Here is a 288,358-nt window from a genome sequence, read left to right as displayed (position 1 = left end):
AACAGTGCCCAACTCACAGTAATGGACATTGAAATGATGAATATCATTCCCACACCTAAGATCACATTATTATTAAGTGCAATAACTGAAAATATGCAATTATTTTCCTTTGTATTAATGTTGTGAACTAATAGTCAACTCTCCTGCTCCTCAGATGCTGCCTGAACGGCTGTGCTTTTTCAGAACCACATTTCTTTTACTCTGATCTTCAGCATCTGCAGTTCTCACTTTCTCCCTGGTAATATTCACTCATAATCATTTTTGTGGTAACAATTTCACTGTGTGTTTAAACATGTTAGTCAGATATGAATACATTTTGAATTGCTTATGTCTATCGCAGAGCTCAGTGATGTTGGTTGTGAATGTCAATGTCTGTGTGATGCTCGGTATGTAGGCCATGCCTCTGAGAAACTGACAGATTAACCCTTCAGCTGTTCACAACAAGCAAATTATGGACTGAACCCAAGCAGCCTGAGCTCACAAAACCTAAAGCATAATGTCCAGCATTGGGCATTTTTGGACAATATTTTTCATTTTAATTTATTTATGGAATATGATTGGGCCAGTATTTATTGTCCGTCTCTTGTTGCCCTTGAGAAGGTGGTGGTGAACTGCCGCACTGAACCACTGGAGGTGGACTGTGTTGTAGTTAGACTTCCATTACCATTCGGGAGGGACCTTGAAACAGTAACACTGAAGGAACAGCAATATACTTCCCAATCATAATGGTGGATGACTTGGAACAGAATGCGAACATGGTGGGGGTCCCATGTATCGGCTACCATTGTCCTTCTTGATGGTCGGGCTTCAGAAATACGTTGTAAGGAGCCTTGGTAAATTTCTGCAGAGCACCGTGTAGATGGCAGATGTTGCAACTACTGAATATCAGTGGATGAAGGGTGAAGCTGCACTCATTCAAGGAAATGGGGGGGGGGGGTGGTATTTAATCACACCCATATTCAACATGTGTCTTATCGATGGGGGACAGGCTTTCGGAGGTCATGAAGTGAGTTATTTCTGCAGGATTCCTAGCCCTTGGCATATTCTTGTGGCCAATTAATTTACATACGTCAAAGTGTGGCGCTGGTAAAGCATGATAGGTCAGGCCACATCTGAGGTACAGGAGAGTCGATGTTTTAGCATAAGCCCTTCACAGGAATGGGTAATGGAATCATATGGTCAGTCCAGTTCTGGTTAACAGTAATCCCCAGGATATTGCTAGTTGAGTGTTCAGTGATGATGGTAGCATTGAACGTTCGAGCATACGGTTCAATTTTCTATCGTTAGAGGTAATCGTTGTCTGGCACATGTGTAATGGGAATGGTTTTGTCACTGTTAAGTACACACCTGCATATTTCCAGGTCCTTGTTGCATTTAGACAAGGTCTGCTTCAGTATCTGAGTAAATCACGAATGGCATTGAACATTGGCAAACATCAATGGCAAACATCCCCACTTGTGAATTTACACTGTCGGGATGGTCATTTATGATTGTGCCTAGGGCAGAGATCACTCTTATATCTCACTAATACTGTCCCTCTCTCTGATTTAGGAAGTTTGCGTCTTGTTCCACCTGCTCCAGAGGTGTTTAGCAACATATCTGAATGGAATAATATTACAATATCTACCACAAGGAGCTAAGTGAGCACTCGGTTAGCTCAATCAGTTGGACGGCTAGCTATTAATGCTAACAATGTGGGTTCAATTCCTGCACTGACTGGGTGACTAAAGGACTGTCCTACTCAACCTTTCCCTTACTTGAGGCATGATAACTGTCCAGTTAAACTACCACCAGTCGTCTCTGTCTAACGAGAGAGCAGCCCGATCATCCTGTACGAGTATGGTGTCTTACCTTTCCATTTCTGATTTACAGGCTTACCCAGAAAACCCGCCCCTCGGGAACTACTGCTGAGATGGCTGCTCTCCACCAACCCCAATCACCGTCATTTGTGCCAGGTATAACTTCAGCCGGTGCAGACGAGACTTATTTGCTCTAGTTTTGCCCTTAATCCTGGATACGACACTTGGTCAAATGCAGTTATGATGTTAAAAATGCAGTCACTGTCGCCTCACCTGTAGAATTCAGCTGTGGGTTTTCTTGTTGTGCATCGTTAAACCAAGGTTTCAATGTGCCCGAGGGATGAGTGGCCCTGGCAGACCCTAAACTGAGTTTCAGTGAGCAGGTTGGTGCTGAGGAAGTGCTACTTGCTCGCACTGTAGATTGCAATAACATTGCAACACTTTATTAGTGATATGGATTAGAGCAATGGGGCAGTCATTGATTGTCTGATGTTTGTCTGTGTGTGTACAGGACCTGCCTGGATAGTGTCCCACATTGTCAGGTAGGTCCCAGTGCAATAACCCTGCAGGAACAGCTTGAATGGAATGTTCTCAGGGCCCACAGCTTTTGCATTATCCCATCCCTCCAGCCACTTGGAGATACCAAACAAAAATGAATTGAATTAGCTGACGACTGCCATCTGGAGGAGACTAAAATAGATCATCCCATCGATACTTCTGTCTGAACATTGTTGTGAATCTTTCAGCCTTATCTTTTCTATTGTTGTGCTGGCCTCTTCCATCACTGAGGAAGGTGATATTTGTAGATCCTCCTCTTCCAGTGAGTTGTTTGATTGACCACACAATTCACCCTGATTGCATGTGACAGGATTGCAGAGACTAGATATGATTTGTTGGTTAGATCTGTCTGTCACTGGCTGTTTATGCTATTTGGTTAGTAAGTCGTCTTGATTGGTAATGTTACCTCATTGTGAGGTGTAGCTGGTTCTCATGTATTCTCCATTGAACAAGGGTTAATCCCCTGGCCTGATGGGCAGGGTAAAGTGGAGCATATGCCAGGTAGTGACAGTGGAAATTGTTCTGTAATACAATTCTGCTGCTGTTGGTAATGACTCGAATCACCTCACAAAGGCCAGTGCTGCGTTCTTGACCTATTCGAAATCTGTCCCGTTTAGCATGGTGATAGTATCTCTCACATGTGCGTGCATTTATGTGTGACTTTGTCTCCCAGAATACTGTGTGTGGTAGTCACTGTTCCCAATATGGTCATCATCAATGTGTCTGCAGCAGTAGGTTGGTGAAGATGAGGTCAAGAGTGTTTCTCCATCTCCGTCGTTCCCCCCCGCCCCCCCCCCCCCCGCCCCCCCTGCCCGGGTGCAGCCTCAGTCTCGAAGCTATCTCCTTTTGGACAAGACCATCTCGATCAGCAGTGCAGCTGCTGAATCCCTCTTGGTGGGGTTTGAAATGGCCCACCCAGTATACATTCTCCAGCTCTGTCACCCTCTCAGTGCGTCCTCCCCGTGTTGTTCAATGTGGAGGGACACTGATCCATCAGCTGAGGGAGGGGAGTCAGCAGGAGGTTTCCGTGTCAGTGTTTGATCTGACACAATGAGGTGTTGTTATATCACATTGTTGTTTGAGCAGTCTACAGGACACCTGTCCCAAATCTAGCCCTTGCCCCCAGACGTTCGGAAGGAGGGGTTTCCAGGGTCTGCAGGCTTTTTTATTTGTGTCGCTGTCAACCGAAGGGCCTGTCCTGTGCTGTATGACACTGACTAATTTCTCTCGTGATTGGACAATCCAAGTCTCACTCCTTCAGTTCCTCCCAGTGCCTTGTCTATTCCAAAGATTTCCATAATATTTTCTCTATTAAGACATCGCTCAATTCGATTTCTAAACTATCTGCGTGTATGTCTGTATTTTCCCCTGTCATCTCCTCCAGCCGATGCATCCATCTGTATTTCAGTAACCCTCCATATCTCCACAATCTTTATCTCAAACTCCAGACCCATCTATCGCTGGAAATTGTGCCAGCCCCTACATCTCTCCCTATCTGTATAAGTTCCAGCTGCTACACCTCTCCCTATATCCTGTGATTGAATTTAAAAATACCTCACTAACCTGTTCTATCATGTGCAGGCCACGCTATCTCTCGGCCATCTCCAGCCATGTTTTCCTATCACTGTAATATCTACAACATCACCAGCCTTGCTTTCTTATCTCTGTAACATCTCTAGCCTTGCTTTCCTCTCTCTGTAACATCTGCAAACTTGCTTTCCTATCTCTGTAACATCACCAGCCTTGCTTTCCTATCTCTGTAACATCACCAGCTTTGCTTTCCTATCTCTGTAACATCTCCGGCCTTGCTTTCCTACACACCTCAGGTTATATATCTTCTCCTGTATTTTCATCTTTCTGGGGCTCTATAAAATATCCCCACCAGTGTGTTCTGTCATCGTTTTGCTCCTAACCCCGGCCCATAAACGCTCATTTCAAGACACTTCCATGATATTACTCCTCCTTAATGCAGTGACTGACTCCTTAATTAATAATCCAACACCACCTTCTATTCAACCCCCTCTCATGTCCTGCCCATATTTTACAGTATAACAGAATATTGAGTTGTTGCCCTGACCTCCCTAAAACATGTCTCTGTGATGGCCAAAATGTCCCACCTCCACAGATCAATTCATTCCTTTACCACATCAGTCTGTCTGATAATATTCCCAGCATTAACTAAACTGGAATATAACACCTGGAATATTCTGTATCTCGGAGTTCTTCAGTCATTCCCGATTTCTTATCAGGCTGCTCAAACCAGAAACCAAAATTATAACTCTGGCACTGAATGAACATTTGTTGAACTGTAATTTATTTTTTAAAAATATATTCATCAAGTGCAACTTTCCAGAACTGAGCAATTCGCTCCACATACAGTGAGTTTATGATGGATAATTCCCCGCTCAGTGTGCAGAGGGGAAAGCCTTCAGTAATGGAGAAAGTGAGCATTGCAGTTGATAGAGATCAGAGTCGAAAAGTGTGGTGCTGGAAAAGCACAGCAGATCAGGCAGCATCCGAGGAGCAGGAGAGTTGATGATTCGGGCATAAGCCCTTCATCAGGAAGGCGTTGGTGGATTCCTTTTTTTTCATTCTGTGATTCAGAGTACATTGGGAATCGTACTTACTCAGGCAGGCAGCTCTCTATATAGCATTGAAATGGAAACAGTGAATCAGTTGGTTGGACAAGGTGTAGAATAGTTGATAAGAAGTACAGACTGTTTGAAGTACAAACATAAGGATAGATAAATGACCTGGATCAGATGGGGTATATCCGAGGTTACTCCAGGAAGTGATGGGAGAGCATTGTGAGCCTTTGGCGATAACCTTTGCATCGTCATTGTCCACTGGATTAGTGCCAGATGATTGGAGGATGGCAAATGTTATTCCCTTGTTCAGGAAAGGGAATAGGGATAACCCTATTGTGTGTTGGCTTTCATTAACAGGGGGATTCAAATGAAGAGTGGTGAGGTTAATGCTTAGCTGGAAATGACAGAACTGTCAGTCTTACATCAGTGGTGGGCAAAGTATTGGAGATGCTTCTGAGAGGCAGGATTTACAATTACTTAGAAAACCATAGTTTGATCAGAGATAGTCAGCATGGCTTTGTGAGGAGCAGGTCATCCCTCAGAAACCTTACTGAATTCTTTGAAGATGTGAAAAAACACACTGATGAAGGTAGACTAATAGATGTGGTGAACAACAATTTTAGCAAGGCGTTTGATAAGGTTCTCCATTGTAGGCGCATTCAGAAGGTAAGGAGGCATGTGCCAAATTGAAATTTGGATGTCTGGATATGGATTTGGCTGGCCCATAGCAGACAGAGGGTAGTAGCAGATGGAAAGTATTCAGCCTGGACATCATGTACCACAGGGACCTGTGCTCTTTGTGATTTTTATAGATGACTTTGAAGAGTAAGTGGAATGGTGAGTTAATAAGTTTGCCGATTATATGAAGGTTGGTGGAGTTGTGGATAGCGTGGAGGGTTGGTATAGGTTACAAGAGGACATTGAAAGGATGCAGAGCTGGGCTGATAAGTGGCAGATACAGTGGAACATTAAAAATTGGGAAGCGATTTATTTTGGAAGGTTGTTTTTGCATGCACCACACAGAGATAAAGGCAAAATTCTTGGCAGCGTGGAGTGACAGAGGGATCTTTGGCTCCATGTCCATAGATCCCACAAAGTTGCTGCCCAAGTTGGCAGGGTTGTTCCGAAGGTGTATGGTGTGTTGGCTTTCATTAACAGTGGGATTGAGATGAAGAGCGGCGAGGTTATTGCTTAGCTCTATAAAGCTGTGGTTCAACCATACTTGGAATATTGGGTTCAGTTCTGGTTGCCTCATTATAGGAAACATGTGGAAGCCTCAGAGAGTGTGCAGAGCAGATCTACCAGGATGCTGCCTGGATGGAGGACATGTCTTAGGATGAAAGGTTGAGAGAGCTAGGGATTTTCTCACTGGAGCGAAGAAGGATGACAGGTGACATAATAGAGGTGTACAAGATGTTGAGAGAATAGACAGAGTGGATAGCCAGAGCCTTTTCCCAGGGCAGAATTGGCTATCATCAAAGGGCATAACTTTGAGGTGATTGGAGGAAGGTTTAGAGGAGATGTCAGAGGTAGGTTCTTTATTCAGTGAGTGGTGGGTGGGTGGAATGCACCGCAAGCGGTGGTAGTAGAGTCAGATACATTCGGGATAGTTAAGAAGACTCTTGGATAGGCACATGGGAGTTAGTACGTTGAGGGTCATGTAGGTTAGCCTGATCTAAGAGTAGAATAAAAGGCCACCAAAACATTGAGGGCTGAAGGGCTCTTACTGTGCTGTACTGTTATGGGTTCCAAGTTTCACTCAGTTTGTGGATTCCCATGATTTGGTAAATGTTTGAGGGAGTGAGGTGTGCGAGGGAGTGAGGTGTGCGAGGTAGAGAGGTGTGCAAGGGGGTGCGGTGTGTGAGGTCAGGGAGCTGGGGTGGGATATTAGACTAAGACTTCCAGTTTTGATGTGCATTGTTACATTCACTTAAATGCCAGCACAATATGCGTGGTTACCTAGACCAGACAGAATCCACCAGGTTCAGTTATTAAAACGATTCTTGGCTTAATGTTTCTTAAGATACATTCTGTTGGATGACCTATGAATTAGTATCTGACCATCCACATACATGTACAATTTTATTTTGATACTGTTTAATATGAAGGTGCATTTATTGGATACAGTTTCAGAGAGTTCACTGTGAGACACAAAATGCAGCAATAGACTGCCAATTGTGAACATTTTCACCCAGTGTCTGGTCCACGGGACAAATGTATGGAGTCTGGGGGACGTGCCAGATGTCATCACCAGAAGTCAGTTGTGTGGTGTGATTCTGAGACTCCATGTCCATACGTCTGCTCCAATGGCCAGGCTCTGACTGAGGATAAATTTGTAAGACCTGGTTCCTGGTCAGTCGCTGGTATCTAATTTAGACAGCATTTGTACCTACACTGAGAGCAGTGACAGCCTGTTGGCTAGTTTTCTGCTGCTGAAGGTGGATTCGAAATGATTCTCTGTGAGGGAATATTTGAAAGACTGCCCTGACTCAGGATGGAAACTCTCTGGTCAGATTCAGGAGCAGGCCAGTGTCTCATCCAGTGCCACAGGCAGCTGTAAGGTCCAGTAGCACTGTACCCGAATTCAGGCCTTTTGGAATCCACTTTTCATGTCGGTCATGATGAAACCTGAACAATGATCAGGAGTTTGCCATGTTTGTGAATTGGGAAACAATAAGGTATGAGCTGCAATTATTCATCTGCACAATAACTGCACCATCTCTGAAAACAATTAAGTTGATTCTACATTGAGGGAATTAAATTTTAAACACCAAACAACCTTTTATGATACAAAGGTAAAGAATGCACATTTTGTTTTGTATCGAAAAAGAACATGTTTTCTGACTATTTTGCTGATCACAATTACACGTTGAATCTCAGTATTGAAATGCATACATTGTTGCTCTATCATTTGCAAAGTGGTTGACCTCTGACTGATTGCATATTCAGAGTGAGCAAATGATTGAACAATCAAATCGACTTATCATTCTTATATATTTAAATATAATTAATCGATTTAATTTCTTACTGAAATGTGTGACCTCCAGCTATTTGCCAACAATTCTATTAGTTATAAAATAACAATGGAAAAGGACAGACAAGCACTTAAAGTTGAAGTTCTAACTTGGAAAAAGGACAATTTCGACGTTATTTGGCAAAAAAATTTAAAAGCTGATGGTGGCAGATGTTCGCGGGCAAAAGGGATGGCTAGAAAATGGAAAGCATACAGAAATGAAAAGAGTCCAGAGAGAGTATATTGTTAGGGTGAAAGGAAAGGCTGGTAGGTATAGAGAATGCTGAATGACTAAAGAAATTGAGGGTCTAGTTAAGAAAAGGAAGGAAGCATATATCAGGCACAGGCAGGATAGATCGAGTGAATCCACAGAAGAGTATAAAGGCAGTAGGAGCATACTAAAGAGGGAAATCAGGAAGGCAAAAAGGCAACATGAGATATCTTTGGCAAATTGAATGAAGAAGAATCCAAAAGGATTTTACAAATACATTGAGGACAAAAGGGTAAATAGGGAGAGAATAGAACCCTCAAAGATCAGCAAGGTGCCTTTGTGTGGAGCCGCAGGAGATGGAGGAGATACTAAACGAGTATTTTGAATTAGTGTTTACTCAGGAGAAGACATGGGAGATGTAGATATACAGAGAAATAGATGATAACATCTTGAAAAATGTCCTTATTACAGAGGTGGAAAAGATGATGTCTTGAAACGCATAAAAGTGGATAAATCCCCAGGATCTGATCGATCAAGCTTACTCCACAACTTTGTGCGTAGGTAGGGAAGGAATTGCTAGGCCTCTTACTGATATACTTGTACCATTGATAGTCACAGGTGAGGTGTCCGAAGACTGGAGGTTGGCGAACGTGGTGTCACTGTTTAAGAAAGGTGGTAAGGACAAGACAGGGAACTATAGACCATTGACCCTGACGTCAGTGGAGGGCACATTGTTGGAGGGAATCCTGAGCGACAGGTTGTACATTTACTTGGGAAAGCAAGGACTGATCAGGGAGAGTCAATATGGCTTTATGCGTGGGAAATCATGTCTCACAAACCTGATTGAGTTTTTTTACAGAAGTAGAAAAAAAGGACTGATGAGGGCAGAGCAGTGGACGTGAACAATAAGGACTTCTCTAAGGCGTTCGAGGTTTGCAAGGGTATATCTCGTTGGATACAGGGGGAACGAGCCATTTTGATACTGAACTGACTTAAGGTAGAACGCAGACGGTGGCGGTGGTGCAGAGTTGATTTTCAGATTGTTGGCATGTGACCAGTGGAGTGTCACAAGGATCGGTGCTGGGTCCACTGCTTTTAGTCATTCATATAAATGATTTAATTGTGAGTATGAGAGGTAAAGTTAGTAAATTTGCTGATGACACCCAAATTGGAGGTGTAGTGGACAGCGAAGAAGGTTAACTCACATTAAGATGGGATTTTGATCAGATGGGCCAATGGGCTGAGGAGCGATAGATGGAGTTTAATTTAGGTAAATGCGAGATGCTGCATTTTGGGAAAGCAAATTTTAGCAAGAGTTATACTCTTAATGGTGAGGTCCAAGGGAGTGTTGCTGAACAAAGAGAACTTGGAGTGCAGGTTCATTGTTCCTTAAAGTAGAGTCACACAAAGATAAGACAGTGAAGACGATATTTGGTATGCTTTTCTTAATTGGCCAGAGCATTGAGTACAGTGGTTGGAAGGTCGTGTTGCGGCTGTACAGGAGGTTAGTTAGGCCACTTTTGGAATATTATGTGCAATTCTGGTCTCCATCCTATCGGTAGGATGTTGTGAAACTTGAAAGGGTTCTGAAAAGATTTATAAGCATGTTGCCAAGGTTGGAGGGTTTGAACTATAGGTGGAGGTTGAATAGGCTAGGGATATTTTCCCTGGAATGTTGGAGGCTGAGGGGTGACCATATAGTGGTCTATAAAACCATAGGTTTTTAAAACCTATAAAACCAGGCAAGCTATTTTCCCTGGTGTGGGGGAGTCCAGAACTATAGGGCATAGGTTTAGGTTGGGATGGAAAAATGTAAAAATGACGTAAGGGGCAACATTTTCACACACAGGGTGGTACGTGTATGGAATGAACTGCCAGAGGAAGTGATGAAGGCTGGGACAATTGCAACATTGAGATGGCATCTGGATTGGTATACGAATAGAAAGTGTTTAGAGGGATATGGGCTGAGTGCTGGCAGGTGGGACTAGATTGGTTTGGGATATCTGGTCAGCATGGATGGGTTGAACGGAAGGGTCTGTTTCCATGCTGTACATCTCTATGACTCTGTGTCTGAAATTTAGCAATGACAATAATTTGACATGCACTGCCAAAAAAATAAATAGTTTATATTATTAAATTGTAGAATACAATAAGTTAAAAACTTGCAATTTTGAGAATGAATGATAAAGAACAAAGAGCATTCCAACACAGGAACAGACCCTTTGGCCCTCCAAGCCTGCGCTGATCTAGATCCTCCTATTTTCTAAACCTGACACCTATTTTCTAAGGGCCTGTATCCCTCTGCTCCCCGCCCATTCATGTATCTGGCAGATACATCTTAGATGACACTATCGTTCTTGCCCCTACCACCTCCGAGCTTCCCACATATATTCCTCAGGCTCTAAACCTTTCCCTCTCACTTTGGAACTCAATTACTAGGGGTAATGAGTTTACAATTTGTGGTAGAGCTTCTTGGTATTAACCCTGTCTATCTCTCTATGGATTTTGTAGACGTCAATCAGGTCCCCACTCAACCTTTGTCCATATAATTAAAATAATACTAATCTACCCAACCTCTTTCCATAACCAGCACCCTCCATCCCAGGCAACACACTGGTGAACCTACTCTGCACTCTATTCAATCATCCACATCCTTTTGGTAATGAAGTGACCAGAACTATATGCAGTATTCCAAATGCGGCCAAATCAAAGTCCGAAGCAACCGTAAGATGACCTGCCAGCGCCCGTACTCAACAACTGATCCAATCAAGGAAAGCATGCCAAATGCCTTATTGACCACTTTACTGACCTGCATTGCCAGATTCAGGAAACAATGAACCTGAATACCCAGATCTCTCTGTATGTCAATTTTCCCCAGGACTTTTCCATTTAATGCACAGTTCGCTCCAGAATTGAATCCTCAAAAATGCATCACCTCGCATTTGCACAGATTGAACTCCATCTGCCATATCTGTGCCCAATTTCTCCAATCTGTCTGTAATCTGCTGCATTCTCTGGCAGTCCTCTTTATTTTCTGCTACTCCATAAAACTTGGTATCATCTGCAAACTGGGAGAAAGTGAGGACTCAGATGCTGGGGATCAGAGCTTAAAAATGTTTTGCTGGAAAAGCGCAGAAGGTCAGGCAGCATCTAAAGAGCAGGGGAATCGACGCTTATGCCCGAAACATCGATTCTCCTGCTCCTTTGATGCTGCCTGACCTGCTTCGCTTTTCCAACAACACATTTTTTATCATCTGCAAACTTGCTAATCAGGCAAACGATACCTTCTTCCAAATCATTAATATATATCACAAACAACAGTGGTCCCAGCATGAATCGCTGTTGCACACCATTTGTCATAGGTCACCATTTTGAGAAATCCTCTTCTATTACTACTCTCTGTCTCATTTATTCCAGCCAGTTCTCTTTCCATCCAGATAGAACACCCTGAGGCCCATGCGACTTAGAACATAGAACATAGAACATAGAACATAGAACATAGAACATATAGAACATAGAACATAGAACATAGAAGAATACAGCGCAGTACAGGCCCTTCGGCCCTCGATGTTGCGCCGATCAAAGCCCACCTAACCTACACTAACCCACTATCCTCCATATACCTATCCAATGCCCGCTTAAATACCCATAAAGAGGGAGAGTCCACTACTGCTACTGGCAGGGCATTCCATGAACTTACGACTCGCTGAGTGAAGAACCTACCCCTAACATCAGTCCTATATCTACCCCCCCTTAATTTAAAGCTATGCCCCCTTGTCATAGCTGACTCCATACGTGGAAAAAGGTTCTCACTGTTAACCATATCTAACCTCCTAATCATCTTGTACACCTCTATCAAATCACCCCTAAACCTTCTTTTCTCCAATGAAAACAACCCCAAGTGCCTCAGCCTTTCCTCATAGGATCTTCCTACCATACCAGGCAACATCCTGGTAAACTTCCTCTGCACCCGTTCCAGTGCCTCCACATCCTTCCTATAGTATGGCGACCAAAACTGCACACAATACTCCAGATGCGGCCGCACCAGAGTCTTATACAACTGCAGCATGACCTCAGGACTCCGGAACTCAATTCCTCTACCAATAAAAGCCATTACGCCATATGCCTTCTTCACTGCACTATTTACCTGGGTGGCAACTTTCAGAGATCTGTGTACATGGACACCAAGATCCCTTTGCTCTTCCACACTACCAAGTAGTCTACCATTAGCCCAGTAATCCATCTTTTTATTACTCTTACCAAAGTGAATCACTTCACACTTAGCTACATTGAACTCCATTTGCCACCTATCTGCCCAGCTCTGCAGCTTCTCTATATCCCACTGTAACCTGCCATATCCTTCCTCACTGTCTACAACTCCTCCGACTTTCGTATCATCCGCAAACTTGCTCACCCAACCTTCTAACCCTTCCTCCAGGTCATTTATAAAAATGACGAACAGCAATGGTCCCAAAACAGATCCTCGCGGAACACCGCTAGTGACGGCACTCCAAGATGAACCTTTGCCATCAACTACTACCCTCTGTCTTCTTCCAGAGAGCCAATTCCTAATCCAAACCTCCAACTCACCCTCAATGCCATATCTCTGTATTTTCTGCAGTAGCCTACCATGGGGGACCTTATCAAATGCCTTACTAAAATCCATATATACCACATCTACCGCTTTCCCCTCATCTACCTCCTTAGTCACCTTCTCAAAGAATTCAATAAGGTTTGTGAGGCATGACCTGCCCTTCACAAAACCATACTGACTATCCTTGATCACATTATTCCTATCCAAATGTTCATAAATCCTGTCCCTTACAATTCTCTCTAAGACTTTGCCCACAACAGAAGTGAGACTCATTGGCCTATAGTTACTAGGATTATCCCTACTCCCCTTCTTGAACAAGGGAACCACGTTTGCTAGCCTCCAGTCCTCTGGCACTACTCTTGTAGACAAAGAGGACACAAACATCAAGGCCAATGGCTCTGCAATCTCCTCCCTTGCTTCCCAGAGAATCCTAGGATAAATGCCATCAGGCCCAGGGGACTTATCTATTTTCACCCTTGCCAGAATTTCCAACACCTCTTCTCTACATATCTCAAAGCCATCCATTCTACTTATTCGTGCCTCAGTATTCATATCGACAACAATGTCCTGTTCCTGAGTGAATACTGACGAAAAGTATTCATTCAGCGCCTCCCCAATCTCTTCAGCCTCCACACGCAACTTCCCATTACTATCCTTGATTGGACCTATTCCTTCCCTAGTCATTCTTTTATTCCTAACATACCTATAGAAAGCCTTAGGGTTTTCCCTAATCCTACCCACTAAGGACCTTTCATATCCCCTCCTTGCTGCTCTTAGCTCTCTCTTCAGGTCCTTCCGGGCTACCTTATAACTCTCAATCGCCCCTATTGAACCTTCACGCCTCATCTTGACAAAGGCCGCCCTCTTCCATTTAACAAGGGATTCCAACTCCTTATTAAACCACGGCTCCATCACACGACCCTTTCCTCCCTGCCTGATAGGTACGTACTTATCAAGGACACTCAATAGTTGCTCCTTGAACAAGTTCCACATATCAATTACGCTCTTGCCTTGGAATCTACTTTTCCAATCCACACATCCTAAATCATGCCTCAACGCATCATAATTTCCCTGCCCCCAGCTATAACTCTTGCCCTGTAGTACACACTTATCCCTCTCCATCACTAGAGTAAAAATCACCGAATTGTGGTCACTGTCCCCAAAGTGCTCACCTACCTCTAGTTCTAATAAAAGGCCTGGTTCGTTACCCAGAACCAAATACAGTAGGAGGACTTCACCTACTCCATCAGACTACTATGGGGAACCGAATAAAACACCTTACTTAAGTCCCTCAGTAGCTTCTCCAGCAGCTTCCCTACCATTGATGTTAGCTCGCTGGTATATAATTACGTGGATTATCCCCGCTACCCTTCTTAAACAAAGGGGCATCATTAACAGTTCTTCAGTCCTCCAGGACCTCACCAATGTTCAAGGAGCCTGCAAAGATATAATTTAAAGCCCCACTTATTTCTTCTCTCAATTCCCTTAGTAAAGTGTGGTAAATCCCATCCAGATCTGGGGGCTTGTCTACATTACGAGCTTTTAGAATATCCAAAACTTCCTCCCTCTTCATGTCGACTTGACCCAGAGTACTCAGAGATCTACCCCTAACCTCAACATCCGTCATGTCCCTCTCCTTGGTGAATACAGATGCAAAGTACTCCCTAAGAATCTCACCCATTTTCTCTGACACAACACATAACTTTCTTCCTTTGTCCTTGTGTTGGCCAAACATTTCTCTAGTTACACGTTTGCTCCTTATATATGAAAACAAAGGCTTTGGGATTTTCCTCAACCCTGTTTGCTAAAGATATCTCATGACCACTTTTAGCTGTTAATTCCTCAATATTTATTGTGAAATGTGGTTAGTGTAAAAAAATATAAACATTTGTTTGTGCAAGTGGGAACTCAGACCTTTTCAAAGTGTTTTGTGTCAAAACATGTTTAAAATCCATCTCAGTGCAAATAAAAAGCAAGATAAGAAACCGCTGGGGAAGGGTAATTTTCAGCCACTTCTGAGGTTGAAAAGAGTGAGGGCTTGTACCAAGGGCAAAACAGTAACTATGGGTGGTTTGAACATGCAAATTGACTCAATTAATCAACTGTGATAGCCTCAAATAAAGATTCATAGAGTGTATGAGAGATTATTTCTGTGAGCAGGACGTCATGGAACCAACCAGATAATGGGCTAGTTTAGATTTGATATTATGTTACAAGGAAGGATTGGTGGATGAGCTTTGCCTTGGAAAGAGGAACCACAACTTGCTGGAGTTTCGCATTCAAATTGAAAGAGTGAAGACTGAGTCATACATGAGAGGTTTAGTGTTAGGCAATGATAATTATACTAGGCTAAAGAAGGATTTGGCCTGGGTGGACTGGGGGAGAAAAGAACAGTGAAAGGCAGGACAGATGAAGAAATTAGGAAAATAACTAGGGAGATACTAAAGACCGACAAGGAATTGCATAACGGGGAAAAATCATCCACATCTTGATAAGGAAGTCAAAGTTAACATGAAGTCAAAGTTAACATTTCTCCTTATCTCCGTTCGAAAAGATCTTCTCTTGACTCTCAGGCTATGTCCTTGAGTCCCTTCTCTCCTAACAGTGGAAGCATCTTCCAAACATCTACTCTGAACAGGCAACCAGTATTCTGTATGTTTCAATTAGAGCCACTTTCATCCTTCAAAACTCCAGCGAGTATAGACACAGAGACCTCATATGTTAAGCTTTTCATTCCTAAGACCATTCTTATGAAGCTCCTCTGAACACTTTCCGGGGCAGTACATCTTTCCTGAGCTATGGGGCCCAAAGCGGTAGACAATAATCCATGCTACTTTAATATTGAAGCCCTCTGAAAATAAATGCCATCAGTGTATTTGCCTTTCTGACCAGATGGGCCACCTGAAATAATAATCTTACGATGGACATAATGAATTTACCATGAAGTTACAAAAATGAACAATGATTAAAGCATGCTGGGAGGTAGAACCCAGCCTTGACGAAAGTCTCTGTCGTAATGCACATATTACAGAATCCAGACAGGCTGCATCTCCCTACAAATGCCAACAAACTCGACAGCTACAAACCCTGTAATACCTACATGAACTTGGACCTGAATGGGACAATGGACTGCCGTCCTTGGGTCATCAATGTGACAACCCCAGTTGGATCTGATTGATCAGCGTAAATGAACCTGATCATTCCATTGGCAGATCGTCCACACCCTCCCAAAAGGCGTGAAGACTTGGAAGGATAAGAATTACTGCAAAACCCCTCGAGAATAACCGCTTGAAGAGAAGACACCTCCAAGAGACTATCAGAAGAACAAAAAGACTTCACCACATGCAATCCGGTCACCTTCTCGTGGGGTGGTATGTGATCATCCAAAGTTAAGTTCGTTTGTAGTGTTTTTCGTTACATTATAATGCATTTTATTGTTCTAATATTAAATGTGTTCAATAAGCAAATATTATTGTTTGTAAGAGTTGACTCAGTTGTTTTTCTGAATGTAAGATTTCCAGCACACTGTGTGCCAGATATAACACCTTCCTAAATACTGACTCAACTTGCACATTTATGGTCTTATGGTCTTATGGTCTTATTTACCTTGAGACAATCGCGGACTGGATCTTGAAAATCTATTTGTACTTCAGACTTCTGAATTTTCTGCCCAGTTATAAAATAGTCCATGCCTCTCTTCTACCCTCTAAAGTGCATCACCACTCACTTTCTCAGGTTGAACTCCATCTACCACTTCGTTGCCTATTCTCCTACCCTATCTAAATCCTTCTGCCTCCTCAATGGTACCTGTCCCTCTACCTACCTTTGCGTCATCTAAAAGCCGCGCCGGAATGCCCTCAGTTCCTTCATCTAGATCCTTAATGTTCAAAGTAAAAAGTTGTGGTTTCCTTGCGGAACACCAGTTGCCATCGTCTGCTATCCAGAGAAGGACCCTTATATTCCCACTCTCTACTTTCTGCCAGACAGCTGAGCTTCTGTACACACTAGTACCTTGTCTCTGACACCATGGGCCTCCTGACACTCAGCAGCCTCCTGTGAAGCACATTGTCAACGTCCTTCTTGAAGTCCAAATAGATAGTATCCATTAGCTCTCCTTGGTCTAACCTGCTTGTTACATCCTCCAAGAATTCTAACAGCTTCATTAGCATGACCTCTCCTTGACAAAACCATACTGACTTCGCCCTTTTTTAGAACGCACTGGCAAGTATTCAGAAATCTCATCCTTCACAATGGATTCCAGGAACGTACCCATGACCGGGGTTAGGCTTTTGCCATATTCCTTTTTTTTAAACAGAGTGCTATGGAGATGCAAAAGGGTGGTGACCCAGTAGGTATGTGTCTGCATATCTCTGCCCAAGACTCGGGCAAAGTGCGGTACCCCCACCCTTACCTCGCCTGTTAAATTGTTTAAACCAGTTTTTTTTTCCCAGCAGCCTTGGTCATTCTACATCAATCTTTAGAATTTGATGCTTTTCAAAATGACCAAAGGCAAAGGTTCTCGCAGTTCACAACGGAAAGGGACCCCTCCCCCCACCCCGCATGCACAGACGTCTGCGGCCGCCCCGGGGGACTCACCTGCAGGGGCGAGCCTGATCTCGGAGCTTGTTAAACTCCGAGAGAAGATTGATGCGTCCATTGAAGAGGCCCAGTTCAGATGGGAGTCAGTCTCGGTCATGCTTCAGAAATATGACTGAGAGATCGAGAAACTCGGGCAGCGTGTCGGGGAGAGCTGAATAACAGGCCGTGACCTCCAAGACTACTGCGGAGTCATCCATGGGTCAGGTCTGGGCTCTGAATAATCCAGTCCCGAACTTAGAGGAACATATTGATGACATCGGAAATCCAGATCGTCGGAAACATATTCGGTTGCTTGGCCTTCCTCAAAGGAAGAGGAAGGCCCGCGTTTTGATTTCCTGGAGCAATGGCACCCACAGCTGCTGCAACTAGAGTCAGAGCTGGGCCAGGTGTAGGCTGAATGGGCCCACCGGGTTGCCGTGCGCCAGAACGGGTCGGACCAGCGACCTCGCCCAGTCCTAGTTCAACGACAGCATTACAGGGAAAAACAGATGCTGCTAGAGGCCTCCATAGTCTCGGGGAAGGATTCTCATGCCATGATATACAAGAGCTCCAGGATAATGCAGTTCCAGGACTTTTCTCCGTCTGTGGACCGCAAGAGGAAGGCATTTGATGAGGCGAAGTAGCGTCTGAGGGATTTAAATATTCAATATTCGTGCAATATCCGGCAACACTGTGCTGCAGTCATGGAGGATCTGTGCATAACTTCGGATCACCAGAAGAAGCAAAATAATTTCTGGATGCTGTCAAGTAGACTGCGGGACCTGAACTGTATGGATAATGGCGTTATTTTGCCCTCCTTTTGTTTTGTTTCCTCCTCCTTTCTTCCTCTTTCTCTTATCCAACTTTCCTTGATGGGTGGGGGTAGGGGTAGGGTGTGGATCAATCATTATCCTTTCTATGGACTTTTATCTATAGGTCGCGCGGGTTAGGAACGTTTCTGGGTGTTTTTTTTTATTTGTTTGCTTATTATTTGCTGGGGTTGTAATTTTGTAATTTTATGTATTTTCATGTTATGTTGTTTTGCAAAGTGTATCTAGGTGATGGTGTGTGTGGGGGGGGGGGGGAGTGGGCGGGTCACCCATCTTTAACTTCTGTCTTATAAGACATTGGAATTTATTTGCTCTAATTTGTAATGCCTGGGCCAAGGGAATGTCTCTGGCTGGTTAATGTTATGGCGGGATTATTGGAAGGTAGTAGTGCCTCCTGTGAACAAGGGGGAAATTCTCCTTTTAAGTAAGTTTTATGTTATTTGTTTTTAGGAGTAGTTCTTAGTTGTTTTGATTTCACTGTTTTAAAGAGTGTTTTTTGTGTGAATCATTTTTGGTTTTATTCAATGTCTTTGGGTGGGGATCTCCCTCCTGGGGGGTCTCGGGCTTGCTCGGACGATCATGGCTAGTCATTCGTTTCGGTGATGCACCTGGACTGTCAAGGGTAGCCACTCACCAATCAAAAGGAAAAAGATATTATCAAGTCTTAAAAAGGAAAGGGCGGATGTAGCCCTTCTACAGGAGACACGTCTACTTGCTAAGGAGCATTCGAAGCTGCAATAGGGTGGTTTTGGCCGGTGTTCTTTTCATCTTTCAGCTGAAAAAAGTAGGAGAGTAGCCATTCTTATTCGGAAGAATCTTCCCTTCCAAATGGTAAGCCAGATAAAAGATGAGTCTAGATGGTATATATTAATTAATGCACTAATATATGGGCAGGAATATGGAATTTTGAACCTTTATTGCCCCCCGGTGCACACTTTTAAATTTGTGATGGAAGCAGTCTCCAAGTTGATGGCTCTCGGGATGCACCACACAATTATATAGGGGGATTATAATTGTATGATCGACCTCGGAGTGGGCAGAATACCTAAGAGCTCTGCGGGCATATCTTTGAGATTTAGGCAGTTGGCGGATCTGAGTAGGGAGTTGGGGCTGGTGGAAGTGTGGAGGTATCTTCACCCAGAGGCTAGAGACTTTGCTTTGTATTCTAACCCACACAAGTGCCGTACGAGAATCAATATGTTTCTGTCACCTCGATCCTTTTGAACTCAATATTGCTTTGTGAAGTAGGTATTTCCGACCATGCCACAGTATAAATGGAGGTTAAGACTAGTGACGATGAGATAGCTTCCCGACATTGGGGTATGGACCTATTCCTATAAAAGGATAGTAAGTATATAAAATATTTCTTGAAGAATTTAAAACCTTCTGGGATATCAACACAGGCACGGCCAGTAACCCATCAGTGATGTGGGAGACTGCTAAGGCACACGCATAGGGCTTGGTTATCTCATATTCTGTGACCCAGAAAAGACAAATGGGAGAACAACAGTGTCTGCTCGAGGCTCACCTGAAGGTGGCTAAGACAGCGTATGTGGATAGACCCTCCATTACTAAACTACAGCGGGTCACAGCACTTGGATAACCTTGAATACCACACTTAATCAAACAGCAAAGAGGGAGATAATAGTGACGAAGCAGAGACTATTTGAATACGGTGACAAGCCTGGCAGGTATCCAGCATACCTTGCCAGAAAGAAAAAGGCCGCCCAAGCCATTACGTCTTTAGAAAGAGTGCTGGCAACTTGACCTGTGATCGTAAGAAAAAATCAATGCAGTCTTTAGAAGGTTCTATTTCGAATTTTATAGGCCACAGGTCTGTGAGGATAGAACAACGAAGATAAAGTCTTTATTTAATAAAAAGCCTTGCCCTCCCGGGCCTAACCTGGAAGCAGGTGCTGTTCTTCAATGCCCCCCTAGCAACCAAGGAAATACAGGGCGCAGTGAGGCAGCTCCAGAGTGGCAAAACGCCCGAACCAGATGGATTCCAGGCTGAGTTCCATAACGAATTGATTGGTGAATTGGTCGGGCCACTGATAAATATGTATAATTACTCACATAGTCAGGGCTGCTTCTCGCCTTCTCTGAGAGAAGCAAATATGTGTCTCATTCTCAACAAGGAAAAGGCTCCAAATGACTGCTCTTCATATCGACCTATGTCCTTGTTGAATGTGGATTTTAAAATTCTCTCAAAAGTGTTGTCATGAAGACTGGAGAGGGTTTTATGATTCATTGTTAAAGAAGGCCAGATGGGGTTTATAAAGGGTCACAGATCAACTAATAACATTAGAAGAGTCTTAAATATGGTACAAGCCTGCCAGCAGGGAGCGATGCCAGGATTAGTTGTCTCCCTAGAGGCAGAGAAGACATTCGATCGGGTAGAATGGCCAAATCTCGTTTATATGCTGGAACGGTTTGGTGTTGGTGAGGTCTTTACGAAATGGGTTACAGTATTATATAATGATCCCAAAGCAGCGGTGATCACCAACAGTTTAAGTTCAGATGGCGTTCGCGTTGGCAGAGATTGTCATCAGGAATGCCCTCTCTCACCATTATTATTTACGCTCGTGATTGAGCCGTTGGCGGAATCTGTACGAGCTGACCTTCATATAATGGCTCCGGAGGTAGGCTCGGGTAAGCACAAAATTATTCTCTATGCAGCGGGCGGCACGGTGGCACAGTGGTTAGCACTGCTGCCTCACAGTGCCAGGGACCCGGGTTCAATTCCCGGGCGACTCTCTGTGTGGAGTTTGCACATTCTCCCCGTGTCTGCATGGGTTTCCTCCGGGTGCTCCGGTTTCCTCCCACAGTCCAAAGATGTGCCGGTCAGGTGAATTGGCCATGCTAAATTGCCCGTAGTATTAGGTTAGGGGTGTGGGTGGGTTGCGCTTCGGCGGGGCGGTGTGGACTTGTTGGGCCAAAGGGCCTGTTCCCACACTGTAAAAAATAATCTGATGTTCTCCTTTTCTTAAATGATCAATTGACATCTGTGCCCTGCTTAATTCAAATGGTTAAATTATTTGGCATGTTCTCAGGTTATAAAATCAATTTGTGAAATCAGAGGCCATGTCGCTGGGAGGTCTTGCCAGTGTATCGAATTTGCCGGATGAATCCCGTTTTGCCTTTGGGTGGTCACTGGGAGGTTTTCTTTACTTAGGTATTTTTAATACTCCGGCATTTGGTCACCTATATAAAGTCAATTATACACATTTACTGGAGAAATTATGGTAGGACCTTCAACACCGGGAAGATCTCCCGATATCCTGGCTCGATAGAATAGCTTTGGTCAACATGAACATCCTACCTCGCCTGTTATACGCTGAGAGAATGCTCCCCTTGATGCTGCCGAGACAGGTGCTATGTAAGCTTTATGGTTGGCTCGGCTCCTTTATTTGGAGTCATAGACGGCCCCTTATTAAATTCGAAAAGCTACAGCTTCCACAAGTAAGGGGTGGGCTGGATTTTCCAGGTTTCAGGAGGGGCCAATTGAGCTCTCTATTAGCCTACGTAGCTGATGGGTTTCTTGTGATCCACAATCAATCTGGTTCGATATTGAGTCATCCCAAGCAAAATATCCCCTCATCAATCTACTATTTATGGACAAGGTGAGAGTTATTATGTATCATTGTGAAAATCCTATTGCATTAAATGCAATCAAAGCCTGGACGATAACACGACAGGATGAGGGTAACCTACAAAAATCCTCCCCGTTTACCCCTATAGTGGGAATATTGGGATTCCAGCCAGGGCTGCCTGATGCTGTATTCAGAACCTGGGAGTCTAGAGGTATCTCCTGTTTGGGAGACCTGTTCGATGGGGAGGTCATGATGTCCTTCAAACAGCTGCGTCAGAAGTGTGGGCTGCATAGCAAAGATCTTTTTTCGATATTTTCAAATAGGAGACTTTATGCAAAAGAAGACCATATTGATAATTGATTCTTATAAATCGGATAGGGAAAGGAGAGTGCTTCGGCCGATGGGTCCGCCCGTGGTCAGTACTCTCTACCATAAACTATTTAATAAAGTATCAAAGGATATGGAACGGTTATATAAAATCTACAGTCAAGAATTAGGGATGGAAATCTCCTTAGAGATGTAGGAGGACGTCTGGGAAAACGTCAGGAAGATGTCTATCTGTAACAGAACTCAGGCTATCCAATTCGAGATACCTCATTGGGCTCAGATGGCACCTAAGTGACTTGCAAAGTTCCAGGCAGGAGAATCTTTAATGTGTCCCATATGCAAAACAGAAGTTAGCACTCCCACGCATTGTCTGAGGACATGCCGTAAGATCTGCATGTGTTTGAACAGAGTATCGAATGCCGTGTTAAAGATTTTGGGCACTGAGATTGGGTGGGACCCAGTGCCTCTACTTTTGGGCTCCCCAAACTTCCCTTCTTTGGATGTATACGGGAGGAAATTATTCATTATCCGTTCATTTTGTCCGGGGAAAAACATTTTAGTGAATTGGATATCCGAAGGTTTCCCAAGACTTTCAAATTGGGACAGGATAGTCATGGAATATATCCCCCTTGATTTCCTTACGAATATGGTGAACCAAAAGACGGAATTATTTTATAGAACATGGCAAACATTTATAAACTACATTGACACAGATATATCAGCCACATTATTCAGGGCCTTTGCTTAACCGTGGGGATAGTTCTGGCTGGTTCGGGGGCTCCTGGGAGTAGGAATCCTGTATCAATACGGGTTCTGTTATGACTTAATATATATTTTAAAATATATGTATCGAGTTATTTATTTACTTATTTATTTTCTTTCCTCCTTTTGTTGAGTTTTAGTAATGTAGCATAACCTATTTTATAATTTGCTAGTTTGGAGAATAGATTAGCAGTTTGTTTTAAAAATCGATATTCGGGTTGTTATTATATTGTAAAGCAGAATACACTAGTTTGTACTATTTTTGTAATTTTGTAAAAAATTCGAAAATTTTCTTTTTATTAAAAACAAACAGGGTGTCACGTTCGTAATTTTCTCGTCTTCTGGAACCCTCCCTGATCCCAATGATTTCTGGAATATCACCATTGATGTCTCCATCCAGCTTATTTATCCATTTAGTTTGTCGAGCAACTTTTCCTAATCAGCTCTGCTTCCTCAGTCTCTTGAATTTTTTGGATATTATTCATGTCTTCCGCCGTGAAATCTGACGTGAAATAATTATTCAGTTTCTCATCTATTATTTGTTCTATGCTACTATCACTCCAGTGTCATTTTCCAGTGGCCCAATATCCACTTCTGCTTCCCGTTTTTGCCCTTAATATATCTAAAAAGACTCTTACAGTCATCCTTTCTATCACTGGATAGCTTAACTTCATCTTTAATCTCCGCCCCTATTTCTTATTTTTTTCGTCTTTCTAAGCTTCCCAATCCTCTTTTTCCCACTGCCATTTGCCATGTTATCTGCTTTCTCTTTTTCTTTTACCCTCGACATGCATTGCCCAGTCATCCATGGATGCCTCATCCTCCCTGTACAATGCATCTTTTACCTCGGGATAAATCTCTGCGGTGACTTCTAAATTGCTCTGAGAAACTCCCGCCATTACTCTTCCACTGTCTTTCCTGCTCGGCTTGTCTCCCAATCAATTCTCCCCACCTCCTCCCCCATATCTTTGTAGGTGCATTTATTCAGCTGTAATATTAACGCCAATTCTACTTTCTTCCTCTCAAATTGAAGTTTAGATTGGATCATATTACGATCACTACCTCCGAAGGGTTCCTTCACCTTAAGCTTCCTTCTCACGTCTGACTCACTGCACAGCTCTAAATCCAATATTGCCGTTCCCTTGTTGCCTGCATCATAAGCTGCTCCAAAAAGCCATGTTGTAGACATTCCACAAATTCCTTTTCCTTGCAAACCACTACCAGTCTGATTTTCCCAATCCACCTGCATATTGAAATCCCCCCACTCATTGTAACTTTGCCTTTTCTACATATATTTTCTATCTCCTGGTCTATCATGCGCATCAGCTCCTGACTATGATTCAAAGTAATTGGAGTAATGGAGTAATGATAATTGGAGTAATGATACATTACTCCAAATATGGTTTTACACATTTGTGGTTCCTCAATTCTACCCACACAACACCATTCCACACCATCTCACCCTACATTGAGTAATGGGAACTGAGTGATAGGACTGCAGCACACTTTAGCTTTGTTCTAAATTTATAGTTTAGAAATGGAGTTAAAATATTTCGTTTAAATTACTTTGAAATGTCGCCACAGTGTTTTTCTTTGGCCAAATATTCTGTCTGTATTAGGAAAGCATACAAATTGTTGAAACTGTTGGAAAAGGAAGATGTGAATAGGACATGAGTCCATGAAGAGATATAGGTTGGGCCAAGTGAACAGGCAAATATTGGTGTATGGAACATAGTAGGAAAAATGTGTCTGTGCTCAAAGACATTGGCGGGTTGAGTGGAAACGTAATGTATTATTTCAGTGGAGAGATTGGCTTTAGGCACAGAGGAACCAGGCACCTGGGTTACAAAATAAAAACTTTACGTGTACATCAAACTTTTAGGGAGCTAAGATAAAAGTTGAAACTTTCTAAAACAGAATACATTTAAAAGTAGGGGCGATTTTCTACAGATCGACAAGGTAATGGTGTAAGCACATCGAGAGAGCGATGTCCACAATGATATGAAATGCAATCCATAGAAGATTCACTCAGCTGACTCCTGGGAGGAGCGTTTATTTCTGGAGGATATCTTGAATTGACTGGCTCTGGATCTGCTGGGGTTTAGGCGAACAACATGTGATCTTGTTTAATCCCAGAATATTCCAAGTAGTCTTTCAAGTTGAATTCTGAAACAATGTTTCAGCTTGTGTGAGAGATTACCATGAGTGGATGAATTATAAAACTGAAGAATGTCTCTGTGAAGAAGTTGGTGATTCGGTGTAATCATCTCATTGTGTTGTGTCTTTGTGGAATTCTCTTCCCAGAGAGCGATGGAGAATAAAACATTGGATATTCCTCAGGCAGAGGCCGGCAGATTCTTGACTAAGAATGACGCACTAACATTGTAAGGGCAAAGGAGGAATGTGTGATTGAGGTCACAATCAGATCATCCACGATCTTATCGCATAACGGAGCAGTTTTGATTCCTTACTTCGGATGCTAGTTTCTAAATTTCTGTTGTCTTTCGATACTGAAAAAAATTATGACACGTTTCTCATGAGCATGAAGACTTTTCCTTTCAGTTTATGGGGCACGGCTTTCCATACGGGACTTTTAAATGGCACTCCAAACCGCTCAGGAAAGATTCATGATGTTGTCGAGAGGTCAGGAGCATAGGAAAATGGGAAAGCCTTGCTTGAAACTGCTTTAGAAATCAGATTGGGTCGAATAGATAACTTTAACAATGCAGATTCCTTTCAGTTGTTCTTGTGAGGTGCGTTTCATTAGCAAGGCCAGCATTCTGTTGCCTGTGTTTAATTTCAATTCAGAATATGGTGATAAACCCAGGCATTCTTGTGGTGCAGAACCACTAACATGTATGTTACAAAGAGAGAAACGGGGTTCTTAACAATTTGATAGTGAAGGGAGAATGATATAGTTTAAAATCCTGTGGGCCCTTGGAGATTGCATTCCTCACTATTTGATGCTCACAAGCTGTGGAAATAAGCTCTGTTTCCAACAATTAAAGTGACAGAGTCATACAGCATTCAAACCGACCCTCTAGCCCAATACAACTACATCAGCCAGAAAAAAAACATATTACATTATTTCCAGCAACCTGAAGATCTACAGCCTACTATTCCCTGGCATTTTGCGTTTAAATGCCGACTTACCATGCATCTGTGACCTGAGCTTTTATTCTTTCAATTTATGCACGAAATGGTTTCACAGAAATAGATCACACAACTTCAACGACAGCGACAAACTCATTGAATCAATAAGATGTCCTCATTGTTTAATAATTATTAGAAAATCGAATTGTCTTTTTAGTTCATTTGGGATTTTAATGGAGCTAGACCAGCATTAATTGCCGTTGAGACGTTCCAGTCCAGTTGGTTTTGGTCCATTCAAGTGGCTGTTGAGAGGGAGTTCCAGCTGTGCATCTCATATGTCGGTTTAACTGGGAGTAAATATTACTGCTGATGGATGGTGTGTGACACAAGCCACTCGCTGGAAAACTAACTCTTTGTCAATGCGAATATATGAGAAGGAATTCATTATTCTTCAGAGAAATAACAACCTTATACAAGGAGTCTATATAATAATGAAGCGAAGTCTGTTTCTATGTTATTGGTGTCCTTAAATATAATGGTGTCAAACAGCTGGAATAATGCTGATGCTGTCGTTGGACGATTCTTGCACTGAGCATGTGAATTAAAATGGATGTTTTAAGGGATCTCTGGGCTGTCCTAGGTTGAGTAAGTACTGATACTCCATGGGATGATGCTGGCTTGTAATCTCGCCACTTACTGAGCACAGTTCAATGGAACAAACCAACAAGTCTCATTGGTTTCTGCTTCAGGATATATCAGAGCTTTCATGTATGCCACCACGTGAAATCTAGTATTAAAGACAAGGCCCATTGAGTCTGGACCATCCAATGCCCAAACAAGTGTTTTATAATGTTTGTGAGATTTCCTTTCTTATCTGCCCTCTGAGGCAATGCATTCTAGACAAAAACCATTGTCTGGGTTCAAAACAGATTCCATAAATCCTCTCTTAATGTCTTGTCTTTCATTTTAAATGTGATATTCCTTGTTTTTGCCCCTTTGACGAAAGGGAACAGCTGCTGCCTGTTCACTCCGCTCATACCCGTCATGCTCTTATACACGTCTGTCAGGTTCAGTTTCCTCCCACAGTGCACACAGGTTGAGCAGATAGACCATGCTAAATTACCCATCATGTGCAGCTAGTCGTGATATCCATGGGAGACGCAGGGACAGGGTAGGAGTCGGGTTAGCCATGGGAAATGCAAGAATGGGATATGAGGTGGGTCTGGGGGCAATGCTTTGCAGAGGGTCAGTGTGGACTCGATGGGCCAATGTCCCGTACAATAACAAAAATAAAGGTAAAATCAAACAAAGAAAGATACTGAGGTTTTGAACCAAAAGCAAACAGAGTGCTGGGGAAACGGAGTAGGTTTGGCAGTCACAGTCGAGAGAAAAACAGAGTTAGCATTTTGAGTCCACTCGCCATGCATCAGTCTTGAAGCAGCTGGGAAATAGTGTAATATGTGTTGGTGGATTGAGTTGAATATATGGAGAAATAGAGACATTGAAAAATATAAACAAAGGGACTGTGGATAATCAGCTGGTATGGAAATAAGTTGGGAGATCATTTTTATTTATGTTTCACCTTTCTCATAGGGAGTTCTGTCCCCTCCCTGGTTGTGGTCATCTTCTTTTCTTAATTGATGGGGCATGGGTGTTGTTGGCTGGGCCAGCATTTATTTCTCTTTCCGAGTTGATTTGAGAAAGTGCTGGGGAACTGCATCTCTGAACCACTGGACTTCGAAGTGCTGTAGACTGGCAGTGCTCAGATCTGTCTGGTTTCACTTCTTTGAGACCTTGTAGTGTATAACTGAATATCAGACTTGGCCATTGCAACGAGCATTTGAAAGTCTACCACTGCTGATGGTTTGGAATCACATGTAGGCCAGACCAGTGAAGATAACAAATTTCCTTCCCTGAAGGACACTAGTGAGCCAGATGTTTTTAGTTTTTACAACCATCAATATTTCATTAGATTTCTAATTCTAAATACTTTATTGAATTCAAATTCCAGCGTCTGATGTGGCGGGATTGATGTCCGGGTTTGGGCCATTACCTGGGAAAGGTATACCACTGGGAAATATTTGTGGAAATCTCAGAATTTATAGACTAGAGAAAATACCACTAGACCATCACCTCCCCTAGCATCTCCACCATCAATAGCAGTGTTGCTGTTATCGTGACTGAGGTGCAGAAAATTGTGCAGTTACATTGTCAACTTTTTCCATGGAGAGCACAACTATTCATATTTCAGGGACGGCACAGAAATGTAACAGTTAATCAGCCAGGAATAGAAACAGAGGAGAGGTAGTCATTTTATACATTGAGTGGGTGTATCATATATGTCAGTATTGACTTGCACCTGATATCAGAAAGTCAGTGTAGGTTCTCTGGATGGTTTTCTTGGATTTGTGTTGTCAGCTGCTGCAAACGTTCAGGGAGACCTGAGAACCTGATGTTTCTACTCTGTGCAAAGTATGGGGATAGATATTACAGTGTATCTGGATCTGCAGAGACTGCATAGGGAGGAGCAGAGCACTGCACTCTCCTTACTGAGATTTCCACAAATATTTGCCAATGGTATACATTTCCCAGGTGCAAAGAGTGAAGCCAGTTTATTTCAACAATGGGGAGATCACAGAGCTGTGCAGTCTCACACTAGGGAGAGGACTGTACTCAAAATGTCCATCAACCATTTTGATTCTGGATCTTGCCAGACAGGAATGGGGGACATATCCATTATGCCAGAGTCTCACGTATTCACGAAATGACAGAGGCCATCTCTGTCCAGTCAGGTGAACATATTGGTTCTGGCCATACAAAAGATGGAACAGAAAATCTTTTTGGAAGTATTAGAGAACAGGGTGACTGCGAAAGCAAGGAACTTCAGGAAATTTAGAATTTGTAAAGTTGAAGTACTCAAAAAAACTTATTGAGTTGAAGGTTAGTAAGCTGCTGGATCAGATCAGTGACGAATTTAGAGGGCTACAGAGATAGGGTTGGAGAATTGAGCTTGCTGGATAGCTCTTTTCGGAGCTGGTGCAGACACGATGGAGCAATGACTTCCTTCTTTCCTACCTTTTCGTTAATTATATGAAGGAGGTCAAAGCTCTATAGATTCTGTAAAGGATCATGCATACTAGTAAGCAGCTATTACGACCACACATATTTACAACAGGGTGGAGGGTGAAGACAGAAAACCAATTGGGGATAGGTTTATGTCGCTAGTGAGGAAACTATGAGCATTTTTTGTAATTAATGTTAAATAGATCATTGGAGAACAATGTAATGATTGAGCAGCAACAACCTAGATTCAGGACAGGAAATTTATCTTTGAAAAACGTATTGGAGTTTATGGAGGATTTTGGTTGTGACATCGACGAGTGAGAACTAGTGGGAACGGTCTATTTAAATTTTCAGGAGAAAGTTGACACAGTTGCACACAGGTGATTGAAAAAAGTTACAGTCCTTGGGTAAGGGGGAGATATCCTTCATCGATTGAGAATTGGATGATGGACAGAACAGAGACGAGGGCCATCCTTTGGACAGAAGGTCACGACTGATTGGGATCACATGCATAAGTGCTTGGAAAACCGCTATTTGTAACACAAAGAAGTGATTTGAATGTGAACAACATATACAGTCCTTTTCATGTAATTATTAGAAGATGAGAGGTTGGGAAGTGCTTTTGGCAATAAAGGACCTGGATGTTCTTGGTCATAAGTCACGAACAGGATTCATACAGGGCATCAATTAATCTGGACAAAAAATGAAATGGCAGCCTTCATTACAAAATGAGTCATATGCAGGAGTTGTGGAGTGTTGTTGAGGCAGTATTTGGGCTATTGTGGACAGAATTTCTCTCCTTTATAAATCAATGATCTCCTTGTCACAGAGGCAGTGCAAAGCTATTTTATCACAATAATCTCTGGGATGATGGTAACATGAAGAGACCGTGAAGGAAATGGATGTTTAATTTGTAGCACGGTGAGAGAATGAGAGTTTACTACATTGAAATTTTAAGAACATGGAAGAACATTATTTTCATTTAAAGACATTGCTGGCATGAGAAATTGCATTTTCCCCATGATACGTGTTTCTGTGAACTTTATGTAGCTCTGTGGAGCTCCCATGTTGGTTGAGAGACTGCTTCAGGCCCTGACTGAACTCTTACCACCTCAATGTGCAAATGGCATGTGACCCTGCACTGAGCTTCACAATGTTCACAACTCTGTCAGCAGAGACAATGCCTTACTTCTGAAAGAGTTAGCCATTCCCAATAGCTTCTGCCCTCCATAGAGAACACCAGTCTACTTTCTCAGTAATGAAAGATGTTTCATCGAGACTTCACATGAAACATTTGTCTTCTCTCTTCACCGTCAGCAAACCAAGTTGATGTATCGATTGTGTACCATCATCAATGGAGCCAGGAGGAACAACATGGAGCAGTGTATCCATGCAGTCTCTCCTCTTCATTGGTTTATCATGGTGGAGTGTCTATAACATCCTTCTATTTCTGTACAAGGGGCTTGAAGGGCTGAATGGCCGCCTCCTGGTGTCAGTGGAGAAGCTCAAGGGTACTGATTGCACAATCCCTGGTTCCTGTTTAACAGCTCAATGTGTTTGACTCGGCTCCTTCTCTTCCTGTGTAATAGGCAGACGGGATTGAATAGGCTATCCATACTCTTATTGAATAGTGTTGATTGACTGAATGAGCTCCACACATTCCTGTGAAGCGAGCTTGAGGTGCTGAATGAGCTCTTCCCTTTACTGTAGTAATGCACAGTGTCCAGCAGTACTGTTACATGAATGTTACCGACTTTTTAACAGCACAAGCCTGAATGATGCCCGGATCTTGCTGCACGTGGACACAGGTGCTGAGGGAGGACACAGAATTCTGAACATTCTGTGATCTCCATTGACCTTCCCCACTTCTGAGCTTATGATGGGGGGAAAGATGTTGAGGAGAAACTGAGGAAGATTGTGCTGTGGATCTCCCACAGAGACGTCCCGGGACTGAGGTAGTGGATGTCCAAGAACCACAGCCATCTTCTATGTGCTGAATCCCTCCAACTGGTGGGGAGATTCCTCCTAAATTCCATTAAGTTCCATTTTTTTCACGTTCTTTGGTACAATCATGAGTCAAATACTGCCTTGTTATCAGGGCCAGTCACTCTTTCCTGGTATTCATATATATCGTTGACGTCAAAAGGTCACGCTGTATGTGTGCGGTGTGTTTCCTTCTCAATGAGGGGAGTGACCGTCGGCACGTCTCTAATTCAGAGAGGTAGGGGAGATAGATTACTGAGATACTTGAAAGACAGGGATGGATGGATGTTGACACGTCAGACACTGCGGGAGTTGGGGCCGAGAGCAGATCAGCCATGACCCTATTAAAGGGAAAGGCAGGCAGTAGGAGCTGAATGTCCTATCCTGCTTCTTTTGTTCTTGCATTCTGTTATTGGAAGTTTCATCGTTGTTATTTTTCTGGAAGTCCTGTGAAGGAATCTTGTAGTCAGAGAGACCAGAAGATTATGTGATCACCATCTGGGTACAGTATGGGGGCATTATTCACTTTGAATCTAGGTCTACAACACGACCAATAAATGGAACCAGGAGAACTTCTGTAAAGAGAGAGGAGGGGACTGTTTCATCGTAACACCCATTCTTTTCGCAAGAGCGTTTTCCAATCCACACCAAATCATGTCTGACTGTATTCAGGGGCTGAATGGTCACCTCGGTTTCTGTGCACCAGGTAGTAGGAGCAAGTGGTCTCCAACTGCTATTGAGTAGCAGATCGAGGGGCTGAATGGAATGGGGCAAAGTCGAACTGAGAAACAGGTGTGGGTCCCTGCCCCAACAGAAACTAAGATTGTGACTGATCAGATTGTGGTTCCAGTCCCACGTTCCCAACTGCAGCTCATTATCTTTGAGTCACTTTCCCGTCAAATATTTAACTGACACATCTTTGAGTAAATGCAACCACACAGGTACCACAAACCTTGGGCCAGAGAATTCCCTCTCAAATGGCCTTTTGAGAATTCCTCCTTATCCCTGTTCCTACCAAGGTTAGAGATTCATTGTTTCCGTTTCTAGTCCCAATCCTCCAGAGGTCACAACAAATTAAACAATAAAACTAAGGATTCAGTTTTAGAAAACAATATACTCATTTTTATACAGGTACTATGAAAACATAAACTATGTGTAACTAAGTGTGTGATATTGCAAATAATATCCGTCTCAGACTGGATCAGGTTCAGAGTTAGGAACAAGCCAGATAGGTTTCCTCAATTTTTACAAATATCTAATCTAAAACCAAAGCAACGTTACTCGAATTACGATGGATACATAAATGACATACAATTTGATATACAATTGACAATATGTACATCAACATTTATTTTGTCTAAATCTGAGACAGAGAAACATGCTCACAAAGACACTCACAAAGACACACACACACACACACACACACACACACACACACACACACACACACACACACACACACACACACACACACACACACACACACACACACGTCTGAAGGCACAGCAGAAAACAATGTAACCCTGCAGAATATTAGTTCGGAAGAGCTTTGTCCAAAAAGCAGTTAATTTCATGACAAAAGCAAAATTGAAAATGTTTCAATTGTGATTCTGCCTCTGACGTTATTCTGCCTCACAGAAGCTGCTCGCGCTGGGATTTCTCCTGGAACAATTGGTTTTTGGCTGAATTCACTTTGCTGCAGTCAGTGGAGAGATCCCAATGAATCCTCAGCAGTAACCCTCAAAAAGTGTTAAAGATGGCTGATTGGTTTTCAGCTCTCATATGTTGCTGTAGAGAAGTACAAGTAGTGATGGAGCAATGGCTGTTTGTTTCTACGACAGGTTACATTTTCCCCCGATCTGATCTGAAACATACAATAATGTGACCCGAACACTAACCTGGTCGATATCAGGTCTGGTTGAACATTTCCCTGATTGCATGACTCCATCCCTGTTATCTGCTCCATTTTGAAATGATTTGTAATTTATCATTTGAAGGCATGTGTATATGTGTCTGCATAATTTTTGAACAATAAATTTATGTTTTCATAGTACCTGTATTAAAATGAGTATATTGTTTTCTAAAACTGAATCCTTAGTTTTATTCGCTCATCCATTAGCTACCCCCCAATAAACTCTCTTCATGGTGTTATATGGTTCAATATGAACATCTCTCAGTCTCAGGCATGACCTTGTAGAGGCCATGGGGGGGCATGGAGTCGGGGAACAGCCGAGGTTATTTCCCAAGGCCGGAGGAGTCCAAACCAGAGGGTACAGATTTAAGGTGGGAAGGGCAAAATTGTAAAGATACCTGAAGGGTAACATTTTTGTGCAGAGTGTAGTGTGTGTATGGAATGAGCTGGCAGCGAAAATGGTGGAGGCTGGTACAATAACAACATTTAAGAGAGAATGAATGGTGTATGAATAAGAAGGGTTTATAGCACTATGGGTCTAATGTTGGCAAATGGTACTACATCAGATTGGAATATCTCGTCGGTACAGATGAGCTGGACTGAAGGGTCTATTTCCGTTCTGTATGAAACTATAATTCCATTTTGTCTTCATGCTAGCAAAGAGAAAATTGAAACATCTGTAAAAAGCTTCTAAAACAATTGCCTATTATTCTTTCAGTTCAGGGTTTCATTACTACACACAATATATCTGATGTTGTCTCAGCATTGTCTTGTCCACATGCAGTAAAGCAACCTGATGATTATACCCAATAGCCATTGCATGAAACAGCATCATTCGCTGCACTTTCCTAATCACTTGCTGAATCTGCTGACTTATGTGGCTCATGTACCAAGACGTCCAAATCCCTCTGTACTAATGAGTTCATAGATGTTTCTCCTTTTAAGAAGGTTACTGTTATTTTTTTAGAGTAGATTAGATTACTTACAGTGTGGAAACAGGCCCTTCGGCCCAACAAGCCCACACTGCCCCGCCAAAGCACAACCCACCCATACCCCTACATTTACCCCTTACCTAACACTACGGGGCAATTTAGCATGGCCAATTCACCTGACCTGCACATCTTTGGACTGTGGGAGGAAACCGGAGCACCCGGAGGAAACCCACGCAGACACGGGGAGAACGTGCAAACTCCACACAGTCAGTCACCTGAGACGGGAATTGAACCCAGATCTCTGGCGTTGTGAGGCAGCAGTGCTAACCACTGTGCCACCGTACTGCCCCATATTTTGTCTTTTCAACGCAACACTAACTTCCCTTAACCCACATTATACTGTTTTCTGCCAAAGATTTGCTCACGAACGTCCCCTTTCTGTATCCCATTGCAGAGTCTCCATGTCCAGTTAAATGACTATCTTGGTGAATGAGCTAATTGAGCTCCAAGCCAATCTGTCCTCTCATCCAAGTCATTGGTATAGATTGTAAATAGCTGATAATCTCACTCTGATCCCTGAGACACTCCAACAAGTTACAAATTTATAACATGAAGATAATCATCTATCCCGAATATTTATTCCCAGATAGTTAATTGGGTTACCCTTGTTGCAGGCAGAAGGCTGGAAAAGTTAGATGGCCTCATTTTACATTGTGTAATGTACTTAGCGGGCTGAATGACTTCAATCTATTCCTGCATAAATCTTTAGAGGGCAGAATGGTCTCCTCCTGTCTCATTATAATTATGCTGACTGGCTGAATGAGATCTTTCTTTACCCCTGTCAGAGTACGGAGCGCTTGAGAGAACAACAGATGGGTAAGAAGCAACAGCTGGTCATTCAGCCCCTCACACCTACTGCACCATTCAGAATGTGCATTGATGATGTGGTTGTAAGTAAACATCCCATTCTTGTCTGTTCCTAATAAACATAGATTATTTTGTTCATCAAAGATCTATGGAACTCAGCCTTGAGTGTTTTCAGTAACCCAGTCTTCACTGCTCCCTGGGCACGAGAACACCACAGATCACACAACCCGAAAGAGAAACAAATATCCCTGCCTCAGTCAGAAATGGGAATGCCCTTATTCTAAAAATGTGTTCTCCTCAAATAAATCACCACTCTTTTGATATATAAGGAGTCGACAATTATAAACAGATTATCAACCACTGAGCTCCTCAAACCTGTCCACATTGCCATTCACTCTCCTAAGTCAAATACTTAGCCAATTCAGCCTCCACTGGCCTCGTGGAAAGACAATCCCAGGCACCACAAGATCAAATGAGCAATGAACCCTGCAGCAGAATTAGACCATTCAGCCCATCTTGTCTGCCATGGCATTTGATCGTGGCTAAAATGTTTCTGAATCCCATTCTCCTGCCTTCTTCGACTGACCATTGATAACTTATTAATAAAAAAATTATACAGCTCTGTATTAAGGGCAGTGTGTGCCTGTATGTGGGGTTATGTTCATGTGTTTGTAAGTAAATGTCCATATCTACGTGCGTATCTCTGTGGGCATGTGTTATATGTATTAGTGTCAGTATCTCAGTTTGTGTGTAGGTCTGTCTGTATGGCCGTGCAATGCTGTTTTTGAAGTAAATAGATCGAAATTGGAATCAAAGTCTCCCTCATCCACTCTCTGTCTGTCCCTGTTGTTCATAGAGCTGACAGAATCGCTACAGTGTGGAAACAGGCCCTTTGGCCCAGCGCATCCACACTGACCCTTCGAAGAGTAACCCACCCAGACCCATTTCCCTACTCTCCTACGTTTACTCCTGAATAACGCCCCTAACCGACACATCCCTGAGCACTATGGACAATTTAGCATGGCCAATTCACCTAATATCCACATAGTTGGACTGTGGGTGGAAACCAGAGCACCCGGTGGAAATCCAGGCAAACACGGCGAGAATGTGGAACTCCACACTGACAGTCGCCCAAGGGTGGAATCGAGCCTGGGTGCCTGACACCGTGAGGCACCAGTGCAAACCATTGAGTTTTCTGATCAGATTCTTTCAATACCTCCCTCTGCTAGCCTCCCCGCAGCACTGCATCACTGGCACAGTTTTTTACTCTCTGAGAAGATAACAAATCCTTTGCTGTGAATCTCTCAAATTGCACGGCCGTTTGATTTTTCAAATAATATCTTTGGAAGTACAGAAAGTTTTGTCTGATACTAAGCAATGTTGTTCCTGCGTCATTACCATCACCAATGGGCATTTATCGGGACTTTTGAATACTTTCTCGCGTAATTTTTCGGCATTGAAAGTCACAGAATGAGAAATAAATTCACCTCATCTCCTGACAAAATGGTTCACTCAGGGGTGAGCATTTCTATTCTGACAGGCCCAAGTATATTTGCAACCCTCCAGCTACCAGCATTGTGTGTCTGTGTTGGGGTGGGGGTGGGTGGTTTGGGGGGAGGTGTATGTGTTGATGGTGCTTGTCAGTTTGGATGGTGATATGAGCTGCTGCCCTATCTCCCTCCCAGACTGAATCTTCGAAGGTTATCACCCTCTGCTGCTGTCACTGCAGTAGGGTGGGGAGGCCAGTTGAGGGAGAGATTGTGTCATTTTAAACACCGCAGACACTGTCAGACCTGCACCCATGTATAGAGGCTCACAAGTCAAATACAGACACACAGGTAAATTGGGCGCATGTGTTTGCGGAGATGGATAGCGGGCACTCCACCACCTGGCTTCACTCTTTCAATCCTATTCCGAGCTGTTTCTCCTTTAATAGGAGATGGTGTAGGTGGGGAGAGGGGGTGGGAGATGGTGATGTGTCCAGAGGGAGTCAGTTAACAGTGTTGTATGCATGTGGCTCTAATAGTGAAGGAGCTATAGTAGAGGGGAAAGAGAGTGAGAGAGAGAGTAAGGGGAAGAATTGCATGCTGGGTGGTGAGCCCAGACCATGATCGCTGGGTCTGGTGGCGTGGCCTCCTCTGGGAAGAGAATGGTCCCCCTCTGTACTAGACCATTCACCAGGACCTCCGTGCCCCTGTCGACAAACCGTGGTGTAATTGCCCCTTATCTTCCTTGCTCAGGGTAAACTGTTCAGGGCAGCTATAACCTGAGAAAGCTCAACCATGTGCCTCTTGGTCTTTTAACGATGGCACCAGTGCCAAGGATCATGGAATACCAAGGGGAATGCGGGTGATGTTGAGTACCTTCAACCTTGATGGGTGGGAGAATCGGGCTGGTATTGAACGAGAGGGACACCGTGGGGTGGGGTGGGTAGTGAATGAGGTAAGTCCGATAAGATCGCACCAGGAAACTGGCTCAGCCTCGTCCAGACAACCCTTCCGTCACACTCAATGAAAATGGCACTGACATAAATTATTTTTACACTCAAACCAATGAGTGTAAGACTCTGCTGACCCCAATCCTAGTGACAACGCTGTAGTTTCTTGACCAATGCACTCCATCACAGAGAAGGAGCTAATCGGCACCTTACACTTGGGAAATAAGGCAGTGGGGAGGGGGTGGTTTTGGTATCAGTGGGGGAGCACTTTATGGCAAGTCATCATAATTCTATCAGTTTTAAAATAGAGATGCAAAGGGATGAAGCAGGTCTAAAATTTAAATTTCTAATTTGTTGAAAACCAATTTTGATGATATTAACTAAGAATGTTCAAAGTCGATTGGGACAGATATTCGCAGAGAAGGGGAGTCAGTTGAGAAGTGAGCAGCCTTCAAAAATGAGATGTCAGGAGTACAGAGACATTATGTCTCTGTTAGGGTGAAGGCTAAGGCTGGTACGTGTAAGGAATGCTGGAGGGTTGGGGAAGTTGAGGTTCTGGCCACGGATAAAAGGGAAGCTTATGTCAGGTATAGACAACAGGAATTGTGGGTTTCTTCTTAATTCATTCACACGATGAGGGTGACCCTGGATAGGCAAGCATCTATTACCCATCCCTAATTTCCCAGAGAGCAGTTAGCAGTCAACCATATTGCTCTGGGTCTGTAGTCACTTGTAGGCCAGATCAGGTAAGAATGGCAGTTTGTTTCATTAAAGGGTGTCAGTGAACTAGGTGGATTTTTCCGACAATCGGAATGATCATCATTAGCCTCTTAATTCCTGATTTAAAGTGAATCACTAGAAGATTCTGAAGGCAACAAGAGTATACTTAAGAGGGAAATTGCGAGCATAAAAATGGGACATGTGATAACTTTGGCAAATAGTGTTAAGGAGAATCCAAAGGAATTCTACAAATGCGTCAAGGACAAAAGAGTAACTGTGGAGAGAATAGGACATCCTTAAAGATCAGCAAGACTGCCCATGTGCAGAACCACAGTGAATGGGGGAGGTACTGAACGAATATATTGTATCAGTATTTACTATGCAGGAGGATATGGAAGCTAGAGAACTTGGGAAAATAGTAGTGACATCTACGAAAGTGACTGCATTATAGAGGAGCTGCTGGAGGTCTTAAAACATACAAAGGGAGGAAAATGTCCTGGCTTTTATAGGATGTACGCTAAAACTCTGTGGGAATCTATGGAAGTGATTGCTGGGCCCCTTGCTATCATCAATAGCCACAGGTAAAATGCTGGAAGACTGGAGGTTGACTAATGTGGTGCCACTATTTAAAGGATTTAGAAGGATAATAAGGAAAAGCTAGTGACCCTGACGTCAGTGGTGGGTAAATTGTTGGAATGGATTATGAGTTATCAAATTTTCATGCATTTTGAAAGGTACCGACTGATTAGGGATAGCCAACATAACTTTGTGCAAGTAATATTGCGTCTCAATGACTTGACTGAGATTTTTTTGAAGAAGCGATTAAAAAGATTAATTTAGAATGAGTGGTGTACATTGTCGATGTGGACTTCAGTAAGGCGTTGAATAACATTGTGCATGGTCATCTGTTTAACAAGGTTGGTTCATATCAAAGTCATTTGGCTGCAAAACTGGCTCAAAGGTAGGAGGCAGAGGGTGGTGTTAGAGAGTAGCAATATCCTGGAAAAGGTTTGCAATGCTCTCCATATTGTGAAGATAGTCCAGTTTATGGAGTAATCCTCTAGCATGGCTTGCACAGCTCTCCATTTTAGACGTTACGTTACCCCAGTTTATGGTCCCTGGGTTGGTTCTCAGAATTTGAGGCAATGGACCATTCCAGCAGATCTGGCAATGTCTTTGATTCTTTGTTTGCATTCTTGTGAATTGGCCCACTGTTGTCTCATTTATCCAGTTATTCTAATCCCCTCATCTCCTTATCCATATTTTCAGCCAGTTATCAGTTAATAAATTATTTGTTTCTTTTCTGTATCTTTCCATGGCCTTAGTTTTTGACTCCCTCCTGTATCGATTGCTGCCATTGTGAAACTCAGAAACAGTGAAATGGTATGTGTTAGGCTGTTGTTCACTTCCCGATGTGTCCCATGTGGTTCTCCATGGACAGGGGTGTTTCAGCAGCTTTGACTCACGTGTTTGAAATTTGGTATGGGCCTGCTCACGGAACGCCTCTGTTTGTCTCTCTCACTTGATCGTGCGGTCAGTAACACGAGGAAAATCCTGGAGTATAATTGGAAAGGAACAGGCATCTAACTTGGAGCTCAGGGGCTTCTGACTGACTCCTGTTCTTGAAACGCTAGTGGGGTGGCTGGGGATGGATTGCTGGAGGTTGTTCTGTGAGCTGCCGCAGACATTCAGGGAGACCTGACCCAACTCTGGATGGAGCATCGGGACTGTAGTTACTGCATCTGGGTCTGTAACATGAACAACAAATGGAGCAGAGGCTGCAGAGAAGTGAAGCTCTGACACCACGCAGTGAGTGTGTGTGGGGAAAAGGATTTGCTGTATCTGTCTGTGTTTTCGCCTGGACAAGCACATACTCTCATTCTCCCCGTGTCATACACTGATGCACACTCTCCCTATTTGCTCCACACACACTCTCCTTCTCTCACATGCACACACGCGCACTCCATTCTGTCACACGCACGCATGCACTCTCTCCCTCCCGCACTCACACACACACACACTCCTCCTCACTCTCTCTCAAGTCCATAGAGTGTCTCCCTCTCCCCCCCTTCACACAGACACGCCCCTCTCTCCTACATACGCACACACCCACACATGTATGCACATATAAATCTGCAGGGTTAATTTACATTTGCCCATTTGTATTTGCAGGTGCATTTTATTTTGTTCCAAAAACATACAATTTGTAGACAGTCAGTCAGTGTGAATTTTACAAACTCCTACTTTGTAAATAAAACCAGTCTGACTCCAGATAAAGACACAGACAGCGTCCAAACAAGGTCTTTCACTTAGAAAACATTGTCTGACCGCAAGTGTTACGTCATTTTCTTGTAGTTATTTCCAGGAGTGGCTTCAAATAAATTCTGCGATTTGCATATTAATCAATCAAATTTGCATCTCCATTCTAACTGATTAAGTATTTAAGAGCCATCCTAGGTGTGGACAATTCATGTGCATAAGCTGTACAACCATTTGATCTTTTCTTAGACCTTCTGTGTTTAATGTCTTCCTCCCTCTTACATCTGATGAAGGAGCAGCGCAATGAAACCTTGTGTTGACAAATAAACCCATTGGACACTAACCTGGTGTCATTGGATTTTTGACCTTGTCCAAACCTGTCCAAAACCAGCGACTCCATATCATGGTTTTTAATGGTAAGATAATCCTCTCCCCTGGCAAGTAAGTTGTTCCGAACCCCATGTGTCCTTGTCTTCCATATTAATATTTTGTGAGGCACGTTATGCACTGATGTCTGGAAGTCCAGATATAATACATCTGTATGATCCCAATTATCAACCTTGCTTGTAACGGCTTTTTAAAAGAAAGTTAGTCAAATCATTCAAACATGATATATCCTTCATAAAACTATGCTGACTGTGCTGGATTGTGGCTTGACTTTGGAAATCTCCTGTTATTAATTCCTTCATAATAGATTCTAAAAAATTGTTTTCAATCCCAATAGTTTTCTCACGACTTTTCATTCCCGAGTGAAGCTGGTTATTCGAAGTCCTTCCTTTTCTATAACCTCTATGTTCCCTTTCACAATTCCTGTGTAACAGGCACAAGGCTTTAAAAGATCTGCTCGAATTGCTGTATAAGAGGCATGAGTGGCTGATTGGACTCATTCTGTTTCTGCTTTTCACACCCGCTTTGCTGAATGTCCTCCTGCCGTTCCGACATTATCGTCTCAATGGACTTGCATGTGCTGCTCCTATTTCTGACCAAGCTGCTCAAGATCTCAATGTTCACCTCCTGTTGCTCAATGATAGGTTTGGGGACTTATGAAATCTCCCTGGTCAAATGTCACTTTTCAGGGGCTGAAATATTTAGGAAAGTTGTGTTGACCACACTGGGTAGCTCAGTGGTTAGCACTGCTGTCTCACTGTACCAGAGATCTCAGTTCAAGTTCAGTTTCCAGTTTCCTCCCACAGTCACAAGATGCGCATGTTAGGTGGGTTGGCCAAGCTAAATTACCCATAATGTCCAGGGATGTGGAGGCTAGGGGCATCAGTCTTGGAAAATGCCAGGTTATAAAGATTGGGTGGAGTGGGTGGTGGGGATTGGATGGGATGGTCTTCGGAGGATTAGTATGGAGTTGATGGGCCAAATGGCCTGCTTCCACACTGCAGGGATTTTATGATTAACACCTTTGTTGCAGAAATCAGTTGTGTGAACAATCTTTGATTTCATTCCAATATCCTTTCCTCAGTGAGGAGATTAAATCTGTGTGCACTACTCCAGAAGTGATCTCACTAAGACACTGTACAGCAGCAGCAACACTTTACCAGCCTGCTGTAAGGTTCACACGAAGGTTAGAGCAGTCTCAGCTCTCTGGCAAGTACACAGTATTGTTGAAAAATCATTCTCCTTCTCTACTCCACCAGCATAAGGGGAGATCTGGTGATAACGTCACAATGACACTTGAGAAGTACAGGTAATGTGTGGCGATATGATTTCAATGTTGAGATATGCCTCACCAACCATCTCGCCTGAATCTACCAAGAACCTCGCCGTGGCCCATTTCACGCAGATTCCACAGAATCTGGTAAGAGGAGCTCAGAAACAGCAAGGAGAAGCAAACATTCAGAGTTATATATCAAAGTCAAAATTGTGATACAAATGTTGGGTATGGAACAAAACAGGAAATTAGACATACAACTTTGTGGGAATTGCAGTAATAATGGGCAGCTTCAAGTTACATCTAAAGAGTGTTAACCCAAGTGAATGTTAATGTTGGAAAAATGGATTTCACGCGAGTCTAAAAGGTGGGCTGCTGTAACGATATGTTGAACACCGAGCTAGAGATCAGGTTGTTCTGGAATTGATGATGTGTGATCAGAACAGCTAATTAAAGACTTTGTTGTAAAGGAGCTTTTGGGAACAGTGACCTTAATATTTTGAATTTAAGTGACATCTGAATACAAAGTAGTTTTTTTCCTCTTATATTAATGGTACATGCCTGAGTCATGCAAGCCATTAAGATGCGAGGATAAAGTTGGCTTCAGTGAATTTGAGAAGTACATTAAAATGATTTAATGAAAGACAGGCAATGTCTTTTATTCATACAAACACTGTAAGGTCTGTAAGGACATTCTCGAGATTAATGCCTCAGATGGCAAGATTGTCTGATCAGAGAGCACTGCCTGTGTTCCAGAGAAGTTCAGAGAATGAGAGGTGATCGAAATGAAACTTTAAAAAAACCACAGAGTGGAGTGACGAACATGGGCATTGACCAGTGAGAGCAATATTAGCGAGAGTCCCAAGGTATTCCACAAGGACATCAAGCAGAGTAGAATACCCAGGGAATAATTAGGGCCCATTATACACCGAGGGAGCAATCTGTGTGTGAAGCTGGAGAAGATGGCTAGGTTGTGACATGAGAGCTTCGCATCTGTTTTACTTGGGAGAAGAAGGAGGCAGGTACATATTTCAAGAAGACTGCACTGGGAAGCTCTTGAACAGATTGATATATGATACGAGCAGGAAAGGATGGTTTTGGCTGGTATAAAATTGGACAAGTCCCCAGGTCTGGAAGAGTTGTATCACAGCTGCAGTGGGAGACAAGATAGGAAATGCCCTGACTCAAATGTTTTAGTAGAATCTCGTAACAGGGGAGTTGCCAGAGTAATAGAGAGCACCCTTTAGAGGAGGTGTTGGTGCAGGTAGACCAGGGAACTATAGATCAGTGAGTATCAGATCAGTGTCAGGGAAACTATTGGGGAAAACAGAGAAGGAGACAATTGATCTTCATTGAGAGAGGCAATGTTTGATCAGGGGTCGACAGCATGACGTTATGAGAGGGTGGTCAGGCCGAACGAAATTTATTGAGTTTTTTTCGAGGAGATCGTTTATATGTTTTCTTTTTGAGCAACACCTTTGACAAAGCCTCACATGCAAAACTGATAAAGAAAGTACAATATCATGGTATCATGGGTAACTAGGTAAATGACGTTCAAATTGTCTTAGAGGCAGGAGAAAGAGGGTGGTGGAAGAAGGGTGTTCGTGTGACTGGAGACCAGTGACCCCTGATGTACCCCAGGGATCAGTGCTGTATCCCTTATTATTTGTGTTATTCATAAATGATGTCGATGTGAATGTGGAGGGAGTGGAGTGTGTGTGATAGATCAGTGTATCTTTCACATAAAGATTGTCCGGGTAGATGGCAGTGAGGTGGAAGGCCTTATGTTACAGGGAGATACAGGTGGAATGGTCAGATGGGCAGATCAATGGCAGATGGAATGTAACCCAAATAAAAATTTGGGAGAAGGAAGCTGACAGGGGAGGACTCAATGAATGGCAGCACACTAGGAACCTCAGAGGGTGCTTCTCCACACATCCCTGAATGTGACTGGCCAGGGTAATAGTTGAGTTAAGAAGGCATTGAGAATCGTAAATAGCCTTTACTCATCGGAACATAGATCATTAGAGCTATACAGGACTTTAGTTCGGCCAAGGTAGAATACTGCATTGAGTTTTGGGAGCCAAATTACAGGAAGGATGTGGTTCTACTGGAGGGGGTGCAGAGGAGATTCACCAGGATGTTCCTTGGGTTGGAGCATGTAACCTGTGGAGAGACGCTGGAAAAGCTTGGTTTGTTTACTTTGAAGCAGAGAAGACTGAGGGGTGTGTGATTCAGATAGATAAGATTACGAGGGGAATGGACAGAGTGGATAGACAGCAACTGTTCCTTTTAGGCAAAGGGGCAAAATCAGGGAAACACATTTTTCAAGTGAAGGGTTTGAGGATTTGAGGAGTGTTTTTCATCCAGAGGGTGTTGGGTTCTGGAATATACTTCCTGAGAGGGGAGTTGTCATGGTAACCACATAACAGCTAAAAAGGACTTGGACAAGCTCTTGAAGTTTCATAAAATTCGCGGCTACAGGCCTCATGTAGGAAAGTGGGACGAGTGTAGACCGTGCTGTATGTCTGACGGTACAAAGACTATGCTCCTAAGATTGTATGGTGTGGACATGAATTGATGGGCTCCTGAAGAGAATATTAACAAGATTTATAAGGGTGATCTGTCAATGGAAAATGTTAGAGAAAACAAGTGCAGCTTCGTTACAGTCTGAACCCAGAGGAAGGAGAATAGAGAGCAGGGCAATAGCAGAACTATGAAGCAATTGCTTCAGTTCTGTCTTCACAGAAGGAAACAAATCAAATAAATCAAATCTTCCCAGCAAGACTGCAAAGCGTAAGTCTGGAGAAAAAAAGAATGAAATTAGTAAATGAATGCTTTGGGCGAAATTATTGGGACTGAAAGTATGGTTGAATTTAGAATACAGATGGAAGGTGAAAAGATAAAGTCCAATACAGTGGCTGGCTTTCAAAGCAGTTTTATTTTTTGCAAATGGGCAGCAACAGCATATAACAGTGAAATGGAAGGACTGTAGGAAAAGGGTGATCTGCCATGGATGTTTCATGAAATGAGGGAGGCTATCAAAATCAAATAAATGCCATAAATAATGGCAAAGATCAGTGGGAAACTAGACGATTGGTAAAGCTATAAAGGTTAAAAGAAAACAACAAAAAAACCTGTGAAGAAACATAAAATAGATAGATTATGAGAGCAAACTACCTCAGATTATGAGAGCAAACTACCTACTAAAGACAGATATCAAAAAATTCTAAAAATATATAAAATGAAAAGAATGGCTCAGGAAGCATTGGTCCTTCAGAGGGTGAGAAGGGTTATTTTGTGAGGAAATGGCCGAGGAATTGAATAGATATTTAGTCGGTCTTCACAGTGAAGGACACTAATAACTGTCCAGAATTGTCAAAGAGAGGAAGGTAGGTGAGGACCTAGAAACAGCCATTCCCATGAGAGAGATAGTGTTGGGCAAGTTCATGGATCTAAAGTTAGATAAGTCTCCTGGGCCTGATGGAATGCATCCCAGGGTACTAACAGAGGTGGTGGAAGAAATAGCAAATGATTTGTTTTCTAAATTCACTGGACTCTGGTCCAGTTCCAGCAGAGTACAAAACAGGAAATCAGATGCCACTGTTTATAAAGGGTAGAAAAAAATTGGGAATTATAGACCAGTTAGCCTAACATGTGTAGTGGGGAAAATACTTCAAGCTCTAATCAAGGAAAAAATAGCAATGCATCTAGATAGAAATTATCCCATTGGACAGACACAGCATTAGTTCATGAAAGGCAGGTCATGATTAACTAATTTACTGGAAAGCTATGAAGACATTATGACTCGGGGACCCAGTGGATGTGGTGTACCGAGATTTACAAAAGGCATTCGACACAGATCCGCCAAAAAAGCTGCTGCATAAGGTAAAGATGTGTGGCGTTACAGGTAATGTATTCACATGGGTAGAGGATTGGTTAACTAACAGGAAGCAGAGAGTGGGAATAAATGAGTGATTTTCTGGCTGCTGATCAGTGACTAGTGGTGTGCCTTTGGGATCAGTGCTGGAACCGCAATTATTCACAGCTTAGATGGACGATTTGGAGTTGGTGACCACGTGTAATATCACAAATAATGTAGATGATACGGAAATGAGTGGCAGAGCAAATGTGCAGATGACTGATAAACTTTTCAAAGCGACAAAAATAGTTTAAGTGAGTGGACAAAGGACTGGCAGAAGGAGTACTATATAATAAATGTGATTTCATCCACTTTGGTAGGAATAACAGTTAAATAAAAGGCTATTATTTGCATTTTAAAAATGCAACATGCGTCTGTGCAGAGGGTGCTGGGTGTCCTTGTGTATGAATCACAGAAGTTGCTCTGCAGGTGCAGCAGGTAATTAACAAGGCAAATAGAATGTTGTCCTTCATTGCGAAAAGGATTGAGTTTAAACACAGGGAGGTTATGTTGCTGCTGTACAATGTGCTGGGGAGGTCACACCTGCAATACTGCGTGCAGTTTTGGTCTCCCTACTTGAGAAAGTATGTACTAGCACTACAGTGTATGCAGAGGAGGTTCGCTAGGTTGGTCTGGAGTTGAGGCGGTTGGCTTATGAGGAGAGACTGAGTAGACTAGAATTATATGGTGATTGGAATTTGAAAGAATGAGGGAGAATCTGGAAGAAACAGGTATAATTAAGAAGGGAATCGATAAGATAAAAATAGACAGGATGTTTCCAGTAGCAGGTGAGAATAGGACAAGAGGACAAAATCTCAAAATTAGGAGGAGCATATTTAGGATTGATTTGAGAAGGAACTTCTTGACCAAGAAGGTTGTGAATCTGTGGAATTTCCTGTCCAGTGAAATAGTTGAAGCTTTATCATTGAATGCCTTTAAATGTCAGATAGATTTTTTGGGGGAGAGTAAAGGAACAAAGGGTTATGGTGAACGGGCGGGTAAGTGGAGCTGAGGCAATGAAATGATCAGCCATGATCTTACTGATGCTCCTAGTTCTTATGCAATGGGTCAACATGAAATGGGAATCACATTTGAGAAACTGACTGGTTGATACATACAGAGAAGCAATGAATTCAATGCATTTGGATTTTCAGAAAGATCTTGGTAAAGACCCTGGCCTAATTTGCAAAGTCAAATGTTACAGGATTGGGTTTAAAATATCATTATGGTTTTAGAATAGTAGAGATGACAGGAAACAGTGAACAGGAATAAAACGTTCTGTTTTGAAGTACAATGATCATTGGGTGTTGCAGGGATTGGTGCTTGGGCCCCGGCGATTCCCAATGCATGTCAAACGCTTAGTTAAGGGAATCAAATGCAATATTTCCCAACCTGCTGACAGCACTAAACGAGGTTGGATTGTGAGTGGGTGAGGAGGATGTAAAAAAGCTCCAAGGTGGTTGAGACATTTGGAGTGAATGGGCAAATACGTGGCAGATGGATAACAACTGGGTGGCTGTGATGGTATGTACTTTGGTGGGAACAGTAGAACAGCAACCAATCATTTGAAAAGAGATTAGTTGAAACATGTTGATCTTTAAAGAGATTTATGTTCTTACTTTGCTTCTTCTCTGCAGACCTCCAATATTCATGCAGGGCTGTGAGTTCTGAATCTAGAAGACAATACTGGGAATGGCATTGGCACGCTGCACACTGTACGCAGACCCACCAAGTGGGGAGCTGTAACATTGAAAACGATTTGGATCTCCCCTTGTACACCAGTCACTGAATGCAATATTGCAGGAGCCGTAAGCAGTTAGGAAGATAAATGATGTATTGACTTTTATATCAGGGAATTTTGAGTACAGGAATAAGGGAATCTTACTGCAGCTGTACAGGGGGTTAGTGAGATCCCATCTTGAACATTGTGCAGTATTGTGTGCAGTTTTGGTTTCCTTACTTAATAAAAGACAAACCTGACATTGAGGAAGTGCAGTAAAGGATGACCAGACTGATCTCTGGGATGACAAGCTTGTTGTGGGAGCAGACTTTTGGGTGATTGGATCTGTTTTCCATGGGCTTTAGGAAAATGAGTGAAGATCTCAGTGACATATATAACCCACTGACAGGGCGAGACAGATTAGAAGCAGGGATGATAATTCCCCTGGCTGGGACGTCTAAAACAATGGGCAACTGTATTAAGTATGGACAGGTCACTCTGCATTGAGATGAGAATAAATGTCTCTACTCCGAGACTGGTAAACCTGGGGAGTTCTCTCCCACATAAGGGAGAACGTCCTGAGGATGTCAGGACACTAAATATAAAAAGGATTACCGGACTCGAAAGGGAACAGCAGACAGCTGGAGTACAGCTGTCACATGCTCTCAGATGTTAGGAAGGAGATCTCTGCAGTGTCAATAGGGCTGTGTTTCCCGTTCCCTTTTCCAGTATCGAGTTTTCGAGTTTTCTGTCGGTTTTATCCTTCCAAACCTCGGAGCAGTTTGATATATTTTAGTGCCTTGCTTGACCGTTTCCGAGACCATTGAAGAGTTTATCACATGTCTGTGTATCTAGAGTCACTTTTAGGGCAGACCAGGAAAACACGGGAGATTCACTTCCTGAAAGTACATTGGGGAAGGAAATTGGTGTTTATAATCAACATTGGCTTAAATCTGAGTATTACTCGCACCAGATTTGACAGCCCGATATTTTTAAAATTGTTTTTAACATCCCCCAGCTGTCAGTGCATTAACCTTGTCTGGATTAGTAATCCAGTGCCATTTCCACAACAGCACCATTTCCACATGGGGACCTATCGGAAGCCACACTGAGCAGTTTATTTCTGTGCTGCTTGACAGCTCTGTCAGAAAAAAAGACCACTAATTTGCCCTTTGTGATGGCACTGTGGGAGTGGTAACTGGTCAGATTGCAACTATTCCTCTCTTTGGGAACTGGAGACAGCTGAGTAATTTTCCGCATTGCCAGGGAGATGTCAGAGTTGTCAGCTTGGTGGTAGTGCTAGACTGAGGGATTATCCCATTCAAAAAAGTTACAGATTGTGCTTGAATATAATGCTGCTTCTGCTGATGTTGCTGCTGTGGTCTACAGCACCACATCAATGTCAGGAATTCTGTATTTAAGAAAGTTCAGAGATTTATATCACTGAAAGTATTTACAGAGGACTTTTGACTTGGAAATGAATTGAGGGCAATGAAGAATGAATAGCCCCTTGCCCTTACAATATGAAAACAGAACCTTTGACCCAACTCATCCATGCTCACTAGGTTTCCGAAACTGAACGAGTTCTATTTTTCTGTTTTTGGTACATACCCCTCCAAAACGTTCCTGTTCATGTACACATCAAATTGCCTTTCAATTGTTGTAATTGCACGCACCAATACCACTTCCTCTGACAGCTCGCTACATGTCCACACCACTCTCTGTGAGAAACAGCTGCCATTAGATCTCATTAAAATCTCGTCCCTCTCACCTTAAACCCATCCTGTCTGGCTTTGGGAACCTCCACCCTGGGGAAAAGACTTTGGCTATTCATCCTATCAATGCCCCTCATGATTTTATAAATCCCAATAAGTTCAACCCTCAGCCTCCTACGCAAAACGAACAAAATCACAGCCTATCCTTATACCTGAAAACCTCCAATCTCCCTCACACTATTCAAAATATTTTGTCTCCTTTCTGGTTTATGACATCCTTCCTTTAGCACGGCGACAAGAATTGTACTCAGTACTCCAAATATGGCCTTACCATTCTCTTGTACAGCCACAACATAATATCCCAATTCCTATAATCAATGCTCTAACTGATGAAGGTAAGCGTGCCTAACGTCTTCTTCATCACCATGTTTACCTGTGACTCCACTTTCAAGGAACTATGTACCTGCACCCTGGATCTCTCTGCATGACAACACTCTCCAATGCCCTACCGTTAACTATATAATTCATGTCCTGGCTTGTCTTACAAAATGCAACACTTCACATTTATCTGCATGAAGCTCTATCTGCTAATCATCAGCCCACTTTCCCAGTTGATTAAGATCTTATTGTTCTCCAAGGTAACCTTCTTCACTGTTCAATATTAACACCAATTTTGGGGTTTCATCTACGAACTTACTATCCATGGTTCCTATATTATGATCCGAATCATTTACAAAAACAATGAACAGCATCAGACTGGTCATTGTGGCAACCACTGGTCACAGGCCTCCAATTGGAACAACAAATCTCTCCCAGCATCATCTACCTCCTACTGTCAAACCAATTTTGTATCTAATTGGATAGCTCTCCCTGATCCCCTGTGATGTAACCTTGTTAAATAGGCTACCACGTGGAAACCGTTGGTCCTCACTATATTCACGTAGACAAAGTCTGCTACTTTGCCTTCATCTATTTTCTTCGTCAACTCTTCAAAACTGCAATCTAGTTTGTGAGACGTTGCGTCCCAGGCACAAAGTCATGCTGAATATCCGTAATCAGTCCTTGCCTTTCCAAATGCATGTAAATCCTGCCTCTCAGAATCTCCTACAAAGACTTACCCACGCTTGACATCAAACTCACTGGTCTGCAGTTGCCTGGCTTTTCCTTGCAGCCTTGTTACAAATAATATAACAACATTAGCTGTCTTCCTGTCCTCCAGGACCTCAACCGTGGCTGTCAATGATACAAAGAAAGTCAAGAGAACTGCAGATTTCGTAAACAATGACAGAACGCGCTGGAAACCTCAACAGGTCTGGCAGCATCTGTGCAGAGAATTCAGACTTAATGTGTTACAACACGGGGTAAATCCTGCCCCCCCCCCCCCGCTAATTTAAACCTGCAACACAGAAAAGGTTGAACCTGTGCTGTAATCTGTTAAAATTCAGGAGGCCAAGAACCATCCTAAAATAAAAATTGACAACTTGTTTTTTAAAAGTCTAACAGAGAATAATTAACTAACAACTATTTGCAACTCCTTTCTCTGACCTGTATTTTAGTTTCCCTTCTACAATACTGATCCGATGAAAACATCTTCTCCCAAACTTTGAAAAAAAAACCCAATTAAGATTTACTAAAACATTCACATTTTAGAACCAGACCGCTGTCAAATCTTCTCTTTGTATTTTCCTCTCTCATATTGTCTTCTCCTTCGGGTTTCTGTTTCACAGGTCATTGACAAATAAAGGTACATTTAGGAGAGCTATTCTCTGGGCAGTCTGCAGATGTTGGTGGCTTGGTAGTTCTCCGCCAACTGTTCTTTTTTTTCGGTTTTATACCCCAAAGCATCGGGTTATTTTATTTTTTTAAACATTGTCAAAATGCAAAATTCAAACTTGATTGGTATTTAGAATCTTGGGGCATAATGTAAACTGATTGATCGAATTTCATTTTATTTTTGTCTCATAGCTACCCAGGTACTGCCAGCTTCTGGACCAAATGTTACATTATAACTTTTCCAGACCTCGCTGTGCTTGTAAATCCTTCAACTCTCTTAATGGTACAATACCCTTTATACCTTGATAAAACCTTCCCTCTCAAAAAAGAACCATCATAATGAAAACATGGTCATATTTCTTTTTGTATGCTTTAAACAGATTACTATAACATACTGATAACTTAAATCCAAGTTCACCTTAACTTCTTCTCATATACCTATATTTAACATTGGATAAATACAAATGTCACCTAAACTTTATCAGTTAAATCCGTGAGAAAGCCTTTGCAATTACATTTTTATGACACGTTGCATGTACAATTTTAAAATTAAAAGTCTGTAACATAGTCTCCAATGAAATATTCGTTAAAGCGTTCTAATAATGTAAGTAGATTGGGATCCGTGTACACAATTGTCTCCAATGCATTATTCGTGACTTACATATTAAAATGCCATAAGTCTAGTTCCAAACTCAATAGTTCTGTCTCAATCATGGAATGTCTCCTCTCATGGCTGTTGAGTTTCTTTGAAAAGTACAACTCCATCTCATCGTCCTGTAGCAATTCAGCTCCAACTCCTATGTCACTAGCATCGACTGCAGCTTTGAAAGGTTTCGTAAAATTTGGTGTATCCAAAACTGGGTTGGTGGTCAATATTTCTTTTTAATGGTCGAGGGCCTCCTGGCATTGTTCTGTACACCAAAACTTTGTGTTCTTTTTCAGCAAATCGGTTAACGGTGCCACGACACTGCTGAAGTTTGGAATAAACCTCTGAATGAATCGGCTGAGTCCGAAGAAATGAAGCACTATTTTCCTTTGAGGTTGGTCGTGGAAATTCCTCGGTAGCTTTTGTCTTTGTATTCCATGGAGTCAAGAACATGTCCCAGGAACATCACGTCTGCTTTCACAAATTCAGTTGGATTTAATTTTACCACCAGTTTTGTTTCTTGTATTCGTTCAAAGAGCTCTGTCAACTGTACCAAGTGATCTTTCTAGGACTTACTAAAGATCACTACGTCGCTCAAATGGACTGCACAGTTTGTTAACCCAGCCACACATCTGTTCTTGAGTGTTTGGAATGTGTTGGGTGCGTACTTCATTCCAAAGGGCATTAGTTTTAATTGATACAGCTGAGTTGGTGTTAAAATTCAGAAATTTATTTCACCTTCTCTGATAAAGATACCTGCCAGTAACCACACCACACATTAAATCCAACTTGGTGATGTAACTGACTTGTCCAACTTTCTCGATACAGATCTCCAATGTTGGTATTGGATATTTCTGAATTTGTAACAGTGTTGACCTTCCAAGAAAAATTATTGATTCCTGTCCGGTTTGGGACAATTGGCGAGCTCCACTTGCTCTGGCTTGGTTTGATGATGTCGTCATTGAGCATGGCCTCCATCTCCTTCTGGACCTGTCTGGCTTTGAGAGGATTAAGCCAATGTGGATGCTGTTTTATCGGAACGGTATTCCCTACGTCTATCTCATGTACAATAGCATTAGTTCTCCCCATATGATTCTTACATATGTCCTAATACTGCAAAACAAACCTTTCAACTTTGTTCTATGTTCCTGAGACAGACAGTTTACGAACCTTTCCGACTGCTCAAGGACTTTTGCATTTTTAACATACTTCGAGGCACATTAAAATCCACAAGATTTGGATTTGATTCCTCACTCTGCGCGGCAGTAACTGACCCCTGTTTCTCCAGATTTTCTTCTCTACTTTTCCGGAGGGAACCTATACAATCATTTATAACCCACATGAAGGGGTCTTCGAATGTGGGAATTGGCAACAGAGTTCATAGTTTCATTACTGCCTTTGGCCTACCTACCATTTGGCATATATGACATGTATGTCAAAAGTTAACCAAAAGTTAGTCAATAAATATGATTTTTTTCCTTAGCCTGAACCTTTTGTACCCCTAGGTGACCTCCTGTAGGTAGTTCATGAGCTACCCATAACACTTCCTGCCTGTATGCTATCGGCAAAACAATCTGGTGCACTTCGGCACATTTCTCCTCTGCACTAACTTTACGTGGTCTCCATTTCCATCTTAAAATTCGATCTTTCAGATAATAACCCTCTGGAATGTCCTTTGCCTCCTTTTCAGAATACACATCCACATATAAATGTTTTATCATCTTGTCTGTCTGTTGCAAGTCCCTTAGTCTTTCAGAACTAAACACCTCAGTCTGACCCACTGCCTGTTCAGGTTTTCCTTGCATCATTACGGCAAGCAGGGTGTCCGGTAACTGAATCTCAACTCCTTCATCTTTGTCTTTAGTGGTGCTTTGTGCTGTGACTTATGACAATGGGATCCGGTTACTGTACAGCCTGGGAAAATACCAGGATATTTCTGATTTAAGTCCTCAGTTTCTTGGTCTTTCTTGCGCTTCTCCACAGCCAGGGGTGTCACTCTCAACTTGCACCATGCTAAGTCATTCTCAAGAACAAACTGGATTGCTGGAACTGACTCTCTGTCAATCATACTCACTGTAACTTCCCCAGTCATCAGTAGGCACTCCAATCTGATCTTACATAGGGGAATGCTAAATTTCTGTACATCTATTCCACAAATCACCACACTCTCGGTTAACAGATCAGAAAGATTGCAAATTTGCTCATCCCTTCCTATTAGAGACTGGCTAAATCCTGTAGCTCTCAAAATTATAACTTCTTGCCCTTCTTCCCCTGTTATTTCTGAGTATACGTTACTCACAGAGGTGAATCCTTTATAGATATCAGGTACGAACTCCACACCCAGCCCCTGACTAGGCTGTGCACTTTCCTGCAGCTCCTCAGCTCGTGTTAGGGGTCTCCTTTAAAACTTTCACTAATGCTACTGGCTTAGCTTGTTTTACCACATCTTTTTCCACAGTGCCTTTCTTAACGATCAGCACTGTGACCATACGTATCCCTCCTTATCGCAGTGAAAACATCATTTTCCTAGTGCGCTTCTGAAACCACCGATACTGTAATTTTCTTTGTCCCACTCCATTATACTGAAAACACCTGAGGCCTTTCACATCCTTTCCACTCTCTTGGGCATCTTCTTTAACCTGTGGTAATCTCTTATCCTCTACTCTTTCTTTTATATTGTAGCATCTCCCCTTCTCCGAAATTCTATCCCTCACAGGACGAAATTCTGGCTGGAAGCTTGTCTTATGCAGCAACATGTATTCATCTGCTCATTCTCCTGCTCTTCTCAATTCCTGAACTTTTTGTTCATCCGTGTGAATTCTTATCATTTCTGGAAGTGAGTTTTTAAACTCCTCCAGCAGAATAATCTCCCTTAGAGCCCCATAGGTCTAAGCTATCAATAAAGCCTGCACCCATCTATCAAAATGCCTATGTTTAATTCTTTCGAACACAAAGTAAGGCTGACCTGGTTCCTCCCTTACTTTTCTGAAGTGCTATCTATATGCATCCAGTACCAATCCGTTAGTACTTAAAATAGCTTGTTTGACGTCTTCATAATTTCCTGAACCCTCATCTGAGAGCGCAGCAAATACCTCACTAGCCCTGCCGACCAGCTTTGTCCGAACTAGCATTACCCATCGATCCTTGGACCACTCCACCTGCCTCGCCAACTTTTCAAATGAAATAAAGAAGGCTTCAGCACCTTTCTCATCAACACGTGGCAGCGTTTTGATACAGTTGTATATATCACTAACGCCCCTTTTAATCTCCATCCTGTTAACTTGGCTTTGCTGACAAAATCGCAATTTCTCAAGTTCGAATTCTCTCTCTCTTTCCTCAACTAATAAATTTCCTTCGCTTTTTCTCCCTCTGTCTTCTCTGATTGATCAGCTAAGAACCTTCTCCTCTTTTTCTTCTCTCTCTTATTTTCTCCCTTTGGTTAACTTTAAACTGCATTTTCTTCAATTGTAATTCAGTTTTTTTTCTAAATCTCCTGCACTTGTCTGTTTCTCTGACGCACCTTAGAATCTCAGTAATTTCCTGACAATTTCTGCTTTACTCTTGTTCTTGGTTAGACCCAAATCTAAGTTCTTTGCTAATTCTAAAAGTTTGGCCTTTATCTCTCCTTCTAAACACCTTCGGCAAATGTGGCAATCATCTGCAAACCCCAGAACCTCTTTAACATGTTTAAGAGCCATTTCTCTCACTTTTAATTTAACCAATCACAGGTCACCGAAATTTAACAAACTGTCTCACCGACGTTTTATTTAAAGCTCTTGGACAATAATGTGCAAATAATTAAACCTACTGTGTGTTTTTCACATCCCAAACCTATTTAAATCTGCCCATATCTCCGACTGGATCTGTCTAAACCTGTTCAAATCGAAAACAAAAGCCCGCAAACTGTTACAACACAGGATAGACCCCTCTCCTAATTAAAACCAGACACAGAGAAAAGGTTCACCTCATACTGGAATCTGTTAAATTTCAAGAGCAAAGTTCGATTTACAGAGCTCACTATTTAAAGTAAAACTAACAATTTTGTTAGTTAAGTCCAACAGAGAATACTCAAATGAACAACAATTTAGAACTCATTTCGGTAAACCTATCTTATACCTACCACAATACAATACTGGTCTGATAAAACAAAACACCATGATTAATATTTACAGAAAAATATATCGCGTTTCAAAAGCAGTCAGCTTTTTCAATACTCCTTTGTAGATTTTGCTCTGCAGATTTTTTCGGCTGTACAAACCACTTCTAGACAGGTACCTTTTAGAAAGCTCTTCAGCTAGCAGTCTATATTTGTGGCTGTCCTTGGCAGTTCTCCCCCTAAATGTTCAAAATGAACGGTTTTATACCTCAAAGAAATGGATCATTTCATTGATTTTGAAGCCATAAAATACATCATATTTCAAACTCGATTGGATTTCAGTGTATTTGGGCATAATTTAAACAGACTGGCCCAATTTGAATTTGTTTTTGTTCCATGGCAACTCCACTTCACAGTCAATTTTTATACTTTAACTCCTTTCAGAACAATGTACAGCTCTACACCTTCATAACAATATCTTTTGTTTTCTGTAAATTTGATTATCTTAGTAAGTTCACATAATAGCATATTCTGTTCCATAAAAAGACTCGTTTACTGTCATCCTTCCTTTATCTAAATCCTTCTTTCCAGTTATGATTCCAGTTACTAACAATGTTACTGGTATTCTTCAACAAAGTAATATATTGTATGTGTGTCTGTTTACGTGTCTGTGTGTGTTTTGTGATTAAACCGCTATAATGAAACTGACATGAAAGAATGAGATGCAATCACATTCCCATAAGAAGAAATAAGTGTGCAACGTTTCCGAGCTTTCTGATATTAAGAAAGGTGCAAAACTCTCCTTTATTCAGGATTGAAAAGTGAGCACATGACGTTCATGTACAGGACAGAAGTAATTTAATGAACGTTTACTGGGATTAATGAAAAACCAAATATTTAGTTTTCTCCTGAAAGTTTAAATTCAGCATTTTTCAAGTCTGAGTTGCACATGTTCTTATCAATATGCAATCGTCATCAGTGACAAAAGCAGAAATTGCTGGAAATGCCATGTAGTTCTGGCAGTGTCTGTTGTGAGAAAGCAGATTCAACATAGAGTAGTGGAATAGGCCTGGGATGTTTACTTTTCGCCAATAGTGTTCAGCAATGTACTGGTTAAATGCATTAGTCAGGGGTAAATGCAGAGTAACAGAGTAGGGGGATGGGTTTGGGTACGTTACTCTTTGGAGGGTCAGCCTGGTTATGCTGTGTGAAACGGCCTGCTTCCCCAACGTAGGGATTCTGTGATTCTATGAATTCTTCATACAAACGGTGGTTAGTGCCAGGATCAAGAATGTCTCAGAGCATGTTCAGGGCATAGTGAACAGCCAGTGGTCGTGATACACGTTGGTGCCAATGACATAGGTATGAAGAGTGAAAGGTCCTGCAAAAAAAGCTCAGGGAGCTCGAAGTGAGTTTAAAAGCAGGATCTCCAGGATTGTAATCTTGGGATTGCTCCCTATGCCACCTGGAAGTGAGGCAAGGAAGAGGATGATAGTTGAGTTGAATATTTGGTAAACCTTTTCACTAAATGTGTGCAGTACTTGGAGTAAAATGAATGAACTGACAGCTCAAACAAAGGTAAGTAAGTATGGCCTTGTGGAGATTACTGAAACGTGCTTATAGGAAGGTCAGGACTGGGGTGTTAAATGTCCAAGAATATGAAAGACCTGTTCAGAAAGGAATGGTCTAATCAAAACTGGAAAGCAACCAATATCTTCGCAGAGAGATTTGCTCATTCTATGTAGGGAGACTTTAAATGGATAGAGACAGCAAGGGGGATATTCCAGGTAGCATAACACATTGTAGGATGGATGGAGAAGTTTATGAATGTGAGGAGAGCATGTCAATTAGAAAAAAAAAGACGAGAGAGTCAAGAGTATACAATAATTCTGAAGCAATCAATTGCATTTATTTAAATGTAAGGGGTCTTACAGGGAAGGCTGATGTTTAAGAACATGGGACTAGGACATCATATTTATTAAAGAAAGTTGGTTGAGAGATGTTCAATTCGAGAGTGTAGTGCTGGGAAAGCATAGCAGGACAGGCAGCATGTGAGAAGCAGGAAAGTCAACGTTTTGGCAAAAGCCCCTCATCAGGAATGAGCTCCTCAGATGCTGCTGGACCTGCTTAATTTTCCAACCCCACATTGTCGACTCCAATCTCCAGCATTTGCAGTCCTCACTTTCACCCGAGAGATGTTCAAGACTGACAATTCAATGTTCCAGGTGTTAACTGTCACAGAAAGGTTAGAAAAATCATGCATTTGGCTTTGAGGGGAGGTCTACTCATTTTGATTAAGGAATCAATTAATGCTGCAACTGAGAAACATATTTGTGAAAAATCATCCAGTTAAAATATACAGGTAGCATTAAAAATAAGAAAGCAGAGATCTGTTTGAAGAGATTCCACTAAATGCTCATTTGTGACAAATCGTCCAGTGAAAATATATTGGTAGAACTTAAAAATTCGGTTTTGTACCGAATACTCTCCAACAGTAAGAAAGAAATTGAAAAACAAACATGTAGCCAGATCTCGGATATATGTAAGCTTAATAAAGTTGTAATACAGGGGGATTTTAATTTTCTAAAAATTGATTGGGACTACCACAGTATTAAAGGGTTGGATGGTGAAAAATTTGTCAAACGTGTTCACGAAAATTTTCTTCATCAATATGTAAATGATCCCCAGGAGATGGGGAATAAAATTCCATTCCTGGTTCACTAGACAGCAACAAACAAATAAAATTGAGTGCACCTCATATTCATCCAGCTTGAACTATATTTGTCCACTGTGCCACCAGTTTTGTTGTCATCTGCAAACTTACTAACCTTGCCTTCGATATTCTCACACAAATTATGTACATAAATGACAAACAATGAACACCCAGAACCTACCTCTGTGGAACACTGCTGGGCACAAGCGTTCAGTCCGAAAGGTAACCGCTCACCATTACTCTCTGTCGTCTGCCATTGCACCAATTGAAATTGCTGAAGCGAAACCCTGCAGTTCTGGCAGTATCAGGGCAGAGAAAAACGGAATTAACTTATTTTGAGTCCATTATGACTTGTTCAGAACATGTTCATTTAAGACTTGATATGTTAACTCTGTGTCTCTGCCCAGATCCTGCGTCATCTGTTGCATTTCTCCATCATTTTTCATTTGTATTTTAGATTTCCACTATCTCTAAAATTTTTCTTTTTTTTATTGGGCTAGATGCTGAACCCGGTTATATTTGGACAATATGCTCCATTCCTGTTCCATTACTTGTGCCAGTGACGCATGCATTACACGAGATTCTGTTTCTTATTAATGTTCCGCAAATAAATGCGTGGATCTCATGAAAGTGATTTCGATTTAAAAGGCCTTTTTGAGACAGCTACACTCGAAGAAAAAACAGGTATAGTTAATTAATTATGACATTGTGCGTTTTATGACTCATATTGTCTCCTCAGTCGCTGAATATTTTCAATATATTTCTCTGAATAATTGGACATTGGTGAGGGCACTGTTGGAGTATTGAATGCAATTCCGGGCTCCTTCCTATCATAAAGATGTTGTGAAACTTGAAATGTTCAGAAAAGATTTCCAAGGATGTTGCCAGGGTTGGAGGATCTGAGCTACAGGGAGAGGCTGAACAGCCTAGGGCTGTTTTTCCTGGAGCGTCATAGGCTGAGGGGTGACCTTATAGAGGTTTACAAAATTATGAGGGGCATAGATAAGATATATAGTCAAAGTGTTTTCCCTGGTGTCGGGGAGTCCAGAACTAAAGGGCATAGGCTTAGGATGAGAGGGGAAAGATATAAAAGAGACCTAAGGGGCAACTTTTTCGTGCAAAGGGTGGTACGTGTATGGAATGAGCTGCCAGAGGATGTGGTGGAGGCTGGTACAATTGCAAATTTAAGAGGCATTTGGATGTGTTCATGAATATGAAGGGTTTGGAGAGATATGGGCCGGGTGTTGGCAGGTGGGACTAGATTGGGTTGGGATATCTGGACGGCATGGACGGGTTGGACCGAAGGGTTGGTTTCCATGCTGTACATCTCTATGACTCTATGGTTGTCATGCAGCCCATCATCTCTCTACCAGCTCAGTATGAGCTAAATCCTCACTCTAACTCTGCTGCAACTCACTGTAACTCAATACATTTTGCTATCTGTGTCTGGTTTTTTTTCTGAATATCTGGTCCAGATAAAAACAATCTTACCAACCTGTATAACCTGTGATTAAACAGTATCTATATAAAATATAATTCTGTACATCACATTTAAAGATGACCTGTTCTGTTCACATTGTTGTTCAGCATTCCATGTACCAAAGGTCATCTGTTCTCTTGCTCTGCATTTCATTTCATTCCATTTGTCAGATATAGTGATGGTTGAAGACACGTGACTGGGAGTTACTGTACTCCCTTCAGGGCTCTTCATCCTCTGGCCCCAGTCCTTTCTGTCTCATAGACAATATAATATCTATTCCTTCCCATACACATTAATTCATGGCATTTAATGAACAAAGCTTTGGTACCTTGTTATGGAGCAGGCCCGACGCCTCAAAACATTTTTAAGCAAATAGCCCAGACCGCAATATTGTTATTTGTTGAAAGTATGTGTATGGTGGATATTCCCAGACTGAATTAGCTGGTCCGACTGCCGACGTTTAAACAAACAGAATTTAATTACAAAAGTATGGAATGGAACACAACGAACTGAAAATCCAGTACCTGAATAATTCATCCTATCCGAACTTGACAGGCTGACACAACTTAATGATGTTGTTCCAGATTACTTGCAATAATCACAGTAAACAAACCCCTGAGCACAAAAAGTAAAAATTACACAGAAAAAGCTTTCAAAGGTTATAAAGTCAGGGGGCAGAAGGAGGACGAGAGCGTCTAGATTCAACCATGATCCTGACTCAACTAACCCTCGAACTGTACTGACCTGTGCAGCTGGAGAGCTGGCCACATCCCCTTGATTACAACAGTTTTTTTGTTGGAGAGTTGAAAGCCTTCTGCCCGAGACATTATTTGTTTGTTAAAAACTGAAGCACCCTAATGAAGCATTCAAAATTGAGACATCTTGGAACGTTGGGATGGTTAGAAAATCTCTGAAAACAGTTCAAGAACAACATAACTTTGTAAAGTGAATACCTTTGTGACGACTCCCCTGATATATAACTGAATCATCAATATCCAAAGATGTCTTCAGGTTTCAACACACCACCACCCCCCTCCCCGCCCCCCAAAAAGAAATTGTGGTTAAAATACGGATGTACGTACATTTACTATAAACATGCAAAAACGCACAACTCCATCCGGATTCAGTGTGTGGTATTCCCATCACTGAGAGCCTCAATCTGTCATTCAAGTATTGACAATGCATCAACAATCATGTTTTCAAGACCTCCCACATGCACAATTTTCGAATTGAATGGCTGCACCAACAGGCTCCAGCAAACCAGTCTCACATTTTTGTACTTACATTTCTCCAAAAACGTCAATGGTTTATGATCAATGTAAATGGTTGTCTCAGATGTGTTGCTGCTAATATAAATACTGAAACGTTGTAGTGCCAACAGAAAGCTCACAGTCATTTCACAACTGTTGAATATTTCTACCATTGAGCATTCAACTTCTCGGAGAAATACTTAATAGGTCTTTCTGTCTTCTCGTCGTTTTCCTGCAGGAGCCCAGCACCGACACCCACATCACTCACATTTAAAGCCACCTTGAATGGTTGTGCATAATAAGGTGTGGCTGATAGTGGGGCAGTGGTTAATACATATTTCATGCCGTCAAATGCCTTTTGATAGTCCTCTGTCCCCTGAAACCTCTCGTCTTTCTTCAACAATTCAGTGAGTGGAGCAGTCACATTGCGAAAATGAGGCACAATTCTTCGATAAAATCTACAAAATTCCAGGAACCATAGTACTGCTCCTTTTGTTAACGGTATGGGAAATTCCCTAATTACCTTCACTTTTGCATCCCATGACACCGTTTATCTATGTCCAATAGCATGGCCCAGGAAGGTGATTTGTGCTTTGGCAAATTCAATTTTTGCCAGGTTTACCACCAAGCCTGCCTTCTGAAGCCAAATAATCAAATCCAATAAATGCTGTAAATGTTCCTTTCATGACTGATTAAAATTCACCAGGTTATCAATGCACATCACACATTGGATAATCTGGTAATTTATTGGTTAGCCCTGAAATGTGGCCGGCATGTTTTTCATACCAAATGTAAGTTGCTTGTCCCACAGTTTCAAAACAGTCTTCCAATTGCAGAACTGGGCATATATCAATCCGTTTAATTGCATTGACTTTACAATAGTCCACACATAACCGCTGGGTACATTTTGGCTTTGGCACCATGACTATGGGTGAGTTCCAGTCACTGTAACGCACGTTGATTATGTCATCTTAGAGCATGCATTCAATCTCCTTCTGAACCTGTGCCAACTTTAGAGGATTATGCCCGTAAGGATGTTGCTTACTCATAACAGCATCTCCTATAGTTACATTATGCACAATTGGGTTAGTACTTCCAAGTTAATTTCTGCTTATCTTCCCGTGTAATAGTAATAACTCTTTCTCGTCATTACAATTTTTCTCAGAAAGGTAATACAATAATTTATCCAAATTTTAGACAACTACCTCATTGTCCACTTTATTTAAGGAATGCCATAATCATTAACCCCTTCTCCACTTGCTTTCCTTTCTACCCTGTCAAAATACCTTTTCAGCATATTCACATGACATACGCTGCGAGATGACTTATTGTCTGGAGTCCTTATCAAATAATTACCCCACTCAATATCCTTTTTATTTTACAAGATCCACTAAACCTTGCTTTTCAAGGTTCACCTATCACTGTAAGCAACAGTAAGAACTTATCCCCGATAGCAAAATTGCAAATTTTAAATTTCCTGTCCGCTTCTTGTTTTAATGCATGCTGCAGTACTTTTAAATCCTGTCCAACCAATTCCCCAGCGCTATTAATCGTTCCCAAAAAATAGAGACATAGTCCCAAAGTGTGACCATTCAATTCTGATTTACTACTTTCTCCATAATCAATTTAAATGGCTCAAACACTAATTCAAATGGATTGAATTTGCTCTATTAATTTGGTGCATCCCTGATCACAAAAAGCGCAAATGGAACTTCCTTAACTGAATCATCTGGATAATCCTGATGATAAGCCCTCAACATGATCTATAATGTTTAATGTTACCTTTGTCGTGCTCTCTGTAATTTTGGATGGTACGCAGTAGATTTGTATTGCTTTATCCCGAAGACATTATCGTGAATAATTTATATATGTTCTTTGAACCCTAAATCTCACTGTAGCTCTATTGGTGGTCCTTATCTAATTTAAAAAGGAATAATTCCTCTGCAATTCTTTTAGCTGTGATATTGCATCTTTGGGTTGCCTCTGGAAATCGTGTCTATGCATCCGTTATTGTTTCCAAACATTAATGCCCATTTTTTTGTGTGTTGGGGGCCCAACCCAACAATTAAGACTCTTGTAAAAGGTGCCTCAAATGCCAGAATAGTTACGAAAGGTGCAGGTTTTATTATCGCCTGTGTTTTTCCAATTACCTGACTTGTATTACACGTAAAATTCAACTACATCCTGTTGCAGTCCAGGCCAGTAAAATGTCTCTGTATTTCACCCTGTGTTTTTGTCACTCCTAAATGTCTTCTAGTTGGTAGCTCATGCACTTTTCGCATCACCTCCTTTCTATACACGATTGGCAAAATGATTTGATGAATCTCTTCCCATTTCTCATCTCTTTGACTATGTGATTGTCTCCATTTCCTTATCTGGACATCATTTTAGGTGATGACACTCAGGGATGCATTCAAAATTCCTAATGTATATGCGTTTTGATGCAACTGGTTTAATCTTTTATCTTTCTGCTGTGTCTCAATTAGTTTAGCTGAACTCAAAATACATGCATGATACTCTACTTGCTCCTGTTTTGTATCAGCTATCTGATGGAACAAATTCTCCGTTAATGCCACTTAAGCTTCTTTATCTTTACATTTTTGATGTTTCCTGTTTCAAGTGGTGACACTGGGAACTTGTTACCCCACAATCTGGAAAGTTTCCAGGATAAGACTCCTGCAATGCTTCAGTTGCCTGCGTCTCCACTGGCTTTTCAACCAGAGTAGGCAGAACTCCTACCAGTGAATCAGCTATATTTTCTGCAAGGATAAATTACATTCCTGAAGCTGAGAGATTGTCCAATATCAGTCCAACAATTGCTCCACATTTTTCTGAATATGTTATCCTCGCTTTACAAAATGTTGCACTTTTTGTCTCAAGATGAATTCCCTTTAGCAGTACATTTTCTGGAAACAGTTTTTCAGGAGTACATATCTCCTCATCTTTCAGAAGCATAGACTGAGAGGATACGGTGTCCCTTAATATTGCATCCTCTTTACCTGCCCTATGTGAATAGACTTTCCCTTTGCAGGTATATTTTTCTGAGCAGATCTGTCACTTCCTCCTTAACAAACCTCTGATCAGTTTGTACACTCTGATGCAGGTTTCTAGCTTCCACTGTGTTTTCTGTTACCACTCCTACAAAACTCACAGGCTTATCCCGTTTTCCTGCGTCTGTTTTTTTTTCTCTCCTGAACCCACCAACACAGTGATTTCATATGTCCTAATTTGTTGCAATGAAAATACCAGAGCTCATTAACTTCTTTGTCTCTTTAAAGTATTTCCTTTTTACCCTGTGGAAAGTTATCATTTCGATCTTCACCGAGATCTACCTTTCCCTATCTATGTGAGGATTTCTCTTTGCCCCAGTTTCTATCCATCATGGACTGAAATTGATTCTGGAAGCCAAAACAAGTTTTATAATCATTAATCACTCGTCATAATCATTAGCCACTTCAGCAGCCAGTCTTCCAAATGAATTTGCATTATGTCACATAGTGAATTTTTGAACTCCTCCAATTTAATTGTTTCTCAAAGATCATCGTAGGTTTGCTCTCTTTTTAAACCTCTTATCCATCTATCAAAATTACTTTGTTTGATCCTTTCAAACTCAACATGAATTTGACCAGGATCCCTCCTTAGATTCTGAAAAATTGTCTGTAGGCTTCTGGCACAAGCTCATATGCACATGCCCGTCCTCATTCACCCCAGATCCCTTTTCTGATAGTGTTGTGAATACTTCACTAGCTCTACCTACAAGTTTTGTTTGGGTCAACAAAGCCCACTTGGTCACTGGCCACTGAAAATGAATTTCCATTTTGTCTAAGTGTCCATCTCTGAAGCTCAAATGCTCTCCCTTTTCCTTTCTCTCCTGCGAAAGCTATTTGTTATTTTTTTCTCTTCCCTCCGCTAAACCTATTTGTTCTCTTTCTTCCTCTTCTAATGTTAGTCGTAGCACAAACTGATTCATTTCTGTTTCTAACTCAAGCTGCTTCAATTGCAATTAAAGTTTAGTCATCTCTACAGATACTGATGGAGTTTCCAGCAAATTGGAATGCTAAGCTACTGCTCCAATCATCTCATCTTTCCTCACATTATGAGGTAGCTTCAATTCCCTTCGTCTATTAATTCTCGCTGCTTGGACTAATGTGCATTTTGTAAAACCCCCAGGCTCACCTTTTGCACCTCCAAAACAAGCTTGGTTCCTGCAAGAACCATCGCCATCTGAAGCTCCGTTTACTCGCCAATCAACGCACGAAATAAGAGTCACTAACACCTACCACTCGCTATCTAAATACTGCAAAGGGCGCCCAGTCTGTTATGGGCCAAAACCAATCCCTCAAAACATTTTAAGCAGGTAGCCCAGGCCATAACTTTGCTGCTTGTTGAAGGTTAGTGTGTAGCTGATATTCCCAGAATTAGCTGGTGAGACCGCCGAGTTTTAAATACATAACATTTATTTACCAATTTACCAAATGAAACATAAGGAACCGAAAATAGAATTCCTGAATAACGCATCATATCTGAAACCAGCAGGCTATTCTGACTTAATGATGCTTTTCCAGAATACTTGCAACAATCCCAATAAACAAACCCCTTAGCACCAAGTGTAAAACTGACACAACTGCTGACAGGTTACAAGGTCAGAAGCGCAGAAGGAGGAAGAGAGCGTACAGTGACCCTGACTCAACTAATCCCAGAACTGATTCAACCTGTCCAGCTAGGGAGCCGGCCACGTCCTCTTGATTATACAGGTTTCTTTTTAAAGACATGAAAGGCTTCTGGATGAGGCATTTTCTGTTAGGTATAAACAAAAGGGTACCAACGAACCTTTCAAAATTCTGACATATTAGAATCTTGGGTCATTTAGAGCCTATTTAAAGAAATCAAGGACAATCAAGGATTGGTTTTGGGACAAACATTCCACATTTGGCTTTGGACTGCATTCCAAAAACGTAAATCTTACTGCTTTGAAGTCAATAAAGTGTATTAAGGTGTTCGTGAGTTTACAGAAAACAGTGCTTAATCGTATTGTGTGTTGAAGATTCAACATTGTCTTATTAGAGCAATGAGAGGAATGTCCAGGCAGATCCGCATTTCCTGTGCATGTTCAGTGCAAATATGCCCACTGAAAACCTGTTGCTAGGCACCCGTTCTAGTCGAGACGAAATCAGCATATTGACAATATCTAGATTGCCTTTATTTTGGGTTGTCATGGTGGAGCGTTCAGGCAGTTAAAGTATTGCAAATGGACAACACAGCAGAAGCATCGAGCCTGCGACAAGAAAGCATCCATCATTTTCCCTCACAACTAACTTCACGACAGTAATTGCGGATGGGATTATCCATCATTATCCAGCGATGTCAACATTCTATTCAATCCATTTGTTATTGTGAGGTGAAGGTAGCATACTGAAAGGAGTTAACTGGGACTGTTTGTTCTGTGACTGTGATTGATGTCAGTCTCCATGGATCCTAATTATGTCACTGGATGGCTTTCCTCTTCTATATGTAAAAGGCTTCTTGCAATGCTTTATCCCATTATAGCTGCGGATGCATCACCTCCAACACTAACAGGGATCAGCTGTAGCAGAGACAGGGGGAGGAGAGATCAGAATCCGAGAAACATAGACTGGAATGTTCCAACAATGGATCATCATCTGAGAACAACAGAGTGGAATGTTTCAACAATGGGTCAGAATCTGAGAACAGTAGACTGGAATGTCGCACCAGCGGTTCAGAATCTAAGAAAAATAAAATGGAATGGTGGAACAATGGACAGGAATTTATCCTGGGGTCTTTTCCTTTTTTCCCGGTATTGGCACATATTATCATATCGGATTAACGGTGTACTGATGATTATTCAGGCTGGTTACTATCCCATGCTCGCTATTGTTGGCGTTCCTGGTAAGTCTCCTCATCTCTATCGATTTATTAATCCCACGAGCCATGGCGAACTTCAGTGATATTTCTGTTATCAATATTTAGTAAAGATTGCACCTTTTGTCTTCAGTTTCAAATGCAAATCCATTCGTTCTCCACAAATTTCAGAACCCCCCACACCCCCGCCCTCACAAACATCTGAGATCAAGACTGTTCACAACCCCGAAGTACCTATTTGCCATGAATTGATTTATGTCTTGGTATTCTCTCCATCACCAAAGCTACCCACGACCAGCTCCATGATATCCCCAGACCCATCTTGACGTCAGTGCGGGTGCTAAATAAACAATTATCTATACCTTGGTAAAATTCAGAGTTTATGGTTCCAGTTCTCTTCTAATCACTCTTTCCGTTCCAAAATGTTTCCATCACAATCTTGTTCTTGTCTGTAAAGAAAATTCATGACAGGGACACTGTGTCAGAGTAGTAATGTCGCTGTTCACGTAATTCAGTGGCCCAGGGTACTACACTCAAGACCCTGTTTCAAATACTGTTTCAGAGAAGTGTAGAACTTCAATTCAAATGACAGGAACAGGAAATAAAAACGAATTTTACTAATGTAATCCCACCAGTACTTTGTCAATAAGTTTATCTATTTTACTATTGTCCTTTGTTAAAGATATCCAGAATTTTTATCTGGTCTGGATTAAGACTGACGTCAGACCAACTGCCTTTAGGAATGGCCTCACAGTAAAAGGCATTTAGTGAGGTCAACAAGTGCTGCCCTTGCCAGTGATGCAGACATCCCATGTAATAAGGACATGAAAGGTTGAAAAACAAAACAAACAATGATGCTAGAGATCAGAAACAAAAAGAACGAGACAGTGCCAGAGAAACTGAAGAGATTTGACAGCCTCAGGTCGAGAAAAAAATAGAATTGACATTTCGAGTCCAACGACCATACATCAAAACTGAACGCAACTAGGAAATAGTGTGACTGATGTTGATAACAGGGATGTCTGCTGTGATGGGGAGAAGGAGGGAGTTGAATAGATAGAGAAAGAGAGAGATAGAGAGGAAGAAACAAAAAAAGGGATTGTTGATGATCAATTGGAATGGAAATAAAAATCCAGATTAATCTTATTTATTTTTCTCCTGTTCCCATATTATTGAAATTCATGCCCGTGTAAGGTGTACATCAAAGTCCCGGTTTGAAGTGAGTTATGTCCCTTTGTCTCCCTTCCATGAGTGTGATTATCTTCCTTTATTCATTAATACGATGCTGGGCCAATAATTAATGTACTTTTCTCATTGTCCTGAGAAGGTATTGGGGAGCTGCCTTCCTGATGCACTGCAGTCCATGGGCTGTAAGTAGTCAGTGCTGAGATCTGCTCGGTTTTATTTCTTTGTAGACTTTGATCTAACAGAGTGGCTGGCTTGGCCATTTCAAATTGCAATTGTGTGTTAAACACAGTGCTGTGGATCTGGAGTCACATGTAAGACCAAACTGGTGAAGGTGGTAGATTTTCGTCCCTGAAGGGCATGAGTGTGCAGATGGACAAACAGAGTGGTTTCATTGTTTCATTTGATTCTCAATTCCTGATATTTTATAGAATTCAAATTCCAACATTTGCCGTGGAGAGATTCAAATCCGAGGTCTGGGTCATCACCTGTGTCCCTGGGTTAATATTCCAGAGATAACACAGCTAGGCCATCACCTCCTCAGCATCTTCAATCCATGGCAATAGTGTTGTGCTTAAAGCATAGCGCTTTGCAAGGCAATGAAACATACCATCCTTCTTATTTTGTATTTATGAGAAGGCGAGATATTGGGAAGTGCTCTAAGTGAAAAGGAGCTGGATATCCTTGATTATGAGCCACTGACAGAATTCATACGGAGCAGTACAGAATCAGCACAGTACATGTGTGCTTTCCTCTTTGAAAAAATGATGGAAGTATTAGAGTGAAGACACTTTATTGAAGTTGTAGAGTGATATTGAGACAGTATTTGGGGCATTGTGAACAGATTTTCTCTCCTTTTTAAGGAATGATATCCTTGCCACAATGAGACAGTGTAAAGGAGCTACACGAGACTAATCCATGCCGTGATGGTACCATAGAGAGATTGTGAAGGAAATGAGTGTTTAACTTGTAATGCGACAAAAGAATAAAATGTGATTGCAATAAAACTTGAGCGGTATTAACCAACATTCATTATTTCCAAAACAAAACATTGATATTGTGAAATATAACGTGTTTCCAGCAATACATATTTTCACATTTGGACAAATTTATGATCGGAAACGTTTAGAACGATATGGGCCAAATGCAGGGAATGGAGTTAGCATGGATGAACATTTTAGTCAGAATGGGCCAGTTTGAGCTAAAGGACCTGTTGCACTCTATTACTCTATGATAGTTTACATATCTGTGTGGAGCCCCCATGTTGGTTGAGTGAGAGCTCCATGCTCTGAACAAACTCTCACCGTCTGAATGTACAGTTGGAGTGAGACCCTGCACTGAGCATCATGTTGTTCACAAACCTGTCAGCAGCCACACACTGATAGGGTTGGCCATTCTCAAAAACTTGTGACATCCGTGCAGAAGATTAGTCTGTCTTCTCAGAGATGGAAGTTGCCTCCTTGAGACATCGCACAAACCATCCGGTGTGTCTCCTTACCATCAGGAAACCACGTTAATGTAAGGCATGTGAACCATTATCAAGGGAGCTAGGAGGAACAACATGGAGAAGTCTGTCTTTGCAGTCTCTACTTCGTTGGTTTGTCATTTTGTAGCATCAATGACATCCTCCTATTTCACACTCCGTCCACCTGGACACTGCGTGCTGGCCTATTACCGGCCCTCGATGACTTCATATTCAACTGCCGCCAAGACATTAACCATCTCAACCTGTCTACCCCTGCCCACACTCTAACCTCTCATCCTCACAACGCACAGCCCCCCACTCCCCCTGCTCCAATCCAAAACTCACCATCAAGCCAGCAGATAAAGGGGGTGCAGTGGTAGTTTGGCGCACTGATATTTACACTGCTGAAGCCAGACGCTAACTTGAAGACACCTCCTCCTACCTCCCCCCGACCATGTCCGCACCCCCAAAATACAAACCATCATCTCCCACACCATGCAGAACCTCATCACCTCAGGAGGAGATCTACCACCCACAGCTTCCAAACTCATAGTCCGGGAACCCGCACTGCCCGATTCTACCTCCTTCCCAAGATTCACAAGCCTGATCACCCTGGCCAACCCATTGTCTCAACATGCTCCTGCCCCACTGAACTCATCTCGACCTACTTCAACACTGTCCTATCCACCCTAGTCCAGAAACTCCCCACATACGTTCGAGACACCACCCACGCCCTTCACCTCCTCCCAGACTTCCATTTCCCCGGCCCCCAACGCCTCATCTTCACCATGGATATCCAATCCCTCTAGACCTCCATCCGCCATGACCAAGGCCTCCAAGCCCTCCGTTCTTTCCTCTCCCGACGTCCCCAACATCACCTTTCCACCGACACACTCATTCGTTTGGCTGAACTGGTCCTCACCCTTAACAATTTCTCCTTCGAATCCTCCCACTTCCTGCAGACCAAAGGGGTAACCATTGGCACCCCTATGGGCCCCAGTTATGTCTGTCTCTTTGTTGGCTACGTAGTACAGTCCATCGTCCGTAATTACACCGGCACCACTCCCCACCTCTTCCTCCACTACATTGATGACTGCATTGGTGCCACCTCGTGCTCTCACGAGGAGGTTGAGCAATTCATCAACTTAACCAACGCATTCCACACCGACCTTTAATTTACCGGGACCATCTCTGACACCGCTCTCCCCTTCCTGGACCTCTCCATCTCCATTAATGATGACTGACTTGACAATGACATTTTTAACGAATCTCATAGCTACCTAAACATTTCCACAGGACATTTCCCAAACCAACCGAGTCCCATAGCCCCACCTGCTTCAAAAATTCCATCCCGCATTCCCAATTCCTCTGCCTCCGCTGGATCTGTTACCAGGAGGACCAGTTCCACCACAGAACACACCAGATGGCCTCCTTCATTAGACACCGCAATTTTCCCTCCCACGTTGTTAAAGATGCCCTCATACGCATCTCATCCACATCCCGCACCTCCACCCTCAAACTCCATCCCTCTAACCAAGGACAGAACTCCCCTGGTGCTCATCCCCCACCCTACCAACCTTCAATTACACCAAATCATCCGACGACATTTCCGCCACCTCCAAACGGACCCCACCATATATATCTCTCCTCAGCCATTTCCGCTTTCCGCAAAGACCGTTCCCTCCGTGACTACCTGATCAGGTCGACATCTCCCAACAACCCACTCTCCCTTCCTGGCACCCTGCCCAGCCACCTGCGCCCACACCTCCTCTCTTATCTCCATCCAAGGCTCGAAAGGAACCTTGCATATCCATCAAAATTTTTATCTGCACACCCACATATATCATTTATTGCAGCTGTTGCTCCCAAAAGCGGTCCCCTCTACATTGGGGAGACTGGATGCCTCCTGGCAGAACGCTTTAGGGAACATCTCCGGGGCACCTGCACCAATCAACCACACCGCCCTATGGCCCAACATTTCACCTCCCCCTCCTAATCTTCCAGGGCATGCAGGTTCTGGGCGTCCTCCACTGCCGCTCCCTCACCAGCAGATGCCTGAAGGAAGAACGCCTCATCTTCTGCCTCAGAACACTTCAACCCCAGGGCTTCAATTTGGACTTCACTAGTTTCCTCATTTCCCCTTTCCCCTACCTCACACCAGTGACAACCTTCCAGATCATTACCGTCCCCATGACCTTTCCTACCTGCCTATCCTCTTTTCCACCTACTCACTCCACCCTCTCCTCTGACCTAGCACCTTCATCCCCACCCTCATTCATCCATTGGACTCTTTGCTACCTTCTCCCACTCTCCTCCCTGACCTATCGCTTCCAACCCCACCCCCATTCACCTACTGTACTCTATGCTACTTTCTCCCCACCTCCACCCCCCTCTCCTTTATCTCTGCATCTGCAGGGACCCTGCCTCTGTTCCTGATGAAGGGCTTTTGCCCGAAACGTCGATTTTCCTGCTCCTTGGATGCTGCCTGACCTTCCGTGCTTTTCCAGCGCCACTCTAATCTTGACTCTGGTTTCCAGCATCTGCAGTCTTTGTTTTTACCCCATGACTGAACAAGGTGTCAAGGAGAATGAATAAATTGAACCTAGTGGGAATCAGTTGTAAACTCCCACTGGTTGGCCATTCAGAACACAATGTGGCTGATGGAGATCAATCCTCTCAGTCCCAGGATATCTCTTTGGGTGATCTTCCAGGTAGCTTCCTCGGCACAAACACCTTCAGCTGCTTCAGCAACGTCTGACCCTCCATAGTTCGATCAGAAGTAAGGATGCTCAGAAAAGATCGCATAAAACATCAAAACCTAGACAACATTCAAGCTCGTGCTGTTCACATGTAAAACTACTACTGGAATCTGAACATTTCCACAGGACGAAAAATGAGGAGCTCATTCGGCATCTAAAGCTGGTTTCACGGAAACATGAGAACGCCATTCAGCCCATCGCAGCTATTGGATAAGAAGAGGCACAGCTCGTTCACTCTCCTTGACCTATTATTCCAGAAGATATTTTGGTTTAAAAATGCAGATGTTGGAATGCAGGAGGCTAAAAGAACACCACAAACTAGGCAGCATCAGGAGAAGAAGTCCATACCTTTCTTTAGGACTAGGGGTGCTTGTACTGATAAAGAGGCGAGGTGGGGGAGTAGGAGGAGGCGGCATGGTGAGGTGGAGAACACAGGTAAAGGATACCACCCAGTTGCTCAATAATAGGAATGAATCCAGTTGACAGCTGGACGCTATGTCCATAACTTTTGCTCATGTCAATAGGCCAAGGTATATGTGTGGGGACTGTCTCCTTCTTTCAGAGGGTAACGACTGTTGGGGCTTCTCTATCCCAGACAGCTAAACCTCTGAAATGATTTGGGGCACAGGGAGATGTTAATGGATTTTGACCCATCAGGGGGTTGAAGGCTACAAAGAATTGGACAGGAAAGAGAAATTGCGGTTGAGAGAGATCAGCCCTGACCTTACTGGAGGGAAGGGCAGGCTTGAGGGGCGATATAGCCTGGTGTTATTCCAGTATACCCCATAGTCCTGTCACTTTGTTGCCTGTTCCAACTCCTGTGTTACTGACTTCAAGTAGCTGAATAGTCAGATACTGTTGCAGCATGATCTAAACTGTTCTATCGACTCAAGGGGCTGATTGATCTCCTCCTGTAACTCTATAACATGCTCCAGGGGCTGAAAAGCTTCATCCTGTTCTGGTATAACTGGAATACATTTTCTTCAACGACTGCAGATGCTGGAGATCAGAGTCGAAAAGTGTGGCACTGGAAAAGCCCAGCAGGTCAGGCAGGAGTATCGATGTTTTGTACATTCCTTATGATGGAATTATGCCGGAAATGTCGATTCTCCTGCCCTTCGAATACTGCCTTACCTGCTGTGCTTTTCGAGCACCACACGTTTGGACATTTACCGGCCTGCCCTACTCGACCTTTCTGGTCACGTCAACAAAGAGTTTTAGGAAATTCGTCAGTCATGAACTTCCACTCAAAACGCTTTCCCTACTATTCCTAATCAAACCCTGTTTTCCGAATACATGCACCTCTTATCCCTCAGAATCTTCTCCAGTTATTTACCTACCACAGATGTTAAGCTTACTGGTGTGTATTTCCCAGGCTTTATTTTTCAGTCTTTCTTGAATAAGGACACAACATTTGCTATCCTTCAGTCTACTGGGATCTCATCTGTGGTAACTGATGATCAAAATTATCAGCCAAGGTCCCCGCAAATTCTTCTCTAGCCCATTGCAGTGTTCTTGGATATATCTGGTAACGCCCATGAGATTTCTCCAACTTCAAACATTCTAGTACATCCAGTACCTCCTCTACTGTGATATGGACTGTCCCCAAGACATCACCACTAATTTCCCCAACTTCCCAAGTATCCCCACTGTAAATATAGAGGAGAAATATTTGATGAGGACATTGCCTATCTGTTATGGTGCTACACATACATGTCCACTTTGTTCTTTGAGGGGTCCTATTCTCTCTCTAGTTAATGTTTTTCCTTTAATATACTTAAACAGCCTCTTTGGATTCACCCTGATCTTCTCAGGCAAGGTTACCTCATACCCACTATTCGCCCTCCTGATTTCCTTCTTCAGTAAACTCCTGTATCCCCTGCACAACTCCAGGGATTTTCTTGATTCCAGCAGTCTCTACCTGACCCTCGCCTCCACATTTTGTTTTGTCAAAACCTAAACATCTCTTGTAATTCAGGGTTCCTCATTCCTGTCAACTTTCCTTTTACCCCCACAGGAACATATAGATCTTAAACTCCCACTTGTTGGAGCTCTCTTTGCTTGCAAACAGGCTACTCTAATCAACCCCTGCAAACTCCTGTCTAAGTCCATCAAAATTAACCTTGTCCCAATTTAGAACTTGAATCTTTGGACCAATTATTTTCCCTACTCCATAACGATTTAAAAATTAATAGAACTATGGTCACTTGTCCCAAAGTGCACACCTACTGTCACCTCACTCACCTGTCCTGACATATTTTTAGGTCAAATTTTGCCCCTTCCCGATTAGGACCCTCTATATACTGCTTGAGGAAAGATTCCTGACGCACTTACTTGATTCTATCCCATCGAATGGCTTGATGCTCTGGCAGTTCTAGTCTGTGTTATAAAAACTAAAACCCCTATTATGACAACCCGAATGTTTCCGCACGTCCTCCCAATGTCTGTGTATATTTTTGATCCTGTAATTCCTGTTGACTCTTTGGGGGCCTATAGTACAACCCCATTAATATCACCATCCCCTTCTTTTTTCTTAGTTCCACCCACAAAGCCTCACTGGATGATTCACCAGTTATTTTATCTCTGATCACTGCTGTGGTACTCCTCTAAATCAGAAATGCAAGCCCGTCCCCTCTTTCCACCACCTCTGTACCTCCTAATACACTTTACCCTGATACATTAAGCCATCAGTCCTATTCATCCCTCAGCCATGTTTCTGTAATAGCTACTCTATCCAGCGCCGATTACCGATCCACACCCTAAATTCATCGGCCTTAACTTTTAGTCCTTTTGCATTGAAATAAGTACAATTTAATCCATAGGCATTCCTTGCTCCCTATGGTATTCCTGCCTGATGTATCTCTTCAACGTACTATTCTGAATACTGGATCGCCTTCCAACCTCACATTTGCTGCCCAGCTCTTGAGGATACCACCTGCTGCCAATCTCATTTAAACACTCCCTTGCAACACGAGCAAAACTGGCTGAGAAGATATTGGTTCCCCCCACTCCCTCCAGTGCATGTGCCACCAGTCCCCCTCAAAACTGTCACAGAAAAGCTCCCAATGATCTAAAAATATGAATCCCTCCCTCTGCACCAATTCTTTAGTCACATATTTATCTGCCATATCCTCCTATTCTTACATTCACTACCTCATGGCACTGGAAGTAATCAGGAGATTATCACTGTCAAGGCTCTTATTTTTAACTTTTCTCCTAGCTCTCACTAATCACTCTGTAGGACCACATTCCTATGTCTACCTGTGTCATTTGTATCAACGTGCATAATTACTTCAAGCAGCTCAAACACCCCCGCTCCCCGAAAGCGTTCAGCAGCCACTCAGAGACATGCTGAACCCTGACACCTGAGAGGCCACACCCCATCCTGGGTTCCCGTTTGTGTCTCCCTAACAATCGAATCTCCTATCTCTAAGACGCTGTTTATCTTTATCCTATCCTGCTGCTCCCCAGAGCCAGTCACAGTGCAAGCAATCTGGCTACTGCTGCTTTCCCCTGAACGGTCATTGCCTGACACTCATCCCCCATCTCCCAACACACACAATCAGTAACCAAAATGGTATACTTGTTTTCGAGAGGAATGACCACAGGGGATTCCTGCACTCTCTGCCTATTCCCTTTGCCATTCCTGGTAGTTGCTCAGCTACTCTCTGCCTGGAACATGGCTGTAAGCAAGGAACGCCTGTTGGATTAAATTTCATTTATTTAAATGCAACAGGGCTGACAGGTAATGCATATGAACTCAGGGTGTGGATGATGGGACTGGGATATTATAGTCTTTACGTGGCTGGGGGGGGGGGGGGGGGGGGCATGGGCATTACCACCTCACTAAAGCTCTTACCTATGAAGTTCTCAGTATCTTGGATGATCCGGAGACCAGCCAGGTGCAGCTCCTGACCACGGTCTCCCAGGAGCTGCAGCTGGTTGCACTGCCCACATGTATAGTCATCAGGGACGGTGGAAATCTCCCTGAGCTCCCACATACTGCAGGAGGAACATGCAACTGCCCTAACTGACATCTCAACTGCTGGCAGACTAGCATTAAAAAGACTTTACTTGAGCTTACCTCCAACTTTTGCTGAGCTGCTTCTCACTGAAGCCTCTGGAACCAAAGTATTACTACCCACTCTGCAACTAACAGCAAATCAATAGACCATTCCACATTTAGTTTTAGATGGAGACAATACAAACAGGAAGACAGCTAACTATCCGCATCCATGAACGCCAACTAGCCACTAAACGACACGACCAGCTATCCTTAGTAGCCACACACACAGATAACAAGCAACATGAATTAAACTGGGACAACACTACTATTATAGGACAAGCCAAACAGAGAACAGCCAGGGAATTCCTAGAGGCATGGCACTCATCCACAGATTCAATCAACAAGCACATCGACCTAGACCCAGTATACCGATCATTGCAATGGACAGCTGGAACTGACAACCGGAAGCGGCAGAGATAAACCACTATAAATGCCGGAGGAAGCATTACAGAAGCGCTTCACAGGAGGCTCCCAAGCACTGAGGATGTCACCTAGACAGGGGACAAAACGTCTGCAACACAAACTCCCAGCTCGGTGAAGAGAACGACAACAAGGAGCAGCCGAGCTGCAAATCATCTCACAAACTTTTAACATTTAAAATATTCATGTTCTGACCAATAATTAGACTATATAATGATGCTGGCCTTGCAATACTTGTATTTTAAATGCTTATGCTGCACTAAATAATCAGATATTCGCGAGCATTTACAATGGGAAATAATCGGATACTGACTTTTATTCACATCAGACAACATGATAGAGTGCAAAACTTTTAAGTATAGGAGGAGGCCATTGGTCACTGTGTGTGCATTAGCTCCAGGAGTGTCTCCCAAGCCCCTCTCATTTGCCAGCCTTATTTCTGCAGCCTGTTAAGTTCACATTTCCAAATATATACCCAGTTAGAGTCATAGAGATGTACAGCATGGAAACAGACCCTTTGGTCCAACCTGTCCATGCCGACAAGTTATCCCAACCCAATCTAGTCCCACCTGCCAGCAACCGGTCCATATCTATCCACACCCGTTCAATTCATATACCCATCCAAATGCCTCTTAAAGATTGCAATTGTACCAGCCTCCACCACATCTTCTGACAGCTCATTCCATTCACGTACCACCATCCGTGTGAAAAAGTTGTCCCTTAGCTCTCTTTTTTATATCTTTCCCCATTCACCCTAAACCTATGTCCCCTAGTTCTGGGCTCCTTGACCCCAGGGAAAACACTTTGTCTATTTATCCTATCCATGCCCCTCATAATTTTGTAAATCTCGATAAGGTCACCCCTCAGCCTCCGACGGTCCAGAGAAAACAACCCCAGCGTCTTCAGCCTCTCCCTGTAGCTCAGATGCTCCAACCCTGGCAATATCCTTGTAAATCTTTTCTGAACCATTTCAAGTTTCACAACATCTTTCTGATAGGAAGGAGACCAGAATTGCATGCAATATTCTAAGAGTGACCTCACCAATATTCTGTATAGCTGCAACATGACCTCCCAACCCCTGTACTCTATATTCTGACCAATAAAGGAAAGCATACCAAACGCCTACTTCAGTATCCTATCTACCTGCGACTCCACTTTCAAGGAGCTATGAACCTCCACTCCAAGGTCTCTTTGTTCAGCAACACTCCCTAGGGCCTTACCATTGAGTGTATAATTCCTGCGAAGATTTGCTTTCCCAAAATGCAACACCTCGCATTTATCTGAATTAAACTCCTTCTGCCACCTCACAGCCCATTGACCCATTTGGCCCAGATCCTGTTGTAATCTGAGGTAACCCTCTTCGCTGTCCACTCCAATTTTGGTCTCATCTGCAAACTATCTGTACCTCGTATGCTCGCATCCAAATCACTTACATAAATGTCAAAAAGTAGATGGCCCTGCATCGATCCTTGTGGCTCTCCACTGGTCAGAGTTCTCCATTCTGAAAAACAACCCTCGACCACCACCCCCTGTCTTCTACCTTTGAGCCAGTTCTGTATCCAAATGACTACTTCTCCCTGTATTCCATGAAATACAACCTTGCTAATCAGTCTACCACGGGGATCCTTGTCGAACGTCTTACTGAAGTCTACATAGATCACATCCACTGCTCTGCCCTCATCAATCTTCTTTGTTACTTCTGCAAAAAACTCAATCAAGTCCGTGAGACATGATTTCCCACGCACAAAGCCAAGTTGACTATCCCGCATCAGTCCTTGTCTTTCCAAATACATGTACATCCTGTCCCTCAGGATTCCCTCCAACAACTTGCCCACCACAGAGGTCTGGCTCATCCACAACTCTCCCAGGCAGTCCATTCCAAATCCTAACAATTCTCTCAATAAAGAAGATTTTCCTTATCTCACTCCTGGCTCTTATGCTGATAATCTTGAAATTAGAACTCCTTGATGCTGTAATGCTAACTAATGGAAACTGAGTACTCCTGTTTTACATCGTTTCATACTTTTGAGTACCGCAATAAGTTCACATCTTTGTCTGTTCTGCTCCAGGAAGAATAAGCCTTGCAAGAACTGTAACAAACACTACATCGGACAAACAGGCAGAAAACTAGCCACCTGGATACATGAACAACGAGCCAGAAAAAAAAAGACATAACCCACTATCACTAGTATCCTTACATACAGATAAGAAAGTATACCATTTCGACTGCGTCTGCACATCCATCTAGGACAAGCCAAGCAGAGACACGCACGATAATTCCGAGAAGCATAGCATTCTATCAACTCGATCAACAAACACATCGATTTTGATTCAATCTAACACTCTGAGAAAAAGAATGGGACATAAAATCACCAATACTGGAAATTATATCACTACTCAAGGAAACTTAAACACATAAATAGCAAGTGGGGCATAATACCAGAACTTCACCAGAGGCTCACTGATAATGTTCCCTTGTACAGTGATGAACCATCTGAAAATGAACTCTCCAGCTCAGCGAGCAAACTGACATCCAGAAGAAGCGCAATTTCTCTCATCCTCCCTTAAACTAAACCCTTCATTCCCGTTATCATTCCGATTATTTTAGGGTTGGGTTATTTGTATTCTTCTGCAAAGTAATGTGGTGTCTGTCTGTCTGTCTTTATCCTGAATGTGTGTGTGGGTGTGTGTGTGGGGGGGGGGGGGGAGGTGGCTGCGACAGAGAGAGATGGAGAGAGAGAGGGGGAGAGAGAAAGAGAGAGACTAATCCTCTATAATGTCTGGATTACTCCCCGTGCCATGTGGAAAAGAGGGAAGGATGAGGAAGACAGTATAGCTGAACATGTTGTTAACATGCTACTTCAGTGGTGAGTATTTCAGATTGTTGGATCATTGGGATCTCTTCCAAAACAGGTGGGGACCTGTACAAAAATGGTAGGTTGTATCTTAAGTGGACGAACACCAACATCCTTGTGGGGAGGTTTGCTAGTGCGAGTCATATGGATTTGAATAAACCAGGAGAGTGAGAACCAAAGCAGCAGATCAGGAACTGAGTAGAAGGTCGAGGTGAATAGGACATCAGACACAGCCAGTTTAATGACCATGCCGAGAGAAGGAATCAAATCAGTCCAAGATGTGAGTTGGGAGTTGGAATAAATTATCGAGATGAGGCGCAGGTTTTTCAGAGATTCATCAATAAGGATGGAGAGTGTGGGGGATGTGAGGGAGTCAGGCGTGTGAGATCAGGGAGACAGTGCACAAGAAAATGTTAAAGTGGGAAAAGTTTGGGGTGGTGAATTCTGAGACAAACAACTGGCAAAGAAAACACAGGAAAACTTGCTGTTTGTCAAAGTGAATACCTGGGAATTAATTTATTATGCTTCAGAGAAATAACATCCTTATTGCTAAAGATCTGTATTATAATGGAGGAAAAGTTGTGTTCAAGTTATGGCTGTGACTATAATAATGGTGGCAAACAATTAGAATATTATCAGTGCTGTTGTTGGACAATGCTTACACAGAGCATGTGAATTACACTGGATGTTCCAAGAGATGGCTGGGCTGAGTTTGGTTGAGTAAGTGCTGAAGCTCCATGAGATGATGCTGGTTTGTAATAAAGCTTTTTATTGAGTACAGTTAAAGGAACAAAGCAGCAACTGCCATTGCTTATTGTTTCAGAATATATCAGAGTGTTCTTGGCTGCCACTGCAAAGAATCATGCAATGAAAAGCAGTCTGATCAGGTCTTTGCCAGCAAGTGCACATCCAAAGGCTTATTGAAGGTTTTTGTGGTTTCCTGCCTCAACCACCCTCCTAGACAACGCATTCCAGATTCATACCACCCTCTCAGTTCATATTCCATATTCCATTCAATAAATCCTCTCTCAATCTCCTGCCTTTCACTTTAAAAGTGTGTCCCATTGCTTTTGTTTCTTTGACTAAGGAAAACAGCTGTTGTCTGTTCATCCTCTCCATACCCCTTATGCTCTTGTACACCTGTGCCAGGTTCCCTCCTCAACCTTCCCTGCTGCAAAGAAAAACGAGCAAATGTAGCCCTCCTCTTTCATACTCACTTTTGAGTACTCACTTGTCTTGTTACTTCTGACTTGAATCTTCCTAATTTATCGGTGTTAAATTTAATCAGGTCATTGATCTAGCTATCTGAATAATCTGCTTCTATCCTCCTGTAGCCTAACACTTCCCTCCTGACTGTGATCCACCCAGCTCATCTTTGTGTCATCCATAACATTGGTCATCATTTCACTGCTCCCCACCTTCCATATTCTCACAATCATCATTTCTGAATATCGCAAATAAACCGTGATTTCCTTCCTGTTCTCCATTTTGAGAAACTCCCTCCCCCTACTATTCTCTGCCTCCTGTTGCCCAGTCAGTTCTTTCTCCACGTAGCTAGTGCACCATGTGACTTTCACTTTCTCCATAACCCGACCGAGGGGAAACATACCAAACGCCTTCCTGAAGTCCATGTACATGACATCTACAGTCTCTCCCTCATCAATCAGCTTTGTCACTTCCTCAAAGAATTCTATTGAGTTGTTAAGACATGACCTTCTCTGCACAAAACCATGTTGTCCTTCACTGATAAGACTATTTTCATCCAAATGAGAGTAGATCCTATCCCTCAGTATTTTCTCTGGCAGATTCCCTACCCCTGACATCAGTCTCACCGGTCTATAATTGACGGGATTATCCCTACTACCTTTCTGAAACAAGGGGTTTAACAATTTTCCAGTCTTCCACGACCTCGGCCGTGTTCAAGGATGCTACAAAGATATCTGTTAATGCCCCAGATATTTCCTGTCTCCCTTCCCTCAGTAATCTGGGGTAGATGTTGGCAGCCTTTCTGCGGCAACGAGCCATGTAAATGGAATCAATGGTTGGGATGTTAGAGTCCGTGTTGGTCAGAGCTGAGCACCCAACCTTCTGTAGTTTCTAACAATCCTGAGTAGAGCAGTTGCCACACCAGGCTGTTATCCACCGGGACAATACGCTCTCAATGGTCCATCTGTAGAAGTAGTGCATGTTGATTTTCCTGTATCACCTCAGGAAGGAGAGGCATTGTTTAACCTTTCCGACCTTCGGTCCTATGTGAGAAGTTCAGGACAGGTTGTGAGTTATCATCACTCCGAGGGACTTGATGATCTGCCCTCCCTCAAACGGTTGAGGTAGATGGGGTGTGTTCCTCTCCTTTCTTCATAAAGTCAGTGATCAGTTCTTGACATTTGCCGGATTAGAGAGAGAGGTAATTATCAATACACCATGCCACCAAACTCTCTATCGCCTTCCTAGATTCTGACGCGTTATTGTTAAATATCCGTACAGCTCTCGTGATGTCATCATCGAACCTGTTGCTGTCATTGTTTGGAATTTGGAAACTCAGCCGTGGCTGTACAGAGATTACGTAGGGGGCTGAGGGCACAGCCGTGGTGTACAAAGAGGACATTAGGGGGCTGCAGAAACAACCGTGGGTTTACAAAGAGTACAATAGTTGGTTTAGGGCACAGCCGTGGGTGTACAGGGAACACACTAAGGGGCTGAGGTCACATCCGTGGGTGTACAGGGTGGATAGTGGGGGGCTGAGGACACAGCCGTGGGTGTACCTGGAGTACCATAAGGGGCTGAGGGCACAGATGTGGGAGTACATGGAATACAGTAAGGGGCTGAGGGCACAGACTTGGGTGTGCATGGAGGACAGTGGAGGGCTGAGGACACAACCGTTGGTGTACAGGGAATACAATAGTGGGTTGAGGGCACATCTGTGGGTGTACAGGCGTACAGTAAGGTGCTGAGGGCACAGTCATGGGTGTATAGGGAGGACAGTAGTGGGCTGAGGGTACCGCCGTGGGTGTTCAGGGAGTATTGTCTGGTCTTGAGAACACATCCTTCAGCAGCTTTAGTGTTCATTGTTATTGTGGAGGAGGTGGTTTTAACATATCTTCACGATTGTGGGTCTGAAATCTGAGGAGCCAGTTGCAGAGGATGGAACCGAGACCAAGGTCATGGAATTTTGGGATTAGTCTGTAGGGGATATTGATTTTGAATGTGGAGCTTTAGTCAATGAGCAGGAGTCTGGTGTAAGTGTCCTTATGGTCTAGATCTTCCAGTGATGCATGCAGGCTAGGATATGGCATCTGTTGTGCACCCGTTACATCAGTCGGCAAATTATAGTGCAGCAGGTCAGGCTGGGAGACTGGAGTTGGTGTAGGCCATAACCATTCTCTCAGAGCACTTCATGATTATTGAGGTCAGAGCCACTGGATGGTCATCTATAAGGGCATGTTCCATGTGATTTCTCATGGATGATGATAGCCTTCTTGAATTAGATTGGGACTTCGGCTTCTGGAGGGAGAGGCTGAAGTTGTATGTGAATACCTCTGCTAGTTGGTACAAACAGGATCTGAATGCTCAGCCAGGAACACTGTCCAGGCCCATCACTTTCTTTGATTTGACTCATTGAAAAGCTGACCTTGCCTGCAGCGGCGACAACAGACATAGCTGCATCTGCGGCTTTGGCGGCCTGTGTCAGCCCTCAGTGACAGTCACACAGTCATTTATGATCGACATCACCTCCCCCCACCTCCCTCTGTCGCCTTCAACACAAAATGATATTCGTGGTGTGAGCACCACACAGTCAGCATTCAGACAGATTGCCATTAATAGACTGGGATCGTGCGGCATCATGTTCTGTGTCACCATAATGCGGTAAATTCATAATAAAATAGTGAGCAGGGTGTCAGTGCCAGTGGTGCAAGGAGTGAAGGCATTGCAGGTGTAATTCCAGTCATGCTGCTTTAACCTAAATGGAGTCAAACATCTTGAGTGTTGTGCCTTTCCAATGGTGGATAGTCCTTAGGTAGTCAAGAAGTACCATTTACGTGAACCATCTGACCTGCAGTTTTACTAGGTTTGCAGATGATACAATGATGATTGGATGGGCAGCTGATATTGAGGAAGTGGGGAGGCTGCAGAAAGACTTGGACAGTTTAGGATACTGGGAAAACACATGGCTGATGGAACACCATATGGGAACATGTGAGATTATGCACTTCAGTGGACGGAATACAGGCAGACACTATGTTCTAAAAGGCTTCATGAAATCTGAAGCACAAAAGGAGTTTGGAGTCATCGTCCTCTCTTACGGTTAATGCGCAGGTGACGTTGGCAGTTAGGAAAGCAAATGCAATGTTAGCATTTATTTCAAGAGAGTGAGAATACAAGGGCGGAGACATACTGCTGAGAATGTAATGGGCTATGGACAGACTGGATTTGGAGTATTGTGAGCTGTTCTGGGGAAGGATCTACGGGTGTTGGACATGATCTATCCTGGGAATGATGGCTTGTCATATGAGCAGCAGTTGAGGGCTCTATGTCTGTACTCAATGGAATTTAGAAGAATGAGGGGGCGCAATTGATTGAAACTGAGCGATTACTGCAAAGATTGATACAGTTTGAGTATAGAAGATATTGCCACAAGTCTTAGAGACTATGACAAAATTAGACAGTTTCAGAGTGAAGAGATCGGCTGAATGGCCTAAATCTATTGCTATATAACATGCCTGTATTGTCGTACAGTCTATTATTCAGTGCAGAATTGTAAATCTCTGACCTGCTCTTGTAACCGTTGAATCTGTATTTTGATTTGAATTCACCTTCTGGTCAATGGTAATCCCTGTAATATGGACGGTGGGAGGAGTCAGTGTTAAGCAGTAGCGCAGTAAGATGTTGAATATAAGCTGCTATCTGTGAGTCTCATCTGGCGGGAGGACATTGTCTCGACGATGATTGTCATTTTCAGTCTGGTATTTTTGAAAGATCGATCCAGTTCCACTAATTTTGCATTTAATAAAACAGGTGCAATTTATCACAGCACTCAGCAACAATATGTCATGGAACACTGAACACCTTTCTAATAACAGAAAGGTCGAAAATGTTCAGTATCAGAAACACTGCTTTCCTGTTCATGTTCAAATCAGAAAACCTGTTATATTGAGGTGTTCAACTTGGAACTTTTAAAACTATTTTTTTTGGTTATGGGAATCGCTGGATGGACCCACCATTTCTTTTCGCTCCCTAGTTACCATCTTGAGAAGGTGGTGCTGAGTTGCTTTCTTATACTGCTGCAGTCCACCTGCTGTGAGTTGATCCACAATGCTACGAGGGAGGGAATTCCAGGGATTTGACCCAGCAACAGTGACAGAATGGTGATATATTTCCAACTCAGGATGTTGACTGGTTTGGAAGGGAGTTTGAAGGTGGTGGTGTTCGCCAAAGCCTGCTGCCGTTGTCATTCAAATGGAAGTGATTGTAGGATTGAAAGGTGCTGTCTTGTAGATAGTACATACTGCTGCTACTGAGCATAGGTGGTGAATGGAGTGAATGCTTGTGGATGTGGTGCCAATCAATAGGGCTGTTTTGTCCTGGATGGTGTCAAGCTTCTTCAGTGTCGTTGTGGCTGCACTCATTCAGGCAATTGGGGAGTATTTCATCTCACACCTGACTTGTGTCTTGTAGATGGTGAGCATGCTTTGGGAAGACAGGAGTTGAGTTAAACGCACAATATTCCTGGCCTTTGATCTGCTCTTATATTTATGTGGCGAGTCCAGTTGAGTTTCTGGTCATTGATAACCCGAAGTGTATTGATAGTGTGGTGGGGAGGGGAATTTAGTGACAAATATGCTGCTTAATACCAAGTGGTTATATTGTTTCTTATTGGTGATAGTCATTGTCTGGCATTTGTGTGGTGCGAGTGTTACTTGTTACTTATTAGCCCAAGCCTGGATACTGTCCAGATCCTGTTGCCTTTAGGCATGGACTGCTTCCATAACTGAGCATTTGCAAATGGTGCTAAACTTTGTGAATTCATCGTCGAATATCGCCACTTCTGACCTTATGATGGAGAGAAGGCCATTGATGAAGCAACAGAAGGTGTTTAGACCTAGGTTTCTTCCGGAGGGCAACTGAAGGTATTGCCTAGTATGGTGACGAAACATCTGAAAATGACAATTCCAACTCATGGAGCAAACCTACGTCCGCATTATCCTGAGGGACTACTGCAGAAATATTCTGGAAGTGTGATTACTGACCTCCAACAACAATAACCGTTTTCCTATCAGTCAGGTATAACTCCAATAATGAAATACTTGCTCGAAATATCCTTTTTGCTTGGGTTCCTTGATGCCACATTTGAAAGAATGCAGCCTTGATTTTCAAGTGCTGGAATTCAGTTCCTTTTTCTATGTTTGAACAAAGACTGTGGTGAGGTCAGGAGCTGAGTGTCCCCGGTAGAACCCAAACTGGGCGTCACTGAGCAGGTTATTGCTGAGCCGGTGCTGCTTGATAGCACTGTTGATGAGTCCTTCCATCACTTTATTGATGCTGGTGGGTAGACTGATGAGGCGGTATTTGGTTTGAATTTATCCTAAGTTTTATGTACAGAACGTACTTGAGCAGTTTTTTTCTCATTGTTTCACTCTCTATTGCACTAGGGTTAATCCTCTGGTTTGATGGTAATGATTGAGTGGTTTATATGCTGCGCCATGAGATTACAGATTGTGCTGGGATATTATTCTTCTGCTATTGTTGGACCACAGCACATTATGGATACTCAGTTTTGAGTTGCTAGATCTGTTTGAAGTCTGCGCCATTTAGCATGGTGATAGCGCCACACAACACTATAGTGTTTATTCTCAATGTGACCGTGAGACTTTGTCTCCTCAACGATAGTGCGGTGGTCAGTTTTACCGATGCTGTCATGGATAGATGCATCTGCAGTTTTTAGATTGGTAAGGATGAGGTCAGGTATGTTTTTTCCCCTCTCGTTCATTCCCTCACTACCTTCTGCAGACCCAATCAAGTAGATATATCCTTTAGGATCCGACCAGTGTGATTGGTAGTCCTGGTGCCAAACCAATCTTAGTGGTTGACTTTGAAATTCCTCAGCGAGAATAAACTTTGTGCCCTTTTCACAATCAGTGTTTTCTCCAAGTGTTGTTCAACATGGAGGAGTACTGATCCAGCTGAGGAATGACGTTACATGTTAATCAGTAAGGCTGCTTTGCCCATGTTTAATCTAAAGCCATGGGACTTCATTGAGGTTGGTGTTAATTTTGGGGACTCGCAGAGCAACTACCTCCAGAATGTATCGCACTGAGCTGCACCCTCTGCTGGATTGGTCCTGACCTTGGGCCAGGACATATCCAGTCATGGTGATGGTGGTTTCTGGGGTATTTCTGTCAGTTATAAGTTCATGAGCATGACTATATCAGGCTGTTGCTTGACTAGTCTGTAAGGCAGTTGTTCCAATATCGGCACTAGTCCTCAGGTGTTACGAAGGAGAACTTTGCAGGTCGGACAGTGATGTTTCCAACTGACGTTTTCGGTGGTCAGATCGATAACTGTTGGTCCATCTGGTTTCATTTCTTTGAGATTTTGTAGCGATTGGTATAACACTCTAGTCCATTTCACAGCGCGACTGAGCGTCATCACATTGCTTTGGGTCTGGAGTGAGGATGCAAGATTACTTCATTGGAGGATATTAGTAAGCCAAATGGTTTTTCTTTTCTGACGATCGGCAAAGATTTCATTCTCATCAGTAGATTCTTAATTCCAGCTTTTAAAAACATATTGAGTTGAACTTCCACCTTCTGCAGTGGTGGGTTTCGAACCTGGGTCCACAGAACAAGAGCTGATTTTCGGTATTGATAATCTAGCGATAATACCATGAGGCCTACTTGGTGCCACATGTTGTATTCATATGCTATTTCTTGTGTTGCCCTGTTTTTCTTTCATTGCTTAGGTTTTTCTAGAATCTCATCCTTCATTAAATCCTAATTGAAATACACCGTCATGAACGTCTTCTGGACTGCTCGAATTTCATTCAGTCTATTTTGTTTGCACAGACATTTCAAGGCAGCTGTACGTCAGAGAAGAACAGGAAGAGATAATGGGTGATTGTGCACTGTACCTGTCACCGCACCAGCTTATCTGAACAGGCAACTAAAGTATTTCTTGTGATTCAGAGAACTGCCGAATTATTATAACACCGATGGAGGTCAGTCAACCCATTGTGGGGTCATAAGCTCTTCAATTGCACAACTGGAGATTGAGAGAGTGTGTGGATATAGATGGCGTGAGTGAGATATAAACCGGGGAACAGAAAGTGAATGGAGATAAACTGAGAGAGGATAGAAAATGGAGCGACTGACTGAGTGGCAGAGGAAGAGGTGTTAGATGAGAGTGAAGTCAGATAGATCAGAAGGCAGCATGAGGGTAGATAAATACGGACAGACAGAAGTTGGAATTTTTATTTAGACATTCCTCTGAATTGCAAGCCCTTTGTCTGTGTGCCATTCCCTGTGACCACTCTGCTGATACTGGCTGTCGTCCTAGATCATTGTTTTCCAATAATATCACAGAGCTATGTTACTGACAGCTAAACAGAACCCAAAAGACCGTCGATTAGTTATATAGCGAAGGTGGATTTTTTAAAAAATAAACTGTGCCATGAGCAGCAGGAAATGATAACCCCACCCAACACTCCCACCCCACCACCAGATACTGTGTGACAGACTGGTCCAGAGAATCTCAGTGAGGGGGATCACTGACAGAAAGGAAATCATCATCTCCGCTGTGGATCAAATAATGATTGATAGTTTGCACATCACCTTTCCAGTTTTCACATCCACATTTCAATTTATATAACTCAATATCAGGAGTGCATTTTAACAAACGTATCTGTTTATACTTTGCATATTTTGGTCTGTATAGAAAATCATTTTGTCCCTGCATTTTGCATTTTTCAATACATTTCATTAATATTGTCTCTGCTAATTTCTCATTATACATTTATCCTTGAACCTGTTCATCATATGAGTTATAAAGTGTAACGTTCCAATTCTGATAACTAGGGAACAGCAATGTTCCTCTTCCCAGTTTGAACACCCATGTCCCCCAGTCCTCTCCATCTTCTGTATTTTCCCCAATGTCATAATCACAATGTAATTGAAGTCAGTAAATTATACTTCATCACAGTTCCTTAACATGGATAACATCAACACCCACGATTGCCCTCTCTGATTCTGGAATAACAATCTGAATTGTAGTTGTCACGTACAATTCTCTGTTAACATATGCATGCTGTTTGATTGTTATAAACTAACATTGTCTTCGGCACATGTTGCCATCAGATCACAGATGGAAGACGTACTCTCAACGATTTAGTGATTTTGCAATGACTGATGAGTAATTATCAGATTTATTTCTCCATTTATGAGCAGAGAAGCATGTTTATGTTCAGTAAATCCTCTGGCATTACCTGTATATCCAAGGCAGACTGAATGATTACACACAAATAGTATGTCATCTCCAACATTCCTCCTTCAGTCACACTCAGATCTCACATCCAGAATGCATGTGTTCAAAGTTATTTTGAATTTATTAAAACAGTATCACATTGAGAGAGGTTAGCTGGAGCTGTTTGTTCAGCGATTGTGATTATACGAGTCTCCATGGATCCTATGGGTCCCCAGAGAGTTTCAGTCTTCTATCAATAATGGAATGTGTTCAATGTTTAATCCATAGTATGAGCAGGAGCACACCAGTAACAGGGATCAGCAGCTTCAAGGAGAGAGGGAGGAGAGATCAGAATCTGGGAAGAGTACACTGGAGTGTTCCAACAATGGATCAAGATCTGAGAACATTCAAATGGAAATTTCCAGCAATGGATAGGAGAGTATCCTCGGGTCTTTTCTGGCTTTCCCAGCCTGGGATATCATGAGCATCGCGGATTGAAGATGTACTGATGGTTATTCAAGCTGGTTACTATGCTATCCTTGAGATATTTAGTGTTCCTGGTAAATCACTCTATATGTCTAGTGAAGCGGTCTGAACTGAATTGATGGTCATGATATGTAAATTTTGGAAAGTTGCAAGTCAATGTTTTCAGTTCCAATCAAAGATTCCATTGCTTACATATTATAACTAGCAAATAATTATTTAAAAATTACACACCAATATGTGAGGATGAAACAAACTATTTTCCTTGATTCATTATCTCCTGCACAAGTTTATATTTCCATATCCTCCCCACTGACCATTTCTGTCCAGGACCACCAACATGACATCCCAGTCTCCTCCTCAGCCTCAGTACAATTCCTGAAAAAACTATCATTTGTGCCTTTGTTAATCTCCGCATACAGCTTCTTCAAACCCATTCTTACCATGTGTCTATTGCAAAATTATTGCACTTGAGATGTTTACATTGTTCTTTGCACTGAATTAGAAAGATGGGAAGACAGTGTATGGTGGTTACGTCACTGGCTCATAATCTACAGCCACAAAATTATAATCTGTTGATATCGGCTTGCTTCTTGCCCATTAGTGAAGGCAATGGGTCATTCTTCTCTGGTCAGGTCTCTGTGTGACTGCAAACCCACAGCACTGTGTTTTGATCTTTACTGTCCTGTGGAACAGCTAACCAGCCACTCAGTTCAAGGTCAACATAACATGCTGGCCTGACCAGGGCTGAATACATCCCGTGAGGGCAGATGAAAAGGAAAAATAACCCCCTTCCTCTGCCTGTATCCCATATTCCTGCAGCTGAATTACATTCAGGTAGGTGGTCACTCACACTTTTAGACGTATTCTTTGTGATTGAGTCTGTCTCCGAGAGTGTTTTCCATCTCGATAGGAACTTCTGGTGCTAGCTTTATTGATGCTGACCTACAGATGGAAGGATGGTTTAAATTCACGTCAGTGGCTGTGCATTGTAAATGAATGGTATCCTGTGTCAAATGAAGGAAATGGAGCCAGCTAAGTGAGGGAAAGGAGTTATTGTGATCAACTGTGAGAGCGTTGTTGAGGCAGGGTTTGGGGTATTGTGGACAGATTTTATCTCCTTTATATGGAGTAATCTCCTTACCACAGAGAGAATGAACAAGAGTCCCACCGGATTAATCCCTGGGATGATGGCACCATGAGGAGTGAGTAAAGGTTGATCTTTAGCGCTGTGAGATAATAAGAGGTGATTGCACTGAACCTTGAGGGGGATGGACAATCACTCCTTATATTCGAAACAGACAATGAGAAGGCGATAAATTCCGTGACTGTTGATTCATTCAGGATGCATGCTTCTGGATAGTTTGAAGGCCTCTGAGGACGTTACGCCTACCCATCCCAACCCCCACTCCCCACGCGATTGACAGAGACAGAGAGGTCCAGGTTTTAAATAAACACTCCCCACATTAATACAGTGCAGTTAGTGTGTGATTCTGCACTGAATGTCACATTATCCACCATCCTGACAGCAGCCAAAATATCTTCATTCAAAAACAGTCAACTATTTTTGGCCCTGGTGAGACCACACCTGGAGTACTGTGTGCAGTTCTGGTCTCCAAATTTGAGGAAAGACATTCTAGATATTGAGGGAGTGCAGCGTAGGTTGATGAGGTCAATTCTGGAATGGCGGGATTACCTTACACTGAAAGCCTGGAGGGAGTGGGCTTGTATACCCTTGAGTTTAGAAGACTGAGAGGGGATCTGATTGAGACATATATGATTATTAAAGGATTGGATACTCTGGCGGCAGGAAACATGTTTCCACTGATGGGTGAGTGCCGAACCAGAGGAGACAGCTTAAAAATACGGGGTAAGCCATTTAGGACAGAGATGAGGAGAAACTTCTTCAACCAAAGAGTAGTGGCTGTGTGGAATGCTCTGCCCCAAAGGGCAGCGGAGGCCCAGTATCTGGATTCATTTAAGAAAGAATTGGATAGAGCTCTCAAGGATTGTGGAATCAAGGATTATGGAGATAAGGCAGGAACAGGATACTGATTAAGGATGATCAGCCATGATCATATTGAATGGTGGTGCAGGCTCGAAGTGCAGAATGACCTACTCCTGCACCTACTGTCTATTGTCTATTGTCTATTTCCACCAGCTTCTGACCTTCATGAAGAACACGAATCCATATTCTCAGAGATGCAAAAGACTCCTTAAAGTTTAAACCATAATACTATAAGACATAGGGGCCGAAACTAGGCCAGTTAGCCAATCGAGTCTGCTCCGCCATTTGGTCATCGCTGATAAGTTTCTCAAACCCATTTTCCAACCTTCTCCCCGTAACCCTTGATCCCCTGAATAATCTGAAAAGCTATCCCCGTCTCACATGTACTCAATAACCTGGCCCCACAGCCTTCTCTGCAAATAAATTTCAAAGATTCACCATTCCCTGGTTAAAGAAGTTTCTCCTGAGCAATGTTCGAAAAGATGTTCCCTTTAAGCTTAGGCTGTGTCCTTGGGTCCTCATCTCTCCTACCAATGGAAACATCTTATGCACATCCACTCTGTTCAGGTCATTCAGTATTCTGTATGTTTCAATTACATTTCCTCTCTTCCTTCTAATCTTTATCAAGTATAGACCCAAAGACTCAAACATTCGCCATACAACAAACCTTTCACTCCTATGACTATTCCCGTGAAAATCTTCTGAACACACTCCAGTGTCAGTATACCTTTCCTGAGATATGGGACACAACAGTGCACTCAACACTCCAAATGTAGTCTGACCAAAACTGTATACAGCCTGTTCTTATATTCAATTCCTCCCGTAATAAATGCCATCAATAATAAATGCAATTGCCCTCTTAACTACTGCTTCAACCTACAAGCTTACCTTAAGCGAACCCTGCACTAGAACTTCCAAGTTCCTTTGCACTTCACAGTTCTGAATTTCCTCCCCATTTAGAAAATAGACCATGCCTCGATTCTTCGTGACAAAGTGCATGACCTCACACTTTGTGACGTTGGAATCCATCTGCCAACACTTTTACCGAGTCAATTCCTTCTTCAACTTCTCTATGCGACCAGTCCATCTGCCTATCTTTGTATCGTCTGCAAACTTAGCCAGAGTGCCCTCAGTTCGATCATCTATATTGTTAACGTAACAGGTAAAAAGTTACGATTCCAACACTGAGCCTTGTGGATCACCTCTTGCCACCGGCTGCCATTCTGAGAAGGACCATTTTATCCCCACTCTCTGCTTTCTGTCAGACAGGCAAGTTCCTATTCATGCCTCTACCTTGCTTCTAACACCCTAATCATACTCAATCATCTCCTGTGTGACACCTTGTCAAAGACCTTCTTGGCGTCCAGCTGGATAACATCCATTGGCTGTACTTGATTGAGCCTGTTCATTTCTTCTTCAAAGATTTCCAACAAATTTGTCAGGTATGACCTTCCCTTGATGGAACCATGCTGACTTTGCCCTATTTTACCAAACACTTCCAAGTATTCAGAAATCTCATCCTTCCCAATGGATTCCAGGATCTTACCCAGGACAGAGGTTAAGCTATTCATTGCGGTTTTAAAAATAATTTTTCCTTACTCCCTGCTATAGCTGACTTCCCTCATCAGTCATGGTTACCTCATTCTCCATGTACTCTGCCTCATTTTACTCGGGGTAAATCTCTGCTGCATCACGAATTACTCGAAAAGTCTCTTGCCATTGCTACTCCACTGTCTCTCCTGCTGGGCCCTTCTACCAGTCAATTCTACCAAGCTCCTCTCTCATGTCTCTGTAGTTGACTTTATTCAGCTTTAATACCGTTACTTCTGAATATAACTTCTCCATCTGAAATTGCAGAGTAAACTCAATCATATTACGGTAATGCCTCCTATGATTTTCTTCACCTTAAGCTCCCTCATCTAATCTGCCTGCACAAGCTGCTCCAAAAAGCTATCTCATAGACATTCCACAAATTCCTTTCCTTGCAAACCACCATCAATCTGAATTCACAGCCCACCTCCGTAATGAAAGCCCACATGATCACGTAACTTTGTATTTCCTACACATCTTTCTAGCTCCTGGTGTATCTTGCACCCCAGCTCCTGAGTACTGTTTGAAGGCCTGAACAGAACTCCAACTACTTGTTTTTAACCTTTTTGATTCCTCAATTCTACCGACACAGATTCTACACCATTTTACTTTACATCATTTCTTACTATTGATTTAATTGCATTTCTTACTAATAAGACAGCCCCATCCCCTCTGCCCAACTGCCTTTCTTTTTGATAGGATGCATATCCTTGAATATTCAGCTCCCAATCCTGATCCTCTTGCAGCAACGTCTCCATGATGGCGATCTGCCAATTTGTGTTTGAGCCACAAGCTTATTTACCTTATTCCTTATACTGCTTGCATTCCGATAAAACAGTTCAGCCCTGTAGTAACCAACCCTCTTCTCATCGGTATTTCTTTGTCCTGAGTGTTTGAAGTTTGATTGCTAACACTTTCCATACTCTGCGTCTGTGCTGAAGCTTTGAATAACTTAGAGTTTTAGAGTCATCGAGATGTACAGAATGGAAACAGACCATTCGGTCCAACCTGTCCATGCCGATCAGATATCACCAATCCAGTCCCACCTGCCAGTACCCGGTCCATATACCTCCAAAACCTTCCTCTTCATATACCCATCTAAATGCCTCTTAAACGTTGCAATTGTACTACCCTCCACCACAACCTCTGACAGCTCGTGCCATACACGTACCACCCTCTGCGTGAAAACGTTGACCCTTAGTTCTCTTTTATATCTTTCCCCTCTCGCCCTAAACCTGTGTCTTCTCGTTATGGACTCCCTGTCCCCAGGGAAAAGACTTTGTCTGTTTATCATATCCATGCCACTCATCATTTTGTAAATCTGTAAAAGCTCACTCCTCAGCCTCCGACGCTCCAGGGAAAGCAGCCTCAGCCTGTTCAGCCTCTCCCTTTAGCTCAAATTCTCCAAACATGGCAACATTAGATTAGATTAGATTACTTACAGTGTGGAAACAGGCCCTCCGGCCCAACAAGTCCGCACCGCCCCGCCGAAGCGTAACCCACCCATACCCCTACATCTACATCTACCCCTTACCTAACACTACGGGCAATTGAGCATGGCCAATTCACCTGACCTGCACATCTTTGGACTGTGGGAGGAAACCGGAGCACCCGGAGAAAACCCACGCAGACACGGGGAGAACGTGCAAACTCCACACAGTCAGTCGCCTGAGGCGGGAATTGAACCCGGGTCTCCGGCGCTGCGAGGCAGCAGTGCTAACCACTGTGCCACCGTGCCGCCCACGGTGTAATTTTTTTCTGAACCCTTTCAAGTTTCACAACATCTTTCTGATACGAAGGAGATCAGAATTGCATGCAATATTCCAACAGTGGCCGAACCAATGTCCTGTACAGCCGCAACATGACCTCCCAACTCCTGCACTCAATACTGTGACCAACAAAGGAAAGCATACCAAACGCCTTCTTCTTGAGATCTACAAACTTACCCGCTCCTTTAATTCGGGTTTTATAATTTTCCCTATAACTGACACCACCCCACATCCATTTAGCTTCATGCCTAGTCTACAGCCGTCGTTATGCGATTTGCTTGGACTCTGGGCCCAACACGGTTCAGATGAAGACCATCCGATCAGAACAGTGCGCTCCTTCCCCAGTGTCTGGTGTCAATGTCCCATGATACAAACCCATTTCTCCCACACCAGACTTTGAACCACACATTTTCCTGCTGACCCTGTGCTAATTAACTCAGGGCTCAGGCCGTAATTCAGAGATTATTTCCTTTTTGATTCTGTTTTCTAATTTAGCTCCGAGATCTTTGTATCCCTTAGCAGAACCTCTGTCCTAGTTTTATCTCTGTCGTTGGTACCTACACAGACCATGACCAATGGAACTTTACCCTCACACTCGAAGTTCCCCTGCAGCCCAGAAGAGATATCCCTTACCCAAACACCAGTCGGTAATGCCACATTCAGGACTCTCAATCCAGGTCACAGAGAACAGTGTCTATGCCACTAACTATACTATACCCAGTTACATGAACATTTCTCTTCTCTTGCCCCACTTGAAAGCTGTCCTCAACTCGGTGCTGTGGCCAATCAGCTCATCCTCCCTGCAGTCCCCATCCCATCCACACAGGGAACAAAACTCTTGAACCTGATAGACACGGACAGGGGCTGAGGCTCCAGCAATTCTACGTCCTGGATCCCTTTATCTGCCTCACTCACAGATAATCTCTCTGCTTTCTAACTACTGGCTGAATTTGAGTCAGTTGATCTAAGGAGTGTAACTGTCTCTTGAATCACAGCATCCAGGGAACTCTCCCCCTCCCTGATGCCTCGCAATGTTTGAAGCTGAAACTCCAGCTCACCGACTCAGAACCAGAGTTGTTCTTGCATGCGACATTTACTCCAGACATGGTCACCCACAGTGGGGTCGACCACTCCCACATCATGTAGAAACAACACATCACCCGACCTCCATCCTTATATTATTTATCTACTATTGAATTGCTCCTCTGCAATTTTATTTGTTTATGTACATCTGCTTATGCAAGTTGTAACCAATAAATTAACATGTTTGAATTTAACACAGATTCAAAGTTAACACACTGCCTATTAGCAAATGAGATCACATCCTCCCTTTGTCAAACCTGCTCATTACCTTCTGATAGAATTCTGACAGACCTGTCAGCGGGACCACTCCTTGATGAAGCCATGCTGACTCAGTCCTATTTTACCATGCACCTCCAAGTACTCTGCAATCTCATGCTAGCAATGCATTCTAAATCCCTAATAACGGCCGATGCCAGGCTATATTGCCCTACGATTTCCTGTATTTTGCCTTTCTTCCTTCTTACACAGAGATTTTAAATTGTCCATTTTCCAGTTCTCTGGGACTCTGTCTGATGATAGTTATTCCTGAAAAGTCACGACCAATGGTTTCACAATCTCCTCCGCTAATTCCTTCAGAACATTGGTTGTTATCCTTCCTGTCTGTGTGATTTATCCATTTTCAAACATTGCAGCTTCCCCAGTACCTTCTCCTCAGCGCTGATCACTACATCCTTTCTTCACCCTTGACTCGCTTTAAGTTCTGGAATGTTCACAGTATCTGCCATTGTGAGGATTGACGGAAAGTACCTATTCAATTCATCCTCCAATACTTTGTTTTCCATTTCTCTGCAGCCATCCTCAATTTCTGGTTGTCCAATACTCACTCTCCCCTTTTATATATCTTCACAAAACTCGTGCAATCTCCTTTTCTAAAGCAAGCTAGTTTACATGTTTCGTGTTTATCACTTTATTGGTTCTTGAATTGTCCTCTGCTGCTGTATAAAGGCTTGCCAATCTTAGGTAGGCTGCGTGAGAGCATTCCTGTTAACTAACTGTCGAAAATATACTAATGTAACTGTCCTAATCCTGTTGTCCATCATTGGATCGCGTGATGACACAACACTACTGCCTCACACTGGCAGGGACTCGGGTTCAATTCCAATCTCTGGACCCTGTCTTTCTGGAGATTTTGCAATCTCTGCATTGGGAGAATTGCCTCTTTTCTCTCTACACAGTATGTTTCTGTGTTTGTTTCAGGTTTCTGCCATCTACAGTATATTTGCTTGTATTTGATGGAGAATTGCTGCAAATATGACGGGTTTATTGTAAAAGTGGCTCTGGTCCTCAGGCTTCCTGAGTGCTTGGGAATCTTGCCCAGCTACTTATGTGAGTGCATGTCCCTGATTACCTACTCTGTCTCTCTCAGTCCCTGAGTCCATCCATCACTGCATGCAGCCTTTCATTGAGCCATCCCGGGATTCCCCACACCCCATCGCCTGGCACTGGATGCTCCTTACGCAGTGAGCGCACAAAGACACTGGGCACTTTCTGACGCGCTAGGGATCCGGGTTAAAGACCCAGCCATTAAAAGGAGCAGAATAGCTAAAATCCAATTGAACAGCAAAGCAGAGTAAACAGGCTGACTGGCACCCATCTGTTATGACATTTTCAGTTCTTTTGGACTAATTTCTGCTTATCCTCGTCCATGTACAAATAGATGCTCCATAAGTATGTCTTGTCACACAGATTTGGTGGAGGAGACAGATTTCAGATCCTATGATCATTATGACTGATTCGTTGGGCTCCACGTTCCTGGTTAATGAGATCACCCTTAAGTTTTTAATGTCAAATCTATCCATTTTAAAGTAAAGGTCTTGCTGGAGTTGTGCTGAAAGCATATTTGAATATTGGGGAGACTAGATTATGCCACGTGCCAGTGAAGTTAGGAATAGGAAGGTAGTAAAGTTAAAAACATGGCCAAAGAGCTGGTAGGGTTGGCAGCACTTCCAGTATGTGGATCATTGGGATGCCCAGGTCGGTAGGATAGACACAAGAAGGACGGGATGCAGCTGAACTGACAGCAATCTCAGATATGTGGGCCATTGGGAAGCTTGGGTCAGTATGAAATACACAAGAAGGACGAGATGGATGTGAACTGGCAGCAATCTCCTGGCAGGCAGGTTTGCTGTTGTCACTCAGGAGGTTTTAAACTAATGTGGCACTGGGGGGAAGTGGGGGTAGGGGTGGGGGTGAGAGCCAGAGCAGTATGTCAACAAGCACAGTGACTGAAGAGTAGTTGGAGACTAATCCCAGTACAGCTAAGACCAACAACAAACTGGCAGAGGGGAGTGAACACAATGGGACTGGAAGTCTGAAGTGTGCTGATTTTAATGTGAGCAGTGTGACAGGTAAGACAGATGAATATATATAACCATGAGACAAATATTACAGAGATTTGGTTGAGAGAGGGATCAGAAAACTATCAATCCAATGGGACCAGAGTGAGTTGAAGAATGTGTCGTAAGAGGCTGGAGACGGTTTTTTGAAGCATAATATATATTCATCAGTTTATTGGAATTGGACAGTGTGCGGTGAAATGTAAAGATTGAAGGGACAAGGGAGGAAACTGAAATTGTCTGTTTACAATATTTTCTGCTTTACTGACAGTCCTTTGTAATCTCCTGCTACCAGAGAATAGACGAGGAGGAATTTACATCAGGGAAACTCAAACCAAATATCAAGTCAGGATCTGATGGAGTTTATTTATTTCAATGCAAGAATTGTTATGGGGAAGGACGATGAACTGGGAGCCTGAATCCATACATGGGACTATGATGTTGCGGGTTTACAGAGACTTGGTTGAGAGAGGCAAAGGACTGGCCGTACAAAGTATCCAGGGTTTCATTGGTTTAGGCGAGATAGAGAAGAAGCTAAAAGAGGTGGACGAGTTATTTTACTGATCAGGGAAAATGCTACATCTGCACGTGAACAGGACATACAGGAGGGAACATCCACTGCAGCAATATGGGTCAAGCTCAAAAATAAGATGGATACAAGCACTGCGTTACTATAATCTCTCCAACAGCCACGGAGGGATTGAGGAACAGATATGTATGTCGATTAAGGAAAGGTGTATTAAAAAAAGAGTGGTCATCGTGAGTGACTTTAATACCCCCAATAATGACTGGAAGTCCATTAGAGCAAGGGGCTTAGACGGGGCAGAATTTGTTAACTGCAGCAGTATGTGAATAGTCCAACGAGAGGAAGAACCATACTGGACCTCGTATTGCCTAATGAGCCTGGCCAGGTGACTGACCTTTCAGTGGGACATAATGTTAGAAACAGTGGTCACAGTTCCTTCAGATTTAAGATAGCTATGAACACGGATATGTCAGGACCTTGTGGGAATCTACTGAATTGGCGGAAGGCAAATTACGTCAGCATTAGACAGAGCTCGGACGTGTCAATTGGGAGGAGCTGCTATCAGGAAAATCCAATTTTGTATGGGAACTGCCTGTTAAATCCTGACAGCAAAGTCATCTCGTGAACGTTCTCCCAACTGCTCGAATTTCTATCTTTTCTTTTGAACTGATATTTCAAGGCCCTGCCTATCAGACAACAGGTAGAGACAAAGGATGATTCTGCACTGTGTCCTTCTCAGTATCAGCTTGTCTCTCCAGGCACCTGAAGTCTTTATTGTGGGTCAGAGAACTTCAGAATTGATAGCGCACTAAAGGAGGCCATTTAGCCCATTGTACACCGACGAGCTCTCCAACAGCACAATTTGTCAACAGAGAGAACAGAATGTGTGTGTGTCTGTGTGTGTGTGCGTGAGACAGAGAAAGATTAAAAGAGAAAAAAGGAAGTGAAGAGGGATAAAAGGAATGGAGAGAAAATGGAGCGACAGAGTGAGTGAGAACAAGGGGTGTCAGACGAGTCTGAAGTTATATCAGAAGACAGCATGAGGAGAAATACACAGAAATTTCATTTAGAAACTCCCACAGACTGCAAGCCCTTTGTCTGGTCCGTACCCTGTGAGCACTATGCTGTCATCCCAGATCATTTATCGCTAATAATATCACAGAACCGGGTTGCTGACGCTGAACATGATCCAAAAGAACAATAGATTAGTTCCAGGGAGAAGGTGAATTAATTTAAATATTCTGGGCCAACAGGAACTTGTAATCCCTCTAAACACGGTGTGAGAGACAGGGCGAGAGATTCTCAATGAGGGGGATCACTGACAGGGGGGAGATCAGCATCTCAGCTGTGGGTCAAATAATGACTGATAAAGGTTGAAAACCTCGTCCGTGGTTTTTAAATTCACATTTCAATTCATAAAACTCCACATCGTAAGTGTATTTTAACAATCTTGCATCTTTGTAGTTTTCATGTTTTGGAATGTACAGAAAAGCTTGTTTTTTGTCCCTTTATTTTGTGTTGGGACCAGAGTCCGATTGAATCCTAACTAAGGCTGCAGACAGAGCTCTAAACTGATTTGGAGAGTATTTGTGTTGGCAGGGTGGGGGGTCCGTTATAGGGTTTAATTAGAAAAGAGGAGGTAAATGCACAGAGCTCAGGAGAGGTTATTAAAATCTCCAGCACAGACGCAAATAAGCCAGAGTGTATGGAAAGCGTAAGCAATCAGACTTCAATCACACTGGACAAACAAATAACAATGAGAAGAGGGACCGTTAATACAAGATTGAAGGGGTTATATCTGAATGGACGCAGTATAAGGAATAGAGAAGGTGAGCTTGTGGCACAGATTGAAATTGGTAGGTATGACGTGATGGGCATCACAGAGAAGTGGCTGCAAGGGGATCAGGATATTCAAGGACATGTATCCTACCGAAAAGATAGGTAGCAGTGGGAGTGGGTTTACATTATTACTAAGAAATGAAATTAAATCAATATTAAGAAAGGAAGTAAAGTCAGATGGTGTAGAATCTGCGTGGGTAGAATTGAGGAATCACAAAGATAAGACAACCACAGTTGGAGCCTTGCACAGGCCTCCAAAGAGTAGTCAGGAACTGGGGTACAAGATACACCAGGATATAGAAAAGATCTGTCGGAAAGGCAAAGTTACAGTGATCATAGGGGATGTTCAATATGCAAGTGGAATGGGAAACCAGGTTGGGAGTGGATCGCAAGAAAAGTAATTTGAGGAATGTCTATGGGATGGCTTTTTGGAGCATCATGTGGTGGAGCCCACTCTGGAACAGACGACACGAGGTTTAATGACGCAGGCTAGATAAGGGAGCTTAAGGTGAAAGAAAACTTCAGAAGCGGTGATTAGAACATGGTTGAATTTATTCTGCAATTTGAGAGAGAGAAAGTAGAATCAGAGTTAACAATATTTCAGCTGAATAAAGGTAACTGGAGAGGCACAAGGGAGTAACTGGGTAGAATTGACCGGGACAGGGGTATAGCAGGAAAGACAGCGGAACAGTAACGGCAGAAAATTCCAAGATTAATTCAGGAGACACTGCAGAGGTACATGCTGAGCAATAAAGGCATGGTACAGGTAGGATGATACTGGATTAGTGGTGCTGGAAGAGCACAGCAGTTCAGGCCGCATCCAACGAGAAGCGAAATCGACGTTTAGGGCAAAAGCCCTTCTAACCATTAACACAAAGGAAACGTTAAGAGATTCTTTAGATATATAAAGTGCAAAAGAGAGGTAAATGTGAACATGGACCACTGGAAAATTATGCTGGAGAGACGGTAGTGGGAAATAAAGAAATGGCTGAGGAACTTTGTATCAGTCTTCACGGTGGAAGACACGAGTAATTTCTCAAGAATTGACGAGAGTGAGAGGGCAGTCCTGAATATGGTGGTCATCACCAAGAAGAGCATGTTAGAAACCGGAATGGCCTGAATGTGGATAGCTCACCTGGACCAGATGGACTACACCCCAGCCTTGTAAGGGAGAGAGCTGAAGACTTAGTGCAAGCGTAAGTGGTAATCTTTCAGGAATGACTAAAATCAGGAAACGGCAAAGTGGCTGTATAATTGCTAACATGACAGCCCGTTTATTAAGGGAGTTAGATAGAAGATGGAAAACTGCAGACTGATTTGCCTTACCTTGGTTGTGGGTAACATCCTGGAATCCATTGTGAAGGATGGGATTTCTGATACTTGGAGGTGTTTGGTAAAATAGGACAGAGTCAGCATGGTTTCATCAAGGGGAGATCAGTCCTGCCAAACCGGCTAGAAAACATTGAGGGAGTAATGAGCAGTTTAGATCAAGGAGAACCAATAAATGTTATCCATCTGCACTCAAGAATCCTTTGACAAAGTGCCATGCATGAGGCTATTGAGAAAGGTATGAGCCCATGGTATTAGAGGCAAGGTGATAGCATGGATAGAAGTTTGGCTGCCTGAGAGAACGCATAGAGTGGGTATAAAAGTGCTCTTCTCTGGATGGCAAAAAGTGACAAGTGGTGTTCCACAAAACTCAGTGTTGGGACCACAACTTTTTACTTTTTGCATTCATTATCTATATGAAGGAACAGAGGGCATTCTGGCTAAGCTTTCAAACAGTGCAAAGATAGAGAGAGGGGCAGGTAGCATTGAAGAGTTGGTTCGGCTGCAGGAGGGTGCTCTCGTGCATCTCCTCAACTTCCCACACCTCCGCCCTTGCACTCCACCCTTCCAACGACAACAGGTTAGAACCTCTCTGGTGCTCTCCTTCCATCCCACTAACCTCAGGATACAACGCATCATCCTCCGCCATTTCTGCCACCAACGGTCAGACCCCACCACCAGAGATATACTTCCCTCCCAACCCCATGCTGGGAACATTCCCTCACAACTCTCTCGTTAGGTCTACACGCCCCCACCAAGCCACCTTCCATTCCCAAAGCCATCCCTTGACACTGCAAGAGGTATGAGACCTGTGCCAATACCTCCCTCCTCACCTCCACCCAAGGCCCCAAAGGATCCTACCACATCAGTCAGAGAACATCCTGTGCATCCAAACACCTAATCTAGTCAGTCCATTGCTCCTGTCTCCTATACATTGGCGAGGCAGGAAGTCAACTTACAGAATGGTTCAGGGAACACACAGAAACCCAACAACCCCACTTCCCTGTGGCCGAATACTTTAACTCCCCCTCCCACTCCGCCAAAGCCCAGCAAGCTTTTGGCCTCCTCCACTGCCAAATTCTAGCCAGCTGACTTCTGGAGGAAGAACGCATCATCTTCTGCCTTGGGACCCTCCAAACACACGGGTATCAAGGACAATTTCACCAGTTTCCTTATCTCCCCTCCCTCCACCTTATCCCAAATCTAACCCTCCAACTCAGGACCGCCCTCTTGAACTGTCCTACCTGTCCATCTACCTTCCCAAGTATCAAATCCACCTTCCACTCTGACCTATCAGTATCATCACCCACCTTCATCTAGCTGTCGCCTTCCAAGCTACCTTTCTCCCAGCTCCAGCTCCCCCCCCCCCCCCCGCCCCATTTATCTCTCTACCTCCTTCCACCCACCCCACATTCCTGATGAAGGTTTTATGTCTGCAACGTCGAATCTCCTGCTCCTCGGATGCTGCCTGACAGACTGTGCTTTTCTATGACTACACTTTTTGACTCTGATCTCCAGCATCTGCGGTCCTCACTTTCACCTGCTGAAGGACTTTAACAGGTTTGGAGAGTGAGCAAAGAAGTGGTAGAATAAGTACAATGTGGGAAAGTGTGGGAAAGCATTTTTCAGGATGAATAGAGGCATGGACTATTTTCGAAATAGCGAGCAAATTCAGAAGTCTGAAGGGCAAAAAGACTAGGGGATTTAGTCCAGGAGTCTTGAAAGGTAAACTTGCCAAATGTCAGTAGTTAGAAAGGCAAATATAATGATGATATTTATTTCAAGAAGGCTTAAATATAAAAGCAGGGATGTACTTCTAAGGCTCTCCAAGGCTTTGGTCATGCCACATATGGATTATTGTGCGAAGGTTTGAGTCCCATATCTCAGGAAGGATGCACTGGTCCTGGTGCGTTTTTCAAAGAGATTCACGAGAATGGTGCCAGGAAATAAAAGCTTATCATATTAAAAATATTTGAGGGCTCTGGGTCTGTATTTGGTAGAATTCAGAAGGATGTTAGGAGGTCTAATTGAAACTTACAGAATACTAAATGACCTGGGAGAGAGGGGATTTTGGGAAGATGCATCCAATGTAGGAGAGACTAGTACCCGAGCGGACAGTGGAAAGAGAAGATCTTTTCGAACAAAGATAAGGAGAAACCCCTTCAGCCAGACAGCGGTGAATCTATGGAATTCACTGCTGCAGAGGGCTGTCGAATCCAGGTCAGTGAGTATATTTAGGTGTGAGACAGATAGGTTCTTGACTGTAACGGGGATCAAGGGTTACAGGTAGAAAGTGTGAGAATGGGGTTGAGAAGCTTAACAGCCATCATTGAATGGCGGAGCAGTCTCAATGGGTCTAATGGCCAAATCTCTGTCCCAATGTCTTCTGGTTGTGTGGTTAATATTGGCTCTCCTCATTCCTCATTGGCAATGTACCCTTGAGGTTGATCTTCATATGATTTATGAAGAATAAAATTCCAATACTGATGGCTGGGAAATATCATGTTCCCTCCCTCCACTCTCAGCAGCCATGCCCCGATATCGTAATCACACTGCAATTGAAATCCAGTGACATTTACTTCAATACAGTTGATTGACATCGATAACATTAACAGCAGGACCCTTACCTGCCCTCTCTGATCCTTGAATAACCATCTGAATTGTGTGTCACATTATATTCTCTGTTAACATATCCATGCCATTTGTCTGTTATCACTCATGCTGTCATAAGTAATTTTCTGTCAGATTATGGACTAGAAAAGTTATCTACATATTTTACTGACATTATAATCACTGATCAGTAGTTACAGACCGTATATTTCGATTTATAAGCCAAGAAACTTGTTTAAGTTCTGACAATCCTTTGTCATTACTGCCATATCTAAGGCAGATTGAATGATTACATTCAACCAATCTACCATCTCAAATATTTCTTCCTGTTCACCCCCCACACATATCCCATGCCAAATGTGTAAACTTTAAAAGTTCTTTTGAATTTTAATAAAATCATTATTGAATTCAAAGGGGTAAACTGGAGCTATTTGTTCAGTGACTGAGATTAATATCAATCTCAGTGGATCCTAATTATGGCAGTGGAGAGTTTCCATGATTGAAATATAAATGGGCTCTGTTCAATGTGATATCACATAGTGTGAGCAGGAGCATCACTGACAACACTAACAGGGATCAGCAGCTTGAGAGAGAGAGCGGGAGGAGAGATCTGAATCTGAGAACATTAGACATGAACGTTAAAATAATGATTCATAATCTGAGGATCATGGATTGGAATGTTCCAACAATGGATCAGAATCTGAGAACATTAGACTGGAATGGTACAACAATGTGTCAGAATCTGAGAACATTAGACTGGAATATTCCAACAATGGATCAGAATCTGAGAATATTACACTGGAATGTTCCAACAATGGACAGAAGTTTATCCTCGGGTCTTTACTACCTTTCTCGGCCTTGGATACCATTAACATCACGGATCCTGGATATCCTTTGGATTATTCAAGGTGGTTACTATCCCATCCTTGCGATAGTTGGTGTTCCTGGTAAGTCATTATATTTGTCTACTAAACTGGGTTGAACTCAATTTCTGCTCATGTTATACAAATTTTGGAAAGTGCAAGTCAATGTCTTCAGTTCCAAACAAAAAATCCTTTCCTTATAAATTATAACTATCAAACTACTATTTATAAATTACTCACTGATAAGCGAGAAGGACACAGAATGTTCTCAAACTCCATAATCCATTTTGTCCTTCACGGATTTACATCTCCATGTCCTCCCCACTCACCAATCCTGTCCAAAACCACCATCATGATATCTCAGTCTCGTCTGCAGACTCAGTGCAACTTCTGAATAAGCCATGATTTTTGCCTTTGTTCAATCTAGATGCAACAGTTTCAAGTGCCTTCTCATCACATGTCCATCACTAAATAATTGCTCTTGAGGATGTTTGACGTGTTCCCTGCACGTACAGGAAGACAGTTTATGGTAGTCAAGTCATTGACTCATAATCTAGAGCCACAGAATAATAGTCTGTTGATATCTTATGAAGGAAAGTGGTGGAATTTAAAAGCAACCATTATCATTTGTTATAAAAGCCCATCTGCTTGCCTGAAGTCCTTTAGGTAAGTCAATGTGTCAACCTTCCCTAATCAGGTTTCCGTGTGATTTCAGTGATGAACATGTGGGTGTACTGTACCTTTAAACTACCTGACAGCACCAAGTCTTCTGAAAAGTAGATATAATTTAACATTTGGTCGAACAACTCGATTAGCTCATTGTCTTGAGACAAAAACAAATGCAGCCAAACAGTTCAAATTATACCCTAAATGACCCACTTCCAATCAAGTTTGAATGTAATAGATTGATAATCTTAAAAGCCAGTGACACAATCCAATAGTTCGGAGGTGTAAAACCGAGGAAAATTGAACAGTTGAGCGCAGAGCTGCCAAGCTACAAGCACGCAAAGACTGCCTGAAAAATAGTTCCCTTAAAAGTATATTCATTGATTCGTAACTAGTGAAGCAGAATCCCCCAGAAGAAAAGAAGACAGGACTATGGAGAAGAACCAAAAGCTTCCTGCCTTTGAGATAAGGTTATTTTGTAAACCTTAATTAGGAGTCTTATCTGACTCGTATTGTGGAAGGGGAAGGTCAAAGACAGGTTAGAGGAAGAAGTTGTAAATATTCGTTCGATTATTTTCTCCGTAAAACTTTAAGAAATAAAGTTGTTATTTTTTACTTTAAATAGCTCTTAGACTATAGAACTATCACAGATTACTGCATTCGATAAATCTTTTCTGTGTTGCTGGTTTTAATTGAGCAGGAGAATTTATCCTGAATTGTAACACTACAAACCCCCAGTAAAATGTGTTTTACTCTTTACTGTCCTGTGGAACAACTGAACCAGCCACTCAGTTTAAGATTGGTGTAACATGCTGCCCTGACCAGGGCTGCATACATCTTGTGAGAGAATAACAAAAGTAAAGATAGCTCCCATCCTCTACCTGTTTCCCGTATTTGTACAGCTCGTTTTTATTCAGGTAGGTGATCATTACATCTTTTAGGTGTATTCGATCTCATTGAAATGCTCCCCGAGTGTGATGCACATCCCCATAGGCAACTCTGGTGCTGGCTGTACTGATGCTGACGTACAGATATAAGGAACTTACAAATTCCATGTCAGTCGTAGTTCATAGATAAATAATGGCGTTTCATAACACAGGAAGGAAACGGCGATGTCTAAGTGAGAGTAAAGGATTATTGTGATCATCCCTGAGTGTGTTGAGGCAGTATTTGGGGTACTGTGGATAGACTTTCTCTCAAGTCTCACCAGACTAATCTCTGGGATGATGGCAACATGAACAGTGAGTAAAGCTCAGTGAGAGAATAAGGTGATTGCATTCAACATTAAGGGGGATGCATAATCACTTATGATGTTCTAAACAGACACTGTTACGGTGATAAATTCATTGGATTTTTTTTTCACTCGGGTTACATGATTCTCGATAGTTTAAGAGCCTCTGAGAACGTTCCACCCATACATCCCCACTCCCTATTTCGATTCAGAAACAGAGAGAGAGGTTCAGGCTTTTGAAAAAAAAACTCTCCCAACGTTAATACAGTTCAAATGGTGCGTGATCCTGCAATGAACGTCATGCCATCCATAATCCCGACAGCAGCAACAGTACCTTCATTATAAAAGAGTTAACTCTTCCCAGCAGTTTCTGACCTACGTAGGGCACATGGGAGTGTCTTCTCGGAGATAGAAGTTGCCTCCTTGAGACTTTACACAAAATATTTGGTTTCCCTTATCACTGCCAGCAAACCATGTTAAGGTAGCACACGTTCTACAAACAATAGAACCATGATTAACACCAAGGAACTCCCTATCAATGCAGTCTCGGTTTCATTGGTTTGTCATGTTAGAGTATCAATGACGCCCTCCTGTTTCTGTATAACTATTTCGTGGGGCTGAATAGCCTCCTCCTGGTCTCATGGAACAGGTTTAAGGGTCTGATTGGGATCTGCCTGTTCCTGTTTAACAGCTCCATGTACTGACCCTTTTCTTGATGTGGAATAAGCAGGTGGATTGAATGGGCTGTCCCTCTTCTTGTTCAGTAGTTTCCACGGGCTCAATGGCTTCCACATATCAGTGTGCAACCAGCCTGGGATGCTGATTGAGCTCCTCTATTAACTGTGGAAATGTGCAGTGTCTGGCAGCGCTGTTACATGAATGTTACGGACACTTTAACAGCACAAACGGAATGCTGTCCAGGTCTTGCTGCACATGGACACAGGATGGTTCAGGAGCTGAGGGGGCACAATATCTCTGAATATTGTGTGATCTTCAGTCATCATCCTTACTTCAGATCTTATGATGTGGAAAGATATTGATATAGCAGTTGAAGATGTTTGTGCTGAGGAGGCTAACCTGAGGATCTCCTGCAGAGATGTCCAGGAACTGTTAGGACTGTTGGCCACACACCACAAGCATCTTTCTTTGTGCTCTGAAAGACCCAGACAAGTGGGAGGTTACAGCTGATTTCCATTCAGCTCAAATAAGTGGGTGGTCCTGATGCCATCCTCAGTCAAATACTCACTTGATATCAGAGCCATTCACTGTTTGCTGAGCCCCTGTGTTCACCTCTCGTTCATATCAATTCGGTGACGATGTATGTGTAGGGAATGTTTTCCTCTCACAGCGGGTAATCAATGTCAGGAATTATCTGGGCTAGCGAGTTATGGGATCTACATCACTGAAAGTATTTAAGGAGGAGGTAGATGGAGTTTTGACCTGTCAGACAGCTAAGGAATGTGAAGAATTGAGCATTATAAAGGCGTTAATGCCAATAGCAGATAAGCCTTGATGGTAGACAATGGCTTGATTGTCCGAATTAGCTGCTCCGGTTCCTTATGTCCTTATATTCTGTAATTACAAAGTTAATGTTTGTAATTTTCCTAAACGTTATGTTATTGAACGTTGCAATCAGACAGAGCAAAGTATTTTGTGAGTCATCTCTGGGTGAGATATGAGGGTTGTATTCACAGTGAATCTGGGCCTGTATTATGACCAACAAATAAAGCACAAATTGCAGTGAGGAGACATTCTGCAAAGAGACCAGAAGCGTGTTTCGAACTTGGCCTGGATTTCCAAGTAGCCTTTTCCAACCCACACTAAACCGTGTGTGTGTGACAGTTTTGAGGGACTGAATGAGATGCTGTGTTACTGTGGATCAGGTATTTGGAGCAAGTGGCCTCCAAATGCTCCTTGCAGGAGCTGTGAGTGGTTGGATGGAACATAGGAACATAGGACTGAGCAGCAGGAGTGTGCCATTAGACACTTTGTCACCGCTCCACCATGCACAAAAATTATGGGTCATGTGATTGTGATTTCCCCAGCACTTTTCTGTCTGTCTACCATTTTCTACATTCACTTTTCTGTCAAATGTCAACAAATACAACTTTGAATAAATGTAAACATCCAGGCACCACAAACTTCTGGGGAGGGAATATCCACTTGGACAGCCCTTTGAAAATTTCTCATTTGTGTTCCAGCCAATGTTGGAGGGTCACTGTTTCCTTTTCCGTCTCACTCCTCCACTGGTTACACCAATCTTAAATGTAACCAGTTTAATGATGTGGCCAATGATATCGGTCTCAGAGTAGGTCATTTTCTAGAAAAAAATGTAAGACACAGAACGTTGAACTCATATCAAATAGGAAAATGACAGACTGCTCCAAATGTTATTCTGCCTTTGAAGTTATTCTGTTCAAATAAGCTACTGGTTGTGGGATTTCTTTCTGGAACAGTTGGATTTGGCTGAATTCCCTTTGTTTCGGGCATATGAGAGTTTCCAATGAATCCTCACCAGGAATCCATCACAAGGGGCAAAGATAACTCAGGGATTTTATAGACTGACACTTTGCTATCTGGTGGAACAAAGTAAGAGAAAGGGATCAATCGGTTGTTGTTTCTCAGGCAGAGAATAATTTTCTCCCTCTCTGTGTTGAAACTTACAATAATGTCAACTGAACACCAAACTGGACCATGTGTGCTCTCCTGGAGCATTCTCTGGAAAACCTGATTATGGATTATATGCAGGGGCATCATTGCTCTTGTTGTACACAATTCCATTCAATCTTAAAAAAGTCCCCATTTTATAATATGATGTCATGCGTACACGTGTCTGTGTAATTTGTAAATATTGGTAGATATCTTCACAGTATGTGTGTTAATATCAATGCATCTTTTTCTTCAAATATATTCTCTAGCTTTAGTCTCCCTGACAAGAGATAATCAGCATCCAGCTGATGCACTTTTCTGAAAGTCTTGGTGGTTCAATACTATTTCTAGGCTAAGATCGGAACTGATTATCCCCCATAACCAAAGGCTGGCATCTCAGGAATGAGAAAAGGGAAACCTTTTTGAACATTTCAAAAATAATTATATACTTTTATTCTAGTGTTAGGGATCAAAACTGCACACAGTGCATCAGCTGTGGTCTCAGCAATGACCTGCACAGATGCAATAAAACATTCCTGCAATTAAACCTTAACCTTTTGTCAAAAAGAGCATCATTCCACTTACCTTCCAAATCACTTGCTGCATTTTCAGACTGACTTCACATGATTCATGTCCCAGGAACATGGAAACCGCCTGTTTCACAGAGTTCTGCAATCTCTCTGCATTTAAATTGATTACCATTATTGTATCCTTCATGCCAAAACAGACAATTTACCTTATGTTATTTCGACTAAAGGTTTGCACACTAACCTTCCCTGTCTATAATGATATTGCAGACTCAGTATCTCAATTTGACGACACAATGAATTACCATCTTGGTGTACGTGCTAATTGAGCTCCCAGCCATTCCCTCCCCTTCCTCCAGATCATTGATACAGATTATTGGTCATTGATGACCCCACAGTGATCTCTGAGGCACTCCATCAGTTAGAGCTTTGCAGCCTGAAAGTAAACATTTCTCTCTACTCTCTATTTCCTGCTAGCGACATATTCTCTGTTCCTGTGGAGCCGCTCAGGCGGGTTGAATGGCCTCGTCCTGGTCTGTGTAATGTACTCAACAATCTGAATTACTTAATTCTATATTCCTGTGTAATTTCTTAGAGGGGCAGAATGTTCTCCTCCTGTCTCATTGTAACGATCCTGTCTGACGGATTGGGGTGGTCCCCTACCCTGTAACAGCATCGAGGGGTGGATTGAGGGAACAACACATTGGGTAGGGACAGCAGTATATCTCTGTAACAGTTTCCAGTGGTGGATTGAGGGAACAACACATGGGTAGGGGTAGCAATATTTTTCTATAACAGCATCGAGGGTGGTTTGGGCGAACAACACATTCAGTATGCTCATGGCTGGTCCAATTGTCTCTGATCATCCGTCTCCTGTCTGTTTCCAATAAACATTGACTCTCCTGTCCAGCAAAGATCAGTCGAGCTCAGTCTAGAATATCCTCAATATTCCCTATTCCCTGAGGATGAGGATACCACAGACCACACAGCACTAAATGGAAAGGGTCATCTTTATTTCATTGTCGGACCAATAACATTAAAACTGTGCTAACCTCACATCAAATCACCACCTCTTTTCATACTTAAGGATATAATAATTATGAATAACCATCAACCACTCTGCCCTCCAAACCTGTCCCACATTCCCACTGACTCTTTCCAGTCAAATATGTATCAAATCCATCCTCCGCTGCAATCTCAGAAAGTGAATGCTTGACAGCATAACACCACATGAGCATGAAAAAAGGAGCAGAATAAGGCCATTCGGCACATCAAGTCTGATATACCATTCAATAGTTCCTTGTATGTACCCCAAACTCAATCTCCTGCCTCGTCCCTAGATTCCTTGATCCCTTTATAAACCAAAAAAAGGGTCGATTTGTGTCTTAATGACACTAGTGCTTGTGTCTCTATGTGTATGTGTGTGTGTCCATGTGCTTGTTTTCTGTGTATTTGTGTGTCTACATGAGTGTGCCTATGTATCAGCCTCTGTGTTTCTATCTGTGTTTGTATCTATTTGTGTGTAATTGTATATGTCTCTGTGTGCTGTAATCTGTGTGTATGCCCATCCCCTTATATGTGTTGTGCATGTTAGTATGTTGGGGTGTTTACCAATACGTCTGTGCATTTCAGTGTCTGCATCTCTGTTCAGTGAGGTGTCTGTTTTTGTTTGGAAGTGAATGGACTGACGGTGGAACTGACAGTGGGTTTAAAGTGAGAACTGAATGCTGCTCTGTACTCAGTTGATGGGAAGTGGATGTTTCAGAAGCTCCCCATGAGCCATCTTGTTTCTGTCCGGCTCATGCCAGGTTCCTCCCCACATGGCGGGAGAAGGGGGTGTGAGGGAACAGACATCAGGCACAGCACCACCTGTCTTGGCCCTTTCTGTCCCATTCCAGGCCGTTTCTCCTGGAACAGGATAAAGGGAGAGAGGGAGGGAGAGTGGAAATGGATGACCCTGCTGTTAGTGCTGGTGGATGTGGGGCTAGGAGGAATATTGAGGTGTCCGGAATGAGTCAGTCGACAGTTGTAAATCAATTTAGCATTATTAGTGTGGGGGGTATTGTGTAGGTGACAGAGAAAGTGAGGAAGAAAGTTGCTGAATTCAATAGTGTGTTTGGAAATGCCTGAGCCTTATTTGGAAATAGAGTGTGAGCCTTGTTCGGGGGTCAGTGCTATAACAGGCATACAGGGAGTGTGAAGGAGCAGATAGAATATGGTGACCCTTATCCTGACAGAGCAGAGAAGGTTATTGACGCTTGGTCTGTATCACAGCGTCAAGGTGACCCTTCCGGAATGTCTTGTCCAAGTCTATCACCAATAACGCCACAGACCATGTCCCTCAGATTCAGTTTAAGGGGAGCTTACAAATAACAAGGAGAAGCAAACATTGGTGTATTATATATCGAAACTAAAACTGTTGCAGAAATTCTGAGCGTCATATGCTCTGAAAATTAGACATGCAAATATCATGGATACTGCATTCTTATTGTATGGTCTCAAGTTGCATCTCAACTGCGTTAACTATGTAACTGTGAAAAATAAATTCCCTAAATGTATATCAGGTGTGTTGAAGAGTATGTATTGAACCAAAAGAGAGATCAAGTTTTTTTCGGATTTGGTGTTGTGTGGTCAGGAGGACTAATCAATGTCCTTGCTCCGAAGCAGCTTTGGAGGAGTAGTGATATTAATATGTTGTATTTTAGACGGCGTCTGCATACAATATAGAATGTTTGTACATTTTGGTCAATGATGGAAGCATGGAGCCGAGAGGGTCAAGTTTGTTCCAGTGAATTAGGAAAATTAGGTAGCTCATTCCATATGTGTATTACCCTGTGTGTAAAAAAGTTGCTTCTCAGGTTCCCTTTTATTCTTACTCCTCTGTCCTTAAACTGATGCCCTCCAGTCCGTGATTGTCCAATCCCGGAAGTAAAGGCTGAGTGCATTCACTCTATCCATGCCTGTTATGATCTTATACCCTTCAATAAGATGCTCTCCCCAGTCACATACACGCAATAATAAAAAGTCCTAGCTTTTCCAACGTCTCCATATAACTCAGAGCCTTGAGTCCTTGGCAACATCCTTGTAAATTTCTTCTACACTCATTCCAGTTTAATAACATCATTCCGATAGAAAAGTTAACAAAACTGAACATAACGCTATAAGTATGGCCTCATCAGTGCCCCGTATTCTGCAGCATAGCTCCCCAAATTCGCTACTTAGTGCCTTGACTGATGAATGCCAGTGTGCCAAACGTTTTCTTCATTGCCCTGTCTAGCTCTGAATCAACTTTCAGAGAACTATGTCCCTGAATTCCAAGGTCCCTCTGTTCCACTACATTCCTTATGACCCAGCCATTCACCATAAATCTCCGATATTGATTTGAGTTTCTAAAATGCAAGAACTTACACTGATCTGCATTAAAATCCATTTACCATTTCTCGGCCCACTTCCCCAGCTGATCAAGGTACTGCTGTAAGTTCTGAAATTTCTGATAACGTTTGTCATTCTCCATGTAACCGCCTATTTTATTGTCACCTTCAAACTTACAAATCATGCACGTACATTCTCATCTAAATTATAGATATATGTAATATATAGTGGTGCCAGCATCGCCCCGATGCATTCTATTAGTCCCAGGCCTCCATTCTGACAAGCATCCCTCCACTGTTACTCTTTGCTTCCTACCATCAGGCCAATTTTGTATCCAATTTGGCAGGTCCTCCTCCATTTTCATGCAATCTAACCTTCCAGAGCAGCGCACCATGTGGAAGCTTGTTGAAGGCCTTACTTGAATCTATATAGACTACGCATACCACCCTTACCTCCTCAACGTTGCTGGTCACTTCGTCATAGAATTCGAACAGATTTGTGAGTTGTGGTGTCCGATGCACAAATCCGTGCTGAATTTGATGATAGACTTTTGCCTGAAACGTTGATTTTCCTGTTCCTCGGATGCTGCTTGCTCTGCTGTGCTTTTCTAGCAACACTCCAATCTTGCTTAGAATCACACACTGTCTTTCCTAATGCACATATATCTTATATCTCAGGACCTTTTCAAGTAAGTTACCTGCTACAGATTTTAGGTTTAGTGGTCCACAGTTCCCAAGTTTTTCTTTTTAGCCCTTCTTGAGTAAGAGCACAGCATTCGCTACCCTCCAGTCCTCCGGGACCTCGCCTATTGGCCAGCGATGATGCACAAATATCAGCCAGGGCCCACGCAATTCCTTCTCTGTCCTCCTGCAGTGTTCCTGAATATGTCTGAGTCAGGAGCAGGAGATGTATAGAAATAATGCAAAGTCTGAATAATACGTCTATTTATTTCAGATATAAAAAAAAGGAAAGGGAAAATGGCACAATGATGTTTAACATAACAAATTAAAAAAAACGCATTAATCATAGGAAGCGACTTTGGAAGAATTTCAGTCATTGTGGAAACTTGAGAATTCTCACAAATTCACGATCGAGAAACAAGGGCCATGAAATTGATAAGGAAATCAAAAACAGAACATGAATGCTAACAAACAAGAACAAAAACACTGCATAAATCTACAATCTGTATTTCAAAGGAAACAAAGTAAAAGCAAGGTCAAATATGGAAATTGGTAATCGGGAGAGGAGAGTTTACTGTGAAAAACAGGGAAATGGCCAAGAAAGTAACCAGTTAATTTGCATCTATCTTCATGGAGGAAGATCCACAAAATCACCCAGTAATACCCAGTGATCATGTTGGGCTTGTGCAACGGAAGACATAAAGTCAACTTATATCAGTAACAAGGTGGTATTTGAGAATGTAACTGGATTGAGCATCGCTAAGTCTGACAAACCTAATGTACTTCATATTAAAATGTCAGACATAAATCGGCAATAGAAATATTAATTGCACAGTCAATGATCGTGTTTCATTTTCCTGTGCATTCTGAAGAGGCTGGAAGCCATTGAGGATAAATGGAAGTTAGCAAACGTGGTCCAAGCACTATAGATGGATGGAAGGAATCCAAGCATCTATAAAGGGAAGAAGACATAGTTTGGAGAACTGCCGAACAATTAACTTGACATCTGCAAGTTGGAAACTGTTGGAATCTATTATACAGCGTGTGATATTGGATATTTAGGAATTAACAGCAACAATGGAGAAAATCCATCTGTATTCATGACAGATGTCTAACTTGATGTGCTATTAGTTTTTTGACCCCATCAACCACCCTCTGAGAAAAGAAACAGGAAATGACTTCGCCACAGGAAATAGCATCACCAACACAAAGAAATTCAAACATATAAATGGAAACAGGAATTTTTAGCATTGTTTCGCGTGAGGTCCACTGAAGATGTTACCTAGTAAGATAACGAAACGTCTGGAAATGTAACGAGCAAACCTACATCCATTGTGTAAAGTGGTGGTGACCCAATCTGAGAAAGAATATACTGACCACAAAAAAGTGCAATGGACATTGTCCAGATTATTCACTCAGATAGCGAGATTGCCTGATGAGGAAACTCGGCCTGTGTTCTTTAGAGTTTGAAAGAATGAGAGGAGGGTCACAATGAAACTTGGAAACTTCACAAAACATATGCTGAGTTGGAAATAAACAGGACATTTCCCTGGCTGTGAGTTCCACATTCAAGGCAAATAATTGCAGTTTAAGGGACAGACCATTTAAGACCGCAATATTGAGGAAATTCTTCACTTATTGAGAACTGCCTAAAACAGGGGCATAGAAACCTGCTGGTCGGGCAAGGTTAGGGAGAATTCCCAGATATTCTGCAAGTGTGTCAAGTGGAAAACAATAATAAAGGAACAGGTCACAAGTATTCGTGACTTGCCAAGTTGCATCCAAATCACCTTACTGTTAGGAGAGAGAGGGTAGTGGTTGAAGGCTGTTAATGTGACTGAGACCGGTGTCCAATGATGTATCACAGGGATCTGTACTGTGTCCCTTATTATTTGTGATACGGAGGTGTTGGTGTTGTACTGGGGTGGACAAACTTAAAAATCACATCACACCAGTTGATAGTCCAGCAGGTTTACTCAGAGGCACGAGATTTCAAAGCGCACAACCACTTGATGAAGAAGCAGCTCTTCAAAGCTAGTGCCTCTGAATAAACTTGTTGGATTGTAACCTGGTGTTGTGTCATCTTTAACCTGATTATTTGTGGTATTCATAAATGAATCAGCTGTGAATATAGACGGGGGTAGCGGGAGTGTGACAACTAAGTTTGCGTTTGATACAAAGATTGTCCGGGTAGTTGGCAGTGAGGAGGAAGGTCTTATGTTACAGGAAGATACAGATGGAATTGTCAGATGGGTGGATCAATGGCAGATGGAATGTAACCCTGATGAATATGAAATGATGCACTTTGGAAGAAGGAACTGGACAGGGGAAAACTCAATGAATGGCAGCACACGAGGAAGCTCAGAGTGTGCTTCTCCACAAATTCCTGAATGTGACTAAACTGGTTAATGCACAATTTGAGAAAGCTTACGGGACCGTAGACATAACCTTTATTCATCAAGGCATAGATTATAAGAGATATGCGGAAGTTTGCTTTGCCAAGATGGAATACTGATTGTAGTGCTGGGAACCACATTACAGGAAGAATGTGATTGTACTAGAGAGGGCTCAGAGGAGATTCACAACGATGTTCGCTGCGATGGAGCATATTAGCTATGGAGATAGGCTGTATAAGCTCGGGCTGTTTAGTCTGGAGGAAAGAAGGCTGAGTGGGCCAAGATTCAGAAGGATAGGATTACGAGGAACCTGGACAGGATGGATAGATAGCAGCTGTTCCTTTTAGTCAAATGGCCAAGAACAATGGAGCACATTTTAAATTGAAGGATTTGAGATGTGGAGAGGAATTGAGGATTGTTTTTCACTCAAAGGGTGCTGGGGTCAGGAATGCACTTCCTGAGAGAAGAATTGTCATGGTAACTTCACAACCATTAGAAAATACACGGTTGTGAACTTGAAATGCCATAAGATTCACGGCTACGGTTTTGTGTCGGAAAGTGGGGCTAATGTCGACCGTGCTGTATTGTTGATGGGACAAAGTCTGTGCTTCTGTGTTTGTATGGCTGTGGAAGGTCAATCATTGAGTAGCTTAAGGTAGGAATTGATGGGTTTCTGAAGAGTATATTAACAAGGGTTTTAAGATTGAACTTGTTATATCTTCTGAAAATATGTCAATGGCAAAATTACGGGAAAAAAGGTGCAACTTTCTTACAGTCTGATACCAGAGAATTGAAGACAGGGAAAAGGCAGAACTGTGGACCAAATGATTCAGTTATGTCTTCACATAAGAAAACGAAACAAAAAAGAAAACTTCCCAAAAAAACTAGCGAACATTAGTCTGTTTAGAAAAATGGAATAGAATGAAATTAGCACCTGAACAGTTTTAGACGAAGTATTGGAACTGAAAGTAATGAGCACAGACAAAGTCAACAGAGATTGATCAAATAGGAATCATATTTGAGAAAGAGCCTTTAGCATAATTATGGAGAAGCAATTAATGAAATATGTGCATTTTCAGAAAGATTTTTGATAAAGTCTATTATGCAAATACAAATCCTATGGGACTGGGACTAACATGGTTTTACAATGGGAGAGCTGTCAGGAAGCAGTGAGTAGAAATAAAACAATGTATTTTTTGAATGGAAGGCTTGGAGGACATAGCAAGGGTTGGGGTTTGGGCCCCAGCTATTCCCAATACACATCATGATAATGATTGAGAGGATCAAGTACAATATTTTCAAATTTGCAGATGGCACTAAACAATATCAGATTGTGAGTGGGTGAGCAGGATGTCAAAAAGCTCCAAGGTGATTGAGACAAGTGTAGTGTCTGGGCAAATGCGTGGCACATGAGGAGCAATGGGGAGGGGAGGCGGGGGATATGTGATCTTGTGACTTTGATGGGAAAAACAGAACTAGAGCCTATCATTTGAAAAGGGATTGGTTGAAAAATGTTTATGTATAAAGGAACTTAAGCTGCATTTTTGTTTCTTCTGTGCAGCCCTCCGAGGTCAGTGTCGGGCAATGAGATCTGAATCATGAAGTCAATACTGGTAATGGCATTGTCACGCTGACCAGTGTACACAGACGCAACAAGTGGGGAGCTGTAACATTGAAAAGGATCTGGATCTCCCTGTACACCAGTCACTGAAAGCAATATTGCAGGAGCAGGAAGCAGATAGGCAGATAAATCGTGTATTTACCTTCATTTCAGGGGGATTTGAATACAAGAGTATGGTGACATTGAGGGAGAGTAGCGAAGATGACCAGACTGATCGCTGTTGTGGGAGCAGAATCTGGGGTGGCTGGGCCTGAATTCCATGGGCTTTAGGAAAATAAGTGGAGATATCAGTGAAATATATAAAACTCTGTCAGGACAAGACGGATTGGAAGCAGTGGTGACAATTCTCCTGGCTGGGACATCAAAACAAGGGGCCACAGTATTAGGTACAGACAGACCACTCTGCACTGAGATGATAATAAATGTCTGCACTCATAGACTGGTGAACCTGGGGAATTATCTCCCAGATCAGACTGTGGAAACCAAGGCACTGAATATAAAAATGGATTTCTGGAAACTAAAGGGATAGGGAGAGAGCAGGGTATGGTATGAAGATGGAGGATCAGATATCATTACAGGTTGCTCTTCAATAACGTGGTAGCTGTGTTCCTGTGCATCACTGTGTTGCAGAAAATCATGCAATATTAATAATGTGGTCTATGGGGAAACGAGAATAATGGGCGAACCGCAAAATATCAGTATAAAACCAAAATTAAAGTTCGTCTAACACACACACACTAGCACAGTCTAATTAAACCTTAAAATCATATATGGTAATGAAATAGTGCTGTAAACGCAACACTTTCACATTACAGCCATTGGCTACATCCCTGTACCTTTCACCAAATTCTTCACCTGAAAGCGCGAAGGGCTGACTGACCACGTGATGCCAACATGGAATTCCATTTCTCCTCAAGATTCTCCCCCTGGTTTGAAATAAAGTTCCTTCTAATTGGAGAGAACACTTCCCCGTTTCAGGCTCAGGTTCAAGGCTTTGCAGAGCGGATTGCATTCCTGTTTTAGCTGAACACTCACAGGGTGTATTTTGCAGACAGAGGATCCTGAAGCTGGGTTTTTGTTGTTCAGACGGTGTCTGGCAAGGAATCGCTTTATAGAAAAAAGATCACAATTCACGAATCGCACTGCAGTCAAATTACGTTTAATAAACCCGTGTTATCAGAGAACTGCCTGTATATTGAATCGAGGAGCAAGATTGATGGACTGAAGGGACTACAACAGTTCTTATTTTATATTTCACAATGTTTAAACATATTAATGGATATGAACACTGTGTCGGGGAAATTGCATTGAGGAAATTTTCTCAATGAACTAGAATAGGGAAGGCTCAATGTGTTGAATGGCCTACTCCTTTCCCGATGTTTCCGTACAGCCTGTGGGAAAGCTCTGTAAATGTTGTCACAAGCTCTCAGATGTGAGAAAGGAGGACTCTGCAGGGTCAACAGGACTGTGATTCCCGTGCCCTTTTCTGATATCGAGGCTGGTGCCGGGTATTCTGTCTGGTTTTATCCTTTAAGACCTTGGACCAGTGTGATACAATTGAGTGTCTTGCTTGGCCGTTTCAGGGACCATTGAAGACTTTATCACATGTCTGTGTGTCTGGAGTTATTTTTAGGCCAGACCAGGAAAGTATGGGAGATTCACTTCCTGAAAGTACTTTGTGGAAGGAGATCGATGTTTACAATCAACATTGGATGCAAGGTCACTGTTGCCATCACCAGATTCTAGATCATGATATTTTATTATTTTTTTTTAACTTCCACCAGCTTCCCAGAGCATTATCCTGTATTGGATTAGTAATCCAGTGACATTTCCATAACAGCACCATGTCCACAAATGAACCTATCGGAAATCACACTGAGCGGGTTATTTCTGTACTGCTTGACAGTCTGTCAAAATTAACTCCCACCAATGTGATTATCGTGAAGGCACTGAGGGAGTGTTTTATGGTCAGAATGTAATTATTAATCTATTAGGGGACGGAACATAGTGTGAGTAATTTTCCACATTGCCAGGGAGTTGTCTGCGTTGGAGCTGGAATGGAAAAGCTTCCCCAGGGACACGGCTTGTTGTTCAGCACAAGTCTTCAGTACCATTGTGGGACTGGTGTCAGGGCTCATTGCCTTCGTTGTATCGACGTGTCCAACTGTTTCTTCATGTCAAGTGCAGCGAATCGAATTCGTTGAAGACTGGCATCTGTGATTCTGTGGCATCATGACGACGGTGACATGAATCATCGATTCAACACCTCTGGCTGAGGATGGTGCAGATACTACACCCTTGTCATTTTCACTGATGTACAGGGCTGTTCCATTATTTAGCATGGGGATATTTCTGGTGTCCTCTCTTCCAGTAAGTTGTTTAATAGTACACCGACATTTATGTCTGGATGTGGCAGGACTGCAGAGCTTAGATCTGATCTGTTGGTCTTAGGATCATTTCGTCCTCTCTATCAGATGTTCGTTCTGCTGTTTGGAATGAAACCATTCAAGTGCGGTAGCTTTAATGGTTTGTCATCAGCTTAAGGTCCACATGGTCCTGACCTTGACATGTTCACCCACACACATCACTGAACCATCATTTGTCTTGGTGGTAATTGTAGACTGATGTAATATACTGGGGAAAATGTTCCAGATTATGTTTGAATACAATCCTGCTTTTATTGCTGCTGTTGTCAACAGCATCACGTGATAGCCCAGTTTGAGCTGCAATATCTGCAATTCAATTCTACTGACTGTTCCCCAGTTCACATCGAGTTCCATTCACCCATCAGCCGTGAACTCAGTGACATCACCTGGTTTCTGATGCGATAATAATTCAATTTTCCTACTCTAATTCTGCTGAGTGTCTCTCCTTGGTGTCATGCTTCCAATTTGTTACATTACTCAAATCCTTTGACATATTCATCTGAATCTTCTCCTTAATCTTAATGTCATCTTCTGCGTTTGAATTGAATGTGTTTCTCTCTGGTTTTCTCCCTGACCATGATGAAGAGTTCTGTGGTGTCAGTGACGCCAGCCATATGCATTTTCAGAGACAATGAATGTGTGCACTTTGCATTATCGTTCAGTTCCCAGGGTACGGCGCTCCGTGTTGGACAGGGCGTTTGAGAAGCTTTCACAAATTGGAACTTCTTCAAAAAATGCTGAAGAAACAAAGCACGTCTGCGGGCGTCTTTTGTAGTGAATGTAGAGTCAATCTTTTGGGTCCAGTGACCCTTTTACGAAGGTCTCAGTTTCTCCAGCCATTTTTGTGTTTTTACTTCCAGTAAGCTTCGCTATTTCTTTAATTGAAAATTTGTGCTGTTCCTATTCATTTCTGGAGAAACCCAGCAGGTCTGGCAGCATCTGCAGAGACAGAGAAACAGAGTTAGCCTTCCAAGTCCGTGTGACTTGTTCAGAACTGAAAAGGGTTGGAAACTGGTCTTTTTAATGCCTTGCCGGAGTTGGGGGATGCATGACTTGGATAAGAGGGCATGGCAAAACATAAACGGGCTATTAGCAGTGGTGACCGAGAAGATGATGCAAAATGAGTTTAAATTAACATGTGAATGGGGGAAAGGGGTTCTCTCTAACTGAGTGTAAGATAAAGAAAACACATCCACACAAGGTCATAGAGAGAACAGGAGAGAGAATGTTGACCATGTGGTATTATATAGATCTAGCAAGAGATAGGTTTTCACTCTATAGATCATCATCTCCTTCACACTAAGGAATTCAGGAGCTTGACCTCTTATTGGCACGAGTAAGAGTTTCATGCTTCCTTAGTTTTGTAACATAGAGCAAAACTGAAAGTATGAAGTTTGGGCTGTTTTCTTTACCTTTCATCTTTATAATTCTTTCAAATTTGAAGTGCCTATTGTGAAACATTTTATCTCGAAGTTATTATCAGATGGATTGTAGGAGGTTGAGGGGTGACATTCTCGAAGTTTATAATGTCATGGGAGGCATGGATAGGGTGAATAGCCAAGGTCTTTTCTGCAGGATCGGGGAGTTCAAACATAGATGCATAGATTTAAAGTAAAAGAGGGAAAACTTGAAAGGGACAAAGGGGCAACTTTATTTGCACAGAGGGTGATGTAAGTATGGAATGGGCTGCCAGCGGAACAGTCGTAGATGCAAGTGCAGCAACAATGTTTCAAAGACATTTGGACAATCATAGGAATGGAAACGTTTAGAGGCATATGGGCCAGTGCAAGCAAATGAGACTAGTTTAGTTTAGAAAACCTGGCCAGCATGGACAAATTGGACCAAATGGTGTGTTTGTACACAATATGTTTGTATGAATCTAGAAACGAGGAAGATGTATGAAAAGATATGATGTAATAAATTTGCAAGAAATATAAAAACAAGTATCACGAGCTTTTTCCATCTGTATTAAAAAAAAAGCTTAAAAATGTGTTTGTGAGCTGAGGCAGAAGTGCAGTCAGGAAAGTACATTGAGGCCATATGGAGGGTGTAACGAGGGAACTGGCCACAGGGAACAGGCAAATAACTTACACCAGTATTTTAAATGGTTCCTCATGGGGAAAGTACTCTAAGCATTTAAATGGTATAAACAAAATGGTAGTAGGAGGGAATTTCTTGAACTGTCTGCAACAAAAGTAACAAGGTTTTCAAATAACAGGCAAGAATAAGGGGAGCAGGTCAGCAGTAATTCATAGTTAATTTTAAAAGAAGTGGTCACAGAGTGACCAGCAGCACTGTGTGAACTACTCCATAACACTCTGGATTACAGAAATGTTCCAGCGAAACTGGAGACCCTCCAATGTTGCGCCTGTCTTCAAGAAACGAATGAGACAGAAAGCAGGAAACATTTTGCCTAACCATTATTGCTGGGAATCTTCTAGAGCCTGTTGATAAGGAAGGAATTTCAGGGCAGTTAGAAAAGCTAAACCCAGAGTGGCATGGTTTTGTGAAAGGGAAACTACTTTTGTTCTGTAAAATCATACATTTTTTCTGGCGATCCTGAGAATGTCAAGATTAGAGTCATGCTGGAAAAGCACAACAGGTCAGGCAGCATCCAAGGAGCAGGAAAGTCAATGTTTCGAGCAAGAGCCCTTCATCAGGAACTCCTGAGAATGTGGCAAACAGCCTTAATAAAGGGAGCTGGTCAACATGAGGCTTTCCAGAGATTTTCAACAAGATATCACAAAATAAACGTTCTGACACAAGACAGATCTTTTAGTTTGACGGATAATATATTAGCATGGAATGACGGTGGGTTAACACATAGCAATCGGAGAGTCAGGGTTACTGGATCTTCATGATAAAGGTGTAACTGGATTACCACAAATATCAGGCCGATTGCATCAGTTTTTTACAATCTACACTGATAGCCTGACGGTGGGAGCTGAGTGCAATATACATCCGAGTTTGTAGATGACACAGAGAACCAAAATTCAGGCTGTTATTTAATGGAGAGGACTCCCAAAAAAAGGAGCAATACAAAGTGATTGGACTGTTCCTGTGCATGAAACGTAATGTCAGCATGCTGATGTTGCAAGTAACTAGGTTGGTTCATGAGGCGGGTTCCTGGTAGGAAAGGGTTGATTTATTGAGTGCATCGAAAATGCTGGGGCGATTATTCATTGCAGTTGAAATGCATAAGGGTGATACGACTGAAATGTACAAGATACAGAGGGGGCTTGACAAGGTAAATGCTGGGAAGGTGTTTCCCCTGAGCCTCGAACTCAAGGAGATAGATACCGAATAAGGAACACCAAATTCAATCTTTTCTCAGAAGGTAGTGAATGTCTGAAATTCCCTATTCCAAAAGAGTTGTGGAGGGATACAACGAATTGCGTGGGAAAGCGGAGATCAGACATGTTCTTATTAAATGAGCATTCAGGCTTGAGGGGCCGAATGGCCGACTCCTGTTCCTTTTTCTTGCATTCTTATGTTATGCTTTTGGAAAGTAACGGGTTATTTTCCTGGAAATCGTATTGTACAATGTTGCATTCAGGGAGACCAGAAGATTTATTTGAGTTAGCCCTTGGTGGCGTATGGTGGTTGTGAATCTGGGTCTGGAAGATGACTCAGATATGGAGCAGAAGTTACAGAGAGGGGAAGCCTGGAAAGAAGGATTGAGGTTGGTGGCCACGTTCTGACCCAGCCTGGATGTTCTAAGTACATTTCTGAAACTGCACCTAACCATCGGAGTGACCTCGATCTGTCCCTGTGTAGCAGGTCCGAAGGGCTGAATAGAACATCAGAACACAGGGCTGAGGGACACGAGGGGGCCATTCGGCCCTTTGACACTACTCCACACGTAAATAAGGTCGTGACTCATCTCATTGTGGTCCCAGCTGCACTTTTCTCTCCATGCACCATTATCCCTGATTCACCTGTCTATAAACAATCAGACGAGGCCAGCCTTGCTTTCCTATAAAGATTCAAACATTCCAAACTTCTGAGAAAGAGAATTCCCACTTTAATGAAATCCAACTTTGAGAATTTCTCCTCAATCCGGTTCTGACTGAAGTTGGAGGGTGTCAACAGTTTCCTTTTCTATTCCCACTTCTCCACTGCTCATAGCACATTTTATATGTAACCAGGTTGGTGATATGACCGATTATAAAGGTTTCAGACTGGGCCAGATTCAGTGACAGGAACAAGTCAGGCAGATTTCTTTCATCAACCGCAGGCAACTATTAGGGCTAATGGAGCAGTATGGTGGATTTGTGGTTAGCACTGCTACCTCATATCAGCAATGAGCTGAGGTCAATTCCAACCTCATCCAACCCTCTATGTGGAGTTTGAACATTCTTCCCGTGTCTGTGTGGGTTTCTTCCCCGTTCACTAGTTTCCTCTCATATTCCAAAGATGTGCAGCTTAGAGTGATTGACCATGCTAAATTAGTAAGAGTGACGAGGAATGTGTAGGTTAAGTACGTTAGTCATGGGAAATGCAGAGTTACATGGATAGGGTAGGGTATCCTGGGTAGGATACTGTTCGGTGGATTTGTGTGGACTCGATGGGCAGAATGTCCTGCTTCCACACTGTACGGATTCTATGACAATGACTTCAAGTTTGGACTATGCAAACAACCATTGGGTATCTCGTTGATCCATTCACCTCAAGGCATTGTATATTTCAATAAGACCAGCTCTCATTCCAAGAGTAACCTGTTAAGGTCTCCATATTGTCAGCCCTTCATCCATGGAATAAGTGAAGGCAAGCACCTCTGAATTGCTTCCAATATTACTATATCCTTTCTAAGATCTGGATACAAAAATAAAACTAATCTCACACATCGATCAGTCGGTTTATGTTTATTTTCTCAGGGTGCTGTGAGTCTTTGAAACACTTTCCTGCAGTCTATTCGAGGCAGAGATATTGAATATTTTTGAGGCAGGTTCACGAATCACAAAGGAGTCAAGGATTATCGAGGAATGGGCAGCAATATGCCTTGTCGGGAAAATGTAGTCAGTGGTACTGAATGGCACGGCTCCAGAATATCCAGGAATTAAACGAAATTATAACATCGATAAAGTTTTAACGGGGAAACAAGACGGCAGCGATCTGAAAGGTCTGCTTTGCTGGGCTCTGAATCACAGTGGTAATTGAACACTAAATGAGCTATAGAATCCTTACTAATTCCGTTTTGTCAAGTGGAAATGACAAAACACGGGAAAGGATCGAGTAAGTCCCAACATGCAGGGCAACGTCAGAAGCTGTCAGCAAGCCTGAGGCAGTAGCTGTAACCCCCTCTGCTCGTTCGATGGACCCAGTTACCCACCAGGCCTTTGTCACCGAGTTAATCAAGTTACGTGAAATGATTGAAACCATGATTGAAGAAATATTCAGTAGGAAACTAGAACCACTCTCAGCCGTGCTCCAAAAACATGAGCAGCAACTTGAAAGCCTTGGAAACAGAACGGATGTGGTCGAGCGTCAAACTGCAGGGGCAGAGAATGTCATCGATTCCTCTAAGGAGCGGATCCTCGCCCTTGGAAAACAGGTCCGTACCTAACTGAACAAGGTGACGACCTCGAAAACAGGGGCAAAATGAAGAATGTTCATATCATCGGTCTCCTGGAGACATAAGGTGTTCAGCCAGTGAGTTTTTTTCGAGAACTGGCTGCAGTGTTCCTTCACTTCAAAGCTGAAGAGGGACGAGTGAAGAGTGAGACAGTTCATCGGGTTATGGAGCGCAGGTCAGACTCAGACCAAAGCCCTCACCCAGTCCTTGTGCGATTACATAGTTGCAGAGACAATCAAAGACTTATGGCAGCTTCCAGAACACAGGGAAAAGATCCGACGAGGGCTCCAGGATTATGCTCTTCCAGGTCTTTTCAGCGGCAGTAATTGAGAAAAGAAAATCTTTTGATGATATCATGAGAAGAGTAAGGGAACTTGAGATTCAGTATTCCTTCATGAACGCAGCGGTGCTCCATATGCTTTCAATAGTTCTACGCACTGGTGGATCTTTCAATAGATCCATTCATGATCCAGAGGACGCGAAAATTTTGTGGACACTCTAAAGCAGGCTGGATGCTTTAATGGATATCGACAATCATGTTTCTCTCGTTTTAAAGAACGTTTGTTGAATCTTTCTGGTATTAATTAATATTAAATTATAGTCAGGGATGGATCGAGTACTCACTGTTAACTTGATTATTATTGCTACTCGTTTTTCTCTTGCTTAGTTTGTGTGTCGGGTTCGGCTCAAGCTGAAGGGAGTTATCAAGCTGATCATGAAGACTGAATGCCTACCTAAGGGCAGTTCAATCCAGATTTTTGTGTTTAATTGCCAGGTATGTAGTATTGATAATGGGGCAGCAGATAAAGATTTGTGACGTGCAAATGCCCCCGGGGGGGGGGGGTGGGGGTGGGTGGGTGGGAGGATGTTAAATGCCTCTCCTGATTGCCATTGGCACTTTGTAGCCTGTTTTCTGTTTGTCTTTATATGTATTTAGTTGTAGAACGTTTTGAAAGCTTGTTAGTTGTAGTAGTTTTAGTTAGTATGTTTTTTTGAGGCTCGATGAGTCTTTTTTCATTGATGCTCAGCGATGTGTAATTTGAGTTCTTCCTCTCTGGAGTTCAAATGTTGTTCCAGTGTGTTATGGCTAATGTCATGCTTCAATGGTGTATCTGGAGCATTAAGGGGAGGCAGTTAAGAGGAAAAAGGTACTTTCTAGCCTTAACAAGGAGAGGGTGGATCTTGTCCTATTGCAGGAGATGCACATTGATGACAAGGAACATTTGACATTGCAGCAGGGTGGGTTTGATCGGGTTTATTTCTAGTCTTTTAATACTAGGAGTATGGGAGAAGCCATACTGGTGAGGAAGAATCTTCCATTTAAATTACGAGATTGTATTAGGCATCCACGGGAGGATCATAATCCTCAAACATATATGGGGAAGAAATGGTATTTTGAATGATTATTGTCCCCTGGTGCACAGCCTTAAATTCCTGATAGATGCATTTTCCAAATTAAGTAATCTTTCTTCGCAGCACATTATTGTAGGAGGAGACTTCAATTGTCTTTTGCACCCACGGTGGACAGAATGCCCAAAATCCCCAGGACCATCTTTACGATCTGAGCAGTTAGTGGATTTTTGTGTGGAACTGGGGCTGGTGGATGTTTGGAGGCCGATCCACCTCATAAATAGGGATTTTACTATTTTCTTTAACCCGCAGAAATGCCACACGAGGGTTGACCTCTTCCACATCTTGCAGCAATCTTCAATTCGGTGGTGTTCTGTACAATTAGGAATATTACAATTTCTGACCATGCAACAGTCTACTTATTGGTTAAGATTAAGGGCAATATAACAGATTCGAGACAGTGGCGAATGGATCCCTTTATTCTTAAGGATAGAAAGTACATTGAGTATTTATGTAATGAATTCAGATCTTTCTGAGCCATTAATTCAGATTCAACCAGTAACCCATCCATTCTATGGAAAATTGCTAAGGCTTATACCAAAGGAATAATTATTCCTTAGGATATGGCAGAAGTGGGCGGCACGGTGGGACAGTGGTTAGCACTGCTGCCTCACAGCGCAAGAGACCCGGGTTCAATTCCCGCCTCAGGCGACTGACTGTGTGGAGTTTGCACGTTCTCCGTGTCTGCGTGGGTTTCCTCCAGGTGCTCCGGTTTCCTCCCACACTCCAAAGATGTGCTGGTCATGTGAATTAGCCATGCTAAATTGCCCGTAGTGTTAGGTAAGGGGTAAATGTAGGGGTATGGGTGGGTTGCGCTTCGTCGGGTCGGTGTGGACCTGTTGGGCCGAAGGGCCTGTTTCCACACTGTAATCTAATCTAATCTAATCTAATCTAATCTAATCTAATCTAAAATTGGAGCAGGAACGCTTGCTCCAGGCACGTTTGAAGGCAGCTGAGAGGGCATACTGTGATAGACCCTCGGTGGCTAGGCTGCAGAGGATCACAACACTTCGGTCTACAATGAATTCCACGCTCACACAGACAGCCAAGAAGGAACTTACTTTTGCAAAACAAAGTCTGTTTGAGCATGGTGATAAGCTGGACTGGTATTTAGCCTATCTTGCGAGGTAAAAGATAGCCCCAAAGCCACGACCTCAATTAAGGAAGGTACTGGAACCCTTACCTGAAATCCCAGAAAGGTTAAAGCAGCATTTCGGAGATTTTACTCCGACTTATATCAGACTGAGCATTATGAGGATAGGTGGACTACGATGGAGTCCTTCTTCAAGAACTTGGATCTTCCAGGGGTAACCTCCAAATAAGTGTCTTGCCTTAATGCACCATTGTCAGTGCTGGAGGGTGTAGAGCAGCTTCAGGGCGGAAAGGCGCCCGGTCCCGACGGATTTCCAAGTGAATTTTATGTTGAAATTGTAAACCTATTGTCAGGGCCGATGCTGACCATGTTAGTCACTCACACAGTCACGACTGCCGCCCACCATCCTTAAGAGAGGTTCATGTCTCTCTTATTCTTAACAGAACGAAGACACCGGAAGATTTTGCTTCTTATAGGCCCATCCCACTTTCAAATGTTGATTTCAAAATCCTGTCTGAGACCCTTACATTACGGCTGGAAAATCTGTATCCTTCCATTGTCAAACTGGACCACACCAGCTTATAAAGGGCTGCAGATACACTAACAATATTAGGAGATTACTCAATATGGTCCCAGCGTGTCCAGAACAAATTATACAGGTATTAGTGATCCCTTTATACGCAGGGAAAGCATTTCATTGGGTTGAGTGGCTGTATCTCTTCTATATGTTACAATGGTTTGGTCGAGGCAAAGTCTTTACCAAGTGGGTGAGGGCCCTTGAAAGCGATCCTCTGGCCACGTTTCTCACCAATGTTGTGCGATCCTATAACAGTAATAGTCCTAGAGGCAGTCCAAGGTAGACCCCTTCTGCCACTGTTGTTTACATTGGTGATTGAGCCACTGTTGAAAGCCATCTGCAGGGACCCCAACATAGCTGCCCCAGAAGCGGGAGTGAAGTCACGTAAGATTACATTGTCTGCAGATGATGGTTTAATATTTTGTTAAATCCCACAGTTTTTGGTACCTCACCTCATGTAATGCATCAGTACGAATGGTGCCGTTTCTGGCTGTACCATTAATTTTACAAAGTCGCAGGCCATGTCTATGGGCGATCTTGGGGAAATACCTGATGTTGATGGAGAATCTTGGTTACCTTTTCAATGGTCCTGGGGGTATGGGGATATTCCCTATTTAGTTAATTTCATTAATCCTATCTTTGAACTTACAATTAACGTGGAATTCAGACATGTGTTTGACAAAATTAAACAAAACCTTCGAAGATGGGAGGCTCTTCCTGTGTCCTGGCTAGGTCAGATAGCTCTTATTAAAATGAATTCCCTCCCATGTTCGCTATACCCCGTGTGAATGCGTTCTTCAATGTTTCCCAGGCAGACATTTAGGATACTTAATGGATGATTTAGCTTTTGGATTTGTCACCATAAGCTACCCAATATCATGTTAACCAAGTTACAATGACCCCACAGTTTGTGGTGAGTAGTTCTCCCGGATATTAACATCTATCAATTAAGCTCTTCTTTACCCGATGTTAGTGAGGCCTCGGCATCAATATGGTAACATATTGAAGCTTCTCAGGCAACGTGCTCCCTTATTAGTCTGATATTCATAGACAAAATGAGGACAGGCACAAAGAATTGCCATTTTCCAATGAATATCAATGATTTTAAAGTTGGGAGGGCAATGTGTCCGATCGAGGGCAATATTGCCACACCTCATTTCTTATCCAAAAATGTGGTGTACCGTGTTTCCGACCGGGGATATTGGATTCCATGTTTAAACTATGGGAAACTCGTGGGTATATCTTGCTATGATGATTTATCTGAGGGAGAAACAAGGAAGTCCTTTGATCAAATAAGTTGTAACTATAGACTACCGAGTAGAGATCTCTTCTGTTTTCTTTTCATCAGATCAGACATATTATTCAGAAAAGAACCACGCTTTTAACAGACCCGTAGAGATCAGCTACAGAGAAGAGGGTGCTTAGTGCTAAGAACACACTCTCTGTCAGTACCCTTTATCATTTGATGGAGAGTGGGTCCTCAGACGTGACTTTGTGCCTTTCTGAGGTCTGCAAAGAGATTTGGGCGTTCAGATCTCTTTGGACACAGGGGAGGATATTTGTGAAAATGCAAGAAGGATTTCGATCTGTGAGAAGACTCTTGCCGTGTAGTTAAAGATTCTTCATATATTTGGCCCCAGATCCTCTCTCAGAATTCAAGATGGGAGTATGTCTTAAATACAGAATGACTATGGACACTCTTACTCATTGCTTGTTGACCTTCCACCAGCGCTATAGGAGCGGTGTGTTCGATGGGATTGAGAGAATCTTGGAGACCAAATTGGAGATGGATCAGGTTTCCCTTTTCCTGGGCCTGCCCAGTCTACCTTACTCAGATGTGCATATGAAAAAAAATACTTCGATAGCCCCATTCTCTTTTTTCAGAAAAAAAGTTCTGTTGTATTGGGTGTCTGAAAACCGCCTGGGTTTATTGGGTAGTCGTCACCTCTTCATCGAGCATAGCTCTTTGGACTTTTGTAAAGGTATGTTGCACCAGAAAATAAAGGAAATAAGGCATGGCAGCCCTTTTTGAATTACCAAGGTACAGGCTGACTTGTTACTCTAATAAGGACTTTTATATAGCTATGACGAACTTGACTAATGAATCTAATGTCCACAGAGGAAGAATTACGAACAAATGAACGTGTATTAGTTAAGGCTCTTGAAGGTTGAGATCTATAGTTTTGTTACACTGAGTTCTACTATTTGATTTTTAATTTTTTAAATTTTTCTTCGGTCCGTTGATTTGCCTTGTTTTTTTATGTACATGCACATGTGTGTAATTGTGTTCAATTTGCATTGTTTTTTTGAGTTCACTGAAGCACTAAAAAGATTTTCTCTGAATAAAAATATTTTTGAAAAAATTAAAATGTAAACATGGATAGAATAGAGTACCAAAGGACCACTTTCTCATTAGTGAGACCACAAATTATGGTTTATCTTAAGGATCATCACACCATGGGTGACAGGATGAAGTTGAGAGGGCGTCCCCTTCGTGGCAACCTCTGTCTGTGTGGGGAATTGAATTTGCGCTGTTGGCCTTCCTCTGCATCATAAGCCATCCATCCAGCCAACAGATTGCGAGACTGTGTAACTGCTATAGATAGAAAATGCCAAAGTCAAAGTAAAATATAAATTTTGATAAGAAGGTAAAAAGGTACAATTCAGATAACGGTCAAGATAATGGCTGAGGAAAAAAACTGCTTCGCTGGAAATTGTATTTTATAGCGAAACAGTTGATTGGATGCTATATTTGGTTGAATATAATAAGGTGACCCAAGCGAAATAACCAGAATTACTAATTGTGATTAGAGATCGATATCTATCAAATATAAGTAAATTTTGTCTGGTCTGTGTGAAGCATGCTAACCATTGTCTGAAAGTAAAAAGCTGATGGAATATATGTTTTGAGGGTTGGCCCCCATGGGAAATGCATACAGAACACATGCTTGAAAAAACCCAAGGTAGGAAGTGCGTGAGTGTTGTCTGGTCAGTGACAGGAAACCAGAGGGCTGTAAATGACTGAAAGTTCCTACAACGTGAAACTCAGGAGACAGTCAGATCACCCTCAATCTTATTAAATGGTACAGCACATTTGAAGGGCTGAATGGACTCATTATGGATATTAGCTCCATGCGACTTAAAAAGAAACACTCTGTTCCTTCACCTAATGTTTTACACACTGGGGCACTACCATTTTCCTGAAACTGGGAATTATTTGGAATATTATTTGGAATATTCCATAATCAGCATTCTCCAGAGCATTCTACCAACTGTGGGGATATTACAAAGGCAAGAGACACAGAGACAGAGGGGTGGCTGCTGCATGCAGGAGTGAGAGTGGTGGAGCATGAGCCTTGTTCGGGTGTCGGTGCTGGAACAGACATACATTTAGCATGAGGGACCAGAGAGCATACAATGACCTTATCTTCGCAGCGTGGGGAATGTTATTCATCTTTGTCCTGTATTGCTGGACATTGCTACAGATCACAGGTACTGCACTTAGCTGTGTGGTGAGCTCAGATCATGCTCGGTGGGACTGGTGGTGTAGCCCACTCTGTGAAGAGATGTACTAACCCATCCACCAGGATATCTGTGAACCTGTTGACAAACCGTGGTGTAATTGACCCTTATCTGCGATGCTCTGGGTAAACTGTACATGACAGCTCCAAACTGAGGAAAGCTCAATCGAGAGCCAATGTCCTTTTAAAGATTACAACAGTACAAGGTATAATGGTATATCCAGGGGCATCCGGGCGATGGTGGGAACCTCCAGCCAAGATGGGTGGGAGAATGGGGCTAGCATTGAATGAGAGGGACACCATGGGGTAGGATGGGTAGTTAATGAGGTGAGTTCGATATGACAGCACCAGGAAACTAGCTCGGCCTCGTGCAGACAATCCCCCTGTCACACCCAATGAAAATCACTCCAAGATAAATTATTGTTAGATTCAGCCCAACGAGTCGAAGATTCTGCTGACCCCATTCACAGTTACAGAGCTGCAGCACAAGTCCTCATCCACAACTCTCCATCATCTGAACTCATTGCTATGTTCCATTCACCATCACTCCTAGTAATACTGGCTTATTTTGCCGGATGTTATTGAAATGTCTATCTCTCAGCATTCTGAAACCTGTGAGCACATCCTTCCATGATATTATTGCTCAATCTCATCCTCTGTGTCTATACCCAAAACCACTTTCATTTACAGTCATGCACAGAGACAGGCCATTCAGCCAAAATTGGTCCATACCAACCAAAATGTCCATCCACATTAACCCCATTTCCCTGCACTTGGCCCATATCTTTCTCTGCCTTTTCAATTCATATATTGTTCGAACAAAGTGCAGCGAGGTTTTGTGATGTCAAGAAAGGCCTCAGGAAAGATCTCATTGAATCTACAATTCATCTCACCCCAGCAATAAGATTACACAGAAACAATTTGACTGGAGGTTATAAACAAGAAGTATTAGCAAACACTGGTGGGAGATGTGTATGAAAGTCAATACTGCAGGGAAAAAATGTGTATGTTCTAAACAGGAAATTAGATATACAAGCGTTTTCAGGCAAAACTCAACGGGTCTGGTACTATTTGAAGGAAGAAAGTCGAAAGTTTGGCCCTCAAAGAGTTTAGCGGGTCATGGTGCATCCATGGAGCAGGAAAGTCTATGTTTCAGTCATAAGCCCTTCATCAGGAATTCACTTCAGAATTCACTTTTTCCTAATCCTTTGAAGGAAGGCAGTGAGTCAATTTTTTTAATTTGGGAATTCTTCATCAGAACAGCTTTTGTTTTCGATCTGCAGTATATGCAGCTCTTTGTTTTATTTTAGATCAGCAATTATCTTGCATGCTGCAGTATTAATGGACAACTTGGAAGAAGGGGAAGGCGTGAGGACAGAAGAGCAGGCAATGTGTCCGTCACAGCTTAAGGCCCTGTCCACCAGAATGTGAATCCTGAGGTGAAGGTAAAGGAGGGCTTATCAAAAGCACCACACTGGAACTGGACATCATTTGAACAGATGCGACAGATCCAGAGAAAGTTGGAGAATGCAGTTTCTCTCGCAGCTGGTCATTGAGTGGCATTTTGGCTAGCAATACTGGCTTACAGCACCAATGGCCTGGGTTTGATTCCACCCTTTGGTGATACTCTGTGCGGTGTTTGCACCTTCTCCCTGTGTGTGCGTGAGTTTCCTCTGGGTGCTTGGTTTTCCACTCAGCCAAAAATGTCCAGATTAGATTCAGTGACCTCACTAAAGTACTCCGCAGTATCCAGGAATGTGTAGGTTCGCTGGATTGTCGATGGGAAATGTAGAGTTACCGGGGTAACCTTTGGGTTTATTGGTCGGGATGTTATCTGGAGGGTCAGTGTGGACTCGGTGGGCCAAATGGTCTGGTTCCACACTGCAGGGCTTCTATAATTTCTATGTAGCTGTCTGTTTGAAAACACTTCTCAGGAGCCTAACTATAAGCGCTAATGCAATTTGCCTCAACAAAATGTTACATCTTCCGTTTGTCTGACATGAACACCATCCGCCACTCCTCGGCCCTTTAGCCTATCTGATCAGCGTCCCGTTTTACTCTGATTTAACCATCTGCACTGTCCACTACCTCACCAATTTTGGTTTTATCTGCAAACTCACAATTCCTACTGTATTCACATCCAAATTATTTATATGAAATGACAAAATCCATTCGATCCTTGTGGTCCACGGTTGGTCACAGAACTCTAGTCCAAAACTGTATAACACTTCACAAACATTTCCTTCGTCTACTATCCTTCGAGTCAATTACCTCTAACTCTCCCTGTATTCCATGTGATCTCACTATGCTAACCAGTTTACCACGCGGAACCCTTTTGAATGCCTTACAATATCCTATATTCTATTCTACAGTTCTATTTCTGTGCCTTTGTCAATCTTATTCGTCACTTCTTCAAAACGATAAATCAAATTAGTGGGACACGATTATTGATTATTGCTAATTGGAATTTGCATTTCTAAACACAAGTAAATGCTGTCCCTCAGAATCCCCTCCAACAACTTACCCACCAATGACATCAGTCCCACTTGTCAACAGTTTCCTGGCTTTTCCTTACCAACTGTTCTTAAACAATGACACAACCTTACCTGTGACTGTCCATGATACAAATATCTCATCCAGAGACCGAACAATTACTTCCCTAGCTTCCCAACAAATTTGGGGTACATCTGATTAGTTCATGGATCATAGATCAGTGCTGCACAGCACAAGCCCTTGAGCTGCTGATGTTGTGCCGGCAGTTTATCCTTCTCTAAGGTCAGACTAACCTTCATGCCCTTCATTGTACTAAAATCCACGTGCCTAACCAAGAGTCACTTAAAAGGTCAGAGGGGATTATCCACCTTAATACATTTTAAAATACCCAGCTCCTCATCTTCTGTAATATAGACAATTTTCAAGATATCACTATTCATTTCCCCAAGTTCTCTACCTTCCATATCCTACTCCACAGTAAATACTGATGCAAAATATTTATTTAGTATCTTACCGATCTCCTGTAGTTCCACACATAGATCAACATTGCTGATCTTTAAGGGGTCCTGTTCTCTCCCTAGTTATTCTTTTGACCTTAATGTAGTTGTAGAATCTCTTTGGAATGTCCCTTACACTATTTTCGAAAGATATCTTATGTCCCCATTTTGCCCTCCTCATTTCCCTCTTGAGCATTAGCCCACATCCCTGGTACTCCACGATGGAGTCACTCGATCCCTACTATCTGTAACAATCACATACTTCCGCCTTTTCTTGAACAGAGCCTCAATTCTGCTCGCCATTCAGCATTCCCTACACCTACCTGCCTTACCCTGCTCATTGGCAGGAACATTGTGTCGCTAGACTCTGTAACTCATTTGTGAAGGCCTCCCACTTTCCGGCCAATAGCTTCTCCAAAGCAGCTTTTCAAAGTGTCAAAATAAAACGTTAAAAGTTGGCCTGAGTCAACTTACAACTTTAAAATTTAAATTAGGAGTATTTTTGTCCGTAAGTATTTTACAACTGATAGTTACTGCATAACAGGCTCAAGAAGCAGAATGGCCTCCTCCTGTCCCTCTGTAAAAGACTTGAGAGGCTAAATGGCCTCCCCCGTCCCTTTGTAACAGGGGTGTGGGAACAGAATTACTTCCTCCTGTCCCTGCGCAGCAGTCCCGATGCTCTGAATGATATCCTAAGGTTATGGAAGAATTTGACAACAGTGCACATAAAACCAAGAGAAACATTACACATAGTAAATGGACAATAAATATATACACTGGTTTATTGGCTCTGGAAATTGCCCCACCAGTCACCTTATGCAGCGGGTCTGTTACTTTTTCACTGTCGCCCTTTATGAACAGTATGTAATATACACAGTCCTGCAGTGTTCTGGCACTACTCCCACATGCACGGAAGAAACAATAAGAATATTGAAAGATTTATGGTCCATCCCTAAGTAACGCCCATCCATTCCACCCGCACCCAATAAATGTTCACTTTTATTGGGATATGAAAAGTGATGTCAGGAAGGGGTTAACTGGACCTGTTTGTTCAGAGACTGTGATTAATGTTAGTCTCCATGGGTTGCAATTATCCCAGTGGACGGTTTCCATCTTTTAATGAAAATTGGGCTCCGTTCAATGTGTTATCGCACAGTATGGTCGGAGCATCACCAACAGTGTTAACAGGAATCAGCAGCTCCAGAGACCACGGGGGGAGAGATCAGAGTCTGAGCACATGAGTCTGGAATGTTTCAACAATGATTAAGAATCTGAGAACAATAGACTGGAATGTTACAGCAAAGGATCACAATCTGTGAACATTAGACTGGAATATTACAAGAATGGACAGGAGTTTATATTTGGATGTTTGGCTTCTTTCTACATATTATGATCAATGGTCATTATCGTGGCGATCAAATATGCACTTTACATTATACAATATTTTTATTATCCAATCCTGGCTTTCGTTGGTGTACCTGGTAGATCTCACTGTTCAGTCATTAATTCTATATATCATGTTTGACAGTAATACTGTTCCATCATTGACTCTACCCTCCTTGCCACTGTTATTGTTCCTTCTAAGACTCTAAATCCACATATTCACTTGACAAACCACTACTAAATTGTTAATTCACTTTCTCCATCCTTGCTTCTGGCAGTGTTACTCATGGGTTGTTATGTTGACTTGCTCAGTTTCAGCTGTGAACCATGATTCGTTGTATCACTGCACTTGCTATCGAAATATTGAAAGCATTGCGGTCACTATCTTCTGTTCTGGTTGCAAACTGCATTTCCTTCCTCTGACTCCATCTCATCCCCGACCAATATCTGAAGCTCAAATAGACAAATAACAACAGTGGTGATCCCTTTGGACATGAACCAATTCCTGACACTACATCCTGACCATTCCTAATTATAACTCCTGATAAATCCAGCATATACTTCACTGGCTTATCCCATCTGCTATTTGAACCATGAGCTGTGAAATACAGTCTTAAAGATGGCATTCGCCTGTTGCTGACACTCACAGCTGCAAACCTGCAGAAACAACTCCGAGTCAATACTCCACAGCTCATATCTGATATCACACAGAACTCCCCATCCATCCATCATTCCTGTGCATACTGATCTATAATGCTATTGGGTCTGGCAATGCCTTTATTTAATATTCTCAAGAACGTCATTAACAGCTGCCCATGAACTATCTCTCTCTGTCCATTATACCAAGCCCTTACAGTTGTTCACATTTAAACTGATTTCCTCCAGGTGTGCTCTCTCTTAGACAATAATTTTCACATCTAACACTGCCCCAGAACCACACACAAAAGCACACATAAAACCCCTTGTCTTGAACTGATGCATGATGATACAGAGACATTAATTTGTGGGAGCCCATTTACTGTTACTCGCAGTATGGGCGGCAAATTGCCCAATGTTAGTCAGTTACGCAGTGCAAATGTAACAGCAATATACCGGCAAAGTATTGCAATACTGCCATGCTGGGCAGATAGTCCACCTTACTGAGCAATACACGAACATCGTCTGCACAGCTCCCCATGCTGGCCAGATAGTCCATCTTACCGAGCAATACACTAGCATAATCTGCACAAAGCCCCATGCTGGGCAGATAGTCCACCTTACTGAGCAATACACTAGCAGAGTCTGTACAGTTCCCCATGTGGCCAGATATTCCACCTTACTGAGCAATACACTAGCACACAGCCCCCCATGCTGGGCAGATAGACCAGTTTACTGAGCAATACACTGGCACAGTCTGCATAGCTCTCTACGCTGGGTTGTCTACGTGTCCCAGTCTATAGTTTCTGCGTTTGTTCTGTGAGGCAAATTCAGAATTTAGTGAATAAATTTGTTCAGCTGCTCTGGCAATGCCTTTATTCAATGTTCTCATTTTTGTGGCCTGACCCACCAAGGTCACACTGCTCCAGATAGACCCACTCCCTTGTTTTTTCACATATTTCAACAACATGCTCTGGTTTTGTCTTAATTGTCCGTTTCTATCTTTTACGTGAATGTCTCTGTCCTTCTGGATCTTCCTCTGGCCTTGGTTTTTGGGTGTGTATTGTATCGACTACTGGCATTATGAAGTTCAGAAATAATGTAATGGTGTGTATCAGGCTGTTGTTCACTTCCCGCTGTGTCCCATCTGGTCCTCCATGGACAGGGGAGGGAGTGCTGGGCTGTTGTTCACTCTCTGGTGTGTCCCTTAAGGTGCTTCATGAAGAGGTGCGTGTGTGTGCAGGGCAGCCGTTCACTTCCCGGTGTGTCCCACGTTGTCCTCCATGTTGGACAGCGGTGTGTGTCCTGGGCTTTTGTTCACTTGCTGGTGTGTCCCATGTGGTGCTCCATGGATAGGGGGTTGTGTTTCGGGTTATTGCTCACTTCCCAGTGTGCCCCAAGTTGTGCTTCATGTTGGACAGGGAGTTTCAGCATCTTTGACCCATGTCTTTAAAACTTGGTCTGTGCCTGTCTACTGAACGCCTGTGTTTGTCCCTCTCAACTGATCACGTGGTCAGAAACACGAGGAGGATCCTGAAGTATAATTATAAAGGAGTAGATATCTCACTTTTAGTGGATGGAAGTCTGATTGTCTCCTGTTATTGAAAAGTTAGTGGAGGGGCTGGGGATCATTTGCTGGAGGTTGTGCTGTGAGCTACCTCAGACATTCAGGGAGACCAGAGGATTTGGTGACCCAACTCTGGATGAAGCACGGGGACTGTAGTTACAGCATCAGTGTCTGTAACATGAACAACAAATGGAGCAGAGGCTGCAGAGCATGGACGCTCTGAAACCACGGACAGGGTGTGTGTCGGGAAAGGGATCTGCCAAATCTGTCTGAGTCTTAACGTGAGCACAGACTCTCACTCTCGTCCTTAAACATACACCCACGCACGTGCACACACACACCCTCTTTCGCTCACACACATGGAAACAAACAGACACATCCTCTCTTTCTCACTCGCATGCCACCCTCCCCCCAAACACACACACACACCGCATCTCTCGCACAGACACACCTATAAATCTGGGGGGTTAATTTGCGTTTGCAGATTTGTATTTGTGGATAGATTGTATTTTGTTCAAAACAACATTCAATTTGTACGCAGCCAATCATTGTGGCATTTTATAAAGTCCTGCTTTGGGAAATAAAACCAGGATGACTCCAGGGTAAAACAAGTCGGACTCCACGCAAGACCTTCCATGTTTGTGCAGGGAAGGTCACATCTTAGCAAACATAATAGAATTCTTAAGAAATGACAAAGTTGATAGTGCGGAAAGGGATATAGATGTCATTTACATGGACTTCAGTAAGGCGTTTGATGAGATAGACTGATGGAGAAGGTGAAGTCGCAGGGGTCCATGGTGTACTAGTTAGATGGATTAGATAACTGGCTGGGCAACAGTAGACAGAGAGTAGTAATGGAAGGGAGTTTCTCAAAATGGACAATTGTTCTGTGTGGTGTTTCACAGGGATCCGTGCTGGGACCACTGTTTGTTGTGATATACTTACATGATCTGAAGGAAGATATAGGTGGTCTGATTAGCAAGTTTGCAGATGAAACTAAGATTGGTAGAGTAGCAGAAAGTTGAGGGGACTGTCAGAGAACACAGCTGAATGAACATGGATTGGAGAGTTGGGTGGAGAAAGGGCAGTTGTGAGGTGATACATTTTGGAAGATCCAATTCGAGAACGAATTATACATTAACTGGAAAAAACCCTGGGGAAAACTGATGTACAGAGAGATCTGGGTGTTCAGGTCCATTGGTCGCTGAAAGTGGCAGGTGGATAGAATGATGAAGAAGGCATACAGCATAGTTCCTTCATGCATTCTAACAATTTAAGAAGTGGAGAACCACAGACCAGTTAACTCGTCACCAACAGGAGGGGATCTGTCGGAATCTATTGCGTAGAAGAGTAGGCAGGCCATATTATAGTTGTATAGAACTTTGGTTCAGTCACATTCGGAATACTGCGGACAGTTCTGGTTGCCACATTACAGAAAGGATCTGGATGTTTTGGAAAGAGGGTAGAGGATTTTCACCAGAATGTTGCCTAGTATGGAGAGAACGACATATAAAGAGAGGTTTGGTAAATTAGGATGAATTTCATTAGAAAGACGGAGGTTGAGGGAGGACTTGATTGTTGTCTACAAATCTTGAGAGATGTAAACACGGTGGATAGCAAGAAGCTTATTCCAGAGTGGGGGACTCAGTTACTGGGGGTCAAGAATTCAAGATGAAAGGGGAAAAGTTTATTGGAGATATGCTCGAAATGTTCTTTGCGCAGAGGGTAGTGGGTGGCTGGAATGCGTTGCCAGCTGAGGTAGCAGAGGTGGTGACGATAGCGTCATTAAATATGAGGAAGCAGAGGCATACAGATCCTTAGAAAATAGACGACAGGTTTAGATAGAGGATCTGGATAGACACAGGCTTGGAGGGCTGAAGGACCTGTTCCTGTGCTGTGATTTTCTTTGTTAATTGTAAATACTGGCGAAAAGCGTCTGTTGATACTTGAAAGGAAAATTAAATCAAGATCAAATTTGGCAAAGCGAATGTGTGGTTACGAGAATTTATTGTAGAGAACAGAAAAATGACAAGGAAACGAAACAGTTACATTGCATCATTCTTCAAAGAGGAAGATCCAGAAAATCTCCCAGAAATACCAAGTCACCACAGGACCTTTGTAACTAAAGACTAAAATAATTCATATACAGTTACGAGGTAGTATTTGGAAACAGAACTGGGATGAGGATTGATCAGTCTGACAGACCGGATATAATTCAAACTGAAATTTCAGAGCAAACACCAATACACATGTTGATTGCAAAAGGGGCCACTGTATTTCTCTGTATTCACTTCGGAAGGTTATGAATGCATTCAAATGATTTATGAAGGGAAGTTATAGGAGAGTCGGGGACGACAGGCCAGTTAGTTGTTATCCACAGTAGGGAATCTGTTGCAACCTATTGTAACGAAGATCTTATTGGACACTGAGAAAGTAATAGCAAATTTCAAGTGAATTGTTCTGCATTTATGAAAGGGAAGTTATAATTTATAATTTTTTTCTTGAAGATATCTCTTGTATTTGTAAATAATGGCGAATCAGTGAATACGGTACAGTCAGATATTCAAGAGGAGTTTTAATCAGCAAACACAATAAGTTAGCCGAAAACATTACAGCAAAGTGTATTGGGAGGAACATATGCAAACGGTGGAAGGTAAGCCATGGAGAAACTATTGGAGAACATAGGTGGTTGTAGAAGGCTGTTTGTGTGACTGCAGCCCGGTGTATGCTGATGTGCCACACGTTCCAGTGCTGTGTCCCTTTAAATGCCTTCATTTAAACGGAATCCGAATACAGACGATGAAGTATCAATTAGACTCAAAGTGTTAGCTTGCTCTCTCTTGACAGATGCTGTCTGACTCACTGTGATCTCTAGCATGTGTTGGTTTCAGTGCAGATTCTGCTTCTGCAGTGATTTGCTCCTATTAGATGTAAAGAAATTCTGCACAAGTAACACAGAGAGTTGGGGAGACTGTACCTATACAATTTTGATGTCGTGATCTAAGTAAAATATACTTATCACATATACTGAATTGGCTTTCTCCAGATTAATTCCTCAGATGGCACAATGGTCTGCTGAGGAGAATTGGTCTAGGATCAAGGCTGAAATTTGTGCGTGAAACTGAAGATGCTGATTTATTGTTATATGAGAACTTCACGTCTGTTTTACTTTGGAAAAGGAGGAGGCGGGTATAGAATTCAAGAAGATGGACTGGGAAGCTCTTTTACAGATTGATATAAGATGTGAGCATGGATTGATGTATTGGCTGGTATAAAATTGGACCAATGCCCATGCCCAGATCAGTTACATCTCAGGCTGCAGTTGGAGACAAGGGATGAAAGGCGCTGATGCAAATGTTTAAATAGAATCTGGTCACAGGTGAGGTGTCCGAGGACGGGAGAACACCCTTTAGAGGAAGGGTTGTAGTGATAGAGCAGGGAACGATACACCAGCGTGTTTCAGATCAGTGTTAAAGAAAATTTTGCACAAAATACGTGGTGGTAGAAGGTTGTTTGTGTGACTGGAGAACATTGTCCCCTGGTATACCACAGTGATCAGTGCTGTGTCCCTTATTAAATGTGGTATTCATAAATGGTGCAGGTGTGAATGTAGAGGGGGATTAGGAGTGTGATAGTAAGTCTGTGTTTAGGAAGGTCTTATGTTACAGTAAGATACAGATGGAGTGGTCAGATTAAGACCATAAGACCATAAGACATAGGAGTGGAAGTAAGGCCATTCAGCCCATCGAGTCCACCCCGCTATTCAATCATGGCGGATGCGCATTTCAGCTCCACTTACCAGCATTCTCCACGTAGCCCTTAATTCCTCGAGACAACAAGAACCTATCAATCTCGGCCTTGAAAACATTTAGCGTCCCGGCTTCCACTGCACTCCGTGGCAATGAATTCCACAGGCCCACCACTCTCTGGCTGAAGAAATGTCTCCGCATTTCTGTTCTGAAATGACCGCCTCTAATTCTAAGGCTGTGTCCACGGGTCCTTGTCTCCTCGCCTAACAGAAACAATTTCCTAGCATCCACCTTTTCAAAGCCATGTATTATTTTGTACATCTCTATTAGATCTCCCCTTAATCTTCTAAACTCCAAGGAATACAATCCCAGTATCCTCAGCCGTTCCTCATATGCTAGACCTGTCATTCCAGGGAGCATCCGTGTGAATCTCCGCTGGACACGTTCCAGTGCCAGTATGTCCTTCCTGAGGTGTGGGGACCAAAACTGGACACAGTACTCCAAATGGGGCCTAACCAGAGCTTTATAAATTCTTAGTCGTCCATCTCTGCTTTTATATTCCAACCCTCTTGAGATAAGAGACAACATTGCATTCGCTTTCTTAATCACAGACTCAACCTACATGTTTACCTTTAGAGAATCCTCGACTCGCACTCCCAGATCCCTTGGTGCATTGGCTTTATTAATTTTCTCACCATTTAGAAAGTAGTCCATGCTTTTATTCTTTTTGCCAAAGTGCAAGACCTCGCACTTGCTCACGTTAAATTCCATCAGCCATTTCCTGGACCACTCTCCCAACCTGTCTAGATCCTTCTGTAGCCTCCCCACTTCCTCAGAACTACCTGCCTCTCCACCTAACTTCTTATCATCGGCAAACTTCGCTAGAATGCCCCCGGTTCCCTCATCCAAATCATTAATATATAATGCGAACAGCTGTGGCCCCAGCACCGAACCCTGCGGGACACCGCTCGTCACCGGCTGCCATTCTGAAAAAGAACCTCTTATCCCAACTCTCTGCCTTCTGTTAGACAGCCAATCCTCAATCCATCCCAGCAGCTCACCTCGAACACCATGGGCCCTCACCTTGCTCAGCAGCCTCCCGTGTGGCACCTTATCAAAGGCCTTTTGAAAGTCTAGATAGACCACATCCACTGGGTTTCCCTGGTCTAACCTACTTGTTACCTCTTCAAAAAATTCCAACAGGTTTGTCAGGCATGACCTCCCTTTACTAAATCCATGTTGACTTGTTCTAATCAGACTCTGCTCTTCCAAGAATTTAGAAACCTCATCCTTAATGATGGATTCTAGAATTTTACCAACAACCGAGGTTAAGCTGATTGGCGTATAATTTCCCATCTTTTGCCTTGATCCTTTCTTGAACAAAGGGGTTACTACAGCCATCTTCCAATCATCCGGGACCTTTCCTGACTCCAGTGACTCTTGAAAGATCTCAACCAATGCCTCTGCTATTTCCTCAGCAACCTCTCTCAGAACTCCAGCGTGTATCCCATCGGGGCCAGGAGATTTATCAATTTTAAGACTTTTTAACTTTTCTAGCACTATCTCTTTCGTAATGGCAACCATACTCAACTCAGCCCCGTGACACGCTTTAATTTTTGGGATATTACTCATGTCTTCCACTGTGAAAACTGACGCAAAGTACTTGTTAAGTTCTCCTACTATTTCCTTATCTCCCATCACTAGGCTCCCTGCATCAGTTTGAAGTGGCCCAATGTCTACTTTTGCCTGTCGTTTGTTTATGTACTGAAAGAAACTTTTACTATTATTTCTAATATTACTGGCTAGCCTACCTTCATATTTGATCCTCTCATTTCTTATTACTCTCTTTGTTATTTGTTATCCTCTGTTTGCTTTTGTATCCTTCCCATTCTTCTGATTTCCCACTGTTCTTAGCCACTTTATAGGATCTCTCTTTTTCTTTAATACATTTCCTGACTTTCTTTGTCAGCCAAGGTTGTCTAATCCCTCCCTGGTTAATCTTTCTTTTCTTGGGAATGAACCTCTGTACGGTGTCCTCAATTAAACCTACAAACTCCTGCCATTTTTGCTCTAGTGTCTTCCCGGTTAGCCTCTGCTTCCAGTCTATTTTAGTCAGTTCCTCTCTCATGCCTTCATAATTACCATTATTCAACTGTAACACCATTACATCAGATTTTGCCTTCTCCCTTTCAAACTCCAGACTGAACTCTACCATATTATGGTAGATACTTCCTAAGGGTTCCCTTACTTTAAGATCTTTTATAGAGTCTGGTTCATTGCAAAGCACTAGGTCCAGAATAGCCTGCTCTCTTGTGGGCGCCATGACAAGCTGTTCCAAAAAGCCATCCTGTAAGCATTCCATGAATTCCCTTTCTTTAGATCCACTAGCAACATTATTTACCCAGTCCACCTGCATATTGAAGTCACCCATGATCAATGTAACCTTGCCTTTCTGACATGCCTTCTCTATTTCCCGGGACATGTTGCATCCCTGGTCCTGACCACTGTTAGGAGGTCTGTACACAACTCCAATTATGTTTTTTTTGCCTTTGTGGTTCCTCAATTCCACCCACACAGACTCCACATCATCCGACGCTATGTCATTCAATACCATAGATTTAATTTTGTTCTTAACTAACAAGGCAACCCCACCCCCTCTGCCCACCTCTCTGTCTTTTCGATAAGTTGAAAAACCATGGAGGTTTAACTGCCAGTCCTGACCCCCCTGTAACCAAGTCTCTGTGATGCCTACTACATCATAATCATTCAATATTATCTGTGCCATTAGTTAATCGACTTTGTTATGAATGCTACGTGCATTCAGGTAAAGTGCCTTAATGCTAACTTCCTTATCATTAGAGATGTTGGAAGTCATATGTCCTAAGTTATCCTTGCTTTTTTCTGCATTCTCAGTCTGCCTCAATTTTAAATCCGCCTGGAAACATGCCTGGAGAATGGAGAACAGGATAATGGCAGACTATGAAGCATCTACTTCAGTTCTGCCTTTATGATAGGATTTTAATAACTTGGTTCCAATCAATTCTAGGTCTACTGAGAAAGAAAAGAAATAGAAGCAAATCACTAAATAAGCAGTTTTGGAGAAATTATTTGCACTGAAGTCTGATAAATCCCCATGGAATGATAATCTATATCTCTGATTCCTAAAGGAGGTGGCCATGGGAATAATGGATACTTTGCTTGCCATCTTCCAAATTCCAGATGATTGAATTGACAGATTTGAGAGCAGCAAATGTAACCCCAATATTTCTAAAGGAGGCAGGGAGACACCGAGAATTACAGTCTGCTTAGCACCAGAGAAGCAGTCAGGACAATACAAGAGTTTATTAGAAAGAATGCTTTGCCAGTGAACTTTGAGAATTATGTTAATTTGAAAGTAATGAACATGGATCAAGTTAATATCAAATTATTAATGGCGAATCATATTTATGAATCCGACTGTGAAATAAATTATGGCGAATCAATATATGCACTGAATTTGAATTTTCAGAAACATATTTGATGACGTCCCAAGTGTCGTGTTGTGACAATGCTACTCCTTTAACAAGGTTATGCTGTCCTTGTTTTTCTTTCATAGCAGTCTGAAAAGCAGCGAATCCAAAGAGTCTGTGTTTGAATACTTGGGAGTGCTTTCAAGTCTAAAACTAAAATACGTACAATGAGGAGTGAGCTATGCTAGATCTGGTCCTGTGTAATGAGACAGGAATAAGTAATGACCTCATAGTTAGGAATCAACTTGCCAGGAATGATCACAGTATGGTTGAATTTAAAACACAGATGGAGAGTCAAGATAAAATTCAATACCAGGGTCCTGTGCTTAAACGAAGGAGACTACAACAGAATGGGGGAAGGACTTGGCAAAAGTCGACTGGAAACAAATGCTTTATGGTGAGAGTTGACGAGCAGTGGAGGATTTTCAAAGTAGTTTTTCAAAGTCCTAAGCAAACGTATATTCAGTGAAAAGGAAAGACTGCAAGAAAAGGGGAAGTCTGCCGTGGGTGTCTAAGCAAATACGCAAGGCTATCAAATTGAAAGAGATGGAATGGAAAGTGGCCAAGAACAGCAGGAACCTAGAATATTGGGAAAAGATTAAAGGTCAACAGAAAGCCACGAAAAGAGCTATAAAGAAAAGTAGGATAGAACACGACAAAAAAAAAAATCTCTCGCACAGTATATGAAGACAGATAGCAGATGATTCCCTAAATATATAAAATGAAAATGAGTGGCTAATTTAAATGTTGGTCCTTGAGAGGATAAGAAGGAGCATTTATTTACAGGATATGATGAAATGGCTGAGGCATTGAACAGGTATTTGTATCAGTCTTCATAATGAATGACACTAATAACATGCCAGTGATCGACGAAGAGATGAAGATTCTAGATTAGAGTGGTGTTGCTAAAACACAGCAGTTCAGGCAGCATCTGAGGAGCAGAATGATCGACGTTTCAAGCAAAAGCCTTTCATCAGGAATGCTCTGAACTGTTGTGCTTTACCAGCTCCACTCTAGAATCTAGTTTCCAGCATCTGCAGTCCTTGCTATTACCAAAGAGATGAAGGTAGGTGAGGACTTGTGAACAATCATTGTTGCAGAGGAGGTAGCGTTGGGCAAGCTAATGGAGTAATGGAGCTAAGGTTAGACGAATCCCCTGGCCCTGATGTAATGTATCCCAGGGTACTAAAAAGATAGCAGGAGAAATAACAAGTGCACTTGTGGTAATTTTCTAAAATTTGCTGAACTTTGGAGCAGTCCCAGCAGATTGAAAAGCAGCAAATGGGAAGCCATTGTTTAAAAAGGCAGGTGGATAAAAGTTGGGGAATTATAAACCAGTTAACTTAATCTGTGTAGTGGGGAAGATGCTTTGACTGTATGATCAAGGAAGAAATAGCAAGGCATTTTGATAGAAAACAGCCCATTGCACAGATGCAGCGAGGATGCATGAAGGGCAGATCATGCTTAACAAGTCTTTTGGAAATCTACCAAGACCTTACGAGCAAGATAGACAATGAGGCCGCAGTGGATGTGGTGTATCTAGGTTTCAAAAAGGCTTTGACAGGGTGCCACATAGTAGGCTGCTGCATAAGATAAAGATGGATGGCGTTACGGCTGAAGTATTAGCATGGATAAAAGATTGGTTGACTAACGGGAACCAAAGAGTGGGTATAAATGAATGCTATCCTGGCTGGCAATCAGTGCTGAGTGGTGTGCCTCAGGGATCAGTGTTGGGGTTGCAATTATTCACAATTTATATAGATGATGTGGAGTTGGGAGCATGCGTAGTTGGTCAAAATTTGCAGATGGCACGAAGATGAGCGGTAGACCAAAGTGTGCAGAGTACTGTGAAACTTTGCAGAGGAAAATAGTTACATTGCATGAATAGGTAAAGATCTGGCAGATGGAATACAATATTAATAAATATGAGTAATCTTTTTTGTTAGGAGTACCAGTAAAAAGGATGATTACTTGAATTGTAAAAAGATGCAGCATGCTGCTGTGCAGAGGGACCTGGGTGTCCTTGTACATGAATCACAGAAGGTTGATCTGCAGGTACATCAAGTAATTAGGAAGGTAAATGGTATTTTGCTCTTCATTGCAAAAGGGGTTGAATTTAAAAGCAGGAAGGTTATGTTACACTTGTACAGGGTGCTGGTGAGGTCATACCTGGAGTATTGTGAGCAGTTTTGTCCTCCTTCATAGCAAAGCGATGTACTGGCAGTGGAGGTGGCGCAGGGGAGATTCACTCTGGTGAATCTGGAGTTGAGGGGGTTGTCTTATGAGCACAGATAGAGTAGATCAGCATTATATTCATTGGAATTTATAAGAATGAGTGGAGGATCTTATAGAAACATAAAAATATTATGAAGGGAAGAGGTAAGAAAAAAGTAGAGAGGATGGTTCCACTGGCAGGTGAAGCAAGGACAAGATGAAATAACCTCAATATTAGAGGGAGCAGATTTAGGATTGAATTGAGAAAGAACCTCTTCACCAGAGGCTTATAATTCTATGGAACTCCCTGCCCAGTGAAGTAGTTGACGCTACTTCAGTAAATGTTTTTCGAGCTGAGATAGATATGTTTTGAACAATCCGTAAATTACGGATACAGTAGAGTGCGGGTAAGTGGATCTGTGTCCACGAGTGGATCAGCTTTGATGTTACAGAATGGCTGAGCAGGTTACAAGGACCAGATGGCCTACTCCTGCTCCTAGTCCTTCTGTTCTTATGAAAGGTGAGTGGCCAGTTCTCCCAGCCCTGGGGTGTTTATGGGGATTGTTTCAAGTACTTCGAACAACACCTTAGATTATTCAGATACAGATTACTTACAGTGTGGAAATATGCCCATTGGTTCAACAAGTCCACACGAACCCCCCCAAAGAGCAACCGATCCAGATCCATTTGCCTACATTTACCCCTTCACCGAACACTACGCACAATTTAGCATGGCCAATTCAACTAACCGGCGCATTTTTGGACTGTGCAAGGAAACCGGAGCACCCGGAGGAAACCCACACAGACACGGGGAGAATGTGCAAACTCCACACAGACAGTTGCCTGAGGTGGGAATTGAACCCGGGTCCCTGGCGCTGTGAGGCAGCAGTGCTAACCACTGTGCCACAGTACCACCCAATGGCTTTCAACCATTTTCAGATTCTCACTTGAGAAGTGGAGTGCTACTGAAGACCAGAAAGCTTCACCGGGAAGATTAGTTGAGTAACAAACTTTTAATATTTTTTAATATTTATTTACAAAACTTTAAAATGACAAAAGCTGGGAAAAGTCACTTTAGTTCTAATTACTGTGGAACTAGTAGCATGTATATGGCTTCTAATTGGCTGCCTCTTGGTATTGTCATCCCTAATCATGTTACACAGTAATGACCTACATTTTTGTCGGCTGGATTGAAAGTCAGTTCTTGGTCTTCCCATGTACCCACTTCTTATGAATTTAATTTGCTAACATCATTAAGTTAGGATAATCTGTTGGGTTTTCGGATAGATTGTTATTCTGCATGCTATTCTCTTCTCTTTGTGTTTCATTCCGTAACCTTGAAAATAAATTCTGTTTTATTTAAAACTAAGTGGCTTGACCAGCTGCGTCACTCCTGGAATATATGCCTTACACCTGCTTAAGGCAACAAGCAAAGTTTGAGTCTGTACTACTTCCTTGAAATGGCTCGAGGTGTTCTGTCCTAGCCCATAACAGTGTGCCACAGTGAGATCTAATATACTGGCATGGGTTGAGAATGGTAGAGAGCTGAAAGAAAAAGTGAGTCAGAATAAACAGCTCCTTTTTTGGGATGGAAAGCAATTACGAACAGGATAATCCCGGAATTGATGTTTGGCACCCATCTATTCAGGAAGCAGATTAAACATCTGCGCGAGGGTACTAAATGTAATCTTTCAAAATCTACTGATGGCACCAAACTGAGAATTGATTGGGTGAGGCGGATGTAAAGAAGTTCAACGTAATTGAGACACGTGGAGGGAATGGGCAAATACGTGGCAGATGAACAGCAATGTGGATGGACGTAACGCTGAATATTTTGGTTGGAAAAATATAATATCTGGCCAGTATTTCAAAAGGAATTGAAGTGAAAATGTTGATCTGTGAAGATACTAACGTGCATACTTTTGTTGACTTCTTCACCGAAGTCTGAGTCCATTCACAGCAGTGAACTCTGAAGACAGACGTCAATACTGGGATTGGAATTGGCACGCTGCCCAGTGTACATAGACCCACCAAGTGAGTATATGTAACATACAGATCAGAGCGGAAAGGCAAAATTTAGACTGAGGCATACTGGCTGCAACACAAAGGGCATGCAATAGCCAAGATCAACGTGAGCAAGATCAGCATTATTTGAAGTTAGAGAATCCATTCCTCAGTTTAATAATGGCTGGGAAGATGTTGTTCATGAGCCACTGGTTTGTGTGTTCAAGCTTCTGTATTGTCTGCCTGATGGAAGAGATGTTAGGAGATCCAGGGTGCAATGGATCGTTGATAATGTTGTCAGCCCTTCTGCAGCAGCAAGTCATGTAAATGTAGTCAATGGACGTGCGGTTTGCTTTCATAATAGCATGGGCCATGCACAAAACCTTCTGTCATTTCTCTTCCTGTGCTGGGTAGGGCTATTGCCACGCCAGGCCATTATGCACCCGGATGGTTTGCTCTCAGTGGTGCATTTGTAGACATTGGTGAGGGTCATTGTGGACATGTCAAATGTCCTGAGCTGCCAAAGAAAGAAGAGGCGTTGTTGTGCCATCTCGACTGTCACATCTACATGCGAAGTCGGTTATCGTCACTCCAAGCAACTTAATGCTTTCCACTCTTTCAACTTCAGTTCCATTGATGCAGATGGGGGCATGTGTTCCTCCTTTCTTTCTTAACTCATTGATCATTTGGTTAGCTCTGCCGACGTTGGAAGAGAGGTTAGTCTCAGTTCAGCACATCACCAAGCCGTGTATTTCCGTTCTGTATGTTGACTTGCCATCATTGCAAATCTGTTCTACTATGATGGTGTCATCAGTGAACATGCAGATGGCATTCGTTCTGAATTTATCAATACAGTCGTGGGTGTACAGGGAGTATAGTAGGGGGCTGAGGACACATCCATTGGGGTTTCCGTGTTGAAAGTTATTGTGGAAGAGGCACAGTTACCTATCTTCTCTGATTGTGGACTGTGGGTCAGAAAGCTGAGGATCTGTTGCGGAGGGTGGAGCCGTGTCTGAGGTCACGGTGTTTTGTGATTGGTCTGAGGGGAATAATGGTTTTGAAGGTGGAGCTATAATCAATGAGCAGGAATCTGATGTAGGTGTCCTTGTTGTCCAGATGTTCTAGGGATATGATACCCACTATAGACCCACTCCACTGGTAGGAACATTGGAGGGGATCGAGGCAGGCTGGGAGACTTGAACTGATGTAGGCAATGACTAGCCTCTCGAAGCACTTCATGCCCCCCTCAGTCTCCTGTGCTGTAAAGAGAAATGTCCCAGCTTATCCAACCTCTGCCTATGACTCAGACTCTGAAGTCCTGGCAAAAACCTTGTAAAGTTTCAGTTTAATAACATCCTTCCTAATAGCAAAGTGACCAAAACAGAAGACAATGTTGAACTTGGAACTATTTGGAACTGTAAGTTTTACTCTGCTGACAATTATTTTGCTGTTGTGATATTGTTTTATTATTTATGTTATTCTGAAATCTTATTATTCATTAAATCCTCCGATGGAAATCCCCTTGGGTGAACGTCCTCCTGACTGTGTGAATTTGAATCAATTTATTTTGTTTGGACTGATATTTTGAGGCCGCTGCTTATCAGAAAACAGGAAGAGATGATGGATGATTGTGCAGTGTGTGTCCTTTACTGGACCAGCTTGTCTCTCAAGGCACATAAAGCTTTTATTGTGGGCCAGAGTACCTCAGAATTGTTACATCACAGAATGAAGCTATTCAGGCCATTGTAGGTCCATGAACACAGAACATTACAGCACAGTACAGGCCCTTCGGGTCTCAATGTTGCACCGACCTGTGAAACCAATCTGAAGCCCACCTAACCTACACTGTTACATTTTCATCCTTATGTTTATTCGATACTCTTTTAAATGGCCTTAAATTTGGTGAGTCTGCTATTGTTGGGCGGGCAGCATATTCCTTGCCATTATTACTCTCTGAGTGAAAAAATTATTTCTGACATCTGTCTGAAATCTATCACCCCTCAATTTAAAACTACATCCCCTCATGCTAGCAATCATCATCCGAGGAAAAAGGTTTTCACTTTCCAAAGTATCTAATCCTCTGATCATCTTGCATGTCTCTCAAGCTTTTTGTCTTTCATGAAAACTGCCTCAAGTCCCTCAACCATTACTGTCAGGCCTTCCCTGCATTCCAGTCTACATTCTAGCAAATCTCCTCTTCAACATTTCCAAGGCATCCACATCCTTCCTATAATGCGGTGACCAGAACTGTATACAATGCTCAAAACATGGCTGAACCAGGTTTTTTTGCGGGGGGAGGCATAACCTCATGGAGAAGGAAGCCTCCTTCTTCCTCTTGACAAGAGAGTCACCTTCTTCAGTAAACCACAGCACCCTCACTCCACCACTTCCTCCTTTCTGTATGGAATATAGATTAGATTACTTACAGTGTGGAAACAGGCCCTTCGGCCCAACAAGTCCACACTGCCCCGCCGAAGCGCAACCCACCCATACCCCTACATCTACCCATTACCTAACACTACGGGCAATTTAGCACGGCCAATTCACCTGACCTGCACATCTGTGGACTGTGGGAGGAAACCGGAGCACCCGGAGGAAACCCACGCAGACACGGGGAGATTGTGCAAACTCCACACAGTCAGTCGCCTGAGGCGGGAATTGAACCCGGGTCTCTGGCGCTGTGAGGCAGTAGTGCTAACCACTGTGCCACCGTGCCACCGTGTCGCCCACTTTCCTGACAGATATAAACTTATTAAGGACACACAGTAGCTGTTCCTTGAAAAAAACTCCACATTTGAATTGTGCCCATCCCCTGCAGTTTCCTTCCCCATCCTATGCATCCTAAAACCTTTCCTAATAGCATCATGATTGCCTTTGCCCCAGCTATAACACTTGCCCTGCGGTATACACCTGTCCCTTTCCATCGCGAAGGTAAACATAACTGAATTGTGGTCACTATCACCGAGGTGACCTACCTCCAAATCTAATACCTGCTCTGGTTCATTACCCGGTACCAAATCCAATTTGGCCTCAACCCTTGTTGGCCTATCGACATAATGTGTCAGGAAACCATTCTGCACACATTGGACAAAAACTGACCCATATAAAGTAATTGAGCTCTAGCGTTTCCAGTCAATATTTAGAAAGTTAAAATCTTCTGTTACTTTTGCTCCTATCCAGTAGGATCTTTGTAATCCTTTCCTCTGCATCTCTGGAACTTTTCAGAGGTCTATAGAGAACTATCAACAGGTGATCTCTCCGTTTTTGTTTCTAACATCTTCCCATACTACCTCAGTAGACGAGTCTTCATCAAACATCCTTTCTGCTACCGTAATACTGCCTTTGATGAAAAATGCCACCCTCCCCACTTTTAGTACCTTCCCTGTTCTTAATGAAGCCTCTAAACCCCGGAACCTACAACAATCATTCCTGTCCCTGCTCTACCCATTTCTCCAAAATGGCTGCACATCAAGATGTACAACTGCACAATTTGGAAACAGGGAGTGATTGGAAGGGTGTTAAACGAGGGTCAGTTGGATAGATCAGAAGACAACATGAGGGGAGATAGAAAAAGACAGAAATTCTCACGGACCGCAAGGCCTTTGTCTGATGCCATACCCTGTTTGCACTGTGCTGTTACTGGCTGTGGTCCCAGATCATTTATCTTCAATAATATCACAGAGCTTTGTTAATGGCAGTTATAAAGAGACCAAAAGGTTTATTATTTTACCAGGAGAAAATGGATTAATTTAAATAGAACAGCAGCAAGAATTGAGAACCCCCCTCGATACTGAAATACTGTGCGAGTGAATCTCAGTGAGGGGGATCACTGATAGAGGGGGAATCAGCATCTCAGCTGTGGGTCAATTAATGATTGATATAGTTTGCACACTCCTTCCAAATTCTTCCGCCTCTGCCGGATCTGCTCCCAGGAGGACCAGTTCCACCACAGAACATACCAGATGGCCTCCTTCTTTAGAGACCGCAATTTCCCTTCCCACGTGGTAAAAGATGCCCTCCAAAGCATCTTATCTACATCCCGCACCTCCGCCCACAGACCCCACCCCTCCAACCGTAACAAGGACAGAACGCCCCTGGCGCCCAGCTTCCACCCTACCAACCTTCGTATAAACCAAATCATCCGCTGACATTTCTGCCATCTCCAAACAGACCCCACCACCAGGGATATATTTCCCTCCACACCCCTTTCTGCCTTCCGCAAAGACCGTTCCCTTCGCGAGTACCTGGTCAGGTCCACGCCCCCAAACAACCCACCCTCCCATCCTGGCACTTTCACCTGCCTCCGCAGGAACTGTAAAACCTGTACCCACACCTCCTCCCTCACCTCTATCCAAGGCCCTAAAGGAGCCTTCCACATATATCAAAGTTTTACCTGCACATCCACTAATATCATTTATTGTATCCGTTGCTCCCAATTCGGTCTCCTCTACATTGGGGAGACTGGGCGCCTCCTAGCAGAGCGCTTTACGGAACATCTCCGGGACACTCGCACCAATCAACCACACCGCCCCGTGGCCCAACATTTAAACTCCTCCTCCCACTCTGCCGAGGACATGGAAGTCCTGGCCTCCTTCACGGTCGCTCCCTCACCACCAGACGCCTGGAGGAAGAACGCCTCATCTTCCGCCGTGGAACACTTCAACCCCAAGGAATCAATGTGGACTTCAACAGTTTCCTCATTTCCCCTTCCCCCACCTCACCCTAGTTCTAAACTTCCAGCTCAGTAATAGTTACCATGACATGTCCGGACTTGTCCTACCTGCCTCTCTTCTTTTCCAACTATCCACTCCACCCTCTCCTCCTTGACCTATCACCTTCAACCCCTCTCCCACTCACCCATTGTACTCAATGCTACTTTCTCCCCACCCCCACCCTCCTCTAGCTTATCTCTCCACGCTTCAGGCTCACTGCCTTTATTCCTGATGAAGGGCCTTTGCCCGAAACGTCGATTTCGAAGCTACTTGGATGCGGCCTGAACTGCTGTGCTCTTCCAGCACCACTAATCCAGAATCTGGTTTCCAGCATCTGCAGTCATTGTTTTTATCGATACCACTTCCATGGTTTTGTAATATCCATTTCAATTTATGTAGCTCAATATCTTGTGTGTATTTTAAATATCTTATCTCTATGTACGTTCCATAGTTTAGTACGGACAGAAAATCATTTTGTCCCTGTATTTTGTGTTCAATAAACAGATTTCAGTCCTCATTCCTCACTTTAGAAGTACCCTTGAATCTGTTATTCATATGAGTTATAAAGAGTAACATTCCAATACTGATGACTGGGGAATATTACTGCCCCTCCCTCCAGTCTGAACTGCCATGTCCCCCAATTCTCTCTGTTTTCTGTCTCCTCCACAATGCCACAATCACACTGTAATTAAAGTCCAATAAATGACACTTCGACACAGTTAATTAATATCGAATGCATCAATAGCACAGTCCTCATCGGCCCTCTCTGATCCTGGAATATCAAACTGAATTGCACATGTCACGTACAATTCTCTGTTAACATATCCATGCCATTTGTCTGTTTTAACACCACGTTGTCTCAGGCATACATTCCCCTCAGATCATGCACTATAAAAATTGTCTTAATGTTTTATTGAAATTATAATGCTTGGTCAGTAGTTACAGAATGTATGTTTCCATTTATAAATAGAGAAGCATGTTTACATTCTGATCAACTTATGGCATTACTCCCATGTACAAGGCAGATTGAATGGTTACACTCAATTGATCTACCAGCCTCAACATTTTCTCCACCAGTCACCCTCACATACCCCATCCAGAATGCAAACAAAAATCATTGTTTTTAATTTTAATAAAACAGCATTGAATTAAAAGGTGTTGGTTGGAGCTAGTTGTTCAGCGACTGTGATTGAAGTCAGTCTCCGTGGATCCTAAATGTGTCACTGGAAGGTTTACCTCTTCTATTAATTAGGGACTCAGTTCAATGTGTTATCCCATATTATGGGCGGGGGTATCACCGACAGCACTAACAGGGATCAGCAGATCGATAGACGGGGGAGGAGAGATCAGAATCTGAGAACAATAGATTGGAATGTTCCAACAACAGATCAGAATCTGAGAACATTAGACTGGAATGTTCCAATAATGGATCAGAATCTGAGAACATTAGCCTGGAATATTACAACAGACAGGAGTTTATCCTTTGGTCTTTACTGTCTTTCTCAACCTTGGATATCATTAGCCTCACGGATTGAAGATGTCCTTTGGATTATTCAAGGCGGTTACTATCCCATCCTCGCTATAGTTGGTGTTCTTAGTAAGTCATTCCGTCTGACCATTAAACCGAGTTGAACTGAATTGCCGTTCATATTTAAATTTTAGATTTTGGAAGTCGTCAGTTTCAGATCCAGTCAAAAATGCTATTCCTTGCGAATTATAACTGGCAAGTTACTATTCACAACTTACTCAACAATACCCGAGGAGAAAACAGACTCTTCATAAACTCCATGATCTTTTTATCTCCATTCAGATTTACATTTCTACATATTCTCCCCACTCACCAACCCTGCCCAGGACCACTATCAGGATATTTCAGTCTCCTTCTCAGCCTCAGTGCAACTGCTGAATAATCTATCGTTTGTGCCTTTGTTATGTCCAGATATAACCGATTCAACTCCCTTCTAACTATGCTTCCGTCACAAAATATTTGCACTTGAGATGGTTAATTTGTTCTCTCTCCACAGAATCTGTCAGATGGGCAGACAGTACATGGTGGTCAAGTCATTGACTCATAATTGAGAGGGACAGAATAATGATCTTTTGGTGTCTCATGAAGGAAGTTGATGGAATGCAAATGGAATCATCACCACTTGTTTTAAACACAAGCCTATCTGTTTGCCTCATGTCCTTTAGAGAAGGCAATGGGTTATCCTTCCCTGGTCCGGTCTCTTTGGGACTGCAAACCCACAGCAATACAGTTTACTCTTTACTGTTCTGTTGAACAGCTGAAACAGCCACGCAGTTCAAGTTTGCCAGAACATGCTGGCCTGACCAGGGCTGCACACATCCCGTCAGGGACGAACAAAAGGAAAGCTAGCTCCCTTCCTCTGTCTGATTTCCATATTCCTGCAAGTCATTTTCATTCAGGTAGGTGACCATTCCCTGTTTCGAGTGAATTCTTTCTGATTGAGTCTCCCTCCGAGTGTGATATTCATCTCCATCGGCACCTCTGGTGATGACTGATGCAAAGATGTAAGATACTTCAAAATTCCACAATATTCGCAGTGTAGAGAGAAGGAATGGCTTTTTATACCACAGGAAAGAAGCTGAGACAGCTAAGTGAGGGAACAGGATTATTGTGATCAACCCTGAGAGTGTTGCTGAGATAGTATTTGGGGTATTGTGCACAGATTTTCTCTCCTTTATAAAGAATAATCCTCTTGGCAGAAAGAGTATAAAGGAGTTTCACCAGACTCATTGTTGGGATGATTGTACCATCGGGAGTGCATGAGGATTAATCTGTAGCGCTTGGAGAGAATAAGAGGTGATTGCTTTGAAACTTAAGGGGATGGACAGTTAATCATTATATTCCAAACAGACAGTAATACGGTGATAAAATCCATGGCTTGCTTGTTACTTGGTATACGTGATTCTCGATGGCTTAAAAGCCTCTGAGAATGTTAATCTCACTCCACACAACTCCCCAATTTCGATTGAGAGAGGGTGAGCCAGTTTTGACTAAACTTTTCCCATATTCGTACAGTGCATTTCGTGTGTGATCATGCATAGAACCTCACGTTATTCACCATCCCGATAGGAGCCACAATACCTTCATTCTAAAACAGTTAACTTTTCCCACAAGCTTCTATCCCCCACGGAGAACATGGGTCTGTCTTCTTGGAGATGGAAGTTGCCTCCTTGAGGCTTGGCCCAAAACATTTAGCTTCCTTCCTCACTGCCAGCAAAACACGTTTAAGTATCATTTGTTCCACAGGCAATGGAGCCACGAGGAACAATGTGAGCAGTCTATGAGTGCAGTCTCTGCTCCATTTGTTTTTCTGGTTGGAGCATCAATGATACCATCCTGTTCCTGTATAAGTGTCTTGAGGGATGAATGGTCTCCGCCTGGTTCCATAGAACAGGTTTAGGGGTCTGATTGGGCTCTGCCTATTCCTGTTTAACAGCTCAAAGTGGTGACCAGGCCCCTCCTCTTCTTATGGAACATGCTGGAGAATTGAATGGGCTGTCCCTCTTCTTGTTCAGTAGTTTCGTTGGACTGAATGGCCTTCACATATCCGTGTGTATCCAGCTTGAGGTGCTGAATGAGCTCCTCTTTTAACTGTGGAAATGTACAGTGTCTGGCCGTGCTGTTACATGAATGTTACCGACACTTTAACAGCACAAACCTGAATGTTGTTTGGGTCTTGCTGCACATGGACACAGAGACGGGTTCAGGAGCTGAGATGGGACAAAATGTTCGGAATATTTTGTGACCTTCAGTGATCACCCCGCTTCTGATCTTGTGATGGATGTGGGGCGGCGGGAGTTGGGGTACTTAGACGTTAACGAAGGAGTTGAAGATGTTTCTGCTGAGAAAGTTGTCTGTGGAGATGTCTCGGGACTGAGAGGATTGTCGGCCACCGACTACAAACATCTTCCTTTGTGGTCTGAAAAACCCCGACCAGTGAGGAGGTTACACCCGATTCCTATTAAGCTCAAATATTTAGGTGGTCCCGATGACATCCTCAGGTCAAACACTGCCTTTATATCAAGGCCATTCACTCTTCCCTGAGCCCCTGTGTTCACCTCTTGTTCATATCAATAGCTGACAGTGCACGTGTAGAGTGTTTTCCTCTCACAGAGGGTAATCAATATCATTAATTATCTGCAATGGAGAGTTCGGGGAGCTACATCACTGAAAGTATTTAAAGAGGTGGTACATGGATTTTTCACCTGTCAGAGAGCTGAGGGGGTAAAGAACTGGGCATTAAGGAGGCGTTAACGAGAACAGTAGATCAGCCATGATCGTATACAATGGCTTGACCGTCAGAATTACCTATTCCTGTTCCTTATGTTTTCATTTTCTGTAATTTCAAAGTAAATGGCTGTAATTTTCCTGGATGTTCTGTTATTGAATGTTGTAATCAGAGAGAGCAAAGTATTTTTGAGTCATTTCTGATTGAGGTATGGAGTTTTTTCATAATTAATCCTGGTCTAGACCAAGACCAACAAATGAAGCACAAGTTGCAGAGAGGGGGCAGTCTGTAAACAGACCAGAGCCGTCTTTCGAACCTAGCCTCGATTTCCAAATAACATTTTCCAATCCGTAGCAATCTGTATGTGACAGTTGTGAGGGATTAAATGAGATCCTGTGTTACTGTGGACCAGGTATTTGGAGCAAGTTGCTCCCATCTGCACCTTGCAGGAGCTGTGAGAGGCTGAATGCATCTTATTAACACGGGACAGTGGAGCAAGAGCACTTTGTCACTGCTCATCCATGCACGATGGTCTGATTAAGGTCTCAGCAGCACTTTTCTGTCAGTGTACCATCTCCTTACATTCATTTGTCTTTCAAATGTCTTACATAGACAATTTTGAACAAATGGAAATATCCAGGCATCACAATCTTCTGTGGAAGGGAATTCACACCTTAACAACCCTTTGGGAATCTCTCGTTCGGGTTCTGACCAATGTTGGAGGGTCACCCATGTCTTTTCCCACTCCTCTATTGGTGAAAGCAAATTTTAAATGTAACCGGTTGAGTGCTATGTCCAATGGTATAAGTATTGGACTGGGTAATTTGGTAGAAAAATCTGAGACACAGAAAGTTGAACTCTGAGCAAATAGTAAAATGATACTGTTCCAAATGTTTTTCTGACATTGAAATTATTCTGTTCACACAAATGTTTGGGAATGTGGATTTCTTCCCCGAACAGTTGGATTTGGCTGAATTCCCTTTGCTTCGAGCTGTGCAGAGATTCCTATGAATCCTCACCAGGAGTCCTCCACAAGTGGTAAAGATGACTCAGGATTTTTCTGGTCTCACACCTTGTTTTCGGGCTGAACAAAGTCAGAGACAGAGAAACCAATTGGCTGCTGCTTCTGAGGCAGGTAATATTTTTCTCCGGCTCTGTTTGGAAAAATACATGAATGTCAACTGAACACCAAAGTGGACCATGTGCACTCTCCATGTACATTCTCTGGAATGGATGATAATAGACTGTATGCTGTATGCAGCATCATTGCTGTTGTTGTGCACACTGCTTTGCATCAGCAAATGAAAATAATGTGGCCGTTTTATGATTTGATGAGATGCTTATATGCATCTGAGTAATTTTTTAAAATGGGTTGATATCTTCTTAATATTTGTGTTAATACCAACGCATCTCATTCAAAAAATTATTATCTAGCTTTCGTTTTCTTAACAAGAGAAAATATGTTTCCAGCTGAAAGACTTCTCTGAAAATCATGGTTCAGTAAGATTACTCATCTAAAATCTAAACAGATAATCCCCGATAACAAAAGACCTTCATTTCAGGAATGAGTAAAGGAAAGCATCTTTAAACATCTCTGAAAGGAATTGTATCCGTTTTTTTTAGTTTAGAGGATCAGAACTGCACCTAATGTATCTGATGTGGTCTCAGCAATGCCCTGTGCAGATACAGTGAAATATTCCTAATTAAACACAATACCCGTTGCCATAAACAGCATCATTCCACTTACTTTCTAAATCACTTGCTGCATCTGCAGACAGACTTCATATGATTCATGTACCAAGAATATGAAAAACATCTGCATCACAGAGTTCTGCAATCTCTCTCCATTTAAATTGTTCCCGACTGCAATAGACAACTCACATTATATTATTTCTGCTGAGGGTACGCTCACTAACCTTCCCTGTCTCCATCATAATGCAGATTCACTCCCTCCATTTGAAGATCTATTGAATGATCATTTTGGTGTACGAGGTAGTTCAGCTTTGATCCATTCAGTCCCTTCATCGAGATATTTTACATAGATTATTTATCATTGATGACCCTACAGTGATCGCTGAGTCAAAACTAGTTACAGTTTTGTTTAAAAAGATCATATATCACTACTATCTACTTCCAGTTAGTGACAGCATCCCTGTTCCTGTGCAGCAGTTCAGGCGGGTTGAATGGCCTCGTCCTGGGCTGTGTAATGTACTCAACGAGCTGAATTACTTCATCCTATATTCCTGTGTAATTCTTTGGAGGGGCAGAATGGTCTCCTCCCGTCTAATTGTAACGATCCAGTCAGGCTGAATGGGATAGTCCTCTACCCTGTAATCGCACTCAGTGGTGGATTGAGGGAACAACACATGGGGTAGGGACAACAGTATATCTCTGTAACAGCATCGAGTGGTGGATTGAGGGATCAGCACAAGGGGTAGGGGCAGCAGTATATCTCTGTAACAGCATCGAGTGGTGGATTCAGGGAACAACACATTGGAAAGGTGCAGCAGTTGGCCATTTAGCGGCACCATTCAGAATGCTCATGGCTGATCCGAGTGTGTCTGACCATCCGTCTCCTGTCTCTTCCTAATAAACTTTGACTCTCATGTCTAGCAAAGATCAGTCAAGCTCAAACTAAAATACCTGAATTTACCGAGTCTTCACTGCTCCCTGAGGATGAGGACACCACAGATCGCACAACAGTAAAGGGAAAGGGACATCCTTCTTTCATTGTGGGATGCATTTTTTTAAAATCTGTGTCAACCTCATATCAAATCACTGCCCCTTTTCAGATAAAGTGGTACAATAACTAGGAATAGACATTTACCATTCTCCCCTCCAATCTTTTCCCAAATTACCACTGACTGTTTCCAATCAAATATGCTGCTGCTGCTGTCTCAGGAAGAGAATACCAGATAGCATAACACCACACGAGCATTAAAAAAGGAGCAGAATTAGACCATTTGGCCTATCGAGTCTGATATACCTTAAAGTCATTTCTATAATGTTCCTCAACATCATTCTCTTACCTTCTCCCAGAATCCTTGATCTCCTTATAAACCAGAAACTAATTTATTTGTGTCTTAATGACACTCATATCTGTGTCTTAATGTGTACTTAAGTGTGTGTTTGTCCATGTACTTGTTACTTTTGTATTTGTGTGACTATGTCTGTCTGTCTTTGTATCAGCCTGTGTGTTTCTATCTGTGTTTGTGTCCATTTGTGTGTGACTGTTTATGTCTTTGTGTGCTTCTCCGTGTGTGCATGCTTATCTCCTTGTATGCATTGTTTATGTTAGTATATTGGGGTGTTTACCAATAGTCTGTGTATTTCAATAGCTGCATCTCTGTGCAATGGGGTATCTGTTCTTCTACCAGTGAGAGAGATGAGTTTGGAACTGACAGTAGGTTTGAATTGAGAATTGCTCTTTACTAAACACTGCTCCTTATTCGGTTGGTTGGACGTGGATGTTTCCGAATCTCCATACAAGCCCTCCTGGTCCTCTCCAGCTCTCTCCAGGATCCTCCCACATATCAGGATAGGGGTATGAGGGAACGGATATCTGGTACTCCACCACTCGGCGTGGCCCTTTCTGTCCTATTCCAGGCTGTTTCTCCTGGAATGGGAGAAAGGGAAGGAATGAGTGTGGGTGGAAGTGGATGGTCCTGCTGTTAGTGCTGGACTAGGTGAGGTGAGATGTGGTGAGGTGGCCGGAGGGAGTCTGTCCATAGTGTTGTATCCCTGTAGTGCTATTAGTGTGCGGGGCTATTGCATCAGGGACAGAAAATGTGGGGGAGGGAAGGTGCTGAATTCAACTGTGAGTGTGGTCGTACTTGAGCCTTTTTGGAGTGTGAGTCTTGGTCGAGGGTAGGTGCTATAAGAGACATACAGTGAGTGTGAGGGAGCAGTGAGAATATACGGTGACACTTATCCTGACAGAGCGGAATGGATATTGATGCTTGTCCGATATCGCTGGACCTGTCTTCAGATCATCTCAGCATCGAGGTGAACCTTCCTGAATGTCTTATCCAAGTCTATCACTAATAACGACACAGGCTCTGTCCCTCAGATTCCACAGAATGAGTTTGGGTGGGTCTTGCAAATAGCAAGGAGAAACAAACTTGTTGTGTTATATATCTGAACCAAAACTGTCACGCAAATATTTTGCATCATATGCTCTGCAAATTATATATGCAGCTATACTCAAAGGGAAGCTATGACATACTGATATTATCGCTGGGCTCTTAACCCAGAGACCCGGGTAATGTTCTGGGGACATGGTTTCAAATCCTGCCATGGCAGATTGTGGAATTTGAATTCAATATGTATCTGGAATCAAGGGTTTATGATGATCAGGAATCCATTCCTGATTGTTGGAAAAACTCATCTGGTTGACTAGTATCCTTTAGGGAAGCAAACGGCTGTTCTTATCTGGTCTGGCCTGCATGTCACTCCAGATCCAAGGCAACGCTGTTGACTCTTAACTGCGCTCTGACATGGCCAGTAAATGCTGGTTATCCAGCTAAGCCCTCATTCTGTGAACGAGTAACAAATACTCTTGGGTCCTGCAGTAATAATGGGTGGTGTCAAGTTGCATCGAAACTGAGTTAACTAGGTGACTACTAATGTTGTGAAAAATAAATTCCTTAAGTGTATATCAGGTAGGTTGGAGAGTATGTTGTGAACCAAACTAGAGAGCAGATTATTTCGGATTTGGGGTTGTGTGATACTGATTAAGGATGATCAGCCATGATCATATTGAATGGTGGTGCAGGCTCGAAGGCCAGAATGGCCTACTCCAGCACCTATTGTTTATTATCTATTGTGTGGTCGGAAAGACTAATTACTAACCTTCCTCTGAAGCAGCTTTGGAGGAACAGTGACATTAATATGTTGTATTTTACACGGCGTCTGTATTCAATGTGGAATGTGTGAACATTCTGGTCAAACATCATGGAAGCACAGAGGCTAGAGGGTCAAGTTCACTCCAGTGAATTGGGAAAGTACAATATAACATTCAGTAGGAGAACAATGATTGTTAGACTCATATAGTCTTACAGCACGGCGACAGGCCATTCGGCCCAAACTGATCCATTCCGAACAAAATATCCATTCACACTAACCCCATTTCCCTGCCATTTCCCTGTATCCTTCTAATCCTTTCCTACCTGTGTATTTGTCCAAATGTATTTTAAATTTTGTGAATGTACCCGCCTCAACTACTTCTGCTGTCAGCTCATCCCATATGCATACCACCCTGTGTGTAAAAGAAATTGCCCCTCAAGTTCCCTTTTACTCTTTCCCCTCTGACCTTAAATTGATGCCCTCTAGTCCGTGACTGTCCAATCCTGGGGAAAAAAAGACTCTATCCATGCCTCCCGTGACCTTATACACTACTATCAGATACCCCTCAGCCTCATACATTCTAAAGTAAAAACTCCTAGCTTATTCAACCTCTCACTATAACTCAGACCATTGAGTCTTGGCAACATTCTTTGTAAATTTCTTCTGCACTCTTTCCAGTTTAATAACATCCCTTCACGAGCAAAGTGAACAAAATTGAACATGACGCTACAAGTAGGGACTCGCCAACATCTTGTATAACTGCAACATAACTCCCTAATTTCGATACTCAGTGCTCTAACTGGTGAAGGGCAGTGAGCCAAAAGCCTTTTTCAGTGCCTTGTCTACCTGGGACTCCACTTACGGAAAATCGTGCACCTGAATTCCCAAGGTCACTCTGTTCCACTGGACTCCTTAAAGCCCTGTCATTCGCCATGAAACTCCAGCTTTCTAAAATGCAAGAACTTACACTTTTCTGAATTAAACTCAAATTGCCATTTCTCTGCCCAATTCTCCACTTGATCAAGGTACTGCTGCAATTTCTGAGATTTCTGATAACCTTCCTCACTGTCCACGACACCACGTATTTTAGTGTCACCTTGAAACTTACAAATTATACCTGTACATTCTCATCTAAATCATAGATATGTGTAATATATGAATATATGGTCCCAGCACCGACCCTGAGGCATTCCACTCATCACAGGCCTCTTGTCTGACAAGCATCCTTCCACGATTACCCTCTTCTTCCTATCATCAAGCTAATTTTGGACCTAATTTGCCAACTCCCCCTCAATTACATGTGATCTAACCTTCCAGAGCAGCGTACCATGTGGAACCTTATTGAAGGCCTTACTGAAATCTATATATACAACCATGCCCTTGCCAAATTTACTGGTCACTTCATCAATGCAGTCTAACAAACTTGTGAGCCATAATCCTCCATTCACAAGGCCCTGTCTTTCCAAATGCACCTCAGAATATTGTCAAGTAACTTACCTGCTACATATTTTAGGTTTACTGGTCTATAGTTCCCCGGTTTTTATTTGTAGCCCTTCTTGAATAACAGCACAGCATTCACTACCCTCCAGTTCTCCAGGACCTCACCCATTGATGACCGATGATGCTAAAGTACCAACCAGGGCCCCCGCTATTTCTTTCCTGTCCTCCTGCAGTGTTCCTGAATATATATGTTCAGGACCAGGTGATTGATAGAAATACTACATAGTCTGAAAAATACGTCTATTTATTTCAGGTAAAACAACTAGAGTGAGAAGGTGAGTAAACAATGATTATCATGATAAATTAAAGATTACACGAATCACAGGAAGTAACTTGAGAAGAATTCCAGACATTGTTGAATCCTGAGAATTCTCAGAAAATTAAGATCCAGAAAAGAAGGGCCATGAAACGGGTAAGGAAATCAAACAGCGAACATGCATGCAGACAAACCGGAACACAAAGACTGCATAAATCTATGATATATATTTCAAAGGAAAGCGAAAAGTAAAGTCAAATGTGGAAATCTGCAATCAGGAGAGACGAGCTTATTATGGATAACAGGAAAGTGGCCAAGCAAATAACCAGTTACTTTCTATCTGTCTTCATGGAGAAAGACCCAGAAAATCACCCAGAAATACAACGTCATTATATAGGACTTGTGGATCGAAAGACATAAAGTCAATTTATATCAGTAACAAGGCTCTACTTGAACATACAGCTGGATTGAGCATCGCTAACCTTGACAAACTAGATGTACTTCATACCAAAATCTTCAGAAATCAACCACTAATAGAAGTATTTGTTGCACTGTCGATGACTGTGTTCTATTACCCAGTGCATTCTGCATAGTCTGGATCCAAACACTATAGATGAACGGTAGTCATCCAAGCATCTACAAAGGGAAGAAGAGATAGTGTGGAGAACTGCAGATCAATTAACTTGACATTTGTGGGGAAACTGTTGGATTCTATGATATAGGATGTGATATTCGTTATTTAGTAATGAGCAGCAACATTGGAGAGACTCAGTCTGCATTTCTGAAAGGGAGATCATACTTGACAAACTTTGGAATTGTTTGAAGTTGATTCTTACAGCATCGATCATGGGGATCCAGGACAATTGGCATATTCTAGATTATCAGAAGGCTTTCTATAAGAACTCACACAATGAGTTTGTAAATGCAATGAATGTGAAGGGTATTTGGAGGAATATATGCAAGTGGTAAGTTAAAGTTTGGATTGCATTGCTTTAAGGGAGTCAGAATATAGATGTAAAGACATGTTGAAGCAGTTTAACAGCATGTTGGTGAGACTGTACCTGGAATATTGAGGACAGTTTTGGTCACCAAATCTGAGAAAAATATACTAACCACAGAGGAAGTTCAATGGACATTCTCCAGATTAATCCCTCAATTGGCGAGATTGCGTGATGAGGAAACTCGACCTGTGTTCTCTAGAGTTTCAAAGAATGAGAGATGGGTCACTGTGCAATGTATAAAATTCACAAAACATGTGACAAGTTGAAAATTATCAGGATGTTTCTCCGGCTGCCTAATACACAATCAAGGGAAATAATGGCAGGATAAAGGACAGACCATTTAAGGCTGCAATAAGAAGGAAATTCTGCACGCGTAGGGAACTAACTAACACAGGGGCATGGAAACCTGCTGGCAGGGCAAGATTAGGGAGAATTCCCAATTATTCTACGAGTGTGTCCAGCGGAACAGAATAACCAGGGAACAGGTAGGTCTCATTAGTGACTTGCCAAATTGCATCCAAATGAAGTTTAGTGGTAGGAGACACAAGGTGGTGGTTGAATCCTTGTGTGACTGGAGGCCAGTGTCCAATGGTATACCACAGGGATCAGTGCTGTATCTCTTATCGTTTGTGATTCGGAGGTGCTGGTGTTGGACTGGGTGGACAATGCTGTAAATCTCATAACACCAGGTTAGATTCCAACAGGTTAATTCTGCGGCACTACCTTTTGAAATGCTGCTTCTTCATCAAAGCGCACAATCACCTGATGAAGAAGTAGCGCTTGGAAAGCTAGTGCCTCCGAATAAACCTGTTGGTCTCTAACCTGATGTTGTGTGATTTAACACTTTAATATTTGTGGTACTCATAAATGATGTAGCTGTGAATATGGACGAGGGGTGGGGAGTGTGGTAAGTAAGTTTGTGTTTGATACACAGATTGGCCGTTGGCTGGCAGTGAGGAGGAAGGCCTTAAGTTATGGGAAGATACAGATGAAATGGTCAGATGGACAGATCAATGGCAAATGGAACGTAACCCTGATAAACATGAGGTGATACACTTTGGAAGAAGGAGAGGACTCAATGAATGGGAGCACACTCGGAAGTTCAGAGGGTGCTTCTCCACACATGCCTGAATGTGAGTGGACAGGTTCATACACAATTTGGGAAAGCATAGAGGAATGTAAACATAACCTTGATTCATTGAGGCTCAGATTATAAGAGCTATGCGGAACTTTGGTGAGGCCAAGATGGAATACTGTGTGTAGTTTTGGGAACCATATTACAGGAAGGATGTGACTGCACGGGAGGGTTTGAAGAGGAGATTCACCAGGATGTTCCCTGGGATTGAGCATATCAGCTATAGAGAGAGGCTGGATAAACTTGAGTTGTTTAGTTTGGAGAAGAGGAGGCTGAGGGGGACGTATTCAAAAGCATAGGATTACGAGGAGCATGGACAGGGTGGATGGACAGCAGCTGTTCCTTTTAGTCAAAGGGGCACACTATTAAAGTGAAGAGCTTGTGGTTTAGTGAGGATTTGAGTATTGCTTTTCAGCCAGTGTGTATTGGGGTCTGAAGTACACTTCTTGAGAGAGGAGATGTCATGGCAAACTCAAAATCATTCGAAAATACACGGTTGTGCACTTGAAGTGCCTTAAGATTCACGGCTAGGCGTATTGTGTCGGAAAGTGGGCCTTATGTAGACCATGCTGTATTTCTGATTGAGTCTTTGCTTCTGTGATTGTTTGGCTGCAGAAGGCCAATCAGTGAGTACCTTAAAATTGGAATTGATAGGTTTCTGAAGAATGTCTTAACAAAGTTTATAAGACAGAACGTATGATATTTTCTGAAAATATGTTAATGGAAAAATTAAGAGAAAGAAATGTGCAGCTTTCTTACAGTTTGATGTCAGATAATTGAGGACCGGGAAATGGTAGAACTATGGATCAAAAGTTTCAGTCATACCTTCACAGAGGAAAACAAAACAAAAAAGAAAACTTCCGAGCAATACTAGGGATCTTTAGTCTGGTGAGAAAAAGGGAATAGAATGAAATTAGCAACTAAACAGTTTAGAGAAAGTATCGGAATGAAATTAATGGGCGTAGACAAAGTCAACAGAGATTTATGAAATGGGAATCATATTTGAGAAAGTGGCTTTTAGCAACATTATGGAGAAGGTATCAATGTAATACGAGTGGAATCTCAGAAAGATTTTTGATAAAGCCCCAAGCCTATTGTGCAAATTCGAATCCTGTGGGACTGGGTCTAACGTATGATCATGGTTGTATAATGGGAAAGCCTGCAGGAAACACTGCGCAGGAATAAAACAACATTTTTTTTAAATGGAAGGCTAGGAGGATATAGCAAGGTTCGTGTCTTGGGCCCCAGCTATTCCCAATACACATCATATATTTGCTTGACGGGCTCAAATGCAATATTCCCAAGTCTGCTGACAACACGAAACAATGTCAGCATGTGAGTTGGTGACGAAGATGTAAAAATGCTCCAAAGTGACTGAGACAAGTGAAATTCCTTGGATAATACGTGGCAGATGGAGAGCAATGGGAGAGATGTGATGTTGTGTACTTTGATGGGAACAATAGAATGGCAGCCTCTCATTTGAAAAGGGAATGGTTGAAAAATGTTGTTCTACAAAGGAACTTAAGCTGCATTTTCGTTTATTTCTGCACAGCCCTCTGAGTACATGCAGGACAGTGAGTCTGAAGCCAGAAGTCAATACTGGGAATGGCATTGACACGCTAACCAGTGCATATAGACCCAGCAAGTGGGGAGCTGTAACATTGAAGGATGACCTTGTACCAGTCACTAAAGAAATATTGCAGGAGCAGAAATCAGGTAGACAGATAAATGATGTATTTCACCTTCATTTCAGGGGAATTGAGTGCAGGAGTAAGAGTATCCTACTGCAGCTGTGCAGGGCCTTGGTGAGTCCCCATCTCAAACATTGTACAGTATTGTGTGCAGTTTTGCGCTCCTTACCCAATAAGGGGCAAAGCTGACATTGAGGGAGAGCAGCGAAGGATGACCAGACTGATCTCTGGGATGACAGACTTGTTGTGGGAGCAGAGTTTTGGGCGACTGGACCTGTATTCCATGGGATTTAGGAAAATCAGTGGTGATCACAGTGAAATATATAAAACTCTGACAGGGCGCAACAGATTGGAAGTTGGCTTGGATGCCTCAGACAAGGGGCCACAGCATTAAGTACAGAGAGACCACTTTGCATTGAGATGAGAATAAATGTCTTCACTCTGAGACTGGCGAACTAGAGTGTTCTCTCCCAGCTCAGGTTGTGGAAACCTAGGCACTGAATATAAGTAAGGATTTCTGGAAATTAAAAGAATATCGGAGTATCGTGTGAAGATAGAAGATCAGCTATCAATCCAGGTGGTTCTCCAATAATTCAGTAGCTGTGTTCCTGTGCAACACCGTGTTGTGCAAAATCGTGCAATATTAATCATGGGGTCTATGGGAAAAAAGAGGGTAAGTGGCGAACCCCCAAAAATATTAGTAAAGCCAAAAATTTAATTTAGTCTAACACACATACTAGCACAGTCTAAATAAATCTTTAAGTCCCATATTGTAATAAAACCGTGCTGTAAATGTAACACTTTCAAAATACAGATCACTGACTACAGCAGTGTACCTTTCACCACACTTTTCACCAGAAAGCGTGTGAGGCTGACTGATCACGTGATGCCGATGGGGAAATTTCAGTTCTCCTCAAGATTCTCCCCACAGTTTGAAATAAAGTTCTTTCGAAATGGATACTACTATTCCCCGTTTCAGGCTCATTTTCAAGGCTTCCCGAGTGGATTACTTTCCTGTTTTAGCTGAACACATTGTTGTACATTTTGCAGACACAGGATCCTGAGGCTGGGCTTTGCTGTTCAGTTGGTTCCCGGCAAGGAACGCCGTCACAATGAACGGGAATTCACTTTATGGAAAAAGGTTCATGAATCACATTGCAACCAAATTGTATTTAATCAACACGCGTTATCTGAGAACTGCCTGTATATTGAATGGAGGAGCAAAATTGATGGGCTGAAGGGACTACATCAGTTCTCACTTTATATTTCACAATGTTTAAACATATTAAGGGATATGAATATTGTATGGGTAAAACTGCATTAAGGAGATGTTCGACCATTAACTTGCACAGAGAAAGCTCGATGTGTTGTGTGACGTACTCATTTCCCGAAGTTCCTGTACAGTTTGTGGGAAAACTCAGTAAATGTTGTCACATACCGTCAGATGTTGGGATGGAGGTCTCTGCAGGGTCAACAGGACTATGTTTCCCGTTCCCTTTTCCGACACCAAAGTTGGAGCCAGGTGTTCTCTCCGGGTATATCCTTTAAGAGTTCGGAACAGTTAATACACTTGAGTGCCTTGCTTGGCCGTTTCAGGGACTATTGAAGAGTTTATCACATGTCTGTGCGTCTGGAGTCACTTTTAGGCCAGACCAGGAAGATACGGGAGATTCACTTCCTGAAAGTACATTGGGGAAGGAAATCGATGTTTACAATCAACAATGGACACAAGATCACTATTACTGACACCAGATTTTAGATCTTGATATGTTAATAATTGTTTTTATCTTCCACCAGCTGCCCAAGCATGAGCCTGGTCTGTATTAGTAATCCAATGACAATTCCACAACAGCACCATCTCCACATGGAGACCGATCTGAAACCACGCTGAGCAGGTTATTTCTGTGCTACTTGACAGCTCTGTCATATAGAACTCCCACCAATTTGACTGTCGTGATGGGACTGATGGGGTAGTAATTGGTCAGATTGTATTTATTCCCTTCTTAGGAAACTGGACACAGCTGAGTAATTTTCCACATTGCCAGGGAGATGTCAGAGTTGGAGCTGGAATGATACAACTTCCCCAGTGACACGGCTTATTGTGCAGCACAAGTCTTCAGTCCCATTGCAGGAATGGGGTCAGGGCCCATTGCCTTTGTTGTATCTACTGTGTTCAGCGGTTTCTTCACGTGCAGCGGGTCGAAATGGTTGAAGACTGGCATCTGTGATTCTGTGGGCATCATGATAGGGTAAGTTGGAACATCCACTCAACAAGTCTGGCTGAGGACTGTGCAGACACCACATACTTGACTTTTACACTGATGTACAGGACTGTTCCATTATTTAGGATGGGGATATTTGTGGAGTCCTCTCCTCCAGTCCGTTGTTTAATGGTCCATCGACATTTATGCTTGGATTTGTCAGGATGACAGTGCTTCGATCTGATTCGTTACTCGTGGTATAATTTCTACCTCTGGACAAGATGTTATTCTGCTGTTTCCAGACTAACCAGCCAATTGCGGTAGCTTTAATGGGTTGTCATCAGGTAAAGGTACACATGGTACTGACCCTGGCATGTTCACCCACACTCGTCACTGAACTATAGATCGGCTTGAGGGTAATGGTGGACTGAGGGATTATCCTGAGGGAAAGGTTACAGATTGTCATTGAATACAATTCTGCTTCTGCTGTTGCTGCTGTGACCTACAGCATCAGATGATAACCCAGTTTAATCTGCAATATCTACAATTCAATTCTACTGCCTGTCCCCCAGTTCACACCAAGACCCATTCACCCAACAGCCCTGTATTCAGTGACCTACTCTGGTTTCTGATGCGGTAACACTTCCATTTTCAAATTCTCATTCTGCTGAAATTCTTTCCTTGGTGTCACGCCTCCAATTTGTTACTTGAACTGAATCAATTTAAGGTACGAATCTAAATCTTTTTCTTTTAGTGATGCCATCTTCTGTATTTGAAGTGAATGTGTTTCCTTGTGTTTTTCTCCCTGACCATGAATCAGAGCACTGCAATGTCAGTGATGCCAGCCTTATGCAGTTTCAGAGTCAAGGAACTTGTCACCATGCGATATCGTTCAGTTCCCAGTGTACGGCACTCCATGTTCGACAGGATGTTTGGGCATCTTTGACATTCATCGTTGGAAATTGTTCAAAAGCAGAAATTGCTGAAGATGTTGCAGCATCTTCTGGAGTGAATGCAGATATAAACTTGCAGGTCCATTGAACCTTCTACAAAGCTCTCTGTTTCTCCAGCAATGTTTGGTATTTTTATTTCCAGTATCGATCGTTATTTTTTAATTGAAAATTTGTTCTGTGCCCCTATTCATTCCTGGAGAAACTCAGCAGGTCTGTCAGCATCTGCAGAGACATGGAAACAGAATTAGTGTTTCAAGTCTAGTATGACACTTCTTCAGAACTCAAAATAATTGGAAAATGTGCTTTAAATCCCGAGCCAGAGTTGGGGAATGGGTGACAGGGGAAAGAGGGTGTGGCAAAAAATAAAAGAAAATTCTGTGAAACGGGTTTAAATTAAGATGCGATGGTGAAAGAGGTTGCCTCTATTGACTGCAAGATAAGGAAGATACAAGCACAGAAGATCATTGGGAGGCCAGGACGGGGAATGTTGACTATATGGTATTATATCGATCTGGCCATAGTTACGTTTTCATTGTCGAGATCATCACCCCCGTTAGACAAATAAATTCAGGTGCGTGACTTTTTATTGGCACTAAATAAGCGTTTCATGCTGCCTCAGTATTGTAATATGGAGAAAAACAAATAATAGAATGAAGTTTTGGTTGTGTATTGTTTTACTGTCATGTTTAATACAGTTTCAAATTTGCAGCACTTATCGTTAAATGTTTGTTCTTGAAGTTAGTATCAGATGGAGTGTAGAAGGTTGTGGGCTGACATTATAGAAGTTTATGGAATCATGAGAGGTATGGATCGGGTGAATACCCAAGGGCTTTTCCACAGGAGGGGAGAGTTCAACCATAGGAGGCATAGGTTTAAGGTGAAAGGGGGAAGATTTAAAAGGGACGCAGGGGCAGTGTTTTTATACAGAGTGGTACGGGTATAGAATGAGCTTTCAGAGGAAGAGTGGTAGATGCCAATAAAGCTTTAACATTTAAAACTCATTTGGATAAACATACGAATGGGAAACATTTCGAGGCCTATGGGCCAAATGAAAGCAGATGGGGCTAGTTTCGTTTGGAAAACCTGGCCAGCATGGACATTAAGAAAAGCTTCACGCAGTGTCAGTGAGGGTTTGTGAAAGGAAATTATATTTTGCCCTGTAAGATCATGCAAAGATTTATGGAGATGCCTGAAAATATAACAAGCGGACTTGATAAAGGGGATCTGGTAGACAAGAGGCTTTTCAGAGATTTTCCGCAGGGTATTACAAAATAAAAGATCTTACTCAAGCCGGAAGCTCGTAGGATGACGGATAATGTATTAACATGCGATGATGACTGGTTAACACATATAAATCAGTGAGTCCGGATTAATGGATCTTTATGATAAAGGTGCATCTGCTGGATCACCACACATATCAGTCCGATGGCATCAGTTATTTACAATCTATACTGACAGCCTGAAGGAGGGAGCTGAGTGCAAAATACATCCGAGTTTGTGGAAGACACTGAGAACCAAAAGGCTGGCTGTTATTTAATGGAGAGGATTTCCAGAAAAGGAGGAGTACAAAGTGATTTGAGTCTTCCTGAGTATGAAGCATCACGTCAGCATGCTGATGCAGCAAGTAATGCGGTTGGATCATTAACCGGCTTCCAGAGATGAAAGGGTTGAGTTATTCATAATCTCTATAATGGTGAGGTGATTATTCATTGGAGTTTAAATGAATGAAGAGGGATACTGCTGAAATACATAAGATACAGAGCGGGCTTGAGAAGGTAGATGTTGAGAAGTTGCTCCCATTCCTGGGCAGAATGCCGAACTCGAGGATAAAGATACCGAATACGGAACATCGATTTCAATCTGAGATGCAAAGTGATGCCTTCTCTCAGAAGGTAGTGAATGTCTGGAATTCCCTAACCCAGAGAGGTGTGGAGGGATACAGGAGTCGGCAAGAATGTGGAGTTGAGCCCTGGAGTAGATCAGCCATGTTCTTATTTTATGACAGGGCAAGCTTGAGGGGGCGAATGACCTACTTCCGTTCCTATTTATTAATTTCACATGTTACGCTATTGGAAACTAACAGGTTATTTTCCTGGAAGTCGTGTTGCACAATGTTGCATTCAGGGACAGCAGATGATTTGTTTAGGTTAACCTTAGGTGGGGTATGGGGGCTGTATACCCAGCGTATCTAGGTCTGTAACATGACCCACATCTGGAGCAGATGTTACAGAGAGGGGAAGCCTGGAAAGAGAGCTTGGGGGTGGGGGTCGGTTCCTGACCCAGCCTGCATTTTCCAAGTAGTTTTCCAAAACTACACCTCACCATTGGAGTGGCCTCGATGTGCCTCTGTGTAGCAGGTCTGAAGGGTTTAACATAACATCAGAACATGGGGCTGAGGCACATGAGTGGGCCATTCTGCCCGTTGAAACTGCTGTACCAGTAAATAAGGTTGTGGTTCATCTCATTGTGTTCCCAGCTGCACTTTGCTCCCGATGCACTATTCTCCCTGATTCACCTGTTTGTGGAAAATCATTTTATATTATATCGAAGCCAGCCTCGATATAATATAAAGATTCAGCCATCCCAAACTTCCGGGAAAGAGAATTCCCACTGGAATAAATTCCCACTTGGTGAATTTCTCCAAATTCCTGCTCTGACTGAGGTTGGAGGGTGTCACTGTTTCATTTTTATACCACTCTTCCACTGCTCCCAACAAATTTAAAATGTAGCTTTAAAATGTATTGCCGGAAAAGCGAAGCAGGTCAAGCAGCATCAAAGGAGCAGGATAATCGACGTTTCGGGCATATGCCCTTCTTCAGAAATGAGGAGGGTGTGCCAAGTAGGCTAAGAAAAAAGATAGGGAGAAGGGACTTGGGGGAGGGGCGTTGAGAACACCATAGGTGGAAGGAGGTTAAAGTGAAGGTGATAGGCCGGATGGGGGTGGGGCGGAGAGGTCGGGAAGAAGATTGCAGCTCAAGAAGGCGGTGCTGAGTCTGAGGGACTGAGAAAAGTTGGGGGGAGGGCAAATGAAGAAGCTGGAGGTATCTGCATTCATCCCTTGTGGTTGGAAAGTTCCTAGGTGGAAGATGAGGCAGTCTTCCTCCAGGCGTCGTGTTGCTACGGTCCTGCGATGGAGGACGCCAATGCCCTGATGTAGGCCAGTGTGCCAACGGCCTTCTTCACTGTCCTGTATATCTGCGTCTCAAATTCAGACAACCATGCACCTGATTTCCAACATCCTTTTGTTCCACTGCACTCCTTAAGGCCCTCTGATTCACCATTAAACTCCCACCTGAATTTGACTTTCCAAAATGAAAGATGTTGCATTTATCTATATTAAACTCCATTTGCTATTTCTCAGCCCACTTCCCCAGCTGATCAAGGTAGTGCTACAATTTCTGATAATGTTCCTCACTGTAAACAATACCTCCTATTTTAGTGCCATCTGCAAACTTACTAACCCGCATTGTGCACTCTCGTCTAAATAATTGATCTAGATAACACACAGCAACGGGGACAGTACCGACCCCTAAGGCACTCCACTAGTCACAGGCCTCCAGTCCGACAAGCATATTTCCACCATAGCCATTTGCTTTATAATGTCAAACCAACTGCGTCACCAAATTGCCAGCTTACCTTAGAGTCTGTGCGATCTAACCTTCTAGAGCGGCCTTTCATGTGGAATCTTACTAAAGGCCTTACTGAAATCCATAGAGATTATGTTGACCGCCCTGCCCTCTACAACTTTCCTGGTCACTTCCTCAAAAAACCCGAATAAAATTTGTAAGGCATGATCTGCCACGCTGACTGCTCCAAGTCAAACTCTGTCTTTCCAAATGCATGCATATCTTGTACCTCAGAACCTTCTCAAGCAGTTTACTGCAAACAGATGTGAAGCTTACTGGTCTGTATTTCCCAGACAATTATTTGCAGCCCTTCTTGAAGAAGGGCACTATATTTGTTACCGCCCAGTCTTCCAGGACCTTGGCCCCTGTCTTCTCTCACCTCTTGCAGTGCTCTTGGATATATCTGGTCAGGACCAAGAGATTTATCTGACTTTGTGCATTCTAATATGTCCAGCAGCACCTCTACTGTGATTTCGACAGTACCAAGATATGACAATTAACCTCCCAAAGGTCACAGGATCTTCATGTCATTCTTCATGGTAAACGCAGAGGGGAAATTGAGGACCTCAACCATCTCTTGTAGTTTTACACATGCGTGCCTATTTTGGTTTTTAAGACGTCCTATTCTCTCTCTGGTTGTACTTTTTGTTTACTATAGTGAATTTGGGTTCACTCTAATCGTCTCAGCCAAGGCTATCTCATACTCCCTTTTCGCCTTCCTGATTTCCTTCTTCAGTAAACTCCTGTATTCCCTGTGTACCTCCAGGGATTCCCTTAATTCCAGCTGCCTGAACCTGAGCCAAGCCTCCTTTTTCCTGGCTAGAGCCTCAATATCTCTTGTCATCCAGGGTTTTCTCTTCAAGCCTCACTGTCCCTTCACCCTCACAGGAACATGTAAACCTTGAACTCGAGCTATCTCACTTTTACAGCCCTCCTTCGTGCCCAATACCCTTTTACCTGAAAACAAACTACTCCAATTAACCCCTGCAATCCTCTGTCTAATTCCAACAAAATATGCCTTGCCCCAATTTAGAACTTGAATCTGTGGATCAATTTTGTCCCTCCCATAACTATTTTAAAATTAATACAACGCCAGTCACTTTTCCCAAAATACTCCCCCACTTTACCACCGTCACCTATTTCACAACAGTAGGTCGAGTTTGTCCCTTCCCGTGTAGGACCCTTTATATACTGCTTGGGAAACTTTCTTGAACAAACTTAAGAAATTACGTTCCAGCGAAGTTCTTAACCATCTGGATGTCCCAGTCTATGTTAGGAAAATTTAAATCACCTATTATGACAATCCTAATGCTCCTGCTACTCTCACCAGTTTCCCTGCATATTTGTTCCTCTAATTCCCATTGATGATTTGGAGGCAACTAACCCCCTCTTACTTCCGTGTACCATTCACAGAACCTCATCGGATAATATCTCAGTTATTTCATCTTTAAATACTTGTGGGATACTCGCCTTAATCAGAACTATTGGTGTTTCAACTGTTTCCATTTACATCTCTCCCTTGCAATGATTTTCACATCTGCATCAAAACTTGTCAAGGTACAGTGGAGATATGGCGCTGTAACTGGATGGGAGCTGCACATCCTGTCACTTCCAGCAAGTTTCCCCAAACAGGGCAGTGATCTAACACAGTGTTACCGAAAACTGGAACAACCTGTGTTTATATATGAATAAACCAGTGAGGTCTGCACATCTCCCCACGCTGGACATTTATCCCAGGAATATAGATCACGTATCGGTGTGGGCTGCACAGAGTTCCATTCTGGATATTGTTGGGTTGCATTCAGCAGTACGCTAGCCATATCTACACAGTGCTCCATCCCGAATGTATTATGGATGGGCTGTTTATGTGAGTTTGATTGCGAATGTGAGAGAACTAAACATCTGGCTATACATTTATTTTATGTTTTCATTCTTGTTATTGGATCCTTCAAATCCTGACTCATCCTTAGACCCGACCATCTGGATGAGTGATGGTGACTGTTGTTAAAGCACCTGGGTCTGCAACATGATCAACAAATGGAGCAGAGGCTGCAGAGAGGACAGTCTCCGTAAAATGGAATGAGGAAATCACAGTCTGATCAGCCGTGGTCTTAGTGAATGGTGGGGCAGGATTGAATGGACCACTAATGCAGCTTGTTCATGTATTTATGTTTGTTCCAAGCAAACTCCTCTTCTCTCCCAGTGTCCCATACTGGTGGGGAGTGAGTCACCTCCTCCTGTTCCTGCATAGCAGGATCCTGAGGCCTCACTAGCCTCCAGATTTCCCTGTGGCCCAGTTTCGAACAGTTGAGTGACGGCCTCCTGTTCCTTTTCCTGTTCCCGTGTCCCAGTCTTGAGCAGTTGAATGATTGCCTCCTGTTCCTGTGTCCCAGTCTCAAGCAGTTGAGTGACTCCCTCCTGTTCCTGTGTCCCAGTCTCAAGCAGTTGAATGACTGCTTCCTGATCCCAAGTCTGTGAAAATACATGTCCTCCTCCTGCTCCTGAGTAACAGGCTCCAATAGCTCTGTGCTCACCTCCTGCTCCTGTGGAATGGAACTGACGGACTGAATCGCCTCCTCACATTCCTTACAGCTTCTGTTGACTAAGAGCAATTCTCCTGATTCTGTAAGTCACCATCAAAATCTGAATGATGTATTTTTGTATTTTGCTCTCAGTAATTGAGCAAACAATCTGACTGACAGAATTCAGAAGCTGAGTAGCCTCCTCGTGTTCCTGTGTTATACACTCAAAAGGCAACAGAGTCTCAGAGATGTACAGTACAGAAAGCGATCCTTCAGTCCGGTCGGCTATGCCAACCAAATATCCTAAATAAATCTCGTTCCCCTTGCCAGCATTTGGCCCATTTCCGTCTAAACATCTCTCATGCATGTATCCATCCAAATGCCTTTTAAATGGTGTAACTGTACCTGCCTCCACCACCTCTTTTGTCTGTTCAATCAATACACACAGCGGTCTCTGTGTGAAAATGTTGTCCCTCATGTCTCTATTTAAATCTTTCCCCTCTCACCTTAAATCTTTGTCTTCTAATTTTGGACTTGCCTATCCTGGGAAAAGACGTTGACTGTTTACCTTATCTATTCCCCTCATGATTTTATAAACCTCTTTAAAGTCCCCCCTCTGCCTCAACACTTGAAAATAGCCCCAGCCTATTCAAACTCTCCCTGTAACTCTAACCCTCCAACACCTGCAACATTCTTTTAAATCTTTTCTGCACCCCTTCAAGTTTGACAACATCTTTCCGACAGCAGGGAAACTGGAATTAAAGGCAGTATTACAAAAGTGGCCAAACCAATGTCCTGTACAGATGCAACGGGTCGTGAAAATGTTTAGACTCAAAGCACGCACCAATAAAGGGAAGATCACCAAGTGCCTTCTTCACTGCGCTGTCTACCTGTGACGGCACTTTCAAGGAACGAAGAACCTGCACCACCAGGTGACACAGTAGCTCAGTGACTAGCATTGCTGCTTCAGAGCGCAGCGATCTGGGTTTAACTCCATCCTTGAATGACTGCCTGTGTGGAGTTTGCACATTCTCCCGTGTCTGTACGAGTTTCTTCCGGATGTTATGTTTTCCTCCGACAGTATAAAGATATACAGATAAGGGTAGATCGGACATGCTAAATTGAGTACAGTACCCAGGGATGTGCAGGCGAGGTGGATTAGTTATGGGAAATGCAGGTTCACAGGGATAGAGTCGGGGTTTGTCTCGTGGGATACTGTTTAGAGGGTCGGTGTGGCCTCAATGGGCCGAAAAGGCTGTTTCCTCACTGTAGGGATTCGATAACTTCTTTGGAATTCTCCTTGATTGGCAGCTTTTGACAGGACCCTACCTATATGTCTTGCCTTGATTTGTCTTGCCAAAATGCTACACCTCACATTTAACTAAAATAAACTCCATCTGCCACTCCTCGGTTCATCTAAACAAAGTCCCATTATAGTCTGAGAGATCATTCTTCACTGTCGACGACACCAACAAAATTTGTTATTATCTACAAACTTACTGACCCTACTTCATATACTCAAATGTAAATGATTTGTATCAGTGACAAAAGGCAGTGGACCAACAATTGATCTTTGCGGCATGCCACTGGTCACAGGTCTCCAAGTTTAATGAACAAATGTCACTGTCACGCCCTGTCTCCAATATTCAAGAAAAGTTTGGACCTAAATGGCGAGTTCTCCCTGGATTCCAGGCAGTCTAACCTTGCTAACCAGTCTACCATGTAGAACATTTTGGTTTTCTTACTGAATTCCATAAAGCCAACATCCACTGTCCTGCCTTCATCAATCATCGTCATCACTTCCTCAAAAAAATACACCGAGTCAGTGAGACGTAATCTCAATTGTACAAAGCCCTCTTCAGTCCTTGTCTTTCCAAATACATATCGATCCTTTTCCTCGAAATCCCCTCCAACAATTTAGTCACCATTGACGTCATGCTCATCAATCTAGAGTTAACTGCTTTTTCTTTACTTTCTTAAACAATTGCACTATGTTAGCAGCCCTCCAGTCTTTTGACACCTCACCTGTGAAAATCAATGTTACAAATATATCAGCAAAATGCATAAGCAATCTATTTCCTCGCTTCCCACAAACATCTGGGATACAACTGATCAGGTCCCAGGGATTTGTTCACCTTTATGTGTTTTAAAATGTCCAACACCTCCTTGTAATATAGACACTTTTCAAGGTATCATTGCATATTTCTTCATTCTCTCGCTCTTTTAACCTCCTCCACATTAAATACTGAGGAGAAATACTTGTTTAGTATCCCTCAACTTTGTTGTGGTTCCATGAATAGGTAGCCTTACTGATCTTTAAGGGGCCCTATTCTCTCCCTAGTTAATCTTTTGCCATTAAAGGATTTGTAGAATTTCTTCAATGCCTCATTAACCCAATTTCTAAAGCCATCTCTTGTCCAAATTTTTCTGGCCCGATTTCCTGATTGATGATACACTTGCTGCCCTTATACACCTCTCGGGATTCACTTGATCTCAGCTCTGTTTACCTGACATATGCCTCCTTTCTCACCATGACCAGAGCATCAATATATCCACCCATCCATAACTCCCTGCACCCACCAGCCTTGCCCATCTCACTAATAGGAACACGTTGGCTCTAGACTCTCTGAAACCAAGTTTTGATGGCCTTGCATTTTCCAACCATCCCTTTACCTGTGAAGAGGTATTCCAATCAGCCTTTCACAGAGCTCTCCTAACACTTTCAAAATTGGCCTTGTTCAAAGCTAGAACTTTAATGTTGACATTAGGTATTTCCGATTCCATAAATAATTTAAAACTAATATTTATGCATAACAAACTTGAAAGTTAAATAAACACTTCCTGTGCCTCTATAACGGGCTCAAGAGACTGAATAGGCTCCTCCTGTCCCTCTGTATTACACTGGAAATGCTGTCCCTCGTAGTAGACCCAAGAGACTTAATGGCCTCCTCCAGTTCTTCTAAACACACTCGAGAGGCTGCATGGCCTCCTCCTGTCCCTGTGTAACAGATCCGGACGCAGAAACGTGTGGATTACAAGCAGCCAGTAAACTGTATCTAATGGAGACCCATTCCTTTTCAGTTACAGAAACACAAACAACACAATGTACTCCAGGTGCCCTTTCAGTAACACCTCATACAGCTGCATCGACAAATCTCTTTGTTTTGAATGATTCTGTTGGCAAAATGTGCCAATATTCCAACTTTCCACCTTTTCAAGTAGCAACAGGTTAATATGGGCTGAATGGCCTTCTCCTATCCCTCTGGAAGGGGCCCATAGGGACAGAATTGTTTTGGCCTGTTACTGAGCAGCAGTCTCAATGTTCTGTCTCAAGGTTATGAAAGGATTTGAAAACAGGGCATTAAAACCAGGAGTGGCCTCACACTGGTCAATAAGTACCGTACTTTGTTTCAGGTATCTAGAAACTTACCCACCCGACGTTTTTCTTTTTTTACGCATCAGATCTGTCATTTTATAACTGCCTATTTTCATAAACAGAGTGGAACATATATAGACCGCTGCAGTGTTCTGTTAATACTCTCATATACCAGGGAAAAAAAGATTAAAAATATTGAAAGATTCATTGTCCATCCCTCAGCAACCTTATCCATTCCGTCCAAAACCAGTAAATGAAAAGTGATGTATTGAATGGATTAACTGAGGCTATTTGTTCAGTGACTGCGATTAATGCCAATCTCCATGGATTCTAATTATCCCAGTGGAGGGTTTCCATCTTTTAATGATAAATGGGCTCCATTCAATGTGTCAACCCATAACATGAGCGGGGGCATCACTGACAGCACTGACAGGGAACAGCAGATCCAGAGAAAGGGGGAGGAGAGATCAGAATCTGAGAACATTAGACCGGAATGTTCCAACAGTGGATCAGAATCTAAGAACATTGGACTGAAATATTCCAACAATGGATCAGAATTTGAGAACATTAGACTGGAATATTCCAACAATAGACAGGAGCTTATCCGATTATGTTTGGTATCTTTCTACATTTGATTGGTTGTCATTATCATCGCAGATCTATTACGCTCTTCTCATTATTCAATCCTTTTATTCTCCCTTCCTGGCTATCGTTGGTGTTCCTGGTGAGTGTCACTATCCAGATTTTGTTTTCTATAAACCAGTTATGACTGTATTGTTGTTATTTCATACAGTCTACACTTCCTGCCGCTGTTATTGTTCCTGTTGAATCTCTCCATCCAGATATTCACTCGACAGACCACTACTAACTGCATCAATGAAGGTGTTCAATTACTGTCTCGCTCTCTGCTCTGGCAGTGTTACTCACGGGTCTCTATGTTGAACTATTCAGTTTCAGGGGAGAACCACAATGCATTGTCTCATTGCCTTTACTGTTAAGAGCATAGAGGTCACTTTCTACTCTTCTGGTTACAAACTCCTCTTCCTTCCACTGTTTCCATCCCATTCCTGGCCAATATCTGCAGCTGAAGCAGTCAGGTGACAACTGTGGGAGATCCCTTTGACTATGAGCTGATTCTTGACACCATACCCTGAACATTTCTAACTTGAAATACTCACCACTCCAGAATATATCTCACTGGTTTATTCGATCTGTTATTTGAACCTTGAGCTATGAAATACAGTCTTAATAAAACCAATAATGTTCTGCTGACACTCCGCGCTTCAAACCTGCTGAAGCAAATCTGATTCAACCTCACACCAAACACCCATCCATCTGTCATTCATGTGCACGCCAATGGATATTGCTATTGTGTCTGGCAATGCCTTTATTTTAACATTCTCAAATACTTTAGCTCATCTGTCCATGAAACTTCTCTCGCTCTCTCTGTTGATTAACAAAAAGCTTGACTGTTGTTCGTATTTAAAATAATTTCCTCCATGTGCGTTCCTTCTCAAACAATGAGTTTTGCACTCAACCACGCCAATCGCGCACACACACACACTCTCTCTCAGTCTCTGATGAACACACACACATACACACACACACTTTCTCTCAGTCTCTGATGAACACACACACACACACACACACACACGCAGAGAGAGCAAACCTTCCCACTGTAAGCAGTAAATCTTTTGCGAGTATAGTTAGCATATGATAGTAAAGTTTGCAAAACTCTCATGCTGTGCAGATAGTGCAGTTTACTGAGCAACACACTAGCATGGTCTGCACAGCTCTCCATGCTGGGCTGTCATCTTGTCCCAGTTTATGTTGTTTGTGGTGTTCTGTGAAGCAGATTGAGAACTTGATGTAACAAACCATTTCAGCTGATCTGACAATGCCTTTATTCAATGTTCTCATTCTTGTAATTTTACTCTCGAAGATCTCACTTCACCAGTTAGTCCCACTGCCCTGACGTTTTCCACATATTTCCACAACATCTTTTCAGTTAATAATCTGTCTGTTAAATCTTTAATGTGAATCTCTTGTCCCTTTCTTTCTTTCCCTGGTCTTGGGTTTTGGCCTCCTTAGTGTATCGAGTGCTGGCATTGTGTAGATCAGAAATAATAAAATGGGGTGTGTCAAGCTGTTGTTCACTTCCTGGTATGTCCCATGTGATGGTCCATGGACAGGCGTGTTTCAGAAGTTATGAGAAACATCCTTGTAACTTGGTCTGTACCTGTGGTTGTCGCTCTCAGGTGACCATGCGATTACTAACAAAAAGAAGCCCACTGAGTAAAGGACCAGGCATATAAATTGCCTGACAATGCTGTCACTTTTTAAATAAGAGGTTATTTTCTCCCTTTTTTAGTAAGAGACCTTAAAGGCAAAACTTCCTACTGAAAACGGTTCAAGTAAATAACTTATGGGGCTTTTAGGGTTTTTTAAAAAATAAATAGCAGTAACAATGGCCAGCTGGCACACACCAGGATTTCTAGGTTTATTTATATTGTAGCTATAACAATCACCAGGTGCTTGGGGTCCCAGAAGGGTTTTAAGTTTCAGTAAATTATCCACAGCTGCTATTCTCTCTGGAACCTCACTTGATGGTGTTTCCTCCTGGATTGGAGAACTGTATGCAAGAATGCATGTCTGAATGTTCCTTTTTGCCAAGGGGTGTGTTTATGGGATGTTGATATATTGGAACAGTTCATGAGTAGAAGGTTATTGAGTAGAATAATGTATCCATTATTCGGTTAAGATTGCCAATAGAAAAAATATTCTAAATTCATCTTCATTTCTAATTGGATTTTCATTAGAGTGTTTAAATATATTGTGTTTTGCTTAATGGTGAGTGGTTTGAATAGTTTGACATCTGGAACACCCAACTCACATCTACCTTTAAAGTAAGGAAAGGTTGGCATCCAACCTACCTTCTTAATATAGTTTGAGACAGTCTGGTTCGACTATAGCAAACCGGGGACTCTTGTCTGGTTCTATATCGATAATACCAAATTGGGTTTAGAATTACAATCCCTTCTGTGTGCAAACAGGCCATTCTCCCCAACAAGTCGACACCGACCCTCCGAGGAGTAGCCGACCCAGACCCATTTCTCTACCCTATTATTACACATTTACCCCGACAAAGGCAACTAACCCACACATCCCTGAAAACTATGAACAATTTATCATGGCCAATACACCTGACATGCACATCTTTGGATTGTGGGAGGAAACCAAATCATCCAAAATAAGCTCACACAGACATTGGAGAGTATGCGCCAGGAGGCTATTGGGTTCAAAGGTCGCGTATGGTAGTTGATAGTGTCTTTTTTCTGGATGTTGAATTTGGTTGGTTTAAACAGTATTTTGTGTAAAAAGATTCAGTCCTTAAGAGTTCTCTGGGTGTGGAAGAGTGAAGTTGGCGGTTTTACAAAAGGTAATGATGGTAAAGCTTTCGAAATTGACAGACAACCTGGAGTTAGGGTTGTGATTGTCTGTGAGAAAATGAGAGATAATTACAGCTATAGATCGGCAATTACATTTAGTGGAACCGCCATCAGACTCTTTGGAAATGGCTGGAATTCAATTTCAAATGATGGTCTTTGAACCTGAGAAGGAATTGAAAGAGTTTGAATTATGATGAAAAGTAGAAATAAAAGAAAGGGAAACGAAGAAGAAAGAGAGAAAAGGATAGAAGAAAAGCAGAGAGTTTCAACATAAAAAGTTAGCAATTAGAGACGAAAGTTGATATAGAAGGCGGAGCTGAAGGTAGAGTGTCGGTGGGATGAGGAGGATAGTGCGGTTGAGCAACCCTATTGTAATCAATGGCCTAACGAGGTTCTGTTTAAATGCATCCAGGCATTCTCTAAATTTGATGAGAAGGATGGGGAAGCCTTTTGAATTTCATTTGAGAAAGTGGCTAAACAAATGCAGACACCAGTGACCATGTGAATTTATTTGATACAAAGCTGATAGGTATTTGCATCCCTATCGGAGGAGGTATCTGGGGAGTATGAGGATGTGAAGAAAGCCATCTAAAGTGCATATGAGCTTGGGCCAGACACTGACAGACAGCGTTACAGGAATCTAAAAGAGGGTCCCTGGTTAAACGCACATTGAGTTTGAAAGGATCAAACAAAGTAATTTTGAAAGGTGGTAAGGGTATTAAAAACAGAGCAAACCTATGACACTCTTAGAAAGATTCTTATTTTGGAGAAGTTCAACAATTCACTTCCTGCAGTCGTGAAAACTCGTGTGGAAGAGCAGAGTTAAAACGGCAAGTTTAGAAGCTGAAATGGCTGATGATGATGATTGAGTTCAGAAATCAAAGTTTGGTTTCTGTGAGAGATGGAGAAGAATGTGCGAGGTCTTGTTAAGGTTTACAGGCATAGTCCAGGAGTAGCAGGTAAAGAAGTTAGAGCATTAAGAGGTACAGAAGCATGTAATTCTTTTATGCTGAGACATGAGGAGCTATGTCATTCAGAGGGAGTATTGGAGAGATTAGAAGCGCTACATTATGTAACGTGTGATTGGAGTGTCCAGTGGAAACATCAACAGATTTAATCCACAATGGGGAGGGAGGACTTGAGCTTGGTGTTGGCGTTACAATATTTCAGATTTACATTGCCAATAACATACCTGAGACAAATCTTTATCACTGATCATAACCCCTTAAAGTTTTTGGAGAAGTTTAGGGAGAAAAATACCAGTCTGTTTCGATTGAGCTTATTATTGCTACCATTCAGTTTGAAACTATACAGGCGGCAGGGCGATAAAACCTAAGTGTGGAGACTTGGATGAAGAAAGACAAAGGCACTCTGTGGCAGGAGTAAAATGACTGAAATCGAAATAGATGTGAATATTTGTATGCTCAGAGTCAATGTAATATATATGCATTTCAGTCTACTAATAGAGGAAGATTAGGATGTCTAAAATGAATCCACCTTTGTGTATTGATAGATTATTTTATTAAAGATGGAGTTGTGAGGATACTATCACTGTAAAAAGGTTATTTTCTCTTGAGTTTTTTTTTGAAGAGAGGTGTTAAAGGCAGAGGTGCAGAACTGCTGCCTGAAAATAGTTTAAATAAATAACTGAGATTTTAGGTTTTATTAAAACGGTGGTAACAATGGAAGGGCAGTGGCCAGCTCTCCCAGACCAGATTTCCTCATTTTACTTTGAGCTGCAGCATTCAGAAGCTGCTGGGGATCCCAGAAGTGTTGGAAGTTTCAATACATGATCCCCAGCTGTTTTTCTTTCTGAGATCTCTGTTGATGTTGTTTCCCCCTGGATTGGAAAACTGCTGTAAGGATCTGTATTTGAATATATCTTTGTGCCAAGCGTTGCCTCAGATGTTCAGGGAGATCTGAGGATTTGGTGACCCAACTGTGGATGGAGCACGGGGACTGCAGTTACAGCATCTGAGCTTGCAACATGAACAACAAATGGAGCAGAGGCTGCAGAGAGGAGAAGCTCTGAAATCACACAGTGAGTGTTTGTGGGGAAAGCGATCTGCTGTATCCACCCCGGATTTTCCAGGAACAATTTCCCAAACTCCATTTAACCCAGGATCAAAGTATGAGGGGACCCTGACTGAACAAGGAGCTGGTCACAGAGCGGTGTCACCTCCTTCAACACGTCCTGCAGCTTCACACCAGGGGGAGGGTAGTGCTGCCAGGGGCTGTGAGGGTCACTGTTTCATTCAGCTTCTATGATCCAGAACATTCCACCCAGGACTACGTGACATATCCATCATCTCCCAGTATCTCAACATCAATGTTACCATTCGGTGATAGAGGATATATATGGTGGATGAGGTAAATAGATTGTTTCTCTCTCAGCAGGGAGCTGCCAGTTGTATCTATACTGGTTAGTGGGATTCCCGATGGTATCCATGGCATCTGCAGAGTATCCATGTCAATGCGGAGATGTAGAGGAACTGAAGGAGCTCTCTCTCTCTCCATTAATGTCACAGTGTGCCCATCACAGTACATCATGTCGGTGAATACCCACTGTCCTGGCAGCAGTCATGGTCTCTTCATTCAGAAGCAGTCAGCCATTCCCATCGTCATCGGGTCTCCACGTAGAAAGGAATGAATATATTTTGGATAAAGGCCGTCCACTTGATGCACGTTTCGAAACACCATCCCCATCACCAATCAACCACATCAAAGTATTCCATGTGTACGGAGAGCAATGGGGTCACTTGGGGTGTCTGGGAGTAGACGATCATGGATGGAGCAAAACCTCCCATATCTGAACGGATCTGAGAGAACCCCCCAGTACACAGTTTCATAAGTCCTGTAATCACTCTCCATTTCAGTAACGTATTGCTTTCTATTATTCCTGTACATGGAATGACAGGTTATATCATGTTAAATTCCACCTGCCAAACTATTATCTATTGCCTTTACGTTTATGAATCTATTTGCAGACTCTCCACCCTCTCTTGATAATTTATTCTCTTGCTTACAACAGCGACATCACCAAACTCAGCATCTGTGTATCTGTTCCATCCTCCTGATCATTAATATAGATTGTAAATATTTGAGAACCCAGGGCTGGTCAATGTGTGACCCGACTGGTTACGTTCTGTCGAACTGATTGAGACTGATTTATCCTGAGTGCCTGCTTCGTGTATGATACTCAGTCCTCCCCCATTCCTGTGAAACACTGTCGAAAGGTTGAAAAATAACAAGGAGCATCTGTGAGGAATCCAACCCCTCGATGACACTGATGTCAACACGGCCTCTGTTCTACTTTCCTGCCATCTCTCCATCCTAAAACTCTAGTCTCTTATTGTAGATTGCGCCACATGAAAAAAAAATCCACTCCATATCTACACATTCAATTATTTTAGAATGTTACAGACCTCAATGAGATCTCCTTTCATTCTTATAAACTCGAGAGTATATGCCTAAACTGCTCAATTACTCTTCATAAGGCAAACACTTCAAATATGGAATCAATCTAATGAAGCTCTTCTGAATTGCCTCCAATGGAAATGCCTAATTCTGCAGGACACCCAAACTGTACTCCAGTTGCATCCTCATTAATGACTCGCATAGTTACACCAACACTCCCTACCTTTCTACTCTATCTTTTATAAATAAACACTGAAATTAGGCTTGCATTTCTCATTACTTGCAGTACCTGTAGGCAGGATTTCTGTGATATGCAAGCAGACACCGAGATCCCTCTGCACCTAAACACTTTGAACTTTCTCTCCATTTAGATAATAATTTGTCTTTCTATTATACTGGCCAACTTGAATAGTCCCATAGTTATTCCCTTTAATTTTCCTTGCTAAATGTTGGCCTATTCACGCAACCTATCCATATAGTTTTAAAATCTCTTGCATCATCATTCCAAAGTAATTTCCCAACGATGTAAGAGTCATCTGAAAATGAGGCATTGTATTTTCTCTCCCGTCAACCGAGTACAGTAATCCAATCAATGCAAATGGTTGAGGCATGAGTGCTGAAATCAATGGCACCCCACAAATTGCATTTTCCAAAATAAAATGACACATTTATTCCATCTGATTCCATTTTGTTGGTTAACCAATCCTCCATCCAAGCGAATAAATTACTCCTAAACCCATGTTGTCTGATCGTACCATTTACTCTTTGGAGAAGTGACACATCCAATGCTTTCAGGAAGACCAGATATGTTCCATCTCCCATGATCCATCGTTTTTGTGACATCTTCAAATAACTCAAGCAAACACTTCAAACTTGATTGTCCTTTGTAAAACCATGTTGACTCTGATGGATTGTGGTTTAACTTTGCAAATGTCCTGAACAATGGACTCTAACAATTTGCCTTAAATAACAATGGTTTATTGTTACACTTTAGTCCCTAATGTATACCATTATTATAAGCTCTTCCCTTTCGAAAGCCTTTACGTTTTCTTTGAATTCCTATTTAATGGGCACACGTTTTTAAGAGATCTGCTCCAATTGCTGTGTAAGGGCCATGTGTGGCTGAATGGACTCATCATCCTGCTGGGGTACAAACTCAATGGGATGACATCTTTCTGGTGTTCCCATATTGTCGTTTCCAAGGCCAGAATGATCTGCACCTGTTGATCCTTTAGAGGATTGGGAGATTATGGAATCTTACTGTTGCTCTCTAACATTTTGATGGGCTGATGGGTCTTCTCATACTTCTCCATGGAAATATTGAACGGTCTCCTCATGTATCCGGAGATGGTTCCGAGGGATTGATTGGTCTTATCTTGTTCCCATACAACAGACATGTGTCGAAATTACTTCTTCCTTTCTCATTAAAGAAGTCTCAGATAGTTTTTATCCTTATCCAATTCCCTTGCAATAGGCTCGGTGGGTCTGAATGGCCTCCTGTTATCCCAGTGTAACAATCTCCAGTCACTGTGTGACCTCTTCCAGTTCCTATGTTACAGACTTGAGGAGGCTGAATGGACTGATCCTGTTGCTGTTTAACAGGATACTGGTGCAGCATGGCCTACTGTTACAGGGTTGAATGACTGATTGGCCTCCTTCTGTAAATGTATATCAGGCTCCAGGGGCTGAATAGCCTCATCCTGTTTTGGTGTAACAGGGTCGAAGGCTTGAATATCCTCCTGTTGTTCCTGTGGAACACACTGGAGAACGGAATGGTTCCTCCACTATCTGTGTAATTCGCTTCACTCGTTGACTACATCTCTCATCTATGTTGAAATAAGGTCATCCTTATTTTTTGTAAACTCCAATGGCTACTGGGTCAACCTGATCATCCTTTCGTTATAAGCTAGCACCTTCATTGCAGGAATCAGTTGAGGGAACCATCTCTGAGCTGCTTCCAATATAACAACATCATTTCTTCACTGAAGAGATTAAATCTGTACACACTACTCCAGATGTGATCTCACTATGACCCTGTACAGCAGCAGCAACATTTTACCAGCCTGTTGTAAGGTTCCCACCCAGGTTAGAGCTGTCTCAGCTCTCTGGGGGATATAGAGAATTGGTAGAAAATCATTGTCCTTCTCTACTCCATCAGCATAACGGGAGATCTGGAGAAATGAAAGTTTGAGAAGTTCATAAATGATGTGGCGAAATGATCTCTACCATTAATCTCCACAGAGCCCACATCGCTCAGATTCCACAGAATCTAGTAAGATGGAGCAAACATTGATGGGAGTTATATATCAAAGTGAAAGCTGCAATACAAATGCTGGACATGTTGTAAAACAGGAAATGAGATATACACATTTGTGGGTACTGCAGTAATTATATACTGCTTACATTATATCTAAACTGTGTTAACCCAATTGAATGCTAATGCTGGGAAAATGGATTTCATGAGCGCGTGTGAGATGGTTTTCATGAACATTATGTTGAGCACTGAGCTCGAGATCAGGTTATTTAGGAATTGGTGTTTAGTGATCAGAAGAGCTAATTGAAAATTTTGCTGGAAAGGACATTTTGGGAACAGTGACCACAATGTATTGGCTTTCTTTTATACTGTTTGAGTACACGACAGTTTTTGTTGTATTTGAAGGAATCATTTGAAATCTGAGTCATGCAGACCATGAAGGTGTGAGGAGAAAGTGGGGACTAGAGATGCTGAAGATCAGAGTCGAAGAGTGTGATGTTGGAAAAGCACAGTCATGCAGTATACTAAGAGCAGATAAATCGATGTTTCGGGCATAAGCCTTTCATCAGGAATGAAGCTTATGGGCCTAGGGGGCTGAGAGATAAATGAGAAGATGTTGCGGCAGGAGGGAGGTTGCTGGGATTACGATAGGTAGATGAAGGTTGGGTTGAAAGTGATAGGTGATAAAGGGAGACAGAACGCCTCATCTACTGCATCCATTAAAGTCAATGTGGTCTTCTCTTCATTGGCGAGGCAGGAGGTCAACTTGTAGATCATTTCAGGGAACATGTCTTGGACAACCACATTGAACGAAACCATCGACGAATGGCTGAGCACTTTAACTCCCCTTCCCACTCTGCCAAGGATATGAGAGTCCTAGACCTGCTCCATCGCCAAACCGGAGCCACCAGAAGCCTGGAGTAAGAAAGCCTCCTCTTCTGCCTTGGGACCCTCCAACCACAGGGGCTCATAGTTGATTTCCCCATTTCCCCATTTCCCCTAATCCCACCTTATCCTACACCAACCTTCCAAGTCAGCACCGCCCTTTTGAATGTTCCTATGTGTCCACCTTTCTTCCTATAAATCTGGTGCACCCTCCTCTCCGACTATCACTTTCAACCCCACCTTCATTTACCTATCAGATGAAAGGAGGCAACTTAGAAAAATGTCGAGTGTTGCAGTAAGCCAGTGGATTCAGAGAAATGTCGGACCCAGCAAAGAATGACCAAAATCAGAAAGAGAAAAAAACATGCAAACGAAAGAAAAACATAAAGACTGCTAAAAGGCGTCTATCAACGTATGAAAAAAATAAAAACAAGGTCAAATGTGGAACAGTTGGTATGCGTTCAGGATAATTTATTGCAGATTACAGAGAAATTGCAGAGAAAAGAAACAGTTTCTTTGTTTCTATCTTCATGGAAGAATGTCCAGAAATTCTCCCAGAAATATCAAGTGACCATGGGACTTGTGTAAGTAACGTCTAAGATCATTCTTATCAGTGATGAGATCATCTTTGAAAAGAAAGCTGGATTGAGTATTTATAAATCTGACAGTCTAGATGGACTTCATACAAGAATTTCAGAGGAAGCAGCAATAGACATGTTGATTGCATCGCGGATTTTCACTTTATTGTCCGACACATTCCCGAAAGGCATTTTGCCAATCTGGATAAGGAAAAGGTTATAAATATTATCCAACAGTTTAAGAAAGGATGAATTTGGAGAATGGTAAACTACAGACCAGTTAACCTGTCATCCGCAGTCGGGTATCTCTTGGGCTCGATTACAAAGAACATGCTACTAGATATTTAGAAGATAAAAACATAACCGGGGAGTGTGAGAATGCACCGATGAACGGAAAACCAGAAGTGGCAAACATTTTTTTGGAATGGTTTGAAGATAATTCTTGTGGACATAGGCAATGATGAACTATTGGATAACGTATAGTTGGATATTCATGAGCTTTTTTAAAGAACTCAAACACTGAGCTCATAAGAAAAGTTAAACCGAGAGGTATTAGGAAGAATATATGCAAATGGGAAAGTAAAAATTAGGTTTACATTCATGTGAATGTATTTGGAAGATAGAGGATGTCGTGTTCCAGTTGCATCGAGCGTTGGTGAGACTAAACGTAGAATATTGTGTATCGTTCGGAGTCCCAATCTAAGAAAGAATATACTGACTACAGAGGAACTTCAAAAGGTATTCTCCAAATTAACCCCTAAGTTGGCAAGGTTGTCTGACGGGGTAACTCAGCCTGTAATCTCGAGTTTCGAAACATGAGAGGTGATTGTCGTGAATCTTAGAAACATCGAAAGGACTGAATAACAGAGGGTCATGAGGAAGTACAAGTAGGTGAGATCTGGGAGAATCCCACGATATTCTACACGGACAAGTCAAACAGAATAATCAGCAAACAGTTAGTGTCCATTAGAAACCAAAGGGGCAATCTGTGTGTCAAGCTGGAGAACGTTGATGGATTGTAACATGAGACCTTCACATCTATTTTACTTGGGAGAAGGAGGATGCAGGTACAGAATTCAAGAAGGTGGACTGGACAACTCTTGAACAGATTGATGTAAAATACGAGCAGGGATTTGAGGCTTTGTTCTCTATAAATTTGGAGCAATCTCCATGTCTGAAAGAGTTGTATCACAGGCGGATGTTGGGGTCAAGGGAGCAATGACCCTGATTGAATATTTTAATTAGAATCTGACCATAGGGGAGGTGCCAGAGAACTGGAGGACTGCTAATACGATTACACTTCACATTAAGAGTGGGAGAAATAGTCTAGGTGACTATAGATGAGCGAGTATTAGATCACTGTTAAGGAAACTACTGGATAAAATAGGGAAGGAGAAAATCCAACTCCAATCAGAGTCACAAGGTTTGATCAAGGATAATTATCATGACTTTATCAGAAGGGAGTCGCATCTAATGGATTTGATTGAATTCGTTTGAGGAGGTCGATTGTTTAGTTTTGTAGGAAGGCCTTTGACAAATTTCCAGCTGGGATACTGAGAAATAATGTAAAATCTCACAATATGAAGGATACCTTGACAGGTTACAAGGAGATTTCTCTTAATGGCAGCAGGCAGAGGGTGGTGGGAGAAGGCTCTTTGAGCGACTGGAAAACAGTGTCCCCTGGTATACCACAGGGATGAGTGCTGTGTCCCTTATTGTTTGTGTTATTCATAAAAAAACGATGTGAATGTGGAGGGGGCTAGGTGGACAGTGGGGGATGTGTGATCAGTAACTGTATGTTTGACATAAAGATTGACCGGATGGTTCGCAGTGAGGAGGAAGGCCTTAAGTTACAGGAAGATGCAGATGATTGTTCAGATGGGCAAATCAATGGCAGATGGAATGTAACCCTGATAAATATGAGGTGATGCACTTTGGGAGAAGGAACCAGGCAGGGGAGGACTCAATGAATGGCAGCACACTGGGAAACTCAGAGTGTGCATCTCCACACATCCCTGAATGTGACTGGACAGGTTCATGGACTAGTTAAGAATTGGACCTTGGGTGTAGCATTTCCTAACCAGGATTAGATTATCAGAGCAATACAGGGCTTTGGTTCGGACTAAATCGAATACTGTATGTAGCTCTGGGAGCCACATTCCAGGAAGGATGTGATTGTACTGGAGAGGGTGCAGAGGTGATTCACCAGGATGTTCCCTGGGATGGAGCATATCAGCTATGGAGAGAGGCTGGATAAGCTCAGGTTGTTTACTTTGGAGCAGAGAAAGCTGAGGGGTCCGTGATTCAGGAGAATGAGATTATGAGGAACATGGACAGGGTGGATAGACAGCAGCTGTTCCTTTTAGTCAGAGGATCAAGAACAAATGAGCACACTTTTAAAGTGAAAAGTTTGAGGTTCAGAGAGGATTTAAAAATTTTTTCACCTCGAGGATGTGGGGTTCTGGGATTACTTCCTCAGAAGGGGGATTATCACGGGTAACCTCACAATCATTAAAAAGTACTTGGCGAGCACGTGGAAGTGTCATAACATTCCAGGCTATGGGCCTGGTGTAGGAAAGTGGGACTAATATAGATTGTGCCGTATTTCTGTTGGCACAGAGTCTATGCTCCTGTGAGTGTATGATGTGGAAGGTCAATTATTGAGCAGTCTAAGGCAGGAATTGATGGCTTTCTGAAGAGTATATTCACAAGGGTTAAAAGAGTGAACTGTAATAGCTTGTTAAATTATGTCAATGTGAGAAATATGAGAAAACAAGTGCAGTTTCCTGACAGTTTGAAACCAGAGAATAGAGAATGGGGAACAGGGAAAATGCAGAACTATGAAGCCACTACTTCAGTTCTGTCTTCACAGAACTTTCAAACAATACAAGGAAAACCAAGTCTGGTGTAGGAAAATGATAGAGTACATTGAACATAGAACATAGTAAGTAAATGGTTGAGGAGAAATTATTGTGGTTGAAAGTAATGGTCATAGGCAACACTGACGTAGATTTATGAAATGGGAATTATGTTTGAGAAACAGAATGGGAGACAAATGAATGAGAAGCAATGGATGTAAAACATGTGGAGTTTTAGAAAGATTTCGGTAAAGCTCCAAGCCCAATTTGCAAAATCAAATCTGAGTGGATTGGGGGCTAATATATGGCTATGTTTCCAGAATGGGAGAGCTGGCACGAAACGGTGAATAGAAATTAACAGACTCGTCAAGCAACAGCCTGACATTGTCTGTAAGGTATGATTCTGTGAGTATAACTATATCGCAGACACCCCATTACCTACCCCGACTATCTCCTGTCTCATCAGCAGGGCGGACACAGCAGAAGTGGCCGTACAGTGGGATACAGTTGGAAGGGAATTGCTCTTGGAGTCCTCAACAGTGACTCCGTATCCCATGAAGTCTCCTGGCAAAAGTTTACACATGGGAAAGGAAAACTCCTGCTGATTACCATGTACCAGCCTCTCTGAACTGATGAATCATTACTCCTCCATGCAGACCAACACTTGAAGGAAGCACTGAGGGTAGCACGGACGCAAGATCTACTCTGGGTGGGGGATTTCAATGTTCACCACCAAGAGTATCTCAGCGACAGCATTACTGATCGAGCTGGCCAGGCCCCAAAGGATATCACTGCTCGACTGGCTCTGCAGCAGGTGGGGAAGGAACCAACAAAACGAAAATACATACTTGAACACAGCCTTACTAATCTGGCAGTCGCAGAAGTATCTGGCCATGACATTATCGGTAAGAGTGACCACCGCATAGTCATTGTGGAGACAAAATCACACCTGCACATTGAGAATAACCTCCACAATTTTGGGTGGTACTATCACGTTGCTAAACAGGGCAGACTTCAAACAGATCTCGCAGTTCAAATCTGGATGTCCATAAGGTGTCGTGAGTCATCAATAGCAGCCATGTTGTACTCCCGCATAACCTCATGGCCTCCCGCATATCCCCCTCACAACAATTGCCATCAATCTAGCGGATCAACATTGGTTCAGTGGAGTGTGCAGGATGGCAGGAGCTGCACCAGGCATACCTGATAATGCGGTGTCAGCCTGGTGAAGCCAACAATCAGGACTACTTGTGCGCCAAACAGCATAAGCAGGAAGTGATAGACACAGCTAAGTGATCCCGCAAGCAAAATAACAGATCTAAGCTCTGCAGTCCTTCCACATCTAGCCGAGAAACGTTGGGGACAATTAAACAATTCACTGGAGGAAGAGATTCCACAAATAACCCCTTCCTCCATGATGGAAGAGCCCAGCACTTCAGTGTATAAGATAAGGCTGATGCATTCGCAACAATCTTCAGTCAGAAGTGCTGAGTGGATGATCCATTTCAGCCTCCTCCAGTGGTCCTCAGCAATTCAGTTACCAGTCATAAGCCAATTCGATTCAGTCCACTCGATATCCAGAAACGATTGGACATCCTGGATACTCCAAAAGGTGCATAATCTGACACCATTATGTCAATAGTACTGACAACTTGTGCTCCATAACTTGCCACTCCCCTAGCCAAACTATTTCAATACAGTTACAACAATGGCTTTTCTTGATTACGTGGAAAATTACCCCAAGTAATCATTGCTCCTGTATGTAAAAAGCAGAACAAATCCAATCCGGCCAATTTCCACCCCATCAGTCTCCTCTCGATCATCAGTAAAGTGGTGGAAGGTCTCAGTGTTTTTAAGCAGCACCTGCTCAGCAATACCCTGGTCAATGACGCCCAGTTTGGGCTCCATCAGGGCCACTCAGCTCTTGACCTCATTACCGTGGTTCAGACATGGACAAAAGAGCTGAATTCCAGAGGTGGGGTGAGAGTGATAGCCCTTTAAATCAAGGCTGCATTCGACTATGTGTGGTATCAAGGGGCCTTAGCAACACTGGAATCAATGGGTATCAGGGGCAAACTCCCCGCTGGTTAGAATCATGCCTGACACGTAGGAAGATGGTCATGGTTGATAAAGGTCAGTCAAGTCAGCTCCAAGTCTGTAGGAGTCCCTCGGGCAGTGACCGAAAACTGCTTCAGGGCTACTTCATCAATGACCTTCCCTCCATTTTAAGGTCAGAAGTGGGGATGTTTGCAAAGATTGTACAATGTTCTGCAACATTTGTGGCTCCTCAGATACTGAAACAGTCCATGTTCAAATGAGACAAGATCTTGACAGTATCCAGGTTGACAAGTGGCAAGTAATATTCAGGCCACACGAATGCCAGACCATGACCATCACCAATAAAATATAATCTAACCTGCCTCTTGGCATTCAATGGTGTTACTATCACTGAAGCCCCCAGTGTCAAATTCGTGGTGGGTAATCATTGCTCAGAAACTCACTGGTCTCGCCACATGAACACAGTCACTATAAGAGCAGTTCAGAAGCTAGGAATACTGCGGCGAGTAACTCACATCCTGACTTCCAAAAGTCTGTCCATCATCTACAATGCATAAGTCAGTGGTGTGATAGAAGACTCCCAATTTGTCTTGATGAGTGCAGCCCCCTATAACACTCAAGAAGCTTTATACCATCCAGGACAAAGCAGCCAGTTTGACTGTCCCTTCATCCACAATGCTCTACCATCAACGCTCAGCAGCAGCAGCAGTGTTTTACTATCGACATGCTGCAATAAAATGATCGACCAAAGATCCTCAGAGACCAACTTCACAACTCCCATGTCTATCTAGAAGGACAAGGGCTACAGATGTATGGGAATACCATCATCTTCAGGTACCCTCCAAGCCATTCACCATCCTGACTTGGAAATATATCACCGCTCCTTCACAGTCACTGGGTCAGAATCCTGGGATTCTCTCCCTAATGGCATTGGAGGTCAACCACTGCAGGTGGACTGTAGCGTTCAACAAGGCAGCTCACCACCACCTTCTCAAGGGCAACTAGGGACAAGCAATAAATGCTGGCCCAGCCAGTGACTTCAAGATTCACGAAATAAATAAATAGAAATTAACAGAGGAAGGTTGCTGAGGTGTCGCAGGGATCGGTGCTTGGGGCCAAGCTGTCCACAATGCCCTTTAAACATTGGGTTGCTGGAATCAGATACAATATATCCCAGCCTGGGAACAGCACTAACGGATGTGGGATTGTGAGTGGGTGAGGAGGATGTAAAAAAGCACCGAGATGATAAGTGGAGTGAATGGGTAAATACGTGACAGATGGAGAACAATGTGGATAGAGGTAACGGTGTGCCTTTGGTGGAAACGATAAATTGGCAGCCTACCATTTGAAAGGGATTAGTTGAAACATGTTGATCTACAAAGGGACGTATGCTCCTTTCTTTTGTTTCCTTCTGCATAAACCTCTGAGGCCCCTGCAGCTCAGTGAGTTCTGTAACCAGATGTCAATACTGGGCATAGCATTGGCACGCCGCCCAGTGTACACAGACCCACCAAGTGGGGAGCTGCAACGCTGAAAAGGATCTGCATCTTCCTGTACATCAGTCGCTGAAAGTAATATTGCAGAAACAGAAAGCAATGAGGAAGATAAATGGTGTTTGGATTTCATTTCAGGGGAATGTGAGTCCAGAGAAAAGGTGTCTTACTGCAGCTGTACAGGGCCTTGGTGAGATATCATCTTGAACATTGTGCAGTATTGTGTGCAGTTTTGGTCTCCTTACCGAATAAAGGACAAACCTGAGATTGATGGAGAGCAGTGAAGGATGACCAGACTGATCTCTGGGATGACGGGCTTGTTGTGGGAGCAGAGTTTGGGGTGACTGGGCCAGTATTCCATGGGGTTTAGGAAAATGAGTGGAGATCTCAGTGAAATATACAAAACTCTGACAGGGTGAGACAGATTGGAAGCAGGGATGATAATTCCTCTGGCTGGGACTTGTAAAGAAAGGGGCCACAGTATTAGGTACAGGCAGTCACTCTGCATTAAGATGATAATAAATGTGTGCGCTCACTGACTCGGGAACCTGGGGAATTCTCTCGCACCTGGAAACCGAGACACTGATTATAAATAAGGATTTAGAGACAGGAAAGGGATGGTGGGAGAGCAGGAGTACGGTGTGGAAATGAAGGACCAACCATCATTATATTGAATTGGTTAGCAAACTCGATGGACCAAAGGTACTACTGCACCATCTATTTTATATCTTCCCAAGGTTATTCACATTAATGGATATGTATATCATGTGGGGTAAGTGCATTGAGGAGAGATTTTCCATGAACTAGAATGGGGAGGCTCAATGTGTTTTCCATTCCCGATGTTTCTGTGCAGTCCTTGGGAAAGCTCTGTAAATGCTGTCACAAGCTCTCAGATGTTAGGAAGGAGGTTTCTGCAGGGTCGACAGGACTGTGTTCCCATTCCCTTTTCCGACACTGATGCTGAGGCCGGGTGTTCTGTCCGGTTTCATCCTTTCAGACCTCGGAGTACTTTGCTTCGAACAGATCTGTTGGTCAAGTCTGGTAGCTCTAATGAGTTAGCATCAGGTAAAGTTCACGTGATTCTGACCCTGACATCTTCACCCACACTCGTCACTGAGCCATAGATGGTGTTGATGCCAATGACAGACTGAGGTGTTACCCAGGCAAAAAGTTACAGGTTGTGGTTGAATGCAGATCTGCTTCTCCTGCTTCTGTGGTCTACAGCACTCCGTGAATTCTGCTGTCTGTTCCCCAATTCTCACTAACACCCATTCACCCATCAGCCCTGTACTCAGTGAACTAACCTGGTTTCTGACGTGGAAATACTTCCATTTTCAAACTCTCATTCTGCTGAGGATCTGTCTCCCCGGGTCTTGCTTCCAATCTGACACATTCCGCAAAAGCATTTCACTGATCCTAATTCAAATATTTAGTTCACCTAAATCTTTTTCATTGAGAAATACCAATCTTCTGTGTTTAAAGTGAATGTGTTTCCTCACCTGACCATGATCAAGAGCTCTGTAGTGTCAGTGATGCCAGCGTTATGTAGTTTCAGAGCTAATGAATACTCTGGATCCCAATCATCTTCACCACATTGTATATATTTTTTATTAGATTACTTACAGTTACCCAACAAGACCACACCGCCCCACTGAAGCGCAACCCACCCTTACCCCTACATCTACCCCTTACCTAACACTACGGGCAATTTAGCATGGCCAATTCACCTGGCCTGCACATCTTTGGACTGTGGGAGGAAACCCACGCAGACACGGAGAGAATGTGCAAACTCCACATTGAACCCGGGTCTCTGGCGCTGTGAGGTAGCAGTGCTTACCACTGTGCCACCGTGCCGCCCACCGCTTTTCTCTTTTGGTTTGATGCCTTATCACTCATGGCTGCCTTGTTCTCCCTTGAGTATGTTTCAAGTTCTTTGGGTTGCATTTCTGGTATTATCTTCCGAATTTATCCCCAGAACCTCCTCCTATTGCTGCTCCATGGTCTTTCCTGCTCAGCACCCCTTCCAATTAACTCTGGCCAGCTACGCCCGCATGTCTTTGCAGTTACAATGCTTAATTATAACCACATTACATCTTGAAGAGAGCATTAGATATAATCCGAAAGAAGGAGTTTTGGGAGACGGGACACGAATACTAATTTGTGGATTTCTTAACTAGATACAAAGGGAGAACGAGAGAGAGAGGATAGAGATATGGAGATGTGGAAAATGAGAAAGCTACATTATCGAAAGAAGGAGATGAACATCCCCCAATATTTTGGCAATGCCTGTGTGCTGTGGTCCTTTGGACAGTGCATGTACAACAAAGTAATATGTTCAAATGCTGAGTCTGATGCCAGAATATTTATCTCCAATATTTTGACAAACACTAGTTTTGGAAAGAAACCACCAGGCCAACATATTGAAGTCCCGGTAGAAAGGGGATTAACTGAAATAAGTTGGGACACCAGAATCAAGAATTTGGAGCACACATCCTGGTAAGAATGAGGGATTAGAGTTGGGAATCCCAGAAAAGAGGGTTCGTTGAGAGGATCAAATCATATTTTAATGTTTTATCAATTTTATACATCACATGCATCATTTTTCGTTAACTGTGTCTCTGTTGTTCATTTACAATGTGCTGTGCACATGTGAAAAATGCGACTTATCTGCACACACACATTGATTAAACAGTGTATATAAAATCATTTCTCCACCATTGAAACTGTCCTGTTGTCGTGTTACGAGGATACATGAACACTAACTAACCACCAAAAGACATGACGCACTATCACTATGTTCCATACATACAGACAAAGAAAGACACCATTTTGACTGGGACAAAGCACTCACACATACTAAGACACGCAAGGAACTTCTTAGAGGAATGGTATTATAACCAGAAGTCCATCAATAAACGTATCAATTTCGACCCTGTCTACATTCTCTTGTTAAAATAACCGGAAATGACATCACCCACTTTTAAGAAACCAAGACCTACAAATAGAGAGACGGGACATACCACCAGCACTTCAGCAGATACTCTCACTGATGATGTCACCTAGTCATGGTGACGAAACTTCTGAAAACCAACGTTCAATCTCAGTGAGCTAACTTGCACACATATGAATTGTTATTTTTTGTTTATTAGTGGAATTTAGGAGTTCTCTGTCGCTCATGTTTTGACAGATTATGATGTGAGGCGAGATTTTCTAGGTGTGTGATTTTAATTAACAAAGGGGTTCGAAATTGATGTCATAACAGTTTTGGGCCTTGCCGTGTGGCACTTGGAACGACTTGAACAAATTTGAGATACAACAGGTCCCAGCAAATTCCAACTCATTGCAATTAGTGACTTTGATCTTCAAATAAAACCAGTGGGCAAATTCGTTTAATTTTGTTACTTGTGGTTGGTTAAATGAAAAGTAAGGGAAATAGCTTTTAACATTACTAAAGAGGTTCCCAAATTTTCCGAGGAAGTTTAGAAAGACAGAAGGAGGACATTTTTTCAGAATTAGCAAATAGTTTGGAATTGGGTTTAACCAGGGAAAAGGAAAGTTGAAATTGTAATGGAGTTGGTTAAGCACTTTGATGTATCAGAGAAATAGGCAACTGCAGTAATATTATAAAAACTTAAATTGCAAATGTGGCAACTGGAGTTAGAAGATAAATCAAGGGATGGAAACAGAGAGAGACAAAAGAGAAAGAGAGGAAAAAGAAAGAGAGAGGGGATTTGAAATTCAGATGTTGGGAATTAGACAAGAAATTTAAATTAACATTTTGGAGATGAAGGGAGAACGTAGGGATGTATACAACTAGGTTAGTAACTGGCCATATTTCGATGAGAAAATTGTCAAACCCTTTTTATTTCATTTGAAAAAATGGCTAGTCAGATAACGCGTCCAGTGAACTTGTGGGTAATGCTACTTCAGACTAAGCTGGTGGGCACAGCTGGTGAGGTATGTGCAGCGCTATCAGATGAGGGATCAAGAGATTATCAAGATGTCAAATTGGCTATTTTGATTGGTCATGAATTGGTACTAGAAGCATATAGACAGATGTTCAGAAAAATAGAGACGGAACCAGGTCAGGCTTATATTGAGTTTGAAATAATTAACCACAGTCATTTTGACAGGTGGGTGCTGGCCTTAAAAATCGATAAGACCTGTGAGGCTTGAAGGGAGATTAATCTGCTGGAGAAGTTAAAAGACTCACTTCCAGAGATAGTAAGGATTCATTTGAATGTACAGAAAGTTCAAGAAGTGCGAAGCTCAGCAGAAATGGCAGGTAAATATGTACTGGGGCATGAGATGATATTTAGCTTCTGGCAGGAATTTCATTCTGTGAGGAATAGAAATTGGGAGAACGGACGATCACACATTACAAAGCAAACAGTAGCGCACAATATTTAACCACAGGTGAAGAAAGAAGCCCAAGGGGGTTGAAAGGTGGTGAAAGGCCTCAGGTGCTCTCACTATAAGGGAGTGGAACACATAAAATTACAGTGCTGGTGGTTTAAAAAGGGCTCAGGGAAAAAGTTGTTTTCACTGCAGTCAGCTGGGACACACCGTGCTGGGCGTTAAAGGAAGACACTTTGGGGAAAGATGCGGTAGAAGAGGCTAAGCCCAGTGGCATTAGTGAAACTGGTAAAGGAGAGCCCAAGTGGAGCCGAGGAGCTGCAGGAAATTGCACAGCCTAGGCAAGGGCTGGGTATGGAGGCAGTGCCTGATCTCTCTAAAGAATTCACCTCTATAGATAAAGTTTACACAGAAAGAACAGGGGCAGAAGGACAAGAAGTTATAATTTTGTAAGATATGGGATCTGCTCAGTCTCTAATAGTTGAGAAGTGAGGCGCCAGAAAGGCTCAACAGATCAGGCAGCATCCAAACAGCAGGACAATTGAATATCAGGCAGTAACCCATTGTCAGGAGGTGTGGGGGGACAAGGGGACTGAAAGATAAATACGAGGGTAGTAGCTGAGCTGGTGGAAGGGTCACTGGGAAGGCAATAAGATGATGTAGGTGGGAGAGATAGTGATATGTCGGAGGGTAGAGTGCAGTCGATAGGTGGAATGGAAGATGGCCAGTTAGGGCAGTCCAAGAGGGCAGTGCTAGGTTGTACGGTTGGATCTGGGAGAGGTTGGTGGAGGGGAGATTCGAAATTTGGTGAAGTCAACGTTGATGCTGTACAGTTTGAGGGTTCCAGCTGTCCTACCATCGATAGGAGTCCTATCACCCTCCTATCCGACCTACCACCATCACACCCCACTTGCATCTACCTATTGCCTTCCAAGCTCCCTTCCACCCAGCTCCACCCCAACTCTCCCATTTATTTCTCAAACTCCTTCCCCCTCCCTTACCTCCCACTTTCCTGATGAAGGATTTACGCCTGAAACGTCAACGCCCCTGCCCCTCGGATGCTGCCAACGTGCTGTGCTTTTCCAGCCCCACACTTTTCAACTCTCATCTCCAGCATCTGCAGCCCTCACTTTCTCTCACCCTCTAATAGTAAGAGATGAAAGTATTTTTCACTCTTTCTGGCATGTTAATCAAGAGCATGTTAATTTGTGGAATGGGGACAGAAATTAAGCATTCCCTTGTGTAACATCAGGATGGAATGCCACATTAAGATTAAGGAAGTAACAGCGACAGTGAGTAAAACAGTGTCAGTTCCAGGAATACAGTTTGTTCTTGGGAACGATTTCGCAGGAGGTGAGGTGGGACAGGCACCCCTTGTGGTGGAGAAGCCAAAGGAAGACTAGGGAATTGGGGAGTTAAAACAAAATTACCCAGGATTTTTTCCAGACTGTATAGTAACAAGATCCCACTGTCATAAGTTACAGCAGGAAGGAAAAACGAACGAAAAAGACAAATTGTTTGATGCTCAGTGAACTGACCCCTGCTTGATGTAACAGTGCAGGATAAACCTGAACAGGCAGAGGATCAGGCAGAGGTGTTTATTCCAGAAAGGCTAATGGACTTACAACAGATATATACACACACATTCACACACACATACACATGCACACACACAGAAAAGGAATCAGAATATATTGTTGAATGTTATGAACTTAAAGATAGAATCATTAAATTAAAATGGAGACCCCGATAGGTTACTGCAGACGGGAAATGGGCCGATGTGCACCAGATTGTGTTAGCAGTAACGTACAGTTTACAGTGTTACGGGTAGCTCATAAACTAACTGCAGACATTCACTTAGGTGTACAGAAGACTCAGGCCAAGGTACAGAAATCTTTCCACTGGTCTGGAATGCACAACGACGCTGTTAACTTTTCTTGTACATGACATACATCCCAAATGGTAGGGAAGTAACAGGCAGTAATAAAACCAGCACCTTTCTTACCAATTCCTGCATTCGAAGAACCTTGCACGTGGGTTATGATTAATTGTGTAGCTCCCCTTTCTAAACTAAAAGTGGAAACCAATATTTGCTGACCATAATGGATGTGTCTCCCAGATTTCCAGAGGCAATTCCATTATTGGAGTGTCAAAGCAAAAAGGGAGGTGGAGGAGTTGGAAGCTTTCTTTACTCGCTGTGGGCTGCCCAGAGAGATCCTGTCAGACCAAGGGTCTCATTTTACCGCTCAGCTGTTTAAGGAAGTCATGGATGGCTTAGGCATACAGCACTTCAAATCAAGTGCGTCCCATCCTGACTCCCAGGGAGCCTTGGAAAGTTAGCATCAGACGCTGAAGACTATGTTAACAGCGTACTGTCATGGTTGGCCAAATGATTGGGATAAAGGTGTCCCATTAAATTGTTTGTCATTAGAGATGTCCCAAATAAATCTACTCACTTTACTTCCTTTGATTTAATATTTATACATGAAGTGAGAGCTCCTTTGAAATTAATTAAATATAAATTGACAGGTCCGAAGTTGGAAATCTCACACCTGGATTCTGTGTGTGAGGTGAAGGAGAGTGTAGACGGAGTGGGTGAGTTTGCTAAACAGTATCGGAAAAGCATAGCATAGAGTGAAGCAGGTGGCAGATAAAAACTCTGAAACTTTGAAGATTTCCCGTGGGGATGACGTAATAGTATTGCCACCAGTGGTAGGAAATCCCTTCAAAGCCAGATTTAGTGGCCCCATTCAAATTTTTTAAAAATGTGGAGTCAGTTAAACTATCTAGTAAAGATACCAGACATGACAAAAAACCTTATCGAGTATTTCATATGGATGAATAATGCACCAGCCACATTTAAGACTCAGAAACAGTGTTGTGGCCATATGAAGGAATTGTGCAGCTTATCTGTATGATGTAGTGATCTTTAGCAAGTGATTGAAAGCTCACATGTTACAGCTGGCAGAGCATGTTAAACGTTTCCACGATTCAAACTTAGTAATAAACTTAAAGAAAACAGAATTCGCGAAGGCAGAGGTGACGTTCTTGGGACATTACATTGGACATGGAAGGTTGGCCCGATGGAACACAAAGACGAAGGGGTTTGAGGAATTTCCGCGACAATCCTCGAAGAAAAAGGTGCTTCGATTTTTGGAACTGAGTGGATTCTATCGGAAGTTTGTTCCAAATTTCGCAAGCGTATTGGCACCACTGATGGATTTACGAAAGAAGAACACAGAATTGTGGTGGACAGAACAATGCCAGGAGGCATTTGAGAATTTTAAAGCAGGATTAATCACCGCACGAGCTTTAGCTACACCAAATATTCTGACACCCTTTGAAAATTGTGTTTGATGCTCGGGATATAGGGGTCAGAGATGTATTGATACAGAAAGAGAATGATGGAATTGAATGGCTAATTGGCTACTTGTCGAATAAACTCAATATCCACCAGAAAAAAAAGTAAAAAATCTTCATTATTGAACAAGAATGATTAAGTTTCACACTGGCGTGATAATATGTTAATTTTTTATGTGACAAACAAATTGTCGGAGATGGTTGTGGAAAATGACAAACCTCTCACATTTTTTGGAATATTTAAAGACCAGAATATGAGACTATTTAATTTGAGTCTTACCTTACCGACTTTAAACTTACAAAATGTACAGGTTGTGGCTCCTACAATGTGATAGCAGATGGGTTTTCGCGGATTTAAATGAATGCAGTGGAGATAAGATTTGACTTATTCCAGTGTTGTATTGGTGTGCAGAATTAATATGAATGATATAACTGAGATTAATAATTTTGTATTTCATATAATTGGGATTAAGAATTGGAGGAAAAGGAATGATGCCATCTTTTCATTCTGCTGGTTCATTTTATTTTCTGAAGCGGGGAGATGTTATGAAGCCAAAAGCATGTATGGACACTTTAAGACAGAATGGGTTTTGTTGAATAGAAATTAAAGCCACTGATGCCAGCTAAAGGTCACACTGTTCCACATGTCACCATTAGCTGAGAAATGGATACCTGAGTTTTGGTTGCTAATTGACAGCAATTCAAATGCAACCAAAGAGTTTAAATAATGCTCAGGATACTAGAAACCAACAGAATTTGCATATTATTGTTTGGACACCTGGACAGCAATCAAATTTTGAGAATTATTATATCATGGGGAGTATATAAACCAAGCATTTTGCAAATAGAGGGAGAGTCACTGCCATCCAACAACAGAGTAACTGCTGTAGAGCAGGAGTTTTAACTGACCATCTCAAACACTCTCTATCAAAGACACATGTTCATGTAAACCTACTTGCAGTTAAAAAAAATGACCCAGGGAGATCAGCAGCTGAAAGAGTGAACACAGCGGGGAAGATAGAGACTGTGTGGTCTTGAGATTGTAATGTTTCATATGTGGGTTGTTGGGAAAGCATATTTTTACAGAGTTGGAGTCAGATAGTAAGTAGGTAAGACAAGAGGGGCTTGTGTTTGTGAATAGTTTTTGTTAAGTGTTCACTATTAAAGTTAAGAAACTAACTTGCAAATTTTTGTTTAAATAGTGGAATGTAGGAGATCTGTGTCGCTCATACTTTAACAGATTACAAGGTGAGGCGAGCTTTTCTGGGTGTTTGGGTTTAATTAACAGAGGGGTTCGAGTCCACCTTGTAAATCTCCATCCACGTTCCCCCCATTTCCCTGCAGCTGGGTCATATCCTTCCAGTCCTTTCAGATCCACATATTTATCCAAATGCTTTTGAAATGTTGTTAATGTACCCCCCTCATCCACATCTGCTGGCAGCTCAGCCATGTATCATCCCTTTGTGTAAAGGAGTGGCCCCTCAGGTTCCCTTTATTCCTTCCCTTTAACCTGAAACTGATCCCCTCTAATCCTCGAATCTCTACACCTTGGAAAAAGATAGAGAGCATTAACCCTATCTGTACCCCTGGTGATTTTATATAGCTCTATAAGGACTCCCTCAGTCTCTTACAAACTAAATAAAAGGTCCAAGCTTGTCCAACCACTCCCTATAACTCAGACCATTGGGTTCTGGCAACGTCTTTGTAAATTCCTTCTGCAGTCTTTCTAATTTAATAACATCCTCCCCATAACAAGTTGACAAAACTGAACACAATACTCCAAGTGCGGCCTTACCAAAGTCCTGTGTAACTGCGACATAAGGTCCCAACTTCTATACTCAATATCCTGCCTGATGAAGGCCAATGTGCCAAAAGCCTTCTTCACTGCCCTGTCTACCTGTGACTCCACTCTTAGAGAACCGTACACCTGAACATCAAGGTCCCTCTGCCCACTGCATCCCTTAAGACCCTCCCATTCACCATGAAACTCCTACGTAGATTTGAATGCAAGACCTCACGTTTCTATATAAAATTCCACTTGTCATTTCTTGGCTCATTTTCTACCTGATTAAGGTCCTGCTGCAATTTCTGATAAACATCCTCACTGATTATGCTCCCAATTACTTTAGTGTCATCTGCAAACTGACTAATCATACCTTGTACATTCTCAACCAAATCATAGATAACAGACAGCAATGGACCAAGCCTCCGGTCTGACAAACATCCTTCCACTCAAGCCTCTGCTTCCTACCATCAAGCCAACAGTGTATCCAATTGGCCAGACCCCCCCCCCCCCCCCCCCCGCATTCCACGTGATGAAACCTTCCAGAGCAGCCTGCCGTGTGGAACCTAATCAATGGCCTTACTGAAATCCATAGAGTCTAGGTCTATCACTCTGTCCTCACCAAACGTCCTGGTAACTTCATCAAAGGACTGGAAGAAATTTGGGAAGCATGATCTCCCACTCACAAGTATATGCTGACTGCACCGAATCAAACCCTGTGTAAGTAATGGGTGCAGTCAATGATATGCTGTGCTTCATTTAAGATGATTCGAGTACATAAGTAAAGCCAACTTCCTGCTGTTGTAGAGCCTTGCTGAGAGCGCATTTGGGGCACTCTCTACAGATTTGATCTCCTTTTTAAGGAATGATCTCCTTACCACAGACGCGGGTGATGGTAACATGGGGATAGAGTGAATAAGCTGAGTGTTTAATCTGTAGAGCTGTGAGGGTCGAAGAAATGGTGACGCTGAAACACGAGGAGTGGCAACGATTACTTATTTCCAAAAGAGACATTGACAGGGAGAGGAATTCCATACTTTACTCAGGATTGATTGTTTTGATTTATTGTCACGTGTACCTCAGTGCAGGGAAACACTTTATTTATGAGCAGTGGAGGCAGATCATAGTAAGCACGGCCAGACAGATCATAGGATGGAAATAGACTTGGACAGAGTAAGGCATACAGGTTACACTGAACAGGACATGCACTAGACAAGATCAACATGAACACGATCACCATTATTTGAACTTAGAGAGTCCATTCATCAGTCTAACGTGATTTTCCTAATAGTTTATATGCCTAAATTAACTCTCCCCATGTTATTGTGCAGTCGGTGAGTGAACCCTGTACTGAACATCAGATTGTTCACAATCCCGAACAGCAGCTACATTCCCTTCCATCTGAAACAGGTTGCCATTCCCATCAGCTTCCACTCTACACAGAGAACACCAGTCTGTCTTCTCAGAGATGAAAGATGCCTTCTTGAGACTTCACACAAGACATATGGTTTCCCTGCTCACCACTAGAAAGCCACGTTAAAGTCCCACATGTGTATCATGAGCAACGGAGCCACGAGGAACAACGTGGAACAGTCTGTCTGTGCAGCTTCTGCTCCACTTGTTCATCATGTTGGAACATCATTTAGCAAAAACTTAAGACTGCCGATGCTGGAGATCAGAGTAGAGAGTCGATTGATGGAAAAGCACAGCAGGTCAGACAGCATCCTTGAAGCAGGAGAATCGACGTATTGGGCATAAGCCATTCATCAAGAATCAGCATCAATTACCTCATTCTGCCCCCGTATAAGTGCATTGAGGTGGGAATGGCGTCCTGCTGTTCCTGTGTAAGTGACTCAAGGGACTCACTGGCTTCTTCCTCGTCCAATTGGACAGGGCCAAAGGCCTGACTGGTTACCCCTGGTTCCTGTTTGATAGCTCATTGTACTGACTAGTGTGACAATGCTGCAGCATTAAGAGGTTATTTTGTCCGGGCTTCTTTTATGAGAGAGATTGAACGATCGTTACCAAGCTGGTTAGTTAAGACCACTTGAGTAACAGCTAGTAACAGCCTTGTGTTTATTTTAATGCAGCCTGAATGGGTGTGGCCAACTCTCACAGATTAGGATCTCTGGGTTTTGGTTTCTCAGCAACATCAGAAACTATTGGGGTCTCAACAGAGTTGGAAGCTTCAGGGGATGTTTCCTGGTTGCTACTCTCTCTGAATTTTCTCTTGATGCTGTTTTTAATTCCTGGATTGGAGAAATATTTGAGACAATCTGTGTCTGAATATTTCTTTTTGCCAAGGGCTGTGTTTATGGGAGTTTCCTATATTGGAACAGTTAATCAGTAATAGTTCCTAGATCTATTATTCTGTTAACTTGTCCAATAAAATTACGTTATTCTAAATTCCTCTTTCTTTGGTTTCATTTTCTCTTTCGTGTTTACGTAGATAGTGTTTTTCTTCACACCGAGTAGTTTGACCAGTCACATTGCATCTGGAACAGACACTTTACATTTCCTTTAAAGTAAAAAAAAATTAGAATCTACGCTACCGCCGTCAAATATTTTCGAGGGACTCTGGTGTGGCCCATCACACTAGACTCCTTCTCTGCATGCGTAATACGCTGGAGGTACTGAATGGGCTGTCCCTGTTCTTCTCCAATCGTGTCAATGGGCTGAATGACTTCCTCATGTTCCTGTGAAACCAGCGTGAGGTGTTGAATGAACTCTTGTTTTACTGTGTCAATGTACAGTTCCCGCCAGTGCTTTTACATGAATGTTACGGTCAGTTTAACACCACAAGTCTCAATGGAATCTGAATCCTGCCACACACGGACAAAGACCAGTTCAGGAGCTGACGGGGAACAACATGTTCTGAACATTGTGGAATCTTCAGCGACCATCCCCACTTCTGATCTTATGGTGAGGAGGGTGGGGGCGGGGAGACATTGATGAAGCAGCTGAAGCTGTTTGTGAAGAGGAAGCTACCCTGAGGATCTCACACAGAGGTGACCCAGGACTGAGATGATGACCAACTTCCTTTGTGCCATGTTTGACCCCAAACACTGGAGAGTTTACTCTGATTCCCATTAAGTCCAGTTTTGTGAAGCTCCTTTATGTCAACAGAAGGCAACCACTGCCTTGATATCGGGGCCAGTCATTTTTATCTGAACGCTTGTGACAACCTCTTTTGTTCACATCAATAGGCCATGATATAGGAGCAACAAGTGTTTTCTTCAAACAGGTGGTATTAAATGTCAGGATTTCTCTTCTCAAGAATGTTCAGGGAGCTAGATGACTGAACTTATTTGAAGAGGAGGTAGATGGAAATTGACCTGTCAGAGAGTTGAGGGCCATGAAGAATTGGTTATGAAAGAGGATTTGAGACGAAGAGCAGATCAGTCATGATCTTAAAGAAGGGCAAGACAGGCTTGGGGAGTGAACAACATGCCCCTGTTTCTGATGTTCTCCCATTCTGTTATTGGAAAGTTAGTGGGTGTGATTTTCATGAATGTTCTGTTATTGAATGTTGCAGGCAGGGAGACCAGAGGATTTTGTGAGCCATCCCTAAGTGAGGTATATGGGCTGTATTCACACTGAATCTGGGTGTACAACATGACCAACAAATGAAGCACAAGTTGCAGAGAGGGGAAGCTCTGTGAAGAGAGATGAGGGGCCTCTTTCGTACCCAGCCTGGGTTTTCCAATTACATTTCCCAATTCACTTCAAACCGTGTGGGATAGTACTGAGGGGCTGAATGGTCTCCTGTGTTTCTGTGCAACCGGTTATAGGAGTAAGTAACCTCCAACTGCTCCTGTCTAGCAGGTTTGAGGGGCTAAATGGAACATGGGAACATGGGAGTGAGGAGCATGAATGGGTCATTAGATACTTTGAGCCTTCTCCACCAGGCACTAAAATTATATACAGGTTGTGGTCTCAGCCCCACTTTCCTGTCTGCGTCCCATTGTGCACTTCTTTATCAAATATTTAACTAACGCAGCTTTCAATCAATGTGAACATAGAGACACGATAGTCTTCCACTGAAGAGAATTCTGACTTGAAAGGTCCTTTCAGAATTATTCGTCATCCCTCTTATAGAATCATAGAGTCATGCAGAATGGAAACAGACCCATTAGTCCAATCTGTTCACTCCGATCAGATGTCAAATCTGATTTCGTCCCATTTGCCAGCATTTTTGCCAATATTCCTCCTGTGATTGTACCCGCCTTGACCACTTCCTCTGACTGCACTTTCTGTACACACAACACTCTCTGTGTGAAATATTTACCTTCAGGTCCCTTCTAAATCATTCGCCCTCTCCCCTTCAACCTATGCCCTCTTGTTCTGGACCCCCCTATCCTTGGGAGCAGAACATGGCTGTTCAGCATATCCATGCCCCTGATGATTTTATAAACCTCTATAATGCTGCCTCTCAACATCTGACACTCCAGGGGGAAACACCTCAATGCAATCAGCCTCTCCCTATAGCTCACGCCTCCAGTCCTGGAACATATGTGTAAGACATTTCTGCAGAAAACCGAGTTGTACACAGTATTCTTAAAGTGGCCTCACCAACATCCTGTACAGATGCACCATGCCACCACAACTCTTATACTCAATGCTCTGACTGATTAAGGCAAATGTGCCAAATGTGTTCTGCACCACTCTGTCTACCTGCGACTCACTGCTACAGGTAATCATGTACGTAAACATCAGTAAGTTAACATGATGGTAGTGCCAGCAGATAGGAGGACCAGTGATACATTGATCATTATTGAGATTAGATTGTGTTGGGAATATGAGCTTAACATGTCAGGAAGGGAAATCAAATCAATGGGTTCAGGGTGGTTAATATCCAGAATACCAGATACCCCGGAGTGAGTTACAATCTGGAATCTAATTGAGGGGTTCAGGGTGCTTTATATACGAATAACAGATACCCCGGAGTGAGTTACAGCCTAGCCTAGCATCTAATTGAGAGTTTCAGGGTGGTTTATATACAGCATAACAGGTAGCCCTCATTAAGTTAAAGCCTGCAATCTTATTGCAGGGTTCAGAGTGGTTAAAATACAGAATAACAGATAGCCCAGAGTGAGTTACAGCCTGGAATCTAATTGAGGGGTTCAGGGTGGTTTATATACAGAATAACAGATAGCCTGGAATGTGTTCCAGGTTGGAACCTAATCGAGGGGTTCAGGGCGATTTATATACAGAATAACAGATAGTCTGGAGTGTGTTGCAGATTGGAAACTAATCGGGGGATTTAAGATGGTTTGTGTACAGAATAACAGATACCCTGGAGTTAGTTACAGCCTGGAATCTAATCGAGGGGTCCAGGGAGTTTTAGATACAGAATAACAGATAGCCCGGAGGGAGTTACAGCCTGGAATCTAATCGAGGGATATGTTAACCTTTTTATGTGAAATAACTTGTAACTGGGAGTGAGTCACAAAGTGTACTATTGGCCAAGTGGTTTCAAATCTTGACTCACATAAACATAATGCAGTCACAAACTACACAACTTTACTGACTCCCAACTTTCCTTGTTTGAGGACTATCCTCTCTGTTTTTCCCTTTCACTGAAATTATTAATATACCTTTTATACTGCACTGCCATTCTGGTTATAGTGCTACCTATCTCTCACTGTCTCATTTATCTTCAATCCTGTTGAAAGATACTTAAACCAAAAGATGAACAAAGTTCCAGAACGAGCCTTGTTCAATTGCAGGTGCATTATTTTCTTTTATTTGTAGACAAGACACAATTTGAACCCACAGATTGTCAGTGTGGGATTTGAGAAACCCTTCAATTTGGGATGAGGCCTGGCCAGGCAAAATTCTGATCCAACGCTGCAAATCTACAATTCAGTGGCTGAGCTCTATCAGGTTTTGTATATTATGATTCTCTCATATATTAGGATCTTGGAAAGTAAGGCAGACCTTACTGCAATGTCACATTGTCTCTCCGCATTCACTGTAAACAGGTTCTGGGATTTACATTTTAATCACCTTCAAAGAGCTGTCTCCATTTCCTATCTCTGCTAGCATCAATGAATGGAAATGGCTTTTGACACATTGCCCCCTCTCCCTTGCTGAAAGTATTCTTGACACAAATCAGTCAGGCAGACATTTTAGATTTGTCCACAGCCACAATTTTCCATCAGCAAAACGATGACATTGAGTTTATAAATAAGGAAAAGCAAGAGAGGCTGGCAACATCAATACAGTTTGAAAATATATAAAACATTGAACATGCACACAGAATCACAGACACATGGAATCACACACACAGAGATACAAACACCTTCCAGGAGCTGTCTCCATTTCCTATCTTGCAAGAGAATTCATGTTGTGATGATGCATTCATGCAGGACAGTAAACAGCTTTTGAGACTTTCCCAATTGTGACAGAAATTCAGCCCCAATCTGAAACTTTGAGATATGTAACAGGACAGAAATGAACCAGCAGCTTTTTGTGTTCCTGTTCCCAATGTAACATTTGACCATTTAGTTTATCTTGTCTTCGGTCTAACTTCCAACAAGGATCACTTCATAGATCCAATAACAGATCCCCAGGAGTGAGTTTCAGACTGGAATCTAATAGAGGGGTTTAGGGTTTACATACAGCATAAGAGATACCCAGGAGTGAGAGACAGATTGGAATCTAATCGAGAGGTTTGAGGTGGTTTACATACAGAATAACAGATAACAAGTCGTGAGTCACAAAATCGCAGAGTCATACAGTCATAGAGATGTACAGCATGGAAACAGACCCTTTGGTTCAACCCGTCTATGCCGACCAGATATCCTAACCTACTCTCGACTCTTTTTCAAAAACACTTGGCCCATCTCCCTACAAATCTTCCCATTCATATACCCATCGAGCTGCATTTTAAATGTTGCAATTGTACCAGCTTCCACCACTTCCTCTGACAGTTCATTCCATTCATGTACCACCCTCTGAGTGAACAAGTTGCCCCTTAGGTCTCTTTCATATTACCTCTCACACTAAACCTATGCCCTCTAGTTCTGGACTCCCCACCCCAAGGAAAAGACTTTGTCTATTTATCCTATCCATGCCCATCATGATTTTATAAACCGCGATAAAGTCACCCCTCAGCCTCCGATACTCCAGGGAAAACAGCCCCAGCCTATTCAGCCTCTCCCTGTAGCTCAAATCCTCTAACCCTGGCAACCTTCTTGTAAATCTTTTCTGAACCCTTTCAAGTTTCACAACATCCTTCCGATAGGAAGGAGACCAGAATTGCACGCCATATTCCAACAGTCGCCTAACCCATGTCCAGTCCTTCTGCAACATGACCTCTCAGTGCCAATACTCAAAACTCTGACCAATAAAGGAAAGCATACCAAACGCTGCCTTCATTATCTTATCCACCTGCCACTCTACTCTCACGGAGCTACGAACCTGCACTTCAAAGTCTCTTTGTTCAGCAACTCTCCGTCTGACCTGACCATTAAGTGTATAAATCCTGCTCAAATTTGCTTTCCCAAAATGCAGCGCCTCGTGTTTATCGAAGTGGAATAGAATTGGAGGTTTTGGGGTGTTTTTGAAACATGCCAGTCACACATACATGGAAGTGAGTTACACGTTGGAATCTAATCGAGAGGGTTCCGGGTGATTCATATAATCCCGACAGTGGGGAAACAAGCCCTTCAGCCCAACAAGACCATACTGACTCACAGAAGGATAACCCATCCAGACCCATTTCTCCACATATACCCCTGATTAATGCACCTCACCTACACATCCCTGAATACCATGGGCAATTTTAACAGGGTTTGGATTGGATGGTTAACATACAAAGTAAAATATACCCAGGAGTGTGATACAGACTGGAATCTAATCAAACGATTGAAGTGGCTAATGTACAGAGTCCCTTAAAATTGGAAGTCAGTTACAGATTGGAATTTTATCAAGGGGATTCGGGATGATTTTGTGTACAATAACAGATACCCCAGAGTGTGTTACAGACTGGAATCTAATCGAGGGTTTCAGTGTGGTTTATATGCAGAATATAGGTAGCCTGGAGTGAGTTAGAGAATTACAGAATCATCGAGATGTATAGCATGGAAACAGACCCTACAGTCCAACCTATCAATGCCGACCAGATATCCTAGCCCAATCTAGTTCCACCTGCCAGCACCCAGCCCATATCCCTCCAAACCCTTCCTATTCATATACTCATCCAAATTCCTCTTAAAAGTTGCAATTGTACAAGCCTCCACCACTTCCTCTGACAGCTCACTCTTTCCACGTACCACCTTCTGCGTGAAAAAGTTGTCCCTTAGGTCTCTTTCATATCTTTCCCCTCTCAAACTAAACCTATGCTCTCTAGTTCTGGACTCCCTTATCCCAGGGTAAACCTCGATAAGGTCACCCCTCAGCGTCCGACAATCCCGGGAAAACAGTCCCAGACTGTTCAGCCTCTCCCTGTTGCTCAAATCCTCCAACCCTGGCAACATCCTTGTAAATCTTTTCTGAACCCTTTCAAGTTTCGCAACATCTTTCCGATACGAAGGAGACCAGAATTGCATGCAATATTCCAAGAGTGACCTAACCAATGTCCTGTATAGCGACAACATGACCTCCTAACCCCTGTACTCGGTACTCTGACCAATAAAGGAAAGCATACCAAACGCCTTCTTCACGATCCTAACTACCCACGACTCCACTCTCAAGGAACTATGAACCTGCGCTCCAATGTCTCTTTGTGCAGCAACACACCCTAGGACCTTACCATTAAATGTAGAAGTCCTACTAAGATTTGCTTTCCCAAAATGCAGTACCTCACGTTTGTCTGAATTAAACTCCATCTGTCACTTCTCAGCCCATTGTCCCATCTGGTCCAGATCCTGTTGTAATCTGAGGAAACCCTTTTCGCTGTCCACTACACCTGCAATTTTGGTGTCATCTCCAAACTTACTAACTGTACCTCTTATGCTCGCATCCAAATCATTTATATATATGACAAAAGGTAGAGGGCCCAACTCTGATCCTTGTGGCACTCCACTGGTCACAGGCCTCCAGTCTGAAAAACAACCCTCCACCACCACCCTCTGTCTTCTACCTTTGAGTCAGTTCTGTATCGAAATGGCTACTTCTCCCTGTATTCCATGAGATCCAACCTTGCTAATCCGTCACCCATGGGGAACCTTGTCGAACGCCTTACTGAAATTCATATGGATCACATCTACTGCACTGCCCTCATCAATCTTCTTTGTTACTTCTTCAAAAAACTCAATCAAGTTTGTGAGACATGATTTCCCAAGCACAAAGCCATGTTGACTATCCCGAATCAGTCCTCGCCTTTCCAAATACATGTACATCCTGTCCCTCAGGATTCCCTCCAACAACTTGCCCACCGCCGAGGTCAGGCTCACCGGTCTATAGTTCCCTGGCTTATCTTTACCGCCCTTCTTAAACAGTGGCACCACGTTTGCCAACTTCCAGTCTTCCAGCATCTCACCTGTGACTATCGATTATACAAATATCTCAGCAAGAGGCCGAGCAATCACTTCCACAGAGTTCTCGGGTCCACCTGATCAGATCCTGGGGATTTATCCACCTTTCACTATTTCAAGACATCCAGCACTTCCTCCTCTGTATATCTGCTACATTTCACAAGATGTCACCATCGATTTCCCTGCAGTCTATATCTTCCATATCCTTTTCCACAGTAAATACTGATGCAAAATATTCATTTAAAATCTCCCCCATTTTCTGTGGCTCCACACAAAGGCCGCCTTACTGATCTTAGAGGGGCCCTATTCTCTCCCTAATTACCCTTTGTCCTTAATATATTTGTAAAAGCACTTTGGATTCTCCTTAATTCTATTTGCCAAAGCAATCTCATGTCCGCGTTTGGTCTTCCTGATTTCCCTCTTAAGTATACTCCAACTTCCTTTATACTCTTCTAAGGATTCACTTGATCTATCCTGTCTATACCTGACATATGCTTCCTTCTTTTTCTGAACCAATCCCTCAATTTCTTTCGTCAGCCAGCATTCCCAATTACTACCAGCCTTCCCTTTCAACCCTGACAGGAAATTACTGCCTGGAATCTAATCGCGTGGTTCAGGGTGGTTTATGTACAGAATAACAGATAGCCCAGAGTGAGTTACAGCCTGGAATCGAATCGAGGTGTTCATGGTGGTTTATATACAGAATAACTGATAGCCCGGAGTGAGTTACAGCCTCGAATCGAATCGAGGGGTTCAGGGTGGGTTATATACAGAATAACAGATAGCAAGCAGTGAGTTACAGTCTGGAATCGAATCGAGGTGTTCAGGGTGGGTTATATACAGAATAACAGATAGCCCGAAGTGAGTTACGGCCTGGAATCTAATCGTGGGGTTCAGGGTGGTTTATATACAGAACAGCAGACACCCCGGAGTGACTTACAGACTGCTATCTAATCGCGGCATTCAGGGTGGTTTATATACATAATAACAGATATTCTGTGGTGTGTTACATCCTGGAATCTAATTGAGGGGTTCAGGGTGATTTATATGCAGAATAACAGATACCCCGGAGTGAGTTACAGTCTGGAACCGAATCGAGGTATTCAGCGTGAGTTATATACAGAATAACAGATAGCACAGTGGGTTCCGGCCTGGAATCTAATCGAGGGGTTCAAGGAGGTTAGTATACAGCATAACAGATAGCCCGGAGTGTGTTACTGCCTGGAAGCTAATCAACGTCTGTTCACTTTAAGATAGGACGGGTTTTGCTGAATCGAAAGTACAGCCACAGATACCAGCTAAAGGTCAGACTGTTCCAAATGTAACAATTAGCTGGGAAATGGAAGTCTGAGTTTTGGTTGCTGTTTTGACAGCAATTCAAATGCAATCAAAGTCTTTAAATAATGCTCAGAATATCCGAAGCCAATGGAATTTGAATATTATTGTTCGTACACCTGGAAATCAATCACATTATGAGAATTATTGTATCATGGGAAGTAAATAAACCCAGCATTTTGAAAATAGAGGGAGAGCCGCTGCCATCCAACAGCAGATTAACTGCTGTAGAGCAGGAGTGCTAACTGGCCATCTCAAACACTCTCTATCAAAGATACATGTTCATGTAAACCTACTTGCAATAAAAAAAAACATGACCCAGGGAGATCAGCAGCTGAAAGAATGAACACAGCCGGGGAGATAGAGACTGTGTGGTCTTGAGATTGTAACGTTTGATATGTGGGTTGTTGGAACAGCATACTTTTTACAGAGTTGGAGTCAGATAGTAAGTAGGTAAGAAAAGAGGGGCTTGTATTTGCGAATAGTTTTTGTTTAGTGTTCACTATTAAAGTTAAGAAACTAACTTGCTAATTTTTGTTTAAATAGTGGAATGTAGGAGATCTGTGTCACTCATATGTTAACAGATTACGAGGTGAGGCGAGCTTTTCTGGGTGTTTGGTTTTAATTAACAACGAGGTTCGACTCCACCTTGTAAATGTCCATTCACACTAACCCCATTTCCCTGCAGTTGTCCCATATCCTTCTCGTCCTTTCCTATCCACATATTTATCCAAATGCTTTTGAAATGTTGTTAATACATCCCCCTCAGCCACATCTTCTGGCAGCTCATCCAAGTACCAGCCATTTATGTAAATAAATGGTCCCTCAGGTTCCCTTTTATTCCTTTCCGTTTAACCTTAAACTGATCCCCTCTCGTCCTCGAGTCTCTAAACTTTGGAAAAGACTGAGAGCATTCACCCTATCCATATCCCTCATGATCTTATGCAGCTCTATAAGGACTCCCTCAGTCTCCTACACTCTAAAGAAAAGGTCCTAGCTTGTCCAAACTCTCCCTATAACTCGGACCATTGGGTCCTGGCAATGTCATTGTAAATTTCTTCTGCACTCTTTCTAATTACATTATATCCTCCCTATAACAAGTTGACAAAACTGAACACAATCCTCCAAGCGCGGCCTTACCAAAGTCCTGTGTAACTGCAACATGAATTCCCAACTTCTATACTCAATGTCCTGCCTGACGAAGGCCAGTGTGTCAAAACCCTTCTTCACTGCCTTGCCTACCTGTGACTCCACTCTCAGGGAACCGTGCACCTGAATTCCAAGGTCTCTCTGCCCACGACACCCCTTAAGGCCCGCCCATTCATTGTGAAACTCCTACCTTGATTTGAGATTCCAAACTGCAAGACCTCACACTTCTATATTAAATTCCATTTGCCGTTTCTCAGCCCACTTCCCCACCTGATTAAGGACCTGCTGCAATTTCTGATAAACGTCCTCACTGATCATGCTGCCATTTATTTTAGTGTCATCTGCAAACTTACTAATCATGCCTTGTACATTCTCATCCAAAGCATAGATAACAAAAAGCTATGGACCCAACCTCCAGTCTAACAAGCTTCCTACCATCAACCCAACTGTGTATCCAATTGGCCAGTTCCCCCAGTATTCTACGTGAGTGAACCTTCCTGAGCAGCCTGCCATGTGGAAACTTATCAAAAGCCTTACTGAAATCCATCGAGACTACGTTTACCGCTCTGCCCTCATTAACCTTCTTGGTCACTTCACCAAAGGACTCTAAGAAATTTGGCAAGCATGATCTCCCACTCACAATTTTATGCTGACCGGTCTGAATCAAACCCTGTGTAAGTAATGGGTGCAGTCAATGGTATGCTGTCCTTCATTGTAAGATGATTCGAGTACATAAGTAAAGCCATCTTCCTGCTGTTGCAGAGCCTTGCTGAGAGAGCATTAGGGTCACTCTCTACAGATTTGATCTATTTTGTAAGGAATGATCTCCTTACCACAGACACGGATGATGGTATCTTGAGGATAGAGTGAAGAAGCTGAGTGTTTAATCTGTAGAGCTGTGAGAGACGAAGAAATGATGACGCTGAAACACGAGGAGTGGCAGCGATCACTTATTTCCAAAAGATACATTGACAGGGAGAGGAATTCCATACTTTACCCAGGATTGATTGGTGTGATTTATTGTCACGTGTACCTCATGACAGGGAAACGCTTTGTTTATGAGCAGTGGAGGCAGGTCATAGTAAGCATGGCCAGACAGATCATAGGGTGGAAATAGACTTGGACAGAGTAAGGCACACAGGTTACACTGAACAGGACATGCACTACACAAGATCAACATGAACAAGATCACCATTATTTGAACTTAGAGAGTCCATTCATCAGTCTAACGTGATTTTCCTAATAGTTTATATGCCTAAATTAACTCTCCCCATGTTATTGTGCAGTCGGTGAGTGAACCCTGTACTGAACATCAGGTTGCTCACAATCCTGAACAGCAGCCACAATCCCTTCCATCTGAAACAGGTAGCCATTCCCATCAGCTTCCACTCTACATACAGAACACCAGTCTATCTTCTCAGAGATGAAAGATGCCTTCTTGAGACTTCACACAAGACATATGGCTTCCCTGCTCACCACTAGAAAGCCACGTTAAAGTCCCACATGTGTATCGTGAGCAACGGAGCCACGAGGAACAACGTGGAACAGTCTGTCTGTGCAGCTTCTGCTCCACTTGTTCATCATGTTGGAACATCATTTAGCAAAAACTTAAGACTGCTGATGCTGGAGATCAGAGTAGAGAGTCGATTGCTGGAAAAGCACAGCAGGTCAGACAGCATCCTTGAAGCAGGAGAATCGACGTATTGGGCATAAGCCATTCATCAAGAATCAGCATCAATTACCTCATTCTGCCCCCGTATAAGTGCATTGAGGTGGGAATGGCCTCCTGCTGTTCCTGTATAAGTGACTCAAGGGACTGACTGGCTTCTTCCTTGTCCAATTGGGCAGGGCGAAAGGCCTGACTGGGTTATCCCTGGTTTCTGTTTGACAGCTCGATGTAGTGACAAGTGTGATGGTGCTGCAGCTTTAAGAGGTTATTTTGTCCGGGTTTCTTTTAAGAGAGATTGAACGATCGTTACCAAGCTGGTTAGTTAAGACCACTTGAGTAACAGCTAGCGAGGCCTTGGGTTTATTTTAATGCAGCCTGAATGGGTATGGCCAGCTCTCACAGATTAGGATCTCTGGGTTTTGGTTTCTCAGCAACATCAGAAACTATGGGGTCTCCACAGAGCTGGAAGCTTCAGGGGATGTCTCCTGGCTGCTACTCTCTCTGAATTTTCTCTGGATGCTGTTTTTAATTCCTGGATTGGAGAAATGTTTGTGACATTCTGTGTCTGAATATTTCTTTTTGCCAAGGGCTGTGTTTATGGGATTTCCCTATATTGGAACAGATCATTAGTAAAAGTTCCTAGATCTATTATTCTGTTAAGCTGTCCAATAGAATTACGTTATTCTAAATTCCTCTTTCCGTGGTGTTATTTCTTCTTTCATGTTGAAATAGATGGTATTTTGCTTCACACGATGAGTTTGACCAGTCACATTGCATCTGGAACAGATACTTTTCATTTCCTTTAAAATAAGAAAACATAAAGGTCTAGGATGTTGCCGTCAAGTATTTTAAAGGGTCTCTGGTGTCGTCCATCACACTAGACTCCTTCTCTTCCTGAGTAATAGGCTGGAGGCACTGAATGGGCTATCCCTGTTCTTCTCCAATAATGTCAATGGGCTGAATGGCTTCCTCAGATTCCCGTCAAACCAGCGTTAGGTGCCGGATGAACTCTTATTTTACTGTGGCAATGTGTAGTTCAGGCAGTGCTGTTACATGAATGTTACTGATACTTTAACAGCACAAGCCTGAATGGAGCCTGGATCTTGCTGCACATGGACACAGACCAGTTCAGGACCTGACGGGGGACAAAACGTTCTGAACATTGTTGAATCTTCAGTGACCATCCCCACTTCTGATCTTATGTTGGGGCGGGTGAGGGTGGGGAGACATTGATGAAGCAGCTAAAGATGTTTGTGAAGAGAAAGCTACCCTGGGGATCTCCAACAGAGGTGATCCAGGACAGAGATGATGAACATCTTCCTTTGTGCCATGTTTGACTCCAAACATTGGAGAGTTTACTCTGATTCCCAATAAGTTCAGCTCCTTGATGTCAACAGAAGTCAACAATTGTCTTGATATCAGGGCCAGTCATTTTTAGCGGGAACCTTGTCTCAACCTCTTTTGTTCACATCAATAAACCATGATATAGGAGCAGCATGATATAGGAACAGGTGGTATTGAATGCCAGGATTTCTCTTCTCAAGAGTGTTCGGGGAGCGAGATGACTGAAAGTATTTGAAGAGGAGGTAGATGGATATTGACCTGTCAGTGAGTTGAGGGCTATGAAGAATTGGGTATGAAAGAGGATTTGAGGCCAGGAGCAGATCAGCCATGATCTTAGTGAAGGGCAAGGCAGGTTTGGGGAGTGAATGACATGCCCCTGTCTCTGATGTTCTCAGATTCTGTTATTGGAAAGTTAGTGGGTGTTATTTTTATGAATGTTCTGGTATTGCATATTGCAGTCAGGGAGACTAGATGATTTTGTGAGCCATCTCTGGGTGAGGTATGTGGGCTGTGTTCACAGTGAATCTGGGTCTACAACATGATCAACAAATGGAGCTCAAGCCGCAGATAGGGGAAGCTTTCTAAAGAGAGATGAGGGGCCTCTTTCATACGCAGCCTGGATTTTCGAATTACATTTTCCAAATCACCTCAAAGCGTGTGGGACAGTCTTACGGGACAGAATGGTCTCCTCTGGTTCTGTGCACCAGGTTAGAGGAGCAAGTGGCCTCCAACTGTTCCTGTCTAGCAGGTATGAGGGGCTGAATGGCACACAGGAACATGGGACTGAGGAGCAGGAGTGGGTCATTAGATACTTTGATCCTTCTCCACCAGGCAGTAAGATTCTGGCTGATCAGGTTGGGGTCTCAGCCCCACTTTCCTGTCTGTATCCCATTATCTGTGACTCACTTCTTTGTCAAATATTTAACTAATGCAGCTTTCAATCAACGTAAACATAGAGGCACGATAAACTTCCAGAGAAGAGAAGTACGACTTGAAAGGACCTTACAGAATTTTTCATCATCCCTCTTATAGAATCATAGAGTCATGCAGAACGAAAGCAGACCCGTTAGTCCAACCTGTTCACTCCGATCAGATATCAAATCCGATCTAGTCCCATTTGCCAGCATTTGGCCAATATCCCTCTTCTTTCAGATACTTTTTAAATGTGTGATTGTAACCGCCTTCAGCACTTCCTCTGAAAGCACTTTCTGTACACACCACTCTCTGTGTGAAACATTTATCTTCAGGTCCATTCTAAATCATTCACCCTCCCGCCTTCAGCCTATGCCCTCTTGTTCTGGACTCCCCTATCCTGGAGAGCAGAACGTGGCTTTTCAGAATATCCATGCCCCTGATGATTTTATAAACGTCCACAATGTCACCCTTCAGCCTCTGACACTCCAGGGGGAAACACCTCAACCTAATCAAACTCTCCCTATAGCTCAAACCTCCAGCCCTGGAACAACCGTGAAAAGTCATTTCTGCAGAAAACCGAGTTGTACACAGTATTCTTAAAGCGGCCTCACCAACATCCTGTACAGATGCAACATACCACCACAACTCCTATATTCAATGCTCTGATTGATTAAGGCAAATGTGCCAAATGTGTTTTGCACTACACTGTCTACCTGCGACTCCACGTTTAAGGAACAATGAACCTGCAGCCCTCTGCCCCTTTGTTTCACAACATGCCCCAGGACCTGACCATGAAGTATCTAATATCTGCCCTGATTTGTCTTCCCAAAATGCAAAGCTTCATGTTTATCTAAATTAGACTTCATCTGTCACTCCTTGCCTCTTTGTCCTATCTAAATGCGGTCTTGTTGTACTCTGAGATAATTTACTACACCACCTTTCTGATGTAATCTGTAAACTTACTAACTATTGCCCCAATATTCAGATCTAAATCCTTCACATAAATGATGAAATCCAGTGAACTCAGTACTGATTCTTGCAGCACACTGCTGCTCACAAGCCTCCAGGCTAAAAAATATCCCGCTTCCTTCACGCCATTTGTGACTAGCTTCCTCTGTATCTTATGTGACAGAAACTTACTAATCTGTCTACCAATCAGAATGAAATACTAGCTATGAAGGCAGGCTGAGTAGGATAGGTTTATTTTCACTAGATAAAAGGAGATTGGGGGGGACCTGATTAACGTTTGCAAAATCATGAAGGATATTGCCAGGGTGGATAGAGACCAGCTTTTTCCCAGATTGAAGGATTCAGTAACGAGAGGTCGTGCTTTCAAAGTGAGAGGTAGAAAGTTTAAGGGGGATACACGCGGTAAGTACTTCACACAGATGGTGGTGGGCGTTTGGAACACGTTGCTAGCAGAGGTAGTGGAGGCAGGCACGGTAGATTCATTTACAGATTTAGACAGTACATTTGGATCGGCTCAGGCTTGGAGGGCGAAGGGCCTGTTCCTGGGCTGTAAATTTTACTTGGTCTTTGTTCTTTAAATGAACACATTGCTGAAGTCCATATAGACAATGTCCACCAACTGCCTTCATTAATCTTCTTTGTCATCTCTTCAAAAAACTCAACCAAATTAATGAGACATGATTTCTCATACAGAAAGACACGTTGTCTACCCCAATCAGCCTTGCCTTCCCAAATGTATGTAAATCGTGTCCCTCAGAATCCCCTCCAACAACTTACCCACCACTGACATCAGATTCACTGGTCTATAGGTCGCCGGCTTTTTGGGTCACTGTTTCCTTTTCTGATCCCACTTCTCCACTGCTCACAACAAATGTTAAATGTGACCAGGTTGGTGATATGGCCGATGATATCGGTCTCAGACTGGGTCAGGGTCAGTTTTAGGAACAAGTCAGGCTAGTTTCTTTAATCTGCTAAAACAACACGTTTATGATCCAGAGCAATGTTACTCAAACTATGATGGAAAGATGAATAGCAAACTGTTTGGGTATTGCAATTATATAATCAATATTTCCCTTTCTAAAAATGCTGACACACACACACACACACACACACACACACACACACACACACACACACACACACACACAGACACACACACAGACACACACACAGACACACACAGACACACACACAGACACACACACACACAGACACACACACACACACACACACACACACACAGACACACACACACACACACACACACACACACACACACACACACACACACACACACACAGACACACACACAGACACACACACACACACACACAGACACACACACACACAGACACACACAATTTTAACTTGAAAGATCTTGGTCCAAATACTATTGGAACTCATGACAAAGGAAAAATTGTGAGATTGTCCAAAACGTTATTCTGCTTCTGAAGATATTGTACTCACACAAGCTGCTAGCAATGGGATTTCATCCTGGGAGAGTTTGGATTTGGCTGAACTCCCTTTGCTTGAGGCAGTGAGTAGATTCCAGTGAATTCTGGTTCGGGATCATCCAAAGGGTAGCACGGTGGTTAGCACTGCTGCCTCACAACACCAGGGACATGGGGTCGATTCCAGCCTTGGGTGACTGTCTGTGTGGAGTTTGCACATTCTCCCCTTACCTGTGTGAGCTCCTAATGGGTGATCCAGTTTCCTACCACAAACTGTGTAGATTCGGTGGATTGGTCATGCTAAATTGTCCGTAGTGTTCAGGGATTTCTAGGTTATGTGCAATAGTCAGAGGTAAATATAGGGGAATGGGTTGGGAAGGTTGGTATGGACTTGTTGGGTAGAAGGGCATGTTTCCACACTGCAGAGATTCCATTAAAATAAGCATAGTAACGCTGACTTCAGAGTTTTTTTTAGCTCACACACATTGAAGGAACAATGAAGGAGAGAGAGTGTAATAGGCCATTCCTTCTCAGACAGATTACATTTTCTCCCTCTCTGAGTTGAATCACACAGTAATGTCATCCTCTCCCAAACTGGACCATGGGAGGTCTCCTTGTACATTATCCAAACTATGTCTCCATCACATTCCCTGTTCCATGTAGGTGTATCATTGCTGCTGTCATACACAGAGCTATACCCTTAGCAGAAAATGGTCTTAGTCAATTTGAAGATATGTTTATATGTCCCTGCGTCATTAAAAAATAAAAATGTTTAATTTATTCAGAATACCTGTGTTAAAATGAATGCATTTTTTCAAAAAATACAGAAATTGCTGGAAAAGCTCACCAGGTCTCTCAGTACCCAGATGCTGTAGTTGTACCAGCCTCCACCACTTCCTCTGGCAGCTCATTCCATACGCACACCACCCTCTGTGTGAAATGATGCTCTTTAGACCTCCTCAAAACCTTTCCCCTCTCACTTTCCACCAAAGCCCTCTAGTTTTATCCTGGGGAAAAACTCCTGACTACTCACCCTTTCTATGGCCATTTTGACTTTATAAACCTTTACTGCTGCAAAATGTGACTCCAATCAACACGAATGGCTGTACTTTCAGTAATCCTGAGCCTAAATTCTGAAATTCAATACTGACACCTCTTCCTTCTCCATCAAGTCATAATTATAAATCCATTTTAATCAGTTTTTTCAGATGTATCCTGAGACACTTCTGTGGGCCTTACGCCTAGACCTTTGTGCCCGGAGGTAGGGACACTAGCATCACTCAGCAATACCCATAAAGCTGTCACAGTATTCTCCTGTGTGTTTGTTCATCAGACTGTCCTGACAATGCTGGGACATACCTCTGCAACAGGCAGGACTTGAATCCAGGCCTTCTAGCCCAGAGCTAGGAACACTACCACACAAGTTCAGGAATTGGAATCAAATCCAGAGCCCGGCTCAGAGACAGGGACACTACCCACTACACTACCATACCCAGATGTTGAGTCATATTTTAGTGCCCACTTTCAGCTCGGTGTGGATTTATTATAATCAGGTTCCCATTACTGAACTACACAAAACACTTTGTATTGTTAAACAAATGCAAGATATTTGTCTCAACTGTAGGATATTGAGTGTACGTACTGTGCCATCGAAATTAACTATAAATATCTTTAATCGCTGTTATCTGTAGTCTGCAATATTAAGGAAAGAAATCCTGCAGACACACTCTGCGCAATGAAGGGTCTCAAATAGATATTTATTACTGAACACCAGAGACGAAGGAAGAGCTTAATTTCTGACCCCAAAACACCGATCACTCTTACCCAACTCTCACGTGCAACTCCCCTTTTCCTTAAACCATGAAATGACACCAGGCCGCAGATTACTGTCCAGCCTCTCCTCCCCACTGACTATGTCTGCAATCTGTCCCTCCTCCCCCTAACCACACAAGGCAAACCAAGCTCAGGGTCTTTGTGAAAATCAAGGCCGGAGTGTGCAGGCCGTCTGGAGAGGGCTGGGCATTTTAAAATTGAAGGGGGAGGGGGAGGTGGCAGCAATATCACACACTGGGCTGAGGGGTGGCTGATGGAGTTTAGTTTGGATTAATGCGAGGTATTGGATTTGGTAAATCAAACAAGAGCAGGACCTATACAATTAAAAGAAGAGCCTTTGGCAGTGCTGTAGTACAGAAACCTAGGCCGTCAGGTTTAAATCTTTAAAATGTGCATCTCATATAGATAGTGTTGTTAAGAAGGTGTTTAACACACATGTCTTCATAGGACAGACCTTTGAGTATCGGAATTGGGATGTCATGTTGTGGTTGTACAGGACATTGGTGAGACATCTGTGTCCAGTCTGGTCATCCTGCCCGCTTACTCCATAGGCACACCACCCTCTGGGTGAAAAAGCTGCCCCTTAGGTTACTTTTAAATGTTTCCCGTCTCACCTTAAGCCTATGTCCTCTAATTCTGGACTCCCCGTACCCTTAGAAAATACCCTGACTATTCACTTTGATATTACTGACGTTGATATCATTAAGCTGGAGAGGATTGAGAAGAGATTAACCTGATTATTGCTGGGAAAGGAGGGAGTGAGCTATAAGGAGAGGCTGGATAGGCTGGGACTTTTTTCATTGAAGAATATGAGATTAAGCAGTAACTTTACAGAGGTTTATAAAATAATGAGAGTTACAGAGATGCTGAAGGGCTGATGACTTTTCTCTAGAGTTGGGGATTCAAAACTGAGGGATTCTTAAGGTGCGAGGAAAAATATTTACAAAAGACATGAGAGGTAATTATTTTAGACAGAAGTTGGCTTGTGTGTGGAATGAACTTCCAGAGGAAGTGGTGAAAGTAGGGACAGTTACAACATTTAAAGGACATTTTGATCTGTACATGGATAAGACATCAGTTTGGATGGTGCTGTGAGCAGCTGCCCTCTCCCTCCCCCTCTCTGAATGAATACCTGTTGGTTTTCACCCTTTGCCAATGCCTGTGCAGTGGCGTGTGGAGGCCAGCAGAGGGTGGCATTGCATCACTTTAAGCACCACAGAGACTGCCAGACCTGCCCCACACAGAGACACACAGATACAGACATGGGGATGGTTAGGACACGGCGTGAAGCTCATCTGGTAACTTAAATGAAACATAAAGAAATGCTCAATTCGCCTCGTAAACTGTTAAAATATGTGGGACAGAGAACTCCCAAATTCCACTGTTTAAATAAAAACATCAATTTATTTTTTTCACTCTGAAAGTGAACAGTTGACATCAACTATTCACAACTCTGGGACCCTCTTTCTCTTTACTGCTTATTACCTGACTCCAGTTCTATAGCAATATACTGTTTCTGGGTCTGCCATCCTCTCGTATCACAGATGCTTGTAAGCTCTCAGTTCAGAACAGCATTCCCTCTTTCTTAAAGGTATAGTACACCCATTCAACTTCATCACATTATACCCTGATGAATATCGATAAGTGGGACCTATCCGGATTTCTCTTGCTCTGTGGTTTGTCAATATTTCATTCGCTCCGTCTGGTGTGTGTCAGGACTGCTGTTGTTCCATTGACAGCATGTCAATTCGACTCAGTCCGTGGGAATATATCAGTATTTCACTTGCTCACACTCGTGGATGTGGGGCAGGATTTCAGTTGTTTCATGGGGACTGTGACACTATAGCAATCTCAATGTTTGTAGGTGGCACCAAACCTGGAAGAACTCTGAAATCTATGGAGGAGAGTATGGAACTCTAACAGGACAATCACACATTTGTGTAGTGTTCAGGTGTAAGGCAGGTGGGGATCAATGTAGAGCAGTGTGAGGTGATGCACTTTGGTAGGAAGGACAATGAAAGACAGTTCAAAACAGGCTGTACCATTATAAAGGGGGTGCAGAAGCAGATGGTCCTGCGTGTATATGAGCATAGATTATTGAAGATATCAGGACAAGTGGGGAGAGCAGTAACTATCACAGATTAGTTTCAGTATCTGAGCTTTTTACAGGAGGAGGAGTAGGAGGGAGTCTCCTTGCTCCCTCCCTGTGAGGTGGTGGTGACGATGTGTTGTGAGCCCTCCCTCCAGCCCACCGAGACCGTGGGGATTCCATTTGTACCAGCTCGACACAAAAGGGAGATGACATCAGGGCCACAGCTTCAAAGTTGTGCCGGGGGGAAACAGAGCTGCCAGTGGGTTTAAAGTGAGAATTGCCCTTCACTGAACATTGCTCCTTACTCGGTCGGTGGGACGTGGATGTTTCAGAATCTCCACACGAGGTGTCCCGGTCCTCTCCGGCTCCTACCAGGGTCCTCCCCACATGGCGGAGGGAGGGGGGTGAGGGAACGGATATCGGACACTCCACCACCCGGATAGGCCCTTTCTGTCCTATTCCAGGCTGTTTCTCCTGGAATGGGAGGAAGAGAGGGAGGAAGTGATGGAGGGAGTGGTTGTGGTCCTACTGTTAGTGTTAGTGTAGGTGGGGAGGGGGTCATGGTGAGAGATCCAGAGAGAGTCAGTCCACAGTGTTGTATCCATGCAGTGTTATTAATGTGGGGGTGAAGTGGAGGGAGGGAGGGAGAGTGGGAGAGACAGAGACAGAGACAGACGGACAGAGACAGAGAGAGAAGGTGCTGGATGCAGCAGTAAGAGTGGTGGACCATGAGCCTTGTTCGGGGGTCGGTGCTATAACAGATATACAGTGATTGTGAGGGAGCAAAGAGAATACGGTGACCCTTATCCTGACAGAGTGGGGAAGGTTATTGATGCTTGTGCTGTATTGCTGGGCATTTCTTCAGACCACAGATACTGCACTGAGCTGGGTGGTGAGCTCAGACCATGCTCGGTGGGTCTGGTGGTGTCGCCCCCTCTGGGAAGAGAATGGTCCCCCTCTGTACTAGCCCATCCACCAGGACCTCCGTACCCCTGTTGACAAACCGTGGTGTAATTGCCCCTTATCTGCCATGCTCGGGGTGAACTGTGCAGGGCAGCTCAAAACTGAGAAAACTCAACCGTGTGCCCATTGGGCTTTTAAAGATTGCCCCAGTGTCAGGGATCACGGAATATCCAGGGGCATCTGGGTGATGGAGTGTACCTCCAGCCATGAAGGACTCCATTTACAAAGCTGGAGAACAAATGCTCATCCAAAACTCTCCATCATCTGACCTCACACCAATATCCCATTTTCCCATTTTTCCTGGGAAGACTGGCTCATGTTACAGGATGTTATCGAAGTGTCCAGCTTTCAGTATTCTGCAACCTGGGAACACATCCTTCCATGACACTGTCTCTCAGTCTCCCCATCTCTGTCTATACCCCAAACCCCTCCCATGTGATGATGTTAAACTGATTCCCCCACTATCTCTCTCTGGCAGTGATGTTCACACCCACAGCACCCCCTTGTCAGTGCACAATGGAGAGATGGAGCTGTAAATGGGTGGGAGCAACACATCCTGTCACTTCCAGCATGGGCTGCAACTTTCCCCACACTGGACAGGGGTCTAATACAGTGTAAGTGAGCAATACACTGGGGTGGTGTACACAGTCCTACCTACTGGGAGGGTAAGTGCTACTGGGTTACAGATCAATGCACTGGGGTGGGGTACACAGTCCTACCTACTGGGAGGGTAACTGCTACTGGGTTACAGATCAATGCACTGGGGTGGTGTACGTAGTCCTACATGCTGGGAGGGTAACTGCTCCTGGTTTACAGATCAATGTACTGGGGTGGTGTACACAGTCCTACATGCTGGGAGGGTAACTGCTCCTGGGTTACAGATCAATGCACTGGGGTAGTGTACACAGTCCTACATGCTGGGAGGGTAACTGCTCCTGGGTTACAGATCAATGCACTGGGGTGGGGTACACAGTCCTACCTACTGGGAGGGTAACTGCTACTGGGTTACAGATCAATGCACTGGGGTGGTGTACGTAGTCCTACATGCTGGGAGGGTAACTGCTACTGGGTTACAGATCAATGTACTGGGGTGGTGTACACAGTCCTACATGCTGGGAGGGTAACTGCTCCTGGGTTACAGATCAATGCACTGGGGTAGTGTACACAGTCCTACATGCTGGGAGGGTAACTGCTCCTGGTTTACAGATAAATGTACTGGGGTGGTGTACACAGTCCTACATGCTGGGAGGGTAACTGCTCCTGGTGTACACAGTCCTACATTCTGGGAGGGTAACTGCTCCTGGGTTACAGATCAATGCACTGGGGTGGTGTACACAGTCCTACATGTTGGGAGGGTAACTGCTCCTGGGTTACAGATCAATGTACTGGGGTAGTGTACACAGTCCTACATGCTGGGAGGGTAACTGCTCCTGGGTTACAGATCAATGCACTGGGGTGGGGTACACAGTCCTATATGCTGGGAGGGTAACTGCTCCTGGGTTACAGATCAATGCACTGGGGTGGGGTACACAGTCCTACATGCTGGGAGGGTAACTGCTCCTGGGTTACAGATTAATTCACGGGTGATCACTGCACAGGTCGCTGAGCTGGTCAGACTATCTGGTTGAGGTTTATAGATTCTGCAATGATGTGGTCTGTGCAGCTCTCCATGCGGGATGGATATTTGTTTCAGGTTCACACATTTGTGCCCTGCTGTGGTCTGCACAGCTCCCCGTCCTGGACAGATATCTAGTCTGGGTTTATAGATCAATGCACTGCTGTGGTCTGCACAGCTCCCCGTCCAGGACAGATATCTAGTCCGGGTTTATAGATCAATACACTGCTGTGGTCTGTACAGCTCCCCGTCCTGGACAGATGTCTAGTCCGGGTTTATAGATCAATGCACTGCTGTGGACTGCACAGCTCCTGGTGTGGGACAGATATCTAATCCGGGTTTAGACATCAATTCCCTGCTGTGGTCTGCACAGCTCCCCGTCCTGGACAGTCATCTAGTCCGGGTTTATAGATCAATGCACAGCTGTGGTCTGCACAGCTCCCCGTCCAGGACAGATATCTAGTCTGGGTTTATAGATCAATGCACTGCTGTGGTCTGCACAGCTCCCCGTCCTGGACAGTTATCTAGTCCGGGTTTATAGATCAATGCACTGCTGTGGTCTGCACAGCTCCCCGTCCTGGACAGATATCTAGTCCGGGTTTATAGATCAATGCACTGCTGTGGTCTGCACAGCTCCCCGCCCTGGACAGATATCTAGTCCGGGTTTATAGATCAATACACTGCTGTGGTTGCACAGCTCCCCGTCCTGGACAGTTATCTAGTCCGGGTTTATAGATCAATGCACTGCTGTGGTCTGCACAGCTCCTGGTGTGGGACAGATATCTAATCCGGGTTTAGAGATCAATTCCCTGCTGTGGTCTGCACAGCTCCCCGCCCTGGACAGATATCTAGTCCGGGTTTATAGATCAATGCACAGCTGTGCTCTGCACAGCTCCCCGTCCAGGACAGATATCTCGTCTGGGTTTATAGATCAATGCACTGCTGTGGTCTGGGCAGTGTTCCACTCTGGACAGATTGCTGGATTGTATTGACCAGTGTAATGGATGAATCTGCACAGACTGCTGGGTTGTACTGAATAGTACACTGGCCTGGTCTGTACAGTGTTCCACAGTGAACAGATATCTCCTCTGGGTTTATGGTGTCTGGGCTGGTTCTGTGAGGTGGATTGAGAATGTGGTATATCTAACCATTTCAGTTGATCTGGCAATGCCTTTAGTTCCCATTCCTGTGATTGGACCCTCCGTCTCTCACCCCATTAGTGTTACAGTGTGTCCAGGCACAGTACATCATGGTGGTGGGGTGGGTAAGGGAGAAAGGTCATGGACAGGTCAAGGAGTTCCCCGGAACGTTCTGTCATCAACATTCTATAACTGACATTCCCCGGAACGTTCTGTCGTCAACATTCTATAACTGACATTCCCCGGAACGTTCTGTCCCTGACATTGTTTGTGAACGGCCGGACGTCAGTGAATTGAACAAACGATAAGATCCCGAGGGAAGAGATCCCGTTCCAGGGAGAAGGAGACACTGTTCCGAAGGCCCTTCAGGCAGTTAAAGGGGTGAATACGCTTTCCCTGCGATTACATTTCTCCACGACACAGGATCGACCACCATTTTGACCAAAATACAGGAATTCCCAAACTCCGTTTGTCTTCAGGAAACTGGGAGAGAATCCTTCAGGACAGCAACGTTTCCACCCTCCGTATTAGGAACTGGGAAGGAGTGACCTGTGGCTGCTCTCGAGAGATCGAGTATGTGGGAATGTTCTAGAAACCATCTGTCCTTATGGATGTGTCTCTGTGTGTTTGGGGAGGGAGGTTTTCTTGTGGTTTATGTCCCATTTTTATCAGTAATTCCGACCTTCCCATTTGTTATTCCAGCTCCAATTATTTTAATAAATCCCTGAATACAGGGACACATTTGAAAATCTCACTGGGTCCCCGATCAAACGGGTCCCTTTGCCTCCAGGCTGATGGATAATGGGTTTGTTTTCCTTCCTCACAGTTAACGTAGTGACCATCTACGTCCTGCTTTATAAAGATTGTGGATTGTCTCCATGTGTCAGACGTTACCTGGGGGCCATGGCAGCGGCGGATCTCCTGGTCATTATCCTCGACCTGATCCTGAGACACATTCCCATTGTTTATTGGGAACAGTTTTATTTCCTGATGTTCTCCGTCCCCGTGTGTAATATCCACGCCGTCCTGCTTTATGCAGCCACTGACTGCTCTGTCTGGTTCACCGTCACTTTCACCTTTGATCGGTTTGTGGCCATTTGTTGCCAGAAGCTGAAAAGTAAATATTGCAGTGAGAAAACGGCGGCTGTGGTTCTGGGAGCAGTGACTGTGCTGAGCTGTTTAAAAAACATTTTCTGGTATTTTATTCTCACGGCTTGGTATGGGCTGGAGAACAACCCCTGGTTTTGTGATGTAACACTCGCTGTTCGATTCTCCAGTGTCTGGGTCACAATCGAGTTCCTCCACCAGATTCTAACCCCGGGGGTCCCATTTCTCCTGATTCTGCTGCTCAATGTTCTCACCGTCAGACACATTTTAGTGACCAGCAGAGCCCGCAGGAGACTCCGCGCTCACACCAATGGGGACGCTCAGTCTGACACTGAAATGAGAAACCGAAAAAAATCCATCATTTTACTGTTTGTGATCTCGGCCAATTTCATCCTGTTATGGTCAACGTTAATGTTATATTCTATATGGTACCGGATGTGGTATGTTGGGTATTACTCTGTGTATCTCCATGATTTTGTGCGGGAATTGGGCTTCATGCTGCAGCTCCTCAGTTGCTGCACAAACACCGCGATTTATGCCGTGACCCAGACTAAGTTCAGGCAGCAGCTGAAGAATGTGCTGAAATATCCCTTCACCCAAATCCATCCATCCATCAAATTCCCTCATTAATCACACCATCATTTTCTCATTTCAGTTCAGTGTTTCAGCGATGGAGCAGCCTGTCGCTATGGTAATAGGCTGAGGGTAGCGCTGGTTTGTCCATCCTTATCCCACAGCGGGGTTAAAGGGAAACATTTCAATGTTTCTCACAACTCAGGGGCCAGTGAGAAAAGGCACCATCCCACTGACTGTATCCATCACTTCCATTTGTAAACAATAAAAATGTTGATTAAAGCGTGCCGAGCAGCAGAGTGACCGATGTTGTTGTGTGTCTTTGTGTTGGAGAATCTGAGCTGGAGAGAGACAGACTCAGCCCCAAGTCCTGGTCCTCAGGGGATTGGAGGGCACCGCGCCCTGAGCTCAGGAGCTGGGTTTAACTCCCTCTGTCCGCCCACTCCAACCTGCACTCCTCATTTCATCTTCCCCCCACTTTCTACTCAAATCTCTCCCTCTTTCTCACCACCTCTCCTCTTCACACTCCCTCTCTCCCCCTCTCTCACACACACACCCAACCCCGGTTTCTCCACCTGCCTCCACTCTTCCCTTTCCCCTCACCCTCACTCTCTCTCTCCTGCCGTCTCTGCCTCCCTCCAGCAGTTCCATCTATACCCCATTATCCCCTTCTCCTACCTCCCACATCTCCCACCATCCACCACAGGCAGCCTCACGACCAATCACGCCCCCATCCCCCAGTCTCTGGGTCAGAGGAAGAGGGAAGGACCAGGAAAACAGATTGTGACTGAGAGAGAGGGAGGGAGGGAGAGAGATTCAGTCAGAGACAAACAGAGGGAGGTGGGGACAGAGAGAGACACTGATTGAGGGGGTCAAGTGTGAGAGGGTGGAGCGAGAGTGAAGGAGCGGGGGGAGAGAGAGAGGGGGCAAGGGAGAGATAGGTTTAGATACTGGATGGCGAGAGAGGGGAGGGAGGGAGGGGAGGGAGAGAGAGAGGGAGGGAGAGGGCGAGAGAGGTGATGGGAGAGAGGGGAGGGAGGGAGAGAGGGAGGGAGAGAGAGAGGGAGGGATGGGAGGGAGGGGAGGGAGAGAGAGAGGGAGGGAGGGGAGGGAGGGAGGGGAGGGAGAGAGAGAGGGAGGGAGAGGGTGAGAGAGGGGATGGGAGAGAGGGGAGGGAGGGAGGGAGACGGTGACAGAGGGGATGGGAGAGAGGGGGAGCGCGAGAGAGGGGAGAGTGGGAGGGAGAGAGAGAGGGAGGGAGAGGGCAAGAGAGGGGATGGGGAGAGGGGAGGGAGGGAGGGGAGGGCGAGAGAGCGGGAGGGAGAGGAGGGAGGGAGGGGAGGGAGATTTCGAGGGATGGAGAAGGCGAGAGAAGGGATGGGAGAGAGGGGAGGGAGGGAGGGGAGGGAGAGAGAGGGAGAGAGAGGGCGAGAGAGGGGATGGGAGAGAGGGGAGGGAGGGAGGGGAGAGAGGGCGGAGAGTGGAAGGGAGAGGACGAGAGAGGGGAGGGAGGGTGGGAAGAGCAAGAGAGGGGAGAGGTTGAGAGAGGGGAGGACGGGGTAGGGGAGGGAAGGAGGGGAGGGCGAGAGAGGGGAGCATGAGAGAGGAGGAGGGTGAGAGAGAGGAGGGCGAGAGAGGGGAGTGTGATAGACGGTAGGGCGAGAGAGGGGAGGACGAGAGAGGGGAGACCGAGAGAGGAGAGGGAAGGGAGGGGAGGGCGAGACAGGGAGGAGGGCGAGAAAGGGGGAGGGAAAGAAATGGGGAGGGTGAGAGAGGTAGGTGCGAGAGGGGGGGATGGTGGGAGAAGAGAGGGGGAGCGAGTTGAAGGCGAGAGGGATGGAGAGTGCGAATGAGGGGGAGGGCGAGAGAGGGGAGGGAGGGGAGGGCAAGAGAAGGGTGAGGGTGAGAGGGGGAGTGTGAGAGAGGGGGATGGCGAGAGAGGGGAGTGAAGGATGTGAGGGCGAGAGGGAAGGAGAGGGCGAGAGAAGGGAGGGTGAGACAGCAGGGAGGGCGTGAGAGATGAGGGATGGAGGGGAGGGCGAGAGGGAGGGAGGGAGCAAGAGAGAGTAGGGAGGGAGGGGAGGGCGAGAGAAGGGTGGGGGTGAGAGAGGGGAGGATGAGATAGGGGAGGGTGAGAGAGGGGGAGAGGGAGGGGAGGCGAGAGTGAGGGAGAGGGTGAGAGAGTGGAGTGAAGCAAGGGTGAGAGGAGGGGAGAGGGCGAGAGACGAGGGCGAATGAGGGGAGGGAGAGGGTGGAGGGCAAGAGGGGGATGGAGGCAGGGGAGGGCGAGCGAAGGGTGGGAAGGGAGGGTGAGAGGAAGGGAGAGGATGAGAAAGGTGAGGGAGCACAAGTGAGGGTGAAGGCAAGAGAGGGGGAGGGCGAGAGAGGTGGAGAGGGAGGCAAGGGCGAGAGGGAGGGAGAGTGCGAGAGAGGTGGGGGAAAGTGTGGAGTGCGAGAGAGGTAAGAGGGAGGGTGTGGAGGGCGAGAGAGGTGGAGCGGGAGGGGCGAGAGAGAGAGGGGAGAGGTTGAGGGAGGGGAGGATGAGACAGGGGCGGTAGGGAGGGGAGCGTGAGAGAGAGGGACAGGGTAAGAGGGAAGTCTAAGAGAGGGGAGTGCGAGAGAGGAGGAGGGCGAGAGAGAGGAGTACCAGAGAGGGGAGGGCAAGAGAGAGGGGAGAACGAGAGAGGGGGACTGAGAGAGGGGGCACAGAGAGAGGGGGGACAGAGATAGAGGGACAGAGAGAAGGGGTACAGAGAGGGAGGGATAAAGAAAGAAGGGGGACAGAGAGAAGGGGACAGAGAGATGGGGGACAGAGAGGAAGGGGTCGAGAGAAGGGGGACAGAGAGAAGGGGGACAGAGAGTGGGGACAGAGCGAGGTGGGCACAGAGCGAGGGGGGACAGAGTGAGGGGGGGACAGAGCGAGTGGGGGACAGAGAGAGAGGGACAGAGAGAAGGGGCAGAGAGAGGGGGTTCAGAGAGAGGGGGACAGAGCGAGGGGGACAGAGCGGGGGGGACAGAGCGGGGGGGGACAGAGCGAGGGGGGACAGAAAGAGGGGGGGACAGAGCGAGGGGGGACAGAAAGAGGGGGTCAGAGAGAGGGGGGTCAGAGAGAGGGGGGGAACAGAGAGGGGGGACAGAGAGATGGGGGTACAGAGCGAGGGGGGCACAGAGCGAGGGGGGCACAGAGCGAGGGGGGGACAGAGCGAGGGGGGAAAGAGAGAGGGGGGACAGAGAGAGGGGGAACAGAGCGAGGGGGGACAGAGAGAGGTGGGACAGAGCGAGGGGGGCACAGAGAGAAGGTGGACAGAGAGAGGGTGGTCAGACAGAGGGAGCCAGAGAGAGTGGGGTCAGAGAGAGGGGGGCAGAGAGAGGGTGGACAGAGAGAGGGGTGAGGGTGAGAGGCGGGACAGTGGGGGGCAGAGGGGGGATAGAGAGAGGGGAACAAAGAGGGGGTCAGAGAGAGGGGGGGCAGAGAGAGAGGGGCCAGAGAGAGAGGGGGGACAGAGAGAGGAGGGGACAGAGAGAGAGGGAGACAGAGCGAGTGGGGCACAGAGCGAGGGGGGCACAGAGCGAGGGGGGCACAGAGCGAGGGGGGGATAGAGCGAGTGGGGGACAGAGCGAGGGCGGACAGAGAGAGCGGAACACAGAGAGGGTGGACAGAGAGAGGGGTTCAGAGAGAGGGGGGCAGAGAGAGTGGGGCAGAGAGAGAGGTTAGACAGAGAGAGAGGGGGACAGAGAGAGGAGGATAGAGAGACGGGGACAGAAAGAAGGGGGACAGTGAGAGGGGGGACAGAGAGAAGGGGACAGAAGGGGGAACAGAGAGGGGGGTATAGAGAGAGGGGATAGAGAGGTGGGGGACAAAGAGGTAGGGACAGAAAGAGGGGTCAGAGAGAGGGGGGTTAGAGAGAGGGGGGTCAGAGAGTGGGGACAGAGAGAGGGCGACAGAGAGAGTGGGGTCCGAGAGAGGGGGACAGTGAGAGGGGGGACAGAGAGGGAGGGGACAGAGGGGTACAGAGAAGAGGGGGACAGGTGGGGAACAGAGAGTGGGGGGACAGAGAGGTGGGGGACAAAGAGGTAGGGACAGAGACAGGGGTCAGAGAGAGGGGGGTTAGAGAGAAGGTGTCAGAGAATGGGGGTCAGAGAGCGGGGGACAGAGAGAGGGGGATAGAGAGAGAGTGGTCAGAGAGAGTGGGGTCAGAGAGAGTGGGGTCCGAGAGTGGGGGACAAAGAGAGGGGGACAGAGAGAGGGGGAACACAGAGAGTGGGTCAGAGAGAGTGGGGTCAGAGAGAGGGTGGACAGGGAGAGGGTGGACAGGGAGAGGGTGGACAGACAGAGGGGGACAGAGAGAGGGGGCAGAGAGAAGGGGACAAGATGATTAGGGTACAAGATGATTAGGGGTTTAGATAGGGTTGACCATGAGAACCTTTTTCCATGTATGGAGTCAGCTATTACGAGGGGGCATAGCTTTAAATTAAGGGATGGTAGGTATAGGACAGATGTTAGGGTTAGATTCTTTACTCAGCGACTCGTGAGTTCATGGAATGCCTTGCCAGTAGCAGTGGTGGACTCTCCCTCTTTATGGGCATTTAAACGGTCATTGGATAGGCATATGGAGGATAGTGGGCTAATGTAGGTTAGGTGGGCTTGCATCGGTGCAACATCGAGGGCCAAAGGGCCTGTACGGCGCTGTATTCTTCTATGTTATATGTTCTATGGGACAGACAGCGCGTGAACAGAGAGAGGGGGTGCAGAGTTGGGGGAAAGAGAGATGGGGGACAGAGAGAGAGGGAGGGGGGCGCAGAGAGAGAGGAACAGAGAGAGGGGGGATAGAGAGAGAGGGCTGACAGAGAGATGGGGGTCAGAGAGAGACGGACGGGGGGCAGAGAGCGCGGCACAGAGAGAGGGGGGATAGAGAGACGGGGAACAGTGCGAAGGGGGATAGAGAGAGGGGGACAGAGAGAGAGGGATAGAGAGAGGGGGAACAGAGAGAAGGGGGACAGAGAGTAGGGTACAGAGAGAGGGTCGACAGAGAGAGGGGACCGGGTGGCGGAGAGAGGGGGACAGTGAGGGGGGGACAGAGAAAGTGGTACAGTGAGTCGGGGAACAAATAGGCGGGACAGAGAGGTGTACAGAGAGTGGGGGGACAGAGAATTTTGGACAGAGACAGGGTAGACATTGAGAGGGGGGACAGAGGGGAAGAACAGAGAGGGGAAAAGGGAGGGGGGACAGAGAGATAGGGACATAGAGAGCGGTGACGGTGAGAGGCGGGACAGTGGGGGGCAGAGGGGGGATAGAGAGAGGGGAACAAAGAGGGGGGACAGAGAATGGGGGACAGAGAGAGGGGTGACAGAGAAAGGGGGACTGAGGGGGGGTACAGAGAGGGAGGGGACAGAGAGACGGGGACAGATAGCGGGGGACTTGGGATGGAGACGGAGCGAGCGGTGGACAGAGAGGAGAGGGACAGAGAAAAGGGGGAAGAGAGAGAGGGACAGAGAGAGGTGGACAGAGAATTGGGACACAGATAGGGGGACAGAGAGAGGGGGCAGAGAGAGGGGGGTGCAGAGAGAGTGGGCAGAGAGAGACGGGGCAGAGAGAGAGGGCGCAGAGAGCAAGGAGTGACAGAACGAGGGGGGACAGAGACAGGGGGACAGAGACAGGGGTACAGAGACACGGGATACAGAGACATGGGGGGATAGAGAGAGGGGGGACAGAGAGGGGGAGCAGAGCAAGGGGGGTGCAGAGAGAGTGGGGTCAGAGAGAGTGGGGTCAGAGAGGGTGGTCAGAGGGAGTGGGGTCAGAGAGAGTGGGGCAGAGAGGGGGGCAGAGAGCGCGGAAACAGACAGAGGGCGGACAGAGAGAGGGGGTACAGACGGGGGGGAAAGTGAGAAGGGGGACAGAGGGGGAGACCGAGAGGGAAGGGACAGAGGGGGGCAGAGAAGAGGGGGACAGAGAGGGGGACAGAGAGGGATATACAGAGATGGGGGATGGGGGACAGAGAGGTGGGGACAGAGAGAGTGGGGGGGACAGAGAGAGCGGAACAGAGAGGGAGGGGACAGAGGGGGGACAGAGAAGAGGGGGACGGGGGGACAGAGAGGGGGTACAGAGAGAGGGGGACAGAGAGAGGGGGGGACAGAGAGAGAGGGGGGACAGAGAGAAGGGGACAGAGAGAGGGGGACAGAGAGGAGGGGACAGAGAGAGTGGGGGTCAGAGAGAGTGGGGGGGGGGGAACAGAGAGAAGGGGACAGAGAGAGGGGGACAGAGAGGGGGTACAGAGAGAGTGGGGTCAGAGAGAGTGGGGTCAGAGGAGGGGGTGAACAGGGAGAGGGTGGACAGACAGAGGGTGGACAGACAGAGGGGGCAGAGAGAAGGGGACAGACAGCGCGGGAACAGGGACAGGGTGGACAGAGAGAGAGGGTGCAGAGAGTTGGGGGACAGAGAGCGGGGGCAATAGAGAGAGGGCTGACAGAGAGATGGGGGGACAGAGAGGAGAGGGAGAGAGAAAGGGGGGAACAGAGAGAGAGGAGGGGGCAGAGAGAGAGGAGTGTCAGAGAGAGGGGGACATAGAGAGGGGGGACAGAGCGAGTGGGGCAGAGAGAGCGGAACAGTGAGAGGGGCGACAGAGAGAGGGGGTACGGGGGAGCAGAGAGGGGGAGACAGTTGGAGGGGGACAGAGAACAGGGGACAGAGAGGCGTGGCAGAGAGCGGGGCACAGAGAGGGGGGGACAGAGAGAGGGGGCAGAGAGAGGGGTGACAGAGCGAGGGGGGTGGTAGAGAGAGGGGGCACAGAGAGAGGGGGGGCAGAGACAGCGGGTACGGGGGAGCAGAGAGGGGGACAGTGAGAGGGGGACAGAGAATGGGGGAGAGAGAGGGGTGGACAGAGAGGAGGGGGGATAGAGAAAGGGGGGCAGCGAGATTGGGGGACAGTGAGGGGGGGACAGCAAGAGGGGGGTGCAGCGAGAAGGGGAACAGCGAGAAGGGGGACCGAGAGAGGGGTACAGAGGGAGGTGGGATAGAAAGTGGGGGGGACCGAGAGCGGGGACTGAGAGTGGGGACAGAGTGTGAGGACAGAGTGAGGGGGGGCAGAGACAGGGGGGCACAGAGAGAGAGGGGGGTCATAGGGGGGCAGAGAGAGAGGTTCATGGAGAGCGGGTCAGAGCGAGGGAGTTCAGAGAGAGGGGGACGGAGCGAGGGGTGGACAGAGAGAGAAGGACAGAGAGGAGGGGGACAGAGAGGAGTGGGAGAGAGAGAGGGGCAGAGAGAGGGAGGCAGAGAGACAGGGGACAGAGAGTGGGGAGCAGAGAGAGTGGGGACAGAGAGAGGGGGCAGAGAGAGAGGGGGCCAGAGGGAGGGGGGCAGAGAGAGGGGGGCAGGGAGAGAGAAGGGAAAAGTGAGCATGGGACACTGAGTGTGGACAGAGAGAGCGGGACGGGGGGGGCAGAGAGAGGTGTTCAGGGAGACAGAGTGAGGGAGACAGAGAGGGGGGAAAGACAGATCGTGGACAGAGAGAGGGGACAGAGATGGGGACAGAGAGAAAAGGACAGAGGGGGGGCAGAGAGACTGGGGACAGAGAGAGGGGGGACCGTGAGAGGGGGGACCCGTGTGTGGGCGACAGAGAGAGGGGCGACAGAGAGAGGGGGGACTGTGAGAGGGTGGACCGTGAGTGGGGGAACCGAGGGGGGTGCGGGGGGGCAAAGGGGGGAGCAGTGAGAGGGCGGACAGAGAAGGGGGGAACAGAGAGGCGGGACAGAGAGGCGGGGACAGAGGGGGGGGGGGACAGAAAGTCGGGGACAGAGAGAGGGGAGACAGTGAGGGGGACAGAGGGGGGAACAGAGAAGGGGACAGAGGGGGGGGACAGATGGGGGGACAGATAGGGGGGACAGAGAGAGTGGGACAGAGACACGGGGACAGAGAGGAGGGGGGACAGAGAGTAGGGGGGACAGAGAGGGGGGACAGCGAGGGGGACAGCGAGAGGGGGGACAGTGAGAGGTAGACAGTGAGAGTGGGGACAGAGACAGGGGGACAGAGAGGGGGGACAGAGAGAGGGGGCACAGAGAGGGGGTACAGAGAGATGAGGGACATAGAGAGGGGGTCATAGAAGGGCAGAGAGAGGGTTTCAGGGTAGGGACAGAGAGAGGGGCAAAGAGAGAGGGGGGACTGAGGGGGGATCAGAGAGACGGCAGACAGAGAGAGGGGAGACAGACAGAGGGGGTCATGGTGGGCAGGGAGAGGGGTAACAGAGTGAGGGTTACAGAGAGGGGTGGGGACAGAGAGAGGGGCACAGAGACGGGCACAGAGAGAAGGTCACAGAGAAAGTGGGGACAGAGAGAGCGGGACAGAGAGAAGGGGACAGAGAGAGGGGGACAGATGGGGGGCAAAGAAATGGGTAACAGAGCGAGTGGGGCCAGAAAGAGGGGGAACAGAGAGAGTTGGGAAAGAGAGAGTGGGGGACAGAGGGGGGGGGAAGAGAGTTGGGGGACAGAGAGAGGGGGTCATGGGGGGCAGAGAGAGGGGGCACAGAGAGAAGGTCACATACAGAGGGGGACAGAGAAAGTGGGGACAGAGAGAGGGGGCAGAGACAGGGGGAGAGAGAGAGCGGGGCACAGAGAGAGGGGGACAGATGGGGTGAGAGACTTGGGTTTCAGAGTGAGTGGGGACAGAGACAGGGGGGAAATTGGGAGGGGGGACAGAGGGAGGGGGACAGAGGGAGGGGGAACACAGGGAGGGGGTTCAGAGAGAGGGGGACAGAGAGAGGGGGTACAGAGAGAGAAGGGACAGAGAAAGGGGCATGGAGAGGGGGGACAGAGAGAGGGGGACAGAGGGAGGGGGACAGGGAGGGTGGGATCAGAGAGGGGGGACAGAGAGCGTGGGAACAGAGAGATGGGAACAGAGAGACGGGGTACAGAGAGAGATGGGGTACAGAGCGAAGGGGGCAGAGAGAGAGGGGGGCAGAGAGAGGGGGACAGAGGGGTGGGGACAGAGAGGGGAGGGACAGAGAGCGTGGGAACAGAGCAATGGGAACAGAGGGATGGGGGTACAGAGATGGGGGGGCGGGGGCAGAGAGAGGGGTGCCGAAAGGGGGGCAGCAGAGAGAGAGGGGGGCAGAGAGAGAGGGGAGCAGAGAAAGAGAGGTGGACAGAGAGAGAGAGGTGGACAGAGAGAGTGGGAACAGAGAGAGTGGGGACAGCGAGAGAGGTGGACAGAGAGAGAGAGGTGGACAGAGAGAGTTGGAACAGAGAGAGTGGGGACAGAGAGAGGGGACAGAGAGAGGAGGACAGAGAGCATGGGAACAGAGAGATAGGACGAGAGAGACAGGGTACAGAGCGACGGGGGATGGAGGGAGGGGGACAGAGAGAGTGAGGACAGAGAGAGCGGGACAGAGGAGAGGGGGAAGTGAGGAAGGGGGTACAGAGAGGGGGGGAGCGAGAGAGGGGCAACAGAGAGAGGGCAACAGAGAGAAGGGGGCAGAGAGAGAGGGGGCAGAGAGAGGGGACAGAGAGATGGTACCAGCGAGATGGGAACAGAGAGATGGGAACAGAGGGATGGGGCACAGATAGACAGGGTACAGAGAGACACGGGGACAGAGGGAGGGGGCAGTGAGAGATAGACAGAGAGAGGGGATCAGAGCTAGAGGGGCAGAGAGAGCGGTCAGAGTGAGTGGGGCAGAGCGAGAAGGGGACAGTGAGAGGTGGACAGGGAGAGTAGGTACAGAGAGGGGGGCACAGAGAGAGGCGAAAGAGAGATGAGGGACAGAGAGAGGGGGTCATGAGGGGCAGAGAGAGAGGGAACAAAGGGAGGGTCACAGAGAGAGGGTCACAGTGAGAGGGTCACAGAGAGAGGGAGGCAGAGGGAGTGGGGAGAAAGAGAGGGGGCACAGAGAGGGGCACAGAGAGAAGGTCACAGAGAAAGAGAGAGGGGGTAAGAGAGAGGGGGACAGAGAGCGCGTGGACAGAGAGAGGGGGGGACAGAGAGGGGGGACAGGGGGGACAGAGTGTGGATGGGAACAGAGAGAGGGGGACAGAGAGACAGGGGGGCAGAGAGAGCGGCACCTAGAGAGGGGGGACATATAAAGTGGGGACAGAGAGAGGGGAACAGATGTGGGGGCAGAGAGATGGCTGACAGAGAGGGGGGAACAGAGAGAGGGGGACAGAGAGAGGGGGGACAGAGAGAGTGGGACAGAAAGAGGGGACAGAAAGAGGGGAGGCAGAGGGAGGCCAGAGAGAGGGGGAACAGAGAGAGAGAGGCGCAGAGAGAGTCACGGGTGGGGTACAGAGAGAGGGGGGACAGAGGGAGGGGGACAGAAAGAGGGGGACAGAAAGAGGGGAGGCAGAGGGAGGTCAGAGAGAGAGGGAACAGGGAGAGGGGCACAGAGATAGAGTCACGGGGGGAACAGAGAGAGGGGGGGACAGAGAGACGGCAGAGAGATGGCCGACAGAGAGAGTGGACAGAGAGAGTGGGGACAGAGACGGGGGGGGGGGGGGGGGGCAAAGAGAGGGGGACAGAAGAGAGGGGGCAGAGAAGGGGACAGAGAATTGTGGGACAGAGAGCGCGGGAACAGAGAGATGGGGTCAGAGAGACACGGGACAGAGAGACGGGGGACAGAGAGAGGGGGGATTGTGAGGAGGGACAGAGAGAGAAGGGGACAGTGAGAAGTGGACAGAGAGAGTGGGGACAGAGAGAGAGGGACAGAGAGTGGGGGAACAGAGAGACGGGGGGACAGAGAGAGGAGGACAGAGAGAGTGGGGAGTGAGAGGGGGGCAGAGAGAGAAGGGGACAGTGAGAGGTGGACAGAGAGAGTGGGGACAGAGAGAGAGGGACAGAGAGCGGGGGGAGCAGAGAGAGGAGGACAGAGAGAGTGGGGACAAAGAGGGGGACAGAGAGAGGGGCACAGAGAGTGGGGGGACAGAGAGAGGACGACAGAGAGAGCAGGAATAGAAAGAGGGACAAAGAGAGAGGGGACGGACAGAGGGGCGACAGAGAGCGGGGGATAGAGAGGGGCGATGGTGGGGATAGATAAAGGGGGACAGAGAGAAAGGAGGGGCAGAGATAGGGGGACAGAGAGAGGGGGTACAGAGAGGGGGTGGATGGGCGGCAGCGAGAGGGGGAACAGAGAGCACGGGGGCAGAGAAAGGCCGACAGAGAGAGGGGGCAGTGAGAGGTTGGTCAGAGAGAGGAGGGTCAGAGAGAGGGGGGCAGACAGAGGGGGACAGAGAGAATGGGTAGGGAGAGGTGGACGGTGGGGGGGTCAGCGAGAGGGGGGGACAGAGAGGGGATGGTGAAAGGGGGACAGAGAGAGAGGAGGAGCAGGGATAGCAGGACATCGAGAGGGGGACAGAGCGAGGGGTGGATAGAGAGAGAGAGTGGGATGTCAGAGTGAGGGGGTCAGAGAAAGGGGGTTGAGAGAGGGGGACAGCGAGAGGGGGACAGCGAGAGGATGCAGAGTGAGGGGTGGACAGAGAGGGGGTGGACAGGCGGACAGAGGGAGGAATGATCAGAAACTGGGGGGACAGAGAGAGGGGGGCAAAGAGAGTGGGACAGCGAGAGGGGGGATGGGGGAGAGTGAAAGTGGGACAGAGAGAGAGGAGGAGCAGAGATAGGGGGACAGAGAGAGCGGGGTCAGAGTGCCAGGGTCAGAAAGAGGGGGTCAGAGAGTGCGGGACAGCGAGAGGGGGACAGCGAGAGGGGGACAGAATAAGCGGGACAGAGAGAGGGGGTCAGAGAGAGGGAGTCAGAGACAGGGGGACAGAGAGCAGGGGACAGAGAGAGGGGGGCAGAGAGAAGGGGACAGAGAGGTGTGGTCAGAGAGAGTGGGGGACAGAGAGGGGGGACAGAGAGAAAGGGACAGAGAGCGATAGAGAGAGGGGGGACAGAGAGAGGGGGACAGACAGTGGGAGACAGAGAGAGGGGAACAGAAACAGGGGGAGAGAGAGGGGAGAGAGAGAGGGTGGGCAGAGAGGGGGGGAACAGAGAGGGGGGTCAGAGAGGGGGGACAGTGAGGGGGGGGTCAGGGGGGACAGAGAGGGGGGAATGAGATGGGGGGACAGAGAGATTGGGGACAGGGAGATAGGGAACAGAGAGAGGGGGCAAAGAGAGAGGAGAACAGAGAGATGGGGACAGAGAGATGGGAACAGAGAGAGTGGGGGATAGAGAGACAGACTTAGTGGGACAGAAAGAGGTGGACAGAGAGAGGGGGCAGAGAGAGGGGGGACAGAGAGACAGGGTACAGACAGACGGGGACAGAAGGACAGGGCCAAAGAGAGAGTGGGGCAGTGAGCGATGGACAGAGAGTGGGGGACAGACTGAGAGGGGACAGAGAGAGTGGGCAAAGAGAGAGGGGGTAGAGAGAGAAGGGGACAGAGAGGGGGACAGATGGAGGGGGGCAGAGAGAGTGGGGGAAGAGAGAGGGGGCAGAGAGAGTGGGTACAGTGAGATGGGGACAGAGAGATGGGGACAGAGAGAGTAGGGACAGAGAGAGTGGGGACAGGGGGAGGGGCGACAGAGAGAGTGGGGACAGAGAGGGGGGTAGAGAGAGAAGGGGGACAGAGAGAGTAGGGACAGAGAGAGTGGGGACAGGGGGAGGGGCGACAGAGAGAGTGGGCACAGAGAGAGGGGTTAGAGAGAGAAGGGGGACAGAGAGGGGGACAGATGGAGGGGGACAGAGAGAGTGGGGACAGAGAGAGGGGGGACAGAGAGAGTGGGAACAGAGAGATGGGGGACAGAGAGATGGGGGACAGAGAGAGTGGGGACAGAGAGAGTGGGACAGGGAGAGGGGGGACAGAGAGAGTGGGGACAGAGGGGGGGGAAGAGAGAAGTGGGGCAGAGAGAGGGCGGATAGAGAGAGGGGGACAGAGAGAGGGGGACAGAAAGATGGGGACAGAGAGAGGGGGGACAGAGGGGGGGACAGAGAGAATTGGACAGAAAGAGGGGGATAGAGAGAGGGGGACAGAGAGAAGAGGGACAGAGAGAGTGGGGACAGAGTGAGTGGGGACAGAGAGAGGGGACATAAAGAAGGGAACAGGGAGAGGGGAACAGAGAGAGGGGGGGAACAGAGAGATGAGTGACAAAGAGAGGAGGTCATGGGGGCAGAGAGAGTGTTTCAGGGAGGGGGCAGAGAGAGGGTCACAGAGAGAGGGGCGGAGAGAGGGGGACAGAGAGAGGAGGGCAGTGAGAGGGAGGGCAGAGAGATGGAGGGCAGAGAGAAGGGGCAGAGAGAGGGAGGCAGAGAGAGGGTTGGCCGAGAGAGGGGGGCAGAGAGAGCGCGGGCAAAGAGAGGCGGGCAGAGCGAGGGGGGGTAGAGAGATGAGGGACTGAGTGAGACAGGGACAGAGAGAGTGGGGGCAGAGAGAGTGGGGACAGAGAGTGGGGAGACAGAGAGACGGGGGTCAGAGAGACGGTGTCAGAGAGGCGGGGGACAGACAGTGGGGACAGAAAGAGGGGATAGAAAGAGGGTGCAGAAAGAGGGGGCAGAAAGAAGGGACAGAAAGATGGGTCAGAGATGTGGGGTAGACAGAGGGGCACAGAGAGGGGCAGAGAGAGGTGGATATATAGAGGAGAGACAGAGAGTGGGACAGAGAAACGGGGCACAGAGAGCGCGGGAACAGAGAGATGGGGATAGAGAGACGGGGGACAGAGATAGGGGTACAGAGAGGGAGACAGAGAGAGAAGAGACTGCGAGAGAAGGGACAGAGAGAGGAGGAGAGAGAGAGCAGGAATAGAGAGAGGGACAAAGAGAGGGGAGACAGAAAGATGGGCGACAGAGAGGGGGGACAGAGAGAGGAGGGGCAGAGAGAGTTTGGACAGATGTGGAGGCAGACAGATGGGTGACAGAGAGAGGGGCACATAGAGAGGGGGACAGATGTGGGGGCAGAGAGATGGGTGACAGAGAGAGGGGGGACAGAGAGAGGGGGGAGAGAGAGAGAGGGGGGCAGAGAGAGGGGGACAGAGCGGGGGGCAGAGAGAGTGTCACAGAGAGGGGGGACAGAGTGAGGGGGACAGAGAGAGGGGGGACGGAGAGAGGGCAGAGTGATGGCCGATAGAGAGAGCAGGGACAGAGAGAGCGGGGACGGGGGGGAGACCGGGGTGGGGGGGGGGGACAGAGAAAGGGGGGACAAAGAGAGGGAGACAGGGAGAGGGCAGAGAGATGGCCGACAGAGAGCACGGGGACAGAGAGCGTGGGGACGGTGGGGGAGGACAGAGAGGTGGGGACAGAGAGGGGGACAGAGAGACGGGGGAGAGAGAGAGGGGAGACAGAGAGAGAAGTGGACAGTGAGAGGTGGACAGTGAGAGGAGGGACAGAGAGAGAAGGGAACAGAGAGAGGAGAACAGAGAGAGTGGGGACAGAGAGAGATGGGCAGAGAGACAGGGGACAGAGAGTGGGGGACAGAGAGAGGGGGGCAGAGAGAGGAGGAGCAGAGATAGGGAGACCGAGAGAGGGGGGAACAGAGCGAGGGGTGGACAGAGAGGGGCTGGACGGGCGGACAGAGAGAGGATGGTCAGAGACTGGGGGACAGAGGGAGGGGGGGCAGAGACAGTAGGACAGCGAGAGGGGGTCAGGCGGGGGGAAGAGAAAGGGGGACAGAGAGAGAGGACGAGCAGAGATAGGGGGACAGAGAGTGGGGAACAGTGAAGAGGGGATAGAGAGGAGGGGATTGAGAGGAGGGGACAGAGAGGAGGGTGACAGAGAGAGGGGTGACAGAGAGAGGGGGCAGAGAGAGAGGGGCAGAGAGAGGGGGACAGAGAGAATGGGGCAGAGTGAGGTGGGCAGAGAGAGGTGGACAGTGGGGGGGACAGCGAGGGGGGGGACAGTGAGGGGAATGGTGAAAGGGGGACAGAGAGAGAAGAGGAGCAGATATAGCGGGACATAGAGATGGGGACAAAGCAAGGGGTGGACAGAGAGAGTGGGGTGTCAGAGTGAGCGGGTCAGAGATAGGGGGTCAGAGAGAGAGGGACAGTGAAAGAGGGACAGCGAGAAGGGGGCAGAATGAGGGGTGGACAGAGAGGGGGTGGACGGGCGGACAGAGGGAGGAATGGTCAGAAACTGGGGAACAGAGAGAGGGGGGCAAAGAGAGTGGGACAGCGAGAGGGGGGATGGGGAGAGTGAAAGGGGGACAGAGAGAGAGGAGGAGCAGAGATGGGGACAGAGGGGGGGTCAGAGTGAGTGGGTCAGAGAGAGTGGGTCAGAGAGTGGTGGACAGCGAGAAGGGGACGGTAAGAGGGGACAGAGAGAAGGGGACAGTGAAGTGTGGTCAGAGAGAGTGGGGGACAGAGCGCGGGGGACAGAGAGGGGGATGGGGGGCATAGTGAAAAGGGACAGTGAGAAAGGAGGGGCAGAGAGGGGGGACAGAGAGAGAGGGACGGAGCGAGTGGTGGACAGAGAGGGGGTGGACGGGCGGACAGAGAGAGGGATGGTCAGAGGCTGGGGGACGGGGCGGTAGCGAGAGGGGGCACAGAGAGAGGGGGGACAGAGAAAGGCAGGCAGAGAGATGGGGACAGTGAGAGGATGGTCAGAGAGAGGGGGGAGAGAGAGGGGGAGAGAGAGAGAGGGGTCAGAGAGAGAGGGGTCAGAGAGGGGGGCAGAGAGAGAAGTCAGAGAGAGGGGGGTCAGAGAGAGAGGGACAGAGAGAGCGGGACAGAGAGAGGGGGACAGAGAGAGGGGGACAGAGAGTGGTGGACAGTGAGGAGGGGACAGAGAGGAGGGGACAGAGAGAGGGGAGACAGAGAGAGGGGGGTAGAGAGAGGAGGAGCAGGGATAGGGAGACCGAGAGAGGAGGGAACAGAGCGAGGGGTGGACAGAGAGGGGGTGGACGGGCGGACAGAGAGAGGATGGTCAGAGATTGGGGGACAGAGAGAGGGGGGCAGAGATAGTGGGACAGCGAGAGGGGGCCAGAGAGGGAGGGAAAGAGAAAGGGGGACAGAGAGAGAGAGGACGAGCAGAGATAGGTGGGACAGAGAGTGGGGGACAGTGAGGAGGGGATAGAGAGGAGGGGATAGAGAGGAGGGTGACAGAGAGAGGGGTGACAGAGAGAAGGCTGACAGAGACAGGGGTGACAGATAGAGAGGGAGGCAGAGAGAGGGGGCAGAGAGAGGGGGCAGAAAGAGCGGGGCAGAGAGAGGGGGACAGAGAGAATGGGGCAGAGTGAGAGGGGGAAGAGAGAGGTGGACAGTGGGGGGGACAGCGGGGGGTTGGACAGAGAGGGGAATGGTGAAAGGGGGACAGAGAGAGAAGAGGAGCAGAGATAGCGGGACGTAGAGATGGGGACAGAGCAAGGGTGGACAGAGAGAGAGTGGGGTGTCAGAGTGAGCGGGTCAGAGAGAGGGGTCAGAGAGAGAGGGACAGTGAAAGAGGGACAGCGAGAGGGGGGCAGAGTGAGGGGTGGACAGAGAGGGGGTGGACGGGCGGACAGAGGGAGGAATGGTCAGAAACTGGGGGACAGAGAGAGGGGTGCAAAGAGAGTGGGACAGCGAGAGGGGGGATGGGGAGAGTGAAAGGGGGACAGAGAGAGAGGAGGAGCAGAGATAGGGAGACAGAGAGAGGGGGGTCAGAGTGAGCGTGTCAGAGAGAGGGGGTCAGAGAGTGGGGGACTGCGAGAAGGGGACAGCGAGAGGGGGACAGAGAGAAGGGGACAGAGAGGTGTGGTCAGAGAGAGTGGGGGACAGAGAGGGGGGACAGAGAGAAAGGGACAGAGAGCGACAGAGAGAGGGGGAACAGAGAGAGAGGGGGACAGACACAGGGGGGACAGAGAGAGGGGAACAGAGAGAGGGGGAGAGAGTGGGAGGGAGAGAGAGGGGGGAGAGAGAGGGGGTACAGAGAGAGGGGGGACAGAGCGGGGCTGAAGAGAGAGGGGGGGGACAGAGGGGGGGACAGAGGGGGGGACAGTGAGTGGGGGTCGGGGGGACAGAGAGGGGGGAAGGGGGGGCAGAGAGATTGGGGACAGAGAGATTGGGGACAGAGAGAGGGGGCACAGCGAGAGGAGAACACAGAGATGGGGACAGAGAGATGGGAACAGAGAGAGTGGGGGATAGAGAGAGGGTGACAGAGAGAAGGGGACAGACTTAGTGGGACAGAAAAAGGTGGACAGAGAGAGCGGGGCAGAGTGTGGGGGGACAGAGAGAGGGGGGACAGAGAGACAGGGTACAGAGAAACGGGGACTGAGGGACAGGGCCAAAGAGTGAGTGGGGCAGTGGGCGATGGACAGAGAGAGAGGGACTGAGAGAGGGGGGACAGAGAGAGTGGGCACAGAGAGAGGGGGTTGAGAGAGAAGGGGGACAGAGAGCGGGACAGATGGAGGGGTACAGAGAGAGTGGTGACAGAGAGAGGGGGGCAGAGAGAGTGGGTACAGAGAGATGGGGGACAGAGAGAGTAGGGACAGAGAGAGTGGGGACAGAGAGGGGGGTAAAGAGAGAAGGGGGACAGAGAGAGGGCGGACCGAGAGAGCAGGACCAGAGAGAGGGGACAGAGAGAGTGGGGACAGAGAGAGTGGGACAGAGAGAGGAGGGAAAGAGAGAGGAGGGACAGAGAGAGTGGGGACGGGGGGACAGAGAGAGGGGGACATAAAGAGGGGGACAGAGAGAGGGGAACAGAGAGAGGGGGGAACAGAGAGATGAGTGACAATGAGAGGAGGTCATCGGGGGCAGAGATAGGGTTTCAGGTAGGGGGAAGAGAGAGGGTCACAGAGAGAGGGGCGGAGAGATGGGGAGACAGAGAGAGGGGGGCACAGAGAGGGGGCAGTGAGAGGGAGTGCAGAGAGAGGGGGGAAGAGAGGGGTGTCAGAGAGAGGGAGGCAGAGAGAGGGGTGGCAGAGAGAAGGGAGCAGTGAGAGGGGGCAGAGAGAGGGGGCAGTGAGAGGGAGTGCAGAGGGAGGGGGCAGAGAGGGGGGGTCAGAGAGAGGGAGTCAGAGAGAGGGGAGGCAGAGAGAGGGGGTGGGGAGAGAGAGGGCGGGCAGAGAGAGGGCGGGCAGAGAGAGTGCAGAGAGGGGGTGCAGAGAGATATGGACAGAGAGAGAGGTGGACAGAGAGAGGGGGGTCAGGGAGAGGGGGGACAGAGAGAGAAGGGACAGAGAGAGGCGGAGAGTGAGAGGGGGACAGACAGAGTGGGGACAGAGAGAGTGGGGACAGAGAGAGTGGGACGGAGAGAGAGGTGGACAGAGAGTGAGGTGGACAGAGAGAGAGGGGGACAGAGAGAGTGGGGACAGAGAGAGGGGGGCAGAGGGAGACAGGGACAGAGAGTGAGGGACAGAGAGAGGGGAATAGAGGGGGACAGAGAGAGGCGACAGAGAGACAGTGGGCCAGGAAGGGTGGACAGAGCGAGGGGGCAGAGATCGGGTGGCACAGAGAGAGGGATGGCAGAGAGAGAGGGGACAGACTTAGGGGGGCAGAGAAACGTGAGGACGGGGGGCTGAGAGGGGAGACTGAGAGGTGGGGACAGAGAGAGTGGGACACAGAGGGGGACAGGGAGAGGGCAGAAGAGAGAGGGGGATAGAGAGAGGGGGGATAGAGAGCGCAGGGACAGAGAGAGTGGATCAGAGAGTGGGGAGACAGAGAGATGGGGGACAGAGCGACGGGGACAGAGAGACGGGGGACATAGAGAGGGAGGACAGAGAGTGGAGGGGACAGAGAGAGTACGGACAGAGAGAGGGGGTCAGAGAGAGGGGACAGAAAGAGGGGACAGAAAGAGGGTGCAGAAAGAGGGTGCAGAAAGAGGGGGCAGAAAGAAGGGTCAGAGATGTGGGGCAGACAGAGTGACAGAGAGAGGGGCAGAGAGAGGGGGATATAGAGAGGAGAGACAGAGAGGGGGACAGAGAAACGGGGGACAGAGAGCGCGGGAACAGAGAGATGGGGATAGAGAGACGGGGACAGAGAGAGGGGTGCAGAGAGGGGGCAGAGAGAGAGGGGACAGATAGAGATTGACAGAGAGAGGAGGGACAGAGAGGGGGACAGAGAGAGGGTGGACATAGTGCGCGGGAACATAGAGATGGGGATATAGAAAGGGGGGCAGAGAGAAAGAGGGACAGAGAGCAGGGGGACAGAGAGCGGGGGACAGAGAGGAGGGGGCCAGAGAGGAGCTGGACAGATAGAGGGGGACAGAGTGAGGGGGGCAGAGAGAGGGGGCAGTGAGAGGGGGAAATAGAGAGGGGAAATTGAGAGGGGGACAGAGAGGGGGGTCAGAGGAGTGTTGCGGAGAGTAGGGGACAGAGGGGGGACAGAGAGCGGGGGACAGAGAGGAGGGGGTCAGAGAGTAGCTGGACAGATAGAGGGGGACAGAGTGAGGGGGGCAGAGAGAGGGGGGCAGAGAGATGGGGCAGAGAGAGGGGGAAATAGGGAGGGAGAAATAGAGAGAGGGACATAGAGAGGGGGATAGAGAGACGGGGGACAGAGAGGGGGAACAGAGAGGGGGACAGAGAGAGGTGGAAAGAGAGAGGGGGACAGAGACAGAAGGGACTGAGAGAGAAGGGACAGAGAGAGGAGGAGAGAGAGAGCAGGAATAGAGAGAGGGACAAAGCGAGGGGAGACAGAAAGAGGGGCAACAGAGAGGGGGGATAGAGAGAGGGGGACAGAGAGTGGTGGACAGAGAGAGGAGATACAGAGAGAGTGGGGAAAGAGAGGGGGACAGAGAGGGGGGCAGAGAGAACGGAGACAGAAAGAGCGGGCGCAGAGAGTGGGGGACAGAGAGAGGGGGGACAGAGAGGGGGGGACAGAGAGAGGGGGGCAGAGAGATGGGGGGACATATAAAGTGGGGACAGAGAGAGGGGGACAGAGAGGGGTGACAGAGAGAGGGGGAACGGAGAGAGGGGGACAGATGTGGGGGCAGAGAGATGGGTGACAGAGAGAAGGGTGACAGAGAAAGGGGGACAGAGAGAGGTGGACAGAGAGAGAGGGGGGATAGAGAGAGGGGCACATAGAGAGGGGGACAGATGTGCGGGCAGAGAGATGGGTGACAGAGAGAGGGGGGACAGAGAGAGGGGGGACAGAGAGAGAAGGGGCAGAGAGAGGGGGGACAGAGAGAGGGGGGACAGAGAGAGGGCAGCGGGCAGAGAGATGGCCGACAGAGAGCACGGGGACAGAGAGCGTGGGGACGGGGGGGGAGGACAGAGAGGGGGGGTCAGAGAGGGGAGGCCGGGGTGGGGCAGAGAAGGGGGGACAGAGAGAGGAGGGACAGAGAGAGGAGGGACAGAGAGAGAAGTGTACAGTGAGAGGTGGACAGAGAGATTGGGGACAGAGAGATGGGGACAGAGAGAGGGGGACAGAGAGAGTGGGGACAGAGAGAGGGGGACAGAGAGACGGTGGACAGAGAGACGGGGGACAGTGAGAGGAGGGACAGAGAGAGACAAGGGGACAGAGAGAGGAGAACAGAGAGAATGGGGACAGAGACAGAGGGACTGAGAGAGAAGAGGACAGTGAGAGGTTAACAGAGAGAGTGGGGACAGAGATTGGGGGAGAGAGAGAGGGGAGACAGAGAAAGGAAGACAGAGAGAGTGGGGACAGAGAGAGGGGGACAGAGAGGGGGATGGGGGGATAGTGAAAAGGGACAGAGAGAAAGGAGGGGCAGAGAGGGGGGGACAGAGAGAGGGGGACAGAGCGAGGGGTGGACAGAGAGAGGGGTGGACAGGCGGACAGAGAGAGGGATGGTCAGAGACTGGGGGACGGGGAGGCAGCGAGAGGGGGGACAGAGAGGTGGGGGGACAGAGAAAGGCCGACAGAGAGAGGGGGACAGTGAGAGGGCGGTCAGAGAGAGAGGGGGGACAGAGAGAGGAGGACAGAGAGAGAGGGATCAGAGAGAGAGGGGAGACAGAGAGAGGAGGACAGAGAGAGAGGGGTCAGAGAGAGAGGGGTCAGAGAGAGGGGGGTGCAGAGAGAGGGGGGCAGAGAGAGAGGGGGTCAGAGAGAGGGGGACAGAGAGTGGGGGACAGAGAGAGATGGGACAGAGAGGAGGGGACAGAGAGGAGGGGACAGAAAGAGGGGGACAGAGAGAATGGGGCAGAGTGAGGAGGGCAGAGAGAGGTGGATGGTGGGGGGAACAGCGAGGGGGGGACAGAGAGGAGGATGGTGAAGTGGGGACAGAGAGAGAAGAGGAGCAGAGATAGCGGGACATAGAGAGGGGGACAGAGCAAGGGTTGGACTGAAGAGAGAGAATGGGGTGTCAGAGAGAGGGGGTCAGAGAGAGAGGGTCAGAGAGAGGTGGACAGCGAGAGGGGTCAACGAGAGGGGAGCAGAGTGAGGGGTGGACAGAGAGGGGGTGGACGGGCGGACAGAGGGACGAATGGTCAGAAACAGAGAGATTGGGGCAAAGAGAGTGGGACAGGGAGACGGGGAGAGTGAAAGGGGAACAGAGAGAGGAGGAGGAGCAGAGATAGGGGACAGAGGGGGGGGTCAGAGGGACAGGGTCAGAGAGAGGGGGTCAGAGAGTGGGGGACAGCGAGAGGGGGACAGCGAGAGCGGGACAGAGTGAGGAGGTCAGAGAGGGAGGGTCAGAGAGAGGGGGACAGAGAGCGGGGGACAGAGAGGGGGGGCAGAGAGAAGGGGACAGAGAGGTGTGGTCAGAGAGAGTGGGGGACAGAGAGGGGGGGCAGAGAGAAAGGGACAGAGAGCTACAGAGAGAGGGGGAACAGAGAGAGAGGGGGACAGACAGAGGGGGGACAGAGAGAGGGGAACAGAGAGAGGGGGAGAGAGAGGGGGAGAGAGGGGGGACAGAGAGGGGGGTTAGTGAGGGGATGACGGGGGGGACAGAGAAGTGGGAAAGAGAGGGGGGGACAGAGAGATTGGGTACAGAATGATAGGGGACAGAGAGAGGGGGTACAGAGAGAGTAGAACAAAGAGATGGGGACAGAGAGATGGGAACAGAGAGAGAAGGGGATAGAGAAACAGGTGGCAGAGAGAGTTGGGAGGATAGAGAGAGGGTGACAGAGAGAAGGGGGACAGAATTAGTGGGACAGAAAAAGGTGTACAGAGAGAGCGGGGCACAGAGAGGGGGAACAGAGAGAGGGGGGACAGAGAGACAGGGTACAGAGAGACCGGGACAGAGGGACAGGGCCAAAGAGAGAGTGGGGCAGTGAGCGATGGACAGAGAGAGGGGGACTGAAAGAGAGGGGACAGAGAGAGTGGGCGCAGAGAGAGGGGGTAGAGAGAGAAGGGGGACAGAGAGGGGGACAGATGGAGGGTTACAGAGAGAGTGGGGACAGAGAGAAGGGGCAGAGAGAGTGGGTACAGAGAGATGGGGGACAGAGAGATGGGGGACAGAGAGAGTAGGGACAGAGAGAGTGGGGACAGGGGGAGGGGCGACAGAGAGAGTTGGGACAGAGAGGTGGGTAGACAGAGAAGGGGGACAGAGAGAGGGCGGACAGAAAGAGGTGGGGCCAGAGAGAGGGGGACAGAAAGAGGGGGATAGAGAGAGGGGGGACAGAGAGAGGGGGACAGAGAGAGGAGGGACAGAGAGAGTGGGGACAGAGAGAGTGGGGACGGGGGGTACAGAGAGAGGGGGACATAAAGAGGGGGACAGAGAGAGGGGAAGAGAGGAAGGGGGGAACAGAGAGATAAGTGACAAAGAGAGGAGGTCATAGGGGGCAGAGAGAGAGGGTTTCAGGGAAGGGGCAGAGAGAGGGTCACAGAGAGAGGGGCGGAGAGAGGGGGGACAGAGAGAGGGGGGCAGAGCGAGGGAGCAGTGAGAGGGAGGGCAGAGAGAGGGGGACAGAGAGAATGGGGCAGAGTGAGGGGGGCCGAGATAGGTGGACGGCGTGGGGAACAGCGAGGGGGGACAGAGAGAAGGATGGTGAAAGGGGGGCAGAGAGAGAGGAGGAGCAGAGATAGCGGGACATAGAGAGGGGGACAGAGCAAGGGGTGGACTGAAGAGAGAGAGTGGGGTGTCAGAGTGATGGGGTCAGAGAGAGAGGGTCAGAGAGAGGTGGACAGCGAGAGGGGGACAGCGAGAGGGGGTGGACGGGCGGACAGAGGGAGGAATGGTCAGAAGCAGAGAGAGGGGGGCAAAGAGAGTGTGACAGGGAGACGGGGGAGAGTGAAAGGGGAACAGAGAGAGGAGGAGGAGCAGAGATAGGGGACAGAGAGAGGGGGGTCGGAGTGACGGGGTCAGAGAGATGGGGACAGAGAGTGGGGGACAGCGAGAGGGGGACAGCGAGAGCGGGACAGAGTGAGAGGGGTCAGAGAGAGAGGGTCAGAGAGAGGGGGACAGAGAGCGGGGGACAGAGGGGGGGGACAGAGAGAAGGGGACAGAGAGGTGTGGTCAGAGAGAGTGGGGGACAGAGAGGGGGGGCAGAGAGAAAGGGACAGAGAGCTACAGAGAGAGGGGGAACACAGAGGGAGGGGGGCAGACAGAGGGGGGACAGAGAGAGGGGGGACAGTGAAACAGGGTACAGAGAGATGGGGACAGAGGGACAGCGCCAAAGAGAGTGTGGGGCAGTGAGCGATGGACAGAGAGAGGGGGACTGAAAGAGAGGGGACAGAGAGAGTGGGCACAGAGAGAGGGGGTAGAGAGAGAAGGGGGACAGAGAGGGGGACAGATGGAGGGTTACAGAGAGAGTGGGGACAGAGAGAGGGGGGCAGAGAGAGTGGGTACAGAGAGATGGGGACAGAGAGATGGGGGACAGAGAGAGTAGGGACAGAGAGAGTGGGGACAGGGGGAGGGGCGACAGAGAGTGTGGGCACAGAGAGAGGCGGTAGAGAGAGAAGGGGGACAGAGAGGGGGACAGATGGAGGGTTACAGAGAGAGTGGGGACAGAGAGAGAGGCCGAGAGAGTGGGTACAGAGAGATGGGGGACAGAGAGATGGGGGACAGAGAGAGTAGGGACAGAGAGAGTGGGGACAGGGGAGTGGCGACAGAGAGAGTGGGGACAGAGAGGGGGGTAGACAGAGAAGGGGGACAGAGAGAGGGCGGACAGAGAGAGGTGGGGCCAGAGAGAGAGGGACAGAAAGAGGGGGACAGAGAGAGGGGGGACAGAGAGAAGGGGACAGAGAGAGGAGGGACAGAGAGAGTGGGGACAGAGAGAGTGGGGACAGGGGGTACAGAGAGAGGGGGACATAAAGAGGGGGACAGAGAGATGGAAACAGAGGAAGGGGGGAACAGAGAGATGAGTGACAAAGAGAGGAGGTCATAGGGGGGCAGAGAGAGGGTTTCAGGGAGGGGGCAGAGAGAGGGTCACAGAGAGAGGGGCGGAGAGAGGGGGGACAGAGATAGGGGGCAGAGAGAGGGGGCAGTGAGAGGGAGGGCAGAGAGAGGGGGCAGAGAGAGGGGGGCAGAGAGAGGGAGGCAGAGAGAGGGGGCAGAGAGGGGGTGCAGAGAGAGGTGGACAGAGAGAGAGGTGGACAGAGAGAGTGGTGTCAGAGAGAGGGGGACAGACTGAGACAGGGACAGAGAGAGGGGGCAGAGAGAGTGGGGACAGAGAGAGAGGTAGACAGAGAGTGAGGTGGACAGAGAGAGAGGGGGACAGAGAGAGTGGGGACAGAGAGAGGGGGGCAGAGTGAGACAGGGACAGAGAGTGATGGACAGAGAGAGGGGAAGAGCGGGGACAGAGAAAGGCGACAGAAAGACAGTGGGACAGGAAGGGTGGACAGAGCGAGGGGGCAGAGATCGGGTGGCACAGAGCGGGGGATGGCAGAGAGAGAGGGGACAGACTTAGGGGGACAGAGAAACGTGAGGACGGGGGGCAGAGAGGGGAGACAGAGAGGTGGGGACAGAGAGAGTGGGAGACAGAGGGGGACAGGGAGAGGGCGGACAGAGAGAGAGGGATAGAGAGGGGGGGATAGAGAGCGCAGGGACAAAGAGAGTGGGGACAGAGAGTGGGGAGACAGAGAGATGGGGGTCAGAGAGACGGGGACAGGGAGACGGGGGACGGAGAGAGGGAGGACAGAGAGTGCAGGGGACAGAGAGAGCACGGACAGAGAGAGGGGGCAGAGAGAGGAGACAGAAAGAGGGGACAGAAAGAGGGTGCAGAAAGAGGGGGCAGAAAGAGGGGACTGAAAGATGGGTCAGAGATGTGGGGCAGAGAGAGGGGCAGAGAGAGGGGAATATAGAAAGGAGAGACAGAGAGCGGGACAGAGAAACGGGGGACAGAGAGCGCGGGAACAGAGAGATGGGGATAGAGAGACGGGGGACAGAGAGAGGGCTGCAGAGAGGGGGCAGAGAGAGGGGGGACAGAGAGAGGGGCAGAGAGAGGAGCGACAGAGAGGGGGACAGAGAAACGGGGGACAGAGAGCGCGGGAACAGAGAGATGGGGATAGGGAGACGGAGGACAGTGAGAGGGGTGCTGAGAGGGGGCAGAGGGAGGGGAGACAGAGAGAAGGGCAGAGAGAGGACCGACAGAGAGGGGGACTGAAAAACGGGGGACAGAGAGCGCGGGAACAGAGAGATGGGGATAGGGAGACGGGGGACAGAGAGAGGGGTGCAGAGAGGTGGACAGAGAGAGAGGGACAGAGAGAGATTGACAGAGAGAGGAGGGACAGAGAGGGGGACAGAGAGAGGGTGGACATAGAGCGCGGGAACATAGAGATGGGGATATAGAAAGGGGGCAGAGAGAAAGGGGGACAGACAGCAGTGGGACAGAGAGCGGGGGACAGATAGGAGGGGGTCAGAGAGGAGCTGGACAGATAGAGATGGACAGAGTGAGGGGGGCAGAGAGATGGGGGCAGTGAGAGGGGGAAATAGAGAGGGGAAATAGAGAGGGGGACAGAGAGGGGGGTCAGAGGAGTGGTGTGGAGAGGAGGGGACAGAGGGGGGACAGAGAGCGGGGGACAGAGAGCGGGGACAGAGGCAGGGTGACAGAGGAAGGGGACAGAGAGAGGGGGACAGAGTGAGGGTGCAGAGAGAGCGGGGCAGAGAGATGGGGCAGAGAGAGGGGGAAATAGGGAGGGAGAAATAGAGAGGGGGAAATAGAGAGGGGGACAGAGAGAAGGGGGCCCGAGAGGGGGTAACAGACAGGGGGGACAGAGAGAGGTGGACAGAGAGAGGGGGACAGAGAGAGAAGGGACAAAGAGAGAAGGGACAGAGAGAGGAGGAGAGAGAGAGCAGGAATAGAGAGAGAGAGACAAAGAGAGGGGAGACAGAAAGAGGGGCGACAGAGAGGGGGGACACAGAGCGAGGGACAGAGAGGCGGGGACGGAGAAAGATGGGACTGAGAGAGAGGGGAAAGAGAGAGTGGGCACAGAGAGAGGGAGGGTAGAGAGAGAGTGGGGGACAGAGAGGGGGAGAGATGGACGGGTACAGAGAGAGTGGGGACAGAGAGAGAGGGGCAGAGAGAGTGGGTACAGAGAGATGGGGAAAGAGAGATGGGGGACAGGGAGAGTAGGGACAGAGAGAGTGGGGACAGGGGGAGGGGCGACAGAGAGAGTGGGGACAGAGAGGGGGGTAGAGAGATAAGCGGGACAGAGAAAACGCGGACAGAGAGCGGTGGGGCCAGAGAGATGGGGACAGAATGAGTGGGACAGAGAGAGGGGGTCAGAGAGAGTGGGGACAGAGAGAGTGGGGACGGGGGGGCACAGAGAGAGGGGGACATAAAGAGGGGGACAGAGAGAGGGGAACAGAGGAAGGGGGGAACAGAGAGATGAGTGACAAAGAGAGGAGGTCATAGGGGGGCAGAGAGAGGGTTTCAGGGAGGGGGCAGAGAGAGGGTCACAGAGAGAGGGGCGGAGAGAGGGGGGACAGAGATAGGGGGCAGAGAGAGGGGGCAGTGAGAGGGAGGGCAGAGAGAGGGGGCAGAGAGAGGGGGGCAGAGAGAGGGAGGCAGAGAGAGGGGGCAGAGAGGGGGTGCAGAGAGAGGTGGACAGAGAGAGAGGTGGACAGAGAGAGGGGTGTCAGAGAGAGGGGGACAGACTGAGACAGGGACAGAGAGAGGGGGACAGAGAGAGTGGGGACAGAGAGAGGGGGGCAGAGTGAGACAGGGACAGAGAGTGATGGACAGAGAGAGGGGGAAGAGCGGGGACAGAGAGAGGCGACAGAGAGACAGTGGGACAGGAAGGGTGGACAGAGCGAGGGGGCAGAGATCGGGTGAGACAGAGCGAGGGATGGCAGAGAGAGAGGGGACAGACTGAGGGCGACAGAGAGACGTGAGGACGGGGGGCAGAGAGGGGAGACATAGAGGTGGGGACAGAGAGAGTGGGAGACAGAGGGGGACAGGGAGAGGGCGGACAGAGAGAGGGGGACAGAGAGAGGGGGGACAGAGAGAGAGGGACAGAGAGTGGGAGACAGAGAGAGGGGGACAGAGAGAGGGGCAGGAGAGAGAGGGGGACAGAGAGAGAGGGGGACAGAGAGAGGGGGACAGAGAGGTGGGGACAGAGATAGGGGCAGTAGAGAGAGGGGGGACAGCGAGACGGGGACAGAGAGAGAGGGGACAGAGAGAGGGGGGACAGAGAGAGGGGCAGGAGAGAGAGAGGGGGGACAGAAGGGTGGAAGAGAGGGGGGACGGGGATACAGGGAGAGAGTGACAGAGAGAGTGGGAGTCAAAGATTGGGGACAGAGAGAGGTGGACAGAGGGGGGTGGAGAATAAGAGGGAGGTGGCAAAGAGAGGGGGGTCAGAGAGAGAGGATCAGAGAGAGGGAGACTGGGGTGACAGAGGGAGACAGAAAGAGGGGGACAAAGAGAGGGAGACAGAGAGACAGGGGGACAGAGAGAAGGGGAGAGTGAGAGGGGGAAAGATAGAGGGGCGAACAGAGAGGAAGGGGGACAGAGAGGAGGGGAGCAGAGAGCAGGGGGACAGAGCTAGGGGAGACCTAGTGAGAGGGGGCAGACAGGGGGGAAAAGAGATAGTGGGCGACAGAGAGGGAGGGAAAAGTGGGGTGTGGGGGAAAGAGATGGGGCAGAGAAAGAGGGACAGAAAGGGGCAGAGATAGGGAATAGAAAGTGGGGGAGTGAGATTGGGGGAGAGAGTGGGGAGCAATTGAGAGAGAGAGAGAGGGAGAGTGAGAGGGTGAGAGAGGGAGGGGGAGAAAGAGGGTGGAGAGAGGGGGAAAAAGAGGGGGAGAGAGAAAGAGGGAGAGGGAGAGAGGGGAGTGAGATGGCGGTGAGACTGGGGGAAGATATTGGGAAGAGATTGGGGAAAGACAGCGGGGAGAGAGGGGAGAGTAAGAGGGGGAGAGAGGGAGGGAGTGAGAGAGGGAGGGTAAGAGAGGGGAGAGATTTAGGTGACAGAGTGAGGGAGAGAGTTAGTGAAGAGAGAGAGTGGAGAAAGTGATTGAGGTGTAGAGAGAGGGAGTGAGCGGGGTGGAGAGAGAGTGTAGAGAGAGGGAGTGATGGAGGCGTTTCGAGAGAGAGGAGAGAGAGGGGGGAGTGAGTGAGAGAGAGAGAGTGGAGTGAGTGGGGGTGAGAGAGGGGAGAGTGAGATGGGGTGAGAGAGGGGATAGTGAGAGGGAGGGAGGGAGAAAGGGAGGGAATGAGAGCCGGAGGGAGAGTGAGGTGACAGAGTCAGTGGATGGAGCTAGTGAAGCGAGAGAGATGGAGAGAAAGGGGTCGAGAGAGGAGGTGAGAAAGAGAGGGGAGGGAAAGGGGAGAGATAGAAAAAGGTGTGAGAGAGGGTGAGATGGGGGACAGAGGGGGAGAGACAGAGGGTGTGAAAGAGGGGGACAAGAGAGAGTGGGCGAGAGAGAGGGGGTCGAGAGTGGGTGCAGAGAGAGAGGGTGAGAGAGAGAGGGGAGAGAGAGGGGGAGAGAGGGGGAGAGAGTGTTTGGGAGAGTGGGGGAGAGAGAGAGGTTGCCGTAACGGGAGAGAGAGTGGGGAGGGAGATGAGTGAGACAGAGGGTGTGAGAGAGGGTGTAAGAGAGGGGGTGAGAGAGGGGGAGAGAGAGAGCACGCGAGAGTGGGGCGAGGGAGAGGGGTGAGAGAGAGGGGGTGAGAGAGAAGTGGAGAGAGAGGGTGAGAGCGAGGGGGTGAGAGAGAGGGGGTGAGAGAGAGGGGGTGAGAGAGTGGGGTGACAGAGAAATGAGTGAGAGAGAGGGGTGAGAGAGAGGGGTCGGAAGAATTGTGGGGGTTGGGGGAGAGAGTGGGGCAGAAAAAGGGGGAGAGAAAGGGGGAGAGAAAGATGGTGAGTGAGATTGGGGGATAGAGTGGGGAGAGAGTGGGAGGGAGAGAGGGGGAGAGTGAGTGGGTGAGAGACGGAGGGGGAGAGAGGAGAGAAAGGGGAAAGAGAGAGAGGGGAGAAAGCTGGGGATGAGAGTGGGGGAAGAGAGTGTGGGAGAGAGTGGGAAAAGACAGTGTTGGAGAGAGGAGAGAGTGAGGGGGTAGAGTGAGAGGAAGTGAGAGATGGAGACGAGAGATTTAGGTAACAGAATGGGGAGAGAGTTAGTGAACAGAGAAGGGGGAGTGAGAATGAGGGGTACAGAGAGGGGGTGAGCGGGATAGTGAGAGAGGGGTGAGAGAGGGCCGTTGAGAGAGGGGGGACAGAGAGGGGGGGAGAGTGGGGGGAGAGAGAGGGGAGAGTGGGGGACAGAGACGATAGTGAGTGATAGGGTGAGAGACGGAAGGAGGGAGAGTCGGAGGGAGTGAGAGAGGGAGGGAGAGTGAGGTGACAGAGTGAAAAGAGAGAGAGGGCAGCGTGAGGGGTAGAGAGACAGGGGCTAGAGAGAGACGAGGCAAGGGGGAGAGAGAGGGAGAGGGAGAGAGGGGGTGTGGGGAGAGTGGGTGGAGATAGATCGAGAATCGTGGGGAGAGAGGGGGTAGAGAGAGAGAGGCAATAGAGAGAGAGGGAGTAGAGAGTGGGGGCAGAGAGCGGAGGGTTTAAGAGGGGGAGAGTGAGAGGGGAGAGTGAGGGGGGAGAGTGAGGGGTATAGTGAGGGGGGAGAGTGAGGGGGGAGAGTGAGGGGGTGAGAGAGAGAGGTAGAGAGAGGGAGAGAGGGGGTTGATAGAGCGGGGTGATGAGCGGGGTGAGAGAGTGGGGGTGAGGGAGCGGGGATAGAGAGTGTGGGGAGAGAGAGAGGGAGGAGACGGGGAGAGAGGGTGGAGACAGTGGGGTGGAGAGAGTGGGGTGGAGAGAGGGGGGAGAGAGAAGGGCAGAGAGAGGGTGGGAGAGAGGGGGAGAGAGAAGTGGGAGAGAGAGATGGTAGAGAGACAGGAGGGGGGGGGAAAGAGACAGGAGAGTGGGAGGAAGAGGGGGAGAGAGAGAGAGGGAGGGAGAGGGAGACACAGGAGGATAGAATGGGGGTGAGGGAGGGGGGAGAAAGAGCGGGAAGAGATCGAGGGAGGGGGGAGGGAGAGAGGGGAGAGAGAGGGGGGAGAGAGAGGTGGAGAGAGGGGAAGGGGGGAAAAGGGGGGAGAGAGGGGGGAAGAAAGGGGGAGAGGGGGTGAAAGAGGGGGAGGGGGGCGAGGGGGGTGGAGAGAGGGGGTGAGAGATGGGGAGAGAGGGGGTGAGAGACGGGGGAGAGAGAGGAGAGTGAGTGGGGAGAGAGAGGAAGAGAGAGAGAGAAGAGTCAGTGGGGAGAGAGTGGCGAGAGAGTATGGAGCTAGAAAGGGGGTGAGGGAGGAAATTATGGGGAAAGAGATTGGGTGAGAGTCCGGAAGAGACGGGAAGAGAGTTGGGGAGAAAGAGGCAGGGAGAGAGAGGTGGGGAGAGAGAGACGGAAGAGAGACTGGGAGGGGGAGAGAGGGGGCGAGAGGAGGGGAGAGAATGGGCGGAGACAGAGAGGGAGGTAGTGGGCGTGGGGAGGGGGTGAGAGATGGGGGAGGGGGGAGAGAGATGGGTGGAGAGTGATGTGGAGAGAGAGATGGGTGGAGAGAGATGGGTGGAGAGAGATGGGTGGAGAGAGAGGGTGAGGGAGAGGAGGCGAGAGAGAGGGGATGAGAGAGATGGGCAACAGAGATGAGGCAAGAGAGGGCAAGAGAGGGGTCGAGAGAGGGGGAGAGAGAGTGGGAGAGAGAGGGGGAGAGAGCGAGAGAGGGGAGAGAGTGGGGAAGAGAGGTGAGTGAGTGGGGGAGAGTGAGAGGGAGGAAGGGAGAGAGAGGGAGGGTGTGAGAGAGGGAGGGAGAAGAGGTGACAGAGTAAGGGGAGAGATGTAGTGAAGAGAGAGAGATGGGGAGAGAGGGGGTCGAGAGAGGGGGTCAGCGAAGGAGGGGGCGGGAGAGGGGAGTTAGAGTGGGGCAAGATAGAGGGGAGACGGAGATCAGAGGGGGCAAGAAAGAGGAGCTAGAGAGAGGGGGCGAGAGAGATTGGGTAGAGAGAGGGGAGAGAGTGAGAGAGGAGGTGAGAGGGGGAGAAAGAGGGGGAGAGTGTGGGGATAGAGAGGGGGAGGGAGAGAGAGTTGGGTAGAGGGGGGAGAGAGGGGGGTTGAGAGGGGGGAGAGGGGGCAGAGAGAGGAGAGAGCGGGGGAGAATGTGGGAGGAGAGAGAGGGTGAGAGAGAGAGGCGAGAGAGAGGAGGCTAGAGCGGGGAGTGAAAGGGGTGAGAAGGGGTGTGAAAGAGGGAGAGAAAGATGGAGGGAGAGTTTTGGGACAGAGAGGAGGGGAGAGGGGGAGAGAGAGAGGGTGAGAGAGGCTGAGTGCAGAGAGAGTGGGGGCAGAGAGAGTGGGGGGAAAAGTGGGTGTGAGACTGGGGGAGAGTGGGGAGACAGAGTGGGGAGAGAGTTGGGGGAGAGTGGGGGGAGAATGGGGAGGGAGAGTGTTAGGGAGGGAGGAAGAAAGAGGGAGCAAGTTAGGTGACAGAGTGAGGGAGGGAGTTAGTGAAGAGAGAGGGGAGAGAAAGAGAGAGAGGGTAGAGAGGGGGGTGAGAGAAAGGTGTAGAGAGAGACGGTAGAGAGAGAGGGGAGAGAGATGGGGAGAGAGAGGGGGAGAAAGGGGGGCAAGAGAGAGTGGGAGAGAGGAGGGGAAAGATGGTGAGAGAGAGGGCGAGAGAGGGATGTGGAGAGAGGGTGGAGCGAGAACGAGTCATGGAGAGAGGGGGAAGAGAGAGGAGGTAGACCGAGATAGAGACTGTGGAAGAGAGATGGGGAGAGGGGAGGGGGGAGAGTGAGGGGGAGAGAGGGTGAAGACAGATGGGGAGAGAGAAGGGGAGAGAGGGGGAGAGAGGGGGAGAAAGAGAGGGGGTGGAAGGAGGGAAGTGGAGAGGGGGAGTGTGGGTGTGAGCGAGGGGAGAGAGAGAGTGAGAGGTAGAGAGTGGGTGAGAGAGAGAGAGGTGTAGAGAGAGGGGTTGAGAAAGAGACGGTAGGGAGAGAGAGTGGGAGAGAGGAGGGGAAACATGGTGAGAGAGGGGGCGAGAGAGGGGTGAGGAGAGAGCGGCGAGTGAGAGAGAGAGCCGTGGAGAGGGGGGAAGAGAGAGGAGGTAGAGCGAGATAGATACTGGGGAAGAGAGATAGGGAGAGGGGAGAGGGGGAAGAGAGACGCGGTAGAGCGAGATAGATACTGGGGAAGAGAGTTAGGGAGAGGGGAGGGGGGAAGAGAGAGGAGGAGAGAGGGTGAAGAGAGAGGGGGCGAGAAGGGGAGAAAGAGAGGGGGTGGAGGGAAGGAAGTGGAGAGGGGGAGTGTGGGTGTGAGCGAGGGGGAGAGAGAGGGGAGTGAGTGGGGGAAATAGAGGATCGTGAGTGACAGGGTGAGAGAGAGAGGGAGGAAGAGAGGGAGGGAGTGAGAGAGGGAGGCAGAGTGAGGTGACAGAGTGAGGGAAGAGAGAGAAGACAGAGAGAGGTGCAGAGAGAGAGGGACGAGAGAGGGAGGGTGAAAGAAGGGATGGAGATGAGGCAAGGGAGAAGGCGCAAGGGAGAGGGGAAAGAGTCAAAGAGAGAGGGGGAGAGAGACAGGCGACAGAGAGGGGGCAAGGGAGGGGGAGAGAGAGTGGACAGGGGAGGGGGAGAGAGAGATGGGGAGATAGAGAGGCAGTAGAGAGTGAGAGGTGGAGAGGTGGGCAGAGAGCGGGCGAGAAAGAGGGGGAAGAGAAATGGGGAGAGTGAGGAGTGTGAGAGAGCGGAGGTGAGAGAGCAGGGGAGAGTGAGGGGGTGAGAGAGCATGGGAGAATGAGGGGGTGAGAGAGAGAGGGGGAGAGAGTGGGGAGAGAGAAGGGGTGACAGACTGGGGGAAAGAGGGGGAGAGGGGGGAGATAGAGTGGGAGAGGGGGCAGAGAACTGGATGAGAAAGAGGGGGAGAGAGTGAGCGGAAGAGAGTGAGGGGGAGAGAGGCAGAGGGAGAGAGGATTGGGGAGAAACGGATGGGGAGAGAGGGAAGGGGAGAGAGGGAAGGGGAGAGAGGTGGGGAGAGAGGTGGGGAGAGAGATGGGGAGATAGATGGGGAGATAGACGGGGAGAGAGATGGGGAGAGAGATGGGGAGAGAGTTGGGGAGAGTGGGGAGAGGGTGGGGAAAGAGAATGGGGAGAGAGATTGGGAGAGAAAGTGGGGGAAGAAAGTGGGGGGGAGAGAGATTGTGGAGAGAGAGTGAGGGAGAGTGTGGCCGGTGAGAGTCGGGGGGAGACAGTGGGGAGGGAGAGGGTTAGGGAGGGAGTGAGTGAGAGAGAGAGGGGAGACAGTTAGGTGACAGGGTGTGGGCGAGAGTTAGTGAAGAGAAAGAGAGGGGGAGAGAGAGTGAGGGGTAGAGAGACGGGGTGAGAGAGACAGTATAGAGAGATGAGGAAAGAGGCGGTGAGAAAAGGAGAGAGGGAGAAAAGGGTAGAGAGGGGGACAGAGCGGGAGAGCGATGGGGAGATTGAAAGGGATGAGAAGATAGAGAGAGGGTAGAGGGAGAGAAGTAAAGAGACAGGGGAGTGTGTGTTTGAGAAAGGGGAGAGAGAGGGGGCAGTGAGTGGTGGAGAAGAACGATAGTGAATGACAGGGTGTGAGAGGGAGGAAGGGAGAGAGGGAGGGAGTGAAAGAGGGAAGGAAAGCGAGGTGACAGAGTGAGGTGAGAGAGAGGGGCAGAGAGAGGGTCAGAGAGAGAGGCGAAAGAGAGGAGGGAGAGGAGGCAAGAGAGAAGGGTAGTGAGGGAAGAGAGAGGTGGAGAGAGAGAGGGGGGAGACAGAGGGGGGAAAGAGAGTGGGGAGAGAGAGGGAGAGAGTGTGCAGGAGAGAGGGGCAGAGAGCGGGCGAGAAAGAGGGGGAGAGAGAGGTGGAGAGTTGGGGGGAGAGTGAGGGGGAGAGTGAGGGGGGCTGAGAGAGAGAGAGGGAGAGAGTGGCGAGAGAGAGAGGGGGAGACAGACTGGGAGAAAGAGGGGGAGAGAGGGGGGACAGACTGGGAGAAAGAGGGGGGGAAAGGGGGCAGAGAACGGGGCGAGAAAGAGGGGGAGAGAGTGAGGGGGAGAGAGTGAAGGGGTAAGAGAGTGAGGGGGAGAGGGAGGGGGAGGGGGGGAGAGAGGGGAGAGAGAGAGGGGGAGAGAGAGAGGGGAGAAAGAGAGAGGGGAGAAAGAGAGAGGGGAGAAAGAGAGAGGGAGAGAGAGGGGGCAGAGAGAGTGGGAGAGAGAGGGGGAGAGAGAGAGGAGAGAGAGAGGGGGAGAGAGAGGGGGGACTGAGAGAGGGGGAGAGAGAGAAGGAGAGAGGGGGGGGAGAGAGAGAGGGGGAGAGGGGGAGACGGGGAAGTGAGAGGGGAGGGTGAGGAAGGGGGAGTCGGTGTGGGGAGAGAGGGGGAAAGAAAGGGGGTGAGGGAAAGAGAGCGGGAAGAGAGAGAGGGAGAGTGGGGGGTCAAGTGAGGGGGTCCAGTGAGGGGTTAGATTGAGAGGGTTTGAATGAGGGGGATTAAGAGGGGGAGAGAGAGGAGGAGAAAGAGGAGGAGAGAGACGGGGTGTGAGGGGGAGAGAGAAGTGAGAGAGGGGAGGGGGAGAGAAGGGGAGAAAGGGGGGAGAGAGTGGGGAGAGAGAGGGCGAGAGTAGGGTAGAGGAGGGAGAGAATGGGAGAGAGGGGAGACTGGGGGAGAGAGGCGGGAGAGACGCGGGAGAGAGAGGGTATAGACAATGGGATGTCGAGAGAGTGGGTCGAGTGAGGGGGGCCACGTGAGACGGGGTTGAGTGAGGGGTTCGAGTGAAGGGCTCGAGTGAGGGGGGTTGAGTGAGGGGTGTCGAGTGAGGGAACTGAGAGAGGGGGTCAAGAGAGGGGGTTTCAGAGAAGGGGAAAAGAGGGGGAGAGAGGGGATCAAGTGAGAGAGAGGTCGAGGGCGTGGGAGAGAGAGGGCGTTCAAGTGAGGCGGATTGAGTGAATGGGCCGTGAGGTGGGGTCGAAAGTGGTGGGCCGTGAGAGGGTATCGAGAGATGGTGTAAAGTGAGGGGGTTTGAAAGAGGGGAGGTCGAGAGAGGGGTATAAAGAGAGAGGGATGTCAAGTGAGAGGGAGGGGGGGATAGAGGGGGGCAGAGAAAGGGCGAGAGAGGGGAGGAGAGAGACTGGGAGAGCGATGGGGCGATAGAGGGAGAGACAGGATTAGTGAGAGGGGGAGGGGGAGGAAGGGGAGAGGGAGTATGGACAGAGGGGAACAGAAAGTGGGTGAGTGGGGAGAGAGAAAGCTTTCTGAGAGGGGGAAGAGAGAAGGGGAGAGAGGGGTGAGAGAGGGAGTCGAGAGAGGGGGAGTCGAGAGAGGGGGTGGAGTGAGGGGGTTGAGAGAGGGGGAGAGACGGAGGAGGGGGAAAGGGGGTGGAGGGGGGATAGAGGGGTTAGGAGAGTGTTTGGGAGGCGAGAGAGGGTGTCGAGAGAGGGAGTTGAGAGAGGGGGTCGAGTGAGGGGTTTGAGAGGGGGAGAGATGGGGAGGGGGGAGAGAGAGTGGGGAGAGAGGGGGTGGAGAAAGGTGGGTAGAGAGAGAATGGTTGAGAGCGCGGGGTCGAGAGAGGGAGTCGAGAGAGGGGGTTGATTGAAGGGGTCAAGTGAGGGTGTCGAGAGAGTGGATCGAGAATGTGGGGGAGAGAGAGGGAGAGAGGGGTGAGAGAGAGGGGTGAGGTGGGGAGAGAGAGAGGAAAGAGAGGGGGGTTGAGAGAAGGGGTCGAGAGAGGGAGGTCGAGAGAGGATGTCGAGAAAGGGGGTCGAGAGACGTTGTGACAGAGGGTGTCACAGAGGGGTTGAGAGAGGGGGTGAGAGAGAGGTGTGAGAGAGGGGTGAGAGAATGGGGTAAGGCAGGGAGAGAGCGGAGAAAGTGGGGAGAGAGCGCGGAGAGAGAGAGGGGGCAGAGAGAGGGGGAGAAAGTGATAGAGAAGGGAGAGAGATTGAAGGGAGAAAGAGTGTAGGGGGTAGTGTAATTTTTAAACGGTTAGCTGCATTTTAGTCTTTTCTACCTTATAGTAAACACAAGCAGACACTCGAAACTGTTGCCGGACCTCCCCCATGTTTATATGAATGAAACAATTGTAACAGCTTTCCTCGATAGTTGAGAGACCGCCCTTAACCACAGTTGTACAACATCATCCATATAAGGAAAGAACGGGAAGCTCAAACACTGATTGGCCAAGTGAATAACAAAATAATCGCAGGCACCAGAACCCAAATAAGGAAAACAGTGGGGAACCCTAGCACCCATTGATCAAGACAGCAGTAGGAGACCCAGCCCACATATACATGTGTATAATGCGTGGAGATTACTATGCTTTGTGTGTGTTTACCTTTGGGAACAACTCCCGACTTTGCAAAGTTGAATGAAAAAGTTTTGGACAGACTCCTCCGTGTCTTTGTTCCTGCGAAGGGAAATAAAAAGTGCCGGAGATGGGGCCGGACAGCCACTTATCTCGCACAATTGGGGGCTCGTCCGGGATGAAATAATTATTGCCGGGGGGGGGCAGTCTCTTCGGTTCACGGATCAAGCCTGATTACAACAAAGACGCGTCTAGTATATATTTATACTTCTCACTGATCAGCTTGGTCCGTCGGCCGTCGGCCAAGAGAGGACGTGACCCGGCTCATTTAAAAATAATTTTGAATCCTGGAAAAGGAACACACGGACGAGTGCTGGGACGACCGGTTAGTGACTATACACGGGGGTACACACATTTAAAAAGGCCAGACAACTCCGTGCACGGATCAAGGTAAGAGATTATTTTGTTCTTCCTTGTTAGCCGCGTGGTTTTGACGGTCATCTGTGAAAACGCTTTGGGCGTTTAAGACCAGGACCGAAGATAAACCACGGGAAATTGTGGTTTTGACAGTCATCTGTGAAAACGCTTTGGGCGTTTAAGACCAGGACCGAAGATAAACCATGGGAAAACGGACTTCTAGATTTACTATGGAAAAGTCAGGGAAGACTGCAAATGGGAAAGAAATACCCCCCGATAGTCCATTAGGTCGGAAGTTAAGTCTATGGACGGACAGTGGTAGAACGAAGGACTTAAAGAAAGAGACCATGATAAAATATTGTTGTTTTATATGGACCAAAGAACCTATCCGCGCCCCCTCGGTAGTTTGGCCCGAGTATGGGTCTGATGAAGACTGGGTGTGTCAAATCCTAAATGTATATGTTAACAGAAAACAACCGTTTGACCCAGAGGAGAGCAAATATGCTGCCGCCTGGTTGGCGGGCAACGGCGAGAGTCCCACGCGTCTCTATCCTCTGATTCCCCAAAGAGACCCGAGGAAGCCCCAGAAGTCTTGGGACATCCTCACCGACGGTTTGCCACCGTCTGCCCCGCCCCCGTATATACCACCCGCGCACGACCAGGCGTCCAGCGCAGACCTCCCTCCTGCGACCGATAATTCCGAGTCCCAGTAGGCTACGACCAGTGAGGAAGGGACTGCTGGGGGGGGGGGGGGGTACAGGAGGGGGCGCAGAACTCACCCCAGGCACTAGGAAATCAGTCCGACTCGAGATGCGGAGAGGTCGAGAAGAGGGATTGAGAGCTGGGAGGAGTGACAATATTGAACAGCTGAACCCCTTACGAGAGGTGCCGTTTGGGAATGAACGGACCGGGTTCGTAGTACAATCTTTAAATTCTGGGGATATCCGGCAACTCCGTAATGAACTACCCCGTCTACTGGACGACCCCGTCAGTGTGGGAATACAACTGGACCAATTTCTGGGGCCCAGTATATACACATGGGCTGAACTGCAGGCCATGATGAGAATACTATTTAATTACGATGAAATTGTTATGATCCGGAATAGTGCAATGGCCATTTGGGATAGGGAGCATCAGGACGGCCCTCAGCGTGGAGAGCAGAAGTACCCCTTAGAGGACCCCCGGTGGGATCATAACGACGCGGGGGGACGGGCCAATATGACAGACCTCAGAAGCCTTATAATCAGGGGGATCCAAACGTGCGTGCCCAAACAGCGGAATTTAGCGAAAGCATTTGAAGTTGGACAGAAAAAGGATGAATCCCCGAGTGAGTTTTTAGACCGTTTGCAGGAGTCCATGCGAAAGTATTCAGATTTAGACCCCGATGGGGAAATAGGCAAGGGCATGCTTAAGGTGCACTTTGTGACTAAGTCATGGCCAGACATTCAGAAGAAATTACAGAAAGTGTAGGATTGGGCTGAAAAGGATGTTGCAGAATTATTACGGGAAGCACAGAAGGTGTACGTTCAGAGGGATGTAATAAGGGAGAAACATAAGACAAAAATGACGGTGGCAGCCGTACGGGAAGCTTGTCAGTCCACCGGAATGGGGGAGGGAGATTATGGGGTGGAAAGAGGAACGTCGAAGAAAAGTTGGAGAGGGAGAGAAGCGAGACGGGGCAGAAGTGAGAGAGGAGGATCTTATGGAATTGAGCGCCCTCAGAAGGCCTGATATTACCATCGCAGGAAACTGGGACACTTCAAAAGGGATTGTCCCGAGTTTAAAAGGGAAAGAGAAGGGATGTATGAAATGGAGTGTGAACAAATGGATTAGGGAAGTCAGGGGAGGATCGGAACACGGGCCAACAAGAACCCCTGGTAAATTTACGGGTGGGCCCATTTAGACAAGATGTTACCTTCTTAGTTGACACAGGCGCCGGCAGGTCCTCAATTCCCCTCCATCCTATGGGGGTTGGCTTTCAAGCTAAAACATTAAACATTTCAGAGTTAAGGGTGGGGTTTTTAGTGCGAAAATATTCGAACCACAACCCTTGCGGCTGGAGGAGGAGGAGCTCCAGGTGGAACTCCTTCACCTCCCCCATCTTCCCTATGGGTTGTTGGGACGGGATTTGATAGTCCGTTTCGGATTGCGAATAGAAGTGGGAGAAGAGGAAGAATCAGCCGTTACCATGTCATACCTTAGTGGGTGCCGATTGACAGAGATAGACCCTAGGGTTTGGGTCGTCAAAGGGAACCGGGGAGGACTCGCAATTCGACCTGTGGAGGTAAAATTAAAGCCCCAGAGCCCCGACGTCAGAGTGCGCCAATACCCCATCTCTTGGGAAGGGAGGTAGGGCCTGAAGACAGTTATGGAAGACCTAATAAAAGATGGATTGGTAGAGCCCTGTATGTCACGATACAATTCCCCCATCCTGCCGGTCCGGAAGTCGGATGGGAGCTACCGAATGGTCAAAGACCTAAGGGAAGTAAATAAAATTGTCCAAGTACGGCACCCTGTGGTACCGAACCCATACACTATTCTGGGGCGAATACCCACGGACCACAGCTGGTTTAGGATGCCTTCTGGGCGTGTCCCCTGGACAAGGGCAGTAGGGATCTTTTTGCTTTTGAATGGGAGGATCCTGATACTGGCAGAAAACAACAGTACAGGTGGACCGTGCTCCCCCAAGGATTCACTGAGTCCCCGACTCTGTTCGGGCAGATTCTGGAACAATTATTAGAGGGACTAACCTTGTCCCCGGCCCTTAAACTTATACAATACGTGGACGATCTCCTTTTATCAGGACCCGCGGAGGAGGACGTCCTACTTGGGACTAATGCCCTGTTAAATTACCTAGCTGAGAAGGGGTTAAGAGTGAGTCAGAAGAAGCTCCAATATGTCGAGAAAGAGGTTAAGTACCTGGGACACTTGATAAGCCAGGGACAGAAACGAATAAGTCCGGAAAGAGTGCGGGCAATAATCGAACTAGGCCTCCCAACGACCAAGCGGGAGTTGCGGAAGTTCTTGTGACTCTTCGGCTATTGTCGGTTATGGATAGACGACTATGCCCCCCTTACTAAAGACCTGTACCTAAAACTCATTGAGGAGGCACCCAACAGAATAAAATGGGAGGAGGAGGAGAAAAAGTTAATTGAAATCCTAAAAGGAAAATTGATGGCCGCACCTGTTTTAAGCTTGCCGGATTTTAGTAAGACATTTCGTCTCTTTGTGAACTCCAGAAAGGGAACCACTCTTGGAGTATTGACCCAGGATTGGGGGGGGAAAAGGAAGCCCGTGGCTTTCCTGTCAAAAATTCTGGATCCAGTCTCCCGAGGGTGGCCGGAGTGTGTCCAAGCGGTGGCAGTCACGGCAAAGCTGGTAGAGGAAAGCAGGAAGTTGACTTTTGGGGCCCCCTTGACAGTCACTACTCCCCACCAGGTTAGAACTATCCTGAATCAGAAGGCCGGGAGGTGGCTGACTGACTCGAGGATTCTGAAATATGAAGCCATATTGTTAGACCGAGAAGACCTCCGAATAGAAGTCGGGGGCTGCCAGAACCCGGCGGACTTTCTTTGGATAGGGGAAGGGGAGGAGGAACTGGAACACTGCTGTTCAGACATAATAGAGTACCAGAGTAAAGTGAGGGAAGATCTGAGGGATACCCCCTTACATGCAGGAAGGCGGTGGTACATTGATGGGTCCTCTCGAGTGATAGATATGAAGAGACACAACGGTTATGCAGTCATTAGTGAGACTGGTTGGGAATTATTGGTAAGTGGACGGCTACCGAATGCCTGGTCCGCACAAACGTGCGAATTGTACGCCTTGCAACGGGCTCTGAGGAATTTAAAGGGAATAGCCGGGACAATCTACACTGACTCTAAGTATGCCTTTGGGGTAGTACACACCTTTGGGAAGATCTGGAAAGAAAGGGGAATGATAAATAGTAGATGAAAGGAGTTGGTCCACGAGGAACTAGTAGCCATGATCTTGGAGGATTTGTTGCTGCCACAAGAGATTGCTGTAGTACATGTGAAAGGACACCAGAAAGACGATAAAATAGAGACCCTGGGGAATCAATTGGCAGATGAACAGGCAAAATTGGCTGGGATGGGGAAGGAAGTAATAAACTGCCTGGTAGGAATTCCCCAGATATCCGAAATTACCGAAGTGCCCACGTTTACTGACAAAGAAGAAACTCTTCTCGCGTCTCTGGGGGGTACAAAGGATAGGGGAGGCAAGTGGACCTTACCCGATGGCCACCAGCTACTAAATCGACCGTTGACGCGGGACATTATTGCCCGTTTACACCAAGGGGGTCACTGGGGCGCCCAGGCACTGTGTGATGCCTTCCTGCGCCGATATGCTCACCCTGGTCTGTACACGGTAGCCAAGCAGGTTACTGAGATTGCATAATGTGTCGAAAGATTAACAAAAGGGGGCTGCGGCAGCATGCAAGACAAGGGGGTAGGAGTCCGTCCTATAGGCCGTTTGAGTATGTCCAGGTAGATTACACTGAGCTCCCCCCCATAGGTCGCCTGAAGTATCTATTTGTAGTGGTAGATCACCCGACAGGATGGGTGGAAGCTTTCCCCACTACCACGGCAACGGCAACTCAGGTTAGCAAGATTCTACTCGAGCAAATCATCCCACGATTTGGGCTACCCCGCGCTATTGACTCTGACCAGGGGAGCCACTTCACCTCGACCATCCTCCAGAATGTAGTGCAAGCAATGGGGATTGACTGGGATTTGCACACCCCCTGGCATCCCTCCTCCTCGGGCAAGGTCGAAAGAATGAACCAGACCATCAAAAAGCAGCTAACCAAGCTCACTAGTGAAATCGGCCTGCCTTGGACCAAAAGCCGACCCCTTGCCCTGTTGCAAATTCGCACCCAGCCAAGGCGGGATTTGGGCGTCTCCCCTTTCGAAATGCTGTTTGGCCTCCCGTTCCATGGGCCGAAGGGGGAACCTCCTGTATTCAAGTCGCGGGATATGTTTGTGCAAAAATATGTGGTGGCTCTTGGGCCTGCTCTATCTCGTTTACGCCAACAGGGACTTTTGGCACAGACGCTGCCCCTCGAGTTTGCGGTGCACACCGTCAAGCCGGGTCAGTGGGTCCTGATTAAAAGCTAGAAGCAACGTACCCTAGAACCAACTTGGGACGGTCCCTTCCTGGTACTTTTGACGACCGAAACGGCCGTCAGGGCTGGTCACGTTACACTCGAGTCAAGGGACCAGTGCCACAACCGACGGAGGACGAACGAACCTCTCTGACAAAGGCATCTAAGGAACAGAGACCCTGAGAACGAACTAATCGGACTTTAGCGAGTCTAAAGGAACTGTGCCCTCTGGCTACGGGTGTCACAACAAAATGCGGTCAATCGTATTGTTAACTTGCTATGCCATTATCCTTGGGCTGGGTCATAGTGTGCGTGTTACCCAATTTGGCCTCCTGATAAAACAAGCAGAGGACCGTCAGTGGTTCTCCATCTCCGTGCTTGCCAACCAATCAACACAGACATTTAGCTTAGACCTATGTGGGTTGGTGCCCTGTAGGACTAAAAGTGAACGGAATCAAACTAAGCGTAACCTAGAGAGAGAAAGGGGATTCCGGGGTCAGACGTTAGTATTACAATTGCATGGTAGGGAAGGCCTAAATAGGCCTCCAGCCCCCGGGGTCCAGGCTATGGTGTCAGTTGTCCATGATCCCATCACCCCTGGACGGGATTGTGGGCAGAATCAGTGCAATCCGCTCTATCTGACCATAAAGAACTTGGAAAAGAACGGGGCGAGCCTTAATAGAACAATACTGGGTATTAGAGTTGGGGTCCAGGCAGGACGGGAGGGGTTGCAGCTGTGCTGCACGTATATCACGGTCATTGAAGCTGAGTCTGGGGGCTCATCCGCCACTGAGAAGCAGGAAAAGATTAGAATAATTGAGGTGACAAATTTGGAAAAGACCTTTGAAATAGAAACGGGATACGGGGAGGCGAATGCCTGGATGGAATGGGTCAAATATACTGTGAGGAGCATGAAAAAGAGTGATTGCTACGCAGGCAAGATTGCCCGCCCTAACCCTCAGGTGGTCCCATTCCCGCTGGGATGGGAGAAACACCCACGAGCCATGGACTGCATGATAAGGCTGTACCAGGACCGAGAGGCCTGGAACGACCCCACTTGCCAACCCTTGAGTTTGAAGTTTCCCCCCGTCAGGTCTGAGGGGGCGCCCCGCCCGCCATCATTCTCAGGGGTAACGGGTAGGCACCAGGCCTGCGTCTCTCGGACGGGACGACAGTGGGACAACGATGTGGGGACATTTGACAAGTGCAGCGGATCAATTCGGCTGGTCAATGAAAGTACCGGGGGCGGGAATTACTCCCACATTCATGTGCCTAGGGCAGACCTCTGGTGGTACTGTGGTGGGAGGGTTCTGCGACCGACCCTGCCCCAAAAATGGACGGGCACTTGTGCAATCGTTCAATTGGCCATCCCATTCACCCTGGTATTCGAAAAACAAGAGCAACCCCGTTCTAGTGGAAGAACTGAGAGAGCTTTGGAGACCTCTTTCGATGATAACATATATTTAGATGCCATAGGGGTCCCCAGGGGGTGTTCCTGACGAATACAAGGCTAGGACACAGATAGCGGCGGGTTTTGAGTCGTCACTGTTCTGGTGGGGGATCATCAATAAGAACATGCATTGGATTAATTATATTTACTACAATCAGCAGAGGTTCATTAATTATACCCGGGATGCAGTGAAAGGAATAGCAGAACAACTGGACGCCACTAGTAGGATGGCGTGGGAAAATAGGTTGGCCTTAGACATGATGTTGGCAGAGAAGGGGGGTGTTTGTGTCATGATAGGCACTCAATGCTGCACTTTCATCCCCAACAACACAGCCCCTGATGGGTCCATCACCCACGCCCTGGATGGACTCACCACATTGGCGGACGAACTGGCCGAAAACTCGGGCATCGACTCTGGCCTCACGGACTGGTTGGAAGCTTGGTTCGGTAAATGAACGGGGGTGGTCGTTCCCTTTCTTGTCTCATGTATAGTGGTGGCAGGAGTACTCACTGCCCTTGGGTGTTGCGTTATTCCCTGTGTCCGGGGATTAACTCAACGACTGATCGAAACCGCCCTTACTAAGAAGGATGTTCCCTATGGGCAGGTTGAACAAATAAATCTCGAGATGGAACAACGTGAATCCCTCTTGGGCGGGAGTAGTATTAGAGACGGGCAGTTTGATGAACAAGCTCGGGAGTTATTAAATGCCCTGGAGAAGAAACTTACGGTTGAAAAATTACAGGCCGTAAGAAAAGACACGGGGGATTTGTAGGGGGTAGTGTAATTTTTAAACGGTTAGCTGCATTTTAGTCTTTTCTACCTTATAGTAAACACAAGCAGACACTCGAAACTGTTGCCGGACCTACCCTATGTTTATATGAATGAAATAGTTGTAACAGCTTTCCTCGATAGTTGAGAGACCGCCCTTAACCACAGTTGGACAACATCATCCATATAAGGGAAGAACGGGAAGCTCAAACACTGATTGGCCAAGTGAATAACAAAATAATCGCAGGCACCAGAACCCAAATAAGGAAAACAGTGGGGAATCCTAGCACTCGTTGGTCAAGACAGCAGTAGTAGACCCAGCCCACATATTCATGTATATAATGCGTGGAGATTACTATGCTTGTGTGTGTTTACCTTTGGGAACAACACCCGACTTTGCAAAGTTGAATGAAAACGTTTTGGACAGACTCCTCCGTGTCTTTGTTCCAGGGAAGGGAAATAAAAAGTGCCGTAGATGGGGCTGGATAGCCACTTATCTCGCACAATGGTTTTGGCTGGTATAAAACTGGACCAATCCCCAGGTCCAGATTGAATTACATCTGCTGTTGGAGACAAGGGATGAAAGGCGCTGATGCAAATTTTTAAATAGAATCTGGTCACAGGTAAGGTGCCTGAAGACTGGAAATCACCCTTTATACGAAGGGTTGTAGAGATAGAGCAGGGAACTATAGACTAGTATGTTTCAAATCGGTGTTAGAGAAAATTTTGCAAAAAATAGGTGGTGGTGGAAGGCTGTTTGTGTGACTGGAGACCAGTGTCCCCTGATGTACCACAATGATCAGCACTGTCTCCCTTATTATTTATGGTATTTATAAATGATGTAGGTGTGAATGTGGAGGGAGGGGTGGCAGTGTGATAAGTAAGTCTGTGTCTGACACAAATATTGGCTGGGTGTTTGGCAGTGGGGAGGAAGTTCTTATGTTACAGGAAGATACAGATGGAATGGTCAGATGGGTGGATCATTGGCAGATAGGACGTAACCCTGATAAATATGAGATGATGCACTTTGGAGGAAGGAACCAGAGAGGAGAGTACACAATGAATGGCAGCACACCAGGAAGCTCAGATGGTGCTTCTCCACACATCCGTGAATGTAACGGGGGAGTATCAAAGATTACGTAAGAAATCATTGGAAAAAGTAGGCATACCCTTTATCGAGTCATAGATTGCAAGAGCGATGTAGCACTTTGGTAAGGTCAAGATGGAATACTATTTGAGGTTCTCGGAGCAACATTACAGGCAGGATGTGATTGTTCTGGAGGGGGCACAGAGATTCACCAGAATCTTCCCAAGACGGAGCATATCAGCTAAGGAGAGAGGTTTCATAAGCACCATTTGTTTACTTTGGAGCAGAAAAGGCTTTGGGGGACGTGATCCAGGAGAAGATTACGAGGGTCATGGACAGGGTGGTTAGACAGCAGCTGTTCCTTTTAGACAAAGAACCAAGAACAGGCGAACACACTTTTAAAGGGAAGGATTTGACATTTAGAGAGGAGTCAGGGATTGTTTTTCACCAAAAGGGTTATGGGGTCCGGAATGCACCTCCTGAGGATGTGGTGGGGGCTGTTATCACAGATCGCGTCACAATCATTAAAAAGTATTTGGATGAGCACTTGACGTGTCAAACCATTCATGGCTATGGGACTGATGTAGTAAATTTGGAATAACATAGATCGTGCTGTAATTTTGACCTTACACAGGCTATGCTTCTGGAATTGTATGGCTGTGGAAGGTCAACCATTGAACAGCGTAAGACAGGAAGTAATAGGTTTCAGAGCAGTACATTAAACAAGCATGAAACGTAAAAGTTTCTCAAAGTACAATATACCAAGGTGAAATGTTGGCAAAGATAATTGTAGCTTCATTACAGTCCAAAACCAGCAAATGGTGAACAGGAAAATGGCAGACTATGAAGCAACTAATTCAGTTCTGCCTTCATGAATGAAGAAAAATAAAAACTTCCTAGCAATTCTCGGTCGACTAAGAAAAAGCAGGAAATACAATCATATCCGTAAATAAACAGTTTTGAAGAAAATATTTGGTCTGAAATCTGATAAATCCCCATGGCCTGATAATCTTTATCTATGATTCCTGAAGGAGGTGCCATGTTAATAATAAATACTTTGCTTGCTGTCTTCCAAATTCCTAATGCCTGAATTGACAGATTTGAGAGCAGCAAATATAACCCCAGTATTTCTCAAGGAGGCAGGGAGAAAGCAAGGAATTACAGTCTGCCTAGTGCCAAAGAAGCAATCAGGATAATACAAGAGTATATTAGAAATAATGCTTTGCCAGGGAACGTTGAGAATTAAATTAATTTGAAAGCAATGAACATGGATCAAGTCAATGCCAAACTATTAAAGGTGAATCATATCTGAGAAACCGACTGCGAAATAAATTATGGCGAAGCAATGGCTGCAGTGAATTTGGATTTTCAGAAACTTTTTGATGAAGTCCCAAGTCTAGTGTTGTGAAAATGCTACTCCTCTAACAAGGTCATGCTGTCCTTGTTTTTTTCAAAGGTGTCTTAAAAGCCGTGAATTCGAAATATCTTGGTTTGACTGCTCTAAATTAAAAGCACGTACAAGAAGGAGCAAGCTATGCTAGATCTGGTCCTGTGTAATGAGACAGGAATAATTAATAACCTCATAGTTAGAATCAACTTGGAAGGAATGATCACAGTATGGTTGAATTTAAAATACAGATGGAGAGTGTGAAGATAAAATCCAATACCAAGGTACTGTGCTTAAACAGGGAGACGACTTTAGAATGTGAGTGGACTTGGCTAAAGTCGACTGAAAAATAAGACTTTATAGAGAGAGTTGACTAGCAGTGTACGATTTTCAAAGACATTTTTTAAAAGTCCTTCGCAAAAGTATATTCACTGAAAAGGAAATACTCTAAGAAAAGGGGTAATCTCTATGGGGTGTCGAAGCAATAATCGAGGCTACCAAATTTAAAGAGAAGGCATGTAAAGTGGCCAAGAACAGCAGGAACTTAGAAGATTGGAAAAAACATTAAAGGTCAACAGAAAGGCATGAAAAGAGTTATAAAGAAAATTAGGATAGAACACAAGAAAATAACTAGCACAGAATATGAAAATAGATTGCAGATGATTCCCTAAATATATAAAATGGAAATGAGTGGCCGACGTAAAGGTTGGACCTTTAGAGGATGAGAAGGCGCATTTAGTGATAAGATGTGATGAAATGACCGAGGCATTTAAGCACGTATTTTGTGGAAGACACTAATAACATGCCAGTAATTGACAAGCATATGAGGGTAGATGAGGACATGTGCATAATCATTACTCCGGAGGAGGTAGTTTTGGGTAAACTAACGGATCTAAAGGCAGACAAGTCCCCGAATGAAATGCATCCAGGGTACTAAAAAAGATAGCGGGAGAAGTCTAAAGTGCAATTGTGATACTTCTTATTTAAATTTAATGAACAATGAGGCAGTCCCAGCAGATTGGAAAACAGCAAATGAGACGCCACAGTATAAAAAAAGGCTGGCAGATAAAAGATGGGGAATTATAAACCAGTTAACTTAATCTGTGTAATGGGAATGATGTTTGAGTGTATTGTCAAGGGAGAAATAGCACGGCATTTTGATAGAAATCGACCCATTGCGCAGACACAGCATAGTTTCCTGAAGGGCAGGTCTTGCTTATCAAGTCTGTTGGAAATTTACGAAGAAATTATGAGCAAGGTAGACAACGAGGCCCCAGTGAATGTGGTGTATCTAGGTTTCCAAATGGTCTTCGACAAGGTGCCGCACAATAGACTGCTGCAGAATGTGGAAATAGACCCAGAGGAAGGTCCGTGGATATACAGGAGCAGCCATTCATGCAGATATCCCATAAAACACAGCAGTTATTGTTTCTGTTCAAAAAGAAGGACTCGAGGAAGATGAACCGCCCATAGTTGAAAAAATCTGCCAAGGATACTAATCAATCGCAAATTAATGAGCATTAGTATGTGCCCTGATTTAGGGTGGATATTTCAGGGAACATGAGAAGAAGCTGGGCATGAATTTCAGCTGTGCTTCCTGAATTACCCGCAGAAACCCCAGCCATTACTGCTCCATCCTCTTCCAGGTTGTCCCTCTCCAATTACGGAGTACATTCACTCACGTTATGGTTCCTATCTGAGGCTTTTTGATCAGGTCTACCTTTCCTGCACTCGCAAAAAGCTGTGTTTTGTGCTGCCACTTTGCCTCTGGTGTCAGTGTGACTGGGCCTCTCCATTAATGTTGTTTTTACACCTCCCTCTCACATCTCATTCTGGAAAGTTTCCTTCTTGGAGTAAACCTTATTGAAATCACCACTCCCCTCCCTCCCCTTTGCACTGAATTCATACTGTGAGCCAAATTTCAACAGGTATACTCAGCCTTCATCTCACTCTGCTAAAGGCAACTGCATGCTTACCGTGTCGTATAAGAATTCCCTTTCTTACTTGGATTTGGCCAGAGATACGCTTTCAGTGTAGGGATCATCACGCTCTTTCGACAAAGGAATTCAAGAGTTTAACTTCCTAATGGCACTGGGAAGGGTTTCACACTTTCTTTGTATTGTTACATTGAGAAAAAACAAATCACAGTATGAAGTTTTGTCTATTTTGTTTACTTGTTATTTTTTAATATTGTTTCAAACTTGCAGTGCCTACGATTAAATGCTTGTTCTTGAAGTTGGTATTAGATGGAGTGGAGGAGGTTGAAAAGTGACGTTATAGAAGTTTATAAAATCATAAGAGGCATGGATTGAATAGAGAGCCAAGATATTCTCGCCCGGAGAGTGGGGTTGTTCACACATAGAGTACATCGCTTTAAGGTGAAAGGGAGATTTAAAAGGGCCAATGGTGAATCTTTTTCACATGCAGGGTGATGTGTGTATGGAATGAGCTGCAAGAGGAAGAGTGGTAGATGAAAGTACAGCTGCAACATTTAAAAGACATTTGGACAAACACATAAATGGGAAACGTTTAGAGGCATATGGGACACGTGAAAGCAGATGGGACTAGTTTAGTTAAGCATGGACAAATTGGGCCAAAGGGTCTATTTGTGCGTGATGTGACTATATGAATCTAGAAAGCGAGGAAAAGGGGAACAAAAGATATGATGTAAGTAAATTGGCAAGAAATATAAAAACAAGCATCACAAAATTTTCACGAACAAGGTTTTTTGACAAACACATAAGAATAAGGATGGACCGGTCAGCAGTAATCATAGCTGTTTGTTTTTTAAAACGTGGTTAATGAATGGTTGATGGTAACGTGTGAAAGATTCCATAACTCTCTGGATTGCAGGGGTATTCCAGCGAAACTGGAGAACCTCCAATGTGGCGACTGCCTTCAAGAAAGGAGCGAGAACGAAAGCAGGAAACATTTAGCCTCACCATTATTGCTGGGAATCTGCGAGAGTCCATTATTATGGCAAGAATTGAAGGGCATTCAGAAAAGCTTCACGCAGAGTCAGCATGGTTTTGTGAATGGGAAACTATATTTTGCCTGCAAAGTTATCCCTGAAAATGTAACAAGCGGACTTGATAAAGGGGAACTGGTACACATGCGGCTTACCAGAAATCTTCCACAAGGTATCACAAAATAAAGGTCCTAACTCAAGACTGAAGCTCGTAGTGTTATGGTCAACACATTAGCATGGGATGACGGGTGGTTAACATGTAGAAATCAGAGAGTCAGGATTAAAGGATCGTTATGATAACGACATATCTACTGGGGTATCACGCATACCAGTCCGATGGCATCAGTTATTTTCAGTCCATTCTGACAGCCTGACGGCGAGAGCTGAATGCAGTATATATCTGAGTTGGAGGATGACACTGCGAACCAAAAGGCATGTTGTTATTTAATGAAGAAGACTCCCAACAAAGGAGCAGTAAAAAGGGATTGGAGTGTTCCTGTGTATGAAACATAAAGTCAGCGTAGTGATGCAGCAAATAACTAGATTGATACAGTACGCAGGTTCCTGGGATGAAAGGGTTGAATTATTGAATACATCTAAAACGGTGAGGCGATTATTCATTGTGCTTGAATGAGCGTGATATTACTGAAACGTAAATGATACATAAGTTGATTGACAAGGTAGATGCTGAGAATGTGTTTCCAAACCTGGGCAGAATCTCGAACTCAAGGACAGAATAAGGGATATCGATTTCAAACCAAGATACAAAGAAATGTCTTCTTTCAGAAAGTCATTAAGTCTGAATTTCACTAACCCAGAGAGTTGTGGAGGCTGGGTCACTGTTTTTACAGATGGGCTGGATTGTTTTTTGTCACGTCAGCGAGTTGAGAGATATGAGGGGTTAGCAGGAAAGTAGAGTTGAGCCCTAGAGGTTGAGAGAACGTCACCTTCATGGTGACCTTTGTCAGTGTGGGGGAATTGAACTTGCGCTATTGGCCACCCTCTGCATCACAAACCAGCCGTTCAGCCAACTGAGTGGAAGCCTGTGTAACTGTTTCAGACAGAAACACTCACAGACAAAGGGCAAGATAAACTTTCATAACAAGG

The sequence above is a fragment of the Chiloscyllium punctatum genome, chromosome 14, assembly GCF_047496795.1.
Source record: "Chiloscyllium punctatum isolate Juve2018m chromosome 14, sChiPun1.3, whole genome shotgun sequence".
Taxonomy (NCBI): Eukaryota; Metazoa; Chordata; class Chondrichthyes; order Orectolobiformes; family Hemiscylliidae; genus Chiloscyllium; species Chiloscyllium punctatum.
The sequence above is the reverse complement of the archived record's forward strand: the minus strand, read 5'-3'. Positions refer to the sequence as shown.